At 46.2% G+C, this 263187-nt stretch overlaps 3 protein-coding genes, 1 long non-coding RNA gene and 1 pseudogene across 4 annotated transcripts; 4 read left to right on the plus strand and 1 right to left on the minus strand.

The window, feature by feature from the left end:
• Positions 1 to 17690: 17690 nt before the first annotated feature.
• Positions 17691 to 19031, plus strand: ACTL9 (actin like 9). Its single transcript, XM_028137201.2, has one exon. It carries the CDS (start codon positions 17854 to 17856, stop codon positions 18985 to 18987), a length of 1134 nt encoding a protein of 377 aa, XP_027993002.2. The 5' UTR covers positions 17691 to 17853; the 3' UTR covers positions 18988 to 19031.
• Positions 19032 to 44276: 25245 nt separating this feature from the next.
• Positions 44277 to 45441, minus strand: LOC129149573 (p53 apoptosis effector related to PMP-22-like; annotated as a pseudogene).
• A 12199-nt stretch (positions 45442 to 57640) lies between these two features.
• LOC129149303 (uncharacterized) lies at positions 57641 to 102269 on the plus strand. Its single transcript, XR_008556225.1, has 3 exons — positions 57641 to 57718; positions 100023 to 100136; positions 102190 to 102269. It is a non-coding gene; the product is annotated as an uncharacterized LOC129149303 (long non-coding RNA).
• Positions 102270 to 105714: 3445 nt separating this feature from the next.
• Positions 105715 to 204161, plus strand: LOC103303162 (mucin-16). The gene is given in 64 exon segments (XM_054718351.1): positions 105715 to 112960; positions 113199 to 126731; positions 129775 to 130131; positions 130222 to 131227; positions 131312 to 132841; positions 133425 to 133429; positions 134075 to 134199; positions 134293 to 134357; positions 136563 to 136735; positions 138514 to 138549; positions 139431 to 139555; positions 139642 to 139709; positions 141149 to 141321; positions 143890 to 144059; positions 147606 to 147782; positions 147877 to 147944; positions 149912 to 150084; positions 150657 to 150692; positions 152883 to 153007; positions 153193 to 153260; positions 154516 to 154688; positions 154989 to 155024; positions 155284 to 155349; positions 157230 to 157354; positions 157448 to 157515; positions 158122 to 158294; positions 158701 to 158736; positions 158971 to 159030; positions 160246 to 160370; positions 160643 to 160710; positions 161323 to 161495; positions 165922 to 166043; positions 166405 to 166472; positions 168148 to 168320; positions 168644 to 168679; positions 168908 to 168973; positions 169889 to 170013; positions 170216 to 170283; positions 176624 to 176796; positions 177354 to 177559; positions 177820 to 177887; positions 178545 to 178717; positions 179629 to 179664; positions 181224 to 181351; positions 181443 to 181510; positions 181967 to 182139; positions 186849 to 186973; positions 187069 to 187136; positions 188775 to 188947; positions 190290 to 190325; positions 191435 to 191500; positions 192656 to 192777; positions 192872 to 192939; positions 193105 to 193277; positions 194722 to 194852; positions 195203 to 195270; positions 196015 to 196163; positions 197236 to 197399; positions 197727 to 197794; positions 199628 to 199794; positions 201494 to 201535; positions 201731 to 201870; positions 203327 to 203382; positions 203384 to 204161. Coding segments are annotated over 64 exon segments (29898 nt in total). The 3' UTR covers positions 203421 to 204161.
• A 14878-nt stretch (positions 204162 to 219039) lies between these two features.
• LOC114229191 (cyclin-Y-like protein 1) lies at positions 219040 to 238717 on the plus strand. Its single transcript, XM_054718352.1, has 9 exons — positions 219040 to 219277; positions 220787 to 220812; positions 222634 to 222734; positions 225639 to 225674; positions 228099 to 228150; positions 228975 to 229094; positions 233356 to 233525; positions 237102 to 237262; positions 238259 to 238717. The coding sequence occupies exons 1-8, from the start codon at positions 219040 to 219042 to the stop codon at positions 237244 to 237246; spliced, it is 888 nt and encodes a 295-aa protein (XP_054574327.1). The 3' UTR covers positions 237247 to 237262; positions 238259 to 238717.
• The last annotated feature ends 24470 nt before the right edge of the window (positions 238718 to 263187 follow it).

The raw sequence follows: 263187 nt of genomic DNA on the forward strand, positions 1-263187 counted from the left end.
ACCTTTCTTCCTGCTTTGGGTCTTTCTAGCCATTGTAAAGGGTGCAATAAACCCTGAATGGAAGTCTGCACCATCGCTGGTGATGCCAGGGGCAGACAGGAAATGAGCTGAAGGTGCTGATGAGGCCACATTCTCTGTCTTGTCTATAAGGATTCAGAGACATCCTGGCTGAATCCTGTGTTCCCTGGATTCTTGCTACTCAAATCATGGTCACAGACCAGCAGCCGCAGCCTCACCTGGGAGCTTGTTAGGAGTGAAGAATCTCAGGCCCCACTTGGGACTGGTGAATCAGAACCTGCCTTTTACTAAAATCCCCGGGAGATCCATATGCACAGTAGAGTTTGAGAAGCATCAGTTCAGAGCAGGGCTGGGAAACTTTTCCTGTATGGGGGTCAGAAAGTGAATATGTTTTTGCTCTGTGGGACAGACAGCCACTGTTGTATCTACTTCACTCTGTCATAGTTGCTTGAAAGCCATAGACAATGTGGAAACAAGTGGATGGAGCTGTGTTTCAATAAAATTTATTTCCCAAAACACGTGTGGCCGGAATTGGCCTGTAGGACAAAGTTGGCTGATGGTGTATACACATGAGTAGAATCACAGATCCTAAGAGATACCTGTCCTCAACCTGGATATTGCCAAAGTGTTCCACACAGTGGTATTTCCAATTTATAGTCCCTCGTAAAAGAAGTTTAAGTTCTGCCAACAGTTGGTTTTGATGGACTGTTTGACTTTTGACAATCCGGTGTGTAAAATGATTTTAACCTGTTGAACATCTTTGCCAAAATCGGTTGGCCACTTGAGTTTCCTCATCTATAATTGCCTGTTCTGCTGGGATATTTACCTTTTTCTTATTGATTTCTCAGAGATCTTTATATATTCTAGATATATATCCTTTGTCACTTATGAACATCATTTTTTACTTGTCTTTTCATTTTATTCCTTCCTGTTGTGTTTTGTTGTACAAAAGTTGGAAAATCAGATATAGCCAAATTTATCAATCTTTTATGATTTGTATAGTTTTGTTTTGCTTAAGAATCCTTCCATGTCTCAAAGTCATAAAGATAGCCTCCTAAATGTTTCTATAAATGTTTTAAAGTTTTGCTTTTCACATTTAGGCATTTCACATTTCCGTCTCTCTTTTATTCTATTGTATGAAGTGTCATTATTCAAACTTCCTTGATCAAAAGAATCACCTAGAGATACTTGTTTAATTACAGACCTCCTGAATTCAGACTTTCTAGGACTTGAAATATGCACTTTTTACTACCAACCAGGATATTTTTATAATCCTGGTTGGTAAAAGTTGGCTTAGTGTTTAGCAGATGGTTTAGGTGCTGGGCAGGACCAGCATTCCACCTGGCTTCACGGTCTTGCACACATCACTGAGTCTCCCTTGAGAGACTTCTTACGAAGAGTAAATGAGAAGAAGTACATAAATGGCTTGGCACAGGGCCTTTCCCTGTGAACTGGGTTGCTTTATTATCATGGTAAATGTAATCCTATTTCCCTTTTTGCTTTGGCTACCAGGGGACTCAGAGCTACATTTCTGGCTCAACCGTAATAGCAATTCATTCATTTATTCTAAAAATTCCTTTATTCACTTAGGAAATATTTATTGATCATATATTGTGTCTCAGACACTGAGGAAAGAACAGTGAACTAAATAGATGTGACTCCTGCCTCTGTGGAGCTTACAGCCAAGTGGAGGAGACAGATAGAAAAAAAGCATAATAGAATCTGTGGTGGTAAGTGTCACGGAGAATAAAGAAGTAGGGGACACGGGAGAGGTAATGGTGGGTGGGTTATAAGAATTAAAATAAAAAGGTCAGGAAGGGCCTTGCTGAGAAGGTGACATTTGAACAGAGACTTGAGGGAGTGAAGAATGTGCTGGAGGAAGAGGACTCAGTAGGAAGAGAGAACAGTCTCTGTAAAGTGCCCGACGAGTTGGAGAAACATGGAGGAGGCCCTTCTGGCTGGGGAGAGAGGGAGGAGGTAAAGACAGGGAGGTGATAGGGGGCAGGTCATGCAGGGCCGTGGGTCCAGGGGAGGACTCTGTCTTCCTGTTTGAGTGAGATGGGGGTGCCGGGGAGTTTCTGAGCATATTTCTCCTGTAACTGTCCCTTCCCTCCCCCCACACTCTATCCTGTGTGTGTGAGACTGAGTGAAAAATAAGTAAACGCACCCCACAAGCACAGAGAGTTGGCTCATCATCTGAGGAAGGGGGTGACTGACCACAGTGTTGCTGTAACTCTCTCCCCACAGGCTACCCACAGGCCCCTGAGCAAAATGCTCATCCAGTCCCTGCCTCTGACTCTGTCTGAGATATGAGGGAGGGGCAGGTAAAGCTGCTCCATGAAGTGGAATCATGGAAGGAAAAGGCCGATGTTTCTCTTTTCTTCTTTATAAAGCCCCCTTTCACTAAACAGCCATTTTGGACAAGCGTGGGAGGGTGGGTTCAGCTAAACAGGAAGAGCTGGAGATGAGCTGGAGATAAGGCAGCTCCAGCCTGTGGCAGTGGGGAGGACAGCCTGAAAGACCACAGGGTGAGAAGGAGGTAGAGAATTATGCCTGCCACACAGTTACTGTGAACACCAAGGTCTGTCTGTCACCCGGGACAAGTGGCCCCCTTTCCCGCCACCTGGTCTGGGCCAGTGCCTGTGCCTTGGATTTTGTTTCATCCTCTGCAAAAGGCTTCATTATAATTATCCTCATTAATAGGTGGGTAAACTGAGGCTCAGAGCAGTTACATACCTTGCCTAACATCACAGAGCCAGCGGCAAATGAGCTCTTTCCTTCCTCATTACTGCCAACTTTCTCTTCCTTGAACTGCTTCTCGGCCTCATTTTCTTGCTTGCTGTTCCCTCTGCTGCAGTGCTTTTCCTCCCGTCTTTTTTGTTTTAATTTTTAAAAATTATTTTTATTTAAGTATAGTTGGTATACAATAGACTATAAGTTATATTAGTTTCAGGTGCAATTAGAGATTAGATATTTTTATACCTTACAATGTGATCACCCCACTAAGTCTAGTAATCCTGTGTCAACATCCTCAGCCTTTACATGAGTCTCCTTTTCCATATTCAGGTCTTGGCTCACATGCTACTTTCTAAGGAAAGGCTTTCCATGAACATCCGCTGTAAAATACTTGTGGTTATTTATGCTGGTGCTACACATAGTAGTTGTTCAATAAATATTTGTTGAATAAATAAACGAGTTGGGTATGAACCGTTGGTCTTCCGAGTAACGACTTTGACAGCAGTTAAATCCTGTGTCCCCAGGATCGGTAGTCTGTCTCCACCTCGAGGATGAAGATATCACAGGATCAGGGAGCCTGTCCCTCCGGTGCAGGAGCCCTGGTGATTGGTACAGGACCCGTCACACAGTAGGTGTGCCCTAAATGTTGTTGAATTGTATCTGAGATTCGACAAAGAACCCGAGACCACATGATGGGACAGAGGGAGACAAGGAAGAAGGAGGGTGTTACATGGGTCCTTCATTCATTCCTCATTCATTCTTTCATTTATTCACAACTTTCTGAGAGAATGAAACCAATTCCTTGCCCTCCTGAGCCTATGCTTTAAGACAGAGATGGATAACCACTGAGTGGACAGATATGTCAGGGTCATGTCATATGCTGCTGAGAGACATGAGTTTATGAAGCAGAGGGCTGGGACAGTGGTCGGCAAACCGCGGCTCTTGAGCCACATTCGGCTCTTTGGCCCTTTGAGTGTGGCTCTTCCACAAAATACCACGGCCTGGGCGAGTCTATTTTGAAAAGAGTGGCATTAGAAGAAGTTTAAGTTTAAAAAATTTGGCTCTCAAAAGAAATTTCAATCGTTTTACTGTTGATATTTGGCTCTGTTGACTAATGAGTTTGCCGACCACTGGGCTGGGGCATTCAGGGACGGGTGAGGTCAAGGAAGGTCCCTCGAGGCAGAAACATTTGAACCAAGACCTGGCAAACATGAGTGAAAGAAGCCAGTGATAAAAGGCCATATGAGGCCTGATTCCACTTCTATGAACTATTCGGAAGAGACAAATCCACACAGAGAGAAAGCAGGTGGGTGGTTGTGGGGGCTGGAGGAAGGGGCATGATTGCTAAATCGGTCCTGAGTTTCCTTTTGGGGTGAGATGTTTTGGAGCTAGATATAGGTGGTGGCTGAACAACCTTGTCAATGCACGAAATGCCACTGAATTGTGCACTTTAAAATGTAAACTTTGATATATGATTTAAATGTTAAAAAATGAGTCTGCCATGCACCGAGGACAGGTGGCCATCTGAGAGAGAGATGAGGGAACTAGGCGCAGGGTGCAGAGGAGAGGTGGAAGGAGATGAGCCCCTGCCAGGTCCCAGAGTGGACGCAGGACCTTAAGGGAATGGGGGTGGCTGGAGGGGTGAGGATCACTCACACACACACACACACACACACACACACACACACTCCCACCTGTGCATGTGTGAAATGACACATGCATGTACACATGTGTGCTTGGGACCCGAATGGAAGCATGAAACACACACATGCACACATATGATAGAGCCTGGGTGTGCAAGGGACCCCTTCATATCTCCCCATATGTGGCCCGCAATGCCCTGTCCTGGGGGCTGTAGGCTCAAGGGAGTTGGCGAATGGGAAAGAGGGGAGCCCCCTCTCATAAGCCTACAGGCGTGGAGTCCAAGCTCAGAGCCGGAGTCCCTCATTGCCCGCTCTCTCCCTGCTGCTGTGCAGGTGCCGGGGGCAGCCCCAGCCTCCCCTCCCCCATCATACTGTAAATTCTGAGAAACCCCATCTGTGGTTTGGTCTGGTCCCTCCTCCACTCTCTGGCTGGGCTGTCCTGGCCACTGTCTTCCTGTCTTGGGGCCTGGGTGGGAGGTGTGAAAGGGACAAAGGATACACTTGCCCCCCCTCCAAGCCTGGTTCCCCAGACACAGGGGAGAAGGCTCTGCACTGCTTCTGAGGCCTTTGTATCACTTATCTGGGTCTCAGTTTCCCTCCTACAGAATAAAGATAATAGTTCCTTCCAGGCACTTAGCGTAGCCTCTGGCAGGTAGGAGGCCCTGATTCATGCTGCTGCTATTTTTACCCACTTCCTGCCTCTTGCTTTCCCTTGCTCCAGCCTCCACACCTTTACCCTTGCCATGCCTCCACCCAGAATGCCCTCACTCCTGTCCCCTGTCAAACTCAGGAGTCACTCAAATCCCATTTCCTCAGGAAGCAGGGGAGAGCAGTGGGACCAGCTGGTGTGAGAGGCAGGGAACATGGGTTCAAATTCCAGCTCTGGCCTGGACACACTGGACAGCCTCAGACAGGGCACTGAGAGGCTCTGTGCCTCAGTTTCCCCAGTCAGGCTCTGATGTTCTATGATTCTAAGCCTCCCTGATGGAAGAGTATCCTGGGGTCCTCACCACACACACACAGTGCCCCAATCTTACTCTCCCCTCCTCATCTGAGCCTCCTTCCTTGGCTGTTCTTGCCACAAACTACAAAATTCTTGGAACTGATTGTGCCCAAGGTTTGGGGACCTCCAGAGACCCACCACTAACTCTCATGCTTCTGCCCCCTTGCCCTCCAAAATGCAGTTTGAATCCGCCCACTTCCCACTTGGGCTGCCAGCTCTCTCCTCAGCCCCCTCCCCCCAGCCCCCCAATTCAGAGGGTTGCCCTCACCAGGCCCTTTCCCTGCTCTCAGCCCTCCCATGGCTCCCTCTCGCTTCTTGAAAAAGTCCAAAATACTCCCTGTGGCTGTGAATAAAGTACCAAGTGGACTTAGTCAGGAGAGCCTCAGTCAGAGGGTTTCTGTCAGGGCAGAGGAAAGGGCTGTGCCACAGCCAGAGCTCTGACAGGAGGCCTGCCGCCCTCTCCAGAGTTAGGGCCAAAAGCCCTTTTTATTTGTTTATTTTAATAGAGAGGAGGGGACAAGGCTGGAAAGAACCAGGTGTGGAAGGTGGGATAAAGGATGGGGACAGGGGATGGGGAATGGGACAGTGATCAAAGGATGTTCACCCCTGGACTGCCTGTCCTCAGGAGGGGCTGTCTGCTGTCTGAGGTGGGGGGTGGGGGTGCTAAGTTCAGAAGTCTGGAGGAAGGAGAGGAGCTTAACCAAAGCTCAGTTAGCAAGCATTTTGTTCTGATTGGTCAGTGGGGACAAGCAGTTCAGCTAATCAGTTATGAGGCAAAGAATGGGAATTTTGAGCTGGCCTTGACACAGGTAAACCATGGATGAATGAATCTAACTATTTAATTATTTATCTCTTATCTATCCAGCTATCTATCTATCTATCTACCTATCTATCTAATTTACCTCTATATCACTCTATTACCTATCACTCTATTACCTACCTATTTATCTATCAATTATAATTTAAAAAAATATATTTTTTATTGATTTCAGAGAGGAAAAGAGTGAGGGAGAGAGAGAGAGAGAGAGAGAGAGAGAGAGAGAGAGAGAGAGAGAGAAACATCAATGCTGAGAATATTGATCGGCTGCCTCCTGCACGCCCCCCACTGGGGATTGAGCCCACAACCCAGGCATGTGCCCTTGACCAGAATCGAACTTGGGACACTTCAGTCTGCAAGCCAATGCTCTATCCACTTAACCAAACAAGCCAGGACCATCAATTATAAATTTATAGTTCTATCTCTCTATCTCACTCTATATAATAAAAGACTAATATGCAAATTGACCAAATGGCAGAACAACTGGTTGCTATGACGTTCACTGACCACCAGTGGGCTGATGCTTAATGCAGGAGCTGCCCCCTGGTGGTCAGTGTGCTCCCACAGGGGGAGCGCCGCTCAGCCAGAAGCTGGGCCCACGGCTGGTGAGTGCAGCCGCAGTGGTGGGAGCCTCTCCCACCTCTGCAGCAGTGCCAAGGATGTCCAACTGATGGCTTAGGCTTGCTCCCCATCAGTTGGGCCTAAGCCATCAGTTGGACATCCCCTGAGGGTTCCCAGACTGCGAGAGGGCATAGGCCAGGCTGAGGGACACCCCCCCCCCCAGTGCACGAATTTTGTGCACTGGGCCTCTAGTGTAGAATTAAATGTGTATATAGACAGCTCTATCTATAGATTTATAGATATCCAATAATATTTATATTTAACAACATTTATATTATTAATCTATAGATATAGAGATATATAATTATATCTATATATGATATATCTATAATATCTGTTATATATTACATATCTATATCTGTATCTATATCTATTTATTTATCTATTTATCTATTTGTGTGTGAAGCGGCCAGAATGGGCAGAGAGAGAGAGAAAGAGAGAGGTTTGGAAGGCCCATAAATGAGAGATTGCTGATGAAACAGGGTCACCAAGTTGTGAGATGGGGGAACCTGACCTGACCTAGGAGCCTCGAGGAGGGCACTATAAATGGATATGGGTCCCATGAGGGTGAACTGGAAGCTGGGAGACTGAAAACAGCCCTGATCCACAAGGAGGAACCTACATCCTTTAAGAACAAGGGAAGTCCCTGAATATTTGACTTAAAATATGTTCATTTCTATTAGGAGCCATAAACAGATTTCTCCCCTTGCTGCCCAAGTGGGGCATTAGATTCAGATGGAGGGAATAGCTCATGCAAAGGCCCTGAGGTGAGAGGGAAAGTGCTGACTTCCAGGGACAGAAAGAGGCACGTGGGAATGGTTCGCAGACTGCCAAGGGAGCCATGGAGTTAGCAGGCTTTGGGCCAGTGGTCAATGGGGTTTGGGAGAAACTGTTTAGAACCAGGCATGGGGAGCCATCAAAGGATATTAAACAGGAGAGGGGTGTGGTCAGATTCTCTTTTTGCAGAAAAGATTCACGGGTTTCCCAAATGTGGAACAGACAAGAAAGGTGGGGGGGGAGGGGGGATACTAGGTGCCCATGGAGGGGTGAGGGTCACAACTTGGACTGGGGGGAGGCATGGGGCTGGGGGAAGGGGATAGAAGAGCTGAGGCCCAGGAGGTAAGATGACCCACTTGCAGATAACTGCCAGCCAGGTGGGCTGGGCCCAGCTTTTTCACTCACTGCCCAATGGCTTGGTCATCAGTGGGGCTCTGGGCAAATCAATTAGCCCCTGATCTTGAACTCTGTCACCAGGCCCAGCGTCCCCTCCCTTTACTTTTCCATATCTGGCAGCCACATGTTTCGCACAAAGTTTCAGGAGGCCCAGGTGACAGCTGAGGGTGAGGGGGTAGGTGTGTGTATGTACGTGTATAAGATCCTGCTCAGACCAGAATTCCCTCTCTGTCAGAATGAAACTTGCCCTCCCCTGGGCTGGGTTGAAGCCGCTGTGCTGGGGTGAGACATTGGCCGGGTCCCTCTTGCTCCTGGGGCAGAGGCCTGGGGCAGCTGCAGGTGCCCCACCCCAGTTGGGGGCAGTGGTGTCAGTGATTTCCTGGGTTCCATGGAGACCATGCCCTGTGGCTTCCCCTCTTGAGGAGCCCTGGACCATAGTCTCCAGGAGCCTGATCTTCAGGTCTCTCCCCGCTGGGTCCACCTCCTGCAAACTGGCTCAGCTCCTCCAGCCTCCATGCGTCGGTGTCCATGGGCTGGATTAGGGCCAGCAAGCGAGCAAAATGTAAGGGGAATATTTGTTTCTTTCCTTTTTTAGTTGAAATATATTTGATCTATAACCATGTTTAAATTTAAGGGGTATCACATGTAATTTGACACATTTATATGTTGTCAGATGATTGTCATATTAGGGCAATTAGCACCTCTACCACATTCCATATTATCTTTTCTTTTTAGTGACTTAGCTCTAGTCTCTTAGCTAGCTTGATGACCACAGTACAATACTGTTGTCTTTGTTCACCATGCTGTGCACTTGATCTCCAGGCTTATAAAGGAAATAATATTTCTGTGCGATGACTTGGATTGAGATTGTCTCCATACCATTCAATTCCCCCTTTGAAAGTGTAGGATTCCATGACAGTCCCTTCCCCCAGTTCCTGGCATCAATGCAATACTTTAAAAAGCCAAATTAATCATAAAAATGTCATGATGAACAAGCTGTCAAATTTTAAAATGAAGACAAGTGTTGACACTGCACTTTTGGGCCTCAAATCACTCAGCAAACCTTAATCTCCACCCAGTCTGTGATGTGACTGGTGGAATGACCTGCCTGTCTCAAATAGTCCCTCTCCTGGGTCCCCCAAAGAACAGGGGATTTGAGTCTGGGGCGAGGTCTGGGAGGTGACTTAGTGGGTCCTCTCTCTGCTTAAATCCTTGGGGGAGGGTCTCAGTGGCAGTGGCTGGCTGGTGGACTTTGGATACTATTGCACTCTCTAGTCAAAATAGCAGCACTTACTGTCTACTGAGCAAGTCCATTTTGTTCATCACTCAAAATAGTTTTAAAGAATTTATTTCCTTGTAGTCATCTGCACTATGAAACTTTCAAACAATGCATAAATATACAGGGTAAATGTGAACTACACCCCTCCTTCCAGTCACAGCCCCCAATACAACCACAGTGTGAGATGTGTCCTTCCACACTTCCTAGAGGCCTGTGTGATCTTGCTTAATCTTCATAAAGCCCCCTGAAGTGAGCATTGATAGTGCCCTCATTTTACAGGTGTTGAGTGAAGCTCAGAGAGGTCAGGTCACGTGTCCAAGGTCACACAGCATGTGACGGGGCATGACTCAAATCCAGTCTTCTCTGACTCCAATGCCAGGAGGAAGAGAGGGAGAGGGCTCCCTACTTGGGAGGATTCCTCTCAGCTCAGCCAATGTTGTGGCTCATTCATTCAGTCACTCAGCAAACATTTATTGGGCGTGACTGTGTGCCAGGTGAATGATACACACGGGGGCCCTGCTCTCCCAAAACTCATGGCTGAGACAGGAGACACCATCCATTGACAAGGAATCAAACATACATAAGTCAGATGAGCACAGCTAGGGAGAGGGAAGAAAACAGAGCTGCCATAGTGATGCCAGAAAAACTTAAGTAAACATCCATATTTTAAAAAATACATTCACATGATTCAAAATTCTAATAATTCAGAAGGGCAGGCAGTGAGAATCTCCTGCCCACCTCCATGCCCAGGCCCCTGGTGACTCCCAGTCCTCAATGGGGGTGTTATCACCCCCCAAGAGGGTAAACAATTGTTCTGGTAGTGGGCAAAAAAAAAATGTTTTTATGTATAAAGTGCAGCTATACATAGAATATATAAAAAGATATACAATAGATCTGCAGTATTAAATGTTTATGGGAGGCAATTAGAGGAAATGTCTAAAAATGATTGCTCCTTCATGTGTAATAATGAAATAAATCTTAGAAACTATTATAGAAGCAGCCATTATTCAGGTTTCTTGTGAGATCTTCCAGAAATAGTCTAGGCTCGTGGTTGGCAAACTGCGGCTCACGAGCCACATGTGGCTCTTTGGCCCCTTGAGTGTGGCTCTTCCACAAAATACCACGGCCTGGGAGAGTCTATTTTGAAGAAGTGGCATTAGAAGAAGTTTAAGTTTAAAAAATTTGGCTCGCAAAAGAAATTTCAATCATTGTACTGCTGATATTTGGCTCTGTTGACTAATGAGTTTGCCGACCACTGGTCTAGGCCTTTTCAAAAAATATCTACACATTCATTTGTTCCTGTTTTTACATAAATAATAACATATCATTCCAAGTCTTCTTCTCCTCCTCCTCCTCCCCCTCCTTCTTCTTCTTTTTACTTAAAATATATCTTGGCAATCACTCCATGTCAGTGAACACAGTTTTCTGGTTTCTTTTTCACAGATGTGTAGCCTTCTCTGTGTCTTAATGAAATTTATTTAACCCTTTCTCATGAAAACACATGACATTGTTGTGTGTGCTTCAGTGTTCACTGGATAGCTGCACTTACGTAATTTCACATAAGAGTGATTGTATCTGAAGGAGAAATTCCTGGAGGTGTGATAGCTGTGTGAATTTGTCATTTAAGTAGATATTGCAACTTGTCCTGCATAGGATTTGTACCAATTTCCTTCTTCATCATCATGGTAAGATGCTGCCAATTTTCCCACAGCCTCACCTACATGACGTGTTATGAAACCTTTTGATCTTTGCCAATCTGATGGGTTAAAAATGGTATCACAGTATAGTTTTAATGTTCATTTTCATTATGAGGTTGAGAATCTTCTCCTGTGACTAAGAACCATTTGTTGTTCTTTCTTTGTGAACTCAAGATTTGTATTCTTTGATAACTTTTTCATGACTGTTGTAGTATTTTTCTTATTGATTATTTTCCAAAGGCTCTTTATATATGTTATGGACATTATTCCTTTCTTTTATTATTTATAGTATACTCTGTCATTTTATTTTTTTAATGATTTATTGAATTTATTTTTAATTTGTCCTTTGGCTTGACTTTGTTTAGGGTGATATTTACCTTGCAGATTTTTCTGGATGTTTACATGAAGTCAGTTGTTTTAATCATCCTTTTATAGAAGCAGAGGTTTGTGTCATACTGAGAATGGGGCTACCTTTGATAAGATAAGACATAAGAAGAAGCATTCTGAGTAGAGGAAATAGCAGGGGTAAAGGTCCTGAGGTAGGCAGGGGGCTTGGCATATGTTAGTCAGGGACCTCCAGAGAAACAGAAACAATAAGATGCAGAGAGAAAGAGATAAATCTTAGAAGCTGACAAGTCCAAAATCTGCAGGGTAGGCTGGCAGGCTTGAGACCCAGGAGGAATTGCAGTTGGAATCCAAAGGCAGTCTGCTGGCAGAAGTCCTCCTTCCTGGGGCAAGGTCAGTTTTTGTTTTATTAGGGCCTTCAGCTGACTAGATGAGGCCCACCCACATTGTGGAGGATAATTTGTTTTACTCAAAGTCTACTGATTTAAATGTTAATTCATCTAAAAATATACCTTCACAGCAACACCTAGACAGGCCTTTTATCAAACATTTGGGCACCTGGCATAGTCAAGCAGACACATAAAATTAACCAACACAAGTCTACTTCTTATCACCTCGGCATACACACATCCCCTTAAACCATACTTTGGTGGTACAAAATGTGGGGCCCACGCTTTTGCCATTGCTTCATGACCCAGCAGGACAGAAAGGCACACAGCAAGGCCAAGAAGGTCCCATAATCCACACAAAGAGAGCAGACTCAAGGGATGTGTGTGGGCATGAGGGAGGAAGATCAGGGTCTTTAGTGCTCTCAGTGCTCAGGGTGGGGGTTTGACAGGCAGAGGGTGTAGAGGAGATGTGATTTCTAACAGCATACTTGAGGTAGTGAGCTCCCCATTATGGGAATATGCAGATATGATGGCACAAGACCTGAGGGTTGTAGAGGAAATTTCTACCCTCGATAAGGTTTGGAGTCCGGGGAACCTTAGTCTGTTCTAAATGACAGTCCACCCAGCAGCCTACGGGTTGTGGGGGTTTCTGCATCCTCCTCACTTCCTGTAGCATTTGAGACTGCCTGTCCCACATCCCTTCTGTGTGTGTGTGTGTGTGTGTGTGTGTGTGTGTGTGTGTGTGTGTGGCTGACAGTGTGGTGTGGAGTGGGTCTCACTTGAAGTCTGGCATGTGTGGTTTGCTGCCGTCATTGTGGTTCTAAATGCCATGCCTTATTTGTCTTGAGCTTGGAGATTATGCCCCCTTGTGGAAGGAAGGAGATGTTTACCGTCACTACCTTGTAACCTCCTGTGGGTTGTTGCTGATTCTGCGGATTGAAGCTGTTGGCCTGGTGGAGAGGTACGGCAGGGGGGGTCCAACCCTGCATATTTGTGATCTGCAGATTTTGGCCTGACTGTGGGGTCCTTCCCCCAGCTGAGCACTACCCTCCGTCAAAGAATGGGATTAGAGCCCTGTCAGTCCTCAGGACACAGTGGGACATGGCACATGGGAATAACTAGGGCCCTCACACACACCCATTTGTAGATGTGGGGGATGGGTGGGGTGATCTCCATGCTCCACAAATAAATGAGTTTTCACTCTGGAAAAGAAAGTGCTGAAGATGAGTGAGAGAGAGAGAAAAAAAAAGAGAGCTTGTGAGAGATGCTCACTAAATATTGACTGGTTAAATGAATGAAGGAATGAATGATTCTTTGGACTGGGGAAGAGAATACCCAACATGAACATAAATAAGCTCTGGCAGCTCCTTCTTATTTTGTTGATCAACTGGGAGGATATGTCCAGGCTGCTGGGTGGGGAATCCTGATATTAGATGGGCTAGATGATGTCATGGCAGAGAGTCCTGCCTCCAGCAGGGGCCCAGTGTGGCTGAGAACAAGGGTGCAGGAAGGAGTGGGGACCAGGGCACCCTGTGGGGAGAATGCCAAACTTCCCCATCCTGAGAGGCTGGACTCCCACACTAGGCCTTTGTAGGGACAGTATGGAGAAGGAGAAGCCTTAAAGGGCATCCTTAAGGCAGGGACTTCGGTGTTGCAGGAGCAGGCTTAATGAGGTCTGGAGAGATGGAGTGAATTTAGAATGAATTAATGGAATAGGGTGAGATAGGGAGAGACAGCCCAGAACAGTTGGCCCCCGGGGACCTAGTGAGGGTTGGGGGAGAGAGCCACTGTTCAGGTGGAGCCCCCACCTGGGTTATCTGCCCCAGGCCACAATGGGCTGAGAAGCCCTCCAGAACATCACTGTTAAAGGTGTCTTACTAAAGAGATAGGGCTCAGGATTAGGGTTAGGATTAGTCCTGGGATGTGGATTCTGGGAAATCTGAAACTCCAGGGTAGGGTGTTCTGGATGTTCATCATGGGTAACCCTGGGAGAGAGTCTTGAGGGTCAGATCACAGGAGATGGCCTAGGGCATTAGTGGGGTCATCCTGGGATGTTCCTGGGGGTGGAGCCTTTGGGAGGATTTGAGAGGCTGAGGAACAGGGTCAGAAGGTGCAATGTGGGAAAGTTCATGTAGAAGTATTTCTGGGCTGAAAGCAATGGGGACCACCCTGAGGGTTTGGGGTCTCAGAACATGGTATCCTTTGGGGATAGATATGGCATATGTGTTCTGGGAGACCTGGACTGAAGGAGGAACTCTGGGGAAACAGGAGGGCAGAATTTGGAGGGAGGATAGAACTTGGGGGATGGGCTATGGGCACTGAGGGGATCCTCCAGGGGGTTATTGTGGGGGAGACTCTTGAGCAGAATATGAATCTTTGTGGTGGATATGGGGCTTCAGCCCTTGTTGGGGGATTCAGGGTGGGCTCAAGGACATCAGGGTGTCAGAGAACATTAGATAATGAGGTGGGGGAAACCAACAAGGAGGTGGATTTTTGCTCAGAACCAGGGATGTCTTGGCAAGTGGATTTTGGGGGGGCATTGGAAATAGGGGGAAAAGTATGAGGGTGGACCTAGTGATTGGAACACTTATAGAAAGATTCTGGGGAGTTAGTTGGAGAACCTGGTGCATGTTCCTTAGAGAAGAACAGGTTATGGGTGGGTTTGGGGTCCTTCGTGGACATATCAAGGGGGTGAATTGAAGGGCTTAAAGCAGTGAAACTCCTTATCTCCATGCAGACTGTCACCACTACTCTGAGTACTGTTTTAGTACTTGGAAACATTTCATGACAAATTTCAAATCCAATTAAGAAGGTCTAGCTAAATGGTGTGCTGAGTGAGAAGCTCTTTAGGCTCAGAGGTAGAACATTTCATCCCAAAGCAGCAGAATATAATACATTCTTTATAAGTACACATGGAACATTATTCAGCATAGATCACGGAATAACTCTCAATAAATTTGAAAAGATTCAAGTCACACAAGCACCCTCTCTAATCACAGTGGTATGAAAGTAGAGATCAATTACAAGAAGAAAAGAGAAAAATATATAAGCACATGGAGGCTAAATAATATAGTACTATACAATGAATGGGTTAACAATGAGATCAAGGGGGGGAAAAAATCAAAAGATACCTTAAGACAAATGATAATAAAGAACACAATGACCCAACATTTATGGGGCACAAGAAAAGCAATTCTAAGAGAGAACTGCATAGCAAAACAGAGGCCCACCTAAAAAAAAAAAAAGAAAGAAAGAAAGAAAGAAAGAGCACAATAAGAAATATACCAAATAAACAATCTAGTTCCTTTCACCTAAAGGAACTAGAATAATAAAAACAAAGCCCAAAGTGAGTAGAAAAAAAGGAAATGACAAAGGTCAGAGCAGAAATAAACAAAGTAGAGTCTAAAAATACAATACAAAAGATCAATGAAACCGAGAGCTGCTTCTTTGAAAAGACTGGCTCATCCCAAGCACATGAAGGTCTAGTAGACACAGACACAGTGACTGGCAGCGAGCTGCACCTGAAACCCACCCCAGTGGACCCAGAACCCCTACAACCAGGGTTGGGCTTCAGACCACACCAGAGCTTGTCCCAACTAGCCACACAAGCGGCACACCCAAAGGAGGATCCCAGCAGGCACCAGACCCTCCTGGGAACAACCCCTCCTGAGGGGGCAGCCCCTGCACTGCGTCTAATACATGACGATCAAGGTTTACCCCTATAGCCACCTAACCTAAAAGATTAACTCCAACCACAAAAGGGCCAATGGCAATCAAGCCTCAAATAAAAGAGGGGGTGCACATAACCCACAAGAGACATCGCTAGAGCATGGAGTTCAAGTGATCTGGAAGATTGTGCCACTGAGCCCAACAAGACACCGTGAGATTGCACCTGTACACCAACTTGCATGCCATTGTCAGGGTTGAGCATCACATTCAGCCAGCCTGAGGACTGATCTCACCCACAAATGGGCCAACAGCAATCAAGACCCAATTACAACAGAAGGGTTCACATAACCGACACAAAGGACATTCTTAGAGCACCCAGCTAGGAGACTGCAACACTGGAACCTGCAGGACACTTACTACATAAGGCCATCCCATGAAGACTGGGAGTCATAGCAGTTCTATCTAATATATGAAAGCAAACGCAAAGAGACAGCCAAATAGGGATACAAAGAAATAGGCCACAAATGAAAGAAGAGGAGGAATCTCCAGAAAAAGAGCTACATGAAATGGAGGCAAGCAATTTATCAGATATAGAGTTCAAAGTAATGGTTATAAGGATGTTCAAGTAACTGAGTGAGAACTACAGCAACATGAAAAAGGACATAGACATCCTGAAAGAGAACCAGTCAGAATTGAAGCATGACATCAAAAATACACTTGAGTAAAAAGTAGGTGGGATGAAGTAGAGCACTGAATCAGCAATTTGGAAGACAAGGTAGAAAAAAACACCCAGTAAGAGCAGCAAAAATTTAAAAGAATGAGGATAGCTTAAGGGTATTTTGGGACAACATAAAAGTTAACAACATCCACATATAGGTGTACCAGAAGGAGAAGAAAGTGAGCAAGGATAGAGGACATGTTTAAAGAAATAGTGACAGAAAAATTTCCTAATCTGGTAAAGAAAAAGTTACACAGGTTCAGAAAGTACAGAGAGTCCCAATCAAGATGAACCCAAAGTGACCCATATAAGACACATCATAATTTAAATGGCAAAGGTTAAAGACAAAGAGAGAATCTTAAAGTTACCAAGAGAGAGACAGTTGCCTAAAAGGGAGTTGCAATAAAGCTGTCAGCTGATTTCTCAACAGAAACACTTCAGGCCAGAAGAGGTTGAAATTACGTATTCAAAGAAATGAAAAGCAAGAACCTGCATCCAGGACTACTTTATTCAGCAAGGCTGTAATTTAAAATTGAAGGCAAATTAAAGAGCTTCCCAGGTAAAATAAAAGGCTAAAGAAGTTCATTACCACCAAACTAGCATTGCAAGAAAAAATTTTAAAGGGTCTGCCTAAAGAAGAAGAAGAAATAGAGTGAGTAATGATAGGTATAAAGAAAAAATGGCAATAAATATCTCTCAATAATAATCTTATACTCAGAAAACTATAGGACATTGTAAAAGAAAATAAAGATCTGAACAAGTGGAAGCATATACCATATTCATGCGTTGAAAGAATTAACATAATTAATGTCCATACTACATAAAGCAATCTATAGATTCAATGCAATCCCTATTAAAATACCAATGACATATTTCACAGATATAGAACAAATATTCCAAGAATTTATATGGAACCCAAAAGGACCCTGAATAGCCTCAGCAATTTTGAGAAAGAACAACCAAATTGGAGGGATCAAAAGACCAGATATCAAACTATACTGCAATACACTGTAATCAAAACAGCCTGGTACTGGCACAAGAATAGGCATATTGACCAATATAACAGAATAGAGAGCTCAGAAATCAACCCATGCTGTTATGGTTAATTAATATTTGACAAAGGAGGCAAGAGCATGCAATGAAGTAAAGACAGTCTCTTCAATAAATGGTGTTGGGAAAATTGGACAGATACATGCAAAAAAAAAAAAAAAAGAAAAGAAACTAGACTACTCTAGCCAATAAATGAAAAGAAGATGATAGAACATGAATATCCTTATTATTAAACCACTACTGAATTAGTGAATCAGGCCAGAAACAGATAACACTGGATTAACTTGAACTCATTAGGCTGATCTGATTGCCTGACCATCATATTGATTGTATAATGCTAGGACCTCTGAAACCTATGAGCCCCGTACTGTTTAAGTACCAAGACCCCAAGAGCTTTCTGGGGCAGGAGAGGACCCCGCCCCTAGCCCTGCATTGTGAAGTCTTCTGAAGGGGACAGCAGGCTGGCTGATGTCATAGACCAGCCCCTCTCCCTGTCTCTGCCTGTGCCTGCCCCTGGCCCAACCTCAACCTTTCTCCCCAGAGGAAAGAGGTCAGCCTTGCCCAACAGCCCGCCCACCCACCTGAAACTATGGATACAAATCACCCCAACCTCTCTGAGCCCCAGAGGCCCCCAGGCCCGGGGTGACCCCCAACTCAGTCCCGGTGACCAAGACCCTACAGCAGGACACCCCAGCATGGTGGGCGACGGGTTGCCACCAAAGACGAGCGCGGTGGTCATCGACATGGGCACAGGCACCTGTAAGGTGGGCTTCGCGGGGCAGGCCCGGCCCACCTACACCGTGGCCACCATCGTGGGCTGCCAGCCCAAGAGGCCGGCCACCACGGGGCAGATGGTGCTGGAGACTTTCATCGGCGAGGCCGCCCTCGCGCGCCCAGAGCTGACGCTGGTGAAGCCCATAAGGAACGGCATCTTGGTGGACTGGCTGGCGGCAGAGTTCATCTGGCGCCACCTGCTGGAGCACGACCTGGGCATTGCCACGCAGGACCACCCGCTGCTGTTCTCCGACCAGCCCTTCAGCCCCCCGACCAACCGCGAGAAGCTGGTGGAGGTGGCCTTTGAGTCCATGCGCTCCCCCGCCATGTACGTGGCTTCCCAGTCAGTGCTGTCCGTCTACGCCCACGGGCGGGTCAGCGGGCTGGTGGTGGACATGGGCCACGGAGTCACCTCCACGGCGCCCGTCTTCCAGGGCTACCACCTGCCCCACGCCACGGAGCGCCTGGACCTGGCCGGCACCCACCTGACTACCTTCCTGGCCGAGATGCTGCTGGGCTCCGGCTTGCCGCTGGGGCAGCGGGACCTGGACGTGGTGGAGAAAATCAAGCACTGCTATTGCTACGTGGCCCCTGACTTCCAGAAGGCCCAGGCCCGGCCCGAGCAGGAGTGCCAGCGGAGCCTGAGGCTGCCCGACGGCCGGACGGTCACGCTGGGTAAGGAGCTGTTCCAGTGTCCAGAGCTGCTGTTCAGCCCCCCGGAGATGCCCGGGCTGTCGCCCGTGGGCGTCCCCGCCATGGCCAAACGGAGCCTGAACAAGGTGCCCCCGGAGGTGCGGGCACACCTGGCCCAGAACGTGCTGCTGTGCGGTGGCTCCTCGCTCTTCGAGGGACTCGAGGGCCGCTTCCGCAAGGAGCTGCTGCACAGCCTGCACCCCGAAGCGCGCGTGGTGGTGGCTGCCCAGCCCTCCCGGAACTTCTCGGTGTGGATCGGGGGCTCCATCCTGGCCTCACTGCGGGCCTTCCAGTCCTGCTGGGTCCTCAGGGAGCAATACGAGGAGCAGGGGCCCCACATCGTGTACCGCAAATGCTACTGAGTGTGGCAGGGACTTGGGGAGGGGCAGTAAAGCTTTGTTACCCAGCCAGCTCTGCCCTGCCTTTCCCCAGGGTCAGTCGGGTGCACTCCTGGCCCCACCCAGACGCCGACCCACTAACCCTGTCAAACCCGTTTCCCATGATTAGCGTACCCCAAGACACTCTCGGTTTAGGACCCCACCCAAGTGCAATCCCCAGATATTCTTAGATTTGGATACCTTAATCTTTCACCCCCAGGAACTGCTGTTTTTTTTATATAATCCCCCATGATTCCCTTGGACTTTAAGCCCCCAACCCCCAAGTCACACCATTGGTATGTTCATCAAAGATCCCCAAACCCACTTCCATAACTTGTTCCTCTCCAAGGAACTTGCACCAGAATGCTCAAACCCCCCTCCCAGAATCTTTCCATGAGTGCTCCAGCCCCTGGGTGCACCCTTACAATCTGCCCCCTAGTTCTAATGCCTGCAAACATAGCCCATCCAGAATCCACTTGCCAAGACATCCCTGGTTCTGAGCACCCCAAACCCATCTCCTGGTTGTTTGCCCCTTTCTTCTTACCCAACGTTATCCAACACCCTGATGTTCTGAGTGCCCACTAAGTCCCCCTCACAAGTGCCAAACTCCCATATACACCACAAAGATTCATGTTATGCTCAAGAGTCTCCCCTACCATGGCTCCCTAAGGGACCTCCAGTGTCTAGAGCCCATTCCCCAAGTTTCACTCTCTCCCAGCATGATTTGTTCCCCCAGAATTCCTCCTTCCATCCAGAGCCCATTCCCTATCTGTATCTTCAAGAATACCATGTTCTGAGACCCCAACTGCTTTCAGCCCCAGTTTGGCCCCCACTGCTTTCAGCTCAAACCCTTGCACTAAGTCTGCCCCAGAAATACACTCGAATGGCCCATCTCACAACGAACCTCCTAATGCCATTTCTCAGCCCCTCCTGAAGGCTCTGGCCTCCAGAATCATCCTGCAGTGACCCCACTAATGCCCTAGGCCAGTGGTCGGCAAACTGCGGCTCTCGAGCCACATGCAGCTCTTTGGCCCCTTGAGTTTTTAGCAAAGGCCAGCTTAGGAGTACCCTAATTAAGTTAATAACAATGTACCTACCTTTATAGTTTAAGTTTTAAAAATTTGGCTCTCAAAAGAAATTTCAATCATTGTACTGTTGATATTTGGCTCTGTTGACTAATGAGTTTGCAAACCACTGCCTTAGGCCATCCCCTGTGTTCTGACCCCCAAAGACCCTCCTCCAGGGTTGCCCCAAGATGGACATCCAGGATACCCCACCCTGGAGTTTCAGACTCCCCAGAACCCAACCCCAGAACCAGTCCTTGGACCCCATCCCATTAGTTGAGACAACAATAGGCAGTGTTGTTCTGAGGGCTGCCCAGCCCACCATGACCTGGGGCAAATACCCCAGTGGGGTCACCACCTGGACACTGGCTCTTCCCTCCACCCCCACACAGGTCCCCAGTGGCCTACTGCCTGTCCCCCTATCCCTCCACTCTGCTAGTAGTTCATTCCAAGTTCACTCCATCTCCCCAGACCTTGCTCAGCCTGCTCCTGTTACCAAACCTCAAGGGGTTCACAGCTTGGGGTGTTCTATTCAGGGCACCACTACTGAATTAGTGAATCAAGCAGGGAACAGATAACACTGGATTAATTTGAACTCCTTAGGCTGATCGGATTGCCTGACCATCAATCATTTCGATGGTATTATGCTAGGCCCTCTGAAACCTATCAGCCCCCTACTGTTTAAGTACCAAGGCCCCCGGGCGCTTTCCGGGCCAGGAAAGGCCCTCACCTTCAGCCCCATTCAGGAATGAGGCGCGGTTGTCCTTCGGTAGTTTTGTTATAGGCACCATTGGTTATGGGCACCAGGAAAGGTGTCATCGGACATCCCCCTGAGTCGGAGGGAGAGAAAGCTGCCCTCTCCCCTGTTCTTGTCATTCTCATGTAGTAAGCAAATTTATTAAAGAAATAAACCAAGTAAGTTTATCCAAAAAAGCAAGGCAAGCAAATCTATCAAATGCATCCAGCTTATGAAGCACAGATGGGCTTTCTTGGTTAATGTGAGGAGGGAGTCTGATGGGGGGGGTTAGTATTTTTCTACTTTTCTGTCTACAGGTTTTAAAAGTCCTGTGCCAGATATCTTGGTACAGAGTAACCCTCAAGGTCTCCCTTTTACTTCGTTATGGCTTTCCCAGAAGTGATGAGAAGCATCCGATGACTTGACCTTTAACAGGCCCTGAGACTGCTGGCTTCTCTGTTTAGACAGTGAGATGAAAACTCCCTCTTCTCTCCTCCTTCCCTCTTTCCAGTCCTGCCTTAGCACTTCCAAGGTGACTTACAGTTGTGTATTCTTTGGTTAGGGAGAAGAGGCATTAATCCCCTCCCCCCCACCCTCCTGCATTCTTCAGTTAGTGAGGAGAGGATTAGCCATTTCTCACCATAAGGTTTTGTGGCAAACCTGCTGCTAGTTGCCCAAACTGTTTGATCTTGTTTAATTTCTTGTTTGTTTCCCTAATTCTACTTACTGAGGAATTTTGCTAGCTTCTTACAACCCTGTTACAGTCTTACTATTTACTTGCAGCAAGTAAAGGACACCAGGATTCATATCTGTCTCTTAGAAAAGAGGATTATATACACTATTTTGTTAATTACATGTTGATTTCTTTGCAGTTAATTAAACATCTTAACTGGGTTCTGGTCAAGTTCATAAGGTTACTTCTAGGTCTGCAAAATACTGTTACATTTTAACATTTATCAAGAATAGCAATTGGTAAGAATAGCCTTTAGTAAGAAATGCGAAGACCTTGAGACCCTTGTCTTATTCCTGAGATACGCTCCTAGGGGCTTTCTCTGGAACCTGCCTGAGGATGCCAGAGAGGTCTCTCCCAGCCCATCCTTTCCCTGCAAGGGTCTGGAGTCCAGCCGTCTAGGAGGCTGGCCATTCTCCCCACAGTGTACCATGGGTCTCTGTCCTCCCTCTGCCCTCGTCCTCAGCCACCCTGGAGTCCTGATGAAGGCAGGACCCTCTGCCTTCAGGCCCGTCAGCACAACAAAAACCAGAACCTCATCCTTCAGCCTGGACACATCTTCTCCGTGTATCAATAAAAGAAGCACAAGCTGCCAGAGCTTATCTATGTTTGCATTGGGTCCTCTCCTCCCCAGTCCAAGGCTTCATTCATTCATTCATTCATTCATTGAACCTATCAATCGTTATTGAGCCTTTCTCACAGGCTCTCTCTCACTATTTCACCCTGGGTCTTTCTGTGTGTCTGTGACTCACCCTCCAGTATTGTTCACAAGCAGGAATTTTCCAGAGTGGAAACTCATTTATTTGTGGAGCACGTAGGCCACCCACCCATCCCCCACATATACTATCAGACGATAGGTGAGGGTGAGGGCCCTGGCTATCCCCCCACCCTGTCCCACTGTGTCCAGTCCCATTCCTGGATAGCAGGTGGTGGTCAGCTGGAGGGAGGACCCCACAGTTAGGCCGAGATCTCCAGATCACAAACACGCAGGATTGGACCCCATGCCTCACCTCCCCACCTGGTAGGCAAGGCAGCTTCAATCTGTGGAATCCTCAAGAACCCCCAGGAAGTTACAGGGTAGTGAGGGGAAACTTCTTATTTTTCCCACCAGGGGCAGCACCTCCAAGGTCAAGATATGAGGACCTTGACTTTAGAACCACAATGACTGCAACAGACCAGTCATCCCAGACCTCAGGAGAAACCCACCTCACACCACGGTGCCAAGGCACTGCCAGTCACACACACACACACACACACACACACACAGAAGGAATGTGGGACTGGCTGTCTCTAATGCTATAGCAAGTGAGGAGGATGAAAAACCCTCACCACTGTAGGCTGCTGGGTGGACTGTCATTTAGACCAGGCTAAGATTCCTCCAGCTCCAACCCTACCTGTGGCATAAATTTCTTCTACAAGCTTTCTGTCACGTGCCCCTCCCATTTGCACACTCCCAAGTCTGTTGTGAGCAATCTCACCGCTTCCTAAGAATCATGGGTAACCCTCTGCACTCTCTGCCGGCCACTCCTCCACCCAGAGCACCGAAAACACCAGCCTCTGATCTCCTCTATGCCCACACACAACCCTGGAGTCTATTCTCTCCATGTGGGCGGAGGGCGTCATCCTGGCCTTGCCATGCGACTTTCTGTCCTGCTGGGCCCTGTGGGAACAGTGGGAGAAGCATGGGTCCCACATCGTGTACTATGAAAGTGTGAGTTAAGGAGACGTACGTGTGCCAAGTTTGGGGAGGGGTGGGCTGTGATGGTTAATTTTATTTGTCTACTTGGCTAGGCTAAGTGTTCGGATGTTTGATAAAACGCCAGTCTGGGTGTTTCTGAGAAGGTATGCTTTAGATGCGATTAACATTTAAATCAGTAGGCTCTGAGTAAAATGAATTATTGCCCATCATGTGAGTGGGTCTCATCTAATCAGTCGAAGGCCCTAATAGAACAAAGACTGACTTCACCCAAAGAAGGAGGGTGCCAGCCGACTGCCTTTGGACTCCAGCCACAATTCTTCTTGGGTCTTCCAGGCGGCCAGCCTACCCTGCAGATTTTGGACTTGTCAGCGTCCACAATCATGTGGCAAATTTTTAAAAAAGTAAATCATTCTTTCTTTAGACATGCATTTTATTGTTTCTGTTTCTCTGGAGAACCCTGAGTAATATTCGTGCCAATTTCCCGTCCTACCTCAGGATCATTGCACTGATATTCTGTCTTGTCAGAATGCTCCTTCCCACCTTCCACCTTTCCAAATGTAACCACCTTCTCAGTGTGACACAAAGCTCAAATGCCATAGAAGAAATGTCTAAACAGGTGACTTCTTGTAAACATCAAAAGAAAATCTACAAGGTAAAAAAGAAAAACACACCCTGAACGAAGTCAAGACAAATGACAAACAGAGGTAACTATAACTCATAACAAAAAGGGATAATGTCCATAATATATAAAGAGCTCTTGGAAACAATAAGAAAAATTCTACAACAGTCCATGGAAAAGTTAGTAAAGCATACAAATCATGTCCTAGCTGGTTTGGCTCAGTGGATAGAGCATCAGCCTGTGGACTTAAGGGTCCCAGGTTCGATTCTGGTCAAGGGCACATGCCCAGGTTTCTGGTTAGATCCCCAGTGGGGAGCATGCAGGAGGCAGCCAATCAGTGATTCTCTCTCATCATTGATGTTTCTATCTCTCCTTCTCCCTTCCTCTCTGAAATCAATAAAAATATATTTTATAAAGAATGCAAATCTTGAGCTCACAGAGAAAAACAAATGGTTCTTAGTCACAGAAGATTCTCTCCTCATAAGGCAAACATAATCGAAAGGTTTGATAATACCACATTGGTGAGATCGTGGCACTCTCTTAGCTTGATGGCGAAGAAATAAATTGGTATAAATCCCATGCAGGACAAGTTGAAATATCTACTATATCTGTATTTTATACATAAAAACAGACTTTTTTGCCCACACCTCAGAACCAATTTTCACCCCTTTGGGTGTGATAATCACTTCCAGTAAGGAATGATGCTCTTGAAGGTCACCAGGGGCCAGGGCATCGGGATGAGAAGGAGATTTATTGATGCCTGGCCTTTGAACTATTAGAATTTTGAATCGTGTTAATATATTTTTAAAAATAAAGATGTTTCTTTAAGTTCTCCTGGCATCCATCCAGGCAGCTCTGTTTTCTTCCCTCTCCCTAGCTGTGCTCATCTGACTTCTGTTTGATTCCTTGTCAGTGGCTGGTGTTACCTGTCTCCATCATGAGTTTTGGGAGAGCAGGGGCCCAGTGTGTATCATTTACCTGGCACACAGTCACCCCCAATTAATGTTTGCTGAGTGACTGAATGAATGAGCCACAACATTGGCTGAGCTGAGAGGAATCCTCCCAAGTAGGAACCCCTCTCCCTCTCTTCCTCCTGACATTGGAACCAGATAAGAATGGATTTGAGTCATGCCCTTTCACATGCTGTGTGACCTTGGACGCACAACCTGACCTCTCTGAGCCACTTGCAAAATGATGGGGGCCTTTGTAAGGATTACATAGTATCACACAGGAACTCTGAGCAGTAAGGAGGACACATCTCAAACTGCGGCTTTCTTTGAAACTGTAGTGGGAGGAAGGAAGGGTTTCATATTTACTCTGTATATTAATGTATTGTTTGAATGTTTCCCAATGTGAGCGCTTCCATAGAAATAATTTCCTAAAACCATTTTGAGTACATGAATAAAATGGACTTAACGTGCTCAGTACACAGTAAGTGCCAAATAAATGGTGATAAGGTTGCTGTTTCAACTAGAGCGTGCCAAAGCGGGGCCTCAAGTCATCCAGTCAACCACTGGCCACAGAGACCCTCTCTCCCAAGGGTTTGAGCAGAGAGAGGACCCACTAAATCACCACCCAGACCTCACCCCCTGATCTCCTGTTCTTTGGAGGACCCAGGAGAGGAAATACTTGGAATAAGCAGATCATTCCACCAGGCAAATCACAGACTGGGTGGGGATTAGGGTTTGCTGAGTGATATGGGGTCGAAGAGTGCAGTGTGAGAACGTGTCTTCATTTTAAAACTCGATAGCTTATTCATCATGAATTTTTTTGCATTAATTTGGCTTTTTAAAGTATTGCATTGATGCAAGGGGCTCGGGGAGGGGTGAATGGGGAGAGACAGCCAGTGGGAATGGAGTTTCTTTCTAGAGTGATGAAGCTCTTCTGCAATTAGAGGTGATGGAGGTGCAGATGTCCTAACTGTTCACTGAGTCCTACACTTTCAAGGGGGAATTGAATGGTATGGAGTCGATCTCAATCCAAATCATGGCACAGAAGTATCATTTACTTTATAAGCCTGGAGATCTAATGCACAGTATGGTGAATAAAGACAACAGTATTGAATTGTAGTCATCGGGATTGCTAAGAGACTAGAGCTTAATCCAGTCGCTAAAAAGAAAAATATAATTATGGAATGTGGTAGAAGTGCTAATTATCCCCATTATGACAAACATATGACAACATATAAATGTGTCAAATTACATGTGGTACACCTTAAATTTAAACATGATTATAGATAAAAATATATTTCAATTTAAAAAGGAAGAAAAGAGAATGTTATTTACTTTTATTACTGGGATTGGGGCACCCCCTTACATTTTGCTCAGGGGAATGTCTTACTTGCCCGACCCTAATCCCAGCTTCAGGGACACAGGCACCTGGAGGCTGGAGGAGCTGAGCCTGTTTGCAGGAGGCTAGCCGAGGGGGGGGGGGGGTGAGACCTCAAGAGGGGAAGCCACAGGGCCTGCTCTCCACAGAAACCAGGAAATCACTGACACCATTGCCCCCAACTGGGGTGGGGCACCTGGCCAACATCTCACCCCTGCACAGCGGATTCAACACAACCCAGGGGAGGACAAGTTTAATTCCGACAGACAGGGAATTCTGGTTTGAGCAGGATCTTATACAGCCACACACATACCACCTATCTCCTTACCCCCAGCTGTCACCTGGGCCTCCTGACACTTTGTAGGGACAATGTGGCTGCCAGATGTGAGGAAGGAAAGGAAAGGAGGGCTGGGCCTATTTCAAGATCAGGGGCTAATTGATTTTCCCAGAACCCCACTGATGGCTGACCAAGCCACTGGGCAGTGAGTGGAAAACCTGGGCCCAGCCCAGCTGGCTGGTAGTTATCCACAGATGGGTCATCTTACCTCCTGGGCCTCAGCTCTCCCATCCCCTTCTACCCAGCCCCATGCCTCCCCCCAGTCCAGGTTTCAACCCCTACCCCTCCATGGGCTGGATCCAGTGTTTTCCCCTCCCCTCTCTAATCTTCCCCTAACCTGGGAATCCCATGACCCTCTTCTGCAAAAAGCAAATCTGACCATGCCCTTCTCCTGCTCAATATCCTTTGATGGCTCCCCACGCCTGGAGCTAAACGATTTTCCCATAACCCCATTTACCACTGGTCTAAAGCCTGCTAACTTCATGGTTCCCATTTCAGTCTGCAAACAATTCCCACTTTCTATCCCTGGAACTCAGCACTTTCCCTCTCCCCTCAGGGCCTTTGCACAAACTGTTCCCTTTACCTGAAACACATTCTTTCCTTCTATGTTTCCCTAGTAATGCTAGACCCACTTCAAAACTCTGGTCACCTGTATTACTGCCCAGGTAGTCAGGCCTACTGGGCACCAGGCTTCAGTCTAGCCTAACATTTATCAGGATCGGAAAGTATATCTGCATGTGCGACCCAACCCATGTTGGCCTCCCCACGCCGACTGTGAGTTCCAGGAGATACCCAGCACCGTATCCAGGAACTGGCATGTACTAGTCCTCAGTCAACACTTACTTGCTGATTTCAAAGCTTGCCACCCAGTGGAAGAAACGGACAATAATCACGAAAAGAAATAAGAATTTCAGGTGGTAAAAAGTTCCCTGAGAAAAATTAAACTGGGTGATGAGACAGGTGATCAGAGAGGACCTAAGAAATGAGGAAAAGCATTCCTGGCAGAGGAACTGCAAGGGTAAAGGGCTGGAGGCAGGACCAGGTTGGCATGTTGAAGGAACACAGTGGAGCGAGTGAGGGGGAGAGAGGGAGGAGGTGAGAGCAGGGAGGTGAGGAAGCACATCATGCAGGGCCATGTGGGACGTGACAATATCAAACGGTACCCAGCCCTGTGGTCTTAGAAGACAGTGAAGGTTAAGAATTTCCCCCAACCCTTTGTGTTATGGGAAACTGCTAACTGCAAGGAACCACCCACCTATATGACTTAGATGAGACACAGATTTCCACTCGACGGTTTATTTGATGTGTCAACTTGACCGGCCACAAGGTGCCCAGATACTTGATCAGACATTATTCTGGGTGTGTCTGTGAGGGTATTTATGGAGGAAATGAACATTTAAACCATGGGCTGACTAAAGCAGATTGCCCTTGCTAATGGGGATGGGCCTCATCCAATCAGTTGAAGGCCTGCATAGAACAAAAATACTGACCCTCCTCTGAGTAAGAGAGAATTTTACCTGCCTGACAGCCCTCAGACGGAATCATCGGCTTCTTTCCAGCCTTTGGACTTAAACTGAGACATCAGCTCTACCTGGGTTTCAAGCCTGCTTACTCACTCTACAGATCTGGGGATCTGACAGCCTCCATAAGTGTGTAGCCTATTCCTATCAATCAATATAGATGCTGGGATATAAATATATTTCTAGATAAATATAGATTGATATCTACATTTATATACCTATTTCAATTACATCTATCTGTAGATAGCCAAAAGATAAATTGATATAGATCAATGCCTATATGTAAATATATAATATAGATATCATATAATACTAGAGGCCCAGTGCATGGGATTTGTGCACTGGTGGGGGGCGTGGCCTGCGGGGATTGGCTCATCCAGTCAGCCCAATGTCTGTGGACCTACCCTCTGAGCGGCTGCTTCCTGGTCCGGTATCTTCTGTGGAGCCGGAGCACTCGCCTCTCTGGGGGTCCCGGTCGGGACTGGGCCCAGGGACAATAACACTGAAAGGCGGTGGAGTAGGCCTCAGTCCCACAGTGGCCACGAACCTGCCTCCTAGCCTCCGGGTTCAGCTTTGCGAGCCCAGCAGCAGCGCTGCACAGCCTGCAGGCATCAGGAGGAGACTGCAGGGAGCAAGGAGGAGGAGCCTGGGGCGATGAGGCGATGAGGATTGCAGCCTGGGTTCCTGCCCATTGGCCCGGGATTTGCAGCAGGAGCAGTCGCTCATCCTCGGTCCGCTGAGTGGCTCTCCCACTGTGGTAGCTTGCTGACCACCAGGGGGCAGCTCCTGCATTGAGTGTCTGCCCCCTGGTGGTCAGTGCGTGCCATAGCAATTGGTTGACCACTTATTCTGATCGTTCTGCCATTCGGTCACTGGGCCTCTATTATATAGGATTCATGCACCAATGGGGTCCCTCAGCCTGCCCTGTGCCCTCTCGCAATCCGGGACTCCTCAGGGGATGCTGGAGAGTCAGTTTCGGCCCAATCCCCGCAGGCCAGGCTGAGTGACCCCACCAGTGCATGAATCTGTGCACCGGGCCCCTAGTCTATAATAATAAAAGCGTAATATGCTAATTAGACTGGACAGCTGAACAACCTTCCAGGTGTCATTCTGGATGTCATTCCAGATGAAGCCGAAGCAGCAGGGGCTGAGGCAGAGGCAGTTAGGGGCAATTGGGCAGGCAGGCGAGCAGTTAGGGGCAATCAGGCAGGCAGAGTGGTTAGGGGTGATTAGGCAGGCAGGCAAGCAGTTAGGGGTAATCAGGCAGGCAGGCGAGCAGTTAGGGGCAATCAGGCAGGCATAGTGGTTAGGGGTGATCAGGCAGGCATAGTGGTTAGGGGCAATCAGGCAGGCAGGCAAGTGGTTAGGGGTGATCAGGTAGACAGAGTGGTTAGGGATGATCAGGCAGGCAGGCAGAGGCGGTTAGGGGATTCAGGCAGGCAGGCAGGTAAGCTGTTAGGAGCCAGCAATCCTGGATTGAGAGAGGGATGTCCGACTGCTGGTTTAGACATCCCCTGAGGGGTCCCGGATTGCAAGAGGGTGCAGGCCAGGCTGAGGGGATCTCCCCCCAACCCCCAGCCTGTGCACGAATTTCATGCACTGGTCCTCTAGTATGCATACAAGATCTTTGATTAATCTCTTCTTGCCCTCTCCCCTCCCCCCTCCCCTCTGAGATTCATCAGTCTGTTCCATGTTTCCATGCCTGTGGTTTCCACTCCTTCATTGAGCTTCTGACCTCTTGTGGTCAGTGCGCATCATAGCTACTGGCCAGTCGGCTGGTTGCTTAGGCTTTTATATATAGACTAGAGGCCCAGTGCATGAAATTTGTGCATGGGTAAGGTCCCTAGGCTTGGCAGGCGATCAGGGCTGATTAGGGCTTTTCTGCTGCTGGCCCGGGCCTTTCTTCATTCTGCGCCACCCCCTGGTGGTCAGCGCACATCATAGCAAGCAATTGAACTCCCAGTCTCCTGGTCGAACTCCTGAGGGGACACTTTGCATATTAGCCTTTTATATATATAGATAGATATCAGCATATATTTCTATATATTGATAGCTATATAATTATATATGTTATATAGATATCTATAAATATATAGATAGATCTGTTTATATATCCTTCTATATCTATATATATTGCTATATAATGAGATAGAGAGATAAAACTATAGATTTATAATTGGTGGATAAATAGGTAGATAACTGATAGGTGATAGGGTGAAATAGAGGTAAATTAAATAGATATATGATAGATAGATAAGAGATAGATAATTAAATAGTTAGATCCATCCATCCACCCATCCTAATGGATCCATCTCTGGAGAATGCTGGTTTACCTGTGACAAGGCCAGCTCAAAATTCCCATTCTTTGCCTCATAACTGATTAGCTGAACTGCTTGTCCCCACTGACCAATCAGAACAAAATGCTTGCTTACTGAGCTTTGGTTAAGCTCCTCTCCTTCCTCCAGACTTCTGAACTTAGCACCCCCACCCCCCACCCCAGCCAGCAGACAGCCCCTCCTGAGGACAGGCAGTCCAGGGGTGAACATCCTCTGATGGCTGTGCTGTTCCCCATCCCCCATCCCCATCTTTTCATCCCACCTTCCACACCTGGTTCTTTCCAGCCTTGTCCCCTCCTCTCTATTAAAATAAACAAATAAAAAAGGCTTTTGGCCCTAACTCTGGAGAGGGCGGCAGGCCTCCTGTCAGAGCTCTGGCTGTGGCCACAGCCTTTTCTCTGCCCTGGCAGAAACCCTCTGACTGAGGCTCTCCTGACTAAGTCCACTTGGTACTTTATTCACAGCCACAGGGAGTATTTTGGACTTTTTCAAGAAGCAAGAGGGAGCCACGGGAGGGCTGAGAGCAGGGAAAGGGCCTGGTGAGGGCAACCCAATGGATTGGGGGTGGGGTCGGGGGGGAGGCTGAGGAGAGAGCTGGCAGCCCAAGTGGGAAGTGGGCGGATTCAAACTGCATTTTGGAGGGCAAGGGGGCAGAAGCATGAGAGTTAGTGGTGGGTCTCTGGAGGTCCCCAAACCTTGGGCACAATCATTTCCAAGAATTTTGTAGTTTGTGACAAGAACAGCCAAGGAAGGAGGCTCAGATGAGGAGGGGAGAGTAAGATTGGGGCACGGTGTGTGTGTGGTGAGGACCCCAGGATACTCATCCATCAGGGAGGCTTAGAATCATAGAACATCAGAGCCTGACTGGGGAAACCGAGGCACAGAGCCTCTCAGTGCCCTGTCTGAGGCTGTCCAGGGCAGAGCTGGAATTCGAACCCATGTTCCCTGCCTCTCACACCAGTTGGTCCCACTGCTCGCCCCTGTTTTCTGAGGAAATGGGATTTGAGTGACTCCTGAGTTTGACAGGGGAACAGGAGTGAGGGCATTCTGGGTGGAGGCACAGCAAGGGTAAAAGTGTGGAGGCTGGAGCAAGGGAAAGCAAGAGGCAGGAAGTGGGTAAAAATAGCAGCAGCATGAATCAGGGCCTCCTACCTGCCAGAGGCTACGCTAGCCTTCTGCTTGCAGGCACTGTTATTATCTCCATTCTACAGAGGGGAAACTGAGGCCAAGAGAAACAATTAGAAGGCCCCAGAATCACTGCAGAGCACAATTAGAAGGCCCCAGAATCACCCCTGTGCCTGGGGACTGGTGCTGGGATTTGGCAGTTCCTAGACTTTTCCTACTCAGACCTCAAGACAGGAAGACAGTGGCCAGGACAATCCAGCCAGAGAGTGGAAGGAGGGGCCCCGCCCAACCACAGGTAGGATTTCTCAGAACTTACAGTATGATGGGGGAGGGGAAGACGGGCTGCTCCCAGCACCTGTAGGGAGAGAAGGGGAGATGTGGGGCCTGACTCAGAGCTCAGGCCCAATACTGATGGGCTTATAAGAAAGGGCTACTCCCTCTTCCATCCCTCACTTAATTTGAGTCTACAGCCTCCACAACCGGGATTGGGGGGCCACATATGCAAGGAGACTTGAGGCTTCTTGATCCCCAAGCTCTAGCACATGTGTTCATGGGTGTGATCTGTGTCCCTAATCAGGTCCCAAGCACACATGGTGGGAGTAGGGGGAGAGAGGGAGAGAGAGAGAGAGGGAGAGAGACTGTGTGATCCCCATCCACCCATACCTTCAAAGCCAGGCTGTGGAGTTTCCCTCACCCCCATTCCCTGGGTGGCATGTCTCCAGGCTGGAACCCAACCGGACGGACAGGGGGCTACCTCCTTACACATCCTCTCTGCACTCTGCGCCCAGTTCCCTGATCTCTTCCCTCTCTGCCTTTCATCTCTCAGATGCCCACCTATCCTTTGTGCTTGGCAGACTCATTGGCATTTTTTTTTAATTGACATGAAATTCACATAACATAAAAATAACATTTCTTTAAAGAGTTTTTTATTGATTTTTAGAGAAAGAAAGAAACATTGATGTGAAACATTGATCGGCAGCCTCCTGCACGCCCTCAACTGGGAATCAAGCCCGCAACCCTGGCATGTGCCCTGACTGGAATGGAGCCAGCAACCTTTCAGTGCATGACATGATGCCCAACCAACTGAGCCAGTTGGTGAGGGCCATTTTTACTTTTTTAGTATATTTAAACAACGTTTGTTCAATTACAGTTGACAATCAATACTATATTAATTTTAGGTATACAGCATGGTGGTTAGACATTTATAGAATTTATGAAGTGATCCCCTTTGATAAACCTAGTACTTCCTTGGCATGATACATAGTTAAGATGAAATTATTGACTACATTCTCTAGGCTGTACTTTACGTTTCCTGACTATTTTGTAACTAGCAATTTGTACTTCTTAATCCTTTCACCTTTTTCTCCTCCCCCGTAAGCCCCCCCTCCCATCTAGCAACCATCAATTCGTTCTCTGTATCTATGAGTCTGTTTCTGTTGTGTTTGTTCATTTATTTTGTTTTGTAGATTCTACATAAGTGAAATCATATGGTATATGTCTTTCTTTGTCTAACTTATATCTTCTAGCTCCATTCATGTAGTTGAAAATGATTAGATTTCATTCTTTTTTTTTTTTTAACATCAATGTGAGAGAAACACACTGATTAGTTGTTTCCCACACTCATCCCGACCAGGGCCTGGGATTGAGCCTGCAGCAAGGTATGTGTCCTTGACTGGAATCAAACCTGGGACCCTTCAGTCTGAGGGCTGACATTCTGTCCACTGAGCCAAACCACCGAGGGCAATTTCATTCTTTTTATGGCTGAGTAATATTCCATTGTATATACAGGTACTGCATCTTATTTATCTAATGGTCTTTTGATGAACACTTGGGTTGCTTCCATATCTAGGCTATTGTAAATAATGCTGTCATGACATAACTTTTTAAATTAGTATATTGGATTTATTTCTTCAGTTATATACCCAAAAGTGGAATTGCTGGATCTGTTTTTAATTTTTTGAGGAAACTCCATAGTGATTTCCATTGTGGCTGCACCAATTTGCAATACTGCCAAGAGTGCATAAGAGTTCCCTTTTCTTCACATCCTTGCCAACACTTGTTGTTTGTTGATTTCTTTATTTAAAATATGTCTTTATTGATTTTTAGAGAGAGGAAGGGAGAGGGAGAGAGAGAAAAATATCAACTGGCTGCCTCCTGCACACCTCCTACTGGGAACTGAGCCCACAGCCTGGGCATGTGCCATGACTGGAATGGAATCTTCGACCTTTTGGTGCATGGGATGGCGCTCAATCAACTGAGCCACACTAGCCAGGGCTGTTGATTTATTGATGGTAGCCATTCTGATTGGTGTGTGTGATACCTCATTGTGGTTTTAATTTGCATTTCTCTGATAATTAGTGACCTTGAGCGTTTTTTCATACGTCTATTGGCCATCTGTATGATTTGGAGAAATGTCTATTCAGGTCCTCTGCCCATTTTAAATTGGATTGTTTGTTTGTTTTATTGTTGTTAAATTGTATGAGTTTCTTATATATTTTGGATATTAACCCCTTATTCGATATATTATTGGCGAATATCTTCTTCCATTCAGTAGACTTTTTCATTTTGTTGAAGGTTTCCTTTGCTGTGCAAAAACTCTTTAGTTTGATGTAGTCCCATTTGTATATTTTGTTTCTTTTGTTTCTCTTGCCTGCAGAGATATATTCAAAAGTTATATTACTAAGAGCAATGTCAGAGATTTTACTACCTATGTTTTCTTCTAGGAATTTTATGGGTTCAGGTATTACATTTAACTATTTAATTCACTTTGAGTTTAATCTCATATATGGTGTAAGAATATGGTCTAGTTTCATTTTTTTTGGCATATATCTGTCCAGTTTTCCCAATGTCATTCATCGAAGAGTCTGACTCCACTGGATATTCTCGCCTCTTTGTCATAGATTAATTTACCTAAATATCCATTGATAGGTGACTGGCTAAAGAAGATGTGGTAGATATATATAATGGAATATTACTTGGCCATAAAAAAGAATGAAGTATTACAGTTTGCAATAACACAGATGGACCTAGAGGGAATTATGCTAAGGTAAATAGGTGATACAAAGAAAGACAAATACCATGTGATTTTATGGACTCTAAAGACAAAATACATAACCAAACAAAACAGAAGCTGACTCATAGATACAGAGAACAAATGGATGGTTGCTAGATGGGAGGTGGTTGAAAGGCAGGGTGAAAAAGGTGAAAGGATTAAGAAGTACATATTGAAAGTTACAAAATAGTCATGGGTATATAAAGTACAGCACAAGGACTCTAGTCAATAATGTTGTAATAACTATGTAAAGCGCCAGTTGAGTACTAAACTTATTGAGGGAATCACTTTGTAAGTTAAATTTCTAATCACTATGCTGTATACCTGAAACTAATATCATATTACATGTCAACTGTAATTGAATAAAATTTAAATTAAAAAGAGAGAGAGAGAGCTCTAGCCAGTGTTGCCCAATGGTTGGAGTGTCAGCCCACACATGAAGGGTCGTGGGTTTGAATTCTGGTCAAAGTCACATACCTGAGGTCATTGCCTCCCCCCACCCCCAGTCGGGGCTCCTGTTCAAGGCAACCAGTCCATGTATCTCTCTCACATCGATGTTGTTTCTCTCTCTCTCTCTCTCTCTCTCTCTCTCTCTCTCTCTCTCTCTCTCCTTCCCTTCCTCTCTCCTCCCTCCCTCCCTTCCACTCTTGCTGAAAATGGAAAAAAAAATATCCTCAGGTGAGGATTAATAATAAATAAATAAATACTTATAGAGAGACAGTGGGTACCGTGCCTTACAAGTTCCCCGTCGATGTGGTGAGAGGGCAGCCTACAAGTTTCCATTTGTTTCATGCCAAGAGAGGAACCAGAAATAACCACAATCTCTCCATTGGGTGTAAGACCTGCTAACATTCACAGGCAGGAGGAGGTGGCGTTTGTGTGGCCAATGCCTATCTGAAAAAAATTGTTCACCCCATCACTTACCAGAGAAATACTCATTTGTTTTTATTTTCACAATTTGCTGTTGTTGTTGTTTTTTCGAGTGAAATTGGCAAAGATTTAAAAAACGATAAAACCCAATGCTGACGAGGATGTGGTGAGATGGGCACTTGGGGGTACCTGGAAGGTGGAGGTGTAAATTGCTTCCTGGAAAATAAAGGTGGACTCATAACCTCTGAGAAATGAAGGTGTCACTTCCCTCCCACCTGAATCACTGCTCCTGGCACCGCTCTATTCTGGCCTCAGCATGACCAATACCCCTCATCCAGCACACCGTTCTAGCACTTAGAACCTCTGTCGTTTGCACAAGATGTTTTCTCACCTCCACATGCTGTTCCTTCTGCCTGAAACATTCTTCTCTTTCCTCATCTCTTTCCGGGCTGAATCTCACCCATCCTTCAGGACTTAGCAGAGATGTTACCTCCTACAGGAAGCTCACCAGATTGACCCCTCTCTGCTAGGCCAGGCGCCTCTTCTGGGTTCCCAGCACTCTGCGTTTTTACCTACACTACAGTGACCACTCTAGGTCCGCGTCCTCCATGCCCACACTTTTCCAGGATAAGCACTTGATAAATACAGCAGGAATAAATAATTTGGAGAAATGTGTGTGCTCTGTGTTATCCCAGAAGGCTGAGCGAGGACCACGGAGAATGCAGCTTAGGGCAGCATCTGAAAGAATTTTCTAAGAATTTCAGCTTACTAACCAAGCAAAGCAGCTCCGAGAGGTAATGAGGTGACCATCCCAGGGGTTGTGCAATGGTGTGTGTGTGTGTGTGTGTGTGTGTGTGTGTGAATGTGTGTGTGTGTGTGTGTGTGTGTGTGTGTGTGTGTGTGTGTGTGAAAACTGCTTCCCTAAATTCCTCTCTGACTTCCCAGCCCCCCGCCCAGACTCAGGGGGCCCAGGATGAAGAAGGTGCCCCTCTCCCCAAGCTGCTACAAGTGCCTCTCCTCTAAGGAAGTTCCTAGTGAGGACAGGGACCTGCAGGGTCTGTTCCCAGGGCCCTAGGCAGCCCTTCCTTGGAAGCGCCGAGGAATCTCAAGAGGCTACACTCTCACGGGGTTCAGGGAACCCGATGGAGCCTCGGGGCACGGGGTTCAGGGAACCCGATGGAGCCTCGGGGCCCTGCACTCTCACTCTGAGTGAACCCCTGCTTCATGGAAGCCCCAGTGAAACCAATCTCTGAAACCGAGAGCCCTCTGAGAGTACTCAGATTTCAAGGGGAAAATGCAAGGCCCCTGGGACTTGGTGGCCCTTCCCCAACCTGGCTTCCTCCTGGGGCACATGGAGAGGCCAGAAGTCAATGGTGACTCTGAGCCCAGACCTCAAGCCCAGCTGGAGTCCCCAGAGCCAGGGACAGGCTGATAATGGGGGATGGGGATTGGGGCCTGGGAGCAGGGTGTTTGGAGCCAGCAACACCTGCTGTTTCAATGTCACACTCTGAGTGACACTGTTTTGTGAGCCTCAGTCTTTACAACTGTCAAGTGGGCACAAGGTTGGTGCCTGTTGGTAAACAACCCAGGTACATGCTTAGCCCCAACATGTACTAGGTGTTTCTTTCTGGATTTCCATGAGCTTCAGGGAGGTCCCCGGGTTCACAGGGTCTGACCTGATGGCAGGATGAGGTCAGAGTGAGGGTCAGCTTGACAGAAATTCACCTCTTGAAACTCACAGTGAACGAAATTCATCTCGGGGAACTTAAGTCCTCAGCCCCTGGCCAGACATGTTCCTACAGTTCTACCCCCACTCCGTCCAGGCCAAACCAGAACCATCCTCCAAATAAGAGGCGTCTCAGATCCTCGGTGGTCAGGCAGGTTGGGGTCCCGCTGCCTGGCAGAAGCTCCAGGCCCCCTACCCAGCCCAGAGGTGGTGTCACAGGAAGAGGTTTGGACACCTGGCCCCAGTCACGTCACAGACTCAGGGAAGGAAGCTCAGAGGTACCCCATGTCCAAACAAGGCCAGGACCCCTCCAGCCCCTGCTCCCACTCAGGCCCTGGTTGGGGGGTCTCTCTTCCAAGCACCTGAGTCTCCAAACACCCCTGCTGGAGGCTAGCCCACATCCAGGCCCATGGGACTCCACACAGCCTCATGCTGTGCCTCCTCTCACTCACTCTGTTCCAGCCGCATGGGCCTCCTCGCTGCTCCCCCAACACACCAGGCACGGTGCTACCTCAGGACCTTTGCATGGACTACTTCTTTGGCCAGGAATGTTGTGCCTCCAGATAGTCATGTGGCCCTGTCCTCACCTCCTTCAGGCCTCACCTCCTCAGCAAGGCCTGCACTGACCCCTAGGCTAAGTCGCCACCCACACCCACAGCCCCATTCATTTTCTGTCCCTCTCTTCCTGCTTGGTGTTTGTTTGGGGCACTCATCACCCCCTTACCTTTTAGTTACGGACTGACTGAGTAGCTTAGGGTCCGTCTCTGCCCCAAGAACACCAGCCCCCGGGGAAGGTGATGGTGCCCATCTGTGTCCCTAGTTCCTAGAACAGCACCTGGCACACAGTAGGTGCTTACTACCTATTTGTAGAGTGAATGAATGAATGTGAAGGATGTCGTTTAATTCCCACATCTTCCCTGAGAGGCAGATTCTCCCCTTTTCTGCCACAGAGGCTCCGAGTGGCACAGTGTCTGCCCAGGCTCACACAGCTGGTCATGGAGGGGGATGGAACCTGGGCAGCTGGACCCAGAGCCCACCCTCTCAAGCCCTGAGACAGGGCTGGACATGTGACAGGTCCCACAGGCACCTTCAGGCCAGGATGCAGCTGCTGGCTCGGGACTTGGTGCCATGCAGGCCAGGGCCTCGGTCTTCCTCCTGTGAAACGGGCCCAGGACTGTGCTGAGAGAAGCAGCTTCTGGCCGCGGGAGCCCTGCCCCCGCCCCCAGGAATGGCTGCCCTCCCCCATCTCCCAAACTGCACTCAAAGCATGTCCACCCCACTTTCCCAGCGCCCACCCCAAACCCTGAGTGTCCCCAACTTAGAACGTACTATGATTTCCTAAAATGTCACCCACCAGGGACTGGCCCCTGTAAGTTCTCTCGGTCCCTGAAACACTCACTGCGTCACAAGAGCCATTTCTGGGTGCCGGGCCCTGCCTGTGCTAAGCACTTTACCTACTCTATCTGCGGAAGGGATCTTTTCACCACAGATTATGAACTTTCCAGCTTAACACCTTCAACAGATCAAGACCACGCTCCCTGACGCCACCCAGGAGGCCCTGCAGAGTCTACAGGGAGCTGTCCCTTCGCGCCCCAACCGCTCTGGCCTTCCGACCGCTCAGACTCTCCACAGAGCCTCGTCGTGCAGTCCTGCTGCCTGGACCGCTCTTCCTCGCCTCCCCTGGTTCCCTCGTTCTCCTCCTTTGATTGCCGTTTCTCTAGGAGGCCCTCCCTGACCTCCAGGAGAGATGAGGCGCCCCTACTCTGCGCTGACTGGACACCAGGTGTTTGTGCTTCTCAGCATTTATGACTCCTGTCATTTTCCATTCAGTCCTGTCATTAACTGACTAACATCCCTCTTTCTCCCATGAGGCCAGGCCTGTGTTTCTTCTCCCCAGTGTATCCCCACCCCAGAGCCTGACACAGAGTAGGTGCTTGTTTAATCCTTTAGAATGAATGAGTGAATGAATGAGAGCACTGAGTCCTGCCAGGACCCCTAGACCCCCATTCTAGAGGTGGGGAGACTGAAGCTGGCTCACCTGAGGTGGCACCCAGCTCCTGCATCCTCCTCTGCAGAGCCTGACCTCACAGCCCCGGGTGATCTCCCACTCACCCTCCAGCATTAGGGCAGTGGTTCTAAACCCCGGGGACACTTCTCAATGTCTGTAGACATATTTGGTTGTCACGACACGGGGACGGTGCTGCTGTTATCTCCTGAATAGAAATCAGTACGGTGTTCAACATTCAGCAGTGTACAGGACACAGGATTATCCAGCCCCGAATGTCTATACTGTGTGCGGGAGACACCCTGCTCTAGGGGAAGTGCCCACATCTCAGGCTGATTCATAAAGACCTGCCGCCCAGGTAGGCCTGGCTCAGCCACTACTTGATTAGAAATGATGGTGGTGTAACCCCAGATCCTCAGGATCTTGCCTGGACAGATCAAAGGCACTTTCCAGGCTCTCTCCCTCCAGGGGGCACACCTGTGCCATGCCCTTCCCCCTCTCCCCTAGCCCCTCAACCCCTAATTTCTAAGAGACCCCTGGGGAACAATGGGCAGTGGCAGTTCCGCCCAGGCTAACCCCCTGAACCTGTCTCCAAGGCCCCCTTTTCCCCATTTTCTCTGACTTCTCAGTGAGCCAAAGCAGCCCAGCCTATTGCTTCTAGAACTAGCCCTTCCTTGTTTCAATGCCCTAAAGTATGTTATCAGCTGTGGTCAACAAATTCTTACTTGCTTTTATAAAAAAAAGAGAGGGAGAGAGAGAGATACTTTCCACAGAGCAAAAGGCAATCCATCGAATTGGAGAAAATGTTTACAAATTATATATCTGACAAAGCTCTAACATCCTATATAATAAAAGCCCAATATGCAAATTATCCCCTCAACTGGGAGTTCCCTTTCTTCTTCCTCTCAGGGCAAAGGGGTCAGAGGAGGCAGAACCTAAGGAGACAGAGGACCCTGGGGGTGGGCAAAGGGGGAGAAGCCGGTGCCTCCCCTATCCCTCTCTCACTGCTTAGAGAGTGGAGGTTGGATGGGACAACAAGGACCGAGGTTGGCAGAGACAGAGAGAGACACATAGGACAGAAGACACACAGAGAGAAAACCAAAAAGAGCCAGAGACCTTCAGAGCCAGAGATCTAGAGAGGGAGAAAGCAAGGACACGGAGAGAGAGAGAGAGCTGCCAGAGTGGGAAAGACGCAGAGACAGCATGGGAGAGGAAAGGTACATTGTCTGGAGAAACGGAGAGAGGGGCGGTGATGGGCTGGGGAGGTGGTCTGGTGCAGGCTTCCCGAAGGTTCTCCCGTTCACTGAACCTTGGCCAGCTCAGCTGGGCTCTACCTGCATGAGGAGCTCACCTCCCAGTGCTGTTTCCCCAGCAAGTCCTGTGGGAGCCACATCAGCCTCCTGGTCTGTCCTCCAACTCCTCTGTGGCAGAGGGAGTTACCGCGCTTTCATAAAGGTGACACCCAGCCCCCAGCCCATTGCTCAGGCTTTTCCTGCAGGGCTGTCCCCTGGATGATGTCTGCCCAGGGAGCAGGTGCTGTGTGTTGGTCTAGTCTCAGGGGCATCAACAGAGAGCAAACAGCCCCACCAGGAGGGCACATAGGTGGCTGGTCTAGCCACTAGGAGCCCAAAGAGGGGGTCTGTGCTGGCCAAAGCTATAGCGTCTCATTCAACCCCTCTAGAAAGATCAGGGGTGGGAGGGGAAGGAAGGGGATTCTTTCTCTCCGTTCACATGAGGACACTGTCCTGTTTCAAACCCTCTGTGGCTCAACACTGCTCTCAGGTTTTCTCAGGACTTGCCCTGGTTCACCCCCTCTGTCCAGCCTGCCCATCAGAGGAATCTGGGGCACAGAGGAATTAAGTAACGTGGCCCCAGGATGAGTTTTCTCCGTGGTCACCAGTAAACGGAAAGGCATTCCATGCAGAGAAGGGTCCTGATGTAAGGATCCATGGATATGTTGGGGAATCCTGGAAGAGGAAGAGTGACTGTTCAGAGCTTGTAGGAAGGGTTCTGCACGAGGTGCCAGGTGAATAGACTGTAGGGTTAGGATGGGGTCTGGAAATGGAGAAGAGCCTGCTGCACACATCGGGCCTTTTGAGGAAGATTGACCCTGTGGCGAGGTTGGAAGGGTCTGGCTTCGGAACAGCGGCACCTGGTGGGCTCTCTGTGAAACTGCTCCCTCCTTTATGCTTTCATTCAACACTGAATATTTTTAAAATTTCATATTCTTCTTTAGGAATAATCGTGAAAGATAGTGAAATTTTTATTAATGTCTGATATAATAATATCTTTTGTAAATAATTGTTCAGTAACTTTGTGAATTTTAATAAAACTGAAATGCTATCTACAAACAGTACAATATGGGAAACCAATATATCATACCACTGATGAAACATCTTATTTTCTTGATTCATTCTTTAATGTTAAAACAAGAAACATTTTATAAAGAATAAATTTTCACACTTTGTCTTACAATTTTATTTCTCAATCATAGTTTAGTAAAGCTGAAAAATAAGTAAGAAAATGTTTTAATTTAAAGATATTCTCATTCAGCACTATAGTTCAGGTATGAACTAATGTTTTCACTTGCCAGTGAAAACAATTGTATCTCAAAGTTTGCACTGCTTTACTGTTTTTAAGAGGGAAAAATGTCTTTTTTATTTCTCAATTATAGTTGACATTCAACATTAATATTAGTTTCATGTGTACAGCATAGTGGCCAGACAATTATACTGTATAACTTATGAATGCTCACCATGATAAATCTAGTTCCCATCTGACACCATATATAGTTATTACAATACTAGGGGCCTAGTGCACGAATTTTTGCACCTTGAAAGGAACTGTGGACTGCGAGGCTGCGGTGGGCACAGGGGTGGGTCTCAGCCCATCCTCCTTGCCCCTGCCCAGCCCCTCCCACCATGGCCCCTGGTCCCCTGTCTGCCCGCAGCTCCACTCCCACCACCGCTGCTCCCACGTGCTGACAGCACCACCCCGCTAGCACCTGCTGACGATGTGGAGCCATTGGGGCCAGCGTCAGCAGTGGGTGGGAGCAGGGCCGGTGCTGGCAGCAGGTGAGAGCACCAGGCGGGACCGTGGCCTACAGGAGCAAAGAATTTTCAGTAACCACTAGAGGCTCACCCAGATGACAGAGACCGGTGCCCTGCCTTGGTCTGGCACCCCTGCTCACCTGCTCCACCATCCCGCCGCAGCTGATGCCTGCCATGTTCCCCACACACCCCCTGGTGGTCAGCACACATCACAGCGACCAGTTGTTCGGTTGTTCTGCCCTTCAGTCTATTTGCATATTAGGATTTTATATATATAGATTTTTGACTATATTTCCTATGCTGTAGTTTATATCATGTGACTATTTTGTAACTGCCAATCTGTACTTCTCTATCCCATCACCTTTTTCACCGAGTCCCCCGAAGCCCCACTCATCTGACAACCCTCATTTTGTTGTCTGTATCTATAAGTTTGTTTGTTTTCTTTGTTTATTAGTTCTTCATTTTTTAATCACATCTGGTTTATTGGGGAAAACTGCAATTGCTTATTCTGCAACTTACAAAATCACTTGCTACAGCGAATGAATTTGTTTTCATTATGTTCCTACAAATGGTTAAAAAATAACCCATGTAATATATGCTTTCCATTCAAAAGAATTCTCCTTTTGTATATTTTACACCAGATATTTTAAATGTTTACCAAGGAAGGCCAGGTGGTGTTGTGTGTTTTTTTTTTTTAATATATTTATATTGATTTCAGAGAGGCAGGAGAGGGAGAGTCAGAAACATCGATGAGAGAGAATCATTGATCGGCTGCCTCCTGTACACCCCCTACTGGGGATCGAGCCCACAACCCAGGCATGTGCCCTTGAGGGGAATCAAACCCGGGACCCGTCAGTCCGCATGAAGGCCAGGTTTTTAACTACATTTAAGTTTTTGCTTGCAGTTGCAATCTTTTAGAAGTTTGGTCTACATGATTAGAGGTGAAAAATTCAAGTCATTTCTTCTCCTTAGGTTGTTTTAATGTTACTTTTGTGATAGGAATGGCCTTCCTAATGCTTTACTGCACAAGCAAATCATATCTACCAGTCACAATGAATTAAATCCAGCCCATCTTTTAACTCAATCTGCTCTGGTCTTGAACGTATAGGCACAAAACAGTACAGATTAATATATCATTTCCTCACACCCCAACCCTACAAACCACTTTAAAAGAGAAAATTTTATTTTAGCATTTCCGTACTCAAGAAGACCTTACTACTACAACAGGTTTTGGTAATGGAAGAATACTTTCCTAAATGACATATCAAGCTAACGTGAAGCTCAGCAAAGTATTAATTATGCAGGGTGTTAATTAGAAATTCTCACAAAGGATATGCGTTTAGAAAACCATTTTGCTTCTTTAAGCAGCTGAAGGCTGAAAAAATATTAATTTTTGCATTTCTCTTAGATTGAATATTTGGTCACTGACAATTTTTACCAATATTTCTCTCTTCTCCTGTTTCTTTAATAGAGCCAGTCCCGTGGTCGGCAAACTGTGGCTCTCGAGCCACATGCAGCTCTTTGGCTCCTTGAGTGTGGCTTTTCCACAAAATACCACGGCCTGGGCGAGTCTATTTTGAAGAAGTGGCATTAGGAAAAGTTTAAGTTTAAAAAATTTGGCTCTCAAAAGAAATTTCAATCGTTGTACTGTTGATATTTGGCTCTGTTGACTAATGAGTTTGCCGACCACTGACAGTCCCTGTAATCGGGGGAAAAACAGACACTTGCTGAGGTCACTTAAATCTTTGAAGTCTTCTCATTTTTACCTTATTAAATGGTAGGTTTCACATTCTTTTACAAATGCAGTATAAATGGTATTGGTAGGTATGAAAGAAATAATTGGCACATTACAGTAATTAGTTAAAAGAAGGTTTTGTTTAATTCTATAAGACATAAATGAATATGAAACTATAACAGCATTTAAGAGATATTTCCTCCGCATTTATTTTAGCACCTTGACTCGTCTAATGATTTGAACTCTGCCCCCCCCCTCCCCCCGCCCCAACGTGCAAGCATGCTGGGGGAAACCCGTTTCTTCCTCTGGAATCCGTGCCGGCAGCAGGAATGCATCCTCACCTTAGACAGATGTGTGGAAGTACCTGGGCTTGGCATTGCCCAGGGGTCATCTTCGTAGTCGGAGAGGCAACAGAAAAAGCGGGCACAGCCGACGAGGACAATCGTGGCCGCCCACCCACAGCCACAGGCCCAGGTATAGCTGCGACTGCAGGGCTGCAATGAAGCGTGAAGGTCTGGGGGTACTTCTCAGGGCAGATTACCGAGGAGGGGGGCTGCAACACGGCAGCCAGGGCCACAGGGCCTCCGATCACTCTCCGGAAGACAGGCATCCGGGTCCGCGGAGGGCAAAGAGGGAGCGGGTGACACAGGGCACCAGGGTGATAAAGCCGCAGAAGAGCGTGGCTGACGGCTGCCCTCCCCCACGCGTTAGTCCCTCAGGCTCTCATAGCCATCCATGGAGGACCCGCTTCCGGCCCTGGCGGAAGCATCGCCATCACAGCGAGGACATCGGGATGTGGTCACGCCACTGCAGCCAGCCACAGCTGGCCAGCGCCAGGAGGCAAGTCGGAGGCCGCGACGTCGGAGGCCGCGACGTCGGAGGCCGCGACGTCGGAGGCCGCGACGTCGGAGGCCGCGACGTCGGAGGCCGCGACGTCGGAGGCCGCGACGTCGGAGGCCGCGACGTCGGAGGCCGCGACGTCGGAGGCCGCGACGTCGGAGGCCGCGACGTCGGAGGCCGCGACGTCGGAGGCCGCGACGTCGGAGGCCGCGACGTCGGAGGCCGCGACGTCGGAGGCCGCGACGTCGGGTCGGACCCGCCGCCTGACGCCTGGACAATGGGACCAGGACGTGGACAATGGGACCAGGACGTCGCGCCATGGTGCTGACGCTGAGCAGGAACCGGGGCAGGACCACAGGCCAGGCCAGGCCCACGAGCAGCTTCTGTGCAGTGGAGACCTGAGAGAGAGAGAGAGAGAGAGAGAGAGAGAGAGAGAGAGAGAGAGAGAGAGAGAGAGAAGAGAGAGAGAGAGAGAGAGAGAGAGAAAGAGAGAGGAGAGAGAGAGAGAGAGAGAGAGAGAGAGAAAGGCCAGCGGGGCGCTGCCTGCGGACAGTGGCCAGTGAGCGTGGGCCGTGAGGGAAGAGGCGGCCTGGGCTCGGCCCGGCCCACCTAGATTCCGGTGAGCTCGCCTGTCTTCGTTTGTCTGACTGACTTCGCTTCGCATCATGCTATCGAGGTCCATCCATGTTGTTGCAAATGGTAATACAGTATTTTATTTTTTTGTTCTTGCTCAGTAATATTCCACTGAATGTATGTACCACATATTCTTTATCCAGTTGTCTGTTGATAGGCATATTGCTTTTGTTTGTTTTGTTTTGGGTTTGTGATTTTTATATTTATTTTTGGTGTTGAATTGTATGAGTTCTTTGTAAATTTTGCATGTCGACCCCTTATCGGATGTTTCCTTGGTGAGTATCCTCTTCCTTTCAACATTTGTCTTTTTGTTTTGTTGATGGCTTACTTTGCCTCTGTTGCTGTACATTTCCCTCTTAGGACTTCTTTTGCCGTGTTCCATAGATTTTGAGTCATTGTGTTTTCATTTTTATTTGTCTCAAAATACATTTTGATTTATTTTTTTTAATCTTGTTGTTAACCCCATCCATTGTTTAGTATCATGTTATTTAGCATCCATGTGTTTGTGTGCTTTTCCATTTTCTTCTTGTAATTGACTTCTAGTTTCATACCATTGTGGTCAGAGAATATGCTTGATATAATTTCAATTTATTTAGACTTGCTTTGTGGCTTAACATATGGCCTATACTGGAAAATGTGCATTTGGAAAGAATGTATATTCTGCTGCTATGGAGTAAAATGCTCTAAAAATATTAATTAAATTCATATGGTCCAATGTGTAATTTAAGGCCACTTGTTGATTTTCTATGTGGAAGATCTATCCATTTATTTTTTTGTCATTGTGGTGTTAAAGTCACCAAAAAGTCATAATAGACTGTATTACTATTGAGTTCTTTCTTTATATCTGTTAATAGTTGCTTTATATATTTAGGGGCTCTTGCGTTGGGTGCATAAATTTTTACAAAAGTTATATCCTATTGTTGGATCAAACCCTTAATCATTATGAAATATCCATTTTTTTCTCTTATTATAGCCTTTGTTTTAAAGTCCATTTTGTCTGATATAAGCAATACTACCCCAGCTATTTTCCACATTTGAATGAAATATCTTTTTCCATCCCTTTACTTTCAGTCTGTGTGTCTTTCTACCTGAAGTGGGTTTTTTGTAGATTGCATATATATGGGTCTTGTTTTCTTATCCATTCAGCTGCCCTATGTCTTTTGATTGGAGCATTTAATCCATTTACAATGAAGTGATTATTCATAAGAACGTAGTTATTGACATTTTATTACTCATATTTACAGTCTTCTTTTTTCTTCTCATTTTTAAAGCAGTCTCTAACATTTCTTGTAATATTGGTTTGATGGTGATGAACTTCCTTAGCTTTGTCTTGTCCGAGAAGCACTTTATCTGTCCTTTGATTTTAAATGATAGCTTTGCTGGGTGGAATAGTCTTGGTTGTAGGTTCTTGCTCTTCATCACTTTGAATATTTTATGCCAATCCCTTCTGGCCTGAAAAGTTTCTGTTGAGAAATCAGCTAAATCAGCTGACTGTCTTATGGGAGCTCTCTTGTAGGTAACTAACTGTTTCTCTTGCTGCTTTTAAGATTCTGTGTTTTTTTTTTAAATTTATCTTTATTGTTGAGAGTATGAAAGATGCCCCCTTTTTATCCCCATTGACCCTCTCCACCTCGCCCCTGCCCCCACCCCAGGCCTTCATGGGTTATGCATTTATGCATATAAGTTCTTTAGTTAATCTCTTCCTGCTCCCACCCCCTTCCCTCTGAGATTCCTCAGTCTTTCTATGCTTTTGTGTTTCTGGATCTGTTTTGTTCATCAGTTTATTTTGTTCATTACATTCCACATATGAGTGAGATCATGTGATACTTGTCTTTCTCTGACTAGCTTATTTCGCTTAGCATAATACTCTCCAGGTCCCTCCATGCTGTCTCAAAGGGTAAAAGATCCTTTTTTACTGCCGAATAGTATTCCATTGTGTAAATGTCCCACATCTTTTTATCCACTCATCTACTGATGGGAACTTGGGTTGTTTCCAGATCTTAGCTATTGTAAATAGCACTGCTATGAACATAGGGGTGCATATATTGGTCTTTTTACTGGTGTTTTGGGTTCCTTAGGCTATACTCCTAGAAGTGGGATCACTGGGTCAAAAGATAGTTTTTAATTTTTTGAGGAAATTCCATTCTGTTTTCCACAATGGCTGCACCAGTCTGCATTCCCACCAACAGTGTACTAGGGTTCCCTTTTCTTAACATCCTCACCAGCACTTGTCATTTGTTGATGGTAGCCATTATGACAGGTGTGAGGTGATACCTCGTTGTAGTTTTTTGTTGTTGTTGTTTGTTATTGTTGATTTAATAGAAGAAAGGAGAGGGGAAAGAGAGATAGAAACTTCAATGATGAATGATAGTCATGGATTGGCTGCCTCCTGCATGCCCCATACAGGGGATTGAGCCTGCAACCTGGGCAGTGCCCTGACTGGGAATTTAATTGTGACCCTCTGGTTCATAGGTCAACTCTCAAGCATTGAGCCACCTGGCTGGGCCTTCATTGTAGTCTTAATTTGCGACTTTGAGGGTTTTTTCCATATGTCTCTTGGCCATCTGTATGACCTCTTTGGAGAAGTGTCTATTTGCCATTTTTTAAATTGGATTGTTTGTCTTCCTTGTGTACACCATATGTAAGAGTAAACTCAAAATGGATAAAAATCTTAAATGTAAGTCATGAAACCATAAAAATCTTAGAAGAAACAATAGGCAGCAAAATCTCAGTCATCTGTCATAGCAATATGTTTGCCGATAGATTTCCTAGGGCAAGGGGAAAAAAGGAGAAAATAAACCAGTGAGACTCATCAAAATAAAAAGCTTCTGCACAGCAGAAGAAATTATCAACAAAATGGAAATGGAGCCCACTATATGGGAGAACTTATTTGCCAATGATACATCTGATGGGGAGTTAATTTACAAAATATATAAAGAACTCATACAACTTAACAAGATTCCCTGTTTGTTATTAATCTTTGCCATATCAATTATGATGTGTATTAGTGTGGGCTTCTTTAGGTTCATCATTTGTGGGACTCTTTGTGCTTCCTTGGTATAGGAATTCTATTCCTAGGGTATAGGAATTCTATTCAGCTACTCTTCAGGTGGTTCTTAATGATGGTTGTTCTATAATTTAGTCGTAATTTTAAAAACATTATATTTATTGGGATGACATTGGGTTGAGAGAGTAACAAGTTTGGCACTTGAATGACAGAAATTTGAAAGGAAACCTCAAGATAGTCCTGTCACTATTTTCTCAATTACTGGCACCACTTAGAGTTCTTTTTGGGATATCTCATTCTGTATTCCCAGAAGGATCAGTCTAGTCCTACCAGATTGGATTTACCTGGTTCAGAATCCATTTAGCACTCACTCACTCCTATCCTGTCTTCTGGGAGGTGAGATGGAGTGTGCTGGGGAAAAGTTATAGAAGGCACAGGGAGAAAGAGGTTCAGACCATGTACTAAGAAATGGAGGAACCACCACCTGATGGCACGTAACTTCATAGCCAAGGATATGAAGGGTGATACCAACCTACTGAGTCATGACTCTCTAAATCAGAAGGAAGCTGAGGCATGTCTCAATCACTACATATTTGTGTGGGATGCATTTAAGTAGTAGCACTGCTTAGGACAGAAATGAGAGCTATTCATTATGGTACATCTTATGCCACACACTATATTAGGTTTCTTTGCACTATCTCATTTCCTTATTCTAAAGTCCCCATGAAGGCAATCTATAATAATAAAAGCATAATATGCTAATTAGACTGGGCGTCCTTCCAGATGACCTTCTGATGAAGCCGTGGCTGCGAGAGAAGCCCAGGTCCCGGGTGCCAGAAGGAAGCCGGTGGGGGGGGGGGGGGGGGGGGGGGCGCGGAGAGGCCTACTCTTGCATGAATTTTGTGCATCGGACCTCTAGTAAATTATATTTATGTCTATTGTGAAGTAATTCTCATACTCATATGGATATTTACAACTAAAATGGAAAGTGCAATGACTTTAAATAGGGCCAGAAATTTTCAAATGGTGCTAAGGAGGTGACATCATCTTAAGCAGAAAGACTGAATAATCATACATTTAATTTGCTTATGTTACTTTCCTTTCAGGGAGGATTAAATTAGACTTTCTCAGTTGAACAAAGAGACCAGTTGTAGGTAGAAAAAATATGAAGCTTTCTGGTGGATATTCTGGTGAACAAAACCCAGAATTTAAGAATATTGGGGTTTGCCATGGGATAATTACCCCAGATTCTGGTAAGGGATTTTTTTTTTTAATAACCAAAAATGGGGTGAAACCTGATCACAACTCTCTTTCCTGGTAAGTTCCCTATTCTCATGCCATGTGCTGATGAAGAGAGCTGGAATATCCATAGTCTTGGAAATTATTAGAATTTAGGGGCTCATCGAAGTTTGTAGAAACTTTCTGTATTCAGCTTGAGCTGAAGCACTTATTTAGCTCCCTTCCTCCACTGTACAATGAGAGATGCTTTAACACCGATAAAAGTTTCAAGATTCTGTCAGCCAAACTATCTCTGTCTTGGTTTGTGTTTAGAAGTTAAGGCCACAACTTCAGGAGAGGGAACAGTGTGCTGCCAGGAGGGAACTGCACAACAATTCAGCACTCAAATAAGTTTTAAGGAGTTGTTTGTGATTTTTAAAAAATGTTTTATTTGGTCCCTTCTCAATCGTGGATCCAAATTCTGTAAGCATTATAAACCCAACATATAACTTGGCTTAAAACCACCAGCAGTTGTTATCTCATAGTGTCCGTTGGTCGGAAACTGGGGATGGCTCCGCCGGATGACTGGCTTACAGTGCCCATAAGGTTAACATCAGGATGTCCGCAGGGACTGTGATCACCCCAAGTCCTGACAGGGACTAGGGGCTCTGTTTCCAACCTCACTTTGAGCTGATCAAAGACAACAGTTCCTGGACATCTGGGCCTCTCCATGGGATGGGGAAAGGGAGAAACAGACATACAGAGAGGGAGGCAGAGAGAGAGAGGAGGGAAAGACAGAGGATGGAGGAAGGGATGAGTGAAAATGAGATGGCTGAGGGTGCAAATAAGATAAAAGCCATGCCCTTTATAACTAAATTTCAGAATGACATTATTTTTTTGTTGTATTCCATTTGTTGGAAGCAAGTCACACATTAGAGGAGACAGCAATACACAGAAATAAATACTAGTGGGCAGAAATATTTGGGATCTTAGAGGCTGCCTGACACACCAACATCCTCTTAGCTGCCATCTTTTCAGGCGGATGGGCCTCCAATGTCATGGGAGGTGGAGGGTGTTCTCAGAGCTGTTTATTGGTGCGGGTCTGGACTTGCTGAGTTCATGCAGTTCTGTTTCGAGACACACGGGGGCAGCAGAAACATGGAGATAGGACATCTCTCCCTCAAATGCTTTGAACAGAAGTTTACAGGGAGTTTTTCTGTACCAGGCACGGACCTTCTGTGAATCTTGGTTCCTTACCCAACCCCACCCCACCCCACCCCACCTCAGCCTCTTTACCATGGAGTCACAAACCCTCACTTCCTAAGGGCTTCCTTAGTTGTGGCACATTAGGAAAGTGGCCTCAAGTGTCCCATCCATCCCACCCCCAGGATTCACTGAATCTCTGTCCCTTGTTTTCACTCCAACCGGGACTGGGGAATCGGGTCCAGATGGGGAAGTTCCACAGAGCTGTAGTTATCTCAGAGATGAGGAGAGAGACAGAGGTGTGAGGGGAGAGAGAGGAAAAGCTACAATCATGATTTTAAAAAACCAACGATGATAAACATTTATGGAGTCTCAAGTTCAGAGGTGGCCTTGGGACAATGTAGGATGTAGTATCTACTTCCTCCAAGGGATGAGGACCAAAGCCGGGCTTGGAGAGGAGAGAAAGGGTGAGAGAGAGAGAAACATCAATGACGACAGAGAATCGTTGATCAGCTGCCTCCTGCACCTCCCTACTGGGGATCAAGCCAGCAATCCAAGCACGTACCCTGACCAGGAATCAAACTGTGATCTCCTGATTCATAGGTCAGGTGGAGAGACAATGTTGACAGAGCAATAGAGTGTTTAACATTCAACATTCCCTTCCCAGATATTCATAGGGCACCAGTGATGTTCCTGACAAGTCTGCCTGGTAATACAATGGTGAACATGGATGAGTACTTCATTTCTTTACATGACTTAATAATATTTCATTATATATTGGATATCTGTGCAGAAATACCACGTTTTGCTTATCCATTCCTCCGTTGATGTTACTGAATAATGCTGCTGTGAACATTCATGTACAAGTTTCTGTACAGACAGGACTGTAGTTTTTTTTAAAATTATTTTTACTGGGGTATAATTGACTTATGTTAGTTTCAAGGGTACAGGATAATGATTCAATACTTGTATATATTGTGAAATGATCACCACAATAAGGCTAGTTAACATCCTTCTCCATACATATTTACAGATTTTTTTTTTCTTGGATGAGAACTTTTAAGATCTGCTCTTAGCAACTTTCAAATATTTAATATAGTATTATTAACTGTAGTCACCATGCTATACATAGGATTGTAGTTTTAAAGAAGTTAGGGAAGGCCTCACTGAAAAGGTGGCATTTAATTAAAGACCTTAAGAAGGTGAAGAAGGGAGCCATATGGATGGGCACAGGGGACAGCCGGTGCAAAGGCCCTGGGAATTGAGACTAACCCATATTTAGCAGAGCTAAATAATGGGCAGTTTTCTTACTATTGTTAGGCACTTGGAGCAGTTCCAAGAGGTGATGCAGGCCAGGCACAGAGAATTCCGAAGCTGTGGGAGGGTTGGGGAGCAGAGGGGTGAAGAACAACGGAATCAGGAGGTTCAGTGATCAGCAGTGGGAGTGTGAGGAAGGATGGAGGTGTTATCCTGGGGTCAGAGCCGGCCAGGTGGAGATGGTGTCACCAGTGACAGGGACAGACCTGAGCTTTAGAAAGTGAAACTGGGGCTACAATGGCCTAAGACTTCCCCTGGGGAGTTGCAATCCGTCTGCTCACCCTCCTTAAAGTGTCCTGTAGCAGCTTAGGCTTGAGCTGAAAAGGCCAGCTCCCTGAGAGCCACACCCCCTCCTGGCAGAATGCAGGGCTCAGGTATCAGTAAGGAACTAGGTAAGTATTTTCCAAAGATATCAGATTTCCCTGATCAGCCTGCCCTCTTTGAGGGAGGGACCCCAGAGTCTGTCCTATTCATTTCTTTGTCCCCAGTACCCACAAAGACCTAGAGAAGGGTCAGTGTTTCCTGTGGCCAGGCCTTTTTTCTCACAACCTGGGGTCAGGGAAGGGGCTAGTTTCCCCAGAGGGTCCATGGATGAGTGTGAACTATCAGGAGAGAGTCAGGTGTTAGCAAACATAAGGGATATCCTCCAGGGAACACCCAAAACATGGGAGAGGCAAAGGAAGACATGGTTTCCTTCTGAACGGTGTGGGAATTCCCTCGGGCACAGTGTGGAGGGTGCAGCTAAGCTGTTTGGCAAAAAGATGTGCCCCCACCCCCCTCCCTCAGTGTCTGAGACAGAAGGATGGTGAAAAGTTCTCTGGAGAAAGAAGACATCTAAAATCAGCAGCTGGTACCCTCTGGGGATCCTAGACCCTACTGACGAAAGTCATAGGATGACAGGCTCAAGGGCCTCCTTCCTGGAGAAATGCGCGCTCCAGGACTCTCCCATTGGGTTATTGGATGATTAAACATGATGAGGCACCAGGCTGGTGGGACTCAGTCGTTGAGCATCGACCTATGAATCAGGAGATCACAGTTTGATTCCTGGTCAGGTTACGTGCTTGGATTGCTGGCTTGATCCCCAGTAGGGAGGTACAGGAGGCAGCTGATCAGTGATTCTCTGTCATCATTGATGTTTCTCTTTCCCCTTTCTCTGAAATAAAAAAAAATAAACAAACATATAATTAACAATAGAATAGGCATGTAGACTTAGGGCAGGGTGGCAGTTACTACGCTATTATTAGTGATGAACCCCAGCAGTCGACTTTTTTTGTGGTACATGACTAGTTTATGTCTTATTTTAGGGTTGGGGCCATGTGTATTTTTGAAGAACTTAGTATGAAAAAATTTAAAATATTTCATGAATAATTTGTGTTGATCATATGCTGAAACGATAGTTTCCATATGTTGTGTTCAACAAAACACATTATTAAAACTAATTTTACCTGCTTCTTCATACATCGCAGAGCGTGGCTACTAGGACATTTGAATTGCATATGGGATGCATGTTATGTTTCTAGTGGACAGCACGGGTTAGACGTGTCTGATCTGCTTGGTGAAGAGGGCTATGTTCTGGAAAGACAGGTGTTAATTGTCATGAGCATATATATGTACCACACAGCAGGATACTTTCATTTTCTCATAGTAATGAGTGCATTGAATAGGTAATTACTAAGTTCTAACCTGGGCTTCTCTAGCTCATGCTCTTGACATTGAGGCCAGATAATTCTCTGTCGTGGGGCTGTCCTATGGGTGTAGAATGTTACAGCATCCCTGACTCCACCCACTAGATGGATGCCAGTTTCCTCCAGTTGTGACAACCAGAATTAGGCTGCCTTATCTAATTGAAATCTTGACCTCTGTGGTAGGAGTGATCTCTACCTTGCAGATAAGATACTCAGTCTCAGATTGGTCAAATGACTTGCCTAAGGTCATGTAGCAGGACTGAAACCCAGTCCTTTCCATTCCTGTCCACTGCTCTGGTCACTGCTCACCACTGGGCTTTGCCTAGAGCAGCTCTCCAGAGTAAGTGCCATATACCAAGTTTCCCTCTGGGCCTCAGCCTGGCCCTCTGAGGTGCCAGCCCTTACCAGCCATGTGCCCATGAGCTCTGAGCCCCAGTTTCCTTATGTGCAAAATGAGCTTGCACCAGGTTCTGCCTTCCCTATGGTATAATGAGAATCTAATTATCTTCCCAGGAATAAGGGCAGAAGGATAGAGTTCACAGTTTCTCATTTACTCCTGCTTGTATTTATTAAAACACACTTACAGAGCAGGCCTACTGTGTTCCAGGCAGTCCTAACCGCCTTACACAGCTCCTCTCTGAGGCAGTTTCTCTGTTGGAAGATGAGGAGACAGAGCTCAGAGGTTGAGTAACTTGTCCAAGATCACATGGCTAGCATGGTGCAAGGTCACGATTTGAACTCTGGTATCAGCTTCTAGCACCCCTACTCTTAAACACCATACTTACTTGGGGGCTGATGGAGCTGATGTGTGTAGCCAATACATCAGAATTTGGGAAGAGAGACCCAAACCCTCCTGGGAACCCATTCTCCCTTAGCCTGACCCCGGGGTCCTGACTCTGTTGGACCCAGACTCAGCATTTACTTCATAAAGAGCTGAGCAGGGTCAGACCCCTTCCCCCATCCGCCTGTGCATTTATTTCCCTTGGTCATGTGGGAGGGTACAATGGAGTCCAGCTTAAGGACAATGGGACAGCTCAGTGACTAATGCCATTTCTGGGCAGGCTTCCTGCATTCCCCAAGGGGAGAGAGCTATAGTTTCCCCAGTGTGTTTAAGGGAGCTGGAGGACCCAGGAGCCTGAACCTCTGCTGGGATCCTCTGGGTCCTTGGTCTGGTGTGGCTAAAAACTCGTCCATGTTATGGGACACCTGTCACGCCTGTCCCCAGCTGCTGCATTTGAAAAGAGGAGCCTAGTGGGCAACTTGTAACCCAAAGAAATCAAGTGCCTCCTCTGGGAGGCCTTCCCAGGTCTTCCCCCCCCCCCCCCCCCCCACACACACACACACACAGCCACCAGGAGCTCTCCTTCTAAGCCTTTCTCACCTAGGCCATCAGGGGCTTTTTCTAGAATCCCAACCTCACCCTGCTGTCGCTCCGTTTAAAACACCTCAGTGCCTGTCCAGGGCCTTCAGAACAAGATGCTGTTCTTCTGCCTGGTGCAGGGGCCCTTCCTGATCAGCCTCCAGGTGGCATTCTACAAAGCCCAGCTGTCAAAACTCTGCAGTCAGATCCTGGTGCCCATTCCAGCCCTGCCCTCACTGGCTGTGTGAGAGGGGCAAGCCACTTCACCTCCCTGGGCCTCAGTTTGCCTCTGAAAAATGGGGATACCTCTGGCTACTCCTAGTGTAATCCTTGAATTCTGCATCAACCAAGAGTTTGTCAAAAATGCAGATTCTGAGTTCTGGTGACTCATGTGCACATAAAATGCGAGACACACCGATCTACACCACAGTGTCTGGCAAGGGTCAAAGGAGGAGCATCATATGAAAGACTGCCTTGAGCCTGGCACATTGAATACATACAGGCAGCCCTGAGAGACATTGCAGGTTCCATTCCAGGCCACCATAATAAAGTGAATATTGCAATAAAGCAAGTTGTAATCTTTTTGTTAGTGGATGGTTTTAAAAAAAAATACACAACCCCTGTGAAGTGCAATAAAATGAGGTCTCCTGTAATTGCTAGCACCTTGCTTGATGCTTCTCCATCCTCTTTCATAATATGGGATTACAGCTGATCCTGGAACAATGTGGTGTGACCTGCATGGGTTCATTTACATGTGGATTTTTTTCAGTGAATACATACAGTACTGTAAATGTATTTTCTCTTCCTTAGGATTTTCTTATTAACATTTTCTTTTCTATAGCTGACTTACTTGTAAGAATGCACTGATATGTGTAGCCAATAAATCAGAATTTGGGAAGAAAGACCCAAACCCTCCTGGGAACCCATATAATATATATAACATAAATGCGCTCACTATCTATAATAATAAAAGCGTAATAATCTAATTAGACCGGACGTCCTTCTAGAAGTCCTTCTGGACGACCTTCTGGATGAAGCCGGGGCTGCAAGGGAAGTCCGGGTCCTGGGTGTCTGCCGGCCGCCAGAGGGAAGCCTCGGTCCCGGGTGCCTGCCGGCAGCAGGAGAGAGGCCCGGGTCCCGGGTGCCAGAAGGAAGCCGGTGCCAGCAGCCGGGGGAAGTAAGGCCTATTCTTGCATGAATTTTGTGCATCGGGCCTCTAATATAATATATATAACACTAGGGGCCCAGTGCATGAATTCGTGCACCTTGGAAGGAACTGTGGGCCGCAAGGCTGCTGTGGGCACAGGGGCGGGTCTCGGCCCATCTTCCACATCCCTGCCCAGCCCCTCCTGCTGTGGCCCCACAGTCCCGTCCCTTGTCTGCCAGCAGCCCTGCTCCCATGCATTGACAGCGTGGAGCGATTGGGGCTGGCGCCAGCCGTGGGTGCGAGCAGGGCCGGCACTGTCAGCGGGTGCAAGTGGTAGCTGCTGCCCCCATCACCCCTCAGGAGCAGGGGGAGGTGGAGAAGCCCTGAGGGGCAATTTGGGCCAGCAGCCACTGCTCACACCCACTGACAGCATCAAGTGATCGGGACCAGCGCTGGCAGCAGGTGCAAGCGGCAGCTCCAGTGCCAGCTGTGGGTGCAAGCAGGGCTGGCGCTGGCAGCAGGTGCAAGCACTGGGAAGGACCGCAGGGCATGGGAGCAAAGAATTTTTAGTAACCACCAGAGGTTTGCCCCAATGATAGCAACTGGCACCCCGCCTTGGTCTGACGCCCCCGCTCACCTGCTCCACCATCCGCCGCAGCTGACGCCCACCATGTTCTGCACTCTGCTGCCTGTGGCCAATGCCTGCCATGTTCCGCACGCACCCCCTGGTGGTCAGCGCATGTTATAGCAACCGGTTCTTCCATTTGGTCTATTTGCATATTAGGGTTTTATATATATAGATATAAAATATGTGTTAATAGACTGTTTATGTTTTTGGTAAGTTTCAGTCCACAGTAGGCTCTTAGTAGTTAAGTTTGGGGGAGTCAAAATTTATATGAAGTTTTTTACTGTGGGGAGTTGGCACCCCTAGACCTCATGTTGTTCAAGGGTCCACTGTAGCCACACTTCTTAACACATATTTCTGAACTATTCATCTCATTGTTTAACAACTAATTCTCCAGAATGCTTGTTATTAGCAGCATGAATCATTCTAAAAGTGTTAGAAAGAGCCTCCTTGCAGCTCTAGGAGGTAAGTATTACTGTTTCCATTTTATTGGTGAGGAAACTGAGGTTTAAAAAGGTTGAGCTGACCTTAAGACTTAGATCAGGGAGGACACCCCTTCTCTCACCACACACACACACATTCTCTGCTCTGTTCCTACAGGAAGAGAGTGCACAGGACAGTGATGAAGTGCAGATTCTGCAGCACCAAATGGGCCTGCGTTCAAATTGGCTGTGTGACTTGGGCAAATTAACCTCTGTTCTTAAAACTGGTCCTTCATCATATGATTTGGCAAGTGCTGGACTTTACAGGTTCGTTGATTTGTGATTTTTTTAAATTAAGGTACAGTTAATATACAATAGTACATTAGTTTCAGGTTAAAACATAGTGGTTTAACATTTATATTCATTATGTGATCACCACAGTTAGGCTAGTAACCATCTGTCACCGTAAAAAGGTGTTGTAATAGCATTGACTGTTTTCCCTGTGCTGTATATCCACATGACTTACTGTGTTGTTGTTGTGGGATTGTTTGTTTGTTTTGTTTTTTTTTATAACTGGAGGTTTGTACCTCTTATTTCCTTTTACTCTTTTTGTTTTTACCCTTCCCTCAGAAGATGTGGTATAGATATACAATGAAATGTTACTCAGCCATAAAAAAGAATAAAATCTTGCTCTTTGCAACAACACAAATGAATTTAGAGGGTATTATGCTAAGTGAAATAAGTCAGAGAAAGACAAATACCATATGATCCAAATACAGTTATATATGGAATCTACAAAAACAAAACAGAAACAAAGTCATAGATACAGACAACCGCCTGATGGCTGCCATAGGGAATTCTGGCTTTTAATGTATATTCTGAGTCATTATTATAAGGCCATGGAATATCTCCAAGGCATCGCACCCTCGTTTTTCTCTCTGAGGAAACGTTTCTCAGAGCTCAGAGGCCAGGCAGAGCTGACTTGTTCTTCAGACCTACAAGGTGCAATACTTGGGGCCCACAAAACTTTTAGGGACTCCCAAAATGTTTTCATTTCTTTTGAAATCAAAGAGGGGGAGGGGAGGAAATGGGTGTACTTCACCATGGATTATATTTACCATTATACCAAAGCTGATGTAAAATGTAATTTAAAAAATTTAATGGAGGAGGGCGTTCAAGAAGGCAAAGGTGCTCCTGGCCCTCAAAAGTCGTGATGTGGCCCTAGTTCTGGGAACACAATGGGGGCAGTACCTCCTGGCGGAGGCTGCCCCTGACACCTGTGGCTGAACCTGACAGGCTACATCCCACGCCCATGGGTCCCTATTTTCCTGGGAACTAAGGCAGGCTTAGGGGCCCAGGGAACCAATCAAGGCCTGGGAACAGGTAAAGGGGCCCTTCCCTGCCCCACCCGGCCTCAGAGGGATTAGGCCGCCTAGGCACATTTGATACCCGCCAGATCTCAACCACCTGGCTGCCTGGCCCTGGGGAGGGGTGCTGGACATGACTGTGGACTCAGCCAGGGCAAGGAGTGGCCCTCACATCTCCCTGATGCCTTGAATGGCCGGCCCGTGGCAGGGCACCTCTGGAGGCTGGCAGTGGCTCCTGGTGCTGCTGGCACTGAGATACCTACTGCCCACAGGTAAGGGCTTTCTGCCGGTCCCGGTCCACTGCGCAGAAGGGGACACAGGTGCACAAGGGCCTGGGCTCATTCTAGCATGGCCTAGAGTGTAAACTATTCTGCATCTTCCTTTCTTGCTTGCTCTCCTCTTCCACATTTCCAAACATGTCACCGAAAAAGACCACCTGTCTCCCCTTCTCCCCTTACGCTCCTTCTCTCCACCTGCATTACATTCCCCTGTTACTTATTTAGATGTCTATCTCCCCTTTCCCCCAGCCTGTGAGCCCTATGAAGGCAGCGGCACTGTTTCCTTCACTAATGTGTCCCCAGTGCCTGGAACAATGCCTGTCACACAGTAGGCCCTCTGTAAATTTTTATCTTATAACCTTGGTCAATTCTGGCTGGGTTAGGAAGTACAGTAGCTAAAGGCTCAAATATGGGTGTTAATCCCCTCTTTAACCCTCACTGGCTATGACTCCTGAGGCTATTTGACTTGGCCTTTCTAAATCTCAGTTTTCCCATCTGCAAAATGGACAAGATAACAACAGCACTCAGATTGCAGGGCATCATGAAGATAATGTCTGGCATGACAGGCCAGTGAGCAGTGACCATTACTGTTAGGAAGTGGGAAGGGCACATTCTGGTGGGGTGAGGGCATGGATGGGGCCTTCTCTGTGTGTGCAGTTCTCAGAGGAAACCACATTTTCCATGCAGGCTTAGAAGGAGGCAGCATGATAGCACAGGGAGCTTGGACGGTGGTGACGGATGCACAACAATATGAATGTACTTAATGCCACTGAGCTGTACACTTAGAAAGGGTTAAGATGGCAAATTTTATTGTAGGTATATTTTATCACAATTTTACAAGATAAAAGGGATTCAGCCCAGTGCCTGCCACAGGGTCAAAACTAAATGCTAGCATATATTGGGGATGTGAACATCATTCCATTGATATTAATGTTGGGGTTTGACATGGAGCTAGCCCAGTAAGTGTGAGTGATCCTAAAAACATGGTGGTTATTGACTAAAATTACTTGCTTTCTGCTGGGTTTTGTGCTAAGCCTTTCACTCCATTAGTCCTGGCTGTGACTCCGAAATAGGTGCTGTCATACCTAATCCTAACTTACTACAGGGGAAACTTGGGGATAGAGAGGTTGAATGCCTTGTCCAGAACCACACAGGATTTGAACTCAGAATTGATGACAGAGCCCACTATATTGCTATGAAATTATAAGAACAAACTGCATTGTCTCTGGCTTCCTGGGACTCTTACGCTGGCTGTGTAAACTAGAAAAAACAAAAACAGGAAGTGACATGCCGATGTTGAGGAAATATAATGAAAAACCATTAAACCAGAATGTGATGAACTTCTCAGGCAGAGAAATCTCACACTTTTATAAAGCCAAGCACATACAACCCATTAGTCCTCCCTAATTCTTGGTTTCACTTTCCACAGTTTTGGTTATTTGTGGTCAACTGCAGTCTGAAAATATTTTATGTAATAGTCCAGAAATTAACCACTCATAAGTTTTAAATGGCACCATTCTGAGTAGTGAGTTGACATCTCATGATGTCCTACTCTGTTTGTCCAGGACGTGAATCCTCCAAGTGTCTCCCACTGTAGATGCTCCTCATTTATTAGTCTTAGTAACCATCTTGGTGACCAGATTGATCGCTTGTCATGGTATCACAGTACTTGTCCTCAAGTAAACCTTATTTTACTTAATAGTGGCCCCAGAACACAAGAGTAGTGATGTTGGCAATTTCGGATATGCCAGAGAGAAGTTGTAAAGTGCTTGTTACATATGGTCAGGTCAGTGGTAGCTAATAATGCTATGTCACAGTGCCTATCTACATCATTCACCTCACTTCATCTCATCATGTAGGCATTATATCATCTCACATCATCACAAGAAGGGGGGTGAGTACAGGACAATAGACATTTTGAGAGAGAGAGACCACATTCACATAACTTTTATTATATATACTAGAGGCTCAGTGCATGAATTCGAGCACAGATGGGGTCCCTCAGCTTGATTGGTGATCGGGGTTCTCTCGCCCAGTCCCAATCAGGGCCAGCTGGCCAGTGGGGAGGGACTGTGGGAAGTTGGCTAGCTGTGGGAGGTACCACAGGAAGTTGAGTGCTTCCCCTGGTGGTCAGTGCGTGACATAGCTACCGGCTGGTCTTCTGGTCATCCAGTCTTAATGGTCACAGAGAGAGAGAGAGAGAGAGAGATACTAGAGGCCTGGTGCATAAAATTCGTGCATGAGTGTCTCCCCTTACGCTCCTTCTCTCCACCTGCATTACATTCCCCTGTTACTTATTTAGATGTCTATCTCCCCTTTCCCCCAGCCTGTGAGCCCTATGAAGGCAGCGACACTGTTTCTTTCACTAATGTGTCCCCAGTGCCTGGAACAATGCCTGTCACACAGTAGGCCCTCTGTAAATTTTTATCTTATAACCTTGGTCAATTCTGGCTGGGTTAGGAAGTACAGTAGCTAAAGGCTCAAATATGGGTGTTAATCCCCTCTTTAACCCTCACTGGCTATGACTCCTGAGGCTATTTGACTTGGCCTTTCTAACTCTCAGTTTTCCCATCTGCAAAATGGACAAGATAACAACAGCACTCAGATTGCAGGGCATCATGAAGATAATGTCTGGCATGACAGGCCAGTGAGCAGTGACCATTACTGTTAGGAAGTGGGAAGGGCACATTCTGGTGGGGTGAGGGCATGGATGGGGCCTTCTCTGTGTGTGCAGTTCTCAGAGGAAACCACATTTTCCATGCAGGCTTAGAAGGAGGCAGCATGATAGCACAGGGAGCTTGGACGGTGGTGATGGATGCACAACAATATGAATGTACTTAATGCCACTGAGCTGTACACTTAGAAAGGGTTAAGATGGCAAATTTTATTGTAGGTATATTTTATCACAATTTTACAAGATAAAAGGGATTCAGCCCAGTGCCTGCCACAGGGTCAAAACTAAATGTTAGCATATATTGGGGATGTGAACATCATTCCATTGTTATTAATGTTGGTGTTTGACATGGAGCTAGCCCAGTAAGTGTGAGTGATCCTAAAAACATGGTAGTTATTGACTAAAATTACTTGCTTTCTGCTGGGTTTTGTGCTAAGCCTTTCACTCCATTAGTCCTGGCTGTGACTCCGAAATAGGTGCTGTCATACCTAATCCTAACTTACTACAGGGGAAACTTGGGGATAGAGAGGTTGAATGCCTTGTCCAGAACCACACAGGATTTGAACTCAGAATTGATGACAGAGCCCACTATATTGCTATGAAATTATAAGAACAAACTGCATTGTCTCTGGCTTCCTGGGACTCTTATACGCTGGCTGTGTAAACTAGAAAAAACAAAAACAGGAAGTGACATGCCGATGTTGAGGAAATATAATGAAAAACCATTAAACCAGAATGTGATGAACTTCTCAGGCAGAGAAATCTCACACTTGCTGTTTGCTCTGCCTGGCTGGCGCTCAAAGCGTGAGTGTCTGGCATGGAAGGGCAGGTCTCAGCTGACCTCTGGGCCCTGAGAAGCACCTGGACCCCCAGGCCCCCACGCACCCCCTCTGACAGAGTCATTGGGCCCCACCCTGCTCCCTCAGTGCCTGGGAGCCTGGCAGCAGCCCCAACCCCCACCACCACCACCTCTAGTCACCATCTGCAGGGTGATTGATGGGGTGATTGGGCCCCATTCACACCCACCTTGGCCTGACACCACTCACTTGCTCCACCATCACGCCATGGTCCTGCTCTCATTGGGCCCCATTGGGGCCCGCTGCCAGTGCTGTGTCACCAATACCTGCCATGTTTTGTGCCGCCCCCTGGTGGTCAGCACATGTCATAGTGAGCGGTTGAACTTCCAGTTGAACTCACAGTCAAGGAGACAATTTGCATATTAGGCTTTTATTATATAGTATTATTATAATTAGTTATTGCTGTTAATCTTGTACTGTGCCTAATTTATAAATTAAATTTTATCATAGGTATGTAAGTATAGGACAAATTTATATATATAAATTCAGTGATATCCACAGTTTCAGGCATTCACTGAGTGTCTTGGAATATATTTCTGATTGATAAGGGGGGACCACTGTACATACATGTTTTCAAGATAAATAATAATTAATCCTTAAGTAAGAGGACTTGATGGCACACAGGTCATTCGAGATTCACCTTGGGGGTTGGGGTGACCATCTATTTAGCTACTGGGCTTTATCCCCTGGGAAACAAAATTTCTCACAGCTTCATGGCAGGAGGTGTTTTTGCAATTTGGAGCATGGCACCCACTGAAGTTGAGCTACTACCTTCCCATAGAAACTGGGAGGCAGGGAGACCGAAGCCTCTTGTTTTTTATTTTTACTGTCCTGACATAGACAAGTCCAGGATGTAAAGTCCAAGGAGGGTAAATATGGGAGCAGAGAGAGGAGGATTGGAGCTGGTTTGCCTTGTTGTTGTAATTCAGGGGACCACAAAGAATTCACAGGGATTGGATCTTACAGGAGCAAGAGTGTTATGGGTCTGGAGTCACGGTAATTGAAGCATGGATGGAGACCCAGGATGCTTCTAAAACTGCCTCCCACATATTACTTCTGCTCCCAGGCTCCTGTCCTAACTTCTGCCTTGGCACAAAACTACTGCATGCTGCTCTCTTGCCTCTTGGTTCTTTTCTCCAGTGACACTGGTCTCTGCTGTTTCTGGAGAGGCTTGGGCCACAGGGCTTTTGCACTTGCTGTTTGCTCTGCCTGAGTGTTCTTTCTGTAGCCCTCCCAAGGCTGGTGCAACCTGTCAAAAAATAACAGGAAATACCCTGTTTTAGAATCTTCAGACTGTTTCAATGTCTGAAATTACCCTGCTTATTTAATGATTATATTTTCACCACTAGATTATCTGTTCAGTGAGAGTGATGAGATGCAAGGTAGTGAAGAGCACCTGTGTGGGGCCAGACAGCTCAGGTACAAATCCCTGTGAGGCTGTGTGACTTGGGAGCCTCTCCAAGCCTCTGTTTCTTCCTCTATAAAAAGGGGGAAATAGGAGGGTTTCAAGAAAGATTAAATAACAACTTGTAGAACACATAGGGGACACAGAAGAGGCAATCTATAAGTGTTTGTAGTTATAATAATAGAATCCTCAACTTCTAGCATAGAATGTAGCCTATGTTAGACAGCCAGGTTATATTTACTGGCTAAATGGGCAGATGAATGGTAGGTTTTTGAGCAGAGAAGGGCAGTACCTAGCCCTTTCTGAGCTCTGGACATGACTCATAACAAAACCAGAGAGCCTGGCTAGAGGACAGGACCAGGGGCACTGTTCTGTCCAGGGCTTCCTGATTTATCCTCGCAGCCTCCAAGCTCCCCACTTCAGAGCTCAGATGTCAGATAAAACAAACAGGAGAGAAATTATGTAGGTAAATATGGTCTTGTCTGCCTTTGAGGCGTTGGAATCTTGAAAACCGAGTTTCATGTTAAAGGTGCCCCAGCTGATTCCGCTCTCAGCAGCCCCGTGAGAGCAGCCCTTGGCACAAAGCCAGAAAATAACCATCTTAAACTTCTGTTTGTTCCAGCCCACATTTTTCTTCCCTCCAATTTTTGAAGGAAAAAATGATGCTCCCTTCAGGGCAACCACCCTCCTTCCCATTCCCCACCCCTGACAACATAGTTTTATTGTTTTTCCTCAGGGCTGCTCTTGTGGTCTTGCTGCAGGAAAGTATCTGGAAGCTTCCTCCAGCCCGGTGAGCCTCCTGACCAGTCCTGTTTGGTTAAGATTAAAAGAGTGTCAGAATTGCTCAGCTCAAGCCTTCACAAGGCCTGCCAAGAAGTCATTTATATACTTCAGGCCCCTGGGTGCTGCAGGGCTCAAATGTCAGTGAAAAGGGAGAGAGAAAAGAACAGAGTAAATAACAGCTTGGCTTGTTTTTCTTCTCTTGCTTCCCCACTCTTTAGGGTGACAGGGATGAGGAGTGATAGATTTAAAAGGAGAGAGAGAAGAGACAGAATGAGAGAGGAAAAGAGAGAGCGGGAGAGAAGAGGAGAGAGGGTCAGGGGTAATGAGAGGTGGGAGAGAAGAGAATGGCAGGAAGAGCAGACAAGGGAGAAGGAAGAGAAGAAAAAGAGGGGAGAAAGGAGGGAGAGAGAGAAGGAGAAAAAAGGGAGGGGGAGATGGGAAGGAGAGGAAGAGAGGGGGAGGTGATAATGGGGGGATGAAGTGAAATGCCAGTTTGCCTGCATTTCTGTCCCATTTATAAAGTGTCAACTTTGTTGCTGTCGCAAAATATGGCACGTGAACATGTTACCGGAGAGGAGAGGGGCTCGTCTCCCCTGGTTGCTGCTGGGGGTGGAGTTCTTGTGATACCTTGAGTAAAGGAATTTTCTGAGCCTCAGACAGGAGGATGTGATTTAGTATAATGCTTTATTTCCGTGGAATTACACCCCTGAGTTTTCAAAATTTTAATTTCCTTAGTCCAGTCAACAAACAACAAGTATTTATTGGATGAAGGTCCAACATATTTAAATCGGTGGCTCTCAAGCCTGACTGCATATATGAATGGCCTGAAAGCTTTGAAAACAATCTTATGTCACTATTCCACCTGAAATTTGTAGTTTTATTAAAAAATAAAAAGCTTCTGCAGATTTTAATCCATAGTCAGGATTGAGAACCATTGGTTTAAATGAAAAGTTTTCAAATAATGGCCTAGGGCTTGACTCAGGCCCTAGGATGTGTTTGTTTTGCTCTACAGTGTCTTAAAATATTTGCATTTCTTGTCATATGTTAAAACTTACTAGTATAGTTCATAAAGTTTCTAGGTTTCCAATTTCTTGTAAAAAGTTTGAAGTTTAAGCTACACTAGGTGCTCAGAGAAGTTTTGTTGTTTGCTAAAGGACAATAGCATTCAAGAGGTGAAATTGGGCCCTAGCCAGTGTGGCTCAGGTGGTTGAGTGTCATCCCATGTACCTGGTCTCTGGTTTAATTCCTGGTCTGGGTGCATACCCAGGTTGTGGGCTCGATCCCCAGTTGGGGGAGTGTGGGAGGCAGCCGATAGATGTTTCTCTCTCTCATTGATGTTTCTCTCTCTTTAAAGAAAACAAAAAAAGAATGTGTAACTGGGATAGGTCCCCAGGTTGTTAGAGTCTGATGCCCATGCCTCTCCATTGTACCATGTCTTGAAGTGGAAGCATCAGCAAAAGTTCTGGGGTATATCACCAGGTGTATGTGACTTGTGATGCATTGACCCGTTTTTCTGGAGTGCAGAGTATGTGGAAGGGAGGGATGCAGCAGTGAGGGGGGAAAACTAAAGCTAGAAGGGTGGGTGGGGGCCAGCCAGATATTGAGCAACAGACAGAGGATTTGAGGGCTCATTTAGGGAGAGCCTCTAAAAAGCATCTGACCTGGGACAGGCTCCTGTAAGCTCATGCCAGTGAAAATAGCAGCCCAAGTCTTTTGAGCACCAACTATTTGCTGGGACCATCATCCATGGTCTTTCTCAAGGAATCCTTATAAAAAAAAAAACCTTTTGAGGAGGTTTTATTGTTGTCATTTCCATTTTACAAATAAAGAAACTGAGGCTCAGAGAAGCCCATACAGGTGGTTAAGGATTGCATCTCAATGCCTTATTCCTGGTCTGGCTGCACCAGGGAACTGCTTAATCTGTTTGTTATCTTGGATAACAAGACCAGCCCCAATTTCAGGGCACTAGGTGAGGAGAGAGAGGTAAACGTTACCTTAAGATATGAAGAGCCTGTCGTACAAAACTTTTGAAGGAGGTATGGACACTGGTGCCTAAGAAATCGTATGACACTTGAGAAAATAGAAACAACTTTCTGTGGTTGGAAAAACCTTATGGCAAAGTGTTGTGGGTGGAGGAATTATGAAAGGAGCCTTTAGTCTTCTGAATTGTGTGTAACATCGTGTGTATGACATATTGTCAGGGAAAGAGACCATTTTTCTAGTTCTCACAGGGACCCACGATCTCCCCCACACCGAAGTTCAGTAACCGTTCATTCATCCATTGTCAATTGATTATTTGTAATGTGGTAAGAAGTGACTGGAAGTCAATAAAGCTATTATTACTGATTATATAAAGCAGGGGTTGGGAACCTTTTTTCTGCCAAGGGAAGAATATATCATGGATATTTATATCATTCTTGGGGCATACAAAATTATCAACTTAAAAATTAGCCTGCTATATTTATTTGGTCAAACATTTAATTAAGTCACCCCTAGTGCCTTGGCAGGGCCAGATCAAATGATTTTGTGGGCTTTATACAGACTTTTCCCACCCTGATGTAGATTATTATGATTACTAGTCATGTTTAGATAACAATTATTGCAAAAGCTCATTCCATCATTTTCTTGATTCTTACTCTGTGACAATCACTGTGCTGAGAGCTCTTCATTAAAAATTAATCCTACTTAATCCTCTCAACATCGTGTGAAATCAGAATTTCTATTTGTGTATGTTTTGTGGTTGAGGAAACTAAGGCTGAGGAGGATTAAACAAGTTGCCAAAGGAAACACTGCCAGTATATGACAGAGGTGAGGTTTGGGGATTTAGGTCCAGGGGCCACACCCCTCTTTAGCAGGAAGATGGGGATTTTTCAAAGGAAGGAGGAGTAGGGAGAACATTTGGGGATGGTTAAAAGGAGGGGAGTGAGAGAGAACAGGAGTAAAGGATTCGAGCAGAAGCTCTTTTTCCTGTATTCATGTCACAAACATTTTTTGAGCACCTGCTGTGTGCTAGATACTGGGTATGCAGTGATGAGCAAAATGGCATTGCCTTTGACTTCCTGGAGTTGATGTTTCAAAGGAAGCCAACGAAGAAGTGGGGGAAGGTATTATGTCTGGTGGTAATAAGAGCTTTGGAAAATATAGGAGGGACAACGTGGGTGAAAGAACTGGTGTGGGGAAAGGGTGGTCCTTGAAAAGGTGACATCTGAGCGAAGGTCTGACTGAGGCTAGAATGGAGCCATGTACATATTTGGCAAAAGGATGTCTCAGCCTTAGTTTCCTCAACCACAAAACATATACAAAAGGCTAGAATGGAGCCATGTAGATATTTTGGCAAAAGGCAGTGGGAACAGTGCGTACAAGAGCCCTGAGGCAGGAGTGACTTTGAGAAACAGCAGAGAGATCGGAGTGGCTGAAGCAGAGTGAACAAGGGGGGAAGAAGCAATTAGAAGGACAACGAGATAGGGATGGGGTGAAGGATGGGGGATAAATCAATAGATTGTCCTAAGTCATTGTAAGGAATTTGGCTTTTACTCTGAGAGAAGTACAGGGCCATGGCTCTGGCTGATGGTGCTCTGATTCTTATTTATAACCTCTTTCTGGCTACTGCATGGAAAGCAGCCCTGTAGGGGAAGAGGGAAGGGAGACCATTAGGAGGCTAAATGATCACCCAGGAGAAAGATCTGATGGCCGGACCAGGGAGGCGGTGAGAAATGGTAGACTTGTGGATAGGTTTTAAAGACCTTGAAGGTTTTGCTGATTTCCAGGCTATTGGGTGATTCATGATGCAAGGGCATCATGTGGTTGAAAAGAAAAATTCATGGTGCCCCACATTAGTATTTTCAGAAGGGCTGGGGGTAAAAATTCACAGTAGAGGAAAGGAACAAGCACATGTTCATTGCCACTTTCATGGAAGCAGGGAGAAGGAGGCTTTGATCTGGAGTGATGGGAACTTCCCTGCATCTGGGTCAGGTGGCCCAAGAGAAAGCTCTGGGGCCACGTGAGTGTGGTGAGTGAAGAACTGGGGAATTCTGGATCCCCTGGATGTGCGAGGTTGGAGAGGGGGAGAGTAAAAATGATAACTACAGCTGCCCTTTTCTGACCGCTTATTATTTTTGGGCCATGTGCAAAGCTACTAGCTGGAGTTAATGGTTGGCACACCGATTTTTGAAAGGGTTCTTGTTACTTCATTCATTCATTCTGATAGTGTTTAAGAAAAAAAATACTTAAGTACACGTTTTAAAGCATGATAAAAAAGACTTTATTTAAGGGGAGCTATCTAGATAGGTGTAGAGACCACTTCAATGGAATTTTCCATTGGGGAAGAGAGGCTGGCTCATCCCCAAATACGGCATGAGCAAGTGAGAATTTATATCCAAGGAGCAGGGTGGGGATTAATGGATGGAAAAATTACTAAAAGAAACATTAGGGGTAAGAGGATGTCTGGCTAAACCCACTAGCTATTAGATATTATCCTATCCTATCCTATCCTATCCTATCCTATCCTATCCTATCCTATCCTATCCTATTATTACTAGGGGCCCAGTGCACGAATTTGTGCACCTTGAAAGGACCTTGAGCTTCGAGGCTGCAGTGGGCACAGGGGTGGGTCTCAGACCATCCTCCACGCCCCCGCCTGGCCCCTCCCAACATGGCACCCTGGTCCCCTGTCTACCAGCAGCCCTGCTCCCACCGCTGCCACTCCCATGCACAGAGCAATTGGGGCCGGCACCAGCAGCAGGTGCGAGTGGGGCCGGAGCCACCAGTGGGTGTGAGTGGTGACTGCTGCTCTGATCACCCTTCAGTAGCAGGGAAAGGTGGAGAAGCCCTCAGGGGCGATTGGGGCCGGCAGCCACCGCTTGCACCCACTGACGGCACCAAGAGATTGGTACCAGCACCGGGCGCCAGCAGTGGGTGCAAGTGGTGGCTCCGGCACCAGCAGCAGGTGTGAGTGCCGGGCAGGACCACGGCACGCGGGATCAAAGAATTATCAGTAACCACCAGAGCCTCACCCCAATTACAGTGACCGGCACCCCCCTTGGTCTGGCGCTCCCACTCACCTGCCTCACCATTCCACCACGGCCAACACCTGCCACGGTCTGTGCTCTGCCACCTGCTGCCAACGCCCGCCATGTTTCGTGCGCGCCCTCTGGTGGTCAGTGCACATCATAGCGACTGGTTGTTTGGCCATTTGGTCTATTTGCATATTAGACTTTTACATAGAGAGATGTTAGACATTAGATATGAGAGCTATCAGGGTGAGGATTTTTGCTAAAATGACTTAGGAGGGTTCTTGCTAAAATTGAATTTTACAAGGAAATACACAGATGGATCTAGAAGAAGGTCCTAGAGCTTGACTAAAGTTTGGTCAAGCAAAGAATCTTTATCCCCAGCCAGATATCCTGTGATATTGTAATTTATAATAAGAAATATATATATTTTGTCTTCGTTTCTTTTCTGTCGTCACAGAGCTTCTAAAACACTTGAAATTTCCTAAGAAGAGAACAGTATAGTTGTGTGTGTGTGTGTGTGTGTGTGTGTGTGTGTGTGTGTGTGTGTGTACAGAGAGAGAGAGATTAAGTAATTGGCTCACTCAGTTATTGAAGCTCACAAATCCAAGATCTGCAGGGTGGGGCAGCAAGCTGGAGACCCAGGAGAGCAATGGTGTAGTTCCAGTATGGAACTTAGAAGGCTTGAGACCCAGGAAGAACCAGGGTTTCATTTTGAGAGTGCTAAGACAGAAACAAGCTGATGTCCCAGCCCAAAGGTAGTCAGCAGGAAGATTGCTGTCTTGGCTGGGGAAGGGTCAGGTTTTTTATTCTAGTCAGGTCTTCAACTGATTGAATGAGGCCCATCCACATGAGAGAGGGCAATCTGCTTTACTCAGACTACCATTTCAAATGTTAATCTCAACCAGAAACACCCTCACAGAGATACCCAGAATGATGCTTGATCAAATACCCGGCAACATGGCCCAGTCAAATTGACACATACACCTGACCCTCACAGCATCCACTGATGATTCTTGCTGAACCGATTACTCCTACCAGGGTTTTGTAGCTCTACCATTCCTTCTACAGTTATTGGCATTCTATTGTACTAGTAAGTAAAGCTTTCTCTTCTCCTTCATTTAGTTATTTATTCATTATTTAGTTATATATCAGCATAAATCCTTAATTCTTTTTTATCTTTATTGATTTTAGAAAGAGGGGGAGGGAGGGGGGAGGGAAGGAGGAAGAGAGAGAGAGAAAAAAAGAGAGAGAGAAAGAGAGGAGGTAGAGGGGAGGGAGGGAGAGAGAGAAGGAGGGGGGAGAGAGAGAGAGAGAGAGAGAGAGAGAGAGACACCAATCTGTCGTTTTCCACTTATTTATGCATTCATTGGTTGCTTCCTGTATATGTGTGTATTGACCAGGATTGAACCCGAAACCTTGACTTATCTGGACAGTGCTCTAACCAATTAAGCTACCCAGCCAGGACAGACTCTTAATTCTTATTGCATTGAATGGACTATCATTGATAACTATGATTATTTATGTTGAGTGGGAGCTTTTTCAGGCTGGCTTCTTTGTTCTATTGGCATATCCTCATTAATCTTTGAGCACTTTCTTACTTTCTGGTTCAAGGTTTTGCAGGTGCTTTATATATTTTCCAATATAGGAATCTTTGTTTTGTTCACTGATGTATCCTAAATGCTTTAAACAGTGCCTGGAACATAGTAAGCATTCAATACATGTTTGTTAGATGAATGAGTAAATGGTCTCTGGGTAGGGCTTCAGGTCTACACCCTTGGTCTTATGTATATTTATTTCCTCATTAAGGTCTAAATCAGTAATTTTTAACTTGTGTGCCACAAGAATTTTTAAAACATGCAATACCTGACTATTTAACTAGAGGCATTGACCTCTTTTTCCTTAGATTGTCAAATAAAAAAATGACAACAGCCAACACAACAATAGCCATCCAGTGTGAATGAATCAAAATCATACCCTTTTTTGTCAGATCAGCAAAAAAGCTAATATATTTTTTGGTGTGCTGCAGAATTTTAGTAATTAGTTTATGTGTGCCATGAGATGAGAAAGGTTAAGACAGAGAAGCATCGATCAGACTGTTAAACCTCAGAGGGAAGGTAGGGGAGGGTGGGGGAAAGCGGGAGAGATCAACCAAAGGACTTGTATGCATGCATATAAGCCTAACCAATGGACACAGACACCAGGGGGTGAGGGCATGAGTGGGGGGTTGGGGGCAATGGGGGGATAAGGACACATATGTAATACCTAATCAATAAAGAAAAAAAGAAAACTGCTGGTCTAGATAGATCTGTGAGTAGTTAAGGATGTGCATGGACGTGTCTATGGTCTGTGTATTGTTGTGTGTCAGTATACACAATTCTGTGTGTCCTGTGGGCAGGTCAGTTGGTGAGTGGTGCTGCTGTTTTCCTGTAGGACTTTCAATATATGAGGTCAGTTTCTGTTATTGCTTATTTGTTGGCCTATGTTCAGGGAGGTGTGAGGGCCTAGGTAGATGATCTGTTGGAAAAGTGTGTTTAGGTTGAGGGGACTGAATGTTTGTGAATACATTTGAGAGTAAGAACTTGTGTTTTAAAAAATATTTTAATTGAGATATAATTGACATATAACTATGTGAGTTTCAGATGTACAACATAACGATTTGATATTTAAATATATTGTAAAATGATTACCACAATAAGTGTAGTTAATACCCATAACCACACATAGTTACAAACTGCTGTTTTTTCTTGTGATGAGAACTTTAAGTTCAGTCTCTTAGCAGTGTTTAAGTATACAAAACTATATTATTAACTATACATCCCCAGGACTTATTTATTTTATAACTGGAAGTTAGTATCTTTTGAACCCTTTCACCCATTTTGCCCACTGGCCATCCCCTACCTCTGGCAAGCACCAACCTGTTTTCTGTACCTGTGAGTTTGTTTTTTAAGATTCCTCATATAGGCGAGATCATATAGCATTTGCTTTCTCTGTCTGAATTCTTTCACTTAGCATAATGTCCTCAAGTCCATCCATGTTCTCCTTTTTTTATGGCTGAATAATATTCATAATAATATAATAGAGGCCTGGTGCATGAAATTTGTACATGGTGGGGTGTCCCTCAGCCACAATGGGATAGGGCCTAAACAGGGGTTGGATATCCCTCTCACAATCCAGGACTGCTGGCTCCCAACCACTCACCTGCCTGCCTGCCTGATTGCCCCTAATCGCTTCTGCCTGCCAGCCTGATCACCCCCTAACCACTCCCCTGCCAGCCTGATTGATGCCTGACTGCTCCCCTGCTGGCCTGATCACCCCCAATTGCCCTCCCCTGCTGGCCTGGTCACCCCCAACTGCCCTCCCCTGCAGGCCTGGGTCCCCCCCAACTGCCCTCCTCTGCAGGCCTGGGTCTCCCCAACTGCCCTCCCCTGCTGGCCTGGTCACTCCTAACTGCCCTCCCCTGCAGGCCTGTTTCCCCCAACTGCCCTCCCCTGCAGGCCTAGTCCCCCCCTACTTCCCTCCCCTGCAGCCTGGTTGCCCCCAACTGCCCTTCTCTGCAGGTCTGGTCCCCCCTTCCCAACTGCCCTTCTCTGCAGGCCTGGTCCCCCACAACTGCCTTCCCCTGCAGGCCTGGTACCCCCCCATCTGCCCTCCCCTGTGGGCCTGGTTCCCCCCAACTGCAGGCCTGGGTCCCCCCAACTCCCCTGCAGGCCTGGTCCTTCCCAACTGCCCTCCTCTGCTTGCCTGATCACCCACAACTGCCCTCCCCTGCTAGCCATCTTGTGGCGGCCATCTTGTGTCCACATGGGGGCGGCCATCTTATGTGTTGGAGTGATGGTCAATTTGCATATTACCTCTTTATTATATAAGATACATATATACACATATATACATACTAGAGGCCCAGTGCATGAAATTCATGTACTTGGGGGAGGGGGTCCCTCAGCCCAGCCTGCACCCTTTTGCAGTCCGGGAACCGTTGAGCGATAAGCCAGCAGTCAGACATCCTTAGTGCTGCTCAGGGCTTCTGGCTGAGTGGCGCTCCCCCTGTGGGAGCACACTGATCACCAGGGGCAGCTCCTGCATTAAGCGTCTGTCCCCTGGTGGTCAGTGTGCGTCATAGCAACTGGTTGTTCTGCCATCCGGTCAATTTGCATATTAGCCTTTTATTATATAGGACCAGAGGCCCTGTGCATGAAAATTCATGCAGTGGAGGGGGAGTCCCTCAGCCCAGCCTGCCCCCTCTCACAATCCGGGAGCCCTCAGGGGCAAGAGGCGAGCAGGGGAAGGTGATGCCCCATCACACCTCTGCTGATGCCACTGCCGGCAGTGCAAGCCTCGGGCGGCCCTGGTTACCTGAGCCTCAGGTGGCCCTGGGCGGCTGGGCAGCCACCATCCGAGGCTTGCCTGCACCTCAGGCTGCCCTGGGCGGCTGGGTAGCCACCATCCGAGGCTTACCTGCACCTCGGGCCAGCCCTGGACGGCTGGGGGCTGAGGGTACTGGGGAACTCCAGAGGCAGGTGCGCGGAGTGGTGGGCCAGGACTTGCTGTGCTCCTGCTGCCCCGGCGGGGCTGAGGGGACTGGGCACCGCCATCTTTGAGGGTGTGGCAGTCAATTAGGATATTCCTTCCTTATTGGCTGTGGGGGCCGCCATCTTTGAGATGGCATGAGGGTCAATTAGCATATTCCCTCTTCATTAGATAGGATGCTACAGTGAACATAGGGGTGCATATATCTTTCTCATTTAGTGTTTTGGTTTTCTTCAGATAAATACCCAGAAGTGAAATTGCTGGGTCATACATAGTTCTATTTTCAATTTTTTGAGATATCTCCATGCTGTTTCCCACAGTAGCTGCATCAATTTACATTTCCATCAATAGTGCAGGAGGGTTCCTTTTTCTACATCCTCATCAGCACTTGTTTGTCATTTATTGATAATAGCCATTATGACAGGGGTGAGGTGATATCTCATTGTGGTTTTAATTTGTATTTTCTGAGGGTTAATAATGTTGAGCATCTTTTCATATATATATATTGGCCATCTTTTACCACATCTTCTTTATCCATTTGCCATTGCAGTTGTCATTCAATATTATTTTATACTAGAGGCCCGATGCACAAAATTCATGCAAGGGTAGGCCTTTCTTAGCCCTGCTGCTGGCACCGGCTCCCCTCCGGCTGCCGGCACCCGGATCCCCCTGCTGCTGGCAGCCACCTTGGCCTGGCACGGCCCGTGTCTGCCGCCACACACCCTCTTCCCCCTCGATTTATCGCCCTGCCAGCTGGTGGCCTGGGCCTCCCTCTATGGGGCTATCGTGGGGCGATGGCAGGACCCCCCCCACCAATCGCATCACATCAGCCTTGGCTGGCCTGGCGCCACTGAGTGTCATAGCATAACAGTCGTCTGGACGGTCGTTCCGCTGTTTGGACATTTGGTCAATTTGCATATTATGCTTTTATTATTCTAGACTAGAGGCCCAGTGCACAAATTCGTGCACAGGTGGGGCCGACGGTGGGGAGGGGTCGCGGGAGGGTTCCAGGGCTTGTCTGGCCCATCTCACTTAGTCCCAATCGGCCGGACCCGATTACTGTTAGCAGTAAGCTAACCTACCGGTCAGAGCATCTGTCCCCTGGTGGTCAGTGCATGTCACACGAGCAGTTGAGTGGCCTTAGTATATCATTAGCATATTACACTTTGATTGGTTGAATGGATGACCAGACATTTACCATATTAGACTTTTATTATCTAGGATTAGTTCCAGGTGCATAGCATAGCAGTTAGACATTTATATAATTTATGAAGTGATCTAATAATTAAGGGACACTTAGGCTGTTCCCATATCTTGGCTATTGTGAATGTTTCAATGAACATGGGGGTGCACATATCTCTTCCAGAGAGTGATATCATTTCCTTCATATAAATACCCAGAAGTGGAATGGCTGGGTCATATGGTAGTTCTATTTATAATTTTTGAGGAACCTCCATACTGCTTTCCATATAGTGGCCATATGAATTTATATTCCCACCAACAGTACCTACAGAAAACTTACTTATTTTTGCTTAACATCATTACTATTCAAAACAAAACAAAACATGGCAGCTTAGAACTGCAGCCATCTAACATCTCACAGTTCCATGATTTGGCTGGGTTGTGGTGAAAAGTTCTGTCCACATAGTGTGGGCTGAGGCTGCAGTCACCGGAAGGCTTGACTGGACTGGACCTTCAAGGTGGTTTTCTTCCATGGGTGGAGCTGGTGCTGGCTATCAGCAGGGCTGTTGACAAGAGCATCTTGATTCTCCTTTCCATGGCTTGGCTTCTCACAGCATGGTGATGGGTTCCTAGGAGGTGCATTTAGCCCACATAAATGGAAGCTGCAGATGTCCTAAGGCTCAGCTTCAGAAGTCACACAGTGTCATTTCTGCCACATTCTAAATTGGTCGAACAAGTCACATGGCTGAGCCCAGCTTTAATTCCAAATCTTTATGGCAGGAAGGATTTGTAGCCATCTGGAGACCATTGCAGCTCTTGGCACCATCACACTTCACAAAATTAATGATGCTTCCTTAATATCATCTAGAACCCAGTCTGTATTAAAATGCCTCCATTATCTCTGTCTTTTTACAATTGGATTTTTTGAGTAAAAGAACCCAATATCCACACATTTGGTTGTTGTTATTTTCTTTTTCATTTTTATAAGCGTCTATTAAGGAGCATATAGAGCAAAACCTAGCAAAATTTACATGGGAATTGTTAGCAGTAATTATTGGTTGTCTATGGGAATGAAATTATGGGGGCTTCTAAATGCATGTGCTCTGAAATAACTGAATTCATTTTTAAATTATAGTTGACATACAATATATTAGTTTCAAGTGTGCAATGTAGAGCTTCCATATTCATATACCTTATGATGTGAACACCACAATAATCTAGTAGCCATTTGCCACCACACAAAAGTATTATAATATTATTGATTATATTCTCTGTGCTGTACTTTATATGCCATGGCTTCTTTATAATTTACTAGAGGCCCAGTGCACGAAATTCATGCACGGCGGGGGCGGGGGGGGGGGTGTCCCTCAGCCCGGCCTGCACCCTCTCCAATATGGGACATCCCTCTCACAATCTGGGACTGCTGGCTCCTAACCACTCGCCTGCCTGTCTGCCTGTCTGATTGCCCCTAACTCTCTTCTGCCTGCCAGCCTGATCGCCCCCTAACAGCTCCCCTGCTGGCCTGATTGACGCCTAACTGCTCCCCTGCCAGCCCAGTCGCCCCCAACTGCCCTCCCCTGCCAGCTCGATTGCCCCCAACTGCCCTCCCCTGCTGGCCTGTTCACCCCCAACTGCCCTCCCCTATAGCCATCTTGTGGCGGCCATCTTGTGAGGACATGAGGGTGGCCATCTTGTGACGACGTCATGCGAGAGCATGAAAGCATGATGCCACCTAGACTTTTATTATATAGGAAGGATAACTAGAAGTTTGTACCTCTTATTCTTCCTCACCTTTTCACCCATCCCTCCTTAAGTCTGTTACACTGTTTTAGACTGGGGTGATTTGTGGTGTGTGGGGGATATTTTATACTTGCAGAGGAGGCCTGCAGGTCTGTTTCTGGTTGTGGATTCTTTTGAAAAGGATGCACTTGGTGAGACAATAACAGTGGCGGTGTGTTTCTAAGTGGGTAGGCATGGGCAGTGGGTATCTGTGAAGATCCTGTTGATGTATGTTGCTGAGTCTGTGTCCCTGAGGGAGCATACCAGTGGGGGGTGAGGACTTGTGAGGTGATGCATCTGGGTGTGTGTTACAGGTGTAGGGTGAATAATTCTGGGCATGAATATCTCTGACCGAATGTCAGTTTGGCTTTCGTGACAGGTGGGTGTGGTTTTAAATAGAAAATCTCTAGAGGCAAAGAAAAGCGCTGGCATTCCTCTTCTGTATTTTTCCTAAGAGCTGGCCCCTGAAGTCACAGGAAAAGTCTTGAGTCCCAGAGACTCTGACCAGTTGAGGACCCTTCTGTATGGGACAGGTGTCCCTGGAAGCTGGGTGGTGGCCTAGGCTCTGTCCCTAGGGCCAGTCACACTCAGAGAGAAAGAGGGAGAGAGTTTTGTTTGCTTTAAACCCAACCATCCAGAAACACAATTGTGTTTTGTTCCACACCTCACTTTTTCTTCCACTTGATGCTCACAAATATTTCCCTTTTACTGTGTGACAGGGCTCCAGGGAGGAAGACAGAGATCTGTCCTTGGGTGGGAGTCTGTAGGGAGGGACAACCTTATTGCTGAACTCTTAGCTCTCTCTGCCCAGGGCAGACAATCTTGATGCAAGGGCTCTCTCCTGGGGTGCACGAGGGGATTGCTGATCTTCAGATATCCCCCTCCCACAGACTTCCCTCACTAATGTATGAGAAATATTGGGCCATGACAGTGGCTAAGTGCACTGACTTGGGAGCGGAGCCATATATTCTGGATTCCAATTCCAACTATGCTACTCACTGGCTGTGTTACACTGGGCTTGTTACTTAACTTCTCTGTGCCTCAATTTGCTCCTCTATAAAATGAGTGTGATTTTAGTACTCCTCCACCCCCACTGCCCAAAGGAAATATAATGTGATCCACATGTGTAAATTTAATTTTTTCTAATAGCCCTATTTAAAGAAAAGTAGAAATAAACCTGTGCAATGTCTGAATATATGTGTCCCCTAAGCCCCTAAATTTGTAGTTGAAATTCTATCCAGTGTGATAGCATAAGGAGCTGGGAGCTTTGGGAGGTGATTAGGTCATCAGGGGTCACCCCTGATGGGATTAATTCCCTTATAAAAGAGACTTGGCGCCTTCCGCTACATTAAGGTATGAGAAGTCTGTGAGCCGGAAGAGGACCCTCACACTCCCAGCCTCTAGAACTAAGATAAAAATAATTTCTGTTGTTTAAATGTGATATTTTGTTACAACAGCCTGAGCATGCTATGAAATTAACTTTAACAAAATATTTTATCTCATACATTTATCCAAATTATTATATTTAAACTTGATAATTATTTTGATATTGATATCAAATATTATCTTGATATGATAAATGTTATCATTTCAACTTGATAAAATCTCAATAAAGAGGTTAATGAGGCACTTTACATTCTTCTTTCTGTACTAAGTCTTCAAAATCAGGTGCATATTTTACACTTACAGTACATCTCAATTTGGAGTACCCACATTTTTCTTGGAAATACTTAGTCTTACAGTTGAAAGAGTAGATTACATACCCAAGTTGTCCCAAACAAACTTAAAAGTTTTCTAATAACTGAATGGAGGAAAAGTTTTTAAATTTAAATGTATTAAATTTAACTGATGGTCTTTGGAGCGAATTCAGTGTCTGTAGGAGTCGCTAATTTGGGGTGTGCAGTGAAGAGGGAGACTTTATCAGCGAAAACAGCTCAATTATGATACTGGCCGACTGTAAAACAGCACAGCTGTGAGACAGCTCGATAATGTTTCAGCTGAATTATAATGAGCACAACTGTGAGGTGGCCCTGGGGTGAGGTGGCCTTGGTGTTGCAGCTCAGCCCCTCTCCTGCCAGACAGCTCTTTTTTAAAAATTAATTTCTTCATTGATTAAGGTGTTACATATGTGTGCTCTGTTCCTGCTGCTCCACTCTGGCCCAAGACAGCTCCAGTCTGACCTGGCAAGAAGCTTTGGTGGTACAGCTCCAGCTGGGGAAATGCAGTCTTCAGTGAGGAGCTGACTCCAGAGAGAATTCCCTGTCCCTTTGTCTCTGATTGGCCTGTTCTCATGCCCTGAGGATGCGAATGCTCCAATTTTGGTCCCAAAAGCACCCTTCTGATTGTACAGAAAGGAGCCACTTTGATTGGTTGGTGAATATGCCAATGAGGATATGGCTTTACAGCTCTGATGGGATGAGGTAAGTCTCAGTCCTATTGGTTGAAATATGATTCCAGGACTCCTTTAAAAAGTTGGCTCAGCAGCGGGAACACAGTGCCGGCAGGTAGCAGGAGTCCGGCAGTTTGGTGTAGGCTACAAACAGTTTGGTGCCGGCTTCTCCCTGAAGCGCAGATGGTATGAGAGGCCCCTGTTTAACAATGGCTGCTAGGCTGTTTATAAATTAGAGCCCAATCAGCCACCAGGAGCCTTTTTTAACAGCTATTTTCTTTCTCAGGGTAGACAAGTAAACTGAAAATTATAAAATGAAAATTTCAGCGTGTTTTGTTGTTGTTGTGGCACTGGCTACCCTTTAACTGTCTACCTGAGGCTATTGGCTGCCATATGGCATTTAGTATCGCGTTTATGGAATTGCTTCTCAGTTATTAACTTTGTACTTATTTAAATCACTTAGTGCAATGCCTGGTGTTACCTAAGTATCTTTACATAGTACATATATACAATTAATATTTACTGAGCACCTACTTTGTGCCCAGTATGGGATATTGGGCTCAGATAGGGAGTAAAGCTTGGTCTTCAGGGAGCTTAGATTCCGGAGGTAAAACTAATCAAACCATCACAAAGTTTGTGTGTGGTTAGTCATTGCAATGAGACACAGAGAGAGAAGGGATCAGTACTAAGGAGGTGTTTCCAATGGTGGATCAGGAAGGGGACACCTGAGTCCTACCATTCACAGGCTGAATCTGAAAGATACACAGGCAGTGCGTGTAGCCTGTGCAAAACTCTGAGGTGGATGGTGAGAAGCAGGACATTGCATGAGAACTTGAGAGATGACCAGTGTGACTGAAGTGGAGAGAGCCAGAGGAGAGGGACATGATATGAAATGGAGTCAACCCTTGCAGGGCATTAGAAGCTGGAGAAAGCGTGTGGTCTAAGTTGTAGGGGTCACAGGTTCATTCTGACTATTTTTTCTTCACGCATGGACTAGAGATCTTGGTTCAAACGAACAAGGCTAAAAGCATCTCCCTTGTTCATTCGGGTACTGAGCACCAGAATGACACCAGGCATTGATTAACACCTGGCATCCCCTTCCCTTCAAGGAGTTTATGGAACTAAAACTAAAAGCGAAGTGAGGGAGTGGGGATCATAACCACACATCCAAAGGTATTCAACTGCTGTTACTTTTGATATTGATTTTTGGTGGGCATTTACATCTATTGTGTATTTGTGATTGTCTTGTTTGTTTACTTATTTTGTAAATTTTTTAATGAATGTTTTTACATAGTTGCAATCATACTATAGAAATCATTTTGGATTCTTCCTTTTATTTACGTTTTGACGTAACTTTTTAAAATTCCTTTTTGTAAGGTACCTCTTTCAAATTAAAAAACGAAACAACCAACCATGTTGACCTTCTCCCTTGCTTCTCCAAAATGCACGAGAGTGGGCTTTCAGTTACTCTTATTGCTCATCATCTCCTTTCTCTTGAATGAAGGCTAATTCAGTTGGTCATGACCTGGAAGTAGTATCGTTTAAAAAAAATACTCACTTTATTTCCTTTGAATATGTACCCCGAAGTGGGATTGCTGGGTCATATGGTAGTTCTATTTTAAATTTTTTTAGGAAACTCCATACTGGTTTTCCATATTGGCTGCACCAGTTTACATTCCCACCAACACTGCGCAAGAGTTCTCTTTTCTCTACATTCTCACCAGTACTTGTTATCTCTTGTCTTTTTTATAGTAGCCATTCTGACAGGTGTGAGGTAATATCTCATTGTGATTTTGATTTGCATTGCCCTCATGATTAATGATGTCAAACACCTTTTTATGTACCTCCTATCCATTTGTAAGTCTTGTTTGGAATAATGTGTATTCAGATCCTGTGGCACCAGATTTGGTTTTGAGTTCCAGCTCTTCTGAATCCCAGTTGCGGACACACTGTTTGCTTAACCTGTTGACCCTCAGCATCCTCATCTATATAATGTGGTATAAAAGTGTAATATTGTGATTTATAAGATATTCGGTCGTCATCTACAATCCCAGGGTTGGAACTTGGGTTTGAGAGCTTCCAGTTTGGTGAACAGTGGAGGTGTTGCATGGATGGTGGGCACGGAGCACATGGAAGCTCGCTCTCCTTCCCCAGGCCTTGCCCTATGCAGCTCTTCCATAGAGAGAATATTATATTAACCTGTAATCTAGTAAGTAACATCTTCCTCTGAGTACTGTGAATTACTCTTGCAAATTAATTAAATCCAAGGAGGAGATGTGGGAACCTCTGATTTATAGCCAGTGATTTATCTATTCACATTGTCATTCAGCAAACATTTCTTGGAGCCTGGGTGTTCACATCCCTCTGTGTTGTCTGTGCAGAGTTCAGTGCCCCCTGTGAAATCTCTACTGACTGGTCCCCTGGTGTATGAGTTTCCTAGCTGTTCCTTGCCTTTTCCAGCTTCTAGCTAATTGGCACATTGCTTAGCTCATAGCTCCACATCTGTCCTCAAAACCAGCAGTGGAACGTCTTCAGACCTCTCTCTGACCTCTGAGTCCCTCATTGCATCTTCTCTGACCCTAGCCCTCCTGCCTCCCTCTCATGAAGACCCTCGTGATGACATTGGGCCACATGACAGTCCAGGGTGACCTCCCATCTAAAGATCCTTAACTCAGTCCCACTGCAACATTCTTTTGCCATCTAAAGTCACTTCCACAGGCTCCAGGGGTTAGGACATGGACATGTTTGGGAGGCCATTATTCTGCCAGCCACACCTGGGTGCACCACCTTCCAAACTCTGCCTCTGTCTCTCCAGATTCTCTCGAGGAGTCTATCTCCTGAAATAAAACATCTGCCTCAATTGCTCCTCTGCCCTCCCTTTGTCCGATTTAACTCACCTTTCAGGTCTTCACCCCACCCCCAGGTTTCACCAAGTCCCCAGATTAGATTAAATCCCCACCTTGAAAGTCACCTGGCACCACAGTGGCATGCGTGCTATTCCTTATTTATCACCTGCTTCCTTCCATCACTCTAAGCCCCTAAGGGCAGGGACTGTGACTCCTTTCACTGCCACATCCTCATACCTGGCACAGCACCTGGAAAACACCTGTCAGTTTGAATTTAGTCACTGCCTCCTCCCCTCCTGCCACACTCCTGGCTTCCTTGTTGCTGTTTGCAGGTATATTAGTTTCCTCAGGGTACTGTGACAAAGCACCACAGACTGGGTGGCTTTAACAATGGAAATGTGGTATCTCTCTGTTCTGGAGGCTGGAGGTCCATGACCAATGTGTTGACAGGGTTGGATCCTTCTGATTGCTGGGGGGAGAAAGTGCTCATCCCATGCCTCTCCCCTGGCTTCTGATGGTTTGCTGGCAACCCTTGGCATTCCTTGGCTTGTAAATGCATCAGCCTGGTCTCTGCCTTCATCTTCACAAGGTGTTCTCTCTGTGCATGTCTGTCTCTATGTCTAAATTTCCCAAGTCATATTTAATTAGGGCATACCCTAATGACCTCATTTTAACCTAATCATCTGTAAGGATCCTACTTCCAAATAAGGTCCCATGCACAGGTTCTGGGGGTTAGGACTTGAACATCTTTGGGGACACACAATTCAACTTATAATATGAGACTTCTGCCCTCAGAGTTATCCACACTCGACATCTCAGTCATCTTTGCCTCCACCTTTTACATAATTCAGAAAATATAGATAGAGCGACTTAGTATGTATAATAGACCATTGGGCTGAGGACTGGAGACCCCATGGTGAGTCCTAGAAAGCATCTTTTTAAAAAATACTCACCCAAAGATATTTTTTCCATTGATTTTTAGGGAGAGTGGGAAGAAGAGAGGAGAGAAGAAGAGGGAGGGAGGGAGGGAGGGAGGGAGGGAGGGAGAGAGAGAGGGAGAAAGAGAGAAACATTAATGTGAGAGAGACAAATCTATCGGTTGATCAGTTGTGTCCTGCACACACCCAGACCAGGGCTGGGGATCGAACCTGCAACCGAGGTATGCGCTCTTGCCTAGGAATGGAACCAATGGACCGGGCTGAGGCTCCAACCACTGAGTCAAACCAGCCAGGGCCCTAGAAGGCATGTCTGCTTTCAATATTTACCAGTGAGGGGGGGGGGAAAGTTTTTAAGTGAGGAGAAGCAGATATGCCTTTAAAATCCCTATCTCTCAGGTTGAATCACCTGGGGAAATTAAAATGAATAGATTTGGTAATTGCAAATAATTATAAGAACCTATTTCCTTGACCCTTTCCCCATCACCCCTCCTTCTGTTTTTCTGAAATCTCTGAAAGGCTCCCCAGGGGTGACTGCAGAAGCTGTGTCATCTCACAGTGCTCCCAGATAGGTATGCTAGATGCCACCTGTAGTCGTCACTGGGTATGAGGCTTCTCATTGCAGCCTCAGTAGCAATATTGCAAAGTGCTATCATTGTCCCATTTGAGATGCACAGAAAGTGAGGTCATTGTTACCAGCTGCACACCTCTGGAGTGGTGATTTGCACCATTTGTCTGACTCCAGAGCTTGTGCCTGTAACTCCGACTTGATAAGTCACCACCCCAAGCTGGTGAGAGAGAAGGCAGATTCAGAGGGGAAAAGGGCACAGGCCGGCCAGAGTTAAATCTGACCCCAAAGCTATGTAGACTATGATTTTTTTCTTTTTAAAGAAACTAAAACTTAGTACAATAGCATGCACAGATCTATAAGCGTATAGACCAAGGTGTTGTTTTTCAACAACTTGTAAAAATTTTCAAACATACAGCAAGGTTGAAAGAATGTTGCAATAAATTCTCATATACCCAACACCTAGATTCTACATTCACATTTTGCCATACTTGCTTTATCACACATCTATCCATCCATCCATCATCCATCCATCCACTCATCCATTAATCCTTCCATCAACTCATTCATACATCCACTCATCTATCCATCATCCTCCCTCTCTCCCTCCCTCCCTCCCTTCCTTCCTTCCCTCCATCCTTAAATCCACCATATCTAATAATCTTATTTTTAAAAATATATTTTTATTGATTTTTAAAGAAAGGAAGGGAAAGGAAGAGAGATAGAAACATTGATGAGAGAGAAACATCAATCAGCTGCCTCCTGCATCCCCGCCCCCCCCCCCCCACTGGGTGGGTATCAAGCCCAAAATCTGGGCATGTGCCCTGACCAGCAATTGAACAGGTAATGGGTCGACACTCAACCACTGAGCCACACCAGCGGGTCTAATCATCTTATTTTTCATGTATTCCAAAGTAGTTACATTATCAGTACCACCCCCCTCCCCACTAAATAGTTCACCATGCGGAGCATTAACTGGAGTTCAATATCTGTATATAGAAGGTTATCTTTTGAGATCAAGTTTACATGAAATATGCAGATATCAAGTGTAATTTGCTAACTGGACAAATGCATATGTTGGTGTAACCCAAACCCCTATCAAAACATAGAACATCAGCACCACCCCAGAGAGATGTAGAATATTGCCCCTCCCTTTTTCTTTCTTTCAAACAATTTTTATTTGGATGTAGTTGGTATACAGTATTAGTTTCAGGCGTACAATATAGTGATTCAACATTTATACACCTTACAAAGTGAACACTGCACTAAGTCTAGTAATCATCTGCCACCATGCAAACATCCCACAATATTATTTTACACCTGTTCCTCTCTTCACCCCCTCTTGCAGCTGTCAGTATTTATGACTTTTTTCCTTCTATACGAAAATGTAATTTAGACCCACTAAAGTTTATAAATCTTCAGCCTATAAGTCAATGATTTTTTTATGAGAACCATAAGCTCTCCCCTCCCTCCCCCCACCCCCCCCCTCTCTCTCTGTCTTGCAGTTGTTTTTTTCTTACTACATTAATCCTTTGGGGCTTAAGTTTAGGAGAGGGAAAATAGACATTCATGCAAAGTGCTTTCTGGATGCCTCATGATTTCGATACTTGGCAGAATCACCCAAAGCAGCTAGAAGGGGTTTGGGGTTGTGCCCTTGCTGCAGGGTCTGACTCTGCTTAGGAAACCAGAAAAGGGCCACAGAACCTTCCTTCAGGTTGGAGCCACTGTGCACACACTGCCTATTTAAAGGGGCTCTCCCTCGCCTGCCTGGGAGGGGTACAAGCTTTGGGAAGGGCCATGTGATACATAAACAGGAACTTTCTCCTTCCCTTTGGCTTATTTTTGTTTCAGACCTAGACTAGTTTTTGATCCAGAACCATAAGCTTTTAACCGCTGGGCAGCACTTGCAATTACTTCTCTTTTAGATAACTGGATTTTGTCTTTGGGCCAGATTCTTTGGTATTGATATAATTCAGTTGTTTTCAGTTAGGAGTGATTTTGTGACCAGAGAACAGTTGCCAATATCTGGAGACATTTTGGTTGTCAAACTGGGTGTGGGGGGGAAAGGAAGATGGAGGTACTACTGGCATCTTGTGGGTAGAAGTCAAAGATGCTGATAAACACTCTACAGTGCATAGGACAGCCCCTTATAGCTAAGGATTATCCATCCCCAGTAGACCGTAAGTCTTCCAATCTCTCCATCCTCTAGATGTGTCTGGATTTGAGACTGAGTTGGCTTAGGCTCCATCAGGGGTCCCGTGTATCATGTACAAAGAATTGCTGAGGTCAGAAAGAGGATGAAGCACCAGAGGGTTATAGAAAACACCTAGGATAGAATCCTATTTGCTTTTCAACCATGTTCATTTCATTCATCTCTTTATCCCCAGTGCTTGGTGCCTGGTGATTGGATAATAAATGAATGAATCAGTTGGAAAACTTTTTTTTTGCACACCTACTGTGTGTCAGATACCCTATGCAGTATTCTAGAATCTAGGGTGTACAAGAAATAAAACACACACATATGAGTATGTGGTTAAGTTCTCTCACGTAGAAAATTATAGGGTGCTTTGGAAACAGGGAGGGGAGTTATGCATTCTGTCTGTGTGACGCAGTGGGGCTTCATGAATCACTGGACACGTCAGCAAAGCCTTTGAAGGAATGCATGGAGAGAGGGAGGGCAGTCCTGGCAGAGGGAACAGTCCGGGCAAAGGCTTGGAGGGGAGAAGCCATGTCAAACTTTGTGGGGAACGGGGGGCACTTTGACTTTGCTGAAGCACTAGTCTGTGGGGACGTGGTGATTAGGTGAATGGGGGAAGCAGGTCCCAGATCAAGGTGGGTCTTCAAAGCCAAGCTGGGGAGTTTGATCCTGAGAGTGGTGAGAAGGCACTGAAGAATTCAGACCAGGGGAGGGGCATGGCCGGTTCTGCATTTTTAAAAGGTCACTCTGTTGGCTGGGTGCAGGTAAGCTAAGGGTGGAGCTGGAGGCAAAGGATGAGTAAAAAGTTCATTTGAAAAGTCAGAGAACATGAGGATCTGAACTAAAGTAGGGTGGTTAGCAGAGAGTCAAAAATTAGACAGAAGTTTCTGAGAATGGCAGTCCAGGATAGTGTTTCATAGACCGCGCCCCCAGAAGGCTGGCTCTTAAAGCTGCTATGCCCTCTTATGGCTAAATGAAATAGAATAGGGGTTCCTTCTCAACCACATGGAGGAAATCCTAGGAATTTATATTTTTTATGCAGCAAATACGTGAGGGTCTCTTTGTGCCATTCACTGGGGTTATAGCCATGACTAACGTTGCAGAATCATCTCTCAAAATTTAGGTTCATGTGCTCATTGCGCAGGTAAAGCCAGAACACTGAGACACGGGTGCTTGGAGGGAGAGGAAGGTTTACTTCATTTGGCCAAAGTGAGAGGGCAGAAGAGCAATATCTCTCAAATCTGTCTCGTTTAAAAAACAAAAGCAGGGAGTTTTTATGCGGTTAGGGAGTAGGGGAGGGGGAGTTTCAGGGAACTGAGAGAGATTTTTTAGTCACAGGTTAACACTTTTTCGCATCAGACTCCTGGGTGTCAGCGGTTGATCACAGTTACCTTGGAGACATTCTTGCTTGCTGCAAAACAAACTCATAAATTCTCTTGGAGACCTGGTGGTTGTCTCCTCTTCCTTGACCAACAGATACCATATCAGCAACTTATGACTATTTTTATGAGGACAAAAGGAGTTGAGCAGCAAGAGAGGTTAACATGTGAACAAATGCTAAATTAAATTATTTAATTCTAGCTGTCAAAAATACTAGGGAAATTAAAATCTACACTAAGATAGACCCAGCCCCTGCCCACATGGAGAATTGGAGACAAGTGAACATATGGATCCTAAGTTAATTAGAAATATAGAAAATAGGCCTGTGCTAGGGAGGAAATAAATAGGATATTGAGGTGGCAAGTGATGAAGGCAGGGCAGTTTGAGGGGTGGTGAGGGTAGACCTCTTGAGGAGGTGACATTTGATTGGAGGATTGAGGTATGGCAAGACGCCAGTTGTGTAGAATTCCAGGCAGAGGAAAGAGCATGTGCAAAGGCCCTGAGGTTGGCAAAGTCTTCTCGTTTCTTTTTAATATATATTTTATTGATTTTTTACAGAGAGGAAGAGAGAGGGATAGAGAGTTAGAAACATCGATGAGAGAGAAACATCGATCAGCTGCCTCTTGCACACCCCCTACTGGGGATGTGCCCGCAACCAAGGTACATGCCCTTGACCGGAATTGAACCTGGGACCCTTGAGTCCGCAGGCTGACGCTCTATCCACTGAGCCAAACCGGTTTCGGTGTCAAAGTCTTCATGTGTGCTTTCAGCAAGGATGCCAGTGCAAATACAGCAGAGAGAGTGGAAAGTAGAGGGAAAGAAGACCAAGAGGTGGCTGAAGCCAGACCCAAAGGCTCGGTTCAACCCCACCCTCTGCCAATTGCATTTTTTAAAGTTTTAAGTTAATTCTTTTTGTTGAGATGTAACTTCTGCCAGTAAAGTGCACAAAATGTCTTCGTCGTCAGTATATGACTCAGTGAATTTTCACATATGTGTAACTTCCCACAGCTCAAAGTATAGAACATTCTTTTCCTCTGGGACAGGGTTTCTCAGCCTTGATATTTGAGGTGGGGCAACTCTTTGTTGTGAGGGGCTGTCTGTGCATTGTAGAATGCTGAACATGGACCTGGCCAACACCCACTAGATACCAGTAGTACCCACACCTCTCAGTTTGTTTGTTTTTCTGGAAGTTTTTAACTTTTGACCACCTTCACCCAATTCCTCACCTCCCACTACCCACTCTGGCAAACACCAATCTGTTCTCTGTATTATTGAGCACATGGAGTTTTATTTTAGATTCCAAAAATAAGTGATAACATGCAGTATTTGTCTTGCTCTGTCTGACTTCTTTCACTTAACATAGTGCCTTCAGGGCCATCCTTGTTTTCACAAATGCAAAGATTTTATATATATACTAGAGGCTCAGTGCACAAATTCGTGCATGAATGGGGTCCTTAGGCTGGGGCTGTCTCGCCCAGTCCCAATCAGGGCCAGGCCTATTGAGGCCTGCCAGCCAGTGGGGGAGGGACGGGGCAGGGGGCCCGGGGGAAGTTGGCTGTGGGAGCACATTGACCACCAGGGGGCAGCTCCTGCATTGAACATCTGCCCCCTGGTGGTAAGTGCGACTGGTCAACTGGTCATTCCAGTTGTTTGGTCGTAACCGTCGCTTAGGCTTTTATATATGTACTAGAGGCCCAGTGCACAAAATTTGTGCAAGTGTAGGGTCCCTAGCGGCTGCCGGCTGCCAGCTGGGGCCTCCCTTCCTCGGCTGCTGGCTGCTGACTGCTGGCTGGGGCCTTCCTTCGTTTCATGCCGCCGCCTGCTGGTCAGCACACGTCATAGCAAGCAATTGAACTCCCAGTGAGTCAAACTCCCGAGGGGACACTTTGCATATTAGGCATATATATACACACACATATATATACATATACATACACACACACACACACACACACACATATATACATATATATACACACACACATATACATATGTGTGTATGTGTGTGTATGTATGTGTGTGTGTGTGTATATATATATATATATATATATATATATATATATATATTCATTATACATTCATTCATGGATGGCCACTTAGGTTCCCATATCTTCTTTATTGTAAATAGTGCTGTGATGGATAAGGGGTGCAGATACCACTTTGAGATAGTGATTTCTTTCTTTAAATAATACCCAGAAGTGGAATTGCAGAATCATATGGTAATTCTATTTTAAACTTTTGGAGGAACTTCCATACTGTTTTACACAGTGGCTGTGCCAATTTACATTCCCACCAACAGTGCACAAGGATACCCTTTCCCCTACATCCTCTCTGACACTTGTTATCTCTAGTCTTTTTTATAATAGCCATCTGACAGGTGTAAAGTGGTATCTCATTATGGTTTAAATTTGCATTTCCTTAATGATTATTGGTGTTGAGTATCTTTTGATGTGCTTACTGGCCATTGGTATTTCTTTGAGAGTGGTTGTCAGGTTTGACAGCCAAAAATACCAGTGTCTCCTGGGGAGCCATAATTGCCCACCTCATTGAAAATCACCACTCCAGCAGTTTCCCTCATGCCTCTTTCCAAACAATGTCTCCATCCCCAGGACACTATTCTGACTTCCCATCCATTAGTCTTACCTGTTCTTGAACTTGTTATAAATGGAAATAGATGGTTCCTCTCTGTGTGGTCTTGTGTGAATTATGTAACTTCTTTGTGTCTCATTTCTTTCTCTGTGAAATGGGTTGATGAATGAAGGTTCACTGAGAACTAAATGAGTCATTAAGTCTGCAAAGGGTGTAGCTCAGAAAAAACATTGAATAAATGCCTCATGCTTATGCTGTGGCTTAATGTCAGTTCCCATGGCCCTGCTGCCCAGCACACAGCAGGTGATCAGTGAATATTATGGTTGTGGGGATCTGACCGCAGGCTACCTCCAGCACTGGTCTCATTCTCTCTGGACTTTGGATCCTCACAAACTGGCCTTGTCTGTTCCGCACAGAAGCTCCCTTCTCAAGGATCACTGACAGCCTCTCTTGAGCTTCCTCAGCCTTTGTAGGATGTTTACACGGGGCCTCTACCTTGTCCCTGAAACCCACTTCTCCTGCTGGTTCCGTGGGTTTCCACTCCTCTTTCTGACCATCCCTCGGCAGTGTCCTCAGCCCTCTTGTCTTGCTCAGCTGGCCCGGCCTAGCTCTGATCTTTCCCTTTTGCCCCCATCAGTGCCATCTGATAGGGAAGGCTGGCTTGGGCCCTGGTCAGCCTGAGTACAGCAGGAGCCAGAGTTTCTTTACTCCTTCATCAGGACAGCCATTCTCTCCATGCACTCACAGAAGTGCAGGCCAACCTCCCAGAGGGTAGCACCCAGAGACCTGCTCCCATCTCTCCAATTCCCTAATGATCCTGCTGATGTAGCTTAACACCATCAGGGGTCAAGAAGGGAACATGGATCTCACCCCACCCCTGCCATTGACAAGCTGGGAGAGACAACACAGAGGTGGGGATATTTGTAGATATGATTAAATAAGTAGCCCTGGTCTGTGTTGCTCAGTGGTTAGAGTGGCAGCCTGAGCACCAAAGGATTATGGGTTTGATTCCCGTCAAGGGCATGTCATACCTGGGTTGCAGGTTCCATCCTCAGCCCTGGTCTGAGCATGTGCAGGAGGCAGCCAATCAATGTGACTCTCTCACACTGATGTTTCTCTCTCTTTTTCTCTCTCCCTCATTCCACTCTTCCTTCCATTCTCTCTAAAAAATAAAGGGGGGGGGGGATATTAAATAAGTAAATCATGTTAATATTATCTTAAATAATTAAGATTATTTATAGTAGAGAGCACGAAGATTCCAGAAGATTCCAGATCAGAGTTATACAATAGAAAGAACCCAAATTATATACATAATTGGAGATTTTCCAGAGTGAAAAGATATGGGTGCAATTAATTGTAATCATATGTTTTATTTAACCAAGTATATACAAATATTTTATCATTTCATTAAGTAACCGGTGTCAAAATTACTAAGGAGATGGTTTACATTCCTCTGCTCATATCTTCTAAATCCAGTGTGCATTCTAAACTTGATAGTGAATTTCTATTTGGACCCTAGAGTTTTAATTGGAACCACTTGATCTCTATTTAGATTTCATAAAATTCCAGTCAAAACAGTACATTCACATGTCCACACTGTTCTCAGCCTACTCATAAGGCTGCTAATAAATGAACTAAGGATCCATGTGTGTTTTTTTTTTCATTATGCTATACATTAAGTCCACTTGACTTACTGACTTTGTAACTGCAAGTTTGTACCTTTTGACTCCTTCACTCATTTCTTCCGCTCCCACCCTCATGCCTCTGGCAACCACCAATCTGTTCTCTGTATTTATGAGTTTGGAGTGTATTTTATGTTTGTTTTAGTTTTCACATATAAGTGAGATCATACAGTATTTGTTTTTTCTCTGTCTGACTTATTTCACTTAGCATAATACCCTCATCCAGGATGTCACAAATAGAAAGATTTCCTTTTTTTTTTTTTTAAATCCTCACTCACGAATTTGTGGAATATAATGAACAACATAAACTGATGAACAAAAACAGATCCAGAGACAGAGAAGCATTGATCAGACTGTCAAACCTCAGAGGGAAGGTAGGGGAGGGTGGGGGTAAGGGGGATAGATCAAAGGACTTACATGCATGCATATAAGCCTAACTAATGGACACAGACAACAGGGGGGGTGAGGGCATGAATGGGGGTTGGGGGGGACAAAAGGGGGATAAGGACACATATGGAATACCTTAATAAAGAAAAAAAATGTAAAAAAATCCTCACCAGAGGATATGTTTAGAAAGAGTAAGATAGATAGATAGATAGATAGATAGATAGATAGATAGATAGATAGATGATAGATGGATAGATAGACATCGATGTGAGAAACATCAATCCATTGCCCCCCTATATGTGCCCCGACCAAGGATCGAACCCTCAACCTAGGTATATGCCCTGTCCGGGAATTGAACCAAGTCTACAGGACGATGCTCCAACCAACTGGACCACCTGGCCAGGGAAATTCCCTTCCTTTTTATGGATGAATAATATTCCATTATTTTATCTATCCATGGATGGACACTTAGATTGTTTCCATATCTTGGGCAATAATGCTGCAATGACATGGGGTACATATTGTTTTTTCAAATAAGATTAAACAAAATTAAAAATTCATCTCAGTCACACAGGTCACTTTTCAAGGGCTCGGTGCCTCATTGGATGGTGCAGGTATAGAACATGAATATTATCACAGAAATTTCTAGTGGACAACAGCACAGCTTTAGATCAGGATTTCTTATCAGTGAACCATTGGCATTTGGATCCAAATAATTTCTTGTGGGGGTGCTTTCCTGTGCACTGTAGGGTATTTACTGTCCTCTATCCACTCCATGCAAATGGCACCCCCCTTCTCCTCATTACAAACAGCTGACTCTAGCTTATCCTTTAGGCCTTGGTGTATGTGGCACCTCCTCCAGGAACCATTCCTTGATTTTCTGCCCTTCCCAGTCAGGGTCTGGTGTCTCCCACCCCCGCTTGATCCCCTGTACTTGTTCCTTCGTCCATCTTGGACAGGCTGCATGCCCAGAGTGGAGCCCGGGCTCAGGCTGTGCTGTCTGAGAGTGAATGCTTGTGATCAGGGGAAGCAGAGGAGAGAGTAGGTTGCATAGGACATGGAAGAACCTGAGGTTTCTGATAAGCTTGTCCTGGCCGTGGGTCCATGGAGTTTGGCTCTGGGTACAAAATCCAGGAGAGGAATGCAGCCCCAAGGCGTGTCCACTGCCTCCACCTGAGCACTGGGCTCCTGTGTATGCTGCCCCTTTGATGAGAAGATAAACTCTCCTGTCTGTTGTGCGGTTAGAGGCTTGAAGGGTGAGGTAGGAGGGAGGGGATGGTGGGGGTCTTCTGAGTGCCTGGATGAGGGAGGAGAGTGGGGCACTGAGTGCACAGTAACTAAGGAGAAGCGCCCTGGCAACCTGTGCTGGGCAGATGGCAAAGGAGAGGCTGTTTCAGGGGTAACTGTCGTAACAGCCCAGGTCCAGGATGATAAGAAACATTGTGGGGGCTGTGGAATTACCGAGGAAGATGCAGAATCCCAATTTCCCCCTGGCACCCCACAGCAGCCCCTCAGGCTCTGCTCTGCCCCTGGCAAGGGCAGCTGAAGGGCTTGGCTGGGGAATGAGGGGCTTCAGAGCTCATGTTGGCTGTGTGGGGCAGGGTGGTTCTGGGGGATTCTCAAAAGGTACCACAGACCTGGCCCTCCGTTCCCATGGCAGCTAGGGAGTTCCCACATGGGAATGCAATCTTCTCTTCACTCCCACACATTCCGACACCGTCAGAGCCAGTCTTGCCTCCCCCGGGGAGGGTCTACCAGATCCAGTCTGGTGGTGCCAGCCCCTGAGCAGGAAGGTGTCAGAGGTGGAACTCAGGGGCTTCCAAGAATGGGACAGGTTGATGTCCTTCCCTAAGCCGGATGGATCCACGGGGGTCTCTCAGGAGCCAGGCTTTGTCTGGTGGGTGAGGGGTTCCCCTTGTGGCCTATATCACAGAGGGCATCCGCCTGCAGGTGTTAGTCACTGTGGGCCCTGAATAATTCCGGCTGACCTTTGCCAGCAGCAGTGGCACCACTGCTTCCCCCCAGGGCGGCCCTGCCCCTCCTGGGCAGCTCAGCAAGGCGTGTCCTCACCGCCCTCCCAGGACCTGGGGCCCGGGCTGGGCAGGGTTCAGTCTCAGGGACTTGTTCAGGGGTGAAGAGCACAGCCAGGGTGGGCAAGCAGGACATGGGCTGGGAGGGCCCTGCACACCCCCAGCCCCGCTGGCTTGGGCACCTGATAGCTCTGGTTGTGAGTCTTCTCCTCACCTGCGGGCCAGGTAAGTGGGACTGGGCTGGGCCAGTGGAGGAGCCTGACAGATTCCCAGAAGAGAGGGGCAGAGGTGACTGGTGCTTGGGGCTTCCCAAGCCCCCACAGGGGCAGCCAGGAGGCCTTATGCTTTTTGGCACAGGCTTACATCACAGCCGGCCAGGTAAGGGCTATGTTTTTTGCACTGACTTGAGCTAGTTCACAAAACTGCTGCTTTATGAATTGAAGATCTGCTGAGATGAGTATGGAGATAGCTAGGCATTCTTTCGTTCACTGGCTCATTCACACATTCTTCCCTGTGGGTTTATTTCTTTTAATTGACACCTCTGCTCCTAGCACCTGAGCCAGCTCTCAGGTGGGAAATGGGCAAGTGACAGCTCTGGGCCCTTGGGTACAGGGCTGAGCAGGAGCTTTGCCATCTTAAGGGGACTGAGAGGGGGTAATTTGCCTAAATAGCAGAGTGATGTTGGGTTGGCAGGATTTCTGTAGGCATACTTAGTGGTAAAGGGGAGGGCACACCTGGGGCGGGGAGCATTGGGTGGGCAAAGGCTAGGAGGCAGAAAATTGCCAGGTGTATTTCACTAGGGCAGTGTGACAATGTGAGTGCATTTGGGCTGCCTGATTGGGGGATGCTGAGGGGTACAAGCAGGAAGGCAGCCTGGGAGGGTTATGGGAATTTGATCTTAGATCCTAAGGGGACTTTGCAGGCCTGTTGGTCATTTGGGGGGCCAGTTTAGGTCTTGCTGCCCAGAGAAAGTGCACCAGCCTCAGGGAAAGGTGGGGGTCCAGCTTGGGGTTGGGGGGAAGGACCAGGCTCTCTCCCCTACAGAGATAAGGTCCAAGATCCCCCACATGTGACTCCTGGGCTCCCCAGACTCCCAAACTGTTTACTCGGGTTGCCTCCTTGGGCAGGAAGTCAAGACTTCACAGACAAACTCATCTGGTGGCTTATAGAAAGGGTATCTCCTGTGTGCTGGGTGCTTGAATATCTGTTCCCTTGCTCCTCTGAGGAGAAAGGACTGTCTTTAATGCTTAGTTGAGAAATGGAGGCCACTAGGACTTGAAGGGATGGGGAGAAGGCTTCTGCATCCTGAGAGGCTGTGAGGCCCTGAACACTGGCAGCCTGCAGCTGCCACCTTGTCCTTTCCCAGCTGAGGCCGGGCTGCAGCTCCTGCGCAGGTGGGAGGCACCCCAGCTCCCAGCTCTGAGTCACTAAGACCGGGCTTTGGCCCCGGGAAGAGCTTTGTGGTTGGACGCCATTGTGAGGTGCCCACACAATGACATGAATGGTGGGTGGTTTGTACAGAACAATCCCACCACCTCCAATGGGGCGTGTCCTCCTGAGCTGTCTCTAAAGCTCGTTGCCACAAACAGAAGTTGTTTAACTGCTTTTGTCCCCAAGACTCACTTAGGGTCTGATATTGGGGGCTGTTTGAACTGGCCAGACTCCAGGGAGGGTTGGTTGCCTGGACTATGGGTCAATACCGCTCCCCACTACCCTATTATGTCTACAGCATGTGGGACAATCTCTCAGAGCAGGAATTCTCCTGCGATCAGTCCAGACATATTCCAGGGCTTTTTTTTCCCCTCCATTTTTTATTAAGGTATTATATGTGTACATATCTTACCATTGTCCCCCCACCCCACTCCCATACATGCCCTCACCCCCCAGTGTTTTGTGTTCATTGGTTATGCTTATATGCATGCATGCAAGTCCTTCGGTTGATCTCTTATCTCCCCCACCTCTCCCTAACCTTCTCGCTGTAATTTGACAGTCTGTTTGATGCTTTACTGTCTCTGTATCTATCTTTTTGTTCATCAGTTTATAATGTTCTTTATTATCCACAAATGAGTGAGATCATGTGGTATTTTTATTTCATTGGCTGGCTTATTTCACTTAACATAGTGTTCTCCATCCCAGGACTTTTGACTTATATGCTGGCAAAGACTCTTTTAATACCTGGGCAGAGATAAAAGAAATCTAAATCCAGCCCTGACAGGCTGTGTGTTCTTGGGCCAGACACATAAACTCGCTGAGTTTCCATCATCCCAAAGAGTAATTTAAAAAATTACCGGGCTAGAGGAAATCCATTTTTCACTCCCTTCTCACTTCACCCTGGACCTTGTCTGTCCTCTTCCACATCTGCATCCTGTCCTTTATCCCTCTGTGCCTCTGGGGCTGAGACATTCCAAAGACCTCAGTAACCATCATTTTGTATTGTGCACCTACTATGTGCTAGCAGGCGTCCTCAAACTACGGCCCGCGGGCCACATGCAGGTGTTTTTGCCGTTTTGTTTTTTTACTTCAAAATAAGATATGTGCAGTGTGCATAGGAATTTGTTCATAGTTTTTTTTTAAACTATAGTCCGGCCCTCCAACGGTCTGAGGGACAGCGAACTGGCCCCCTGTTTAAAAAGTTTGAGGACCCCTGTGCTAGAGTTTTACCTGCGATGGCTTGATTGAGGCTGCACGGTTAAGATCCAGGCACCATTGACTTGTTTTTTTATGGAAGAGGAAACAGGCTCAGAGAGGTTAAGCTTTTTGTTACAGTCACACAACAAGGATCTAAATCCAAGTTTTTGGATGATTCCTGAGTCCCAATCTTTACCTCATGCCTGGGAAGAGACTGAGTGTTGATGAAGATTTCTCCTCTTCTGGCAGTTCCCTGGATTGTGGGAACTGCCACCCAGCCCAGCAGGGTTCCCCCAGGGCTATGACAATGTAGCACATATAAAGATCTCATTTTGCTTTGCTGAGTGTCTTGCTGGGTCCCTGAACAGTGGCTATTGCCCCAGCCCAGGCCTGGCCAGAGATATCTGAGGGACAGAAAGGGAGATTATCAAGGAAGGGGGCATTGATGGGAGTCATATGTGTGTGGAGGATTTTTGGAGTGGGGAAGGGGGCCTCTGAGTCTAACTTGCTCTGGCCAGAATTTCAGTTCATCTTCCACCACTTGTGACTCATCTCCTGGAAAAGAGGAAAATTTTGTTCCTATTTCCCCTGAGCCTTAAGAAACAGAATCACCTTTTCTCCCAGTGACTGGGTGGTCTCCTCAAAAGGAAAATGATGTGTCCTGGGGGGTGGAGCAGCCTGGGCTTCTTCATGTCTAGCTGTTCCTCTGGTCACTTGATACTGCCAGTGCTGTACAGTAGACCCACAGCCAGACATAATGGCTCATATAGGGACTCACCCACTCCTGATGGTCGACTCAGTGGTCCAGATGATTCTCCCCATTTCACAGGTGAGGACAGAAGCTCCAAGAGGAAAGTTCCCTATGTGGCCAGGGTAGAGTTGGGCTTCAAACCCAGGTTGTCTGGCTCCAAACACAATAATTTGCATCCTGCTGCCACTGACTAGGTCTGGCTTCTGAGTGGGGGTACCAGCCTGCTTCCTCATCTCCCTGCGCTCTACTCCAAGCTCAGAGCTGTTCATAGGGACCTTAATTCACCATAGACACTGAGCTGTGAGAGGCAGATGCCAGGTCAGGAGGGCATAGCACAGGATGGTCACCAACCAACTGTCCTGGTTTGCTGGAGACTGAGGAAGTTCCTGCATGAAACTTCAAGTACTAAAATTGAGAAAGTCCACACCAAGACAAGTTTGTCACCCTCTATCCTGGTCCCTGTCCTGTAGTTATTCCATTCCTGTCACTTCTTCTGAGGCCTCTCTTCATACCTGGAACATAGTAGGTATGCAGTAAATATTGCCGCATGAATGAAGGAGGCAGAATCTCACTGGGTGAGAATTTGGTCTGCCTCTTTCTTCTACAAAGTCATGACAGAAGCCCTGAGAGTCATAGGGCATGCTAGCTCATCTGCACCATCCGAAGCAAAAACCCAAACTTCTCAAGCTGCCAGCATTGGCATGAAGACGGGTGGACATCTTCCCTGACAGCAGGAGCCTCCTCTCAGAGCTCTGGGACAAACCCAACCCCCAGCTCTTCTGAGCTCCTAGAGAAGCATCTAGCTTTGCCCCCTCTCCTGCAACCCTCTCCATCCACAGTGAGCCCTCTGGAGGAAACCATGGCCATGGGCACTTCCTCGTTAGCCAGAGATCTGTCCCTGACCCCACCACTATGGGTTCAGCATCTCTGTCTATTATATTCACCAGTTTATTCTGTTCATCTCTGTCTTGGATTTCCTCCGTTTCCTTCTGGACAATGTCCACCCTATTTTTTGAGTCTCTACCCTCTCCACAACTATGTGTCAGAAGCATGACTCATCCTGTCACATACCTACCCTTCAGATTGCTATTGGCCTAAAAACGAGGCCACATGGGGTGGGGAGAGAGTTGAGTGGCTTTCAAGACAGCAAAAGTACCTCTCCCCACTCCCACCCCAAAACAGTAGAGACCGAATAACTGTATTCATAATAAAAATAGTGATGGTCATCTATCACTCACTAAGGATGAAGAGTTTGAAGTGCATTGCTTATTTAATTCCCCTAAAAAGGCTGTTATATACTTTTATTTTTTGTTAATTATTTTTTAATTACAGTTGACATTCAATATTAATTTTAGGTGTACAGCATTGTGGTTAGCCATATCTATATGAAGTGATCTCACTGGTAAGTCTTGCATCCACCTGGCAGTATACAGAGTTATCGCAGTATTATCGACTATATTCCCTATGCTGTACTTTACATCACCATGACTATTTTGTAAACATACAATTTGTACTCCTTATTTCCTTCACCTTTTTCAGTCAAGCCCCCAACCACCCTCACATCTGGCAGCCACCAGTCTGTTCTCTGTATCAATGATACTTTTATTTTTTCCACTTTTGTTATATTGCATATAATATTATATTTTAAAGATATTTAGATACTTTTATTATCTCCCTTTTTGTTATATACTATATATTTATATGTTAAAAATATTTAGGTCTTTTATTATCACCACATAAGAAACCTGAAACTGAAAATCAAGCGACTTCCTGAGGCCACAAAACAGCAAGTGGGAAAGTGTGATTTGAACCTTGAACACGTTTGAATTTTAAGTCACTGCTCTTAACTGCTATGTTATACTGCTACCAGCTCTTAGGAACCAAAGCCATAATCTGAATGCCAATTGCCCACTGGACCTCCAGCTCTAAGAATGGAGGGCTCAGTCAAGAGGAGTGTGGGATATGGGGCAAGAAAAGTACTCCTGGGCATGGGGTGCAAGGCTGACATGCAGTCACTTTGGGCTAATTGGCAGGGAGGTGGAGGTGAGGAAGTCTAACCTTGGGGGACAGACCTCCAGAGCAGCCATGAAACCAGCAAGTTGTTTTTCCTGAAGCTGGGAGAGAGGATTTGCTGGTAAGGCCATTGATAACGAATTAACTTCAGGTCTAATTCACCACTCTGTCCCCACAACTTATAATAGGGCTGGCCCATGAGAGGTAATGAATGTGGGATGGGGAGTCTAGAATGTATAATGAATGATTGAAATAGTCGATGAATGAGTCTTTATATAGAAATTTCTGTGGAAAGAAGAGGAAGTCCAGAAGAAAAGATTTTCCTTCCTGCTGCTGCTTGCTGAGATAACCAACCTGGTCCTTCCTCCACAGGCGTGCCATGGAATGCAGTGGTCTTAGCCCAAACCTCAGACCAAGTGAATTCTGGAGCCACAAGACAGTCAGTACACGATTCTTCATTTCCAGAATCACTCACCATCTCTGTGGGTAGGTAATAATAAAGGCCATAAACAGCCTGCATTTAATAAGTCCTACCCTCCTGCCCTGCATGGTATTAACTGCTTCATATGAATCTTCACAATAACTCTATGTTGTTATCCTCATTGGACACATGAGGAGACAAGGCTCAGAGAGGTTAAGTGACCTGCCTCAGGTCACACAGCAAGTAAGCGACAGAGCTGGGATTCAAATCCAGCTAAGTCCACTTTTTTCCAGATTCCTCCCACTGTGTATTTTGTTTCCAGTCCTGCGGAGATTGCAATTGGCTTGATTTTAGGAAGGGGAGATAATGGGTCTCCAGGGAGTGAATTGGACCTGAGATCTCTGTCTCCTTTGCCTTATGGATATTGGCTTCCTTAAGAGCAGGCAGGACAGAGACAGCTGGCCTTTATCCCTCTTCCTTTGTCCCTTCTGGCTTCCACCCACCTTCTTTCTCCACATCTGCACATTGTGTCTATGGGCCTCAACCCCAGACCCAGCCATCAGCTTAGTCACATACACAGGCAAGTTTCCTGTTGTTGGTTCACAGGTCTGCCTTGTTAGGTGAAAAGAGGGAGTTGGAGGCCTGAGCCCTATTTGGGTTCTTCATGCCCTCCACTTCTTGCTCCTGAGTGATGGCCTTCCCTATCCCAGGAGTCTAGTTTGTTCCCTATATTTGGACAACAGAGACTTCATAAGCAGCACAGTACAGCTCAACAGTGAGCAGCACAGACATCTGTGCCAGATAGCCTGTGCTCACATCCCACGTCTGCCATATGCTGGACAACTACAGTAACCTCTCAGGCCTCCAGTTTTGTATCTATATTGTGGGAGTAAGTGTGTGGTGGAGTATTTGTAAAATCTAAATTAAATTAGATGAGGCCTCCTGAACAGCGGTTCTCAACTGGGTGTGATTTTTGCCCTCCGGGATATTCGCCAATGTCTGTGGATATTTTTGGTTGTCACTTCTGAGAGGATGGGGCTACTGACCTCTGCTGGGTAGAAGCCAGGAATGCTATTCAACATCCCGTCCTTGCTTTTGCCAGTGCACCCTTTTTGCAGGTAGAGTCCTCAGTCCCTGCCATCCTCTGTGCTGAAGTTCTTGGCATTGAGGCTGCATCTCCATGGGGATATAGGTTCCAGTGTTCTCCCTTCTGGCTGTCCATCTGTCAGGGCTTCTGGGAGCACTCACACTGGTTTCTGGTTTCTGAAACATGCCAGTGACACCTCTCAGAGTCACCTGTTCTCACCCAAATGAGAATCAACAGTCATTAATAGGGCACCCTAAACTTTCCTAGGTATCCCTGACCAAAGAAGCTTCTCAGTAAGAGGTGAAAATAGAAGTGTGTGGCTTCTGTGTCTTGTCTCTTCTCCCCGAGGAGACTGATGACATCACCTCAGTTGTCTTACTTATCAAATGGATAGCTTACCATCATGATCTGACAGTTTTTTCATGTCCTATTAAAATATCTGACACGTAGCCACTTGGGCAGCTATCTGACTTACTCATGCACATCTTTGACTAGCCCTTTCTCCATGGAATAGACCAGTGGTCAGCAAACTGCAGCTCGCGAGCCACATGCGGCTCTTAGGCCCCTTGAGTTTTTAGCAAAGGCCAGCTTAGGAGTACCCTAATTAAATTAATAACAATGTACCTACCTATATAGTTTAAGTTTAAAAAATTTGGCTCTCAAAAGAAATTTCAATCATTGTACTGTTGATATTTGGCTCTGTTGACTAATGAGTTTGCTGACCACTGGAATAGACCAACACTTTGAATGCCCATGACCTCCAAACATAATGTGACTTCTGTTGATGCTGGCACTAAAGAGATGAAAGGATCAGTTACTTCCTGTTAATTCTTTAATCTGTTTACAGCACAATCCTGAGCAAAATTAGAGTTCCATTCACCTAAAACATGTATCCTCCTGTCTCTAGCCCTTGAATAACACTTCCTTGTAAACAAATCGCTTTGTTTCCTAAGTGTGCACGTATTGATATTTCCCACATGCCTTCCTTCTAAATGTATCATATCCATCCTAACCGTGTGTCTCTCCTACAGGCACTGCTGGGACTGGGGGGTCCACTACTAACATCCCCATGTATGGAAGTTCCTCATGGCTGAAAAGTGACCCTTCAACCACTAGGACAGAAGATTACTCTGCAGGTATGATGTATTGTACAATTTATACCTGAAACCTGTATAATTTTATCAACCAATGTCACACCAATAAATTCAATTTAAAAAAATAAAATAAAGTGGAAGGTGAGCGAAAGAGAAAAAATAATAAAAAAGAAGGTTCCAAGCTCTTGACTACATCTCCCTTGAATGACTGCAATATATTGGCTGTTTGCCAAATCTACTGGGGGGAGGACAAATATCCTTTTTTAAAAAATCCTCACCAGAGGTTATGTTTTTATTGACTTTTTTTTTTTTTTTTTTTTTTAGAGAGAGAGAAAGGATGTGGGAGACATAGAGAGAGAAACATCAATTAATTGGTTTCCATACACACCCCAATTAGGGATCAAACCCACAACCCAGGTATATGCTCTGACGAAAAAGCGAGCCCACAGCCTTTTAGTGCACAGGACGATGCTCCAACCAACTGAGCCACACCAGCTAGGGCCACATGTCCTCACATAGGTGTTTTTTTTTGTGTGTGTGTGTGTTTTTTAAGTAAGTATTTATTGTTCAGATTATTACAATTGTTCCTCTTTTTTCTCCTCATAGCTCCCCTCCACCCAGTTCCCACTCCACCCCAGGCCCTTACGTCCCCATTGTCCTCATCCATAGGTGTTCGATTTTTATCCAGTCTCTTCCCACACACCCTCCCTCCTGAGAATTGTCAGTCCACTCCCTTTCTATGCCCCTGATTCTATCACCAGTTATTCTGTTCATCGTACTTTTTATTCATTTGATTTTTAGATTCGCTCGTTGATAGATATGTATTTGTTGTCACTTTGTTCATAATTTTTATCTTTACCTTTTTCTTCTTCTTCCTCTTCTTAAAGAATACCCTTCAGCATTTCATATAATGCTGGTTTGGCGGTGATGAACTCCTTTAGCTTTTTCTTATCTGTGAAGCTCTTTATCTGACCTTCAATTCTGAATGATAGCTTTGCTGGGTAGAGTAATCTTGGTTGTAGGTTCTTGCTATTCATCACTTTGAATATTTCTTGCCACTCCCTTCTGGCCTGCATAGTTTCTGTTGAGAAATCAGCTGACAGTTGTATGGGTACTCCCTTGTAGGTAACTAACTGTTTTTCTCTTGCTGCTTTTAATATTCTCTCTTTGTCTTTTGCCCTTGGCATTTTAATTATGATGTGTCTTGGTGTGGTCCTCTTTGGATTCCTCTAGTTTGGGGTTCTCTGGGCTTCCTGGACTTGTAAGTCTATTTCTTTCACCAGGTAGGGGAAGTTTTCGGTCATTATTTCTTCAAATAGATTTTCAGTGTCTGGCTCTCTCTCTTCTTCTGGCACCCCCATAATTCGGATGTTGGTACGCTTAAAGTTGTCCCAGAGGCTCCTTACACTGTCTTCATATTTTTGGATTCTTTTTTTCTTTTTTTCTTTCTGGTTGGGTGTTTTTTGCTTCTTCATATTTCAAATCTTTGACTTGATTCTTGGAATTCTCTAGTCTGCTGTTGGATATCTGTATATTATTCTTTATTTCAGTCAGTGTATGCTTAATTTCTAATTGGTCCTTTTTCATATCTTTGAGGGTCTCACTAAATTTCTTGGAGGGTTCTGGAAGATTCTTGAGTAACCTTATAACTGTGGTTTTGAACTCTATATCCAATAGTTTGCTTTCCTCCATTTCTTTCATTTGTGACCTGTTTCTTTGTCTCTGCATTTTGGCTGCTCCCTGTGTTGATAGAGTGGCTTTGTGTGCTAGGTGTCTTATAGGGCCCAGTGGCTCAGCCTCCCCAGTCACCTGAGGTGGATGCTCTTGGTGCACCCCTTTGTGGGCTGTTTGCACAGTCTTGTTATAGTTAAGCTTTGATTGCTATTGGTATCACTGGGCGGAATTGACCTCCAGACCAATTGGATGAAATGGGAGAACAATGGGAGAACTCCTGTGCTGGAAACACCCTTATGGGGCAGGACTTGCTTCAGTAGGGCTTTGGTGCTCACTGAGTCTGCCCCCTGAGTATGTCTCTTATGGATCTGAAGAATTGTAATCTGGTTTGGTCTCATTTTGACCACTGGGTACACTGGCTCTTGAATCTCCAAAGAGGTGCAAAGTCAACCACTGCCTGAGGCCACCCAGCTTGAGCTACAGAGAGATCTGCAGATTCCTCCTCTTTGTTTGGGGTTTGAAGGTGCCCAGATGAGGCATGGCTGTGAAGCAGTGCAGGCTTCTGAGGAGACTTCGGCCTTGTTTTGGAAGCTCTGGGGTTCTTTGACCCAGCTGCAGTTTATTAGGTTAGGTTGCAAAAGTCCAGGCCATTCATATGCAAATGCACCTGCACACAGCTTGGGTGGGGTTGTAAATTGGGTGGGGCGTGATCTCAGGGAATCATAGGGCGGTGCAAACAGCAATGGTTGCCCATTGGCCCTGCCCTGGATAGATCCCTGGTTCTCTGTGTCCCACGGCCCCATGCAGGAACAATGAACGCTGCGACCACCTCTGAGAGAAAGCCGCCGTCATGTTCCGGCCTGATGCCAGACAGTCCAGTTTCTCCCCATGTGAGTCTGGGTCCCCAGAGTCTCACCCGGTACTGGAATTCAGAGCAGTCGGGAGTATGTATCTCCTTTCCGATTGAAAAAGACCACAGTGTACCCAGTTGCCAGCCTGTTTCTGCGCATGCCTTTGTACCTTTTCTTCCGCACCTCTGCACCTCCTACCAGTCTAGATGCGCTTTTCTCTTTCCTTCTTGTTGTAGAACTTCCATTCATCCAACCTTCCCATGGTTCTGGATGATATCCATTTTTTCTTTTAGTTGTAGTTTTGATGTGGTTGTGCGAGACAGCAAGTTCAGGTGTTTACCTATGCTGCCATCTTGGTTCCTCTCCCACACATAGGTTTTTTAAGCAGAAGTCAAAACTTTTCAGTAACTGCAACAATATTGTGATATTAAATTCATTTTACATGTAATTATTTCAAAATGAGCAAAGGTATAATAGAGTGATGAAAACCTTACTGTGTTTCAATCATTTATATGCTTGAGACCAACTAAATCAGCAGTCCCCACAATCAACAAACAGCTTTTCATTCCTTATGGCCATAGTGAGGGTTTGATTTAATTACTCTTTAATTAAACTTTTAAATCTTTAAATGCTAGATATTATTTAAATGTCTCCTCAGAGACACTTGAGGACATTGCTAAGCCAGTGTTGAGTAAGCATGTTCCTCATAGACCCATATTTTGAGGGAATGAAAGGGTAACACCTCCATTCCCTTCTCCTTCAGTCACTGATGAGCTTAGGGAAGACTGGGCTCCAGGTGACTAGTTCTCCTGAGCAAGCAAGATTAGTCAAAGATCTCCCCAACTATTTCATTGTGGATGGTTAGTGTGGTATGGAAGGGTTAACATTTTCTTTTGGGGGAAGAAGGAAATAATTTGAGTTGAAATACCTGGAAGAAATGAATGATACTGTCAACCAGAAGGACTCCTCTTCATTACCATTTGCCTGTCTTCTACCAACTCACTTTCTAATCACAGGAATGCCCACAAGAAGCCCAGAAATGGCTACAACACCTCCAGATATCCCTTTGGAGAGCATAATCAGCCCAACTACCTCACAACTGCCATCCACTCTAGGGCACACTGTAAGCAGGGTCACACCTACTGCATTGGTAAGTAGCTCTAGAGTAATTTTATCAGGGAAGCCATATCTTGCCAGCAAAAAATCAGAGAAGAGTTCTTTCCAGCTTCCTGCCACAACTTTTGCAGAGGCAGAAGATGTGTCCAGACCAGAAGAAAAAACTCTTGATGAGATTTTTTACACAGCAAGAACTCCAGACCCAGCTTACCAGAGGAAAAGGCTAAGGACTCCTACAAGTGAGGGAACAGAAACATCTGATTCCTGGATGGAAAAAGAAAGCTCAACTTCAAGCACATATATTAACACTAAGATTATAAATGTCTCTTCTGACTCAGGAAGAACTTTCAAGGAGATTGACTCTGCAGGCTTATCAAGGTCTACAGTTCTATTGACCATGAGCTTGGGATCTGGGACAAATTCATCTCCAAGTAGGACAAATAGGACATCTGGGAAAATACCACATTCGCAGCCCACCACAGACATAGAGATAGTTCACCCTTCTACACACACAGTACGTACAAGAGTATGGATCACAAGTCCAAAATATAATCCCCATTTCACAATCCCACCCGAATCAGGAGCACCCCAAGATATATATCTAATGGATACTGCCTCTATCATTGAGAAAACAAATCTATCCAGATCAACAACCACTTGGCCATATTCCAAAAATAGAACACAGCGTGATTATTCCCTAACGATTACATTAAGAGGGTCCAATAATTACATGCTCAGCAACTCAACCACAGAGGCAAACATAATACCTTCTACAAGTGTTATTACTATTACAAAAGAGTTAAGCACAGAAGCCACAAAATTGGACCAAATATTCACTAAAGACAAAACTCAAACCACAAGAACCTCAGACACAAAAAAGATCTCTAATCTCCCTTCCACATTAGAAACAGAAAGTAAAACTACCATTAAAAAAATAACTTATTCAGGGACTAAATCACTCACCATATTTTCTATGGAAAAATCATCAACACCACTCATAGGCATGAAGAAAAGATTGACAAACACAGACGAGAACAAACTCATCATGAGGGAAACCAGAGTTACCGCACCAGTGCCTGGCTCTTCCGAAACCACATGGTCTGCAACAGAGTCAGTATCCTCCACGAGGCCCGGCGTGAGGGAGATCAGCCCCTCCCAGCCCATGAGCTCAGTTTTGGAGACAACGCTAATGTCTTCCCAAGTACCCACTGACGCTGTTACCGATGTCGGTAGGACGGAAGTCGTGCCCTCCAGCGGGATATTCTACTCTGGCCCGCCGCCCTCCACTGGGACACCAGTCATCTCCACTGTTATGCCCGGGCTCTCCACCTCCACTGGCATGACAGAAGCTGAAGAAGGAATGTTCACCACACCAACAGGTCAACCCGGGGCTACGTCGCAAGGCACAACTCCCTTGGAAACGTGGACCACCGCCTCCAGCCCAGGAACTCACGGGGCTGCGACTCAAGGTTTCACACACTCACAGGTGACAACTCATGGGAGCAAAGGACCCGAGGATGTGTCAAGGACAAGTCCTCCCTTTGTGGAGACAAGCAGCTCTCCTTCCCTGGAATCGGCCCCTAGCACAGTCTCCCCTTCCAGTGTTTCTTCTCCTATAAGACCTGAGAGTGGTTCCTCCCCTCCTCCTCTGGTCACCTCCGCTTGGACCTCTGGCCTGCTGCTGGGCACTGGCGCCTTGGCCACCAGCGTGGATCCCGGAACCCATTCCACTCCACATTTGAGCGAGAGCACAGAGCAGAGCCTGGACTCCTGGGCCCCCTCCACAGGTACAGAGGCAGTTCACCTCTCCAGACACACAGCTGAGACCAGTGTGGGGACCAACAGTTTTGGACAGGAGACACATTCCTCTGCGCCAGGTGAGTCAGGGCCTCCCGAAGTGACTTCTCCAGTGGTTACCCCTTCCATCACGAAGGAAACCAGAGTTTCCGCACCAGTGCCTGGCTCTTCTGAAACCACTTGGTCTGCGACAGAGTCGGCATCCTCCACGAGCCACGGCCTGGGGGAGACCAGCCCCTCCCAGCGTTTGAGCTCATCCGCGGAGACAGTGCCCGTCTCTTCCCAAGTGCCCACTGACGCTGTTACTGAGGTCGCCAGGACAGAAGGCGTGTCCTCCAGAGGGACATTCTCCTCTGGCCCGCCGCCCTCCACCTGGACACCAGACATCTCCACAGGAATGCCCGGGCTCTCCACCTCCCCAAGCATGACAGAAGCTATAGAAGGGACCCTCACCACGCCAGCAGGTCAGCCCGAGGCTACTTCGCAGGGCACAACTCCCTTGGACACATGGACCACCGCCTCCAGCCCAGGCACTCAAGGTTTCACACACTCACAGGTGACAACTCATGGGAGCAAAGGACCCGAGGATGTGTCAAGGACAAGTCCTCCCTTTGTGGAGACAAGCAGCTCTCCTTCCCTGGAATCGGCTCCTAGCACAGTCTCCCCTTCCAGTGTTTCTTCTCCTACAAGACCTGAGAGCGGTTCCTCCCCTCCTCCTCTGGTCACCTCCGCTTGGACCTCTGGCCTGCTACCGGCCACTGACGCCTTGGGCACCAGCGTGGATCCCGGAACCCATTCCACTCCACATTTGAGCGAGAGCACAGAGCAGAGCCTGGACTCCTGGGCCCCCTCCACAGGTACAGAGGCAGTTCACCTCTCCGGCCACACAGCTGAGACCAGTGTGGGGACCACCAGTTTTGGACAGGAGACACATTCCTCTGCGCCAGGTGAGTCAGGGCCTCCCGAAGTGACTTCTCCAGTGGTTACCCCTTCCATCACGAAGGAAACCAGAGTTTCCGCACCAGTGCCTGGCTCTTCTGAAACCACTTGGTCTGCGACAGAGTCGGCATCCTCCACGAGCCACGGCCTGGGGGAGACCAGCCCCTCGCAACCCTTGAGCTCATCCGCGGAGACAGTGCCCGTCTCTTCCCAAGTGCCCACTGACGCTGTTACTGAGGTCGCCAGGACAGAAGGCGTGTCCTCCAGAGGGACATTCTTCTCTGGCCCGCCGCCCTCCACCTGGACACCAGACATCTCCACAGGAATGCCCGGGCTCTCCACCTCCCCAAGCATGACAGAAGCTATAGAAGGGACCCTCACCACGCCAGCAGGTCAGCCCGAGGCTACTTCGCAGGGCACAACTCCCTTGGACACATGGACCACCGCCTCCAGCCCAGGCACTCAAGGTTTCACACACTCACAGGTGACAACTCATGGGAGCAAAGGACCCGAGGATGTGTCAAGGACAAGTCCTCCCTTTGTGGAGACAAGCAGCTCTCCTTCCCTGGAATCGGCTCCTAGCACAGTCTCCCCTTCCAGTGTTTCTTCTCCTACAAGACCTGAGAGCGGTTCCTCCCCTCCTCCTCTGGTCACCTCCGCTTGGACCTCTGGCCTGCTTCAGGCCACTGACGCCTTGGGCACCAGCGTGGATCCCGGAACCCATTCCACTCCACATTTGAGCGAGAGCACAGCGCAGAGCCTGGACTCCACAGGTACAGAGGCAGTTCACCTCTCCACACACACAGCTGAGACCAGTGTGGGGACCACCAGTTTTGGACAGGAGACACATTCCTCTGCGCCAGGTGAGTCAGGGCCTCCCGAAGTGACTTCTCCCGTGGTTACCCCTTCCATCACGAAGGAAACCAGAGTTTCCGCACCAGTGCCTGGCTCTTCTGAAACCACTTGGTCTGCGACAGAGTCGGCATCCTCCAAGATCCAGGGCCTGGCGGAGACCAGCCCCTCCCAGCGTTTGAGCTCATCCGCGGAGACAGTGCCCGTCTCTTCCCAAGTGCCCACTGACGCTGTTACTGAGGTCGCCAGGACAGAAGGCGTGTCCTCCAGAGGGACATTCTCCTCTGGCCCGCCGCCCTCCACCGGGACACCAGACATCTCCACAGGAATGCCCGGGCTCTCCACCTCCCCAAGCATGACAGAAGCTATAGAAGGGACCCTCACCACGCCAGCAGGTCAGCCCGAGGCTACTTCGCAGGGCACAACTCCCTTGGACACATGGACCACCGCCTCCAGCCCAGGCACTCAAGGTTTCACACACTCACAGGTGACAACTCATGGGAGCAAAGGACCCGAGGATGTGTCAAGGACAAGTCCTCCCTTTGTGGAGACAAGCAGCTCTCCTTCCCTGGAATCGGCTCCTAGCACAGTCTCCCCTTCCAGTGTTTCTTCTCCTATAAGACCTGAGAGCGGTTCCTCCCCTCCTCCTCTGGTCACCTCCGCTTGGACCTCTGGCCTGCTGCAGGCCACTGACGCCTTGGGCACCAGCGTGGATCCCGGAACCCATTCCACTCCACATTTGAGCGAGAGCACAGAGCAGAGCCTGGACTCCTGGGCCCCCTCCACAGGTACAGAGGCAGTTCACCTCTCCACACACACAGCTGAGACCAGTGTGGGGACCACCAGTTTTGGACAGGAGACACATTCCTCTGCGCCAGGTGAGTCAGGGCCTCCCGATGTGACTTCTCCCGTGGTTACCCCTTCCATCACGAAGGAAACCAGAGTTTCCGCACCAGTGCCTGGCTCTTCTGAAACCACTTGGTCTGCGACAGAGTCGGCATCCTCCACGAGCCACGGCCTGGGTGAGACCAGCCCCTCGCAACCCTTGAGCTCATCCGCGGAGACAGTGCCCGTCTCTTCCCAAGTGCCCACTGACGCTGTTACTGAGGTCGCCAGGACAGAAGGCGTGTCCTCCAGAGGGACATTCTCCTCTGGCCCGCCGCCCTCCACCGGGACACAGGACATCTCCACAGGAATGCCCGGGCTCTCCACCTCCCCAAGCATGACAGAAGCTATAGAAGGGACCCTCACCACGCCAGCAGGTCAGCCCGAGGCTACTTCGCAGGGCACAACTCCCTTGGACACATGGACCACCGCCTCCAGCCCAGGCACTCAAGGTTTCACACACTCACAGGTGACAACTCATGGGAGCAAAGGACCCGAGGATGTGTCAAGGACAAGTCCTCCCTTTGTGGAGACAAGCAGCTCTCCTTCCCTGGAATCGGCTCCTAGCACAGTCTCCCCTTCCAGTGTTTCTTCTCCTACAAGACCTGAGAGCGGTTCCTCCCCTCCTCCTCTGGTCACCTCCGCTTGGACCTCTGGCCTGCTTCAGGCCACTGACGCCTTGGGCACCAGCGTGGATCCCGGAACCCATTCCACTCCACATTTGAGCGAGAGCACAGAGCAGAGCCTGGACTCCTGGGCCCCCTCCACAGGTGCAGAGGCAGTTCACCTCTCCACACACACAGCTGAGACCAGTGTGGGGACCACCAGTTTTGGACAGGAGACACATTCCTCTGCGCCAGGTGAGTCAGGGCCTCCCGAAGTGACTTCTCCCGTGGTTACCCCTTCCATCACGAAGGAAACCAGAGTTTCCGCACCAGTGCCTGGCTCTTCTGAAACCACTTGGTCTGCGACAGAGTCGGCATCCTCCACGAGCCACGGCCTGGGTGAGACCAGCCCCTCGCAACCCTTGAGCTCATCCGCGGAGACAGTGCCCGTCTCTTCCCAAGTGCCCACTGACGCTGTTACTGAGGTCGCCAGGACAGAAGGCGTGTCCTCCAGAGGGACATTCTCCTCTGGCCCGCCGCCCTCCACCGGGACACAGGACATCTCCACAGGAATGCCCGGGCTCTCCACCTCCCCAAGCATGACAGAAGCTAAAGAAGGGACCCTCACCACGCCAGCAGGTCAGCCCGAGGCTACTTCGCAGGGCACAACTCCCTTGGACACATGGACCACCGCCTCCAGCCCAGGCACTCAAGGTTTCACACACTCACAGGTGACAACTCATGGGAGCAAAGGACCCGAGGATGTGTCAAGGACAAGTCCTCCCTTTGTGGACACAAGCAGCTCTCCTTCCCTGGAATCGGCTCCTAGCACAGTCTCCCCTTCCAGTGTTTCTTCTCCTACAAGACCTGAGAGCGGTTCCTCCCCTCCTCCTCTGGTCACCTCCGCTTGGACCTCTGGCCTGCTTCAGGCCACTGACGCCTTGGGCACCAGCGTGGATCCCGGAACCCATTCCACTCCACATTTGAGCGAGAGCACAGAGCAGAGCCTGGACTCCTGGGCCCCCTCCACAGGTACAGAGGCAGTTCACCTCTCCACACACACAGCTGAGACCAGTGTGGGGACCACCAGTTTTGGAGAGGAGACACATTCCTCTGCGCCAGGTGAGTCAGGGCCTCCCGAAGTGACTTCTCCCGTGGTTACCCCTTCCATCACGAAGGAAACCAGAGTTTCCGCACCAGTGCCTGGCTCTTCTGAAACCACTTGGTCTGCGACAGAGTCGGCATCCTCCACGAGCCACGGCCTGGGTGAGACCAGCCCCTCGCAACCCTTGAGCTCATCCGCGGAGACAGTGCCCGTCTCTTCCCAAGTGCCCACTGACGCTGTTACTGAGGTCGCCAGGACAGAAGGCGTGTCCTCCAGAGGGACATTCTCCTCTGGCCCGCCGCCCTCCACCGGGACACAGGACATCTCCACAGGAATGCCCGGGCTCTCCACCTCCCCAAGCATGACAGAAGCTATAGAAGGGACCCTCACCATGCCAGCAGGTCAGCCCGAGGCTACTTCGCAGGGCACAACTCCCTTGGACACATGGACCACCGCCTCCAGCCCAGGCACTCAAGGTTTCACACACTCACAGGTGACAACTCATGGGAGCAAAGGACCCGAGGATGTGTCAAGGACAAGTCCTCCCTTTGTGGAGACAAGCAGCTCTCCTTCCCTGGAATCGGCTCCTAGCACAGTCTCCCCTTCCAGTGTTTCTTCTCCTACAAGACCTGAGAGCGGTTCCTCCCCTCCTCCTCTGGTCACCTCCGCTTGGACCTCTGGCCTGCTTCAGGCCACTGACGCCTTGGGCACCAGCGTGGATCCCGGAACCCATTCCACTCCACATTTGAGCGAGAGCACAGAGCAGAGCCTGGACTCCTGGGCCCCCTCCACAGGTACAGAGGCAGTTCACCTCTCCACACACACAGCTGAGACCAGTGTGGGGACCACCAGTTTTGGACAGGAGACACATTCCTCTGCGCCAGGTGAGTCAGGGCCTCCCGAAGTGACTTCTCCCGTGGTTACCCCTTCCATCACGAAGGAAACCAGAGTTTCCGCACCAGTGCCTGGCTCTTCTGAAACCACTTGGTCTGCGACAGAGTCGGCATCCTCCACGAGCCACGGCCTGGGTGAGACCAGCCCCTCGCAACCCTTGAGCTCATCCGCGGAGACAGTGCCCGTCTCTTCCCAAGTGCCCACTGACGCTGTTACTGAGGTCGCCAGGACAGAAGGCGTGTCCTCCAGAGGGACATTCTCCTCTGGCCCGCCGCCCTCCACCTGGGACACCAGACATCTCCACAGGAATGCCGGGGCTCTCCACCTCCCCAAGCATGACAGAAGCTAAAGAAGGGACCCTCACCACGCCAGCAGGTCAGCCCGAGGCTACTTCGCAGGGCACAACTCCCTTGGACACATGGACCACCGCCTCCAGCCCAGGCACTCAAGGTTTCACACACTCACAGGTGACAACTCATGGGAGCAAAGGACCCGAGGATGTGTCAAGGACAAGTCCTCCCTTTGTGGAGACAAGCAGCTCTCCTTCCCTGGAATCGGCTCCTAGCACAGTCTCCCCTTCCAGTGTTTCTTCTCCTACAAGACCTGAGAGCGGTTCCTCCCCTCCTCCTCTGGTCACCTCCGCTTGGACCTCTGGCCTGCTTCAGGCCACTGACGCCTTGGGCACCAGCGTGGATCCCGGAACCCATTCCACTCCACATTTGAGCGAGAGCACAGAGCAGAGCCTGGACTCCTGGGCCCCCTCCACAGGTACAGAGGCAGTTCACCTCTCCACACACACAGCTGAGACCAGTGTGGGGACCACCAGTTTTGGACAGGAGACACATTCCTCTGCGCCAGGTGAGTCAGGGCCTCCCGAAGTGACTTCTCCAGTGGTTACCCCTTCCATCACGAAGGAAACCAGAGTTTCCGCACCAGTGCCTGGCTCTTCTGAAACCACTTGGTCTGCGACAGAGTCGGCATCCTCCACGAGCCACGGCCTGGGGGAGACCAGCCCCTCCCAGCGTTTGAGCTCATCCGCGGAGACAGTGCCCGTCTCTTCCCAAGTGCCCACTGACGCTGTTACTGAGGTCGCCAGGACAGAAGGCGTGTCCTCCAGAGGGACATTCTCCTCTGGCCCGCCGCCCTCCACCGGGACACCAGACATCTCCACAGGAATGCCCGGGCTCTCCACCTCCCCAAGCATGACAGAAGCTAAAGAAGGGACCCTCACCACGCCAGCAGGTCAGCCCGAGGCTACTTCGCAGGGCACAACTCCCTTGGACACATGGACCACCGCCTCCAGCCCAGGCACTCAAGGTTTCACACACTCACAGGTGACAACTCATGGGAGCAAAGGACCCGAGGATGTGTCAAGGACAAGTCCTCCCTTTGTGGACACAAGCAGCTCTCCTTCCCTGGAATCGGCTCCTAGCACAGTCTCCCCTTCCAGTGTTTCTTCTCCTACAAGACATGAGAGCGGTTCCTCCCCTCCTCCTCTGGTCACCTCCGCTTGGACCTCTGGCCTGCTTCAGGCCACTGACGCCTTGGGCACCAGCGTGGATCCCGGAACCCATTCCACTCCACATTTGAGCGAGAGCACAGAGCAGAGCCTGGACTCCTGGGCCCCCTCCACAGGTACAGAGGCAGTTCACCTCTCCACACACACAGCTGAGACCAGTGTGGGGACCACCAGTTTTGGACAGGAGACACATTCCTCTGCGCCAGGTGAGTCAGGGCCTCCCGAAGTGACTTCTCCCGTGGTTACCCCTTCCATCACGAAGGAAACCAGAGTTTCCGCACCAGTGCCTGGCTCTTCTGAAACCACTTGGTCTGCGACAGAGTCGGCATCCTCCACGAGCCACGGCCTGGGTGAGACCAGCCCCTCGCAACCCTTGAGCTCATCCGCGGAGACAGTGCCCGTCTCTTCCCAAGTGCCCACTGACGCTGTTACTGAGGTCGCCAGGACAGAAGGCGTGTCCTCCAGAGGGACATTCTCCTCTGGCCCGCCGCCCTCCACCGGGACACAGGACATCTCCACAGGAATGCCCGGGCTCTCCACCTCCCCAAGCATGACAGAAGCTATAGAAGGGACCCTCACCATGCCAGCAGGTCAGCCCGAGGCTACTTCGCAGGGCACAACTCCCTTGGACACATGGACCACCGCCTCCAGCCCAGGCACTCAAGGTTTCACACACTCACAGGTGACAACTCATGGGAGCAAAGGACCCGAGGATGTGTCAAGGACAAGTCCTCCCTTTGTGGAGACAAGCAGCTCTCCTTCCCTGGAATCGGCTCCTAGCACAGTCTCCCCTTCCAGTGTTTCTTCTCCTACAAGACCTGAGAGCGGTTCCTCCCCTCCTCCTCTGGTCACCTCCGCTTGGACCTCTGGCCTGCTTCAGGCCACTGACGCCTTGGGCACCAGCGTGGATCCCGGAACCCATTCCACTCCACATTTGAGCGAGAGCACAGAGCAGAGCCTGGACTCCTGGGCCCCCTCCACAGGTACAGAGGCAGTTCACCTCTCCACACACACAGCTGAGACCAGTGTGGGGACCACCAGTTTTGGACAGGAGACACATTCCTCTGCGCCAGGTGAGTCAGGGCCTCCCGAAGTGACTTCTCCCGTGGTTACCCCTTCCATCACGAAGGAAACCAGAGTTTCCGCACCAGTGCCTGGCTCTTCTGAAACCACTTGGTCTGCGACAGAGTCGGCATCCTCCACGAGCCACGGCCTGGGTGAGACCAGCCCCTCGCAACCCTTGAGCTCATCCGCGGAGACAGTGCCCGTCTCTTCCCAAGTGCCCACTGACGCTGTTACTGAGGTCGCCAGGACAGAAGGCGTGTCAACCAGAGGGACATTCTCCTCTGGCCCGCCGCCCTCCACCGGGACACAGGACATCTCCACAGGAATGCCCGGGCTCTCCACCTCCCCAAGCATGACAGAAGCTAAAGAAGGGACCCTCACCACGCCAGCAGGTCAGCCCGAGGCTACTTCGCAGGGCACAACTCCCTTGGACACATGGACCACCGCCTCCAGCCCAGGCACTCAAGGTTTCACACACTCACAGGTGACAACTCATGGGAGCAAAGGACCCGAGGATGTGTCAAGGACAAGTCCTCACTTTGTGGACACAAGCAGCTCTCCTTCCCTGGAATCGGCTCCTAGCACAGTCTCCCCTTCCAGTGTTTCTTCTCCTACAAGACCTGAGAGCGGTTCCTCCCCTCCTCCTCTGGTCACCTCCGCTTGGACCTCTGGCCTGCTTCAGGCCACTGACGCCTTGGGCACCAGCGTGGATCCCGGAACCCATTCCACTCCACATTTGAGCGAGAGCACAGAGCAGAGCCTGGACTCCTGGGCCCCCTCCACAGGTACAGAGGCAGTTCACCTCTCCACACACACAGCTGAGACCAGTGTGGGGACCACCAGTTTTGGACAGGAGACACATTCCTCTGCGCCAGGTGAGTCAGGGCCTCCCGAAGTGACTTCTCCCGTGGTTACCCCTTCCATCACGAAGGAAACCAGAGTTTCCGCACCAGTGCCTGGCTCTTCTGAAACCACTTGGTCTGCGACAGAGTCGGCATCCTCCACGAGCCACGGCCTGGGTGAGACCAGCCCCTCGCAACCCTTGAGCTCATCCGCGGAGACAGTGCCCGTCTCTTCCCAAGTGCCCACTGACGCTGTTACTGAGGTCGCCAGGACAGAAGGCGTGTCCTCCAGAGGGACATTCTCCTCTGGCCCGCCGCCCTCCACCGGGACACAGGACATCTCCACAGGAATGCCCGGGCTCTCCACCTCCCCAAGCATGACAGAAGCTATAGAAGGGACCCTCACCACGCCAGCAGGTCAGCCCGAGGCTACTTCGCAGGGCACAACTCCCTTGGACACATGGACCACCGCCTCCAGCCCAGGCACTCAAGGTTTCACACACTCACAGGTGACAACTCATGGGAGCAAAGGACCCGAGGATGTGTCAAGGACAAGTCCTCCCTTTGTGGACACAAGCAGCTCTCCTTCCCTGGAATCGGCTCCTAGCACAGTCTCCCCTTCCAGTGTTTCTTCTCCTATAAGACCTGAGAGCGGTTCCTCCCCTCCTCCTCTGGTCACCTCCGCTTGGACCTCTGGCCTGCTGCAGGCCACTGACGCCTTGGGCACCAGCGTGGATCCCGGAACCCATTCCACTCCACATTTGAGCGAGAGCACAGCGCAGAGCCTGGACTCCTGGGCCCCCTCCACAGGTACAGAGGCAGTTCACCCCTCAGGCCACACAGCTGAGACCAGTGTGGGGACCACCAGTTTTGGACAGGAGACACATTCCTCTGCGCCAGGTGAGTCAGGGCCTCCCGAAGTGACTTCTCCAGTGGTTACCCCTTCCATCACGAAGGAAACCAGAGTTTCCGCACCAGTGCCTGGCTCTTCTGAAACCACTTGGTCTGCGACAGAGTCGGCATCCTCCACGAGCCACGGCCTGGGGGAGACCAGCCCCTCCCAGCGTTTGAGCTCATCCGCGGAGACAGTGCCCGTCTCTTCCCAAGTGCCCACTGACGCTGTTACTGAGGTCGCCAGGACAGAAGGCGTGTCCTCCAGAGGGACATTCTCCTCTGGCCCGCCGCCCTCCACCGGGACACAGGACATCTCCACAGGAATGCCCGGGCTCTCCACCTCCCCAAGCATGACAGAAGCTATAGAAGGGACCCTCACCACGCCAGCAGGTCAGCCCGAGGCTACTTCGCAGGGCACAACTCCCTTGGACACATGGACCACCGCCTCCAGCCCAGGCACTCAAGGTTTCACACACTCACAGGTGACAACTCATGGGAGCAAAGGACCCGAGGATGTGTCAAGGACAAGTCCTCCCTTTGTGGAGACAAGCAGCTCTCCTTCCCTGGAATCGGCTCCTAGCACAGTCTCCCCTTCCAGTGTTTCTTCTCCTATAAGACCTGAGAGCGGTTCCTCCCCTCCTCCTCTGGTCACCTCCGCTTGGACCTCTGGCCTGCTTCAGGCCACTGACGCCTTGGGCACCAGCGTGGATCCCGGAACCCATTCCACTCCACATTTGAGCGAGAGCACAGAGCAGAGCCTGGACTCCTGGGCCCCCTCCACAGGTGCAGAGGCAGTTCACCTCTCCACACACACAGCTGAGACCAGTGTGGGGACCACCAGTTTTGGACAGGAGACACATTCCTCTGCGCCAGGTGAGTCAGGGCCTCCCGAAGTGACTTCTCCCGTGGTTACCCCTTCCATCACGAAGGAAACCAGAGTTTCCGCACCAGTGCCTGGCTCTTCTGAAACCACTTGGTCTGCGACAGAGTCGGCATCCTCCACGAGCCACGGCCTGGGTGAGACCAGCCCCTCGCAACCCTTGAGCTCATCCGCGGAGACAGTGCCCGTCTCTTCCCAAGTGCCCACTGACGCTGTTACTGAGGTCGCCAGGACAGAAGGCGTGTCCTCCAGAGGGACATTCTCCTCTGGCCCGCCGCCCTCCACCGGGACACAGGACATCTCCACAGGAATGCCCGGGCTCTCCACCTCCCCAAGCATGACAGAAGCTATAGAAGGGACCCTCACCACGCCAGCAGGTCAGCCCGAGGCTACTTCGCAGGGCACAACTCCCTTGGACACATGGACCACCGCCTCCAGCCCAGGCACTCAAGGTTTCACACACTCACAGGTGACAACTCATGGGAGCAAAGGACCCGAGGATGTGTCAAGGACAAGTCCTCCCTTTGTGGACACAAGCAGCTCTCCTTCCCTGGAATCGGCTCCTAGCACAGTCTCCCCTTCCAGTGTTTCTTCTCCTACAAGACCTGAGAGCGGTTCCTCCCCTCCTCCTCTGGTCACCTCCGCTTGGACCTCTGGCCTGCTTCAGGCCACTGACGCCTTGGGCACCAGCGTGGATCCCGGAACCCATTCCACTCCACATTTGAGCGAGAGCACAGAGCAGAGCCTGGACTCCTGGGCCCCCTCCACAGGTGCAGAGGCAGTTCACCTCTCCACACACACAGCTGAGACCAGTGTGGGGACCACCAGTTTTGGACAGGAGACACATTCCTCTGCGCCAGGTGAGTCAGGGCCTCCCGAAGTGACTTCTCCCGTGGTTACCCCTTCCATCACGAAGGAAACCAGAGTTTCCGCACCAGTGCCTGGCTCTTCTGAAACCACTTGGTCTGCGACAGAGTCGGCATCCTCCACGAGCCACGGCCTGGGTGAGACCAGCCCCTCGCAACCCTTGAGCTCATCCGCGGAGACAGTGCCCGTCTCTTCCCAAGTGCCCACTGACGCTGTTACTGAGGTCGCCAGGACAGAAGGCGTGTCCTCCAGAGGGACATTCTCCTCTGGCCCGCCGCCCTCCACCGGGACACAGGACATCTCCACAGGAATGCCCGGGCTCTCCACCTCCCCAAGCATGACAGAAGCTATAGAAGGGACCCTCACCACGCCAGCAGGTCAGCCCGAGGCTACTTCGCAGGGCACAACTCCCTTGGACACATGGACCACCGCCTCCAGCCCAGGCACTCAAGGTTTCACACACTCACAGGTGACAACTCATGGGAGCAAAGGACCCGAGGATGTGTCAAGGACAAGTCCTCCCTTTGTGGACACAAGCAGCTCTCCTTCCCTGGAATCGGCTCCTAGCACAGTCTCCCCTTCCAGTGTTTCTTCTCCTACAAGACCTGAGAGCGGTTCCTCCCCTCCTCCTCTGGTCACCTCCGCTTGGACCTCTGGCCTGCTTCAGGCCACTGACGCCTTGGGCACCAGCGTGGATCCCGGAACCCATTCCACTCCACATTTGAGCGAGAGCACAGAGCAGAGCCTGGACTCCTGGGCCCCCTCCACAGGTACAGAGGCAGTTCACCTCTCCACACACACAGCTGAGACCAGTGTGGGGACCACCAGTTTTGGAGAGGAGACACATTCCTCTGCGCCAGGTGAGTCAGGGCCTCCCGAAGTGACTTCTCCCGTGGTTACCCCTTCCATCACGAAGGAAACCAGAGTTTCCGCACCAGTGCCTGGCTCTTCTGAAACCACTTGGTCTGCGACAGAGTCGGCATCCTCCACGAGCCACGGCCTGGGTGAGACCAGCCCCTCGCAACCCTTGAGCTCATCCGCGGAGACAGTGCCCGTCTCTTCCCAAGTGCCCACTGACGCTGTTACTGAGGTCGCCAGGACAGAAGGCGTGTCCTCCAGAGGGACATTCTCCTCTGGCCCGCCGCCCTCCACCGGGACACAGGACATCTCCACAGGAATGCCCGGGCTCTCCACCTCCCCAAGCATGACAGAAGCTAAAGAAGGGACCCTCACCACGCCAGCAGGTCAGCCCGAGGCTACTTCGCAGGGCACAACTCCCTTGGACACATGGACCACCGCCTCCAGCCCAGGCACTCAAGGTTTCACACACTCACAGGTGACAACTCATGGGAGCAAAGGACCCGAGGATGTGTCAAGGACAAGTCCTCCCTTTGTGGAGACAAGCAGCTCTCCTTCCCTGGAATCGGCTCCTAGCACAGTCTCCCCTTCCAGTGTTTCTTCTCCTACAAGACCTGAGAGCGGTTCCTCCCCTCCTCCTCTGGTCACCTCCGCTTGGACCTCTGGCCTGCTTCAGGCCACTGACGCCTTGGGCACCAGCGTGGATCCCGGAACCCATTCCACTCCACATTTGAGCGAGAGCACAGAGCAGAGCCTGGACTCCTGGGCCCCCTCCACAGGTACAGAGGCAGTTCACCTCTCCAGACACACAGCTGAGACCAGTGTGGGGACCACCAGTTTTGGACAGGAGACACATTCCTCTGCGCCAGGTGAGTCAGGGCCTCCCGAAGTGACTTCTCCAGTGGTTACCCCTTCCATCACGAAGGAAACCAGAGTTTCCGCACCAGTGCCTGGCTCTTCTGAAACCACTTGGTCTGCGACAGAGTCGGCATCCTCCACGAGCCACGGCCTGGGTGAGACCAGCCCCTCGCATCCCTTGAGCTCATCCGCGGAGACAGTGCCCGTCTCTTCCCAAGTGCCCACTGACGCTGTTACTGAGGTCGCCAGGACAGAAGGCGTGTCCTCCAGAGGGACATTCTCCTCTGGCCCGCCGCCCTCCACCGGGACACCGGACATCTCCACAGGAATGCCCGGGCTCTCCACCTCCCCAAGCATGACAGAAGCTAAAGAAGGGACCCTCACCACGCCAGCAGGTCAGCCCGAGGCTACTTCGCAGGGCACAACTCCCTTGGACACATGGACCACCGCCTCCAGCCCAGGCACTCAAGGTTTCACACACTCACAGGTGACAACTCATGGGAGCAAAGGACCCGAGGATGTGTCAAGGACAAGTCCTCCCTTTGTGGAGACAAGCAGCTCTCCTTCCCTGGAATCGGCTCCTAGCACAGTCTCCCCTTCCAGTGTTTCTTCTCCTACAAGACCTGAGAGCGGTTCCTCCCCTCCTCCTCTGGTCACCTCCGCTTGGACCTCTGGCCTGCTTCAGGCCACTGACGCCTTGGGCACCAGCGTGGATCCCGGAGCCCATTCCACTCCACATTTGAGCGAGAGCACAGAGCAGAGCCTGGACTCCTGGGCCCCCTCCACAGGTACAGAGGCAGTTCACCTCTCCACACACACAGCTGAGACCAGTGTGGGGACCACCAGTTTTGGACAGGAGACACATTCCTCTGCGCCAGGTGAGTCAGGGCCTCCCGAAGTGACTTCTCCCGTGGTTACCCCTTCCATCACGAAGGAAACCAGAGTTTCCGCACCAGTGCCTGGCTCTTCTGAAACCACTTGGTCTGCGACAGAGTCGGCATCCTCCACGAGCCACGGCCTGGGTGAGACCAGCCCCTCGCAACCCTTGAGCTCATCCGCGGAGACAGTGCCCGTCTCTTCCCAAGTGCCCACTGACGCTGTTACTGAGGTCGCCAGGACAGAAGGCGTGTCCTCCAGAGGGACATTCTCCTCTGGCCCGCCGCCCTCCACCGGGACACAGGACATCTCCACAGGAATGCCCGGGCTCTCCACCTCCCCAAGCATGACAGAAGCTATAGAAGGGACCCTCACCACGCCAGCAGGTCAGCCCGAGGCTACTTCGCAGGGCACAACTCCCTTGGACACATGGACCACCGCCTCCAGCCCAGGCACTCAAGGTTTCACACACTCACAGGTGACAACTCATGGGAGCAAAGGACCCGAGGATGTGTCAAGGACAAGTCCTCCCTTTGTGGAGACAAGCAGCTCTCCTTCCCTGGAATCGGCTCCTAGCACAGTCTCCCCTTCCAGTGTTTCTTCTCCTACAAGACCTGAGAGCGGTTCCTCCCCTCCTCCTCTGGTCACCTCCGCTTGGACCTCTGGCCTGCTTCAGGCCACTGACGCCTTGGGCACCAGCGTGGATCCCGGAACCCATTCCACTCCACATTTGAGCGAGAGCACAGAGCAGAGCCTGGACTCCTGGGCCCCCTCCACAGGTACAGAGGCAGTTCACCTCTCCACACACACAGCTGAGACCAGTGTGGGGACCACCAGTTTTGGACAGGAGACACATTCCTCTGCGCCAGGTGAGTCAGGGCCTCCCGAAGTGACTTCTCCCGTGGTTACCCCTTCCATCACGAAGGAAACCAGAGTTTCCGCACCAGTGCCTGGCTCTTCTGAAACCACTTGGTCTGCGACAGAGTCGGCATCCTCCACGAGCCACGGCCTGGGTGAGACCAGCCCCTCGCAACCCTTGAGCTCATCCGCGGAGACAGTGCCCGTCTCTTCCCAAGTGCCCACTGACGCTGTTACTGAGGTCGCCAGGACAGAAGGCGTGTCCTCCAGAGGGACATTCTCCTCTGGCCCGCCACCTTCCACCGGGACACAGGACATCTCCACAGGAATGCCCGGGCTCTCCACCTCCCCAAGCATGACAGAAGCTATAGAAGGGACCCTCACCACGCCAGCAGGTCAGCCCGAGGCTACTTCGCAGGGCACAACTCCCTTGGACACATGGACCACCGCCTCCAGCCCAGGCACTCAAGGTTTCACACACTCACAGGTGACAACTCATGGGAGCAAAGGACCCGAGGATGTGTCAAGGACAAGTCCTCCCTTTGTGGAGACAAGCAGCTCTCCTTCCCTGGAATCGGCTCCTAGCACAGTCTCCCCTTCCAGTGTTTCTTCTCCTACAAGACCTGAGAGCGGTTCCTCCCCTCCTCCTCTGGTCACCTCCGCTTGGACCTCTGGCCTGCTTCAGGCCACTGACGCCTTGGGCACCAGCGTGGATCCCGGAACCCATTCCACTCCACATTTGAGCGAGAGCACAGAGCAGAGCCTGGACTCCTGGGCCCCCTCCACAGGTGCAGAGGCAGTTCACCTCTCCACACACACAGCTGAGACCAGTGTGGGGACCACCAGTTTTGGACAGGAGACACATTCCTCTGCGCCAGGTGAGTCAGGGCCTCCCGAAGTGACTTCTCCCGTGGTTACCCCTTCCATCACGAAGGAAACCAGAGTTTCCGCACCAGTGCCTGGCTCTTCTGAAACCACTTGGTCTGCGACAGAGTCGGCATCCTCCACGAGCCACGGCCTGGGTGAGACCAGCCCCTCGCAACCCTTGAGCTCATCCGCGGAGACAGTGCCCGTCTCTTCCCAAGTGCCCACTGACGCTGTTACTGAGGTCGCCAGGACAGAAGGCGTGTCCTCCAGAGGGACATTCTCCTCTGGCCCGCCGCCCTCCACCGGGACACAGGACATCTCCACAGGAATGCCCGGGCTCTCCACCTCCCCAAGCATGACAGAAGCTAAAGAAGGGACCCTCACCACGCCAGCAGGTCAGCCCGAGGCTACTTCGCAGGGCACAACTCCCTTGGACACATGGACCACCGCCTCCAGCCCAGGCACTCAAGGTTTCACACACTCACAGGTGACAACTCATGGGAGCAAAGGACCCGAGGATGTGTCAAGGACAAGTCCTCCCTTTGTGGAGACAAGCAGCTCTCCTTCCCTGGAATCGGCTCCTAGCACAGTCTCCCCTTCCAGTGTTTCTTCTCCTACAAGACCTGAGAGCGGTTCCTCCCCTCCTCCTCTGGTCACCTCCTCTTGGACCTCTGGCCTGCTTCAGGCCACTGACGCCTTGGGCACCAGCGTGGATCCCGGAGCCCATTCCACTCCACATTTGAGCGAGAGCACAGAGCAGAGCCTGGACTCCTGGGCCCCCTCCACAGGTACAGAGGCAGTTCACCTCTCCACACACACAGCTGAGACCAGTGTGGGGACCACCAGTTTTGGACAGGAGACACATTCCTCTGCGCCAGGTGAGTCAGGGCCTCCCGAAGTGACTTCTCCCGTGGTTACCCCTTCCATCACGAAGGAAACCAGAGTTTCCGCACCAGTGCCTGGCTCTTCTGAAACCACTTGGTCTGCGACAGAGTCGGCATCCTCCACGAGCCACGGCCTGGGTGAGACCAGCCCCTCGCAACCCTTGAGCTCATCCGCGGAGACAGTGCCCGTCTCTTCCCAAGTGCCCACTGACGCTGTTACTGAGGTCGCCAGGACAGAAGGCGTGTCCTCCAGAGGGACATTCTCCTCTGGCCCGCCGCCCTCCACCGGGACACAGGACATCTCCACAGGAATGCCCGGGCTCTCCACCTCCCCAAGCATGACAGAAGCTATAGAAGGGACCCTCACCACGCCAGCAGGTCAGCCCGAGGCTACTTCGCAGGGCACAACTCCCTTGGACACATGGACCACCGCCTCCAGCCCAGGCACTCAAGGTTTCACACACTCACAGGTGACAACTCATGGGAGCAAAGGACCCGAGGATGTGTCAAGGACAAGTCCTCCCTTTGTGGAGACAAGCAGCTCTCCTTCCCTGGAATCGGCTCCTAGCACAGTCTCCCCTTCCAGTGTTTCTTCTCCTACAAGACCTGAGAGCGGTTCCTCCCCTCCTCCTCTGGTCACCTCCGCTTGGACCTCTGGCCTGCTTCAGGCCACTGACGCCTTGGGCACCAGCGTGGATCCCGGAACCCATTCCACTCCACATTTGAGCGAGAGCACAGAGCAGAGCCTGGACTCCTGGGCCCCCTCCACAGGTACAGAGGCAGTTCACCTCTCCACACACACAGCTGAGACCAGTGTGGGGACCACCAGTTTTGGACAGGAGACACATTCCTCTGCGCCAGGTGAGTCAGGGCCTCCCGAAGTGACTTCTCCCGTGGTTACCCCTTCCATCACGAAGGAAACCAGAGTTTCCGCACCAGTGCCTGGCTCTTCTGAAACCACTTGGTCTGCGACAGAGTCGGCATCCTCCACGAGCCACGGCCTGGGTGAGACCAGCCCCTCGCAACCCTTGAGCTCATCCGCGGAGACAGTGCCCGTCTCTTCCCAAGTGCCCACTGACGCTGTTACTGAGGTCGCCAGGACAGAAGGCGTGTCCTCCAGAGGGACATTCTCCTCTGGCCCGCCACCTTCCACCGGGACACAGGACATCTCCACAGGAATGCCCGGGCTCTCCACCTCCCCAAGCATGACAGAAGCTATAGAAGGGACCCTCACCACGCCAGCAGGTCAGCCCGAGGCTACTTCGCAGGGCACAACTCCCTTGGACACATGGACCACCGCCTCCAGCCCAGGCACTCAAGGTTTCACACACTCACAGGTGACAACTCATGGGAGCAAAGGACCCGAGGATGTGTCAAGGACAAGTCCTCCCTTTGTGGAGACAAGCAGCTCTCCTTCCCTGGAATCGGCTCCTAGCACAGTCTCCCCTTCCAGTGTTTCTTCTCCTACAAGACCTGAGAGCGGTTCCTCCCCTCCTCCTCTGGTCACCTCCGCTTGGACCTCTGGCCTGCTTCAGGCCACTGACGCCTTGGGCACCAGCGTGGATCCCGGAACCCATTCCACTCCACATTTGAGCGAGAGCACAGAGCAGAGCCTGGACTCCTGGGCCCCCTCCACAGGTGCAGAGGCAGTTCACCTCTCCACACACACAGCTGAGACCAGTGTGGGGACCACCAGTTTTGGACAGGAGACACATTCCTCTGCGCCAGGTGAGTCAGGGCCTCCCGAAGTGACTTCTCCCGTGGTTACCCCTTCCATCACGAAGGAAACCAGAGTTTCCGCACCAGTGCCTGGCTCTTCTGAAACCACTTGGTCTGCGACAGAGTCGGCATCCTCCACGAGCCACGGCCTGGGTGAGACCAGCCCCTCGCAACCCTTGAGCTCATCCGCGGAGACAGTGCCCGTCTCTTCCCAAGTGCCCACTGACGCTGTTACTGAGGTCGCCAGGACAGAAGGCGTGTCCTCCAGAGGGACATTCTCCTCTGGCCCGCCGCCCTCCACCGGGACACCAGACATCTCCACAGGAATGCCGGGGCTCTCCACCTCCCCAAGCATGACAGAAGCTATAGAAGGGACCCTCACCACGCCAGCAGGTCAGCCCGAGGCTACTTCGCAGGGCACAACTCCCTTGGACACATGGACCACCGCCTCCAGCCCAGGCACTCAAGGTTTCACACACTCACAGGTGACAACTCATGGGAGCAAAGGACCCGAGGATGTGTCAAGGACAAGTCCTCCCTTTGTGGAGACAAGCAGCTCTCCTTCCCTGGAATCGGCTCCTAGCACAGTCTCCCCTTCCAGTGTTTCTTCTCCTACAAGACCTGAGAGCGGTTCCTCCCCTCCTCCTCTGGTCACCTCCGCTTGGACCTCTGGCCTGCTGCAGGCCACTGACGCCTTGGGCACCAGCGTAGATCCCGGAACCCATTCCACTCCACATTTGAGCGAGAGCACAGCGCAGAGCCTGGACTCCACAGGTACAGAGGCAGTTCACCTCTCCGGACACACAGCTGAGACCAGTGTGGGGATCACTTGTTCTGGACAGGAGACACATTCCTCTCTCACCTTCCACTCTCTGTCATCAATAATCACATATCCCCTGTGAACTTCATCTTTCTTAGTTTATACTACTATTTTCCCTTCTATACCTTTGTTGTTTACGTTCTCAGTAGTTAACTCTGGCCAATTGTGACTCTGATTTTTATCTTAGTTTGTCCACTATCGATCTGGGTTTGTAGTCAGTTACTCATACTCATGTTCATACACCTCCTCAGTGAACTCATTTTTTGTCGAGCCCCATTTCTGGTATCACGGTAGTCTTTCCTCAACTAAGACCTTTCTGATTGTCACTTCACCTCTTCTTTGTCAGAAGGCCTATTTTCCTTTTCCCTATCAGTTTTTTTTTTTAAATCAGTACATTTCTAGCCCCTGGGTATTCTTTTTAATCCACCATTGCAGAGAGTCTAACTCCATTAGTTTCAACATAATTTCCCTCTTAAACCTTCATTACCACTATCTCTTCAACCAGCCCATCCACCAATGCTCTTACTTTCTCACATACCACCTCTCATACAGTAGATGCCAACTTTTGGACAGAGATTAGCAGTGCTTCTGAAATCTTGGTTATGGTTAATAGTTTCAAACCTTGGGCCCAGCCAGTGAGGACATCTTTATTGCCCATTTTGATTACCACAGTAGCAGAGAATGTGGACTTAGGAATAGTTACAAGTGCTTCTCATGTTTCTCCACGCTCAGCACAGTTAACAAGTAAGAACCCCAATAATTATTTGTTGTGGTGAGTTGTTCAAGTGTTGTAGGTTGTTTAAGAGCATCCCTGGCTTGTCCTCATAAGTGCCTGTAGGACCCTCCATATACACACAGTTGTGACTTCCTCTTTGGGAATATTTTTCCAGTCTGAGATCTACTGAATTATAAAATTCTTGCTACGACCCCCATCACCACCAAAATGGACATTTTTTCCTCATGTCCTTTTCATTTTAGACCCCACAGGATCCTGAAATTCACTTATAAAATTAATATAAATTGTGGTTATTAACAAAGGTTTAGTATACAGAGGAAATTCTCAATTCAGATTTCCATGCTATTTTGTCAGTAGCTGTGTGACCTTGACAAATTATGATTTCCTCGGTTTTATTTTTCTCTTCTGTAAAATACAATAATAGGGTGTACTTGCAATGTTCTTGTGATAAAGAGAAAATTGATGTTAGGTGATTTACAATTGCTCATCATTACTACTATCACCACCACCATCATCAAACACATGGGAATCACTTTAGGATGTCTATTCTCAGAAATAAGTTTTTCAGGTTATTCTCAGCAACATAGGGCATGGCTTCACCATCAGAGTCAAAATCCTCTTAATTTTGTCTCTCTCTGCACTAAGCTTCAGTAGGCTTTGTGGTCTCTATTGAGAAGCCTCCAGGTAGTTCCTCCTCTTTCCTGGGAAACATTTTTCTGAAGCCCTGGTCAATAGCCATTGTCTCAGCCAGTGACACTCTACTCTTTCTCAGAGGCTGACTTCTAGTCACATTGGCCAGCTAGTGTGGTTCCTGGCAAATTTAATCCAGTGAACATTTATTTTGTATTAAAGTACAAAAAGTAGAAGTAGTAGTAACAGTGGCAATAATTGTAGTGATAATGGTAGTTATGACTCTAGTAATAATAACAGTAGTAATAACTCTAATAGTCATAATAACAGTAGTAATAACAATAGTAATAGTTGGTAATAATGGTAGTGACAGCAGTAATGATAAGTAGTAGCAGTGGTAGTATTAACAGTAGTAGTCACAGCAGTAATGGTAAGTAGTAACAGTTGCAGTAGTAACTATTAACAAGAGTAGTAGTAGCAGCAGTAATGGAAGGTAGTGACACTGTGTTAGTAACAGTAGTAATTGTAGGAAGTAGTAGTGAGAGTGATAATAGTAGCAGTGACACTAATAGTAGTGGATAGTAGCAGTGAGAGTAATAACAGTACTAATAGTAGATAGCGCCGAAACTGGTTTGGCTCAGTGGATAGAGCGTCGGTCTGCGGACCGAAAGGTCCCAGGTTCGATTCCGGTCCAAGGGCATGTACATTGGTTGCGGGCACATCCCCGGTGGGGGGTGTGTAAGAGGCAGCTGGTCGATGTTTCTCTCTCATTGATGTTTCTAGCTCTCTATCCCTCTACCTTTCTCTCTGTGAAAAAAAAGATAGTAGATAGCAATAGTGTAGTAGTAATAACGTCTTATTGTGAGCCAGGAGGCACTGTTCTTGTTACATTTTTATCAACACTCTGAGATGGCCACTATACATTATAGATGAGAAAATGAAGGTCTAGCAAGATTTGATAATACATCTATTTAGTGGAGAAGCCAAAATCTTAGTGTGGGACTACCTTATTCTAGAACCCAAGGATTTATGCACAAAGATGTATGATTTCTGTCAAGTAAGAGGACACCTGCCTATGTATATATACATCCATGTGTTCATTCATTAAGTCACTAATTCAACACACATTTATTGAGCACCTATTATATGCCAAGCAGGCAGACATGAATAGCTATTACCAAGGAGACTGGGTGCAGTGCAGGTTCAGAGAATATGATGAGATAATTAGAAGGGAGAGATGAACTCTGATGTGAATTTGTAAAGGTAGATTTGAGCTGAGGTTTGAAATAGAACAGAAAGTAAGGAATCTAATGAGGGATGATTATGTCAAGCAGAGAAAACTGTTTGAACAAAGTCTCAGAGGATGGAGAGTACAGAAAACACTTGGGAGCAGGGTGTGGTCAACTGGGAGTTACAAGATAGTACAGGGAAGGTAGTGGAATGCCAATAGTACAGGGACGGTAGGGGAATGCCAATCATAATTCCTCTTCCCATTCCAGAAACATTGTAGGTACATTTTGGGCAGAGACATTGCTCTCCCTTTCCTCATGTGAAGAAATAAATAAGCTCTTGCCAGTCCAGTAAGTGGTAATCATTCTGTGAAAACTCTGTGTCTATCCCACAACTTACAGGGCTGCCAACAGGAGGGACAGAGAGGGCACAGATCACCACCACAGCGACCTTGACCACCAGAGCATCTACTTCCTCTTTGGAAATGCTGACTTTCCTCAGGACATCAAGTAAAATGGCCAGCGCAAGCACAACAGGAGTGATGATCACAACCCCAGGTGTTTCCCATGATATGTTAGAGATGACATCCTTCTTGGCCACCAGACCTGGAGTAGGGACCAGCACCGCAGTTTCCAGGACAACGCCACCCATGTTCAGTAGAAGACCAGCAACCATACCTGCACCAGTCTTTAGTTCTTGGACAAAGACCAGCACTGCTGTTCCAACTCTGATCATTTCCCCTGGTGAACCAGATACAAGAGTCCCTTTGATCACCCATCCTGCAAATACCAGCCCAATTTTGCTCCAAACATCTCCCAGTGTTTTCCATACTGAATCAGATAGCACACCACCCTTGATGGCCACCAGTCCTGGGACAGAAACGAGTTCAACTGTTCTGGCTACAACTGTCCAACCTGTTGTATCAGAGGTGGTGACCTCACAGGCTACTAGTTCTGGGGCAGATACCAGCACAACTTTTCCAATTTCAATAATTTCCCCAGATCAACTGGAGACAACACCTTCATGGACCACCTATTATGGGACAGAAGTCAGGTCAGCTGTTCCAACTAGGACTGATTCCTCTGGTGAGCCACATACAACAGTCTTACTTGTCACCCATACTGCAAAGACCAAGACAACCCCCAGTGTTTCCCCTAGTGAATCAGAACCGACACTCTCAGTCGCCACCGACTTTGGGACAGAAACCAGTTCAGCTCTTCCAACTCTGACTGTCTCTTCTGGTGTACCAGATATGATGACCTCACAGGTCACTAGCTCTGAGACAGATGCCAGTACAGCTGTTCCAAGTCTGACTCTTTCTCCAGGTGCACCAGCAACCACAGCCTCATTGGCCAATTATCCTGGAGTACAGACCAGTTCAGCCATTCCATCTCCAACTGTCTCTTTTACTGTCCCAGGGCTGGTGACCTCACTCGTTACCATTTCTGGGGCAGAGACCAATACAATTCTTCCAACTCTGACTGATTCCTTACATGAACTAGAGACCACGGACTCATGGGTTATCTCTTCTAGGACAGAAGCCAGTTCCATTGTTCCAACTTCAACTGTCTCCCCTGGTGAGACAGATACAACAGCCTCCTGGATCCATTCTGCAGGGACCAACACACCTGTTTCCAGAACAATTCCAAATTTTTCCCATAGTGAATCAAATAGCACGCCTTCAACTGCTATTAGTCATAGGGCAGAAGATAGTTCAGCCATTCCAACTACAACTATCTTCCCTGGTTTACCAGGGAATGATACCTCATTGGTTTCTGGTTATGGAGGAGAAACAAGTACAACTTTTCCAACTATGACTGATTTCCCACATGAACCAGAGACCACCGCCTCATGGTTCAACCATTTTGAGACAGAAGTCAGGTCAGCTATTCCAACTCTGACTGTTTCCCCTGGTGAACCAGATACAAGAGTCCCTTTGATCACCCATCCTGCAAATACCAGCCCAATTTTCCCCAAAACAACTCCCCATATTTCCCATAATGAATCAGACAGCACTCCCTTGATGGCCACCAGTCCTCCAGCTACAACTGTCCAAACTGTTGAACCAAAGGTGGTGACCTCACAGGCTACTAGTTCTGGGACAGAGACCAGCACAACTTATTCAATTTTGACTAATTCCCAAGTTCATCTGGAGACCACAGCCTCATGGGTCACCCAGTTTGAAACAGAAGCCAGGTCAGCAGTTCCAACTCTGATTGTGTCCCCTGGTGAGCCAAATGCAACAGTTTCCATGGTCACCCATCCTTCAGAGACCAGCCCAATTGTTTCCCAAACGACTTTCAATTTTCCCCATAGTGAATTAGACAGCACAATCTCAATGGTCACCATTCCTGGGGCAGAATCCAGTTCACCTGTTCCAGCTACAACTGTCCAACCTGTTGTGCCAGAGGTGGTGACCTCACAGGCTACTAGTTCTGCGGCAGAGACCAGCACAACTTTTCCAACTTTGACAATTTCCCCAGATCAACTGGAGACCACACCCTCATGGACCACCCATTATGGGACAGAAGTCAGGTCGGCTGTTCCAACTCAGACTGATTCCTCTGGTGAGCCACATACAACAGTCTTACTTGTCACCCATCCTGCAGAGACCAGCCCAACAGTGTCCAAGACAACCCCCAGTGTTTCCCCTAGTGAATCAGAATCCACACTCTCAGTGGCCACTGACTTTGGGACAGAAACCAGTTCAGCTCTCCCAACTCTGACTGTCTCTCCTGGTGTACCAGATAAGGTGACCTCACAGGACACTATTTCTGAAACAGATGACAGCACTGTTATTCCAACTCTGACTCTTACTGTTGGTGAACCAGAGACTACAGCCTTATTGGTCACCCACCCCAGTACAGAGACAAGCACAAATTTTCTTGCTTCAACTATTTTTCCTCATTTACCAGATACCACAGCCTCACTATCCATCCAACCTGGGATGGACCTCAGCACAACTATTTCAACTTCAACTCTTTTCCATGGTTCATCAGACTCCACAAGCTTACTGGCCACCAGCCCTGCATCAGAGGCCAGTACAGGTCTTCCATCTCTGACTGTTTCCCCTGCTGTTCTTGAGCCTGCCAGTACCCCTGCAACCACGGGTGAGCCTTATACTGTGGCTTCCTGGAGCACAATAACCTCGCCACCTACAACCTCAGTTGGTCTCCCAGAATTTTCTAACGCTGTGACTGGAGGCACTGTGACCTTGACTGCAGCTAAAAGCAGCGCAGAAGGACTAAGTCCAACCACTATCCTGAAAACTACAACTCTTGCAGCCACTAAATTAGCTGCCACAGGTTCAGACCGCACTGTGGCCGAGACTACAGCCACTTTCAGTACACTGTCTGAAAGTTCCTTTGTCCCTGTGACCACACCGGAGATGTCCACCGTGACCTATGTGAGTGTGACTTCAAGAACAAGTAAGAATAACATTTTTATTCTATCTATGAATGATATATAGTTTTTAACTATTTTAATGTACAATTCAGTGGCATTAATTACTTCCACATCACCACTATTTCTAAACTATTTTTATCACCTCAAACAGGATCTGTGTGCCCATTAGGCAGTAACTCCCCTTTTCCTACTCACCACCCCCCACCCCCATCCCTGGTAACCTCTAATTACTTACTGTCTCCATGAATTTTCCTATTATAGATATCTCATATAAGAGAAATTGTTCAATATAACTGGCCTTTTGTGTCTTGCTTATTTTAGTTAACATAATGCTTTCAAGGGGCCTCCTTGCCATAGTATGTATCAGAACTTTATTCCTGTTTATGGATAAATATCCTGTTGTGTGGATAGATCACATTTTATTTGTTCATTTATCTGTTGATGGAAAATTGGGCCTTTTCCACCTTTGACTATTGTGAATCATGCTGCTATGAACATGGATGCACAAGCATCCATTGGAGTCCTAGTTTCTAATTATTTTGGGGATGTACCGCAGGTCCTCAAATAACATTGATTCATTCAACATCATTTCATTATAACATTGATGAGATGGTGTATGAACACAACTCTTTTTTATATCACTTAGCTTATGTAAGATTGGTTTCTTTGTACATTCTTTCACTTGAAGTCACAGAACCTATTGACAATGTTACACGAGGACTTACTGTACTAAAAAAGGAATTGTTGGGTCATTTGATTTATTGGTTTCCCAGAGCTGCCATGACCAAGTACCACAAACTGGGAGGCTTCAACCACAGAAACTTGTTCTGAAGGCTGGAAGGGAGAATGCATACAACATACACCTTAGAGTCATCCCACATGAAGGTGAGGGAGCTGGGGTGCTTATCATCCAGCTCCCACCTGTCATTGCTAGAGGGATGCTCTCTGGGCCTGATGATCTTCCCAAGACAAAGAGGTATAGGTTCTGGCCTGTGCTCAGATGGTAAGAGTCAAGGGGAAGGAGGAACAGGGTGCCCAGATCTTCTCCATTTGCTCTGTTTGCACTTCTGCACAGTCTACATCCCAGAAACCCACGTGGTCCTGGGGAAATAATGGTTGGTCACCCTGCGTGAGGGGGTCTTGGACAGTGACTGCTACACAAGATGTCTCAAGGAAGACAGCCTAGGCCAGGCCCCAACTCAGTACTGAAATTAAGACATGTCCTTAGAGCCCTCCCTCCCTCAGCCCCAGGCCTGACCAAGGATCGGCCTCACTTTACTCTCCCCCTCCCTGCAGCTGCAGTTCCTTTCTTGATGCCTTTTATTGTCAACTTCACCATCACTAACCTGCGCTACACAGAGGACATGGGAAACCTGGGCTCTGAGATATTCAATGCCACTGAGAGGCACCTGCAGCGACTGGTGAGAGCCCCCCAACAATTCTCACTTCCTTCCAACCCTGCCACACCCTGCTGTCTTGGCCACTCTGCTCATCTGCCTCTCATGCCTTCACAGCTGGGGCCCTTGTTCAAGAACAGCATCGGTTCCCTCTATGCCGGCTGCAGATTGACCTTGCTCAGGTAAGACCTCCTCTTCAGTACCTATAGAAAACCTACTTCTTTCCTTTCTTGGCCCTCTACACCCTGGTCAACGACAGTCCCTTGGGCCTTTGCGGAGAGGCAGGCTAACACAGTGTATCCAAATGCCTGCGTTGGAACCCTGGTTCTTCCATTTGCTAGCTGTGTGAGTTTGGACAAGTCACATAACTTCTCTGTTCTTCAATAACACTATCTATAAAATGGTGATAATAACAGTGCCTTACTCTTGGAGTTGTTAATCCTTCATCCCAATGCCTGCGTCATTTTGAGTGCTCAATTAATGGGATCCTGTCGTACCAGCCAGTGTAGCATTTTTACCAACTGTGTTCCCAGAGTCCCTGACACTCTCCCTGTCCCAGTTCATATCTACCCTATTGGAGAAAAACTCTGGACATTGAAGCTCTTCAGTTTATTCCCTGAAAAGAGATAGGGATTTCCCAAAGGAAGTCTTACTGAACAAAGGGAAAAACAAATCAAATGTTGAGTACCAGCAGAATATATTGTGATCTTAAAATTCTCAAATGGACCTGAACTCTGCAGAAATGGACTGTCTTCTTTTCTTTGCCTACACCCATACCTGTGTCATCTGAGGTCAATGGGCTCAGGAGCCTATCCTTACACTTAATGACCTTATGGCCTCTCTGAGCTACTCCATCCAGCCAACTCAAGTCATCCTGCCGGAGAGGTGGGGTTCTCTACCCACATCACTCAATGAGGAGAGATTGCTGATATGTTATAGACCAGTGTCCAATTGCTGAGCCCACCATACCTGCCCCCATATCTCCATAATATGGGGTAACCAATAACAATAATAATATTGCTCATGGTATATGCCATCCAATAAATGTAAGTGATTTACACTTTTTCTATTCATTCATCCTCACTGCAATATGATTATTGTCTGGCCTTGTAGAGTAGTTGAGTTGCGTGCTTAGGGGGAGCTAGGATTAGACCTGGAGTTCTGGTTCTAGAGTTCCTGCTTTTAACCACAATACCAGCAGGCCTCGACCTCCCTGGCTCAACCATTTTCACTTTTAAAAAGAGCCTTTGGACTTGGGTTATATCTGCCCATATTAACTGTGCTAGAAATTAAAACAAAATTTATTCATTAAAATAATAAACTTATTACATGTTAATATAAATGACATATTCCCCTCCTGCCCCCCTCCCAAAGAAGCACAATGAGAAGAGGGCCATCATTTACATTTTTATAAGTCCTTTTAATGTGTGACTTAGTAGAAGATACCAGGATATCTGCTTCTGCATTCTATTTTTTACAATATTTCACCTCATAGCCACTGGAAAAAATGTCACTGAATACTCCTGAGAAAATGAATGTAAAAATAATGTCTTAGGATTATTATGAAAATATCATTTACTTGATGGACTCCCTGTAATAGTTTTGAGAACACTAGAGGTCCCTGGGCCGCTCTTTGAGAACTGCTACATGACACTATGTAGGTATAAAATGGGAATGTTTTGAATAGCATGGATCATAGAAAGCAGAATTGACAGGCAAGGGAGGAAGGCATTCTTTTGTAGATCCCCCGCTTTGAGTGAAACATTTTAGGGTCAGCTTAAATTCAGGACAAAGTTATTTTTTGACCAATCGCCCTGGTTTCTTCTTAACTTGTTTTCCTTCAAATTGGTTGCCTGCCTAAAATGTGTTCCTTGGCCTTGGGATTTGCCAACTTGAAATAAAATACCCCCTCAGGCTCAGTGTCACAACCAGTCACAGGGGCGATCACTTACCTTCCCAAAGGTCTTCAGTTCTCTTGCTTTTCCCTTCCACATGCTGGCTGGCCCCAGGATCCTCAGGATTTTTTCCCCCTGGACTCCCACATCCCTAACCCCATGGCCCAAGCAGGACTAATATATTACGGGAGTGACACCATCTGTATTTACCTTCATGAATGGACAGGGAGTGTCCTGGGGCTTGTAGTTGAGACAATGAGCTTCAGCCAATTAATAAAAAGATAATAGGGACAAGAAGAACATTGTCTAGGGAGAAGCTGTAGGAACCTGTAGAACACTACATTTAAGAAGGTGGGGGGTCTGGATTCCCCCATGAAACAGAAAGAGTTGTGTTTTAGAAAGCAGGGAAGGGTGATGTTATAAAAACTAAGAGAGGAGTGATCAAGAGTATTCACCTCTCATGTCTCAGTTCCCATGTCCCTCCTTCCCCAGGGCTGAAAAGGAGGGAGCAAGCACCTCAGTGGGTGCGATCTGTACCCACCACGCAGATCCCACAGGCTTCCAGCTGGACAGAGAACAGCTGTACTGGGAGCTAAGCTGGCAGACCCATGGTGTCACTCGGCTGGGCCCCTACACCCTGGACAGGAATAGTCTCTTCGTCAATGGTGAGTAGCTCTGCTGCAATGGGATCTCCTCCTGCTCCCCAGATGGGGTCTCCTTGGAGTGCATTTCTCTTTACCCATGTTTCTCTCTACCCGTAGAATTTCCATGGGGGCTCAACTCTCTTCCTTCATAACACCTAAAAAGCACCTTTTAAGGTTAAAAAAAAAAAAGTTTCCTTTAGTCTTCTTCATCCCAATGACCATTCACAGAAGCTCAAATGGAGCATGCAGACACCAAGGAAAGAAGAGGGTAAAGTAAGCCCATGGCAGTCAATACAAGAGCCAGTGGGTTCCCAGTGCAGTGTCTAATCTGCTTCTTTCACTTCCTTATGGCAGTTGTGGTCTTTTACCCATTCTCCAAGGGCCAGCTGGAATTATACCCACCTGAGAAACAAGCAACAAAGCTGTTAGTAATGATTTAGCAATAAATTCCTTTTCATCCATGTTCTTAGCAACAACACCCATAATAATACCTACAATAAAGGGTGATATTTATTGAGGGATTCCTGTGATGCAGAATGTTATATATATTATGTATTACTAACCCTGCCAACTTCTCTCAGATATCAGGTATATCTTACAGAAGAGAAAACAGGCCTGGTGGGGAAATTAACTTTCCCAAGATCAGATAATTAATGTAGGTGGTGGTGTCAGAAATCAAACCCTAAATTAACTCTAAAATCTAGGCCCCTTGACTACTAGGCTACACTGCAGACTAACCCAGCAAAAACAAGCCTCAAACCTCAGGACAGGAAGGCATACCAAGGGGCCTCACTATAACTGTTTAAACTAAAGCTTGATTAATTGTAGCCCCATTACATCACTGTGGATGCTTTCTTATTAGCTGTATTAAAACCTATATTGGATTTCATGAGTCCTTGGAGAGTACTTAAAAGGAGTAGTTACCAGTGCAGGCTTTGGTGAATTACAGATCTTGCTTTTATCAAGTCCTGGCTCTTCCTTTGACTTACTGTGTGACCCTGGGCAAGCCATGACCTCTCTAAGCTTCAGTGTCCATTTTCAGAATAGAAAAGTCACCTAAGTTGATTGCAATAAAACCTGAATAACCCAACTAAATCACAAGGCTCCACTTGGCCCCTTCTCAGAGATAAGTTTCATTTCAAAAAACCCAGGCAGCCCATCAAATATAAAAGAAGTCAGTTTTACTTTCATTACTTCCAGAGCATCAAAGAGGATCTGTTCCATGATCCAGAACTATACTTATTCAAATCCTCTTTTTCCCATTTCCTCTTTTTAAACTTCGTACACCCAGTCTTTGTTCTCTCCACAAGCCCAGCTCTCTCCCTCTTCATCTCTCTCCTGTATTATCTCAATTCAATATTACAGAAGTCCGAGAACTATATCGTCACAGATTGAGCTGTCTTTGGAGAGTAGGATTGTGGGAGAAACTGAAAGAGTAAGGACAAAATTATAATTAATAGGTAAAGAAAACACAAATATGGAGACACTCATTTAAAATAACAATGTCCCTATTATTCATTTGATAAGGTTGCTAATATTCTAGGCACTTAGTAAACCCCCATTAGATTGGGGATGCTTTGGTCATTACTGTCTTTCTGGTTAATGACTATGAGAATGAAATTATCATTAGTATCAGGGTATTATGCAGTTAACTCATAAAGAATACTGTTATTATTTATTGATGTATCTCAGAGAAAGCACTCAGGGAGGTTTGTATACTTATGTTTCTATTTCTACCCCTTACCCTATTCTTAACCTCCTCCCACCGTCATATTCTCTCTCTCTCTGTTTCTCTGTAGGTTATAACCAGCGATACTGGATCCCCACCACCAGCAGTGAGTAATGAGAGCCGGGATGTCCTATGTCTCAGGGACCCTTCCTCCCTAAACCTAGTTCCCAGGAAGAAAGTATCACCCATCCCCCAGATTGTCAACCCCAGAGTAGCTGCAGCCCAGCAGAAGCCTCAGATTAAGCCAAGTTAGAGATGCAAGTTCCCATGAACAGCCCTCCCCTTTCATTGCTTCATGATAGGGCTCAACAGTTTTTATTCATAGTGTATTTTCTTTCAGCTTTGGTGACCTCCACATTCTCTCCAGGACCAGCAGCATCTCTGAGCCCTACCCCCAGCTCTACAGGTAGCAATCTAACCTCTGAGTCCCATTAAACCTCAGCTCTCATTCCGTGGCTGATGAATTCTGGCAGGCTCTGGACCATGATGCCTACCCAGTGCAACCTGTTCCCCTTTCTCTCTCGGGCCCTAATCTCTGGCCACAGCAGCATCATTTTTTCCTGCAAGAACTCAGCTGTGCCTGATTCCTCCTTGTCCTCCAAATCTCAGCCCAGCATGCTCTTACTCAGACCACCATTTCCTTCGTGGCAATTCCTATGATTTGGATATCTGACTGCTCAAGTATTTTGGGCTGAGTGCAAAAGATCTCGGCCCAGATGTCCCATTGAAATGTCCACAGCTTTTCAGCCTTTGAACACTCTGGGATGAAAAGATTGAGGTTCCCTTTTGAACTAATGTCATACATCTAGCATGGAGGTCCCTTCTCCCCCTTTGGCTGGCTGAGGAGGGAGGGCATCCCAGATAGGATATCTCAGGCTTCAACAACTGGACACTATGATCCAAGAGATAATACTAGTCCCTTCCTCCCACATCAGGCTCTGCCTAAGCCTGTGATGCGTTTCCTCTCGTTCCCTCCCTCCACTGCAGATGTGGGCCCAGCCCCAGTGTCTTTCACCCTCAATTTCACTATCACCAACATGCTCTACACTCCAGACATGAGGCACCCAGGCTCTGCGAAGTTCAACTCCACTGAGAGGGCTTTGAATCATCTGGTAAGAGCCCATCAATGCCTACCCTAGCCTTACATGTTCTTGTCCCACCAGTCTCTTCAACTTTCCTCCATTTGCCTCCTCCCCAGCTTGGTCCTTTGTTCAAGAACACCAGCATTGGCCTAGTGTACTCTGGCTGCCGACTGGCCCTGCTCAGGTATGACTTCCCTTCCTAACATTACTCAGGGCATTGTCACAGGCAAGCTCACCTGGAGGTGAATACCTGAATGTGACAACTACAAAACAAGTCATATGTGATTGGAAGGTATCCCCTCTGGCTGAGTGCAACAGAGAGAGCTTCCCGAAAGAGCTGTCTGTCAAAGGTCTTCAATTATTTGGATAAGCAGATCCACAGAGCATTCATGCTCATTGGTCAGAAAATGCAGCATTGACTCATTAACTCAGGTAACACCCTCTAACAGAAGCTAAGGGCACTGAGAGAATCAGTCATGGGCCCTTTCCTCAAATCTCAGCTACCATATAGACTTAAAGTCATCATATGAATAGGGGTTAATACAATGATAAAGCACTACACAGGGGCCATAGGAGCCTGGAGAATAGATTTTTAGCTCAGCCTTGGGGAGTTGGGTGGAGGCTGTCTGAAGAAGGGGATTCCTGGGGTATGGTTTGACAGTCAAGTGTGCATTAACTAGAAGAAATAGTGGCAAAGCTATTCCAAGAGGTGGTGTAACTTAAGTCATGGGGCAGATGTGAAAAATAACTAGTGCATGAGAGAAGTTTTGTGAAATTGGAGGATAGAGTATGAGGAAATAGCAATTGAATAAAAGAAAAAAGGAGAAGTAAGGAGAGAGAAAGGGAGGGAAAGGAAGAGAGGAGGGTGAAGAGAGGGAGGAGAGAGAAGGAAAAAAGGAAGGAAGGAAGTTGGTTGACTGGGGGACTGGCTGAGGAGATGAATGGGTGCACAGGAGTGTAGTTGCGTGAGTGGTGGGTAAAATGTGGGATGAGTTTCGAGAAGTGGATAACATCAAGAGTTCAGGTTGGAGATGGGGTTTTAAAGGCATACTAAAGAGTTTTCATAGTATTTGGCACTGGAGAAGGCTGAGCATTAATAGTTCCGTATCCAAATGCATGAAGTCACATCCTGTTTCTGTCACTAGCCCTGTGAGGTTTTAGAAGTTCTTTAACATGGAAACATGGGAGGAGGAGCAGGTTCTGTGCTTTTAGGAGGGAAGATGATAAGCTTCATTTGAGATATTTGGAATCTAAGAGGTCTGAAGGACATCTCTGAGGCTGTTGATTACATGGCATAGAGCTCAGGAGAGAAGTCTTGGACAGTTAGAAGGATATTAGATCGTATAATAAAATTGGTAGCTGAAACAATGACCCCAAATGAGGGATAAAATAGTAGAAGATGACTGAGGGTGAAGCCCCGAAAATCAGTCCCTTTATGGAGTGGGAAGTTACCTACATGAATAGCACCCATAAAAGAACATGTTTGGGAAACCAGTCAAGGCCCAATGAAGAGGAATACCATACAACTTGGGGGAGTAGGTCAATTTAAAGGAAAGAGTTGAACAAGATATATAATTCCACCGTGTCTCTGAATGTCCTATTTCCCTAACCCTACCACCCTAGGACTGAGAAAGATGGGGCATCAACTGGAGTGGACACCGTCTGCACCTACCATCCTAACCCCATAGGCCCTGGACTGAACATAGAAGAGTTGTACCAGGAGCTGAGTCAGCTGACCCATGGCGTCACCCTGCTGGGCACCTACACCCTGGACAGAGACAGTCTCTATGTCAATGGTGAGTGTCTGTGTTGCAGCGGGAGTCGCCTGCAGTCCCCTGTCTCCCTGTACCAGTAATTCTCAACTGAAGGCAGTTCTCGGGGGACACTTGGCAATGTCCAGAAACATTTTCATGTCATGACTGGAGTGTGCTAATGACATCTAGTAGGTAGAGGCCGGGGGTGCTGCTAAAGATCCCACTATGCACAAGGCAGCCTCGCACTATGAAACATTATCTAGACCAAAATGTCAACAATGTTGAGGTTGAGAAATTGCTGTACACAAATTCACAGTTCTGGTACAAGCCCAGCTTAACACACACCACAGGAAGTCAATTTTTTTTCCTTTTTCAACGCCTGGAAGGAAATGTTTCCTTCTATTGGAGCCCAGCAAGAACACGCAGACTCTCAAGAGAGAAGTGGGTGGTGATGTGGGGCCCTGCAGTTAAGCCTTCCCCAGTAGGCAGCAGTGCACAGTTCAGCTCTCACTCTACCTTATTCTCTCCATCATGACAACTTACGGAAATTTTCTAAGTTTCCATGGGCCAGACAGAACGACACTCATGAAACTATTCATGAAAAAACACCAGTACACCATGAATCATAACTGTTTACACAACACTGTTGACAACAAGGCCCCTGACAGTAGTGCTAACACTGAGAACAACTCTAATAGTGGCTAAATCTCACCAAAAAATTCTTATGTACCAAGAATTGTCTTTATTTCTATACTAGAGGCCTGTAACAAAATTTGTGCTTTTGGTGGGGTGTGTCCCTCAACCCGGCCTGTGTCCTCTCACAGTCTGGGAGCCCCGTGATTAATTGCCCCAAAGAGGTAGGCCCTGCCCACCCGGCCGGGCTCCGTGATGGATCACCACCACAGAGGGAGGCCCAGGCTACCCGCTGCCGCACCACCATGGGGTAGCCTGGGCATCCCTCTTTGGGGTGATCGTGGAGCCCCCCCGATTGATCGATCGCCCCGCCGGCCAGTGGCATGTGCCTCCCTCTGCAGGGTGATCATGCAATTTATTTATTGATTGCACCCCTGCAGAGGGAGGCCCCACCCATCCGCCACAGCCTGCCTGTCGGTGGCCTGGGCCTCCCTCTTTGGGGCAATCATGGGGTCCCCAATTGATCGATCGCCCTGCCAGCTGGTAGCCTGAGCCTCCCTCTGCAGGGAAATCATGGGGTGATGGTGGAGGCCCCCTGGCCAATCACATCGCACCCGACTTGGCTGGCCTGGCGCCAATGCATGTCATAGTGTGGTCGTCCGGAAGGTTGTCCAGACAGTCATTTCTGCTGTTTGGTCGTTTGGTCAATTTGCATATTATGCTTTTATTGTTATAGATTCCCTATTCATCTTACCCTAAACCCTGTAAGTTATAATGCTCATTTTTAGAGAGCAATCATGCATTCACACAGGAAGTCATTTGCCCGAGATCATCCAGCCATAATGCATTGGCAGAGTCAACACTCAAACCCAATATTGAGTCTAAACTCCCAAGATCCTATCCACAAGGTGACCATTCAGACAGAGAAAGCCTCAACTCTCAGGACCAGAAGGAGTATTAAATGAGCATGAGCTCAATAATCCAGCCTAGTGTTTGACTAGTTATCAGCTTGGAATTCCTTTTATATATGGTTTGAAATATACATTTATATTAACAACAGCACATCATGCTCTTTGTCCATAACAGATTGAACTCTAGGATTGGGACTGCCTTAAAGCAATGGGTAATAGTATGGGAATTGGTGACAGATCTCTGTTTTGTGTGATGCTGAACAAGTCATGTAACCTCTCTAGGCACTAATGTCCCCTTAATAGAATAAACATACATACCAAGCAGGATTGTTCTGAAAATTAAATTAGAGCACAGCAATAACCCAAGAAAATCCCAGGGCTCCTCTGGGTCCAGTCTTTACTCAATCTCTCTCAGAGTATCAAAGGAGATGCAATTCATGACCCAGAGAAATACTCATGAAAAAATTCTCTTTTTCCCAATTCCTTTCATGCTCCCAAATTTTACACCATCCACCTGACCTCCAAGTCTCCTCATTTTTACTATCCCACCTCATCTCCAAATTTTCTCTAATATTCCCTTTCCTCTATCTCACTACACTTTTACCTTCACATACCACTCTCTTAAGCTGCTGCAGTTTCCTCTATTATACATCACAAAAAGCAGAAATTAAGCGAGAAAAATAAAATTATACTATCATAAAATATTGTGACGAGAGAGAATGTGACAGAAGGAGGATAAAATTATCTTAATGGATTGAGAGAACACAGATAAGGCTTGGAGCACAAACTTGGTCATTAATTTGCCCCCTTACCCTTGTAATGTGTTCAGCATTATTTCTGGTGCATAGTACATTCCCAATAAGTAGGAAGAGCTATTATTGTATTTTTATTTTGGTGATAATAATGGTAATGATGTTCATCATTATTTTCAAAGGACATAAAGGCACCAAAGGAAATGTAGTCATTATTTTTCATTTATGAGTTTCAAAAAGTTGTTAATGAATTTCATTTCTAGGTCCACCATCTACCTTTTCTTAAATCTTTACTCTTTTCTCCCTACCTGCAGGTTATAATCGTCGCAGCTGGACCCCTGCCACAAGCAGTGAGTATTTGAAACTGAAACTTCAGTGCCCAGCAGACCCTTCTGCCCCAGAGTGCATTTCTCAGGAGAAAGCTACTACTGTCCCCTACAAAGTTTCCAGCTTCAGCCTCATAGCAGCCCCTAGCCCACCCAAAGTCTTGCTCTGAGTCAAGATAGAAGCCCAAATTCCAGTGAAAAGCTTCTGAATCACATTCCCTCAGGGTGGGACTCAATTATTTTCCCCATGTTTGTTTGTTTGTTTTTTCCTCAACTTCAGTGATTTCTAGATTCTGTCAAGAATCTTTCATGTCTCTCTTGCCCATTCTCAGCTCTACAGGTTGGAATCTGCTCTCTGAGTTCTACAAAACGTTACCTCTGCATGGTCTGGTCCCTGTTTACCACCTCGCTTGTCCCCTCGCTCTCTCCATCGCTCTGTAGGCTTTGGCCACATCAGACATTTGTCTACTCTTCTAGTGTCCTAACCTTTGTCTGGCCTTTATTCTAGCCTTTCCTGATGGTCAGCTATTCCTGACTCCTTATTGCTTTGCAGTTCCACCATCACCTTCTCTGAAAGACTTTTTCAGACCACTTTACATGAAGTAGCACTTCTTCTGAATACATGCCTCGTTTCTTTGTCATATCACCATGAGTATTTCTTTCATGAATTTACTACCATTTGGTTTACTTCGTCTTTATGTATTTGTCACCCTGGAGCTAAACAACTAATAGGCACTCACTTTATATTTATAGATTGAATGAATGGATGAAAGTAGCAAATTCTGTATACATCCACATCTGTGGATTTTCTTTGAACATACAGGAAATCATTCAGGATCTTAGTCATGAATTTGAATCTTGCCCTGTCTCCTTGTCTTGCCCAGATCTGGATCTGAGAGCATCTGAGTTTCTAGGAACCTAATAGGGAGGTATGATTTTTGCCATGAAACCTGTCTTACCTTAAGATTTATTTTAAAAATTAAGTCCCTGGGTCTGTTACATGCTTATGTCATGACCTAGGCTGGGTATCCCTAACCCTTAATCCTGCTGTGTGAGTCTGAAGTTATGGGATACAAACTGGTGTCCTATAATTTGAATTTTGCCTTCAGACCTATATTTTGTAAGTCAATGAGACTGCAAATGTTGTACAAGTCTTAAGATGCGCACTTTTCAGTTCCTCACTGCTTCACCCTGATCAACTCAACCATTTATGTAACATGCCTCGCTCCTACAGGCTTTAAAATATGTGGCATGTGCTGTATAGATCAAGTCATTCTATGACGGATGATGTCATTTTTCTTAATTATTCAATATTTGTTCTTAATCATTGTTTTTCAGAAGTTTGGTTCTGATGTGTCTGGCACAGTTTTCTTTAATTTATACTGTTTGGAATTTTCTAATTTTCCAAAGAAAGTTGGTTCTCAAGAAAGTTGGGGAAATTTCAGCCACTATTTCTTCAATTACTTTCTGCACTAATCTCTGTCATTCTCATCCTCCAGTGAAATGAGTGTCCCACAAGTCCCTGAGGCTCTGTTCATCTTTCAATCAATTTTTTTCTTTTTTCTTCAGACTTGATAATTTCTAATAACGTATTTTAAAAATCACCAACCCTTTTCTCTGTCATCTCCATCCTGCCCATCAAGTGATTTTTTAAAAATCTCAGGTACTGCCCTGATCGGTTTGGCTCAGTGGATAGAGCGTCGGCCTGAGGACTGAAGGGTCCCAGGTTCAATTCCAGTCAAGGACATGTACCTTGGTTGCGGGCATATCCCCAGTAGGGGGTGTGCAGGAGGCAGCTGATCGATGTTTCTCTCTCATCGATGTTTCTGGCTCTCTATCCCTCTCCATTCCTCTCTGTAAAAAATCAATAAAATATACTTAATAAATAAATAAATAAAATCTCAGGTACTGTATATTTCAGTTCTACAACATCCACTTGACTTTTTTTTATAATTTCCCTTTTCTGCTGAGAACTTCTATCTTTACATTTATTTCAAGTGTTTACCTTTTATCTCATAGAGCATAGTTCTAATACCTGCTAATTCCAACATCTGGGTCCTTGGAGTTTGCATCTGTTAATTGTCTTTCCCTCAAGGATTAGGTAGATATTTTTCTGGTTGTTTTTTGTTTAAGTCAAATAATTTTGGGTAATATCTTAGATATTGTGAATTATGCTTGTGTATACTCTGGGTCCTGTGATCCTCTTGGGATTATTATCATTATTTTTGTTTGTTTTAGCAGGTAACAAGCTATCTCCTCTCTGGCCCACAAAAGCCCTATTTCCTAGTTCTATTTTGTTAGAAATATGGGATTTCTGTCTTAACTTTATCTACCTATGTCTTCACTCCTACACTCACAGTTCCATGACTGGGACCTGCCTTCAAAAATCTATTAGAGAAAGGAGTTTTAAAAAGAATAAAACTCTCCATTTTGGGGGTATATTATTGGTTTAAATTTTTTGATTGTGCTAAAATAGTTATAACATAAAATTTACCATTTTAAGTATACAGTTAAATAGTGTTAAGTATATTCACATTGTTATGTAACTAATCTCTAAAATTTTTTTATCTTGCAAAACAAACTCTGTACCCATTAAAAAAATAATCTCCATTTCCCTTTCCTCTCATCTCCTAGCAACTACCATTTACTTTCCGTCTCTATGAATTTGACTACTCTAGGGACCTCATATAATCCTGAATGTTGAATTATACAGTAGTTGTCCTTTTGCTTATCCATGTTTTTGCATGTGTCAAAAGTTTCTTCTTTTTAAGGGCTAAATAATATACCATCGTATGAATATATCACATTTTGTTTATTCACTCATTTGTCAATGGACACTTGGTTTGCTTCCACCTATTGGCTATTATAAACAACGCTGCTATGAACATGTGAATACAAATGGAAAGGTCTCTATTTTTGAGCCAAAAGGCATCATAGCTGTGCCTTTCTTTGTCTGGGACTTGGATAAAATTTACTTTCTCTGAGCCTCCGTGTCCCCCATATGTAAAATGGGACTGGTAACACCAACCTATCGGGTCTGTGATGTGGGTGAGCTGAGATGCTGCAGGTAAAGTGCTCAATGCGAAGGCTGGAACACAATTATTGCTCCACAGATTCTATTTATAGAGGGTACAGTCGCCCAGCTCAGACCACTGGCCTTTTGATTCTTCATACTCTAGCCCCTAGGTGATCATACAGGGTTTTTTGCGTTTTTTGTTTTTTTTTTTTTTTTTTTGTACTAGGGCACTTTTGAGAAAGAAATGGGGGTTGAATTAATGTTTACACAAGAGCAACATGATTGTCCATAGAAAACCAGATGTGGACTCTCCATCTAAAATCCACTCTGCAAAGATGGTCAGTGAAGTTGAGGCAGGGGTCATTCTCATGGGAGAAACAGCCTTGACCACTCAGCAGTTGCACATTCCCTCATGAAGCCAGAAGACTATGGGAGATTCTGCCCCAGGGGGCAGCAGACTGACTTTGCTTCTCTTCTTTCACCATAATATGTACCAATTGCTTCTCTTTTGGCACATTGGGCTGAAAAGAGTTGAGGTTCTTTTTCCAGCTAAAATTATCCATCCAGTATAGAGGTGCCTCCCTGTTTCTAAGTTTGGCAGGATGCAAGGGTGACACAGGTGCGGCATCTTAGGCCTGATTGGCTGGACACCGAGGCCAAAGTGACAACCCTGGACCCACCCCTCCAGCCATCCCAGCCAGAGATCATAATGAGTCCCCCTTCTTCCTTTCCCACTGCAGGTGTGAGCCCTTCTCTGGTGTCCTTCACCCTCAACTTCACCATCACCAGCCTGCGCTACACAGAGGGCATGGGGAACCCCGGATCTGAGATATTCACCAACATGGAGAGAATCTTGAATCGCCTGGTGAGAGCCCCTCCAAGACCCTTTCTCCAATACCTACTTTTGTCCTGCCCAGCTCCTTGGCCCATCTGCTCATCTCTCTCTCTTTCATTCCCAGCTCAAACCATTGTTCCAGAACAGCAGTATTGGGCCCTTCTATTTTGGCTGCAGATTGACCTTGCTCAGGTGAGAAGTTCAGAGTAGGCAATGTGGGGGGCTGACCCTGAGCTGGACCTTGACGTTATGCACCCACTATCCTAAGGAGAGCTGACCACCAGTTTCCACTCTGGCTCACATTGTTTCCCTGATCATAAAATGGAAAATCCTTGTAGTCTTTCCTTCCCAGGAAGTAAGGTTGAACTTTTAAGAAAGATCTTTCTTCTGGAACTCATTGAGAAATCAACTTATCAATCATGTCAGCTTCGTCATGATAAAGCAGTGATTTTCAACCAGGAGTGATTTCGCTCCCAGGGGATATTTGACAATGTTGGGAGAAAATTTTTGTTATCACAACTCAAGGGGGGCTTTGCTACTGGTCTATAGTGAGGGAGGCCAGAGAGACTGCTAAATATCCCATAAGACACAGGACAGTCTCCCCGGGCCAAGATTTATCTGACCCAAATGGTGCCAACGTGAGAAACCTTGTTCGAGAGTATGCATTTTGTCACATTTAGTCTCATAATTGACCTATTTGAAATACCTAACAAACACTCCCTTTTCCTACCATCCCCCAGCAGTGACCAAATTCTGACCAATCAAAGGTGGACTTGGGATGTCTGCTACCCCCAGAGGGATTATTGAGCAATAAAGCATAATTGTTATACAGTTTTATTTGACGTCTGCCACATCTATGTTCAAATCCTAGCTTCCCTGTTTCAAGGTTGTGTGACTCGGACAAGTTACCTAATGTGTCTGTGCCTCAGCTGTCTCATCTATCAATCGGAGTGTCTCAATCTGCTTTTCTGCGTAAAACATTTAGCCCACAATTCTGCTGGATGGCCACTTGGGCTGGATTCTCCTGGGAGAGTCTCCTGCCTGGGCTGGCTCAGCTAATCTCAAATGAAGCTTATTCATTTCTGCAGTCAGCTGCTGGCTGGGACATCTCAGTTCTCCTCCATATTCTCTCGTTCTCCTGCAGGCTAGCTTGGGCTCATTCACATGCTCAGAGTTCCAAGAGCAGCAAGAAATGAGAAGCCCTAATGCACACCTGCTTTTCAAGCTTCTGCTTGTATCTCGTTTGCTAATGTCCATTGAACAGTCCTGTGGCCAAGCTCAGATTCAAGAGATATGGAAACAGACTTCCCTTCTAATAAAAGGGAATATTTTGTGATCATTTGTGTGAGCACAGTAAAAATTAAAATGAAAGGTTCTTAGTAAAAAACTTAGTATGTAGAGAACATGCAGTAAATTACTCACTGTCTTTCCTAGAACTAGGTACTAAGAATAACTCCAGCATGTGGAACCCACCCTTTGTACTTGGGTCACCTTACCCCTTGTGTGGTATCTCCCAATCACTGACCTTTTGTCTGAGGATGGAATCCACAGCTCCAAAGATACTCACCATTGTCCCTCAGCCATGATGCTATTATTTTACTTTTCTGCTGGCCCTGAGATTTTTCTGGCTCTGGGACACCACACAGCCTCATCCTCATCCCCAGCCTAGGCTGGTTGCTTGGTCTCATTGTTGCCTTTAAAATGCTCAATCATTGCAAATTCCATTCATACCAAGAACTCTGGCCCTTTTAATACTTAATAAAATTTGCTGCTTTTTATTACCTCATTTGACAGATGAAACAAGGAGCCACAGAGAGGTTGAGAGACTTACCCAGAGTCACCCAGAAATTAAGTAGCAGAGCTGGGATTTAAGCAATCTGACATTGCCTTTTTCCACTTTATCCAATTCCCCGATGTCTTCCTTCTACCCTCTCTGTCATGCTTCTCTTATTAAGATGTATGTTGCCTTGTTATGATTGTGATTTTAAAGTTTGGCACAAATATCAACATTTTGAGATGCTATATCCTCTCTGTTCAGAGACCTTGGCTGTCCAGTTTATTTCTAGCCCTCCCCCAGGACCAAGGCCATTTCAGGCTGTTTCTCTGGGCCCTGACCTATAGTCCCCACCTCCCCGTCACTGTGTATCCTCCCTGCCCAGGCCTGAAAAAAATGGAACAACCACTGGAATTGATGCTGTCTGCACATACCATTCTGACTATGTGGATCCTAAGCTGGACAGAGAGCAGCTGTACTGGGAGATGAGCTATGGGACCCATGGTGTGACCCAGCTGGGCTCCTTCACACTGGACAAGGACAGCCTCTACATCAATGGTGAGCATCCTTTTTGTAACCATAAGTTGAAGCTGAGAATCTGCACCCACTCATCCTATGTGTGGTCTTCTGCCTGAGCAATCTCCTTTGATGTCTGAAGGACCCCCATAGACCCTCCAGTTTGCAAATCCTTCTCTTTCCATGGCATCCATGCATTCGACAGAAATGATTTGTATACTTGTCTGAGACACAAAAACCTTTCTCCAGACAAATGAGCGACAATATCCCTGTGGCTGAAGCAAATGGAGATTCAAGAGGCTGGCTATTTATCTGTCTCCCTGCCAATATCTCAGAAATACCTCTAGACCCTGAGAAGCACAGTTGGCAAACAAATGCTCTAGAAATGTTGGTATAGGTATCATCCCAAATAAATTGCAAGCCCATGAAGGCAGGGACTGGGTCTTTGATTTCTCAGTCCTTTATGAACAAGGTATTATTGCCCCTGAATCATTACTGTTGAACTGTGTAGACTTGAAGTCTGAGTCTGGGGTAGGGGCTTGTGGTCCTCAGCCTGTATCTTGGACATCCCTCCCTTGCTTGTATCCTAGTACCGTCGCCTTTTCTCATTTCAGGTTATACCCATCAGACCTCAGCTTCCACCCCCAGTGGTGAGTACTCAGGGCCCTGATGGCTAGGTGCTCCAGGCCCCCTATGGACTGCAACCGATTCCCCAACCCAGGGCCTTGGCAGGAGAGGAATCCAGAGGACCCGGTTATCTCACTCACCTACTCTACATCAGTGGCTTGGGCTGGACAGGAAAGCTGCACAGAGTCATCCATGCTACACTCAGGGTCCCCATTCTTTCTCCAGACCATTTCTCTTCAGCGACCGTGACCTCCACTCTCTCCCCAAGGACCTCGCTGGTACCAACCCACTTCTCCAGCTCCACGGGTAGGTGACTTCTCTTCCAGCTCCTTCTAGGAAGCCTCAAAGCTGGGACCCAGGAAGTGCAGGAAAACGCTGCTGTTTGGGGAACCTAGAGCTGCCATGGGCACCCTTTGCTCTGAACTCCTCAAGAGCAGAGAATGTGAACTCCTCATCTCTCCAGCTGTTGACCTTTGACAATTTACTTACCCTCTTGGTGCCTTCGTTTCCTTACCTGACAAGTGGGAATAATAATACTTCATAAGATATTATGAAGTTAAATGAAAATGTATGTAACAACACCTAGCACTGGAATTACTAGAATATTTAGTTCAACAAATACTATTGGGCATGTGTTCTGTGCTGGGCAGAGGGGATAAGATAAGTCAAGGTGTGGTCCCTCCCCTCACCCAGCTTACAGTGTATTGAGAGAGACTGAAATTAAACATACAGTAACAATTGATAATAACTATGGAAGATAACCATGTTGTTCAGAACTCACTACATGCCAGGCCCTATCCCATTCTTTTTATTTCTAACTTTTCACTTTGATATCAATGTAGTTTCACAGGAAATTGCAAAAAAGTGCAGAGATTTCTGTACTCTACCCAGTCTCTCCTTCATGATTAACATCATACATAGAGTCCACTGTCAAAACCAGTAAGTAAATTGACATTATTAGATCTACAGAACTCCAGTTTCAGGTTTTACTATTTACATGTACTTGTATGTATGCGTGTAGTTCTCTGCCATTTTATCACATATGGAAACTTTTGTAACCACCCCTGCAATCAAGATACAGAATAAGTCACACCCACCCAGCCCAACCCCTGGAAACTACTAATCTATAAACCATGTCTACAGTTTTTTTATTCTGAGAATGTTATATCAATGGAATCATACAACATGCGACCTTTGGCAACTGCCTTTTTTCACTCAGCCATAATGCACTTGAAATGTGCTAACTCCCTTAACAATCATTTAACCTCCATAATTTTCTTACAGTAAGGAGTCTGGTTCTCCTCATTTTACAGTTAAAGAAATGGAGATACATACAAGTTGAGTAACAAAACCCTGGTCTCATGCTGATGAGGGGCTATGTTGAAACCAACATAGAATTAACCATATCAATTATTTCTAAGTGCACATTCACAACGTTGTGCAACCGTTACCACTATCCCACTTCCAGAACTTTTCAACATTTCTAATGGAGACTTGGTCCCCATTAAACACTAACTTCCCATACCCATCCCCAGCCCATGGTAACCTCTATTCTACTCTCTGTCTCTATGAATTTGACTGTTCTAAGTACTTTACATAAGCGGAATTATACATTATGAGTCCCTTATATCTGGCTTATTTCACTTAGCATAACATTTTCAAGGTTTATCCATATGTATCATGTATCAAAGTTCATTCCTTTTTATAGCTGAATACTCTTCCATTCATCTGTTGATAGACACAGGTTATTTCCACCTTTTGACTGTTGTTTTCAATAGCTATGAACATTTGTGTTCAAGTGACTGAGTCACTGTTTTCAATTCTTTTGTGTATATACCTAAAGTGAAATTGCTGGGTAATATGGTAATCCTGGGTTTAACTTTCTGAGGAACTGATTGCCATACAGCTCTACCAGCATTCCCACCAACAGTGCATGAGGGTTCTAATTTCTGCGCATTCTCAGCAACACTTGTTATTTTCCCTAGGAAAAAAATAGCCATTCTAATGGATGTGCATGTTACTGTATCTAACAGCATCTTGCTTTGCTCTTTATATAGCATTCTGTCTTTGTGTCCTAAGGTAGTTTACCTGCCTACTTTAGACCCCTGCTTCCTCAGATCTGGACCCTTCATCTTGGTTCCCCAGAAGTTGCCTGAGAGCCCAGCCCAGGTCTGACTCAGGCATGGCGTCCTTTTTCCTTCCCTCTGCCATAGCAGCTGTTTCTTTCCTGGTGCCACTCACCCTCAACTTCACCATCACCAACCTGCACTACGAGGAGGACATGCAGCACCCTGGCTCCAGGAAATTCAACACCACAGAGAGGATCCTGCAGGGTCTGGTGAGACCCTGCCCACTGATGCCAACTCCACCCACTTTACCCCTGCTCTACCCAGTAATGTCAGCCCATTCCACCCCACTTATGCCCCCACCTCACCATCTCTACCCTGTTCACCTCACCAATGTCTCAGCCCCTTCTGGCCTCCCTCAGTGGTTCCTTCTCACCTCTCCTCTCCTCTCTTATAGCTCAAATCTGTGTTCAAGAATAGCAGTCTGAGATTACTCTATGCAGGCTGCAGACTAGCCTCGCTCAGGTGAGACGCCGCCTCCCAAGAACACAGCCCACCTGGGGTATGGGACCCTAATTTATGGATTCCATGGCTTTGTCCGAATTTGGTACAACTACTGCCCATGGGTACTAAGCATCGAAAATACCTACAACAGCAATAACAGCATCTAAAAATTACTAAAACCCAGGCACTGTGGTGTTACTTTATATTTAATCTCATCAGTCCTTGCAACAACCTCATGAAGCAGGAGCAGAAGGTGAAACTGAGGCTCAGAGGGATTAAGGAACTTGTGCAGGTTTCACAGAGAAATCCCAGCATTTTGGGTTGTAGTTCCAAACACCTAGCCCTTAAGCAGCCCTGTCTCCTCTGCCCACATTATGACCTTGTAGGTTGTGGAAAATACCAATCTGACAACCTTTCTAAAGGAACTGGCCCAGAAGATCTAAGAGGGGAAGAAAAGCTAGTATTACAGAGAGAATGTATGCTCCTAAATAGGTCAGACTCAGCCGAAGGGAGCCTTCCCAGCCCAGGGACGTCTGGGGGTTGAGGTGGACACAGTCCCCTAAAAAAGCCTAAAAAGGGCATCTGGACATTCCAGACTGTGGTGGAAATGGGTCAACACTGGTATAATATCCAATATACATTATCAAAATTATAATCTGTATTACTTAGTGTATATATGTATATATATATATATATATTACTAGGTATATGTATAACAGGTATAGTATATAATTTACAATAATAAAATATAAGTAAACATATATCACTATATATGTTAGACATATGTTTATGTATATTTATTTATGTTATATATAATATATACTATGTATGTGTGTGTGAGTATATATATATGTGTATATACATACACACACACACACACACACACATACACACACACACACTATAATAGGTGTAATAAAAATTGTGGGGCTCTGTCACACACCTATTGCTTTGTGTGTATATATATATGTGTATGTATACACACACACACACACACACACACACACACACACACACACTATAATAGGTGTAATAAAAATTGTGGGGCTCTGTCACACACCTATTGCTTTCCGAGGCTTCTCTCCCAGGCCTGCAAGAGGCTTGAAGCCCCATGGTTTTCTAGTTATTTCTTTATGGAGGTTATCTTCCTGAAGGCAGCAGATTCCTTGTTAACTAGAGTTTCCCAAGTTCCTGTCTTAGAGGCTGGCAAAAAGAGGGAGGGAAGGATGAATGGTGGAGAGAGAGTTGGACCAACAATGTGGAGGTTCTCACCCAGCTCTGAGAAGGACGGGGCAGCCACCAGAGTGGATGTCATCTGCACTCATCGCCCTGACCCTGAAGGTCCTGGACCGGACAGAGAGCAGCTGTACTGGGAGCTGGGACGGCTGACCCATGGAATCACCAGGCTGGGACCCTACACGCTGGACAGGGACAGCCTCTATGTCAATGGTGAGCAGCTGCAGTGTGATCTCTTCCTCTACTGGTAGCCTCTGCCCTCTGACTTGAGATCACACTTCCTGAATGGCCTCTAGGGCCTTAGCCAAGTGCACTGAATGATTTGGACTCATGCTTTCTTCTTCATCTTAGACTGACTTCACCCTCAGGGTCTTCTTTCCTGATGTGAGGGTGCTGTTGGAGAACCCCCAACAGCCTCTACCCCATGAAACCCCCTCCATTGCACTGACCCATATTTGGTTCCCCACCTCTCCCTGAACCCTTACCCACTAGCCTCCCTTGCTCTTGCTATAGGTTTCACCCATCAGAGCTCCACACTCATCATCAGCAGTGAGTATACAACTGGTGTCCCAGGGCCCCCAACACCAGGCAGGGACGGAGCTGAGCATTCCTCATGCCCACGTATGTCCTTTCCAGGAGGGAGGAGTTCCTGGGAGGGCACACATGACTTACTGTCCCCTCTTCCCCAGCTCTAGAGGGGATCCCAGCTCAAGCCCCACATGCAGTAAGCCCAATAAATAATACCTCCTGCTGGCGTTTCTGCCATGTGAGTGCCTTTCTGCTTTCACTGACGAGGGCTTTTCTGCAGCTCCTGGGACATCCACAGTTGACCAAGAGAACTTTGGGACTCCATCTTCATTCTCTAGCCCCAAAGGTAAGGACCAGTTATTGACACATCTGTTAGAGAGTGTTTGATGAGTATAAACATCTCTGACATTATTCACTCAAAGATGGAAAGTCATAGTAAATCTAGTAATAATTAGTCAACAAACTTTATTGAGCACCTACACTATGCTGGAGTTGGAATATAGCAGGGAATATAAAATTTTAAAAAAATCTCTGCCTTATAGATTTCATATTCTTTTGATATAAGAATATATATTATTATTATTATAGTAATGGTGATGGTGATTATAATAATGATGATGGTAGTGGTGGTGATGATAATGATGAGATGGTGATGATAATAACGGTGATGGTGACAATGATGTCGATGATGGTGATAATGGTGATGGTGGTGATGATAAAGATGGTGATGGTGAAATTGATATGGTGGTGATCAAAAGATAACAGATAACATCTGACATTACTGAGTATTGAATGTGAACCAAGTGCTATGTTCAGAATCTAGTATTATTTAATATGCTTTTAACAACTTTCTACCATTATAGGCAAGAAAGGCATGGAAACCTTTTATTTATCACTCTAAATCCTGTTGCTTAGTTTTAAAAGTAACCATATTATACACTCTTGCAGTTCCTCTGTATTTGAACATTATGTTTATTTCTATTGACCTCGGTATAAAGTAAACCTGCTGTATTGAGCAACTCTGTCTTCTTCCTTTGTGCTCCTTAGCATCCACTGCAGTGACTTGTTCATGGTAGTCTATAGGAAATATGTGGCTCTCCCCGGAAACAAAGGAATGAAGTGTGATATATGGAAATCCTCCTTTCCTTCATATTCTAAACTTTAATGACTGTCTGATTCTACCCAGTACAAATGTTTGGCATCTGTGTCACCACTCCCGACTCCCTCATCCATGGCAGACATTACTAAATGATAATAGCACCCATTCTTTCTGAGCTCAAGACAGCTTCAGAATCCTTACAACAAAACACCCCAGGGAGTTGCTACCATGTCAGTTGGACTTGTCTCAGGATTCTGGGATAAAATTCAAGGAAATTAAGTCCCTAGATGATGTGCATAAGGCTCTTTGGTTTTCCTGGGAGGCATCTGTGAGTTGGAAGTTCTCAGTTCAGGCTCAGCTTGGTCATAACTGAGAATACCAGTTTGATCCACATCTGCTCATACTTCTAACTAGTTGCCTGTGAGGTTCAGCCAATAGGAGGCATTGGTAGAACAGTGGTGGACAGGGTAGGAGAAGAGCCAGGGTATTTCTTCACCTCCCTCTCTTCTGCTTCATGTAGCATCTCCAGCAGGGGCTGTGTCCCCTCCATGGTCTCAGCAATCTCTGGTATGCCACTCTCTCCTCCCTTTGTCCCATTAGCGCTATGGGGCTGGGGGATTCTTGATTTTGCTAATTCTCTCTATGTTATCCTTTCAGTATTTTTGTATTAAATTCTCTCTATTGAAATACCCAACATAAATTCTATTTTTCTAACTAGAAATATATGTGCCCAGTGGTTATAGTACATAATTGGATGTGATGCCTTTTGCACCAATAAATACTCCAAGAATGGATGGATGAATGAATGAATGAATGAATGAACTAAAATTGTAACTAGAAACCTGGGGCATGAGTCTGGTCACATAACAGTGGATAAAATCTTGGTGCCACATTAGGGACCTACAAATCAGAGCTCCTGGGAGAAGGACCAATTCCAGATACCAAGAGCATTGGGTATGACTTACATGGTGAACCCTGCCTGCTCTGGATTAAGAACCAAGTTGGGTGGATCCCTCTAGTGCAGAAATCAGAGCCCATATGTGTGAGGGCTCACATGCTGCAGGCTGCACTGAACAGAGAGTCCTACCAGGCTCAGGGTAGGTCTCTCATCTGCCTTGTCGTTGCAGCAACAAGCCCTACCCTTGTGTTGTTTACCCTCAACTTTACCATCACAAACCTGCCATACGTGCCAGACATGGGGCACCCAGGATCTGCAAAGCTAAACATGACAGAAGCGGTCCTGCAGTCCATTGTAAGAGCCCCAAGATGCCTGCTGCCCACTCCTCCTCACCCCTGCCCTGCCCCCTCCACTTCTCCTGCTAACCTCCCTCTTATTTCTCCCCAGCTTGGTTCTTTGTTCAAGAACACCAGCATCGGCCCACTGTATTCCAACTGCAGACTGACCTCACTCAGGTGAGATGCTCGGGAGTGGATGTTCACATCCCATGCCTCACAGGTTCAGTTTCTGTTCTCCCCCTGTCCATGTTCCCCACCTGCCCAGTGTAGCAGCTCTAGGTACCTGTGACGCTGCATCTATTGAGCCTTCTCCCAGTTCCTGTTTCTCTGGCTTCTGTTTTGTCTTCTGAGAGGTCCTAACCAAAGTGTAGAACATCTCCCAGGAGTTAAAGCCTTGTAATTTCCAAAATTATTCTGTACTGAGGAATATTAAAAAGCAAAAATGAACAGTCCTCGAGGCATGCACATTTCTTCACCCACATTTAAGGTGCTCAAAGGTGATACAAGATCTTGGCACTGCCCACACCTGAATATTTTCCCCCTAATCTGAGAGTGGGGTAGTAGGAGACTGGGACATGAAAGGTGAACATTGTGCTAACTTAGTTTTAATCCACCTTCTTCATCTATTGATTATTAATGCTAGACATTTTGTCTCATTTTATTTTTTGCCTTCTAAGGAAGATTATTTCAGCTTTGTGGCTTTTCTAGATATTTCATTCTTACAGTCTCCCTCATCATCAGTTCTGCATATGTCCTTTTACCTATGTTCCTCCCTACCTCCAGGCCAGAGAAGGATGGATCAGCCACCAGAGTAGATGCCATCTGCACCTACCACTCTGAGTCCCCAAGCACTAGGCTGGACAGAGAGCAGCTATACAGAGAGCTGAGCCATGAAACCCATGGTATCACCTTGCTGGGCTCCTTCACACTGGACAGAAACAGCCTTTATGTCAATGGTGAGTGGAAGTACTGCCGTCAGAATTTCATTGCACACATTCTGGGTCTTCCGTCCTGTGGTGTGGGGAGGATTTGACCTTGTCCCAAACTGGCATACTCCTTTGGTTGTTTTCCTTAGAAAGAGGCATCCATTCACAGCTTTTCCAGAGATATATTGAGAGGTCAGACATTCAGAGAAGAGGGTTGGGGACAGATGGCAGAGGGGTGAAGATAACCTGATATAGAATTTCTTCCTCTGCTCTAGTGTTATTCTTTGGGGTTTGTCTTTAGAGTCTTCATTTTGAGGGTGCTTCAGAAATACTGCTTAAATAGATTCATAGATACTCAGTGGGCCCAGATTCTTGACACTTCCTCTCAACCCCCACTTTTATAACTCTTCACCCTCTCTCTCCCTCTTTTCTGCAGGTTACACCCGTCAGGCCCTGACCTCTACCTCCAGCAGTGAGTACTAATTTGGGTCCCACTATTGCTCTGCCTTGGGGCCCATCTCTTCTCCAGGAAGGGGAAAAGTCAGAAAACTTCCATTTTTCCAAACCTTCAGTCTCCCACTCAGGAAAGAGAAGCCTGGCACAGGTTTGAGGACAAACTAGAAAAAAGTCCGAAGGTCCCATGGCAGGCCTTCTTTGACTAGGGAGGCCCTCATTCACCATCTTTGACTCACTGTTTTCTTTTCAGTTGCTATGGCCTCCACCACGTCTCCAGCAACTTCAGCGACCCCAGTACCAGTCTCCATAGGTAGGGGCTTGCTCTATGTAATTTCCCAATAGAGAGCCATGACCATTTCTTTATTCATTCAGTAAGTATTCCTTTAGCACTTTCTGTATAAAAGGCCCTGGTAATGCAGAAGCAATCAGAATAGAAAGGGGCCTAGTCTTTGATGGGCTTCCTGCAAGAAAGGCAGACAATAAAGACTTGAGGGTACAAAAGGTATTGAATTAGATCAAAATGGCCTTGGGTGAATTCTGCAGGTGTGGGGGGAGGGGGATTCTTTCTCTAGGCTTTTAGTTTTCATTTCCAGGAAACAAGGGAACCGCATGAGCTCTGTGTATACCTAGACATGCCCCCTACAGGTCCTGGTCAGGGATTTGGGCATTTTCTGGTTGGAATAGGGCCAGCTTTTTCACTCCTGGGCTCCCACTGGCTCATGATAGATTTTGATAACACTTAATGTCCCGGGTGAGGTCCTAGATGAGCTGTCATTGCCTCTATATTACTCATCAGTGAGGGCCTCCTAAAGGCACTCAGCAGTGAGGGCCTCCTGAAGGCATTTGGACCCCTGTTCCCTCAGGCCAGAACTAGTGGTCACTGTAAGTGGGATCTGCCTATGGTCCTAGGTGGAGGGATTAGTAGCACAGACTCTGGGACCATAAGGCCTGGATTCAAATCATGCTCTATCATTTAGAGATTGTGTGACTTGGGGAAAATTATTTAACCTCCCTTGGGCTTAGTTTTTACTTCTGTAAAATGGAGATAAGAATACTGTATTTCTCCAAAGGTTTGCCTCAAGGCTTAAATGAGTTAAAATGTAAGTAAAGCACTTAAAACAGGTCCTTACCCATAAAAACAAAGTGTAAGCATTTCTTCAAACAATTTAAAAAATCAATAAATAAGTGGATCTCATAGAAATAATGTAAATGAAATTTAAAAAAAAAAAAACTCAGGAAAAGAGGGTATCTGTCTAGAATTTTAGCAGACCGCGGGGTCATACATGTTTGCTTTCTGCTTTATGATGAATTTACCTCCATAGTGCAATTTTTCATACTTGTCCTCAGCGCCCCTCAGTTCATGCTGATATCTGGGAACTCATCCCTCTGAAGCTGCCTGTTTTGGAAGAGGATACCCCTCCCCAATGCTTGATGACTTGATGACACACATGTGGGCTGCCTCATGCTCAGGCACACTGAGCATAGGGTGGGCTCAGTAGGCATCTCTCTCCTACCTCCACTGCAGGCACTGTTCCTGCCCTGGTGCCATTCACTCTCAACTTCACTATCACTAACTTGCACTATGAGGAGGACATGGGTCGCCTTGGTTCCTGGAAGTTCAACAGCACTGAAAGAGTTCTGCAAGGCCTGGTGAGAGCCTTGCCCACATCACTCCTCCTGCCCCAGCTACTGAAGCTGGCCCACCTAATCCCTACCACACCCATAGAACTGACCCTGGGCTACCTCATTCTTGCCCCAACCACCAATGCAAGACCCACCTACTTAAGTATCACACTTGTGGAAGTAGACTCCATCCATCTTATCTTTGTCTCCCTAGATGCAAGCCCAGCCCATTGATGCCAGCCCCATCCATATCACTTCTGCCCTGCCCACCCACTTACTTCCCTTTCCCTCTTCTACAGCTGAGAATCTTGTTCAAGAATAGCAGTGTGGGCCCCCTCTACTTGGGCTGCAGACTGACCACGCTAAGGTAAGACCTTGGATTAACCAGTTAGGGCAGCCTCAGATGCTCCTAGATCTAAAGAGTTTGGTTCGACTCCTTCTTGCCCTTCCTGTTGGAAGTGGGATTGAGGAGGCGCTTGTTCTAGGACCAATGCCTCTTTTGATTGTATGTCCGCCATCAACTGTCTCCAGATTCTGCAGATGCCATCAGCAGGATTGAACGCTTAGCCTGATCATCCTTCTGAATTCCCTCCTCCCTTCATTTCAATCAGTGAGAGCATTTCCTTTAGGTTTTCAATTCCATCCCCAGGATTTTCTGAAGCCAAATGTATTTCTTTCACTGGCTTTAATCTCAAATTTCAGCTGCACACGTGTCTCAATTATGAGCTCTCCTGTCCTCAAGCCTTGAGGATGCTGGTTTCTGTCTTGCAATTTAATGGTGATTCTCTCGCCCACTAACTCTGCTCAAAGACCTAGGCTGGCCAGAATTTGGTGAGCTCAGAGAATCTGAGTCTGACTTCTTACCTCTCTACCAGCCTCCTCATTTCCTATGGATCATTCCTTCCTGCCCCCAAAATATCAGGACCCCTCCCTGGGAACTCACTTTATTTATTGTCATCCCATCATCCACTCTTGCCAGGCCCAAGAAGGACAAGACAGCCACTGGAGTGGATGTCGTCTGCACACATCACCCTGACACTGTGGGCCCTGGGCTGGACAGGGAACGGCTGTACTGGGAGTTGAGCCAACTGACCTATGGTGTCACTAGGCTGGGCCCCTACACCCTGGACCAGGAAAGTCTCTACATCAATGGTGAGGGGCTGCCATTTTTTTACATCTCAGTAGGTTGCACATTCTCCTTCATTTTTCCTTTTCCTTCATCCCTCCCTCTACTCATCTTATCTTTCTCTACTTGTGCAGGTTACACGCACCAGACTCAGGCAACCACCCCTAGCAGTGAGTATTCTGCGGTTTAGAAATCTCTACAATCCTACAAGTCTCAATCTTTAAGAATGGAAGAGACCAGGTGTCCATTGCCTCCATGCCCCACCCCTACTCCACCCCAGCCTCCAATGAAGAGGGACCATTACCATGACCACCTCCCTCTCTGGTATCTCCAAGGTAATTTGATGGTTCCCCACCCCAAGCTTATGTTTTTTTTCTCTCCAGTGTACATGGTGACCACAGTTTCTGCAGAGATACTGATTCCTCTCTCCAGTTCCACAGGTAGGCATTCTCTTCTCTCAAGATGCTTCCAGTCACTCCTTTTGGGTTCTAATCATAGGACAGAGAGGAGAGGTGCAGTAGGTGGCATAACTCCAGCAAAGTCAAGGCTGACTACCCAGGCCCCTGCAAATTTCTTAAATAGCAGTCCCACCCTAAGCCATTCTCTGTAACCTTTTTATGAAAACTATAGGTAGATCCTGAATTCCAAATTATCTCACAAACCTTGGAAGAATGAAAAGCAGAACCTCTCACTGAGAATAGATTTGCCAAGTGGCCAACTTGCCAAATCAGTAAAGGATCCATTCTCTAGTTTGCCTGCTTAACCAATGGCTTGTTTTAAGGAATATTCTTTGTGAATATATTGAATAGATATGACTTTATTCTTATAATAACTTTATGAATCTGTTCCTTGTGAATATATACAGTTGACCCTCGAACAACACGAGTCTGAACTACACAGGTTCACTTATACATGGATTTTTTTGTCAAAAAATACCTGTATTGTTTTTTATCTGCTGTTGTGAGTGTGGAGGGCCGACTATATTCATTGATCTACACTATTTTATCTAGGACACTCAAGCATCCATGGATTTTGGTAGTTATAGGGATCCCTGGAGTAAATCTCTCCACTTAAGTTTGGGGGGAAACTAAAGTTATATGCAATTTTCGACTGCACAGGGGTTAGCAGCCCCTAAACCTCACATTGTTCACTATATGCATTGACTGTAGTCTCTCTGGCTGTAGTCATTGCATATAGTCATTCCATTTTAGCTACATGGTGAGGAATGTGCAATTTATTTAAGTGTGGGGACCATGGGGTTGTTTCTCCATTTCATGAATATTTTGTGTTTGTCCCAGCCCCCAACTTTTTATAATGAGAACTGTCAAAAATAACCAAAATGTGGAAACAGTAATGCCAGGAGCCTCCATGCATTTGACCCAGTTGTTGACATTTTGTCTCATTTGATTCTTGCACATTGTTCCACTATAACCTGACCCAGGTGCTGCTCACCTATGCTATGGAAAATCACATAGTGGAAATCACAGGGCTTATGCAAAAAATGGGATTGGGGCTCAGCAGTCAAAAACCTTCTCAGTGACATAAAAAATAGGAGTCTCATAAACAGAAGTTTTACATATGTTTAGTGGTTAAGAAATACATAAATACTACAAAAAAGAGAGCCCTTTACTTTGAAAGAGGCCTGTGCTCGGTGGTGGAAGTGGTCATCACAAGGACTGAAACTTGTGAGTTCTTGTGAAGTGGTTGGGAGGAGGGTTACATGAAATCAGCAAGAATGCCAGACCCCAAGAAGGATATGGTATCCTTCATAACTAAACGGAGGGGTGCTGAATGAGCTGGTAGATCTTTGGGCTATGTGCCTGCATTCTGTAGCAAGGTTAACCTGGGTGCATTTTTCTGTATTCACTAGTGTTTATCTTGTGTACCTTGTGGATGAAATTGCAAATGTGCAAACATGAAATTTACCTTATGTTCAAATTGTTCTCTAATGTATTCAATGACCCTGGGGGAGGGGGGGAGACATGTTTTCAAAACAAACATTACAGCAGAACTGACTACTTAGATGAGACATAGATATTTTCTGAACTATTTGAAAGTTCCAAATATCATGATGTTTCACCATTAAAAATTCCCCAAGAATCACCCAAAATTAGAACATTGTCTTATGTGATAAGACATGATACATGATACCATTACCACACGTCATAAAATAAGAATACTTTGGTAGCATCTAATATTAGTCCATATTCTAATTTTCCCCAAAATCTCTCTTTTTCATGGGTGGTTTTTTTTCACACCAGGATTCCTCAACTCATATTGTCTTTTCAATGTTTTTGACTTAGAGTATTCCCACTAAGAACCCCCAACTTCATTCTGTTTTTTTATCTTGAAATTGACTTTTAAAGATAGCAGAACAGAATTTGGCTTTGTATGTTTGTTTTAAATATACTCTCGAATAATAATATACTTGAAAGGATTATTCATAAAATAATTCTTATTAAATCAGTAAATTGAGTAAATAGGGAAGAATATTTGTTATTTATCAAATTGCCCTTCAGACAGTTTTTCAAATGAGGCATTGAAGGGTGAACCTGTTCGGGAGGGTCCTCAAAGGTACACTGGTAGGAGGAAGAAACGGCTCAAGCCTGGATAAACTTTTGGTCTGTAAGTATTCATTTCCCACTCACGCCAATCCAACCCAGTATAGGGTTTTTGAGGGATTTTCTGGTTGAGCAAAGAAAAAGATATGACCACCAGATGGCAGTAACACACACAAGGTTTATTGGGCAGCACTTAGGTTTGTATTGGGGGAGGTCCCTCAGAGCAGCCACCTTCAATGAACAAAATAATGGAACAAACAAAATAGAAACAGAGTCATAGATACAAGAACAGACTGATGATTGCCAGAGGAGAGGAAGACAGGGCATTGGGTGAGAAGATTAAGAAGTACCAACGGAGTCAAACTTCAGAGGGAAGGTAGGGGAGGGTGGGAGAAAGGGGGAGAGATCAACCAAAGGACTTGTATGCATGCATATAAGCCTAACCAGTGGTCACGGACAACAGGGGTGGGGGCATAAGTGGAGAGGGGTTTGGGATGAGAATGGGGGGATGAGGACATTTATGTGATACCATAATCAATAAAGAAATTTTTTAAAAAAGGAAGTACCAATGGAGCACAGGTGGGGTGGCTCAGTTGGTTGGAGCATCATCCACTACATCAATGGGTTCGATTCCTGGTCAGGGCACATGCCTAGGTTGCAGTTTGATTCCCGATCAGGGGGGCAGGGAAGGAAGTACAGGAGGCAACCAATCAATGTTTCTTTCTCACATTGATGTTTCTCTCTCTCAAATAAATAGGCACTTTCTTGAGTGAGGATTAAAAAAAGACGAAGTACAAATTGGTATTTACAAAATGGTCACAGGGATTAAGTACAGCATAGAGAATATACCAATAATGTAATAATAATGTATAGTGCCAGGTGGGTACTGGAAATATTGGGGGAACACTTTGTAAAGTGCCTGAAACTAATACAAAATAATATTGAGTGTAAATTGTAATTAAAGAATAAAAATTTAAAAAGAGAGAGAGGTTATGGCATGGGGATCACTAGAAAAAGTCAAGAGAACACTCATGGGAGGAGGGAACCAGAGAGGCTATGTGTCTAGGTCAGCGATGGGCAACCTTTTGAGCTTGGTGTGTCAGACTTCGCCAAAAAACTGAGCATAACTAGGGTAGTGTGTCACTTTGAGGAAAAAACATTATTTCGCAAATGTTTCATCCTCAGGAGCAGCAAATGTTTCATCCTCGGCATGCAGCCGCCTAAGCGGCCGCGTGTCAGTGCTGACACACGTGTCATAGGTTCGCCATCACTGGTCTAGGTGATGTCATTCAGCAGCCCAGTGGGTGGGTGGGGGGTTTCCAGGTTAGACAGCTCTGAAGGGCAGCGGGTTTGGACATTTGCAGGCACACTGCTTATCCTTTTTATGGCTATCCAATGGTAGGTACAGTTTTACAGGATATGCAGACCAGGCAGTCTCGAAATGGCTAACATGTGCTTGTTTGGGCTATGCTTAAAACAGTTGGACATGTAAAAATCTGAGTTTAGTCCTGGTAATCTTTTGAGCTAATGGATCTCAGCCTGCTGTGAAAAAAATAAATAACCTAGAGGCTAATATACAGCCACCATCTCTGAATCATTAATATAGCACCCTGATACCATCATCTTTACTTTATGCAGGTGGCCCAAGTTGGGAACCACGTAAAATAGAATATACCACTGCCTCCACTCCCTACCCCCACTCCATCTCCAGCCTCATATAAACAAGAAATGATACCCATAAAAAGCCCTAGTCATGGGCACCCCCTCCCTTTTATGTCCAAGCTGATGGGGTCCCCGGAGCAGGCAGGGGTTGTGTTCCAGTGACCCTTTTCCCCACATCTGATACAACACTGACTCAGAACATGGCTTCCCCTTCCTCTCTCCGCTGCAGCTGCTGGCCCTGCCCTCATGTCCTTCACCCTCAACTTTACCATCACCAACCTGCACTACACGGAGGACATGCAGCCAGGCTCTGCGAAGTTCAACTCCACAGAGTCAATTCTACAGTATCTGGTGAGAGCCCCCTGCTACCCACTTTTCTTTCTAATTTCCACTCCACCCCTCCTTGCTACAATTTTGGAGGATATAGAGGGCTAAGGAGGCAGGCAGTTCCAAGTTCAAAACTTGGAACTGCCACAGATAAGTGATGTGACTTTGGAGTAGTGATTAGTCTTTGTGGTATTGTTTCCTCATCTGTGAAACTGAGACAGTAAATCATTTATCCCAAAGGGTCCTTTTGAGAATTAAATGTGGTATGAGAAGATTAGGGAGCTGTTGTGTGTTGTTGTTGTTTTTTTTAAAAAAAACAACATTGTGTTTTAAATGATGATTAGTTTTATTCTTATTTTTTATTCATCCACTCCTTCCTTCTCAGCTTGAGCCCCTGTTCACCAACAGCAGCATTGGTTCACTCTACACTGGCTGCAGACTGACCACACTACGGTGAGACCTCATCTCTATCTTGCCTTCATAGGTGTGGTAATAAGGTGTGGGCTGGTTGGGCTGACCAGGGCCTAGACTGAGCTATGGGAAGTGAGGTGCCTCAAGCACAATATTTAAGGAGATGCTCACCTTCCGGTGCTAACCCTATGCTTGCACAACCCTGAGAGTCAGCATGTCCTTATATCTTGTATCTGGGTGCCTTGCTTACCTCACCCTATTCCCAGCCCTAATGCTAGTGCTTTGCCCTGCTACTCTAGACCATCCAATCAGACAGCTAGACTTGCAAGACCTGAGTGGGACAGACACAACTACAGTGTTAGTTAGAAGGATGAAGACAGGAAACAGCAGGCACTGGACATTTGTGTTTTGCAAGAAAGCTCTCGGCAGTTGAAGGGTTATTATTTTGGCCTTCCAGGTAACAATCCATGTGCAAAGAAATGAAACCTCAATGGATAGGTGCTGGAGCCACCCTGGCTCAGATGCCCCATGCCCCAAAGGGAAATTAATCTATTGTAACAGTTCTGCCCAGTTAACAGGGCCACCCTACTGTGCCAGCCCAAACCTATAGCTTCCTACTGGTTAAAAATGTCCATGTAATGTACTCCCAGAAAAGATGCAGGCCAAAAGCAGCACCAACAGGCAATGAAACTGACACTGCATCTTGTCAAGTAGGAGACCAGAGCTAGAAGCAGCTTAGCTCCAGGTAGCTTCCATCCTGCTGAGGTTCAAGGGACACTCTCCCGCCCCCACAACTTCCCCACTCCCCCGCCCCCATTATGCTCTCTGCCAGTGCAACCTGCAGGGTCTCCCAGGTTATCCCTTCAGGCCAAGCTTTCCCTATTGCCCTAGAGAGATGGTAATGCAAGAGGCAGGTGGGCACTGGTAGGAGTCTGCTATGCAGTGTCTCATGGTCAGATACTCACATTTAAAACTTGGCCTGGATCAGCTTTCCAAGAGCTGATGAGTCTTTTATTCAGAGCTACTCTCCATTTTCCTTAGGAAACTATGGGTGCTTTGTAACTATTTGTTTAATTAAACAATTAATTATTAGCACTTCTAATGTACTTGGCAGGAGGGCTGGGTATTTTATATCAAACATTTCTGAATCCTATGATGTTGCACCAAAGTGATTACAGCACACTCCATGCTGCAAAGATGGGAGAACTGAGTCAGAGAAGCCATGTGGATTATTCAGCAAGTGACAGTACTAAGGTTGAACTGATGGGTGTCTGATTCTAAAGCATCCACTCTAGCCCTAAATGGGTTGCTCAATGGTAAGAGCATTGGCCCTCAGACTGAAGGGTCCCATCTTCAATTCAAGTCAAAAGCATATACCATTGTTGCATGTTCGATCCCCGGCCCCAGTTGAGACATGTGTGAGATACAACCAATCAATGTGTCTCTCTCACATCAGTGGTTTTCCCTTTCTGTCTCTTCCCCTTCCTTCCACTCTCTCTAAAAATCAATGGGAAAAAAATGTCCTTGGGTGAAGATTAAAATAAAGTCAAACACCCACTCTGGTACTTTGTAGCTCAAAATGCCCCTTGTCCTGTGAATGCTCATGCCTGGACCAGGAGAGCAGATAAGCAGGCATCCACATACAAGAGGGCTGAGGAAAGATGTCCTACCAGGATGTCTCAGTCCTGTTTCCATATCTATGTCCTTCTCTCCCCAGGCCTGACAAGGGTGAAACAGCCACTGGAGTTGATGCCATTTGTACCTACCATCCTGACCCTGCAGGCCCCGTGCTGGATAGGGAGCAGCTCTACTGGGAGCTGAGCCATCAGACCCATGGTGTCACCTGGCTTGGTCCCTACATCCTAGACAGGGATCATCTCTATGTCAATGGTGAGCCTCTGGTGGTGACAGATGTCCTCTGCAGCACCAGTTGGATTCTTTCGTCACTGCTCTGAGCTCTGACCAGAGGATACACCCATGTCTGCTTCCAGATTTCTCTCCTCACTTGTGAAGTCCCTGTTCTCCACCATATCTGTATATGTCACACACAGAGAGTGGTGGGAAGTCACAGGTTATAGGAGGCAGAAGTCACCATCTGTAGGGGCACAACCTCTTAATGGCATCTACTGTTCTCTTACACCAGTAGTCCAACCCTTTCATCCCTTTCTTAATAACCTTTGAAACATCCCATCTCACTCTTACCTACTCTGCAGGTTACACCAGACCAGTCTTGACATCCATCCCTAGTGGTAAGTGTCCAAACCTTAGAAGGCCCTATGGCCCCACAGTGATTGGTGGGTGTAGCTGGTTCCTCCTCCCTATGGCTAAGGCCTCAGTGTGGGGGAAGGAAGTCTTAGGGTCTTCATTACGGCCACCCCCCTCCCAACTTCAACTCAGTTTGGGCATCAAGGCCAAGTTGTCTCTGGCATCTCTAAGGTGAAGCTGCATTATTCTTATTTCTGATGCTTCCTCCTCAGTGTCTATGACTTCTACACCCTCCTTGAGAAACTCATTGGCTCCAATCTCCTTCTCCAGTTCTACAGGTAAGAGCATTCTCTCTTTGTCTACTGCTTTCCAAGCTGCATGCCTCTGTGCTTCACAATGAAAAGTCAAGACAGCATACATGGGCAGATCAAGGCAAGGGGACAGTGTGAGAAGGATAAAATCTAGAGCCTGAGCTTCTGCCCTAAAATAGCTGTATGGCCTTGGTGAAGTGCCTTAATCTTTATGACACTCATTTTCATCTCTGTTAGATGGGGGTAAGTAACAGGATGTGCCTCCAAGGTTTGTGTGAGGATTATATGAAATACCAGATGGAAAGTGCTAACAAAGGTTATAATGTAGCATAGAGTAAGCCCTTACCAAACATCAGCTGTTATTGATGCTGTTTTTGTTGTCATTATTATTATTATTATTATTATTATTATTACTAGAGGCCCAGTGCATGAAATTCATGCACTGGGCCCAGTCAGCACCCTCTCCAATCTGAGACTGCTGGCTCCTAACCACTCGCCTGCCTGCCAGCCTGATTGCCCCCTAACCACTCCCCTACTGGCCTGATCAATGCCTAACTGCTCCCCTGCCGGCCTGATCACCTCCAACTGCCCTCCCCTGCTGTCCTGGTCGCTCCCAACTGCCCTCCCCTGCCGGCCTGTTCACCCCCAACTTCCCTCCCCTGCTGGCCTGATCACCCACAACTGCCCTCCCCTGCCAGCCATCTTGTGGCGGCCATCTTGTGATGACGTGGGGACGGTGCGTAAGGACCACCTAGGCTTTTATTGGTATAGATTACTATTATTAATGTTCAAAATAAAGCTTTCCTATTCTGGGGAGAGACACTCTGAGCTTCTGCAGCAGATGTGAATACCAGGCTGAAGCCACCCCTCTGCCCCTGACGTCTAAATTTAGCACAGGCAGTGATTCAGGGTGTGATATTTTCTCTCTCAATTTCACTGCAGTCTCTTTCCTTGCCCTGGTGCCATTCACCCTTAACTTCACCATAACAAACCTGCACTACATGAAGGACATGCAACATCCAAGCTCAGTGAAGTTCAACAAAATAGAAAAGATCCTGCAGCACCTGGTAAGTCTCCTCCTGCCCACCTCATTCCTACACTTCTCATTGATGGCCACCATGCCCATTGCTATCAGTCCCTCACCTCTCCTATGCTCCATTCATCTCTTCCTGACTTCTAACTGATGCCAACCCTGCTCTTCTCATCCCAGCCCTGCTCCTGCCCTTCCCTGTCAGTTCTTCTACTCACCTCTTTCTCCTCCCTCAACAGCTCAGATCCTTGTTTAAGAACACCAGTATCAGCCTCCTCTACTCCAGCTGTCGACTCACCTTGCTCAGGTAAGACCACCAGAGATGTCCCAGTAAGGCACAGTGGAGATTTTATCCACAGTCCTCTAGGGCTGGGTCCTCCCTTTGATCTCAGCCTTTTCCAGCTCCTCACCTAAAACAGCCACTATTCCTCCAGTTCTGGCCCCTGGTCCCTGCACTGGACTTTTACATCCTCAAGAGTCTCTAATCTCACATGCAATATTTAGTAGGAGCAAAACAAAATATAATAACCTGAAAGTAGGCACCGAATTCTTTCATAAGGATGCATCCCTGGTCCTTCACAAAGAATAAACCCAAAGCCTACCATGCCCCCAACCCATACTGCATATGTTTATTTTTTTTAATTTGAATTCATTGGGGTGACATGGGTTAATAACTAAACTTATGTAAATTTCAAGTGTGTAATTATGTAATACTCATGTATATTGCATTGTTTGCTCACCAACCAGTCTTTAGTCTTCTTCCATCACTATACCAGGTATACCGGTTAATAATGTGGATTTTTTTCAATAGGTGGAGTTACACTTATGTTGATATATATGCAGTTTGATATGTATGCTATTTTGTTGTATTGACAGCATGCTTCAAAACTTCCTATGTCAAATTTGCTGAAGGTGTTAACATCATAGATATTTTTACACTTAAAAATGTCTAATTTTATGCCCAAAAAAAAAAGAGCATTTGTAGGAAGTTTTAATTCATTACTTTATTTTGAAGAAAAGTGCTGCTGAAAATTATTGTATACTTCGGAAAGCTTATGGTGAACATGCTCCATCTCAAGATACTTATGAATGCTGTTTTAAACGCTTGAAAAGTGATGATTTCGATGTGAAAGACAAAAAACGTCCAGGTAAACCGAAAAAGTTTGAAGACCAACAATTACAAGCATTATTGGATGAAGAAGTGTGTCAAACTCAAAAACAACTTGCAGAAAGATTAAATGTTGCTCAGCAAACAATTTCCGATCGTTTACAAGCAATGGGAAAGATTTTAAAGGAAGGAAAATGGGTGCCACATCAACTGAATGAAAGACATATGGAAAACCGAAAAGTCATCAGTAAAATGTTGCTTCAATGGCACAAAAGAAAGTCTTTTTTGCATCGAATTGTGACGCGATGAACAGTGGATTTATTTTGAGAATCCCAAATGCACAAAATCATGGGTTGATCCAGGTCCACCATCAACATCGACTGCAAGGCCAAATCGCTTCAGAAAGAAGACATTGCTCTGTGTTTGGTGGGATCAGGAAAGTGTGGTGTATTAGCTTCTAAAACCAGGTGAAAGCGTTAATACTGATCGCTACCGACAAATAATCAATTTGGACCACGCTTTGGTAGTGAAACGACCAGAATGTGCCAGAAGACACGGCAGAGTAATTTTGCTTCATGATAACGCACCATCACACACTTCAAAACCAGTTAAAGACACCTTAAAAGATCTTGCCTGGGAAATACTAACCCACCCACTGTATTCACCAGATCTTGCTCCTTCCAATTACCATTTGTTCCAATTGATGACACCCACACTTTCTTTTCTTTCTTTTTTTTTTTTTTTTGGCACACGCACTTTCTCAGCAGCACTTCAAAATGCACGAAGAAGTGGAAAATTGGGTCTCTGAATGGTTTGCCTCAAAACAAGAAAAGTTCTATTGGGACGGTATCCACAAATTACCTGAAAGATGGGGGAAATGTGTAGCTAGTGATGGACATTACTTTGAATAAAGCACTTTTGATGTTTCTCTTGAAATTATTGTGTTTTCTTTTATTACAAAATCCACATTATTAACTGGTTCACCTGGTATATTTGACCCCTTTACCCTCTTCAACCTCCCCTCAACCTCTCCTGTTGTCTGTATCTATGACTTCGTTTGTTTTGTTTGTTCATTTGTTGCTTTCTGTTTTCTATCCCACATATGAGTGAAATCATAAGCTTCTTATTTTTTTCCATTTGATTTATTTCATTTAGCAGGATACTTTCAAGGTTCATCCATGCTGTCATCAAATCTGTATATTTCATCCTTTCTTATGGCTGAGTAGTATTCCATTGCATATAACTACCACATCTTTTTTATATAATCACCCATCGAAGGACATTATTTCCATGTCTTGGCTTCGTGAATAATGCTGCAATGAACATACGGGTGCATATATATTTTTAAATAAATGTTTTCAAAAAATTTCAAGTAGATATCCAGAAGAAAGATTTCTGAATCATATGGTAGTTCTATGCTTAATTTTTGGAGGAAACTCCGTACTATTTTCCATAGTGGCTGTACCAGTTTACATTCCTACCTGCAGTGAATGAGGGTTCCTTTTTCTCTACATCCTGTCCAACACTTGTTATTTCTTCTCTTGTTGATAATAGCCATTCTAACAGGGGTAAAGTGATATCTTATTGTAGTTTTAATTTGCATTTTCTTTATAGCTAGTGAAGTTGAGCATCTTTTCATATGTGTGTAAATGGCCATTTGTATGTCTTCTTGGGAAAAGTGTCTGTTCAGGTCCTCTGCCCATTTTTTAATTGGGTTGTTTGTTCTTTGTTGTTGAGTTGTAGCAAGAGTTTACATGTTTTGGATATTAGCCCCTTATCAGAGGTATTGTTTGCAAATATCTTCTCTCATTTTTGCCTTTTTGTTTTGTTGGTGGTTTCTTTTTCTGAGCAGAAGCTTTTTAGTTTGATGCAGTCCCGTTCATTTATTTTTACTTTTACTTCCCTTGCTTTTGGGATCAAAGTCACAGAAGCTTCTCTGAGACCAAAGTTCATAAGTTTAGTACCTATGTTTCTTTTTATTTATTTTATTGTTACCAGTCTTATGTTTAGGTCTGTGATCCATTTTGAGCTAATTTTTGTGTATGGTGTCCAATAACAGTCTAGTTTCATCCTTTGGCATGTGGCTTTCCAATTTTCCCAACATTATTTACTAAAGAGGCTTTCTCTTCTCTATTATATGTCTTTGATCCTTTGTAGAAAATTAGTTGCCCATATAGGTGTGAGTTTGTTTCTGGGCTGTCAATTCTGTTCCATTTGTATGCATGTCTGTTTTTCTGCCAATACCATACTGTTTTGATTATTGTAGCTCTGTAGTATAATTTGAAGTAAGAGAATATGCTGCTTCTGGCCTTGTTCTTCTTTTCTCAGGATTGCTTTGGCTATCTGGGTTTTTTTGTGGTTCCATACAAATTTGATGAATTTTTTGTTATACTTCTCTGAAAAGTGCCATTGGGATTTTGATGGGGATTGCATTAAATATGTATATTGCTTTAAGTAATATGGCTATTTTAATGATGTTGAGTCTTCTGATCCATCCATGAATGTCTTTTTGTCTTTCTCATTTTTTTTTTAACAATGTTTGTAGTTTTCATTGTATAGGTCCTTCACATTCTTGTTCAGTTCATTCCTAGGTATTTTACTTTTTGTTGTAATTGCAAATGGTATTGGTGGTGTGTGTTGTTTTTTTTCCATTTATTTTTTCTGAAATTTTATTGTTAGTCTATAGGAATGCAGTAGATTTTTGTACATCAATTTTATATTCTGCAACTTTATTGTATTTGTTTGTTCTAATCACTTTTTTGGTGGATTCTTGCCATTGGCAAAAAGCAACAATTTTACTTCTTTCCAATTTGAACGCCTTTTATTTATTTCTCTTGCCTGATTGCTCTGGCTAGAACTTCCAGTACTATGTTGAATAACATTGATGAGAGTGGACATAATTGTTTGTTCCTGATTTTAGAGGTAAAGCTTTCAGTTTTTCACCATTGGGTGTGATATTAACTAGGGGTTTGTCTTATATGGCCTTCATTATGTTGAGATGCCTTCCTTCGATACCCATTATATTAAGTGTTTTAATCGTAAATGAATGTTGTATCTTGTCAAAGGCTTTTTGCATTAATTTATATGATCACGTGATTTTTGTTTTTTATTTTATTAATATGTGCATCACAGGGATCAATTTGCTTATGTTGAACATCTTTACGTCCATGGAGTGAACCCCACTTGGTCATGATGTATTATCTTTTTAATGTGTTGTTGTATTTGATTTCTAGTACTTTTAAAAAGTTTTTTACATCTATATTTATCAGAGATATTGGTCTACTCTTCCTTGTGGGTTTGATCTAATAAGTATAGACTACTTTGGCTGGAAAGTTTATTTCAGCCCTTTTGCGATCTGCTGAGTAAGGATTTTACTGCTCTTTAGGCCACAGGATGGGTGCTTCCTGAGTCTGAAGAATCAGTTGTTTCATACCGGTGGGCTGTGGAGCATTGCAACTTTTTGCACCACTTCTGTGGCCCTGGCCCTGGGCCCAGCCTTAGTGTGCCAGCCACACAGACCCAATTGCTGTCTCTGCCCCTCTGCTTTGCCCAGTGTTAGTTGCACCCCAACCCTTACCTGCTATTGTGTCTGCTGAAGTCTTGGGGAGCACCGGACTGTATACAGCTTCTGTCTCTGTTCTTTCCCTTCTCATCCTGTCTCCACTGTTCACTCAGATATGCCACCTTTAGTTTCCTCAGTGCGATATATCTCAGACACCTCTGTGTGTTGAGCAGGGAATCCTTTGTTGAATTATAAATGTTTGACTTGTTGTAACTTAAAGGGGAGAGACCTGGATGTCCAATCATGCTGCCATGCAGCTGATGTCACTCCTGGATATAAGTATTCTGAAGACTAACACACAGCAAGCACTTAGTATGCATCAGACATTGGGGTTCTTCACGTATGGTCACTACTGACATTTGGGGTCAGGTAATTCTTGTGGGTGGCTGTCCTGTGCATTGTAGGATATTTAGCAACATCTTGGCCTCTACCCACTAGATGCCTGAAGTACCCCAACCCCCCAAAATTATGACAATCAAAAATGTCTTCAGACATTTTCAAATGTCCCCTGGGAGTGCAAATCCAGAGGGTCATTTAAATGATTTCCATACATCATCTCCCAAACTCTTTAAACATTATTAATCTCATCATTTTACAGATGAAACATCAAGGCACAGAGAAGTTCAGGAACTTGCCCAGAGCCAATAGCTGCCAAATGGTGGAACCGGGATTCAAGCCCAGTCTCCTCAGAGCCCAGGCCTTTGCTCACTAAGCTTACTTTATCTCTTTTCTTTGTGAAGAACCTTTGGTTCATTCTCATTCCACATCATCCCTGCCTTTGATTGTCTTCTCCCTTCCAATGCAGAGATGTGGAGCTCGGCCCTGGGTCATCTAGTGATGGGGGTTTCTGAGGAGGGAGGCAGAGAGGCGAGGTGAGCAAAGCAGGTCTTTGATATCCTAATGTGTGGCCTGCTCTATTCTGACATCTTTTGGAGAGTTGAGCCTTAGTGTCCATCTCCCAGAAATAACTCTCCAAGCCTCCAAAAATAGAATTTAAGAAAGAACTATCTTCCTGAGGTGTCAGAACAGAGAGAGATGGAATGAAGTCACCTTTCTTAGAGCCCAGCCTGGGGTGCCGATGCCCCACAGTGAACGTGACCTCTCCACTCCTCTGGCCTGGAGTTCCACGCATTTTCTTTCCATCCACAAACATTGCTGGGGCCTCTAGTGTGTACCAAGCTCGGTGCTTTGCTCCAAAAACTTGATGGGAGCCAAAGCACAGATTCTGTCATCAAGAATTGTGTATTATATTAATTATATGCAAATATGTATATATATATTAATTACACTATTCTAAGCAAATTACTAATATCAATAGATTTAATCCTTACATGATATACCTGGATACCATGATTACACCCATTTTATAGATGAGAAATGATGACCAGTGACAACATTGAAGTGCTGAGAAATGAGGGAAGTATAGGACCTAGAAGAACTGGGATGAGACCTCATCCTTGGAAAGCAGAAGTGATGGCCAGGAGACACAGTTCTGGGGCAAGAGGAGTGTTGCAGGCAGAGGGGATAACGTGGGGAAAGCAGAGTCTAAGGCAGAGAGGACAGGCAAATTAGAAGTACTCACCTTCGAGGAGGGAGGCAGAGAGGCTAGGTGAGCAAAGAAGGTCTTTGATATCCTAATGTGCCTGTTTGCGACATTGGAGCTTTATTCACAGGCAGTGGAGAGTGAAAAGTTTTCAGCAAATCTGTCTAACAAGGACAGATTTCCATTTAGAGTTGCATATAGAATGGATTGTAAAGGGTAGGGAGGCCAGTGAAGGGAGTCCTGGACAGAAGGTGGGCTCTTGTGGAGCTGTTTTTACAATGTGGAGCAAATTCACTCAGCGATGGAAGATACAACATTCCTGTTGGAAAGAGCCGCACCACTTCGAACTTTCACTGTGGTGCCCCACGATGTTCTCAAGGACCTTCTGCAGATGGATCCTCATTGTCTCTGCCTCTGTGTCCCTACCCCCACAGGCCTGAGAGAGATGGAGCAGCCACCAGTGTGGACATAGCCTGCAACTACCGTCCTGACCCTGCAGGCCCCGGGCTGGACAGAAAGCAGCTGTACAGGGAGCTGAGCCAGCTGACCCAAGGTGTCACCAAGTTGGGTCCCTACACCCTGGACCAGGACAGTCTCTATGTCAATGGTGAGCAGTGACCACCTTTCCCTTGTGTATTGCTGAGCCCTCATGCTCCCCCGGCCTGCCTCTTATTCCTTCTCTACATCCAGCACCTTCTCTCTCTCTCTGCAGGTTACACACACCAGACTTCAGAAACCACCCCCCATGGTGAGTACTGATGAGTAGCCTTTAGAAGCTCCCTCTACCCTACCAGGAAAGGAAGTGACAGACCCCTGCCCACATCTCCAGCTCTCAGGGAGGGAAAGGGTCAGGGACACAGGCTGGGGAGTCATTGCAATACCACACAGCTGTGAATCACTTTTGTGTTGTTAGCTGAACACAGAGAAATAGCCACTAAATGTTGGTGGGTGGATGGATGGAGGAAAATAAGTTAGCAACTGATTTGAGATAAATAATAAGTTTAGGTGTAAATCGTCTCCTTCAAAGCTGGATAAGCTTCCAAATTGTTCCCTCCTTCACCTGCTGCATGTGATGGTCTAACCTCAACACTGGTGATTCTGGAATCAGGCCACAAGGACCATCAGCCCTCACTGTGTCTCCAATGAGATGGCCCGTGGTCTCAGGATCATGGCCTCAGTCCCTGCCCCCTACATCCATCCCAGGCCTGACTCAGTATGGGCTCTCCTCTCCCTCCCCTGTTGCAGCCACAGGACCACCCCTGGTGCCTTTTACCCTCAACTTCACCATCACTAACCTGCAGTACATAGATGACACGTGGCCTCCAGGCTCCTTGAAATTCAATACCACCGAGAAGTTCCTGCAGCGCCTGGTGAGAGCCCTGCCCATGGTGCTAGATCTGCCCACCTAACCTCTGCCAAGCACACTGATGCCAGCCCCACCCACTGCACCCTCTCCTGCTCATTGAAGCCATCTATTTAAACTCCCTCCTGCCCACTTGTGACACCCCCTCCCACTCCTGCCCTGTCCATCAGTGCTAGCCCTGCCCACGTCTCTCCTACCCAACCTTAGATGACCATCTTGCCCCTGCCTCTCCATCCATCTGTTTATTTCCCTTGTCCTCACCCACAGCTCAAGGCCTTGTTCAAGAATACTAGTGTGGGCACCCTCTACTCAGGCTGCAGACTGACCCGCCTCAGGTGAGACCTTGTATAGCCAGCCAGAGCAGCCTCAGGTGCTTCCAGATCCGAGGAGTTTGTTCTGCTTCTTCCTTCCCTCCTTGTCTGTGTTCTGAGAAGAAGTTGAATTCAGGAGGTGTTTGCTCCAGGACCAGTGCTTCTTCTGACTGAACCTCCTCCTACCAGCTGTCCCAGATTCTGCAGAGCTCATCAGCAGGCTTGGATCCCTAGTCTGGTCATCTTTATGAATTTCCTCTTCCCTCCCTTTGGCCAGTGAGGGCATTTCCTTTAGGTTTTCAGTTCTGTTTCCATTTTTCTCAAGACAAATGTGCCTTCCACTTGCTTTAATCCCAAATTCCATCTCTATGCATGTCTCTTGAATGAGCTTTCCTGTCCCCAGGCCTTAAGGACACAGGTTTCTGCATTTCAATTTAATCATAATTTTCTCACCCACTGACAGTTTCTGCCTTGCAATTTAATAATTTTTCCACCCACTGTCTGCTCACAGTGTGAGGATGGCCAGAGTCAGTGAGCTCAGAGAATCTAAGTCTGACTTCTGACCTCTCTACCGCCTCCTCATTTCCTATGGCTCATTCCTGTCCTGCCCCCAGAACTGTCAAGACCCCTCCCTAGGAATTCACTTCATTTATTGTCATCCCCGTCACCCACCCTTGCCAGGCCCAAGAAGGAAGGGACAGCCACTGGAGTGGACATCGTCTGCACACACCGCCCTGACCCTGTGGTTCCCGGGCTGGACAGGGAGCGGCTGTACTGGGAGCTGAGCCTGCTGACTGGTGGTTTTACCCAGTTGGGCCCCTACACCCTAGACCAGGACAGTTTCTACATCAACGGTGAGGAGGGCCATCTTTTTTGCATCACAGCTTGTTTTACATCCTCCCTCTCCATTGCCCTTTTCCCTAATCCCTCCCCTTCTCACTCTGTTTCTCCACATTCGCAGGTTACACCTACCAAACCCAGACCACCACTCCTAGCAGTGAGTATTCTGAGGTTCAGAAGTCTCTACAGCTCCGTAATTCCCAGACTCTAGTAACGAAAGAGGCCAGGAGTCCACTGCCTCCATGCTTCACCCCCACCTCACCTCCTGCCTGGGGATAATGGGGACCCGTACCCATAGAGTTCAGAAGTGGCCACCTTCTCCCTGGCATCTCCAGAATGATAATGTTCCCACTCGAGTACTGGGGATGCTTTCTCCCCAGTTTCTGTGATGCAGGTGTTTACATCAATGCTGAGGGGCTGTGTTGAGGCTGGGTCTCCTCCTTCCCACTGAGGAGGCTCTATGTTAACAAGCTTCCAAGTTCAGACTCTCATTGGGGCCTCACATTTCAGAGGGATTTGAGCAAGGCTTTTGCCTCTCTGGGGGCAGGCACGGTGAATTTTGTGTCTTCCAGGTGAGCACTTTGTCTTCCTTTTAATATATCCCAGCTGTGAGTCCAGCTGCCATCTCTTCAATGGCCAATTTAACTTTTTTACTTTATTTTTTTATTGATTTCAGAGAGGAATGGGGAGGGAAAGAGATATAGAAACATCCATGAGAGAGAATCACTGATCGGCTGACTCCAACACGCCCCACACTGGGGATCGAGCCTGCAACCCGGGCATGTGCCTGACCAGGAATCTAACCGTGACCTCCTGGTTCATAGGTTGACACTCAACCACTGAGCCACACTGGTCAGGCCAATTTGCTTTCCTATGGAAGATGTCTTCCTTCCCCCTTCCTCACCATCTCTCCCTCTCTTTACAGGTTACACCCATTTGTCATCAGCCACCACCCCCAATAGTGAGTATTTCAGATTTCTATGTGTCTGTGACCACTGCCCTGTCCCTAATAATAAACTGCTCAACCAGCCAACTCTTTCCTCCTGTTACCGCCCCCACCCATGAGGATGGGAAGGAGTTCAGAGGTCATGCAGAGGAATGTGGTTAAACTAGGGGTGTAAGGAGTCACCCTCCCTCCCTACTCCCCACACAACTTACCCCAGGATAAATGGTGCATAGAGAGAGGTGCACATTTTTATAACTAGACCCACCACTAATGCCACCATTCCCTTAAGATTACAGTACATTTTATATTTTATTCCTGGTTGTTTTCCTCAGTTCCTGTGACATCCATACCCTTCATTTCTCTGGCTCCATCCCCCTCCAGCAGGCCCACAGTTAGGAGGCACCAAATCCTCTCTGCAAAATCACTCATACTAGATCACTTCTCTCATTACTCACTCACCTTCTAGCGATACTAGATCACTCTTCTTGTTGTTCACTTATTCATTTACATGGATTTCAGGGACCACCTAGCTATCAGGATCCAGCTGCTCAGAATCCAGATCCTGAGTCCAGCCCACATCACACAGCCGCTACTGATCTTTGCTCCACCTACCTCCTAAACATCGTCCAGCCCCTTGGTCTCTGACCCTAAAGTCATCATCTTTTCCCAAACTTACTCTTTCTCATCATCACCAAAGCAGGCGCCAAACTTGACTCAACCTGTTGCTCACCTCCTACCTTCATCCATCACCAGATCATCTCCTCTCCTTGCAGAATATCTCATGAGTCCTTCTTTTCTCTGCATCTGCATCACTCGGCCTTTATTCAGGCCACCTGCTTTTTTTGCTAGGGCATCTGCAGATACCTCCACTCTAGCTTGCTACAGTCCATACAGCAGCTGCAGTCTCCCTCCCGATGTTCGCATAATTCCTGTCTGTTGAGAATCTTTGGGTGACCACCTGCTCTACAAATCACACCCAAACCCCTGAGCTGCATAGACACTGCCTCCCCTTCCTGGGCTCAGAGGCTCCCTCCAATTTCATGTCTAGATTCCCCCAAGGCCACAGTGAAAGGATTTCAAGTTCCTTAAGTGCAACTGCTTTGCCCTCCTGTCGGACCTTGCTCCTTCTGCTTGAGCACTTTTTTCCACTTGCTCAGCTCCTGTCACCTAACGCTTACTTGAGCTTTTGGTGAGACCAGAAAAGATGTTTTCTCTGGGAAGCTTTCCCCAGTCGTTGATGGAGTGTCTGTCTTTGAACGGTACATCTTCTGGCTTCCCTGCATCATAATGCTCTGATCCCTCTCCTGGCCACAACATTAGGAGACTATGCCCTATTCATCTTTGATCCACAGAGTCCAGCACAGAGCCTCTCACACAGTAGAGCTCAATAGATGCTCACTGAATAAATGAGTAGAGGTTCCCGATGTCTTAGCAGTTGCATAACATTCTCTCTTTCAGCTCCTGCAGCCTGTGGCTGTACTTAGTCCACTACTGGTGCCCCCTGGTTAGATCCCCAGGCACCCTTGATGTTTACCGTGATCCCAGCTGAACATATTTCTCTTCCTCCCCAACAGTGGCCACTGCCCCCACCCTGGTGTTCTTCACCCTGAACTTCACCATCACCAACCTACACTACACAGAGGACATGGGGCACCCAGCTTCCTTGAAGTTCAATTCCACTGAGAGGGTCCTACAGCAGCAGGTGAGGGCTCTTCAACGACCAGCGTCAGCCCCACCTCATGCCTGCCCACAGCCCTCAGCCCTTCTGCTCACTACCCCCTTTTCCCCTCCAGTTGCGGCTCTTGCTCGGTAAGACCAGTGTCGGCCCCCTCTTCTCAGACTGCAGACTGGCCTCGCTCAGGTGAGACCCGCCCCCCCCCCAGATAGAGTGACTTCTCAGGCCAGGTGGACCCTCAGACACCAGCCAGCAGGGCTCAATTCTTGGACATGTCCCTGGCACTGCTGGCCTTCAGCACCCTCCATGATATCTCCATGCTTCTTCGTGCCCAGAGGTAGTGAGAATGCTCAAGGCTTAGACATGAAGCACCATGTTTATAGTTCATGTAATTCAGAGAACATTTTGTTTTCGTTGAAGGTTTTTCTATTAGAGAACTACTGCATCCTGTCTTCAAATCCTAATTAAAATGTCTTCTGTGCCTAATTGTGAGACGTTGGCTCATATGAGAGACATTTAAGAGAGCCCCAACAAGGCTTCAGAGCTACCCCTTCAGCATTTCCTCAGCCTACTCCCTTTCACTTTCCAAACCCAAAAGGACCCCCTTCCATATCCCACATCCCCATGTCCTTCCCTCTCCAGGGCTGAGAAACATGGAGCAGGCACTAGTGTGGACATTGTCTGCACCCACCACTCTGACCATGCGGGTCCCAGGCTGGACAGAGAGCAGCTGTACTGGGAGCTGAGCCATGAGACCCACGGTGTCACCCGGCTGGGGGCCTTCACCCTGGACAGGAACAGCCTTCACGTCAATGGTGAGGAGTTAGCTACAACCATGATCTCTTTCCCAGTTGGGGTTTGTGTTGCCTCCATTTCTCTAAAGCAATAAATCATCCATCCTTTCTTCCTTTTGGTCCGGGTTCAGTCTTCCTTGTGATGAAATAATCACTGGGTCTAACCACCTTCAATCTCATTGCCTGGTTGCCTCTTCCTTGAATATTTCTCCACTGCCTTTTACCTCTACTTTCATCACACACAAAAGTCCCTTTCCCTTAATCTCTGTGTTCATCCCAAAACTCACTCAGTTCCTCTCGCCTTCTCTCTGCAGGTTACACCTTGCAAGTCACAACCATGACTCCCACCAGTGAGTATTCCTGGCCCCTATTTCCTGGGTTTCATTCCCACTGCAGTTGTGGAAAGCATTTGTTCTCCTTCACCTTCTGTCCTTGGTGAGAGAAACACCTGGAAGGGCCCCTAACACATTCCTTCTTTTTCTCCCGGAGTTCTGGTAGAGAATTCCAGCCCAGGGTGAGAAAATCTTAGACACCTACATGGTTTCCCATGTCTGACCCCGACATGGTTTTCATTTTAATTTTTCTAAAACCCTACCCTGGGTTCTCTTTCCTTATCCTTTCATTCATGTCTTTGTTGTTATTAGTTTCTCAACATCAGTGTTACACCCATTGTTTAATTGATTTTTGGTGATTTCAACTCACTACTTTCCAGGCACCATCTAAGTTGCATACTGTCTTAGTCAGCTCTGGCTGCCATAACAAAATACTGGGTGGCTCAAGCAACAGAAATTATTTTCTCACAGTCCTGGAGGCTGGAAGTCCAAGATCAAATTGCAGGCAGGGGTGGTTTCCTCTGAGGCCTTTCTCCTTGGCTTACAGGTGGCTTCCTTCTTGCTGCCTTTTCACATGGTTGTCCCTCTGCACACACATTCCTAGTCTCTCTGTGTGTTCTAATCCCCTCTCTTTATAAGCACATCAGTCAGACTGAATGAGTCCCCCTCCACCAGTGGCCTCATTTTAACTTAATTACCTCTTTAACGGACCCTATTCCAAATACAGTCACCTACCGAGGCAGTAGTTATTAGGGTTACAATATATGAATTTTGGGAGAGGACACAATTTATCCCAAAACATATATACTCTGTCCTTTAATTCTCACTACAACCATGTGAGAATTAGCTCCATTTTACAGATGACAAAGCTCAGGCTAAAGAGGCTGCCAGCCCACACAGCAAATAAATAATAGAATCCAGAGTCCCTGTAGTTCCAAAACTTATGCTCTAACTCTCCATTATGGGTTAATTTATTTCAAAAGGCTTATTTTTGGTGCACACCTACTGTGTTTTAGTTTATGGGCCAAACTCCCTTTGCATCTGAAGCACTGCTTTGAAAACATTGTGGGTTTTCAATAATTAATCGCCCTTGCATTAGGGTGTGTTTTCTCAAACTGCCCTTGATTCCAATTACCCTCTTTATTTTTTCCAAACCATGACAGGCTTCTGGGCTCCTGAGTTCCAATAACAACCATCTTTTCCTAAATTATATTAGGAAAAGTAAGTTAAAGTCAGCTCCATTGACTGTGTTTTGTTTCTCATTATTCAGTCCTGGGAATAGTTTCTGGAGCATTATAGCAACAAGTCAATGCACATGGAGGCAACACAAAATTGATGGATGGAAAGAAGGAAGAGGTGATGAATGGAAGAAGGGAAGGAGAGAAAATGGAAGGGAGAAAAGATGAATGGAAGAGAAAAGAGTAAGGAGGGAGGAAATATGTATAAAACAGATGGAAGAAAAGAGGGATGGGAGAAATTAAAGATGGATGGATAGATGGAAGAAGGGATAGGAGGATGAACAGAAGGATGCATAAAAGGAGGTGTAAATGGGAAGAAGTAAGGAAGAGAAGCACTGAGGTAGGAAGGAATGATGGTTGGAAGGATGGATGGATGGAAGAATGGATGGGTGGGTAGATAGATGGTAGAAGAAAGAAAGAAATGGAAGAAGGAAGAAGAAAAGATGGATGGATGAAAGTGAAGATGGAAGAAGGAAGGTAGGAAGGAAGCAAGGATCCATAGATGGATGGAATGGAAGATGGATGGAAAGGTAGAAGGAAGTATGGACAGAAGGAAGCGTAAAAGGAATGATAACAGAGTAGAGGGAAGGAGGAAGGAGGGGAGGTAAGCTCCCCTCCCAGAGTTTTGTCCTTAAATAAACACTGTGCTCCTGCATCACTTACCTATTCTAGAGTCAAGCCATGGGACCACTAGTCTTACCTGTATCATATGTTCATTTATTCTACTTCTATTGGGGTCTATACAGATCATTCCAACTATTGAACATTGTACTAGCTGCATGTTGTCCTCTGAGCCATGGGTGGTCACAAGCAAGGTCTAGGGTTCCAACCAGATTTTTCCTCCCTTCAGCCATGTGACCTTGGGCAGATGACCATTTCTGTGCTTTGGTTTCCTTCTTTATTTAACGTGGATAATCCTAGAACCAGATTATATTTATCCATGTAAAAAGCTTTGACATAGTGAGGAGGTGTTTGCTTATTAAATTTATGTAATGAATCCTCATATAGTGTTTACTCTGTGCCCAGCACTGTGCTTAAGCATGTTACAAAAACTAACTTGTTTAAACCTTATACTTTGAAGTAGGAACCATTATTATCTCTTCTTACAGATGAGTAAATTGAGATGCAGAGCCCTGGCTGGTTTGGCTCAGTGGATAGAGTGTCGGCCTGCAGACTGAAGGGTCCTGAGTTTGATTACAGCCAAGGGCACATGCCTGAGTTGTGGGCTTGATCTCCAGTAGGGGGCATGAAGGAGACAGCTGATCAATGATTCTCTCTCATCATTGATGTTTCTATCTCTCTCTCCCTCTCCCTTCCTCTTGTAAATCAATAAAAATATATATTTTTTTAAATTGAGGTGTAGAGAGGTTGGTTATAGCTGCTAGGATTTTTTTGTTTGTTTGTTTAAATTTCTTTATTGATTAAGGTATCACATATTTGTCCTCATCCCCCCATTCCCATCCCACACCCCTCCCCACGCATGCCCCCACCCCCCTGTTGCCCTTGACCACTGGTTAGGCTCATATGTATGCACACAAGTCCTTTGGTTGATCTCTCCCCTTTATCCCCACCCTCCCCTACCCTCCCTCTGAGGTCTGACAATCTGATCCATGCCTCCTTGTCTCTGGGTCTGTTCTTGTTCATCAGTCTACGTTGTTCATCATTTCCCATAGATGAGTGAGATCATGTCCTACTAGAAATCTAATCTAATAATAGACAAATATGCAAATTGACCGCACCTTCGCTACACCTAAGCCACGCCCACCAGCCAAGCCATGCCCACCAACCAATCAGGACGAGTATGCAAATTACCCCAACAAAGATGGCGGCTAATTTGCATATCAAGACAGCGTCAAAAGAAGCCAAGAGCTGCAGAAGGGAGTAAAGCTTCGAAGAAGCAAGCAAGTGGAGGGGGTGGGGGGAGGAGAAGGGAGGAGCGAAGTCAGGGCCGGGGGCGAAGGGAAAAGCAGGCGGGCTGGTGGAGAAGGCGGGGCGGGTGACAAGGGCGGAGCGGAGGCGGGGCCGGGGGCGAAGGGAAAAGCAGGTGGGCTGGCGGAGAAGGCGGGGCAGGCGACAAGGGAGGAGCGGAGGCGGGGTAGAGTGCAGCAGGAAATCCTATTGCAGGATTTTTCCTGCAACGGGAACGCTAGTATACTTATAAGAACCAAAAATGAGACAAGCAATAATGGTTATGCTGAGAGGCAAATGAATCAGTCTGTAGTGAGTTTCTTTCTGGGCCAACAGTTCTTTTGAGACCCAATTTCAATGTCAAACAGTTCCTTATGTGTACATGTCAGCAATGATATTTCACTTCTGGATGGTGGACAACTGGTGGTAATGCAGGTCCAACCCTCTCTGGTTTGGTCCTGGGCAACCTGCAGTGACGCACAGCTGCTGACTGCTAGTATGGCAAGGCGCTGCTAGGATTTTTAAACTTTTTAAATCGATGCATAGAAGGTTGACATACCTGGTTGTACTGGCAGGAGAGATGATAGATGATAGATAGATAGATGGATGGATGGATGGATGGATAGATAGATAGATAGATAGATAGACAGATAGACAGATAGATAGATAGATAGATAGATAGATAGATAGATAATAGGTAGATAGATAACATAGGTAGATAGATCAATAATAAATAGATGAGAGATTAGATCTATCTCCTGCACTTACAACCAGGTATGCCAGTCTTCTGTGCAGTAGTTTAAGGAGCTAACAATTCTCATAGATATAAATATAGATATAAGTATGAAATTCTAATAGATATAAATATTATATCTATCTATCTATCAAAAGGAAGAGAGCGAGAGACTGAGGCACAGAGAGACAAATATAGAGATGGGGAGCAGAAAGAATATGGATAAAAATACCAGGGGTCATCAGTTCCCCATCAGCATGGCAAGTTAGAGACTTTTCTCCTGGGAAAGTACAAAGCCACATTGTCTTCTCAGAGCCCTCCACTCTGGCATCTGGATAGAAATGGCCCATCTTGATGCTCCCAAATCATTAAGCCTGCTCTATTCACTGTTAGAGTTGTCTCCATTAACAAGTGACCCTCAAGCTAATCAGAAGGACATGGGTCCCATGAATCCCCAGTCTTAGGTAGACATTGGGCCCCCCAAACTTCCTGCAAGCCTTGGCTCTCCACCCATCATAGCTGCGGAGGTCAGTGAGGAGCCTTTCACACTGAATTTCACCATCAACAACCTGCGCTACTCAGCAGACATGAGCCATCGGGGCTCCCTCAAGTTCAACATCACAGACACCCTCATGCAGCATCTGGTGAGAGACCTGCTTACCCCTCCCACCTCTCCATGACCCATCACAGGGATTGTTTCCCACCTTTAACCAATACTGGCTCTCTCCTTCCTCTCCAGCTCAGCCTGTTGTTCAGGAGGAGCAGCCTTGGTCCCCGATATGCAGGTTGCAAGGTCACCTCGCTAAGGTGAGAACATCCCCCTCCATAGCCCACCACTAAAGGACATGGGCTTCTGTCTGTGGGGCTGCCCCTGGTTGTAGCAGGCTATTCTGGGGGGTTCTGCATCCATTTAAAAAGTATTATATTATTAATGTTTTATATTGTGACAAAATACATATAGACACAAAATTATCCATTTAAACCATTTTAAGTGTACAATTCAGTGGCATAAATTACATGCACAATGGTGTGCACCCATCATCACTACCTAGTTTCAAAACTTTTCATCACCTCAAGCAGAAACTCTACCCATTGGGGAGTTATTCTCATGTCTCTGGATCAGTTTTTGTTCGGTTGGTGTTTATGAAGTACTTCTCAATTAGTATTTTAATTAAACTGACATGATGGTACAGCACCTCTGAGGCAGGCAGTAGGTACCACGGTGGCACTTCCTCTACCCTCATCTAGTGGAGAAATCAGACAGGAATGAGGAGAGTAAGTATTGAAGTAAAGTGCTTTCAAATGCGATAAGGTGATGCAAAGCATAAATAAGTAGGGAGTATGGGAAAGGAGTTTTACCCCAGGGACAGGGTAGCTTCTCTGTGGAGGTGACTTCTGAGCTGTGTCCCAGAAGGATTTGACCATGAAAACTGTTCTAGGCATAGGGGACAGCCTGTGCAAATACCCTGTGGTAGGCATGAACTTGGCAAGTTCACTGAACTGCAAGGAGGCCAGTGTGGCTGGAGCAGAGAGAGAACAAGGTTAGAGAGAGGGAGGAGATGAGATTTGAGATATCATCAGGATCTACACCGTGTAGAGCCTTGAAGGAAGTTTAACTTTTGTAATTTTGGTAAAATACACATAACAAACTTACCATATGAACCATTTTAAAGCATACAGTTTAGTAGTATGAAGTATATTCACATTGCTGTGAAACCAATCTCCAGAACTTGCAAAAATTAAATTCTGTACCCACAAAACAAAAACTTCCCATTTCTCTCTACCCCAATCTTGGCACCCATCATTCTGCATTCTGTCTATATGAGTCTGACTACTCCGGGTATGAATAGAATTATGCAGCCTTTGTCTTTTTGTGATGCTCATTCAATTACCGTAGGTCTTTAAGGTTCATCCATGTTGTAGCATGGCAGAATTATCTTCTTTCTTAAGGCTGAATAATACTCCACTGAATGTATAGATCACATTTTGTTTATTAATTCATTAGGACTTTGGATTTTACATGGAACAGGCAGTGTGCTAGGTGCTGGGTGTTCAATGAATCACACTGTCCCATTCCCTGACCTAATGGAGGTTAACAACTGGATGGAACAGGGACAAGCAATACATGTTCGCATAGTGGATGAGCAGGGTTGCAATCACAGAAGAGGTTCCTGACCTCCTGGGAGGGTTCTTTGAGGAAGTGGAGGTATCTTTTGACACCTGAAAGATGAACAGGAAATTGCCCAGGTAAAGAAAGAAGGGAAGAGACTTCCAGACAGTAGTCCCTGGAAGTGTGAAGATCCCAAGATGAGAGAGTGTGGCCAGGTAGAGAAACTATAAAAGGTTCGAGAAGGCTGAAACACAGGATCTGGGGTGTGTAGTGATCACAGGTGGAGAGATGCCAAGAGAACTGCATTCCCCAAAGGTCAATCTCTTCTTCCCCAGGTCTGTGAAGAATGGCGCCAAGACAGGGGTGGACTTTCTCTGCACCTACCGCCAGCCTCCCAGCGGCCCAGGTCTGCCTGCCAAGCAGCTGTTCCATGAGCTGAGCTGGCAAACCCGTGGCATCACTCGGCTGGGCCCCTACTCTCTGGATAAGGACAGCCTCTACCTCAATGGTTAGCAGTTCTCAGCCCATTCCACTGGGGCCACCCCCTAACTCCAGAGGATTCCCATTTACCAGTTCTTTAGGGGAAAAGTTGAGAAAAACTCAGATGTGATTCTTTACTCCACACTGATTCTTCTCCCTCACCCCACCAGGCTGATCCTTGATTAAACCTGTTTTACAGAAGAATAAACTGAGGCCTATAAAGGTTAAATAACTTGCCCAAGTGGGTATAGCTTGAGAGTTGTGGACCCAGGTCATAATCATTATCTAATGCCAGTCTTTCAAGGGGATATTTGGGGAAAGAAAATCGCACATCTATCTCCCCTCCCTGCTTGCTCTCTTCTCACAATTGATTAAGGATAGACTTCTATTCTGGGTGGGACCCTATACCAGGAAGGAGGGAAGGCACTCTGAGCATCTAGGAGGTCCCCTTGAAAGTCTACAATCTGTCCCCCATCAGCCTACAATCCAAGAAGTGACAGCATTTAAGAGGGTGACATTCATCTGGGGTTTTGAGAGAGAGAGTTTGGCCATAGTAGGTTAATTGCAATAACTCAGCTTCCCTCCTCCATCTACAACCTGGAAATAGTACTTGGCAACTAACACTTATCACCATGGCCCCATCAGGTGGTCAGGGAGTCATTCTGGTCCTTTGTGACTCCCACTTTAGCAAGGAGGGAAATGGAGCTCAGAGGAAGGAGGGGACCTGCACACACGTACAGTAGGTTTATGGCCAGTCTGCACCTTGATGTTCCGAGTTCACATCTGTTGCCTTCACCTTGGCCATTGCAGGGCCCACTTTAGGATTTGCCTCCCTTGGAAACTGCACAACCTATATGCTTCATTTTGTTCACTCACTCAGCATTTACCAAGCATCTGCTGTAAGCCAGGCACCAGGGACAAAGACAGGCTACATGCACAACCTACATCATGTAACCTCCAATGGGACAGAAACTGTTTTGTTCAGTGTATGTTCCTTAAATGTAATGGAACTTGGCGCATAGTAAGCCTGAATGAATATTCTTTGGACGGAGGGATAGATGGAGGGAGGGTGAAAGGGAAGATTGTGGAGTGTATGGATATGGTGTGTGTGGGGGGGAATAAATGTATGAACATAAATGTGTGTCTTTTGTTGGGGGCATGGTGGATGGGGAAGAGTCGTTTTTAATGGAAAGATCAAGAAAGCCCTCATAGTGGATATGACATTTGCGTCTCATCTTAGAAGATGCCTCGATGCTCACCTGGTACACATAGGGAAAGGAATCCAGGCAGGAGTCCCACATGACTCAAATGCATGGAATACCTGGGATTGTTCTGCCACTTCCCCTTATATGTGACTTGTTCATTTCCAGGTTATAATGAACGTGGTCCAGATGAGCCTCCTACAAGTATGTATCTTTGCCTCTAGTGCCCATTTTAGACTCCTTAGTTCTTGAGCCAAGCTTTTCTCCTCACTGACAAAGGGAGCTTGCCCTAGACTTAGTCCGGTCTTCTGAGTGGGGCCAAGGTGTCAGTGGGAGGAAGAATGCTGAGTTCTTGGCCTATTTTTGGACCTGCTTCCATGATATTGGCTTCCTAATTTCTCCACATCCCTTTGGGTTAGAAAAGAAATTTTAACAAGAATTTCCTACAGGGATGGGGTTGAGGTCAGATAGTAACTTTTAGTTTATGCCTCCTGAAAACAAAATCTCTTACAGGCACCCCACAAGGGGCCTCAGCATCAAACTGCAGACTCTAGGGGCTACTCAGTGGTTAGGCCAAATTTGCCCATGAACTCATCCAATGGTTCCTTTTTTTTATCTTTTAACCCATCTATTCTTCCATTATTCCAGTTACCCCTTCTCTCAAATACCACCATCTTTTCTCCCTCTTTCCCTCCTCCCAACATCTCCCTCCCTTGATCCATTCCTTCCTTCCTCCCTTTCTTCCTTCTTTTCTTCCATTCATCCATCCAGACAATCTTCCTTCTGCTCATTTACCTGTGTGTATTCTTTCTGTCCTTCCATTCATCTCTTCAACTTTTCTTTGTGCTATTCTTCTCTCCTTTTTTACCATCTGTCCACTCATCCTTCTGACCATTCACCTGTTTGTTCTTTCCTACATCTGTCCTTCCCTCCTATTTTCCTTCCATCTCTCCAACTTCTGTTCCTTGTCTTTATTCTACCTGCTTTTTCTTTGACCCTTCATTTGTTTATTCTTCCTCTGTCCATCCAGGTATCCCATTTGTCTGTCCATTTTCTGCCCGCCTACCTATCTGTCTTCTTTGTTCAGTCTGTCTATCATTCACCCGCTCTCACTCTCTTGAATTCATTTCATTTACAGGTTTTCTCACCCTTATACTCACACAATTACACCTTTCCTCACTCTCATTTATGATACACCTGTGAGTGGTTTTCCTAGGAAAACCTCTGCTGGAGTCCATGAGACCCTGGTCAGACTTTCCCCCTTTGGGGCGGGGGGTGGGTCTGTCCCTCACTGATGACTGCCTTTTTCATAGCTCCTGAACCAGCTACCACGGTCCTGCCCACTTTGTCATCACCTGTGCAACCAGAAGCAACCACAGGTATTTGAGGGGCCTTTTCCTTTCTAAGAGAAGCTCTCAAGCCCCACAGACAATTGTCACACAGGAACTGGTGAGCTAGGCTGTGAAATTCTGGCTTTAGGGCAACCAGTTATACCAACAATTCAATTTAATGCCTACCCTCATGGAGCCTCCAGGCTTGTGAGATTAACAGACCATTATAACAAAATGTGGGATGTTTTGGGAAGAGGCATCTGGTATAATTTGAATGGGAATAGCTTTCTGGTGAAAGTTACCCACAAGGAGCCTTTAAGGAGTAGGAATGCTCTAGTCCAGTGGTCGGCAAACTCATTAGCCAACAGAGCCAAATATCAACAGTACAACGATTGAAATTTCTTTTGAGAGCCAAATTTTTTAAACTTAAACTTTTTCTAACGCCACTTCATCAAAATAGACTCCCCCAGGCCTTGGTATTTTGTGGAAGAGCCACACTCAAGGGGCCAAAGGGCTGCATGTGGCTCACAAGCCGCAGTTTGCCGACCACGGCTCTAGTCAAATAGAGCATGGAGAAGGCAATCACCTGGTAGAGGGGATTGATCAAAGGGTCAATAGGCACAAACAGCATAGTGTAGTGAAATTGAGAGGGATTTCATTTGCCTGAAGTATAAAGCTTAATATGGAGTAGATGGATAAATGAAACTGAAATACTGGTAAGAACAAGATTAGGAAGAAACTTGAGTGTCAGGTCATTATAAGCTTGAACCTAATGCTGAAGGCCATAGGGTGTTGTGGATGATATAGAGCAGTGGTGACCATAGTGAGACTTTCATTTAAGAAAATTTCTACTACTATTCAGTGTGGAGAACAACTTTTAGACAGGGTGTCTACTAGTAGTGTGCCTGCTGGGGTATTGGTCCAGGTGAGAGAAGGTAAGAACTGGGCTAGGAGAAGATGGAGAGAGGTGATGTATGTGAGAATCATTCACACGTGGAGTTGGTAGTACTTGGAGGTGAGAAGAGTAATACTCATATTTCTGAGTATTTATGATGGTTTTGACTTGACCACACCAGTGGGTGGTGGTGCCACTGGAAAAGAAGACAACAGATTATCATGATTTATCATGATTACAGGACTCTGATCAGGACTCAGGCCAGCCTGTTCCCAGTGACTGCCATCTCACCCTTTCTCTTCTTACAGTTCTGTTGTACAACTTGGAGACCCTCACACTCAACTTTTCCATCTCCAACCTCCAGTATTCAGTAGACATGGGCAGTGGCTCAGCCATGTTCAACTCTACTCAGAGTATCCTGCAGTACCTGGTGAGACCCTGGTCCCAGCAGCTCCTGGTCGGGTAAATCCCACCCAGCCTCTTACCCAGCCCTCCTGCTCATCCTCTTCCTCCTTCCTCTCCAGCTCAGATCCTTGTTTATGAAGAGCAGTCTGGGCCCCTACTACTCGGGTTGCAGACTGATCTCCCTCAGGTAAGACTCTTTCCTGAGCATTTGCCATAATGGCCACTTGTGGTGACCACCCCTTTTTCAGTCTTCCCACTGCCCTCACATTAGCTTCTCCATCTTTCTGGCCCCCACACCCAACAGTTTCAGGATCTCTCTCTTTCTAGTGTTCCCACATGCCTCTCTCCCCAGGCCTGAGAAAGATGGGGCAGCCACCAGGGTGGATGTCATCTGCACCTATCACCCTGACCCCTTGAGCGCCGGGCTAGACAGAAATCGACTTTACTGGGAGCTGAGCCAGCTGACTCACAGTGTCACCCAGATGGGTCCCTATACCCTGGTCAGGGGCAGCCTCTTTGTCAATGGTGAGTCTTTATGCTGAACTTGGATTTACAGTGTTCATTACATGTCTTTGTTTTATTTTATTTCCTCTTTAAGAAATCGGTCTAAGCTCAGGATGGGAGATACCCTCCACAACCTCCATGGGGAGGGTATTTCCTATTATTTCCGGTAAAAACATGAAATTCTTTAACCAAATTAATATAACATATTTTAATGCAAAATCAAAATTATAGACACATAGTATCTAAGCAAGGTTCCTCTAAGCCAGTTGTTCTCACCCAGGGGCAATTCTGCTCCCCCCAGTAGACACTGGCAATGTCTGGAGACATTTTTAATTGTCACAACTGGGAGAAGTGCTGCTGGCATCTAGTGGACAGAGGCTGAGATGTTGCTAATATCCTTCAACATACAGGAGAACCCCACCACCAAGAATCATATAGCCCCAAATGGCAGTAGTTCTGAAGATGAGAGGCCCTGCTGTACACCAACACTTACCACACTTTACTGCAATTGTTTTATTGTCCAATTCTACAAAATCAGAATTTGCCTACTGGGACGCTGGATCCTTAGTTCTTAATAATTTGGCACATTGTGGTACTCAATGAATGAATGAACAAATAAAAGATGAGAATATCAGCCCCTCATCTGTAGGTATCTGCTGCAGTTCCCATTCATTCATTCAACAAACACACATGTGTGACAATTCTGTCCCAAACCATGTGTTGGGTGGGTATGGAGATAAAAACACAGCTTTTGTCCCTGGAAAACTGATAGTCAAGTGAACTAATGATTACTTAGGGACACAAAAATAGCATCAACGTTATATAACTGGTTGCTATGGGATGAGAGATGGGAGGGGAACAAGTCAAGGAAGGCTTCCTGAAAAATATTATGTGCCCAGACCTGTGTTAGATACCGGGGCATGACAAGAACAAGATAGATGGGTGGGTTCCTGCTCTCCTGGAGATCCATACCTTTGGGCTTCTGGAGCATGAATAGGAGTTTTCCAGGAAGAGGGTGGAAAAGCATTCTACAAAGTGGTAACTGCATAAGCACAAACAAAAACTCAGCTCAGGAGAATCCCTGTAAAACTGAGTTTCCCCCTCTTTGGGTGACTTTCCATTTGGGAACCCCTACATTCCCCAGGGCATGAACCTCTGTGCTGCCATGCCTCCATGATAAAAGCTGAGCATCTTGCCTGGCCTGTGTAGTTCAGTGGTTAAGCATCAACCTATGAACCAGGAGATGATTGTTCGAGTCCCTGTCAGGGCACATTTTCCAGTTGCAGGCTTGATCTCCAGTAGGGGGCGTGCAGGAGTCAGCCAATCAATTATTCTCTCTCATATTGATGTTTCTATCTCTCCCTCTTACTATCTGAAATCAATAAAAATATATATTAAAAATAGTAAAAAGAAAAATAAACGCTGAGCATCTTGACATGTCTTTTCTTTCTTTTCATGGCCCTAGGCTATGCCCCACAGGATTTATCTATTCAGAGTGAGTACCAGCTAAATTTCCGCATCATCAACTGGAACCTCAGCAACCCAGACCCCATGTCCTCTGAGTACACCTCCCTGCTGAGGGACATCCAGGACAAGGTGTAGTCTCTCTCACCCATCTTATATCTCCTTGCCCTGGGTACCCCTCTCATTCCTCTAACTTACATCTATTAACTGATTATTTCAACACTTCACTTTACCCACATTTTCTGAGTTCTCTCAGTTTCCCGAGGCAGAACCGTGTCTGCCTTCCCCATTCCCAGGTGAGCAAAGTGAGGCTCAGAAATGGGAGTTCTGTGCCTAAAGTCACACAGTGAGTTGGGGGCAGAGGGAAGATTTGAACTCAGTTCTCCCTTGCTCCAAGGCCTGTGTTCTTTCACTGGCTCCAGTGGCTGCCTCCAGCCCCTAGAGACCTCTCTCTCACCCACTCTCCCTCCTTTTCATTCTAGGTCACCAAACTCTACAGAGGCAGCCAGCTAGGAGATGCATTCTACTCCTGCCTGGTTACTGACTTGAAGTAAGTTGAGGAGATTGGAAGTATTGGCTGAGTTGGTGGCTTTTGCTCTGAGCTCCTGTGGCATATCTTGTTCTGAAAGTCCTAACATTGTGCCCATTATCCCCACATCCCTGTCAGCTAATCCTATCATCTTCTATAGGTTTTCAGGGGTGGGTAAATGACTAATTTCATGGGGCCACCAACCATCAGCATCTACCACCTTCTCCTCTTCTGGACACTTTCAACCAATATCAGCTCAATAATAATATTTACCATGGCCAGCCTCTCTGCTGAGCACTTTCATGCATAATCGTCTCACTTAATTCTCATCACAGCCCCATGAGATAGATACAATGATTGTCCCCATTGTTCTGATGGGAAAACTGAGGCTCACCAAAGTAAACAGCCCAAGAACTGTCCAAGTTGGGATTGCACTCAATCTCTGAGGGATGGAGGGAGGAACTAGGAAATCTACACTGTAGAGGAGGATCATGAAGCATATTGTTTTGAATATTGAAGTTGAATATTGAATTTTGAGTATTTCCTAACTTCAGTTTCTTTGTGGGGATATTTGTAATAATACCTTCCACTGCAGTGATGATGAGGGAATGTGTAAGTCACTTCTTAGGGGTGCCTAGTAGATGTTCATTATTATTACTGTTATTGCTTTTATTCTCAACTCCTAAACACCTTCCATAAAGCAGGAGCTCAGGGGACACTGCTGGTGTTGGGTGCTGGCTGAGTCCCCGTGGTCTCTGATTCTAGGCTGGGCTCCGTGACAGTCACTATCCAAGAACTGTTCTCCTCCAGTATAGACCCGGGAATGGTGAAACAAGTTTTTCTAGACAAGACCCTCAATGCTTCATCCCACTGGCTGGGTGCCACCTACCATTTGGCAGATATTCAAGTGACAGGTACAAGACGGGGTACTGGTTTCATGGCTTGTGGAGATGGGCTTTGAGGAAGGGTGGGTCGTCTCGGTAGCAATGGAACAGACGTAGGCTCAGAAGGGAAAAGTGGTACTCTTTTGGAGGCCCATGTTGATGACCCATGTTCATGGCCATGGATCATCCAACATGAGGCAGAAAGAGAAGATGTAGCAATTATCCTCAAAGGAATGCTTATTTTTACACAAATTTTTCCAACCCCAAATGAGTTGCCTTTTTAGGCCCTCTATTTGTGAGTCATTCATTGTTCATTCATCCAACTATTATTTAATGCAAGTTAATAGGTACTGATGATGCATTGTGAAAATTTCTATAAAGGGATTTCAAGAGCCTGTGGGAACCTCAAGGAGGGACACACATTCCTGTCTTAGAATGTTTTCATAAGGAAGTGATGAAGACACTAAGATGTGATGGAGAACATGACTTACCCTGTGGGGGGCGGGGGATAAATAGTTGTGCTACACGTGTCTTTAACCTAGAAGATAGAAAGAGCATATTTGGGGGAGCTATAAGAGGTGTGTTGTGGCTGGTGCATGCACTTTGACATGGGGGAGGTGACAGCTGAGGCTAAAGAGGTGGTCGGGGACTTTCTTGGGCACTGGAATGGTTTGTGGAGGAACACAAAACACTTTGAGTTCTACTTTTGAAAGCTTGTTTTCTGGGTGCTTTGTGGAGAATGGATTGAGAGGGGGAAGGAGACTGGAAGCAGCAAAAAACATTAGGAGCCTAGGCCAACAAAGGTGTGTGACAGATGTCTGCTGGGTTGGCCAGCACCTACACTTGCCAACTACACCTCAGAGAGGTCCATTCTACTCTCCCAGACATCCTAGGGAACTCTCAGAATTCTTGATGGATAGGCGGTTGCACAGGTAGATAAATGAATAGATTCAAGGTGGACAGGTGGATGCAGGGTCTTCTAGAGCCCATCTTAAAAAACCCAGTTCAGGTCACATTACCAGAAATAAGTAGACTGGTTTAAATGACCTCTTGTTAAATCCTTCCCCAGGTATTGGAATTTTATACTCTCTTTTTATTCTAGAACTGGAGGCATCAGTTCATCTGCCAACAGACAAACCAACAAGCAGTCCTAGCCCTCAGCACTTCCATCTGAATTTCACTGTCACCAATCTACTCTATGTTCAGGACATAGGCCTACCAGGCACCACCACACACCAGCGGAACAAAAGAAGCATGGAGAATGCGGTGAGAATGCAGTTGTTTCCACTCTGTTTCCATGTGGAGACTGACCTATAGATCCAGGTATTCAGATGGTGACTCTCATAACAATTCATGAATACCAGTTCTTATTGCCATGTTGCAAATGAAGAAATAGGCACAAAAGGTTTACCAGCTGTCCCAGGTCATGTAGCTAAGTCCCACCCTGGAACAAAGCCATTTTTTTTGGTACACATACCTTCACTTGTCTTTGTTGAGCCAAGAAAAAAATAGATGGAGAAGTTTGTTCAGTGGCTGAACATTCTCTGAGAAAGCCTAGAGTTCTGATGAGAGAAACTTGACCTTGTCTTTCAGCTCAACCAGCTCTTCCGAAACAGCAGCATCAGGAGTTATTTTTCTGACTGTCAAGTTACAGCATTCAGGTGAGTTCCAAATCAGGCCTAATTCCTCTATAAACTTCTCTTTTACATAAAGGATATACGGTCTTCTTTAGGTAAGAGAATCCCTATGCTATGATCTGTCAGTTCCTAGCTGTTACAGAAGAGAGCCTTAGGGATATAGAACTGTTACTTTAAAAAACAGCCTCACTAGAGATGGAGGTACCTGGTTCTGGGGTCCATGGGATATGGTTTATAGAAAACATTTCTTTAGAAATCAGCTCCTGAATCCACAACCCATACAAGATGGGGGCTATCGTGAGATGACTTAAAATTCAGTAGTCTAATCCTGTTGTCCAATAGAGTAGCCACAACCCCATGTGGCAGTTAAATTGTTATATACCTATTGAAATATTGTTCACATACTATTCCGTGTGTTTATTTCTCAGACTTTTTCATATACAATAGCACATCATCTGCAAAACACAGTTCAGATCACATTTTTATGTCTTCTTTTCCAATCTAGATGCCTTTCATTTCCTTTTCTTGCCTAAATTACTTTCCTTAAAACCTCTAGTACAGTTAACATAAGAGATGAGAGAAGACGTCCTTGTTTTGTCCTTAGAGGAAATCATTCTGTCTTTTTGTGGGGGTTTGTGGGTTTTTTGTTTTTGTTTTTTTGTTTTTTGTTGTTTTGTTTTTTTGTGGGGTTTTGTGTGTGTGTGTGTGTGTGTGTGTGTGTGTGTGTGTGTGTGTTTTGTTGTTTTTTTGGATGCTGTTTATCACATTGAGAAGGTTTCTTTTTAAAATCTCCAAGTTGTTGAGGGTTTCTTTTAAATCATAAAAGGCCTATTTTGTGAAATTCTTTTTTGTGTGTATTAAGATAATGAGTATTTGTGCTTTATCCTATAACTACAGTGTATTTCATGAGCCAGTTTTTAATATATTAAGATAACTTTTTTCAGGTAGGGATTAGTGATTAAGATCTTTTCAAGTCTTTCCTGGGCATGCACCCAGACCTGTACTCATGCGGCCTTCTACATCCCCTCAAATTCGTTGGAGAGTTTCAAAGCCCACTGGAGACATCTCATTCTTCCAATTTTTATCTTAAGTTTCTGGCTCAGCTCTTGGCTGCCTCAACTAATATTGCTCCCTCATGCAGTTACAGTGCAAAAACAGTTACCACTGATTGTTTTTAGGAAGTTCCCTGGGGATAGACCTTCTTTGCTGAGCAAGCTGAGTCAAAAAAAAACAAGCCCTGAAAACGGGGATATTTCAAGGGGATGCCACGCAGGTCAAATAGAAACAAACTGGGATGCATCTTTTGGGGAGCTCCAAACCCATAATGGCTACGTGACTGCTGTTTTTCACAGTTACATGGTTCTGAGACTGATGCTTTCCACAGTTCCTGAGGACACTGTGAGCGCAGAATGGGAACATGCAGGTTATAATGCCACAGCGTTTACTCCCTCTGTCATGATTCAGCCATTTCTCCTAACTAAACATGCCTCAGTTGGTTGCAAGCCTTTGGTTCATTTCTGTACTTTTGAAAAGTTTATGTCAACCATTTTTATTGTGTTCTCCTTGTTTATATGGGTTTTCAGAAGTCCTTACTCCAGCATTTCACAGATGTTCTCCTTGTGGCTATTTGTTTTGAATTAATTATATTACATTACATGAGAAACTCAATTCTTCACTCACACACACCAGCCACATTTTAAGTGCTCAGCAACAACTTGTGGCTAATAATGATTATATTGGACAGTGTAGACACAAAGTTTACTTCATTACAGAGAGTTCTCTTGGCAAGAACTAGAACAGGAAAGCTAGACTCAGGGCAGAGATTCAGATACTCCTGCATCCCTTGTGTGCTTCCAGGTCTGTCCCCCACAACAACCACACTAGGGTGGACTCCCTGTGCCACTTCTCACCATTGGCACAGAAAATGGACAGAGTTGCCATCTATGAAGAATTCCTGCAGCTGACTCAGAATGGCACCCAGCTACAGGACTTTACCCTGGACAGGAACAGTGTGCTAGTGGATGGTAAGACTTCCAGGTCATTGGGGCAGGAGTGGGGGTCTACGGTAAGTGCCACACCAGTGGACTTCCCTGGGAATCTGGAGGCCTGGGGATGAGTCAGCATTGAACTTCCTGAGGCTGATAGGAGGTAGCACAGTCCCCTGGCTTTACCTACTATTAGGGAGAGGAAAGGCTGCCCAGTGGAATATAGGAGGCCTTTGTCTTCACCTAGATAGCTCTGTGTATTCCTTCACCTCAGGCTAGTCCTTTTCCCATTCTGGACTTCAGAGTCCTTTGTCTACTGAAATCAATTACCAGATGGTCAGTGAGGGCTGTCAGCAGCAAACTATGTGTGAACCAGCCTTGGCAGGTGTGATGGGATGGACGTGTTTTCTGACCCACAGGCTGTATAAAAAGAAGCAGTGGGCCTGACTTGGCCTGCAGGCTGTATGTAGTTTGCCCAGTACTGCTGTAGATCATTACCATCCAATAGAACTTTCCCAGAGATGGAAATTCCTCTATCTCTGCTGCCCAGCACATCAACCATATAGAAGTTTTGAGTATAAGACATATGGCTGAGACAGATTTTTATTGTTACTGATTTTAATGTTAGAAGGTACCAGATTTTTAAAATACATTTAATTAAAATTAATTGTAATTTAAGAAGCCCCCTTGTTGCAGCTCTGTATTAGGCAGAACTTCTTAAAAAGTTGGATAGAAAGCCCTAGCCAGCGTTGCTCAGTGGTTAGTATCAGCCTGAGCTCAGAAGGATTGCCGATTCAATTCGAATCAAGGGCATGTACCTGAGTTGGCAGGTCCCATCCCCGGCCTGGTTGGGGCACATGCAGGAGGCAACCAATTGATGTCTCTCTCTCACATTGATATTTCTCTCTCTCTCTCTCTCTCTCTCTCTCTCTCTCTCTCTCTCTCTCTCTCTCTCCCCCTCTCTCCCCACCTCCCTCCCTCCACCCTCCTACCCTTCCTTCCACTCTCTCTAAAAAACAAAAAAAGTTTGCTAGGGAAAAGTAGGGGAACAGAAACCCTCCTAACCTGCCCAAAGGGTACAATGTTTTCCTACCCTCATGGAGTTTATATTGTAGTAGAAAATAACAAGAATAGGCAGTTGTCAGTAGTAAATTATTTGATGTAAATCAATCCATGCTTGGGAGTAGTTATCAGAGAAGGCTTCCTGTAGAAATTATATTATAGTTGAATCCTGGGAAATGAGTATAAAACAACATGGTAAAGGAAACGGAGGTAAATGGAATTCTAGGCTGAGAAAAGAGATTATGAGTTGTAATTTACATATTTAGAGAGATCTCATGTGCTTGCCAAATGGGATGAATTATTCTCCCTTGACAATCATAAGATGGTCCAGCCCACTTTCAATATTCTGTGCCCAAAAGTAGAAATTGGATTTAATACACTATTGTAGTGTGACAATGGGTTATGTAGGCCATTGCATCTCATTTTTTAGGGATGCAAACTGAAATGGAGTGAGACATAATGATGTCTACATTAATATTCAGTGAAAATACGGGATGAGGCAAGAGTGGCAACTGTTAATAATTTGTGCATTGCGTGAAATACTGTTTTCATTGGGTGAACCATACATTGCTAAAACTAGGTGAGGGATGTTTATGGTATTGTTCTATTTTTCTGAGTGTTTGAGGAGTTTTATGAAACAGAGTAAAACACACTTCTCCATTTTATTCACTTGCAGGGTATTCTCCAAACAGACCTGATGCCCTGTCTGGGAATTCTGGTAAGCCTCAAGGCAGCCCAGGGTGGGGAGGGAATGTCTTGATGCTGTGCCTCATCCCAGAGACACATGCACACAGGAGCTTGTATGATAACGACAGTTGGCCATACATGCCACGGACTTTGAGGCACAGCGGGGAGAAAGCAAGATCCCTGGGGAATGAGAGAAGGTGGCTCAGCCCAGCACTTGTCTCCCCAGATTTCCCCTTTTGGGCCATCATCCTCTTCTGCTTGGCGGGACTCTTGGTCGTCACCACGTGCCTGATCTGCTGTTTCCTGGTAAGCGAGGAAGTGATGCTTGTCTTCTTGCTATTGGGTTGTAAGAGTGTTTTATATACAGTCATGCATCGCATAACAACAGGTTGGTCAAGGATGGGCCACATATATGATGGTTATAATGGAGCTAAAAAATTCCTACCAGCTAGTGACAACATAGCCTTAATAAGGTTCTGGCAAAGCACATTACTCTAGTGTTTGAGGCAAGCACACCTACTGCGTTTCCAATTGCATCAAAGTATAAGTTGTGTATAGGCCATAATACTTGATAATGATAATAAAGGACTATGTTACTGGTTAGGTATTTACTATACCATACTTTTTATTATTATTTTAGAGTGAGCTTTTCTACTTATAAAAATGTTGGCTGTAAAACAGTATGGTGTGTTACACCAGTAGCAGTCTCATGCATCTCATGTTTACCGCATCTCGTGATTGCATTATTTTTGCTTGTGCTTGACTTAACTGTGTGTTGTTTTATAAAGTAACATGCTGTATGGGCAATCCCCTAAGGGCACCTTTCTCGGGTCACACCCTTGTTGTTACGTGGTGTATGACAATATTAGAAATACAAGTCCTCTGATAAGCACATGTTTTGCAAATATTTTTCCCAGTCTGTGTGTGGTTTGCCTATTTTTTTCTTAACAACAGTAATTCTTAGAGAAATGCAACTGAAAGTCTTGAGTCTATCATGGTAGTAGAGTGACCACTACATGTGAGAATGGCTAAAATATTATATAGACTGACTATAACAAATGTTGGTGAGTATGTGCAGCAGCTGGAACTCTCATGCCACATTTATAAAAAGTAGCTTAGTGGTGTTGCTTCTGTAAGTTGCATACACCTACACAGCCATCCCACTCCTAGCAATTTATCCAAGGGAAATAAAACATACATCTATGCAAAAAGACTTGTACACAGATGCCCATTAGAGATTTGTATGTACTAGCCCCCAAATGGAAAACAACCAAGATGTCCACCAACAGGTGAAGGATAAACAAACCGTGACACATCCCACAATGTGATCTTCCTCAGCAATAAAAAGGAAAGAATTAATAATACGTGCAATGACATGTATAAATCTCAAATAGTTATGCTGAGTGAAAGAAGTTAGGTAAAGAAGAGATTGTATGATCCCATTTAGAAACAACCTTTACAAAATACTAACTAATGTATAGGGACAGAAATCAGGTCACCAGTTGCCTGGGAATAAAAATGTGTCTGCAGGAGGAATTACAGAGGAGCCAGAGTACACTTTTGGGGTGATGGGTATTCCTTATCTTGATTATGGTGACAGTTTAATAAGCTATCATCAAAATTTATCAAATCATTCACATTAAATGTATGCAGTTTTATATGAGTTATGCATCAATTAAGCTATAGCGTGAGGAGAAGGAGGGAGGGAAGAATGAGGAATATAAATGGTTACTAGAGGGAAAATGGTAGAACAAATGAGAGTGAAAAGGGGGAGAGAAAAAAACAGACAGTCCATTCTGAGTCCCGGTCCTCACCTTCACAGGTTACCGTGTGCCTGCGGAAGAAAGAGGGAGATTTTGAGATTCAGCAATGATGCCCGGTACCTGCCACACCTAGACCTGAGGAAGCTGCAATGACTAGATCTGCCTGAGGCCCTGTTCCCATCCAGGGCCCAAAGGAGCTTGGCTGGACCAGAAATCAACCACACTGATCTGTCACATTCTCTGGGCCCTTTTTAACATGGCCCGTCTGGTTCGCAGGAAACTAAGATACAATTCTTCTCCTTCATTAAGTCCTGAAGGCAACTGCTAGTTCCGGCTTGTCTTGTGGTTTCATATCCCTTTATCCCTCAGGAACTCCAGAATTGGCTAAACTGGAGCAGAAATTGCCGCAGTATAAAATCATCCTCTTCAGCGCCAGGTTTCCCTTCTTAGGAAACTTTGCAGCACACCTCCCCTGGCCTGTGTCAGCAACCACACTTATCTCTGTGCCTCCATTTTCCCACCCCCAAAGCCTAGGCATCTCAAGTGCCCTTTGCACTACTTCATTCCCTGAAGTTCAAACTCACCAGGACTTCCAGATCAACCTGCCTTTCTGGAGCCCCTTTCCTCATGGTTCTCCAAGATGGAAAGTAGACCAGGATGGAAGGAATGGCTTAGATATGACTGCATTCAGCCCTGGGACTTGGAACCTGAGATGACAAGAAATCTAAGAAGACTGAATCCAGAGTAACACTCAGACCTTAGAAATACAGTGTCTGCTTTGGAAGTGCAGGTGAATAAAACTCAGGTGGAAAATATGAGAGAATGAGTCTTTTTTCATATTTCTCTGCACAGAATCCAACAAGCCAGATATAGCAGGAGCTCCCCAAAAGAAGCTCAAAGAATCTCAGGCATGGGGCCGGCTGTGCTGTCCTGCCCTGCATTTGTAAAAACAGATTGTGTGATCTCTATACCTTTTGCAGATGACCGCAGCTGAAGATACCCAAGGGCTAAAAATTAAAGTCCAACTAATGCCAACCATTCCATTTTTTTGGTGTGAACTTTCTGTTCCTCAGTCTTAAGCAGTCATTCTCTGAGAATGTACTTCCTGGATATTATAATAATGATATAAGAACTACCATTATTGACATCTTCATATTTGCTAAGCAACATGATTGACAAGTGCAGAATGCATTGTCTCCGTTATACTACCATCCTTGGGGCTTTATTCCCATGTTGATCCCATAAAGATATGGAGGCTAAGAAACATTAAATAGTAAGGAAGGAAAAATAATTGCTAACAAACTAAACACCTAGCCCATTTACCCATCAAAGAAAGAGGTAAAGACATTTTCTGACATACAGTCTCAAAGTTGACCTCCCCTAGGCCTTTATTGAAAACACAGGTAAAGAATATGCATCACAAAGAAGAAAGGTGAACTTAGAAAACCATAGCAATGGTCATGAGAAAAATAAAAACAAAGTATATGAAAATTAGCATAGTTTAAAAAATATATTAAAAACACATTCTATCAAAATTCAAGATGGTTACATGAAAGATCAGAGGAGAAAAGATTCTATTAAAAGTAACTAATGTTTAGGGAATATAAAAATACCATAGATACTCTTTTATTGTGTTACACATCCCTCTCAGAACCCGATAAACGTGACAGAGAAATGTAGGTAAAGAGAGGACTTCCGGTCAAGATGGCAGAGTAACACCCAGGTAAATACTGTGCTTACCTCCTCCCATAACAACATCAAAATTACAACTAAATTATGGAACAACCACCCTTGAGAACCTCCTGAAGACTTCCTGAACAGAAGTTTTGTAACTAAGGATATACAGAATAAGCCACGTGGAGACTGATAGGAGGGGCAGGGACAGGAAACAGGCTAGTCTCACAACCACATGTGGTGGTGAGAAATCTGCTTTGGAGGTCTCTCCTGTTGAGTGAGGGGTCCCAGCCCCACAATAGGCTCCCCATCCTGGAGCACCAGTGCCAGAAAGAGGAATCCCCACAACATCCTGCTGTGAAAATCAGTGGAGATTCTGTGTGGATGAGGTGGAGGCTGCTAGAGATGCAGCAAGTAAGGGGGGTCCCTAACTCCAGGGCTCCCAAAGCATTGAGGTGTAAAACCACACTGAGCCCCAGTGTATAGTCCCCAGTCCATGCATTTCGAGACTAGAGGGACATTTGTCTGGCTATGTCCAGGGTCCTTGCCAGTTTGTGGAAGCTACGTCTTTTTTTTTTTAATTCTTTATTGTTTAAAGTATTACATAAGTCTCCTTTTTCCTCCATTGACCTCTCCCCGGCCTCCCTCAACACGTGCTCTCCCCGCCCCCATCTGTATCCATTGGTTTCTCACCCCACACCATCCCTCATAGGTTGGACAATCTGTTTGATGCTTCTATGACTCAGATTCTATTTTGGTTCCTCAGTTTACGTTGTTCATTATATCCCACAAATGAGTGATACTATGTAATATTTATCTTTCTCTGACTGGCTTATTTCACTTAGCATAATGCTCTACAGATCCATCCATGCTGTTCCAAATATTAAGAATTGCTTCTTTTTTACAGCAGCATAGTATTCCATTGTGTAGAAGTACCACCGTTTTCTATTCCACTCATCTGCTGATGAACACTTAAGCTGTTTCCAAATCTTAGCTATTGTAAATTGTGCTGCTATGAACATAGAGGTGCATATATCCTTTCTGATTGGTGTTTCTCTTTTCTTGGGATATAGTCCTAGAAGTAGGATTACTGGGTCAAATGGTAGTTCTATTTTTAATTTTTTGAGGAAACTTCGAACTGTTTTCCATAGTGGCTGCACCAGTCTGCATTCCCACCAGCAGTGCATGAAGGTTCCTTTTTTTCCGCATCCTCTCCGGCACTTGTCATTTCTTGATTTGTTGATGATAGCCATTCTGACAGGTGTGAGATGGTACCTCATTCTTGTTTTGATTTGCATCTCGTTTGATTAGTGACTTGGAGCATGTTTTCCTATGTCTCTCGGTCTTCTGTATGTCTTCCTTCAAAAAGTGTCTATTTAGGTCCTTTGGCCATTTTTTGATTGGATTGTTTATCTTCCTTTTGTTAAGTTGTATGAGTTCCCTACAAATTTTGGAGATTAAACCCTTATCAAAGATAATATTGTCAAATATGTTCTCCCATGTAGTGGGCTTTCTTGTTGTTTTATTGATGGTTTCTTTCGCTGTGCATAAGCTTTTTATTTTGATGTAGTCCTATTTGTTTATTTTCTCCTTAGTTTCCATTGCCCTAGGAGCTGTATCAGTAAAGACATTGCTACGACAAATGTCTGCTATTTTGCTGCCTATGGCTTCCTCTAGGATTTTTATGATTTCCCATCTTACGTTTAAGTCCTTTATCCATTTTGAGATTATTTTTGTGTATGGTGTAAGTTGGTGGTCTAGTTTCATTTTTTTACATATATCTGTCCAGTTTTCCCAACACCACTTATTGAAGAGACTGTCTTGACTCCATTGTATGTTCTTGCCTCCTTTGTCAAAAATTAATTGAGTATAATGGCTTGGGTTGAACTCTGGGTTCTCTGTTCTGTTCCATTAGTCTATATGTCTGTTCTTGTGCCAACACCAGGCAGTTTTGAGAACAGTGGCTTTGTAGTATAGCTTGATATCTGGTATTGTGATCACTCCAACTTTGGGCCCTCTCTCTTTGTTCTTCTTTCTCAAGATTGCTGTGGCTACTCAGAGTCATTTTTTATTCCAGATGAATATTTGGAGAGTTTGTTCTAGGTTTTTGAAGTATGCTGTTGGTATTTTTATGGGGATTGCATTGAATCTATAGATTGTTTTGGGTATTATGGACATTTTAATGATGTTGATTCTACCAATCATGAACACGGTATATTCTTCCATTTATGTCTTCCTCTGTCTCTTTTTTCAGCATCCTGTAATTTTCTGAGTACAGGTCCTTTACCTCCTTGGTTAAATTTATTCCTAGGTATCTTAATTTTTTGTTGCAATTGTAAATGGGATTGTAAAATTTCTCTTTCTGTGAGTTCATTATTGGTGCATAAAAAAGCCATAGATTTCTGGGTGTTAATTTTGTATCCTGCATTGCTGAATTCATTTATTAGTTCTAGTAGTTTTTTTATGGAGTCTTTAGGGTTTTCTATGTAGAATATCATGTCATCTGCAAATAATGACAGTTTTACTTCTTCTTTTCCCATTTGGATGCCTTTTATTTCTTCTTCTTGTCTGATCACTATGGCTAGCACTTCCAGTCCTATGTCGAACAGGAATGGTGAAAGTGGGCATCCATGTCTTGTTCCTGTTCTTAGGGGAAATGGTTTTAGTTTTTGCCCATTGAGTATGATGTTGGCTGTGGGTTTGTTATATAAGGCTTTTATTGTATTTAGGTGTGATCCCTCTTTCCCACTTTGCTGAGAGTTTTTATCAGGAAAGGGTGTTAGATTTTGTCAAATGCCTTTTCTGCATCAATTGATATGAATATGTGATTTTTGTCTCTCAATTTGTTTATGTGATGTATCACGTTTATTGACTTGCAGATATTGTACCAGCCTTGCATCCCTGGAATAAATCCCACTTGGTCATGTTGTATGATCTGTCTAATGTGATGTTGGGTCCAATTTTCTAGAATTTTGTTGAGGATTTTAGCATCTATGTTCATCAGGGATATTGGCCTATAATTCTCTTTCTTTATAGTGTCTTTATCTGGTTTTGGGATTAGGGAAATGCTGGCTTCATAGAAAGAGCTTGGAAGTGTGCCTTCCTCCTGAATTTTTTGGAATAGTCTTGAGAAGGATAGGTCTTTAGTTCTGCTTTGAATGTTTGGTAAAACTCTCCTGTGAAGCTGTCTGGTCCTGGGATTTTGGTTGCTGGAAGCTATTGATGACTGCTTCAGTTTCCTCCTTAGTTACTGACCTGTTGAGATTTTTTTATTCTTCTTACTTGAGTTTTGGAAGGTGTATTTTTCTTGGAATATATACATTTCCTCTAGGTTGTTTATTTGTTGGAGTAGAGTTGTTCATAGTATTTTTTTAAAATCTTTTGTATTTCTGAGGAGTCTATTGTTATTTCGCCTCTTTCATTTCTGATTTTGTTTAATTGGGCCCTCTCTCTTTGCCTCTTGGTGAGCCTGGCTAGAGGTTCATCAATCTTGTGTACCCTTTCAAAAAAAAAGAAAAAGCTCTTGGTTTCATTGATCTCTTGTGGGGTTTTTTTGTTTGTTTGTTTGTTTGTTTTGGGGGGTGGGTCTCTATTTCATTTATTTCTGCTCTGATCTTTATTATCTCCTTCCTTCTGCTCACTCTGGGCTTTTCTTGTTTCTCTCTTTCTCATTCTTTAAGTTGTAGAGTTAGATAATTTATTATCAGTTTTTCTTGTTTTTTGAGGTAGGTCTGTAATGCTATGAACTTCCCTCTTAGGACTGCTTTCACAGTGTCCCATAGGTTTGGGATTTTTGTGTTTTCATTGTCATTCGTTTCCAGCATGTATTTAATTTCTTCTTTGATCTCTTTGGTAACCCAATCATTATTTAATAGCATGCTATTCAGCCTCCAAGTGTTTGAATTTTGTTGATTTTTTTATTGTAGTTGATTTCTAATTTTATGCCATTGTGATCTGAGAAGATGCTTTATGTGATTTCAATCTTCTTGAATTTGGAGAGACTTTTCCAGTGACCTAATATGTGCTCTATCTTTGAAAAAGACCCATGTGCACTTGAGAAGAATGTATGTTTTGTAGCTTTGGGGTGAAATATTCTGAAGATGTCAATTAAGTTCATCTGACCTAGTGAGTCATTTAGGATTACTGATTTTTAGTCTAGAGAATTTATCCAGTGATGTCAGTGGGGTATTAAAGTCCCCTACTATGATCATATTGCTGTCAATCTCTCCCTTGATATCTTCCAGCAGTTTTTTATGTATTTGGGTGCTCCTGCATTGGGTGCATATATGTTTACCAGAGTTATATCCTCTTGTTGTATCAGTCCCTTTAGTATTATGAAGTGGCCTTATTTCTTGTTATGGCCTTCACTCTGAGGTCTGTTTTGTCAGATATAAGTATTGCTACCCCAGCTTTTTTTTTTTCTTCATTTCCATTTGCCTGAACAATATTTTTCTATCCCTTCACTTTCAGTCTGTGTGAGTCTATTGTTCTAAGGTAGGTCTCTTGTAGAGAGAAAAGATATGGGTCATGTTTTCTTATCCATTCAGCCACTCAATGTCTTTTGATTGGAGCATTTAGGCCATTAACTTTTAAAGTTATTATTGCTAGGTACTTATTTGTAGCCATTTTTATTGTTTGTGCCTGCGTTCCTTCTTCCCTTTCTATTTCTTCTTTTTACAACAGTCCCGTTAGCATTTTTTGCAATGCTCACCTGGTAGTGATAAACTCCCTGAGCCTTTTTTGTCTGTGAAGCCCCTGATTTCCCCTTCAATTTTGAATGATAGCCTGCTGGATAAAGTATTCTTGGATTCAGTCCGTTGCTTTGCATCATTTTGTATACTTCCTTCCATTCCTTTCTAGCCTGATGTGTTTCTGTTGAGAAATCATTTTATTATCTAACTAGAGGCCCAGTGCACGAAATTCGTGCACTGGGGGGGGGGGGGGGAGGAGTCCTTCAGCCAAGCCTACCCCCTCTGACAGACTGGGAGCCCTCAGGAGATGTCCTACTCATGGGGAGCGGGCCTAAGCCTCAGTCTGGCCTTCCCCTGCGGGAGGTGACTGGCTTGATCAGGGTTAGGCACCAGCCCCATCACCCCGCTGCTGCTGCCACTGTCACAGCCGCCAAGATGTTTTCACCAACACGGACTCCAGTCCCTTCACCTTGAAAAAATGACAGCTTTCTTTAGGCACTTTTAAGATGTGTCTTTCATAGGATATGACATTTCTTTTCTTTCTTTCTTTTTTATCCTCACCTGAGGATATGTTTCCATTGATTTTTACCGAGCTTGGAAGAGAGAGGGAAAGACAGAGAGAAACATCAATGTGAGAGGGACACTTTGATTGGTTGCCTCCTGCATGAGCCCTGACCTGGGCCCTGGCTAGGGAGGAGCCTGCAACCTAGGTACATGCCCTTGATCAGAATCAAACCTGGACCCTGTGGTGGGCAGACCAAGCCTCTATTCACTGAGCCAAACTGGCTAGGGCAGGTTATGACATTTCTTAGTCCTCCAGCAGCGGACCTTTGTTTTTCCTCCAGGAGTGTGGTGGAAAAACCTTAGAACACCTTCTTAGGTTCTTATTACTCAAGTTACCAAGAACACTGTGAGAGGCAGCTTACAGGGAGCTTAGCCAATGAGCCTTCAGAAAAGGTGTTTCTTCTGCAGCTCATGCACAGAGGACCCCCTTCATTGTGTCTGCAGGGCTTCCGTCCACTGGGCTGGGGGCATGCCCCAAGCTGCGCCCCCCCAGCCCAGCGGCCCTGCTTTCTGTCAGCTGCGCTTCTGTCTGCTGGGCCAGAGGCGTGTCCCAAGCTGCGCAGCATCGCTCCCCGGCCCAGCGTCTGTCCGCTTGGCGTGTCCCAAGTTGTGCTGCGGCGGCTCAGAGCTCACCCCCAGCCCACCGCCCGCTTTCTGTCAGCTGGGCTTCTATCTGCTGGGCCGGGGGCGTGTCCCAAGCCACGCAGCGGTGGCTCTGAGCAGCCCCGGCTCTGAGCAGCCCCGGCTCTGAGCAGCCCCCGGCCCAGCGTCTGTCCGCAGCCCCCGGCCCAGCCTCTGTCCGCTTGGCGTGTCCCAAGTCGTGCTGCGGTGGCTCAGAGCTCAACCCCGGCCCACCGCCCACTTTCTGTCAGCTGGGCTTCTGTCTGCTGGGCCAGGGGCATGTCCCAAGTCGCGCAGTGCCGGCTCTGAGCAGCCCCTGGCCCAGCGGCCCGGTTCTGTCAGCTAGGCTTCTGTCTGCTGGGCCAGGGGGTGTTCCAAGCTGCGCGGGTGGCGGCTCTGAGCATGCCCCCAGCCCAGCAGCCCAGCGTTCTGTCTGCAGCTCTTCCTCCCTCTGTGGCCTGTGAGTGGGACGCTAGCGTCGTCACCATGGTGATGACGCTAGCGTCCCACCCTGGTGCTAGGTGGGCCGCCAAGCAGCCCTGGCTCTGAGCAGCCCCTGGCCCAACGGCCCAGTTCTGTCAGCTGGGCTTCCATCTACTGGGTCGGGGGCATGTCCCAAGCCTCGCAGGGCCAGCTCTGAGCAGCCCCCGGCCCAACGGCCCGGTTCTGTAGCTGGGCTTCTGTCTACTGGGCCGGGGGTGTGTCCCAAGCCGCTCAGCGCCAGCTCTGAGCAGCACCCGACCCAGCGTCTGTCTGTTTGGCGTGTCTCAAGTCACACTGCGGCAGCTCAGAGCTCACCCCCGGCCCACTGCCTGCTTTCTGTCAGCTGGGCTTCTGTCTGCTGGGCCGGGGGCATGTTCCAAGCTGCACAGGCGGAGGCTCTGAGCGTGCCCCCAGCCCAGCAGCCCAGCGATCTGTCTGCAGCTCTTCCTCCCTCGGCGGCCTGTGAGTGGGACGCTAGCGTCGTCACCATGGTGACGACGCTAGCGTCCCACCCTGGTGCTATGTGGGCCGCCATCTTTGTAGCTATGTGGGCCGCCATCTTTGTAGCTATGTGGGCCGCCATCTTTGGTGCTATGTGGGCCGCCATCCAGCCCGCCCGCGTTTCCCTTCGGCCCCAGCCCCAGCCCCACCTCCGCCCCGCCCTTGTCCCCCGCCCCGCCTTCTCCTCCAGCCCGCCCGCTTTCGCTTCGCCCCCAGCCCCGCCTCCGCCCCGCCCTTGTCACCCGCCCCGCCTTCTCCTCCAACCCGCCTGCGTTTCCCTTCGCCCCTGACCCCGCCTCCGCCCCGCCCTTCTCCTCCCCCCTGGCTTGCTTGCTTCTTCAAAGCTTTACTCCCTTCTGCAGCTCTTGGCTTCTTTGGACGCTGTCTTGATATGCAAATTAGCCGCCATCTTTGTTGGGGTAATTTGCATACTCGTCCTGATTGGTTGGTGGGCGTGGCTTGGATGGTGGGCGTGGCTTAGGTGTAGCAAAGGTGCGGTCAATTTGCATATTTGTCTATTATTGGATTAGACTAGGGACCCGTTGCAGGAATATTTCCTGCAAGACTTCTGGTGGCAGGCTTCCCTCCCGCCCCCCCACCTCTCCCGTTGCTGCGGGCAGGGCAGGGCGGGCCAAACGGGCGGGGCACCTCCCGCCCGTCCTGCCCACCCAACCCAGCCCACCTCGCCCCGCATTCCCAACCCTCTGCGCCCGCTGACCTGACGCAGCTGCCTCTGTGGCCATGCACTGCCGCAGCCTCTGATCACCCCGACCCGCAACTCACGCTGCCTCTGCCTCCTCAGCCCCGCGTGCTGCTACTGCGTGCCCCACCCGCCCCACCACGCGACACCCACCTTGCCATGCCCCGCCCACAGTCACCACCGCCTCCAAGGCCACCGCGGCCTCGCACACCGCCCGCCATGCCCCGCCTGCCGCCTCCACTGCGCGCCCCGCCCACTGCCACCGCCGCTCACACTGCCCGCCACCGCCTCAGAGGCCACCATGGCCACGTGCTCCACAGCTGCAGCCACCATGCTTTCTGCTTTCTTCACTCCTCCCTCCCTCAGCAAATGCAAATTAACCACCATCTTGTTCGCTCTGATTGGCTGTGGGCATAGTGAAGGTACGGTCAATTTGCATATTACTGTTTTATTAGATAGGCTGGGAAATCCCTTGTAGGTAACTTTCTGTCTCTCTCTTGCAGCCTTTAAGATTCTCTCCTTTTCGTTAACATTTGCCATGGTAATTATGATACATCTTGATGTGGGACTTTGGGGTTCATCTTGTTTGAGGCTCTCTGTGCTTGTGTGACTTTTTTCTTCCCCAAATCAGGGAAGATTTTTGACATTATTTCTTCAAATAGGTTTTCTAACCCTTGCTCCCTTTCTTGTCGTTCTGGCACCCCTATTATATGTATATTGCTTCGTTTCATGTTGTCCCAAAGCTCCCTCAGGCTCTCCTCCTGTCTTTTGATTTTTTTTCTCCAAATGCAGTTTAGATTGGGTGTGTTTTGCTTCCCTGTCTTCTAATTTGCTAATTTGGTACTCAACTTCTCCTAGTTTACTGTTGAAAGTTTCCATATTGTTTTTTATTATAACTATATCACTCCTTATTTCTTCCTGATTCTTACATAGGTTGTTGATTTTCCATCCATCCAGTTTATGAACTGTATGACCCTTATTCTGAATTCCTATCCTGACATAGTGCATGCCTTTATTTCATTTAGTTCCTTTTCTGGAGATTCCTCCTTTTCTTTCCTTTAAGGGTTGTTCTTTTGTCTACCCATTTTTGCTATCACGAAAGGATCTAGGTGGCTGCAGAGGTGGACTTGGTGGTGGGTTGCATGGTCATGGGCAGTAGTTGTTTCTTGAGGGGTCGCAGGGCAACTGCTCCTCACAAGGTCACGGGCGGCAGCTACTCTCGGGTGGTCACAGGCGGCGGCAGTTGGTTGGGTGGCTGCTGCTTGGGCAGTTGCGGATGGTGGTGAGCCTGTATTTCTTAGTCTGTTTCCTTGATAGTCTTTGAGCTAGTGATTCTCAGGCAGCAGGGCAGGGAGAGCAGCTCTTTCCTCCTGTGGTTTGAAAGAGCAATTGATACTCACAGGGGTGTCTCTTAAGACAATTTCATAGAGTTCAGAAGCTAAGTATTTACAGGGCCAATTCTTCCACAGTGAGGCCTCCACCTTGTCCCCAAAAACTCACCTAAGCTACAAACTAGGGCCACAGGAGCATCCCTCAATTCTGGAGTTCCTATTTCAGGCTGTCTTTTGCTCTCTTTTTACCCGATAAATCCATTATGACATAGCCTACAGATGACTGAACCAGGGGCCAGCTGGGCTGTAAATGCATGGAACACAGGCCAGGAGTCCTCCAAGTACAAGTCAAAATTATAAAATACACGAGGAATAATACCGAGTGTGGTCTGACAGTCAGATAGAGAAAGGACAAGCTCAGTCTCCCTGCCATGGACCCTCATCTCTGGAAATTGGCCTGAGCTCCTCCTAACCACTACTCCCCATGCATCCACAGGACCCCAGGGGCAGATAGCACATTAGCTAGATATGCTGCTCATGTTTCTTTAGAGAAGACAGAGCAAAGGCTGGGCCAAACCTTCCTGTGCCCACAGAGAAAGCTCCAATGGACCAAGGTGATATGGGGGCAAAAATCCTTGAGAAATAGCTGTCAGGGGCTGAGGACACAGAAAAACAATTTGCCTCAGATACAGCCCAGACTGACTCAGCCCTGTCATCCCCATTAGCCTCTGCAGTCTCCTTGACCAATGACAATCTCAGCTCTACTTGTTTCCCATGAGTCACAGGGAGCTTACTCACTCCAGCCAGCCCCTGCAAGCTGGGGTGAGCTTTTAAGGTTAAGAAAGTTCTCTTGAGCTGGATTCCGGGTTCGGGTGAGGCCATGTGCCCCTGGGTCCGGGCGAATCTGAACCCTGGGTCCGGGTGAGGCCGTGGGCCCCTGGATCCGGGTAAGGCTGGGTCCCGAGTACGGGTGAGGCCGTGAGCCCCTGGATCCGGGTGAGACCACGCGACCAGGGGTCTGAGAGAGGTAACGTGCCCCTGGGTCTGGGTGGCTTCGTGCACCTAGGTCCAGGTGAGGCCACGTGCCCCTGGGTCTGAGAGAGGCCACGCACCCCTAGGTCCGGGCGAGACCATGTGTCCCTGGATCCGGGTGGGGCCTCGTGCACCTAGGCCCGGGTGGGGCCGCGTGCCCCTGGGTCTGGGAGAGGCCAGGCGTCCCTGGGTCCGGGTGAGACCGTGTGTCCCTGGATCCGGGTGAGGCCTCGTGCGCCTAGGCCCGGGTGAGGCCACATGCCCCTGGGTCTGGGGGAGGACAGGCGTCCCTGGGTCCGGGAGAGACCGTGTGTCCCTGGATCCGGGTGAGACCTCGTGCACCTAGGCATAGGTGAGGTCACGTGCCCCGGGGTCTGAGAGGCCAAGCGTCCCTGGGTCCGGGTGAGACCATGTGTCCCTGGATCCGGGTGAGGCCGCGTGCACCTAGACCCGGGTGAGCCCAAGTGGCCCTGGGTCTGGGAGAGGCCAAGCGTCCCTGGGTCCGGGTGCGACCATGTGTCCCTGGAGCCGGATGAGGCCTCGTGCACCTAGGCCCGGGTGAGGCCACGTGCCCCTGGGTCTGGGAGAGGTCAAGCGTCCCTGGGTCCGGGTGAGACCATGTGTCCCTGGATCCGGATGAGGCCTCGTGCACCTAGGCCCGGGTGAGCCCAAGTGGCCCTGGGTCTGGAAGAGGCCAAGCGTCCCTGGGTCCGGGTGCGACCATGTGTCCCCGGATCCGGATGAGGCCTCGTGCACCTAGGCCCGGGTGAGCCCAAGTGGCCCTGGGTCTGGGAGAGGCCAAGCGTCCCTGGGTCCGGGTGCGACCATGTGTCCCTGGATCCGGGTGAGGCCTCGTGCACCTAGGCCCGGGTGAGCCCAAGTGGCCCTGGGTCTGGGAGAGGCCAAGCATCCCTGGGTCCGGGTGAGACCATGTGTCCCTGGATCTGGGTGAGGCCGCGTGCACCTAGGCCCGGGTGAGCCCAAGTGGCCCTGGGTCTGGGAGAGGCCAAGCGTCCCTGGGTTCGGGTGCGACCATGTGTCCCTGGATCCGGGTGAGGCCTCGTGCACCTAGGCCCGGGTGAGCCCAAGTGGCCCTGGGTCTGGGAGAGGCCAAGCGTCCCTGGGTCCGGGTGCGACCATGTGTCCCTGGATCCGGATGAGGCCTCGTGCACCTAGGCCCGGGTGAGCCCAAGTGGCCCTGGGTCTGGGAGAGGCCAAGCGTCCCTGGGTCCGGGTGCGACCATGTGTCCCTGGATCCGGATGAGGCCTCGTGCACCTAGGCCCGGGTGAGCCCAAGTGGCCCTGGGTCTGGGAGAGGCCAAGCGTCCCTGGGTCCGGGTGCGACCATGTGTCCCTGGATCCGGGTGAGGCCTCGTGCACCTAGGCCCGGGTGAGCCCAAGTGGCCCTGGGTCTGGGAGAGGCCAAGCGTCCCTGGGTCCGGGTGCGACCATGTGTCCCTGGATCCGGATGAGGCCTCGTGCACCTAGGCCCGGGTGAGCCCAAGTGGCCCTGGGTCTGGGAGAGGCCAAGCGTCCCTGGGTCCGGGTGCGACCATGTGTCCCTGGATCCGGATGAGGCCTCGTGCACCTAGGCCCGGGTGAGCCCAAGTGGCCCTGGGTCTGGGAGAGGCCAAGCGTCCCTGGGTCCGGGTGCGACCATGTGTCCCTGGATCCAGGTGAGGCCTCGTGCACCTAGGCCCGGGTGAGCCCAAGTGGCCCTGGGTCTGGGAGAGGCCAAGCATCCCTGGGTCCGGGTGAGACCATGTGTCCCTGGATCCAGGTGAGGCCGCGTGCACCTAGGCCCGGGTGAGCCCAAGTGGCCCTGGGTCTGGGAGAGGCCAAGCGTCCCTCGGTCCGGGTGCGACCATGTGTCCCTGGATCCGGATGAGGCCTCGTGCACCTAGGCCCGGGTGAGGCCACGTGCCCCTGGGTCTGGGAGAGGCCAAGCGTCCCTAGGTACGGGTGAAGCCAGATCCTGGGTCCGGGTGAGGCTGTGCGCCCCTGGATCCATCCGCGTGAGGCTGGGTCCCAGGCCCGGGTGAGACCACGCGCCCCTTGGGTAGGGGTGAGGCCACGTGCCCCTTAGTCTGGGTGACGCCGTGCCCCTGGGTTCGGCCGAGACCAAACCAGAGGGAGTCGGACCTCCGTTACCACCATTTGTCCACCATCCAGAGCTGAGGGGTCAGTGCTGACATGTACACATAAGGAACTACTGGACATTGAAATTGGGTCTCAAAAGAACTGTTGGTCCAGGGGGAAGCTCGCTACAGATTGATTCATTTGCCTGTCAGCATAACTATTATTGCTCGTCTCACATTCAGTTCTTATTAGTATATATCTAGTGACATATGATCTCGCTCATCTAGAGGAAATGATGAACAACATAGACTGAGGAACAAGAACAGAACCAGAAGCAAGGAGGCATCGATCGGACTATCGGGCCTCAGAGGGAGGATAGGGGAGGGGAGGGGGAGGGTGGGGGGGAGGGGGAGAGTTCAACCAAAGGACCTGTATGCATGCATATAAGCCTATCCAACGGTTAAGTTCAACAGGGGATTGGGGCATGCGTGGGGAGAGGGGTGGGATGGGAATGGGGGGATGAGGACAAATATGTGACACCTTAATCAATAAAGAAATTTAAAAAAAAAAAAAAAAAAGAAAGTTCTCTTGGAAGGTAGCTAATGTCCAACTGCATAGGACAATTCCTGTAGAATTGGTTCTCGCTTGTGTCCATGAAAAATGTGTCCTCCCTACAGCCTCAGTGAGGGCACAGGTGGTTTCATACATACAGTGCCTGGCACATAGAAGAGACAATGTTGAATGAAGAAAAATGTATTTAAAAATCCACAACAAAAAAATTGTTCTTCTTTAACAATTTTCTGACATAATGTCACTACCTCCCATGTTTCACTTCTGCCATTATTTTCTGATAAGCATGAGGAAGTGCCTGCAGGGATGCACAGGATATGGGATTAAATCCTGGCCTTGTCTTTGAATAATTGTGTGAACTTGAAAATGTGGCTTTATATTGGTGTCTCAATTTCTTCTGTAAAATCTGTAAACTGAGGATTGTTTTTGGATATTTAAATGAATACCTACCTTCCTTGAAATGGGGTTGGGCAAATGTTAACTATCATTACCATCTTATCTTAAACAAACTAGAATTGTGGTAGCCCTCTTTGTGGTTCTCAATTGTGTATGTGACAATTGTGTTTTAAGCATTGTTATTGTGGGGAAGGGGAGGAAAATCAGGAAACTCTTGCCATGAGAGGGAAAACCAGAGGTAGGAAAGCAAACTGATGAACCCCAGTGTTTCTGAGCTGGGATGGATGAATTGGTTCCTATTTTACTTATGAGGAAGGAGAGGGGTAATGATTCCTTGAGTCCCCATTTAACACACACAGTCATAGCTCTTTATTGAGAGTAGGACCAGGGCAAGGTGCAGGCAAAAACTAACAAGTAGATAGACAAGGAGAATTTAGTTACAAAAATGGTCACCAATGAAGGTGTAACTAAGTCCATGGAGCAATACATCAATGAGTCGGCTGTCAGACCTGGTGAAACCCAGCAGCTAATGACACTGGCCTGTTTGCACTAGCAAATGCCCACTGCACTTCCCTAGGGATTGGAGAGCTCCTGGATGCATGCAATGAATGGAAACCCAAGTCTAGGGAAAGGGATTATAAATCTCTTACTTCTTTGTGGGTTCCAGCATGGTGGAACGCTGGGTGTGATTGGTCCCTTGTAACCAGGTAACTGCAGAATGTGTTCTGATTGGCTGGCAGCCGCCAGGAGAACAGACTTCAGTTGAGAAGCAACTGTGGAAGGAGAAGGAGCTTTGGCTGTGCTCTCTTCCCACTGTGGTTGTAGCTCTCAGCGCTTGTCTGATCCCTATCCGTTTTCAACAAGTCCTGTTGGTTGCTGTCCTCACAAAAGAGTCAACCAAAGAGGTGCAGCTTCGGGGGTGTGGCTGGGCCCTGAGCCCCACCTAGGGCCTGGCAGCCCAGAGGCCAAGCAAACAGTGAGTGAGCCCTACCTGTTTGTGTGGTGAAGCCTTGGGGCTGCCTGCCGGTCTAGCCTTCCTTGGGGGGAGGGACTGCTGAGGGCTGTGGGGTGGGGGGAGGGGAGTGGGGTGTGAGTGAACCAGCAGTAGCAGTGAGGAGTGGAGGTGAGCCATGGGGAACAGGCTGACTTGCCGTGTGAAGGCCAGTCCCAGTCCCAGGGCCAGCCCCAAGCTGGGTGGGGGCTCCAAGCAGGTTAAGTCAAAGTGTGAGTATGAGGTTCATGAGGAGGCTGCCGGGGACACTGGAGCAATGGAAACAGTGCCTGCTACCCCGAAGTCTGAGAAGTTGAAATCCGGAGCCCTCAAGCGCCACCACCTGAAGAACATCAGCGCCCCAGTGATACCCCAAGGTAAGAAGCAGCAAATGTCATCTGCTCTTTAGCGTACCTCTGACCTCCGCTGTCCCCAGGGTCCCCTGGGAGGGACTCTCTGCCCTGGGCTCCTTCCAGCTGGAGCCAGCTTTCCTAGGGATGGACACCTGGTCTCCCCACCCCTGCTTCTTTCCCCCTTGAGCCCGGATGTTTTCCCCTTTTTACTACCTGAGCAGCAAGGTAGATTTTAACATTCCTGCTTGCCTTTCCTCATTGAGGAAGTTGACTTTGCTCAATGCTTTGTTCAATTGAGTTTACATGCCGGAAAAGTCACACGTGGCCAGGTTTTTCATTTGATTTCGACAGCAGAAGTTCAAGGAATGAGCGTTCCATTATATTTGAAGTAATGCAGCACAATAAAGCATGGGGTGTCCTATCCACGTGTTCATGATGTGTGTCTGTATTTTTTTGTTCATTGTTTTGTTTTAAGCTAATCGCTTGTGGTTAGGATTGCTGTGTTCCTCAGTTTCTTCCAGAGCCATGGTGACTCACAGTAGAGTGGAGACAATAAAGGAAAAGCCACACCATGGCCCTCTCTTCCCTCATAAGGGACTGTTTCTGTGGTGCCCATCCCACACCATAGGAGGCAGTGTGGGAAATGGTACAGCCCAAGACCCTATTCAGAGCTTTTATTCTTCTTCTGGCCTTTGTGAGAGCAAAATGACATTGTGTGCTGTAGACATGTGCAATTAAGGCTAGCATGTTCATTTTCTTTTTGAAAATATTTTTTAAAAATAGTTTATTGATTTTTGGAGAGGGAGAGGGAGAGAGAGAAACATCGATGTGAGAGTAACATTGATCTGCTGCATCCTTCAGCCCAAAATACAGGCGTGTGTCCTTGACTGGGAATGAAACTGGCAACCTTTTGGTGCAGGGGACAATGCCCAACAAACTGCAACTCCAACCAGGGCTACTAAGTTAGCACTCATTTAAAAATGTAAATTTAAAATGGTTACTTTCCAATTGAGTAAAGACCCATTGATTTTTAGTAAGGTATTTTAGTTGATTACCAATGAGTAGTTCAGGTCATTTCCAGGGAAACTCATGAGCCTGGGGACTAGTGCCTGGCCAGAAACTGCTTCTCAGAGCGTCTACTCTTAGATCCTGGTGGTTCAAGTGAGGTGGGTATAAATGTACAGTCAGACGCCACTACTGGGTAGAGGTTCAGATATGCAACAGCTACACTTTTTCATTAGCTATGTTTCTCACCTGGTCTAATTTGCTTTGCCCTTTTCTTCTGTACATGGAGAGGCATTTGTACCTAATATAGGTGGTATGTTAGGTCAAAAAGTAAAACTAAGTTTTTAGATTTTACTTAGGGGTCTCATCTTTCCAGGTAATTCAAACTATAAATTTTGTTGTAAAGTATTTAAAATGGAATAAAATATTGTCTCATTTTGTATGTGGTAGTTTCTCAGATAATCAGCCACTGGTATTTATCTATGGCATTTGTATCAGAACTGATCAGTTAATTTGTTTTATTCTTAGAACAATACAAGAGGAAGAACAATTATGTAAGTAAACAGTTGAAGAGTTAAGTAAGAAATTAATAGTTTGATATAAAAGTTTTCTGCCGTGATTCCTAACAACTATAATGGAAGGATACCAATAACATGGACCTCATTTGTAGATTTTTCATTTGTAGGTTTTCTCAATCTCTCCTATTTTCCTAATTATTCTAGATTGAAGGGGAATTTATTCCTTCAAATAGTGATACTTTTCAACAAATATATGGTCTGGAACTTCTGATTAATAAGGAAACAGTGGCTTTGCAGTGAAACAATTGAAACAAGCAAAATGGTGTTTTATATAATATATGGATCTTTCTGATTATAGGCTACTGGCAATGTTAAAATGCTCTGTGTTTTAAAAGGCATCGAGTAAATTATTCCCCTGCCCAATCTCTTGTGCATTTGTGGGGGGTGCTGATGGGAAAGTATGACAGCATGAACAAAACTATTTTCTATGAAATGAGGAAGGACGACTCATGGGAATTAGTTTTCAAAAACAACAAAACCAAGCATATTAAAGTTATTAGTATTTCCTGATATTCAAAAATGCTACTGTTATTCTCAAATATTTACAATGATTAGTTATTAGCCTTACTTTAAGGAAGAGAATTGTCAAAACATAGTTCAGGCTATATCAATATTTGATTATTGCTGAATTGTTGGGCTCTACAAATCAATGGGTATTTCTCAAATAAATGGGTACTTCTAAAGTGTGTTAAGGATAGTTAGTTCTCTAAAGGTTCTCAAACCTTTTCTCATCACCTCTCCAGTACCACTGCAGAGAAATTCTAACTTGTATCTGCAGTGAGATTTCTCTCCAGATGTAAATGATTTAAAGAACTTGCCAAGCACTCACACTGCTACTTTGTCCCAGGTTCTGTGCTCAGCAGCTAGAGGCAGGAGAGGAGTCAGAGTCCTCCCTTCCCTGGAGAAGCTTAGGTTTCTATGAGAGGGATACCCTGTCAGCAGGTGATGCCGTGTGACAAGTGGCCACTCAGATGTGGGAGTGTGCAGGAGAGAAGGTGGGTGGTGTGGCTGCTGCTGAGGGTATCCTGGAGGTAGACGGGGAGGAGGTAAGCTTGCTGGACAAGGAAGAAGAGGCCTTGTAAGCAGAGAGCGCAGCCTGAGTGAGGCAGGATGGAGGTGAGTGTCGGATGACCAAGAGAACAGAACTAACATTTAGAAATGAATGGAAACTATTCTCTGAGGTTCTCACTTGAGAAATGTTATGATCGTCTTCCTTAAACATGAAGTGAGAGTTGACTTCTGAAGGTTGTTTTATCTGGTTTTGGGGAACCAGCTTGTTAGCAAATGGGCAGCCCTGGCACACACACACCTCTGACCAAACATGCTTGTTTGTCTCTCTGTCTCCTGAACTAATACTTATGACTGCCTTTCATTCACTGCAACAAAATGATCTTGATTTTATTATATAATGCATTGCATTTAAGTGTAATAAATGAACAAGAGAAATAGGAAATCTTAGCTACGTTTGCTCTCAAGGAAAAAAAAACCCCACAGAAGTCTTATTCTAAACTTTTTACACAATTATAAAGGGGATTTATAATAGGGGCTTGCCAGGTTTGATTACAGGTACTTATAAAAGGCATCATTTTATAAGCCATTCCTCAAATCTCATCTGTGGAAGTTAGACTATCTACTGAGTTTACCATAGAGCTGCACATGATATCACACTCAAGCAGTTCATGGTCTGCAAGAAAAATCGTAATGCTTTATTGTTTGACATTTTAACCTAGTGAAAAAAGACACTTTTATTGATTTAACATACATACTGACATTTGCTTCTCTTTCCTTCTACATCAGGAATGGCCAGAGCGCCTTGCAAGAGGATACGGGTCATGCCCCATGGTGTTTCTCTCCGATGATACCATCAGACAGCCGGATTTTAAAATCACCATCCAAACGTGAGTCCCACTGGGTTGCCGCAGGCTGAGTGACAGACCCCCTTCTGCTGACAGCACCGTACTTATCCGTAGTTTCAGCCACTTCGTTGTCCTTCTCAGGGACCACGTTAAGAAGCTGGTGTCAATTATCTATTGATTTCAAGGACCTAAGTATGAAATTTCAATTTCCATATTACCATTAGAGTGAGTGGGAGAAAGCCAGTTAGCAAAAAAGAACCCCCCCTCCCCCCAAAGTCTTGTTCTTTTCTGTTTTTAAGACATTGTTGCCAAAACCGGTTTGGCTCAGTGGATAGAGCATCGGCCTGCAGACTCAAGGGTCCCAGGTTCGATTCCGGTCAAGGGCATGTACCTTGGTTGCGGGCACATCCCCAGTAGGGGGTCTGCAGGAGGCAGCTGATAGATGTTTCTCTCTCATTGATGTTTCTAACTCTCTATCCCTCTCTCTTCCTCTCTGTGAAGAATCAATAAAATATATATATATAAAAAAAAAAAAAGACATTGTTGACCATAATGAAAAGGAGAGGTGCTTTTTATTGGGTGTTTCTATTAAAACGTATTTCTTTATGGGACATGGGCCTAAAACAGTGCACAGCACTTTGGAAGCTACTCTTGCAAGAAGGAGCTGTTTGTCCCCTACTGGCACCAGAGTGTATCTGCATTAAAAGTTCGTTGGATTTTGTCAGATTTTTCCCCTGGTACATTTTCCCAGCGCTATTTCTGTATGGAGATTTCCTTTTCCTTCCTACCCCCCAAAGTGGGATGTAGCACATCAGCCTTAAAGAACAACTTTTCAAACTAATTCCTTTGTAAGTAAAATTTGTTCAACTGAAGTTTTAATTTAATGGGTATATTAAATTTAATTATACGTGTATAGCTTTAGGCAGTTTTATACTTAAGCAACCATGAACAGTGTTATGATGATGAAAAGTATTTATTAATTTCCCCATAGCCTACCATTGGAGATGAACTTTAAAAACACCCTAAGATGACACTTCTAAGCTTATCTAAGAGAGAAAATACATATACTGTCCAGCTTCCTGGCTCCCATGAGGGTTGTCCAAGGTACATTATCAGTGTCTCTGGAATATAAGTGCTGATTTTCCAGAACACGGTTTGGGAAATGCTCACTGACAGTATTAATATATTCACCTTTAATTGTATTTTCCAACCTTAAAAACATAATTAGCTTTAAAATATAATTTTTATAATGTACCATTTTCTTGTTAATTAAATTATTAGTAACTTTTACTTTAGTTAAAAATAGCAAGTTAACGATTATAATACTATAACTTTCTTCTCACACTTATAACAGTAGTTGAGATCAAATTGTGTTTCAGCCAAAACAGAGCCCCATCTCTCTCTTAAATTTCTAAGTTTTGGAACCTACTGAGTAATCACTGAATGTTTGTATTCAGCCAAGACAGGAAATCCTGGAGTAAAGAATAACACCACTCAACTTTGCATACATTCTGTAGCTTCTTTTGAATTCAAAAGATTCTGATGTTACAGAATAATTCAAAAGTAGTTGTAAAGGTTAGCCTTTCTCAAACAAGTAGGTTTCATGCTTCTTTCTCCACATTAGTCTAATTCAGGAAGTGCAGTACATTTTCATTTGCTGTCCCTCAGTTTTGAAAATGGTCATTCAGCAGATTCACTATTGGTGAAATAAGGGCTTATTGAGGAAATTAATAGAGCTAATTGAGTTTTGAGAATGATTTTGAAAATGTTCATCACAGTACATTGTTCCTAATGGGGTGCAGTCTTTACTAGAATCACTTCTGCAACTTCTCTAAAAATGAACGTCTCTAAATGCATGCATTTCACGCCCCGCCCAACACAGTCTCAATGTCACCACCTTTGACGAGCCGAGGAAAATTGTGAGACAAGATTGCATGGGCAAAAGCATCCAGGGAGGTTCTGCTCTCACCCTAAGTCGTGTGTTTCCAACTCTGGAGCACATTGCCGCTCCTGGGAGCTGTATAAACAGCCCATGTCTTCCCAATGCCAGTGAGGGCCGCGCGTCTCTAGGTGGAGATGGGCAGTGTCTCCGGCTCCTCAGGGGATCCCAGGGAACAGCCAAGCTCAGGAGCCACTGCCTGGTTAGAGCGGAGGAGAGAGAGGGGCTCCTCGCTGTTGGCAGGACCTTGAGCAAGTCAGTTGCAGCCTTGGTTTTCTTACCTGTAAAATAGGTTGTTGAATTAAATGTCTCCTAAGGTTCTGTGGTCCTTTTCCGCTTCTGTGCTTCGAATTCTGTGACTTTAAAATTAATTTGAAGACCAAGCTGTTGGAAGCCCAATAGAGGTGTCCCTCTTGGATGCTCACGCTGTCACAGGCCTTTTTACAGCGACTCATATTCCACAGACCCAGTTATGGCATTCAGGTTTACCTTCTCTCAGTTCACTTGAGCTCCTTTTAGACACGGAGGGCAAAGGGAAGAAGCTTATCCCTTAACTACGAGGACCCCTTTGTTGCCTATGACACCACTTCTGTGAATAACTTAAAAATCCAGTCACTTACACAGGATCTGAGGACTTGCATCTGATCATGAAAATTTCATGTAATCTAATTAGAAAATAAGTGTTATTAATATTACACTGTGAAGCATATGCGGCGTTGTCCTATTATGGTCCATATTATGGTCCTATGGGTACAAGGGCAAATGATGGGGGAGTGTGTACTAACATGTACAGGGTGGGGCCAAAGTAGGTGTACAGTCTTGAGTATGTGAAACAGCAAAATAGCTAAAACAAGGGGCTAAGTCCCATTATATGATACTGATGGGAATGAGGATTTCAAGACCACCGGGCAGCTGGGATGGTGTTCCCACTCCCCCCAACCCATTAACAATTGTCCTCAAACCTAACATCGTAAAATCAATTATTACAATTCTTTTTTCTTCCACAGCGTGTCTTTGGGCATATATCACATAATAAAGAACAGGTGAGCTTTAAAACCTGTATTGTTATTCTAGCTGGTAAATGTATAACATCTCACATTGGGTCTTAGGTAGTAGACATTTTTGAAGCAAGCTGTAGAGTGCTTTTTATTATATTACTAGAGACCCAGTGCACAAATTAGTTCACAGGTAGGGTCCAGCAGGCCGGCCTTGATCAAGGCCAATCAGGATGGGCTGGCTGGGGTCAGGGACCCTGGGTGGTTGGTGGGCCAGCTCTGCCCCCTGATCGAACTCTGGTCGAACTCCCGATCCAGGGAACAATTTGCATATTACCCTTTTATTATATAGGATTGAAGTGAATTAATTGCTTTTGTCTTAAGACCCATAACACTTGAGTTATTGAGGATCCCAAAGAGTATTTGTTTATTTAGGTTATCTTGATATTTAATGTATTAGAAATGAAAATGGAGCTTTAAAAAATAAATCCACGGTATTTTTAAACTGTTTTTATAGCATTACTGAAATTCTGAGCTAGATAATTCTTTGTTGTGGTGGATTGTCTTGACCACTACAGGATTTCAAATGCAAGACAATATGAAAAATAATTATTTTCCACACCAAAATTTGAGTGGACATGTGTCATTAATTTACATTTTTGCAAATATTTTTAACCTCTGTCTTAATAGAAGACACCAGATTCTCATGTATATTCTGTCTTCAATCATTTGCCATTACTTCAATCATTTTAATCCTTTGCTTTGAAGTATTGGGAAGACCCAGCCTCATGTAGCTATCTGGCTAGAAAAAGCTGTATTTACAAAGCCTCAGATCATTGTGATTATCCTTTGACATTGGACCAAAAGTCCACAAGTGCTGGCATTTTTAAATTAGTTACAATGGAAATTTAAATCATACCCATGAACTTGCAGGAGGTACTCTTTTAAGTTCATACCGATTGATCCATCTTGTAAACCGAATGGATCTTTCGCTTTTTCGTTATGTTATGATAATGTTATGCGTTAGTCACTTGGAGAGTGTTGGTCCACTTTCTTACAACAGTTTCCAAAACGTCCTTTTGTCAGTATCACCACCAATCTTGCCAGGAAAATCTTTTAAGTTTGAAAAGCTGCCAAGCAGACAGAGCAAGGCACACATTTTGGCCCTGCTCGAATAGCTCAGTTGGTTTGAGCTTTGTCCCAATATGTCAAAATCATGGTTTTGATCCACGGTCAGGGAACATACAAGAAATAACCAATGAATGTGTAAAAGTAAGTGGGTCAATAAATCGATGTGTCTCTTTTTCTCTCTCACCCCCACCCCCTGCCACACCTCTTACTGTTTCTCTGAAACAAAAACAAAGAACAAAAAACACAGCCCACGTTTTTCCAAATCCTGATTTTTAGCTTGATAGCTTTATAAATATACAATGTATTGTCCTTGATGTGACAGGCTCACTGTTTATTTCTGAGAGAATGGCAGTTGTATTCTCAAATAAAGATGTAATTCTAAGGAAAAAGTGGCTTTTTCTGCTCACAACTAACACACCAGCGCTTTTCCTTAACACAACCACATTTCAGTATGCAGGAGTGCTCCAAGCACACTCTCCCCCTATTGAGAATGTGAAAACAGGACCAACGTTTCATAATACCATTGCTTTGTGTCAAGGATGTCCTTAGGGAAAGCAGAACTAGTTTTTCAACTGCAAGTGGCAGTGGAGATGCCCTGACTGCCAGCTCAGTGTGGTACCACTGCCTTCCTTCCTGCTCACAAGCCAGGGTTGCTCATCTGTGCTCTTATACAACAAGGCAAAGTCAGTGTCGACTCCGGCAATGCCTTAATGTTCCTGTAACATGAGTGTTGACCGCATGGGCCTCCTGAAAAATGGTCTAGGGGAACCTACCCCCGTGGCCGGCAGAGCTCACTGGTTCCAATGAGCAGCGCGTTTTAGTGCGGAGAACACTTCAGCCAAAAGACTGCTCACTTTTAAAGTATAAAGGCACCTTTTCAATGCAAACTTCTAACAGATACAAGAAAAAATACACACTAATATAATACAGGAAAATGATAAGTGGAAAAACAGGAAAAAACATGAATGTCACATCCACATGAATTAAAATTCTAAAGACATTCTTGCCCAACACTACTGCTTTATAAAGTGCCCCTGTGTATTCCAATGTGAGCTGGAGGGATGGAAATGTATTTGGTTTGCCAGCATTGCCTGTCAGGGAGGGTCAGTGTTTCTGAAGGCAACTCTAGCTGCCCATTGCAGAAAACATCGCACAGAATTTGATGTGCTGAGTAAAAAGAAGCCAGGAAACCCTCTGACAGAGTCCAAGACAACAGTTTGTAAAACTGCTTTGTTGAAAGTTAAGCTTCCCCCTGAGCCCCCTCTCACTCCTAGATGATGAGTTACTAAGATGCTAACATTTCCTGAAATAATTTTTTAAATGCATATTCCTGTTTTATAGAGATGGAAATAAAATCTCCAACATTTTCGATGAGAGCAAGCACCCCTTCAGAGTAAGTGTCAGTTTTATTGAGGTTCTATTTGTCTCTCATACTGTGGTGCTTATTTCATACTGATCTGCTTTGAAATGAATTATTAGAAGAAAATTACATACTCCAGCTTGAAGTCAAAGTCATCTTCTTTTTAGTCTTCTTCCCCACTGCATGTTGTATCTAAGGATTTTACAAAAGGAGTCTTGTGTGAGGGACACGTCAGTAAGAACTGAGCCACAGCTTTGTATAGTCAGAGAGCTGAAGTGAGTAAATGTGCCCCAAATAAGTAAAATGTATCTTTCTTAAAGAAAAATTTCAGGAGCATCAAACAATACAAATGTCTGTAAATAAACCTAAAAGGTTAAGACTCTTTGAAAAAACTGAGACAATTATTTAAATTTTAAACCAATTAAAATGACAGGAATTTCCAACTTCCCTCCTCTGAGGCTCTGTAGCGACATGTAGCTGGTGCCTCCTGTGGAGCCCGGCACAGCCAGAGTCTCGGGGTCACAGGAACGTGACCATGTGTTTTCAGAGCTGGTTGCAGAGAAGAGTGACATGGGGATCAACATGCCTTGTGAGCTTAAACACAGTTCACATTTAGGTAGACTTCTGTAGGGAGGGGGGCATACATAACGGTATTCAGGTTGTCCCTGTATTTGTGTCCAATAACTGGTGAGTAAAGAATCAGTGTTGTGTAAGATCCACTGTTTATACTTCAAAGACTAGCAGACATGTCGCCCAGTGAAAATTACTTAGGGCCAGGTGGGCGCAGTGGAAGCGGCTAGCATGCGAGTTCTTACGTATGTTCTTCATGGGCACTTACACTGCCTTTTCCCTTTCAGCACGAAGTGACTAGAAAGGCCCACTTGTGGCATGACCCTGAACTGAAGGTTGTCTACAGATTTGTCCGCGCCCTTTTCAGTGCTGAGCACCTCACCGCTGAGTGTGCGATTGTGACGTTGGTAAGACAGCTCTTCCGAGGCTGCTTGTCTGTCCTGTGCACAGGCTGTGGTCCTGCTTTGCAAACCAAAGTAGGTTCCTGCAATGACACTCAGAACTTGATTAAGAGAAGCTATTAAAGAAAGTAAACCACACACAATGGGGCTAAATAATCATCAGGATTGAAAATGTTACCATTGCTGTTTCCATCACAAACAATTGCTACTGAAGACATGAGGGGAGATCTCTGTTTCTTCCCCCAACCCCACACCCCGACCCTTAGGAGACACAGGCACATGCAGTGCACACACACACACACACACACACACACACACACACACACGGTGTGCTGGTCGGGTAGGATGGAGGCAGTAACAAACCATCCGGCCTTGGGACAAGCTGACTCGGTGTAGGACTAAGCTGAGTCCCAGGCTGTATTCCCCGAGCGGTTCTCCTGTGCGTCCTGACTGGGAACTAGAGCCCTGGGTTCTCTGTTCCTTCAATGATGGGTGCTACTCCGTTCCCGCTGTCCTCCGGGGCCTGCCTGCGAGTCGCCCAGGAGAAGAGAGCCAGTAGCACCTGGGAAGGCTGTGCTAGTTGCCTGCTAAGCTACAGCTGCGTAAGGACTTTTGCGTCATCCGTACAGAGTTCCTCTGTTAATACTTTGTCATTGGAAATAGGTGCTATCCTCGTGAGACGTGGTGGGGTTTGTTACTCCTCCCCACAGCACACCTGAAGGGGACAGTCAGCTGCAAGGTCGGAGGGAAAGAACACTTAGGGCGGTGCCTCCCCTTGAGCATCCAGGCACAGCTGTGGAGAGGCAGCTTGTGCGTCTGAATGGAGACCTCAGTGGGCACTGGGTGAGACACGGGCCTTTTCATGGAGCTGCCATCCCTCTGGAGAACTGAGCACCTGCCGGGGAAAGGCAGGAGCGGTGCTTCCGTGGGGAGAGCTGAGTAACACAGGAGGGAGAGCATCTGGGTGGGAAGAGGGGGAGATTTTTGTGGACACATTAAGCTTTGCTCCTGGGAGCCAGTGGAGAAGCAGTGTCTCCTAATTGTTTAAATAGAGGGAATTAGAGCGAGAATCTGAGCTAGAGGTGGGGAAGTAAGAGTGGCTGTTCACATGCAGAAGCAGCACGGGAATAAAAAGTGGCAGGAGAGAGAATAACGGCAAGGAGCAGGCATCCCGTGGATACTGCTGGGCTGAGCACGCTCTTGGCAGCATTCGGCAGCTGGACCGCACTCTCTTGACCCTCCCTTGTCTGGGCTTCTCTTTGGCGGTTCTCTCCTGGTTTTCCCACCGCTCTAGCCACTTCCGGGGGCGTGTCCCTTCCGTGCTCACAGTCCTTCCAGGTCTGCGCTGAGGTTAGAAGAGAGAACGGGTAGAACAGAATTCATGAAGACAGAGCTTATATTCCAGTGAGGAAGACACACGTAGTTTTTTAATGAGTGCTTTCAAAGAGATGAACACGTCAGGTGGTGTAAGCACCAGGAAGACAAAGCCGGATGAAGTGGTAAGGTGATCACAGGGGTTACTCTTTAGGCAGAAAGGTCAGAAGAGCCTCTTTAAAGAGGAAACATCGGAGCCGTGCCCTGGCTGAGCTGAGGACGATGAGGGGCTCTGGCATGTAGGCAGGGGGCCAAGGCACGCTTCTGAGACGGGCACAGGGTTTGTGTTCAAGGAACAGAGAGGAGTGGCCCGTGTGGAGTGCGGAATGAGGAAAGAAGATGAGGTCACAGACGGGCAGGATCCTATCTTACAGGCCTGGAGGCTTGCAGGCCGTGGGAAGAAGTGGCATTATATTTGATTGATGGGAAACCTTTGGCAGACACTGAGTTGGGGGGTGAAGTGCTCTTAAGGAAAGAGGCTATTCTGGCTCCTTGGGGCGAAGAGACTGTTGTTGGAAGTCCAGTGGAGGCAGTCACGTCAGGAGTCAGTGAGAGTGACGCAGGTGAGCAGTGGCCAGTGCACTGGAAAGCGGTCAGATTCCCACGGAGAAGGGGAGGCAGGAATTGCTAACAGATTGGAGCCGGCTAGCTCACCTGGAGGCTTTTGGTCCCAGCAACTAGGCAAGTGGCGGTGCCCTCTATGCTATTAGGGCAGCTTGGGGAGTGGGCAGTGCCGACGAAGAGCTCTGGTTTGTACTGCGAAGGCGCCGATGCCCTTAGCAATGGCAGTTTCAGTGGGTAGGGCCAGGGGCAGACTGAAGTGGGTGAAGGCGGGAATGGGAGGTGAGAAGCAACATCAGGCGTTGACCCTGAGCAAGGTGAGAGGAAGCATTCTAGGGACTTGGTGTGGCCGGACGGGGCCTAGGCAAACACATTCACACCGGGGGCATCTGGGCAGACGGAGCGGATTCTTCAAAAGGAGGCGAGTGTGGGAACAGTGTTCTGCAGAAGTGGGCTGGGACCTTCGATGGAAGGTCCGCTTCGGCGAGAAGAGAAATCTCAGTTCCACTGCCACGGGAGGGCAGGTGGGGTGAACGGGCGAGTAATGGCGCACACTGAGTCTGCCAGGAAAGGTGGCGGGAAGTCGGGAGGCTGCCGGTGTTGAACAAGGGCCTCTAATCATTCCCATCAAGTAGAGTTGTTCTGTGTAAGTAGCTCCTTAAGACAGCTGCGAATGCTGAGTTTTGAGGAATGGGCGCAGCATTTCCCTCAGAACACATCATGTTCAATTAGCATTTGTTTTTGAAGACACAGTTGAGTTTGGCAAATCATCTGAGCTGTCAATCTGATAACCTTCAGACAGTGAACATATTTTTAAATTGAACTTTTTTCTTTTTGCCAAATGGCATATACACTCTTCTGAAAGCCATGCTCTGGGGTAACAAGAAATCACAGCTTAGCCCTATCACCTACTGGGCTGCTACCTCGCCCAGTTCTTTGTAGAGGAGACACTGAGTGCATGTCAAAGGCATCATGAGCCTCCCCAGCTGCCTGGCAGGGTTAGAGGAGCCCCAGGGACACAGAGCCTGGCAGCTCTGTCACCCCCTTGAGACCAACAGCATTGAGTGCGCCTCAGCTTATGTGAGACAGAGACGCTGTGCCCACAATGACCATGGAGGTGTGAGCATGAGGGGCATGAGGAGGACTGTCCTTTGTTTGTCGTGTTCCTCCCAGAGGCACTAAGACAGGAACACAGCTGCTCAGGTGCACAGACCAGCCTGCAGCTCACCTGTTTGTACTGCCTGTCCTGCTGCCCCACACAGCAGCCACTGGGAGGCGACCTGGGCACCAGTTGTTATCTCCAGCTTGTCCCACAAAAGGGCCAGTTACTGTGAAAAGATAGCAATGTTTCTGGCTTTACCAGGGATTTACAGATTCCAGTGTTATGTAAGATCACCGTAGAAATATGAGCCAGATAGGATGCATTGCACCTTGTAGGCACTCAAGTATTTGTTGAACAACTTGAATCGATACTGGGCCTCTATATGCTCCCTTTACAAGAGGAAAGGTAATAATAGCCCCATGCATTGCTTCAGGATGTCCCTAGCTAACATGTCCATTCATTCCTGAAAGCTCGCATGGACAAAGTAGGCAACAGAAGTGTCTGGTTTACAACTATGACTTGGCCTCTGGCTTTGGCTGGCCAAGCAGTGTCTGTAGAACTAAGGATAGAAGGAGTTTCACCCTTGCCAGGCGGCTCAGTGGATAGAGCAGTGGCCCACACACCAAAGGGTCGTGGGTTCCATTCCTGGTCAAGGGCCCCCGCCTGGGTTGCAGATTCAATCCCCTCCCCAATCAGGCAAGTGTGGGATGCAACTTATGGATGTGTCTCTGTCATATAGATGTTTTTCTCTCTGCCTATCTCTCTCTCCCCACCTCCCTTCCTTCCACTCTTTCTAAAAATCAATGAAAAAATATCCTCCCGTGAAGATTAACAATGAGAAACGAAAGGAATTTCAAAAATGGATCAAATATGTCATTTCTAACACTTCATTTTTATGTTTTTTTTTTATATTTTAATTTTATTTTATTTTTAAATCCTCACCCTGAGGATATTTTTTCCATTGATTTTTATTTTAGGGAGAGTTGAAGGGACAAGGAGAGACTGAGAGAAATACTGATGTGAGAGAGACACATCCATTGGTTGCCTCCCACATGCGCCTGACCAAGGCCAGGAGTCTGCAACCATGCCCTTGACCAGAATCGAACCCAGGACCCTTTAATCCACAGGCCGACGCTCTATCCACTGAGCCAAACCAGATAGGGCTTCTAACACTTCTTATCAAGCATTTACACTGACAGAAAGTGAAAGACGGGTGCTCTACTTTTGCAGATTTTCATCGAAAGGCTTCTGGACTATTCAGATATTAACATGTGTCCCAGGAATTGGAGAAGAATACTTGTTGGATCCGCTCTTCTTGCGTATGAGTATTGGGACAAACAGGCTCTGTGGGGCATAGACTTCTGCCAGCTCATCAATAACATCATTACACCCGAGGACATGTGAGTTTGTAAGGTTTGGGTAAACCTCCTAACCCTTTTCCCATAACCTATTTGCCCCCATAAAGTTTACATGTTAAGAAATATTTTTAAAGGTTACATTGTGCAGAGAACTGAAATAGGCATAAAATTACATACTTCTTTCTATCCAGCTTTCGTATACCAATTCATATTCCTCGTCATCAATTAGTAGGTCTTGATGTATTGTTGTAAAATGTGCATGGTAATTTGAAATGTGTTTCTCCGGTGTTTTTTACAAACATTTTACAGGCTAACTACCAGAACAACAGTACCGTAACTATTTTCGTGGCTTTCTTAAAGCCATCTCCCAGTTCCAGGCTATTTTTAAGGGGCAGACACTGGCTTTGAAATAAATGTTTGATGCTAAGTCTTAGGGCCTCTAGACTATTGAGGGGTTACAGCTGAAAGCTGACCCACACATTGCATCCTGTGTCTGACCCACACATTTCACTGGTCTTTTCCTCCTTTTCATTTAAAGTTCTGTTGTTCAGAAAACCATGGAAGAAAACTGGGCCCCCATAAAGGTTTCAGACCTCTGTGCACTCTCCTGCCCTTTTAAGAGAATTGCACGTGTTTACAAATAGGTCTGATGACTTTGGCAGCTCCTACCTCTCAGGCGGCAGAGAAGCCTCACTGGGCATCGCCCAGGGCCCACCCCATGGGAGAGTTTCCCGGGCACTGAGCAACCACAGCAGTGCCTTGTGGGGGCCGTAGACTAACGATGCGGGGGCCCCTCCGAGATGGCATGTGCATGAAAGTGAAACACCAGCGTCACGGAGGGCTTTCAGTGTGGCCACACTGACTGCTGTGGAGGGCTCTGGGGGTGGTCGGCGGGATGAGCCACAGAGGGATCTCCCGCAGACTCTCAGAGCGCCCACCTGGCTGGCAGTGAGCGTGTCTTTGTGGGTGGCACTTAGGGTCAGGTGAAGGCACACCTCTCCACTTTGTTGAAGAGCTCAGGAAGGTCAAGGTCCTCACAGGCAGAGGCAAGAGTTTGGTTTTGGAGCCTTTGCTCATGACTCTGGATGAGGCTCCTGCAGAATCACCCAAGTGCACAGTGACAGCTGTAGGGAGGCTACTGGTGCCTCAGGGAAGGACGGAGATGGCCAGCAGCTGGCAAAGTGGCTTTTGGTGAAAACAACCCCTTTGATAACAGTGCAAACCGAGGAGTCACGGTGACCTTGCTGGCAGCCATCTTGGCAGCCAGTTTGACAGCCAATGATGACTGACATAAATGGAAGCACGTTAGGAAGTTGCAGAAGCTGAAGTGACTTTGGTCAGCACTGACGTCAGTCTTCAAAGCGGGCCCTCGGAGGTAGGAAATTTTATATTCGTGCCCCACGATGGTGGCCGCTGAACTTTTCTCAACACCTGCAGCTCAGCTGCCTGGGCTCTGGTTAGAGGTACAGCATCAGGGAACGGCAGGGCAATGTGTGGGTTCTCACTCCTGGGAGCTCCCCGGGCAGTGGGGGCGGGTCTGGGGCCAGGATGGCTAGTTGTAAACAATGCTTTTTGTGCATGAACAGGGGCACGCGGGGGCTCTGTGTACAATAGGCCGCGTTTGTTTATGACCTTCGCAGGTTGGAAGGCATTACACCAGGGTTTCGTGTACATTGGTTTCGTCCCCCTGCTGTTGGCTACCATTTGGAATGGTCATATTTTGCATCTAAATTGAAAATTCATGTGTATCAGCTTTTCTTAAAACTTCCCAACACCTATGTGTGTTTTTAGGTTATTATTTTTCTTCAGAAGCATAAATAAAACGAAACAGCTGGTATTCAGAAAATTTTACTGTAACAGTAGGCTGTTCAACTCACCCTTAAAAAAATTAAAAATAGCCCTAGCCGGTTTGGCTCAGTGGATAGAGCATCAGCCTGCGACCTGAATGGTCCTAGGTTTGATTCCGGTCAAGGGCACATGCCGGGTTATGTGTTCGATCCCCAGTGGGGGACTATCAGGAGATAGCCGATCTATGATTCTCTCTCATCATGGATGTTTCTATCTCTCTCCTCCTCTTCCTTCCTCTCTAAAATCAATAAAAATATATTTTTAAAATAAAATAAATAAATAAACAGAAGATGCATATTCTGTAGTCATGCTTTTCTTCCGTGATTAAACAACTATTAATAGACCTCTGTTGATCCTATAAAGGGGCTGTATTTGTACACAATTAAAAGATAGTAGTGGAGAAAAATATAGAAAGGATAGTAAAATTTTATTCCTGAAGGAAATAAATCCTGATTAGCTGATTATCAAAACATGATCTGATATATGTGTCTATAGACTTGTGGCCCATAAGACTAGGAAAACAATTTCGGAACTAGGTTCTCTTGGGTTTAAAGTTCAACAAATAAGAAAACCTCCTATGGGCTCCTATTCTGACCGCTCTCCACACAGGAGAACATCCACTTTCATTGAACTGTCCAGTGGGTAACATTTTAAAGCCTTAAACTAAGAAAACAGGTTTGTTAGAATTTAAGCCTCTCTCAGGATTGTTCTGGTGTTTGTCATTTTTGTAGAATTCACTCTATCACAGGAGTGCTGTGCAAGTAGAACAATTTACTCTAATTTTAAATTTATTTACGCAGCAAGTGACAGGAGTCCGTCACATCGCAAAGCACTGCTCCCAAATTTCCTTTCGCACTTTATTGAACTCACCCCTGTGGGTAGGCGCCCCTTCTGCTCGGGCGGGGGCAGGGGTGCTGAGCAGGGAAGGATGCAGCCCCATGTGGGAGAACAAGGTTGGAGTCTGACTCCCTGCTAGTTAGAGGTCAAGTCCTTAAGGGGGCTTAGTCCAGCCAAGTCATCTATCTTCCATGTTTCTGTCTCCATAGTTTAAAAAGTGCAGCCTGTCCTGTCATAGGGACGATTTCTCAGCCCAGTAGGAGTGAGGTGAACAGAAACTTCCCTTTTGTCTTCTGCGGTTAGTCCCATGCATTGAGTGGGGGAGGGGTCCCCTTTCCCATAATATGTGGCTGATTTATTTATTTATTTATTTATTTATTTATTTATTTATTTATACTTGAAGAATCCTTGTTGCCTCAAGAGTGTTGCCCCGTCAGATAGTAGTGGTGGCTTCCCATGGATCCATTTGTTGCCCTGGTGATGTGCCGCTTCACTTGTTGGTACTTCTATACATATTTCCCCAAGCCCCTTCCTGTGAGGGGCCTGGTGACAATGCCTGCAAGTTTTTTAGGGCCAAGCAGCAGCACACATCATTCCTTTCCTCTGAACACGACAGCGGGCCCTGGTCAGTGAGCCAGGAGCATGAGTCCACAGCTGCTCTCCAGGGACTCTGAGCCCCCCAGTCAGCAGCAGGAGAGCAAAGGGGGGCGGTCACCTCCTCACACTCCTCCCAACTCCAAGTGCTGGGATGCAGGAAGGATCTCAAAGAGCTGCACCTTGTTTGATGGTTAGAGTCTTAGTACAGCTGGGTAACCTGGACTTGTTTCTAAACAAAATTCAGAGGCGTCCTAGTAGCTCAGAATGATGTGTTTGAAGACAGCCCAGTTGACTAAAGTTGTTCTGTGTTGGTTTTGTCTCCTCCTCCTCCCCTAGGAATGACATAGAAAGACATTTTTTACGTTTTATTCAGTTTGATATTAAAATTACTAGCTCTAAGTATGCCAGCTATTACTTTTACCTTCTACGCATAGCCGAGGAACACAACGTGATCGATCTATTTGAACCTTTTGCAAAGTAGAGCACTGAACCCAGAGGTAAGGCTGTGGAATCACTAAGTGGGGTTTCCTATCTGTCACCTAAGCCAATGTTTGTGGATAAATTCTATGAAACGATGATTAGGAAAATGGAAAGCTTTAAAAAATTAACACACTAAGTAAGAGCTTATAACTCTTTCACATCATATATCTTTTTTTTTTTAATATTGCAACTCCTCCCTTACTATGGTGCCATTCTCAGAATGTACACAAGAGAGCATTAGTGCAACTTCTTCCTTACTAGGGTGCTCTACTCAGAAGTATGGTGCCATTCTCGGAATGTCCACATATTGCATCTAACCCCTCACTAGGGTGCTGTTCTCAGAATGTCCACAAGAGTCACCATTGCAACCCCTCCCTGCAGAGCAAGAGCCCTCCAGGTCTCTCAGTAGGGTTTTCTTGAAGAAAGAAAAAAAAAAAAGATTCACAACTGAAATGGACACATTTAAAATGGACGCTTTCTGTAGTACCTTCCTGGCACTTTAGAATAAAATGTTTTCTGCAATAATTAACGTGCAAGTGAAATAGTTCCTTATGATGCTTCAGTCATTAGGCCTTCCCTACCTTCCAATAAAGTACAGCACATGCCTGTCTCATTAAAATTTGCTTACAGTATGTAATAACTAATGAAAATTGGATACAATTTGAATAGCTCACAAAACACTTATTTTGCCCAAGTGTATGTTTAGTATGTTTAAGGAACAAATGTACAGCCAACAGATGATATTGTTCCTTGACATCACTGAGAACCCAGAATTTAAATAATTCTAAATTGCCTTGCTCTGGCAATCGAATTATAGCCCTTAAGGGACTTCCCTTAGTGAATTTGCAGAAAGAGGCATCCACAGGACCTGGCAGTGTAGACCTCAGCTACCCAAAGGTCAGGAACTATATGCTATGTAAAGGAGTGTGAATGGGTGGCTATCAATGATGCTTTTTTTAAAGGTTGGAACCCTTTTTTTAAATTGGGCCTTTGTATTTGGTTTCCTTTCCTAGGCTATTTCCAGAGGCTATCAAGAAAAAGACCTGTGCAGAGCTGCTATAGAAAGATCTCTTAGCGCTGATAATGTTATTGTCATGCAATGCACCATAGCCATGCTCTCTAAAGAAACTGAGGGGTTGTAACATCATGAGACCCTCATCTACAAAAACTACAGAAATACCACCTCTTCTTCTAAAAAGCAGTGATAACAAGAAGTTAAAGAAACAAGAGGAGAGCCCTGACCAATTTGCCTCTGGTTAGAGCATCAGCCCACTCACCGCAAGGTCCTGGGTTCGATTCCCAGCCAAGAATATGTAACTGGGTTGCAGGTTTGATCCCTGGCCCCAGTCCGGGCCCTTGTAGGAGGCAACCAGCTGATGTCTCTTTCACATTGATGTTTCTCTCTGTCCCTCCTCCCCTCCCTGTCTTCTCCTGTACCTCCCTCTCCCCATCCCTCCCTTCCACTCTTTCTAGAAATTAATGGAAAAAACATCCTAGTGTGAGGATTAGAAAAAAAAAAAAAAAAGACAGGTATGAACAAGAGGTTTCCCTCAAATCTTAGGGCAATTTAAACTTTGATATTGTGTGCTTCGGCATCCAAGGCACCCCTGCAGAAGTATAAATGCTACAAATTTATAAAACACCATTTAAACTTTAATTAGAAAACTTTGCCAGAGAGATCCAAGATGGCTGTTAGGAAAATGTGGGTAATTGCAGCCTCCCACAACTATATCAAAACTCAGAATTGCCTGAAATTTAGCTGAATGGCAGTCCTACATCTAGAGAAGTAAAGAAGATTGAGACTGGTAGGAGGGGCGAAGGCATGGAACTGGATGGTCTGACACCCATCAGAAGAGAAGAAAAAGAAAACAGATTCCAAAAATATGAAGATAGTGTAAGGAGCCCCTGGAACCACTTCAGCCATTCCAACATTCACATTATGGGGTGGTTGGAGGCGGGGGAGAGAGAGCAAGTTATTGAAAATCTGTTTGAAGAAATAATGACAGAAAACTTGCCCTGGCTGGTAAAAGAAATAGACTTACAAGTCCAGGAAGCACCGAGAGTCCAAAACAAGAGGAACTCAAAGAGGCCCATAGCAAGACACATCATAATTAAAGCACCAAGGGTTAAACACAAAGAGAGAATCTTAAGAGCAGCAAGACAAAAGCAGATAGTGACCTACAAGGGAGCGCCCATATGACTGGTAGCTGCTTTCTCAATAGAAACTTTGCCAGAAGGAGTTGCAAGAAATATTCATAGTGATGAATAACAAGGACCTACAACTGAGATTACGCAACCCAGCAAAGCTCTCATTTGGATTTAAAGGTCAGATAAAGAGCTTCACAGACAAGAAAACGCTAAAGGAGTTCATCATCACCAAACCAGAGTATTACATGAAATGTTGAAGAGTATTCCTTAAGAAGAGGAGGAGAGGGCAGGGGGAGGAGGGAGAGGGAGAAGGGGAAGAAGATATAAAAAATATGAACAATAAAATGGCAATAAATATATATCTACCAACAGTTGAATCTAAAAATCAAACTAAATGAACAAGGGATATACTGAACAAAATCAACTGATGAATCAAATAGAACCAGAGGCATGAAAACATGGAACAGACTGGAGAATCTCAGAGGGAAGGGGGGAGTGTGGGTGCGAAGAGATGAACCAAAGATCTTACATACCCATGTGCATTACCCATGGACTCAGACAATAAGATAGTGAAGGCCTGGGTCAGGGTGGGAACCTGGTGGAGGGGGTCAATGGTGGCGCGGAGGGAACATCTTTAATACTCTCAACAATAAAAATTAAAAATAATAAAAGTTTGATAAAATTTCTCTTATTTAGTTTTGTAAGTTGTAAATATTAACCTTTTAATTTTCTGTTTCAGTCCCCTCTTGAAGATGGCAACAACTGGCTAAAACAAAGAAATTTAAATATTAAATATTATATTTGTTTCAGCCATCATTGGATGAAACAAAATAGTTTAATATTTAAATATTAAACATATCAAACATTTTTTATTCAGCCATCTTTAGCTGAAACAAAAATCTTGGTTTTAAATATTAAATTTTTGTTTCAGCCACAATTGACTAAAAATATTAAAATTTTAATAGTAAACATTTTTGTTTCTGCCAATATTTTCATCTTTAAGAGGGGTCCAAAACGATTAACATTAAAAGCTAAATATATAGCAGTAAAGCACTGAACAGACTGTCAAATTACAGCTGGAAAGCAGGGGAGTGTTGGGGAGGGTAGGGAAAGAGATCAACCAAAGGATTTGTATGCATGCATATAAGCACAACAAATGGACACAAGACACTGGGGGTGTGGGATGAGGGCATGCGACAGCGGGTAGAGGAGGCTGGGGGAAGGTTAATGGGAGAAAAAAGGAGATATATGTACTACTACATGTAATACTTTAAACAATAAAAAATATTTTTTAAAAACATGTCACAAAGATTAAAAAAAGCTAAATATATAAAATTTATCAAACTAAGTTTAAAAGAAATTTAAAACTTACATCATACACAAAAACAAACTCAAAATGGTTAAAGGACTTAAATGTAAGTCAGGAAACCATAAAAATGCTAAAAGACTCCATAGGCAGCAAAATAGACATATGTCATAGCAATATCTTTACAGACACAGCTCCTAAGACAATGGAGACTAAGGAGAAAATAAACAAATGGGACTACATCAAAATAAAAAGCTTCTGCAGAGCAAAAGAAACCATCAACAAGACAGCCCACTGCATGGGAGAACATATTTGCCAATGATATTTCAGATAAGGGTTTAATCTCCAAAATTTACAGAGATTTCCTACAACTTAAAAGGAAGATAAATGATTCAATCAAAAAAATGGACAAAGGATCTAAATAGACACTTTTTGAAAGAGGACATACAGAAGGCCGAGAGACCTATGAAAACATGCTCAAAGTCACTGATCATCCGAGAGATGCAAATCAAAACGACAATGAGGTACCATCTCACACCTGCCAGAATGGCCATCATCAACAAATCAACAAATGACAAGTGCTGGCGAGGATGTGGAAAAAAAGGAACCCTAGTGCACTGCTGGTGGGAATGCAGACTGGTGCAGCCACTGTGGAAGATATTATGGAGTTTCCTCAAAAAGTTAAAAAATGGAATGCCCATTTGACCCAGTAATCCCAATCCTAGGACTATATTCCAAGAAACCAGAAACATCAATCAGAAAGGATATAAGCACCCCTATGTTCACAGCAGCACAATTTACTATAGCTAAGATTTGGAAACAGCCTAAGTGCCCATCAGCAGATGAGTGGATTAAAAAATTGTGGTACAATGACACGATGGAATACTATGCTGCTGCAAAAAAGAAGGAACTATACCATTTGCAACAGCATGGATGGAACTGGAGAACATTATGCTAAGTGAAATAAGCCAGTCAGACGAAGATAAATATCACATGATCTCACTCATATGTGGGATATAATGATCTACATAATTTGATGAAGAAGAATAGATCCAGAGACAAATGGCAGGGGAGGGGGGTGGGTTAGAGAGCAACCACAGGACTTGAATGCATGCATATTAACATAACCAATGGACACAGACACTGGGGCGGTGGGGGCTTGCCCAGGGTGGAAATGGCAGGGGGAGGGCGGTCAATTGGGGGAAAATGAGACATATATAAAACTTTAGACAAATAAATAAATAAATAAATACATACATACATTTTTTTAAAAAAGAAATTCAATCTTTAAAATGATGTTTTATAAATCTGTAGCATTTATACTTCTACAAGTACCAAAGCTTAAATTGCACTAAGACTTTAAGGGAATACCTTTTCTTTTCATAGAAATGTCCTCCTCTTTTAAAATAGTTCTTTGAAGTGAAGATCTGAGGACCAAATTTGAATTACAGCTAAAATATACAGGAGCGATTTTCAAACATTTTCCTCTCATGGAATATGTAAACTAATTACCAAAATTCTACACACACACCAAAAAGCATATTTCCTGCCTGTCTGACAAAACTAATGTATATAATGTTTATTCACTCACTCCAAACAGTTATTCGTCTGTTGGCTATTGCCTTTTTTTGTTTTGTTTGTTTTTTTTGTTTGTTTTTTTACAATCTAAGGGAGAAAAGGTCAGTGTTCCCTATTAAATAGTCAGGTATTGCATGTTTTACACATTTTTGTGGCAAACCAGTTTAAAATAATAGACCTACAACAAAACTTAAGAACATATTAAGTGCACACACACACATACACACACACACACAAACACACACACACAAATAAATATCCAGCACCAACAATGTGAAATTCACAATGTCTGTCAGCCCATAAGAAAACTCCCTGGCAGGGAGCAGGAGGGGCTGGAGGGGAGGGGGAGCAATGGAAGACAAAAGGGGATACCTGTGAAACTTTCAACAATAAAGATAATTTTTTAAAGATAAACATCATGCTTACCCATTTAAAAAAAAAGAAACAAACAAGGAAACAAAGGAAAAAAGAAAGGAATAAAACCTACCTGACACATAAAGAAGCAAGAAGAATATTAATGAGAAGAAAAATCTACAATGAGAAGAAAAATCAATCAATTGAACATGATAGCAGACAGGGACATTAATAGACTTGTTATAACCATATAAGAAAGTATGGGCATGTTAAGGTGGGACAGGGAAGGAATAAAAAGACATAAATCAAACTCCCAGAGATGAAAGAACCCTTGAGATGAAAACACTGAATGGGATTAACAGTCGACTAAATACCATAGAAAGAAAATATTAGTGAACTTAAATACATAACAGAAAACTACACAAAATAAGAGAGAAGACAAAGAAAAAATAACATAGTATCAGTGAGCAATGGGCCACCTTAGAGCAGCCCAATCCTATATAATAAAAGGCTAGTATGCAAATCAACCAAACAGCGGAACCACCTGTAGTGATGACACGCACTGACCACCAGGGGGCAGGTGCTCAATACAGGAGCTGCCCCCTGATGGTCAGTGTGATCCCACAGGGGGAGCGCCACTCAGCCAGGAGCCAGGCTCACAGCTGGTGAGCACAGCGACCATGGCGTGAGCCTCTCCCACTTCAGAGGCAGCACTAAGGATGTCTGACTGCTGGCTTAGGCCCACATCCCCCGAGGGCTTCTGGATTGCGCGAGGGTGCAGGCCGGGCTGAGGAACTCCCCGAGGGCACAAATCTTGTGTGCACTGGGCCTCTGGTATATATATAATTGGAACCCCAAAGCAGTGTGAAGGAAGAAATGGTGATACAAAATAATTTTCAAAATATTAACCAAAATGAAGACAGTTGCTCAACACCTATAAAGGGCTGAAAGAAAAATATTGTCAACATAGAAATCTTTTAATGATACAGACTTTTTCTGTTATATCAAACCTGAGAATATTCCTCCCCTGCAAAGCTGCACTACAAAATTGTGAGAAGTCCCTCCCACAGAAGAATGATGGGACCCAAATAAATCTGACACTACTCGAGAGAAGGAAGGTCTCTAGAAACACTAACTAGATGGGTAAATATAAAATCATTTTCTCATTTAAATAATGACACTAAAATAAGAAAAATAGTAACATGATGAAAAGTTCTGGAAATGGATAGCGGTGGTGATGGCACGGCCTTGTAAATATACTTAATGCCACTGAATTGTACACTTAAAAGGACTAAAAGGTAACCTTATTTTACTTTAATTTTATTGTTGACACTTTTATAGCTGTCCCCATTCTCCCTTCTTTGCCCACCTCCACCCAGCCCCAGCCCCAGCCCCAGCCCCCAATCCTTCTGGCCATCTCCACACTGTTGTCTGTGTCAATGGGTTATGCACATATGATCTTTGGTTAATACCTTCCCCTTCTTTCATCCAGTTCTGCCTCCTCCAGCCCCTCTGCCAGCTGTCAGTCTGTTCCATGTACCCATGCCTCTGTTTCTATTGTGTTCATCAGTTCGTTTTGTTCATTAGATTCCACATATAGGTGAGATCATATGGTATTCGTCTTTCTCTAACTGGCTTATTTCACTCAGCACACTAATCTCCAGGTCCACCCATGCTGTCACAGAAGGTAAGAACTCCTTCTTTTTATGGCCATATAGTATCCCATTGTGTAAATGTACCAAAACATTTTTTATCCACTCATCTACGGGCTGTTGCCACATCTTGGCTATAGTGAACATCACTGCTATGAACAGAGGGGTGCACGTATTCTTTCAAAGTGGTGTTTCAGGATTCTTAGCATATATTCCCACAAGTGGGATCGTGGGGTCAAAAGGTAGTTTCCATTTTTAACCTCTCTCTCTCTCTCTCTCTCTCTCTCTCTCTCTCTCTCTCTATATGTATATATATATATATATATATATATATATATATATATATAGAAGCAACTGTTAGGACCAAACAACTAGAATGACCAGTCGCTATGACGCACATGCACACTGACCATCAGGGGGGAAGATACTCAATACACGAGCTGCCCCCTTGTGCTCAGTGAGCTCCCACAGCCCACCTCCTGCAGCTGGTGGCGGCATTCAGCATCTGTTCCTTCTGTGCCTGGCTGGCGACTGTCACCTCCTCTCCCGACCCCGCTGGGGCCTTGGGTCCCAGGCTGGGATGGGAAACCAGGGGTGGCTGGCGGTGGACACAGCTCTTTTCCAGGGAGGCTGAGGGCCAGCTCTCTCCTCAGGGCTGGCAGCCAACATCCCACACCCTGTCCCACCCCCCCGGCTGGCAGGCCCCAATCAGCCTGGCTCTAATTGGCCCTGATCACTGGCCAGGCCTAGGGACACCACCCGTGCACAAATTTGTGCACCAGGTCTCTAGTTTTTTTGTTTTTGTTTTTATGAAACTCCATAATGTTTTCCACAGTGACTGCATCAGTCTGCATTTCCTCCCACAGTTCACAAGGGTTCCCTCTTTTCCACATCTTTACCAACACTTATTGATTTATTGATGATAGCCATTCTGGCAGGTGTAATGTGGTACATCATTGTGGTTTCGATTTGCATCTCTCTGATAACTAGTGACTTGGAATATTTTTTCATAAATCTACTAGCCATCTGTATGTCCTTTTTGGAGAAGTGTCTCTTTGGGTCTTTTCCCATTTTTAAATTGAATTGTCCATCTTCCTGGTGTTAAGTTGCATGCATTCTTTATATATTGGGAATTAACCTCGTATCAGACATATTATTGGCAAATATGTTCTCCCATATAGTGGGACCCCTTTTCATTTTGCTGATGGTTTCTTTTGCTGTGCAGAAGGTTTTTTTAGTCTGTTGTTGTCCCATTTGTTTATTTTTCCCTGTTTCCCAGGCTCTAGGAGACATATAGGAAAAATGTTTCATTGCCTTTGTAACAGGATTTTTATGGTTTTGTAACTTACATTTAAGTCTTCCATCCATTTTGAGTTTATTCTTGTGTAAGTTGGAGGTCTAGTTTGCTTTTTAGCCTGTACCTTTGCAATATTCCCAACACTAATTATTAAAGACAATCTTTTTACTGCATTGTATGCTTTTGCCTCCTTTGTCGAATACTAATTGCACATAAAGGCGTGGGCACCCTGTTCTGTTCCATTGATCTCTATGCCTGTTCTTGTGCCAATACTACAGTTGCTTTGTAGTATGGTTTGATATCTGGTATTATGATCCCTCCAACTTTGTTCTTTTTCCTCAGGTTGTTGAGGCTATTTGGGTCTTTTTTGTTCCAAATATAATTTTGGAATATTTGTTCTAGATCTGCAAAATATGCCAAAGGTATTTTAATAGGAATGGCATAGAATATATAGATTCCTTTGGATACTGTGGACATTTTAATGATGTTAATTCTTCCAACCCATGAACATGGTACATGCTTTCACTTATTTACATCTTCCTCCGTTTCCTTCTACAGTGCCCTATAGTTTTCCGAGTGCAGGTCTTTTACCTGCTTGGTTAAGTTTAATCCCAGGTAGCTTATTTTCTTGTTGCTTTTCTAGTTTCTCTTTCTGAGAGTTTATTATTGGTGACTGAAAATGCCACTGATTCTGAAGATTAATTTTGTATCCTGCTACTTTGCCAAAATTGTTTATTAGATCTAGTAGCTTTGTGGTGGAGTCTCCAGGGTTTTCTAGCTACAGTATCATGTCATCTGTGAATAATGACAGTTTTACTTCGCCTTTTCTAATTTGGATGCATTTTATTTCTTCTTCTCCCGTGTTTGCTGTGACTAGAACCTGCAGTATTATGTTGAATGAGAGTGGTGAAAGCACACATTCCTGTCTTGTTCTTGTTCTTAAGGCAAATGCTTGTAGTTTTTGCCCATGAGTGTGATGTTAGCTCTGTGTTTGTCATATATGGCCTTATTATATTGAAATATGTTCCCTCTATTCCCACTTTGCTGAGAGTTTTTATCATAGATGAGTACTGGATTTTGTTAAATGCTTTTTCTGCATCTATTCATATTATCATGTGATTATATCCTTCATTTTGTTTATATGGGGTATCACATTTATTCATTTGCGGATATGGTACCACCCTGGCATCCTCAGAATAAATCCCAGTTGATCATGGCATATGATCTTTTATTCTTTAACCCTTCCTCAAGTGTATATTTTTCATTGATGAGAGAGAGAGAGAGGGAGAGAGAAAGAAACATTGATGTGAGACAGAAACAGGGATCAGTTGCTGCCTCTTTTAGGAATCCCAACCAGGGACAAAACCCACAACCTGGGTATGTGCCCTGACTTGGAATTGAACTAGTGACCCTTCAGTGCATAGGACAACGCTCCAACCAATAAGCCACACTGGCCAGTGATGTATTATCTTTTTAATGTTTAAGATTTCTTAAGATTATATTAGATTTTAGCATCTATGTTCATCAGGGATATTGGCCTGGAATATTCTTTCTTTGTAGTGTCTTCATCTGGTTTTGGAATTGGGATTATGCTAGCCTCTTAGAAGGAACTTGGGCATTTTCTCTCCTCTTGAATGTTTCACAATAGTTTCAGGAGGGTAAGTGTCAGTTCTTCTTTCAGTATTTGGTACAATTCACTGTGGAGCCATCTAGTCCAGGACATATACATGTTGGGAGTGTTTTTATTACTGCGTCAATGTCACTGGTTGTCATCTGTCTGATCAGATTTTCTGACTCACCCTGATTCAGTTTTGGAAGATTGTATATTTCTAGGAATTTATCCATTTCTTCCAGATTGGCCAATTTGTGGGCATATAGCTGTTCATAATATTTACTTTCAATCCTTTGTATTTCTTTGGTGCCAGTTGTTACTTCTCCTCTTTCATTCCCTTTTTTTAAATTGATTTCAGAAAAGAAGAGAGAAAGAGAGAGAGAGAGAGATGATGATGAGAGAGAATTATTGACTGGTTGCCACACTGGAGATTGAGCCTGCAACCTGGGCATTTGCCCTGATCAGGAATCAAACCGTGACCTCCTGGTTCTTAGGTCCATACACAACCACTGAGCCATGCTGGCAGGCATCCTCTTTCCTTTCTGATTTTGTTTATTTGGATTCTCTCTCTTTTTTTTCTTGATGAGTTTCATTAAAGGTTTATCAATCTTGCTTATTTTTTTCAAAGAACCAGCTCTTGGATTCATTGATCTTTTGTATTACTTTTCCAGACTCTTTTTCAGTTATTTCTCCACTGATTTTATTATTTCCTTCCATCTACTCACTTTGGGTTTTGTTGTTGTTTTATTTGTAGTTCCTTTAAAGGTAACATTAGATTGTTTATTTGAGATGTTTCTTGTTTTCTGAGGTAGGCCTGCTTTCTCTGTGTCCTGTAGATTAGGGCTTGTTGTGTGTTCATTTTCATTTGTTTCAAGGTAACTTTGGATTTCTTCCTTGATCTCATTGTTAACCCATTCATTGTTTACTAACATGTTATTTAACCTCCAAGACTTAGTGAGCTTTTTACATTTTTTTCTTGAGGTTGATTTCTTGTTTCATACAGTTACAGTCAGAGAAGATGCTTGGTATAATTTTAACCTTCTTATATTTATTAAGACTTGTTTTGTGTCCTAACATGTGGTGTATTCTAGAAAATGTTGCATGTGCACTTGAAAAGATTGTTATTCTTCTGCCTTGGGGTAAAATGCTTTATTTTTATTTCCATTTGCATGGGATGTCTTTTTCCATCCCTTTACCAGGTTACCAGGTAGATACCCAGAAGAGGGATTCCTGGGTCATGTGGTAACTCCTGGGTCATGTGGTAACTCCTGGGTCATGTGGTAACTCTATTCTTAACTTTTTGAGGAACCGCCATACTGTTTTCAGTAGTGGCTGTACCAGTCTACAGGTCCACCAGCAGTGAATGAGAGTCCTTTTCCTACACAACCTCTGCAACCTTATCACTTGTCTTGTTGATAATAGCCATCCTACCAGGTGTGAGGTGCGATCTCATTATAGTTTTGATTTGCATTTCCCTAACAGCCAATGAGGTTGAACTTCTTTTAATATAGCTGTTGACCATTTGTATGTCTTCTTGGGAGAGTTGTCTGTTCAGGTCATCTACCCATTTTAAATTGGATTGTTTGCTTGGTGTTGGGTTTTGTGATTTCTTTATATATTTTGGTATTAACCCCTTGTGGGAGCTGTGTTTGCAAATATCATCTCCCATTTGGTCGGTTGCCTCTTTGCTTGGTTGCTGGTTTCTTTTGCTGTGCAGAAGCTTTTTAGTTTGATACGGCCCCATTCACTGATTTTTGCCTTTTCTTCCCTTTCCTTTGGGGTCAAATTCATTAAATGTTTTCTACAACCAAGTTTCATAAATGTATTACCTATGTTTTCTTCTATATAATTTATTGTTCCAGGTCTTTGATCCACTTTGAATAAATTTTTGTACATGAGAACAAACTGCAATCTACTTCCATTCTTTTGCATGGGGCTCTCTAAGTTTTCCAGCAACATTTATTGAAGACATTTCTTTCCTCCATTGCTGGCTTCTTTGTCAAATATTGCCCATATACATGTGGTTTTATTTCTGGGCTCTGAATTCTGTCCCATTGATCTCTGTGACAGTTTTTCTGCCAATATCATGCTGTTTGGATTATCATAGCTCTGTAGTATAATTTGAAGTCACATAGCGTGAATCCTCTGGCTTCATTCTTTTTTCTCAGGATTACTTTGGCTATTCAGGGTCATGGGTGGTTCCATACAAATCTGATGACATTTCGTTCTATTTCTTTAAAAAATGGCATTGGGATTTTAATGGGGATTGCATTAAATCTGTATATTGCTATGGGTAATATGGCCATTTTAACTATGTTAATTCTTCTGATTCATGAATATGAATTATCTTTCCATTTATTGTGGGGTTTTTTCAATCTCTTTTAATAATGCTTTTGGTATATGAGTCTTTCACATTTTTTGTTAAGTTTATTCTTAGGTATTTTATTGTTATTGGTTACAATTTCAAAAGAAATTGTTGTTTTAATTTTTCATTTCTTTTTCTGGAGTTTTATTGTTAGTATACAAGTAAGCAGATACAGACAATGGTATGGTTGTTACAGAAGGAACGGAGTTGTGGGTAGTAAAGGGGGCCAAATACATGGTGGCAAAAGATGATTTGACTTTGGTGGTGACACACAATGCCATATATAGATCATGTATCATAGAGATGTACACTTGAAATCTACATGAAACAACAATTCCTAAAGATACTATTTATCAATATCACCCCACTAAATTTAATAAAAAATAAATCCCTAGATAAAGCCTAAGGACATAATCAACCCTATAAAATTTATGCAAAATATTTCTTACACAGCTTTAACAGTAAAAATTGAAGTAATCTAAATATGCAATATGAAATAAATGATATATTTATGAAGAATATTGTGTATTCACTTAAATTTTATCTATAAGTTTTATAGTATGGGGAAATAATTATGCCAAAATGTATAAAATAAAGAGTACACTACATTGTATTTCACTATAAATTCACCTCCTGAAGAACACATTGTACAGGAAGAACTGGAAGGGTATATGCTAAAATGTTAATCATCGTTCAGGGTAGTGAGACTGCATATTTTTTCTTCTTTTTCACATTTCAGAATTTGTCTCAAATAATAAAGAGGAGTTATTTTGAGAATGAGAAGGAATGTAAAAACGACAAAAACATTTCTGTGGAAAAATGTATTTATATAGCTGCTCAAAAATCAACACAAAGTGTATGCATTTATGCTCTAAACTAAATCCATCCTGGGGTTTTAAATTTACTCTTATGAGAGTCAGATGATTCAGTTCCCATAATCCCGGCAGGTGATTTATTCCAAAATATAACAATCAAAAAACTTGAAACTTAACTGTAATTTTTTGGTTTCTATTTGAATCCATTATAAATTAGTGATTTGTGGGAATATGTCTATATCACATTCTAACTCCTTTTTCCTTTACTGAGCAACCGGTACATTTCAACTTTACCTTCTTGTGTTTTCTTATTTATTGTCTCTTGATTATTTTATTCTCTATCATCTCAAGTTCTTGGGGTGCTAATCTCCAATTTATTGTGTCCTGACTGTACCTCACAGTGAGTCATTTCCTCATGCAGTCTATAGATTTAATTGTGAGCACTTCTTTAGCAAGGTGCATTGGTTTGTTAGATGTTCCATGTGCCTTGACTCATAAAAGTGTACCCTAGGGAGATTTTTGCATTTGTTCTGTCACAGCCCTTGGGATTTCCATCCCATTCAGGACCCATTTTTATACTAATATCTGGCCTTCAGAATTTCAAACCATATGTATGACCAGTACTAGTTCAGATCTTACACCTTTGCATGGCGTTTTAATTTCTCAGAGGAGTCCCCTTCTTATGCACAAAGCTCCTAAGGCACAAACTGGTTTGAGACCATGGATGTGGTCTGTCTAGTGCTCTTGTCACAGGGGGGCCAGCTCTCCAGGATGCTGCTCTTAACCAGCGGTCTTAGTTCCGGCCACTTGCCTGGTGTGGGCCACATTGTTGCCCCCATCCTGGTATGGCTACTAAATTTCCAGCCCATGGTCATTCAGACCTCTGTCTGGCATCCGTGCACTCGGGAATTCTTGGACATGATTTCATAATGGTATAACTTTAGTTTTGAGTTCCACCTTCTGTTATGACCCCTAGATATTTCTTTTCAGAAAACAAACTGCATTCTATACAGAATCCTGCTGCTTGGAGTGAGAACGGTTCTACACAACTCTTGAAACTTTTGGAATGGGAAGCGTGGCCTCAGCTGCGTTTTGAGTTCAAAAAGTTTCCTAAACAAGACTCTCTCAGACCATATTATTAGCACCATTGATGTGTTGCCATCTATTTTGAGGAGGTACACAGACATTAGCCATCAACAACTCTTAGAGCATCAATGTTTTTCAGTTTTTTACCTTTTAAAATAAATTCAAATCCCTCCTAATTGATAACATGATTCTCACTTTATGAAATTCTGTAGGGTGGAAGTGTCCTAAATATGTCATCTTTCAGGTGTGTTGATGTTGGGGAAAAAATTAGGAAGTTACTCTGGACTGTAAGCATCACCCTCTTCGGTATCATCCAAAGGCACCCTCCACAGCAAGTTATTATCAAATTAGTCTTTAAAAGTAATCACCGCGCTTTATAACAAGCAGAAAATGACATTTACTTTCTGTATCTTTTTCAAAATTTTCATTTTCATTAATTCCAACATACAGTTTCTTCAAATACATAATTTCTAAAGTACCTGAAATGGTTGCCTAGTTACCATATGGGGAAAATGAATTGGGTTTCTTCCCTCATAACAAGTCCATTCCTAAGCCTATCCAATCAGCCCAATAAGCACAACGGACACCTGCCTGATGGGTCCTTCCTCACCGTGCCTCTTCTCCAGGCCAGTGGCCACTCCTGCTCCTGAGATCTCTGGCGTTGGCGCCATGTTCTCCATATCGGTAGGAGAAATATGAAGTGTGGCGGGTTGGATACCAGTAGGCACAAATCGGGGGCAATACATTGGCAGGTTCTGATTTTTATCTACATCACTGAGATGAGGTTTCCTCAATTATATGACACCTAAACAGTAATGGTAGGAGGAGTTACCTTTCAAAAACAAGATTTGTTTCTGACTGTATAGGACATCTCCAAGACTTGTGTAAGCTCTTTTTGTCATTTGTCACAGCATTGGCTTTAAGAGAGTTTTCTGAGGAAAGGGTAGGAGTTATTGCTCATTTTACAGCAGAAGCTGCCCAGTCCTACAGGCCCTCAGGGGTCCGCTGGGCACACCTGGAGCATCCAGGCTGGCACTGATCTGAGACCTTTCTTCATGCAAGTTTTCCCTTTTCATCAAGGATCTCAATTCAGTAATTATTTCTAAATAGTCCTTCTCTTTGCCCAATGGGTGGGTCTAACCCTCTTATTCCAATTCCATGTCTCACCTCCACCAGTATTGAATTTCCCACATGTATCACCATCCGTTTGGCATTGTTTCTATAAATGCTGACTCTGATTAATATAGCTTGTAGAGTAATGGCATGTTTGTTTAAGATTCCTAGGACCTGGTTGATGTTGGTGAGTGATTAGAATATCCACCCTTGAACCAAAGGGTCACGGGTTCGTTTCCAGTATAGAGCACATAACAGGGTTGCAGATTTGAACCCTGCCCTGGTTGGGGTGCATGCCGGAGGCAATAAATGTGTCCCTCTAATCTTGATTTTTTTTTTCTCTCCCCCTTCTTTCTTCCTTTGTGCTCTCTATAAAAATCAATGAAAAATATATCCGCGGGTGAGGATGAAAACAAAATCCTAGGAATTATCTTCAGAAGATACAGACTCCAACCTTCAATCATCCCAGTTCCGGGAGTTTTGCTGACCTTCAACTGCAGAACCAGGATGAAATAGAACCAGGAGGATCAAGAGCAGGAGGACCGAGACCAGGAGGAACGAGACCAGGAGAACTGAGACCAGGAAGACCCAGACCAGGAGGACCCAGACCAGGAGGACCCAGACCAGGAGGAACGAGACCAGGAGGACCGAGACCAGGAGGACCGAGACCAGGAGGACCCAGACCAGGAGGACCGAGACCAGGAGGACCCAGACCAGGAGGACCCAGACCAGGAGGACCCAGACCAGGAGGAACGAGACCGGGAGGACGCACACAAGGCCATCACGTGACCAGTTTCAGGACGTATTGGGATGGACTGTGCAGGGCTGCATGCAGAGAACCTTTCAGTCCCTCCCCTTGATCTTTGTTTGCTTTCCCTCTCCTTCCCCTTCCCCATGTAAAGCCCAGCCTGCACTGAGATGTTGAGACAGACTTTGTGACAAGAGCCTCCCCATCTTGCTATTTGGCAGGCTCTTGAATAAACCACCTTCCTTTTGTATCAACATCTGTCTCATGAGTTTGGCTTTCGTGGCCCCGGGCTCCTGAACTTGGGTTCTGGTTAAAACTGGTAAATACATGATATGGTGAGCCAGCCAGGATACGTGGACCCTGGTAAGTCCCAGTGGGCCAGCCTGGGTTCCCAGAGGGTTGTGGCAGGCTGACCCCATGGCAGGGATGGCAGGAACTTCCTAGCAGCTGCCAAGAGCTCTTCAACTCATGGGCGTCTTGCTCTCCCTCTCAAGGCATCAGCCACCTGAAACGCTTCGCTGGTGAAAGGAAACGGGTGTCTGGGAGTCAATGGACCCCAAAGCTGGGTAACGGCTGGTGTGCACACCAGGAGCCACTGCCCCGCCGTCTGGGATTCTCTGAATCCTTTTGGATTCCCTGGGAACCAATAGGCACTGCATGGTGGCAGGCACGGCCCAGGGACTAAGAAAAATCCCAGTTCCCAGGTGTGGGATTGGTCGGAGCCCCCTTTTGGTTTTGGTATTTGAATTTTGGTGTATTGTTTGCTTTTCTTCTCGCCTACCTCTTGTGGGGTGTCTTACTAACTGTGTTCTTGATTTGAAATAGTATTACTTGAAGAAACTTGCATAGGAGCCATACTGCTATAGAGCTGCTTGCTCCTTCCTGTTTGTCTAGTTGTAATTTTGTGTGTAAACCTTGACTGTTAAGCATGGGGGCCTCCACATCAGTACTGAGTGGCAGCCTCTTGGGTCACATTCTGGCCACGAGTGGTCCACCTGTGGTTATGAGCCAATGGCCAAGAAAAAATATGATTTTTTAATTGTAACACAGCTTGGCCCGTGTATGTTTTGGGGTTTGAAGAGCAATGGCCCCTAAATAGTTCTCTAAACCAGCGGTCGCCAACCAGTGGTCTGCAGACCACTGGTGATCGTGAGGTCCAAAAGGTTGGTGACCACTGCTTCAAACTACTATACTATGTTGCAATTGAAGTTGCTTTGCCAAAGGCCTGGTAAATGTGATGTGGTCTGTTGCATGCAAGCTTTCATGTTGTTACATCGTAAGAATTCTGCTCAGAAAGATCTAGATTAATGGTTCAAAGAGGGGGGAAAGTACTTACTTCCCTCCCAGACAGTAAAACTCACAAGGAAAGAAGTCTATTAAACACTCTAAATTTTCCTCCTTGAGGTCGGGGAGCTGCCTCAGTCCAGGGAACAATGGGGAAATTAATGCCACCCCAAACCCCACACAGGCTGTGCATGCAACTGGAGCGACTGCCCCACCCCCTGAATGTGAGGGAATAAAATGGTACTTTCCAATGCAAGCTGCAGGGCCTGATATCCCCCCTGCCGTTTCCCAGCTTCCTAGAAGTTGTCAAGGTCATGTTATCTCTTTATGCCTCTTTAAATATGTGAGTGTGTTTGTCAACTGAAAATTATGTTTTTAGTTGTCACTAAAAATAAAAATGTCTAAGAATTTGGAATTCTACTTAAGTTGTAAAAAATATATCCTTTTGACAATAAAATGTATAAGTTACAACAATATTTTTTAAATTGAAAAAAATTAATTGTTTTTAAGTTTGTTATTTCTGAATGAGTTGAGAAAAAACAAACGGAAAGTGACTAAGAAAGACACAGAGGTTCATGGATGTCACAAAAGATTGGTGCAAGTTGAGGAAGTTGGTCTTTGCAAGTTGAGGAAGGATTGAGTAGAGGTAAGAAGCAAAAAGAGAACAAATAAAGGAAATTAAAAAGAATTTAAAAATAATATTACAGGAAGAGAGGACAATAAAGGAGGAATACTCATGAAGGGAAATGGAAATGGGGGAAAATAGGAAACAAAAAAAGGTGCATAGATAGTAAAACGGAGTGGTAATTTTAATGACAAATGAAAAAGCCAGGACATTTCCATTAATTTTTCAAAACCAATTGTAATTTCCCCATTGGAATCCCAGGTACAACTGACACCGGGGAACTAATTAATTGCTTTCTTCGTCTGATATACTTTCATTTCTAAATCTAAATGTTATCTTAAAATGTTGTTACAAAAAAAAATAGCAAATTCCTTTGTCAATTGCATTATAATAAAATCTATAACCATGGCATTTTAATTTTTTTTGTCATTTAAACACACTCATTATTTAACAAGTCAAAAGATGTAACATTGCATTTGCAAAAATTTACATCTTTTGACTTATTCTAAATATGAATTTCTAAGAATAAATTTTGAGGTCATACCTTTAAAATAAAGATTTCTAGAACTCTAAGAAGTAACTGGAGTCATAGAAATACTGTCAAATAATCAAGATAAATAAGAATTGATTATGGGACTGAATAAACTGAAAACAATAATTGTTTATTACTTTGGTAAAAATAGTGATCATTTTTAAATTTTTTCTTTTTTTTTCTTAGAGCAATTTGGTGAATTGACCTTAATAAGCAATATTAAAACATTTATATTTTTCTCCCAACTAGATCCTTCCAGAATTTAAAAATTCTTACTAAGTGACTATTCTTATTTTCATGGCAATATGTTTGTTTGCATGAATCCTATATGAATCTGATTTCTTCATAACAGACCAATTATAGTTTTATTAACCAAGACTTTGACTGGAATGTTGTTTTCGAAAGTCATGCCTAGACTCTAAATGTCAGCAAAAAAAACTTTAAAGAATAAAGACTTACTTTAAAGCCAAGAAAAATCCTTTGGGAAAATGTCCTGGTACCTTTCCTGGGAAATGACAAGGAAAGACCTGAAGACATTTTGGTGAACTTGAAAACATGAGGAGTTCACCCAAACCTGTAGGGTGAACTTGAAAACATGAGGAGTTCACCCAAATCTACAGGCAAAGCCTGATAGCAACTGTGTGGCTTGGCTTTTTGCCCTGAGAGGCTATTTAAAATTCAATGAAAATTTCTTGTGAAATTCTAGTAAAACAGATTTTTAAAAGCCTATATAATGAATTACTCTCCCTATTCTGTTTATACAAATAATAAGGCTAAATTGAAACTGGACTTAGTACACTAAATGAATTGGTTTTCGTTTGACTGTTTAATGAAAATAAAAATATTTTTTTTAAAAAATAAGTTTCAACAAAATCTATAACACACAATTATAAATATTAGACTAATTCAGTTAATTGTCAGTAAAATGTTTTCACTTATAACCTGGACTAGATACTACATTTTTCTAGTTTTCTGAAATATTTTGGATACAATACTCTAACTTCCATGGAAATGAAAAAAAATTTATAAGTTTTGACATTGTTTCTATAAATGCTGACTCTGACTAATGTGTGGTTTTCAGATAAGCAGCATGTTTATATGAGAAGCTTAGGAGCTAACTTGAGAAGATACAGACTCTGACCTTCAGTCATCCCAGTTCCAGATTTGCTGACCTTCAACCAAAGAACAGGATGATGTAGAACCAAGATGACCAAGACCAGGATGACACAAACCAGCCCATCACTCGACCAGTTTCAAGATCCTTATCGGAATGGACTGTGCTGGCCTGCACTTAGAGAACTTTCAACCCCCTCACCTTGATATCTTTGTCCTGTTTGCCTTCTCCCTCCTTATAAAATCCATGCCTGCACTGAGATGTTAAGATGGGCTTTGCAACAAGAGTCCCCCATCTTCTCAAGTGTCTGGCGCTTGAATAAACCACTTTCCTTTTTCATCAATATCTGTCTCGCGAGTTTGGCTTTCACAGTGGCAGGCAGCTGCAGGTGAGTTTCCGTTACATTATTACCATTAATCTTCTCCCTGTTATTCACAAAATGAGTCTACATGTGTTGCACATGAGCCAACTGCACATTTTTTACTTTGACTTGTGTTGACTATTGGCTATAGTAAGCATATAAAACTCTTGGCTCGTGGGCCTCATGTGGCCCACAACAAATATTTTTGCGGCCCAGCCAATACAATGGTATGCAAGAAATGTTTTAATAAAAATTTCATCACTTAATTTTTACAATATCCTGTTATACATAATTATTAATAACGAACTACAACACTCACTAATGACTGATTACTATAATCATGTTGCATTCATTTCCCTTACGCACCTTATGCTCAGGTGCACCATTTCTCTCCACTAATACTAGCAGCGAATATTTTAGCAGCCGATTGCCACGTCATTAGTCTTGGACTGACTTGTGTGGTGTGCGCAACAGGAAATATTTCACTTTCGAAGAACAAGAAAAATAGGTTTATTTGCATTATGCTTATTAATTTGTGCAGTTATTCAGTGTTTGGTGAGCTAATGTTCAAGAAAAAATATTAGTTTTTATTAAAATGTTCTCTTATGTTAACCATTACTCATTTATTTCAGCCCTTTGTATTCAGCATGTCTCTATCGAAATAAACCTATGTTTCTATGAAAGTTGAAGCTTTTGGTTTTTTTGCGGCCCACATACACTTAAACTTGTTTATTTGGCCCGTGTTAGCCTTTGAGTTTGACATGCTTGGTGTAGAGAGATGAGAAGCATTAACAAAAACAGAAGTTCACAATGATGATGAGATCAAGAGATAAGACACTGAACACCCTTTCAAATGGTACTTCTCCCCGTATTTGGACCTTTCATAATCTCACTATCCTGAGGCGATCCTCAAAAAAAGTATTTTCCTTTTAATGATGGACAAATGGCTATGAATTCCTCAAAAGCACACAGGTGATGGTTAATTTTATATGTCAACTTGTCTGTGCCAAGGGATAACCAGGTAACTGGTAAAACATTATTTCTAGATGTGTCTGTGAAGTGTCTCAGAAAAACATTAGCTTTAATTTAGTAACTAAGTAAAGAAGGTCCACCCTCGGAAATGTGGGTGGGCATCCTCCAATCCCCTGAGAATCAGAATAGAATGAAAAGGAAGAGGGAGGACAAATATGTGATACTTTAATCAATAAAGAAATTTAAATAAATAAATAAATGAAAAATGAAAAGGAAGAGGGAGGGCAAGTACTTGGCTCTCTCTTCTCAAACTGGGACCTTCATTTCTCTTGCTTTCAGATTTCAGAGCTCCTGGTTCTGGGGCCTTGGAAACCCAGGACTTATACTAGTCCCATCCAATCCCAATTCGAAAGCCTCTGGACACAGACTTAATTATGTTGCCACTTTCCTGGTTCTCTTCCATGTGGAGGGCTGGTGGTAAGACTTCTCAGCCTCTACTCCACATGAGCCAGTTTCTATAATACATCTCATACCTGTATTTATATATCCATATCTATATCCTATTGGTTTTGTGTTTCTATTAGACAACCCTGACAAGTACAGGCCATTTCTTCACCTAAAAAATAACTCTCTATTATAAGGAGAATATAAACCACACTTCGAAATATGATCTGACTTGTTTCTGTTTCTCTTTGTTTTCCATATTCTTTCCTTCCTTTCTCTTCCTAAACAATTCAGTCCTAAATCCGTTAGGTGGGGCAAAGCAAGGCATGTGTCTATGGTAGTAGGGAGTGGAGTGGGCAGCCATGATGGCCCAGGGTGGGGTGCCAGAGTCTGAGAAGAGAGAAAAGGGTGCCCTCAGAGAGGTAGCCCGTTGTCAGTGTCAGAGCCCCAGTGGAAAATGGAGGCCCTCCCAGGCAGATGTGGCCTGGTGTGTTGTGGGGGAGGTCCTAGCCTAAGCAGGGTGAGGAACTAGAGTTGCCAGATTTAGCCCTCCCCACCAAGAAAGCATAAAGAATAAGGTAACCCTAGTATGTCTGTTATACCATAAAACAAACGTGTGCAGAGTGTCAAAGAGACGTGTTCAAAGAACGCAGAAGCCAGCTTGCATAGAATACCAGTAGCCAAATCAAAGACAATTTAAACATCAACATAAATACAATAGCGAATTATAACAAAATGAATAAAACAAGAATCACAGTGCATGATGGCAGAGATGAATGAGTGAATGAATGAATGAAAAATGTAATGAGATAGACGCTATTTTCATGCTTTTAAAGTCTCTTCCAACAAAACACATATCAATTACAAACGGGGCAGGGTTAATTTTCCAATGAAGAATCCTGGGAGACTCCAGAAGTTATCCAGCCCTCAGCCTTCGGAGCTCAGCGGACCTCCTCCCCACGGGGGCGCCCGAGTCTTCTAGCTCCAGGCCTGGATTCCCAACTGCTCCCGCCAGAGGGGAGAGGCAAGCTTCCAGCGCCCTCGGGCATGGGTGGCATGGGTGTGGTGGGCGCTGCCAGAGCGGCTGCCTGCAGTAAGCCCTGAGCTTCCTGGCCACCTGGTCCGGTGAACGCTGCTCCCCACAGTCAGCATCAGCCTCAGAGCGTGGGTGCTGTCACGGAGTCTGTCTCCTCCTGCAACCTACGGCATCCTTCTGCTCAGCACGCTCCCAGGGCTTCCCTCTCAACCAGAGGAAAAGCCAAAGGCCTCACCTGATGCGCCCTGTGTCCTCTCACACCTGCCTTCCACACCCCTCCGCTTGCTCGGCTTCAGCCAGAGGGGCCTGCTCCTCACCGCCCCTCCAGGGTGCCTCCCGGCCCTGTACAGCTGTTCCCTCTTCCCCCCGCATCTGCATTGCTTAGTCCCTCACTTCCTCGGGTCTCTGCTCAGTGGGGCCTTTGCAACATCTCCCTGCACTTCCCTCTGCCCGTTCCCTGCTTCATCTTTTTCCTCGCACTTGTCATCACCCAGTCCCGTGGTCGGCAAACTGTGGCTCATGAGCCATCTTGCCAGCCTCCGTGCCCAGGCTGCTGGGCTCCATTGCTACCTCGTGTCTCTCCTCCAGGGCTTCCGCCTGGCCACTTCCAGGGAGACCCCATCTTGAAGGTGGGGACGGTGACATACGCTGTGCCACTTACAAGTTGGTTTCTCACTGGTGTTGCCTGGGCTCGCTCACTGGCCTGTGCTCGTCTGGAGGGTCAGCAGGGCTGGAAGGCCCAAAAGGGCATCAAGCAAATGTCTTACTGTTGGTACCATTGGCTGGGGGCACCTCATTTACCCTCCACGTGGCCCCTGACCCTCCCCCAGGCTGAACTGTCTTCCTCGTGTGGCATTCTCAGGGCAGGTTCCATGAGGGCAAAGGCGGAAGCTGCAAGGCCTCTTAATCCCCAGTCCAGATGGCCCATTAACAAGGCCACTTTGCTAAGGTGAGGATATGGGCCCATTTCTTACCCCTGCCTTCATTCCCTCCCATGATGCTCTGGGTCTTGACCTGGACACCACCTCTCTCTGGGCAGCGGTTCCAGATCTTAGCTGTGCAATGAAACCTTGGCGGTAACTTTAAAACATAGGAGTTCTGTTCCCGTTATTTATTCTTATGCAACAAATCATCCCCAAACTTAGCAGCTTAAAACAACAATGGTGTACTTTGCTCAGAATTCTGCAACTTGGGGAGGGCTTGGTTGAGGCAGCTGGTTTCTGCTACACACAGTGTCAGCTGGGGTGGCTCAAAAACTGGGGGCTGGGGTCATTTGAAGTCTGGCACTCTCGCCACGTCTGGTAGTTGAGGCTGGAAGTCAGCTGGGATTGTTGCCCAGAACATCTACGTGTGTCTTTTCCATGTGGCTGTCTGTGCTCCCTCATGACCTGGTGGCTGGATTTTCTAGGATGAGTGGCCCCAAGAGAACAAGGCAAAATTAAAGCAGGTCTTCAAATAATGTCGTTTTGTTCCACGCCATTTCCTTATAACATCAATGCGATGCCGTAGGAACTTAACTGCTATTTGTATTAATTCGTCCGTGATAAAATTGTTTTTGTTGTATTTCCTTCCACTTAAAGTCACAGAACTTATTAATGTCAAATGAGGGCTTAACTGTACATGGTAATGGTCTTACCTGGCCTTCGAAGCCACGTAGTGTCACTTTCACCAGACTCTATTGGCTGATGTGGTTACTACGTCGGTCTGAGTTCCAGGAGAGAAGACTACACCCACCACCAGATGGAAGGCGCGTTGACATGGCAGTGTAAGAAGAACACGAGGGAGGAAATATATTGTCGGGGCTGTCTTTGGAAAACCATCTGTTCCCAGTCCCTAAGGCCCAGCCCTGGATAATCAATTCCTCGGGACTGGAGGGAAGCCTCAGAATTAAAGTTTTGAAATGTTCCTGGATGATTCCCATGCATTTCCAGGACCTGGCATTGGCCCTTTTCCCAGATCTATGGCCTCTCAATCCGAGCTCAGGGCTGTCCCAACAGGAGATGCTGGAGAGACTGGCTGCTGCCCTGGGTGATGATGTGAGCGAGGACCCTGTGGAGGGAAACCAGCCGCAGGCCAGCAGGTGGGACCTGACTAGCAGGAGGCCTGCTGCCTGCCCCGGGTATTACTGACCTGCCCTTGTTAATGGGCCTTAGGGAAGCTGCTGTATCCTAGTGCCTTTCCTCCCTAAGGCCCTCTGTGCATCTCTTTACACTTCCTGGTCTATAGATGGTGATCTCCGGGCTGCTGGTGGTTCCTTACAGTATGGCATTCAGTGGTGAGAGGATAAGGTCCGGGTTTTTCTTAGATTGATTGAACCTGAGGAATGTGGAGGGCCCCAGTCAGTGGGCAGTATTCTGGAAGGAGCTGATCTAGGAAGGTGAGCATGGGAAGGCAGGGGACCTGGGTACCAGTTAAAACTCTGCCACAGTTTTACTCTTTGACCATAGGTCGGACATATCTCAGCTCAAAGCCACAGTTTTCCCAAGAGTTAAGTATGTGTGGACTGTCAGCTCTCGTTCTCTTTTTTTAATATATTTTGATTTGACTTCAGAAAGGAAGGAAGGAAGAAGGAGAGAGATAGAAACATCAATGATGAGAGAGAATCATTGACCGGCTGCCTCCTGCACGCTCCTCCTGGGGATGGAGCCCGCAGCCCAGGCAGGTGCCCTGACCAGGAATGGAACCATGACCTCCAGGTTCATAGGTCGACGCTCAACCACTGAACCACGCCGGCCAGGGGGCTCTCATTCCCTTCAACAAACTACTGTTGAGTGGTGCTACTCTCTCTGACCAGAAAAACCTAATGTGACTCACTGTTCTCCACAATCTTATGCCCTGCCTGCCCTCCACAGCTATGTACCAGGGACCCTACCCACCACTCCAGCCTCATCATCCCTTGCCTGAACTTGCCATGTGTGTTCATCCCTCTGGGCCTTTGCATATGCCGTTCCCTCTGCCTGGAATGCCTTCTCTTGCTTTTAGTACCTGACAAACCCTAAAATGTGGCTTTTGTCCTCTCCTTCATGAAGTCTGCCTCTGGCCCTTCCTTCCAGTCACCTCTGCCGTGTGCCCCTCTGCCCACCCCTTGGGTGTTCTCTGGCCTTCTACATGGAGAGTAGCTGCCAGGCTCTCTCAGCAGCAGGGGGAGGGTGGTGGTCAAAGTGGCAGTGGGGATGGGGAAGGGCATTTTACAGCTGAGCCCGGGCTTTAGAGTCAGGTGGTCTGAATTTCAATCCAGTGCTGCCACACACTCCCTGCGTGACCTCCGGCCAATCGCTGCACCTCTCTAAGCCTCAGTTTCCTCATCTCTGGGTTGGACTCACAAGCACTAACAGAATTTTCATGCACCTTTAAAGACATCAGCGACAGAATGCCAAGTCTATGTGTGAGGTTTGGCATGGGATGGGGGACCTGAGAGCCCATTGGTTCCTTTGCCTTTATCCCATCCTGTAAGTAAGGGTCAGGAGCATTATAGGTGCTCACGTTCAGCGCAGGAGTTT

The sequence above is a fragment of the Eptesicus fuscus genome, chromosome 6 (genome assembly GCF_027574615.1).
Source record: "Eptesicus fuscus isolate TK198812 chromosome 6, DD_ASM_mEF_20220401, whole genome shotgun sequence".
Classification (NCBI taxonomy): Eukaryota; Metazoa; Chordata; class Mammalia; order Chiroptera; family Vespertilionidae; genus Eptesicus; species Eptesicus fuscus.

Excerpts from the sequence above, each read along its gene's own strand:
- LOC114229191 (XM_054718352.1), top strand. The coding sequence starts at position 219,040 with ATGGGGAACAGGCTGACTTGCCGTGTGAAGGCCAGTCCCAGTCCCAGG. Across the intron at positions 219,278-220,786 it reads CGCCCCAGTGATACCCCAAG|AACAATACAAGAGGAAGAAC; the intron begins GTAAGAAGCAGC and ends TTTTATTCTTAG. Across the intron at positions 229,095-233,355 it reads AGTGTGCGATTGTGACGTTG|ATTTTCATCGAAAGGCTTCT; the intron begins GTAAGACAGCTC and ends CTACTTTTGCAG.
- ACTL9 (XM_028137201.2), top strand. The coding sequence starts at position 17,854 with ATGGTGGGCGACGGGTTGCCACCAAAGACGAGCGCGGTGGTCATCGAC.